Below are 288,358 nucleotides of genomic sequence, written 5' to 3'. Positions count from 1 at the left end.
AGACATTGCCCTCAGCAGAGCTTAGTTATCCACTTAGTTACTTCCACTAAGAGTGGGATAATTTTGAAAAACTCTACTAAAATGGAAATAAAATTCACAGATAATGTAATCAATAGACTATTTTTAAAAGTCAGTAAAGGATCTAAAATTTCATACACATATATGTTGTAGAATATTAGTTTAAGTTGTGTTACATTCATTTATGCTGTGGGACATTTGTTTAATGATGCAAAGACATATGGCATTCTTTTATGTAGCATTTGTTTAACTTGGTGAAGCTGTGTTACTTTGCCTGTCTAAAATATAATCTTGGTCTTAATAAAGAACTGAACATCCAATATCAAGGCAGGAGAAAGGATAGGCAGGACTGGCAGACATAGAATAAATAGGAGGAGAATTCTGGGAGAAAGTTAGAGGAGTGAATTAAAGAAGTGGCCAATCACCCAGCCACACAGCCAGACATGGAATAAGATGTTGAGTATACATTGGGCACTATTTTGTTATGAGTATGTTTTCCTCTAGCCTGGTTCCAGAGCTGCACCAGCCCCAAAATAACACACAGAGATACTGTATTAGATATAAAGCTGTTGGCCTGTTACTAGCATTTCTTATTGGCTAGCTGTCTTAAATATTAACCCATTTCTATCAATCCACGTATTTCCACGTGGTCTTATCTTACCGGAGAGAGGGTCTGGACTTGTGCTCTCTTTGTCCTACATGTTGAATTCTTCCTACCTCTCCCTGAAACCTCCATGTCTCCTCATCCCACCTATCTTGCTTTCCTATTGGCCAGCAGTGCTTTATTCATTAACCAATAAGAGAAACATTATTACAGAATGACATCTCCTATCAATAAGGAATGAAAAGATATACAGGAATAGAGAAAGGTAAAAGCCCAGAGGTAAAAGGTAGATGGGATAATTTAAGTTAAGAAAAGCTGGTTAGAAACAAGCCAAGCTAAGGCTAGGCATTTATAAGAAAGAATAAACCTCTGTGTGTGATTTATTTCAGAGATGGGTGGTGGGCCCCCAAAGAGACAAAGAACAAAAAGAAGAGAGTAAAAACAAACAAGCAACAACACATGTAAGTTAAAATTCAGTATGTTTCCTATTTTCAACTAGACAGACTCTATAATCACCTGGGAGACCACCTCTGGGCATGCCTGTTATAATCACCTGGAAGGCTATCTCTGGGCATGCCTGTGGGAGGTTACCTTGATTATGTTAGGTAAAGTGGGAAGACCTGTCATATGGTGGGCATTGCCAGTCGCTGGGCAGGAGCTCTTGTGTTGTATGAAATGGGGAGAGGGAACTGGGTACTAAGACACATTGGTCTTTCTCTGCTTCCAGTTTGACCAGTTGCTTTCAGACTCCCACTACCTTGGACTCCCTGCAGTGATGGACTGCATATTGGAATTATGAGCCAAATAAAACTCTCCTTAAGTTGCTCATGGCAGTGTATTTTATCACAGTAACAGAAAAGTTAACAAATATATTGCTTAATGTAACATGAAAAGAAATTATAATGGAATATTTCACCTGTAAATGTATGGCTGAGGGTACACTGGAAAGCACTCCAAGTGTTATTCCACTACTTTCCTTACATTTATTTGCCTTCCTTACTTTCTTCCTTCTATCCTTTCTTCCTTAATTGAAAATTCATATATTTGATCGTGTGTTCTCCTCCCCTATGCCCTTCCAGACCTTCCCTACCTCCCTATTTATCCAACTCCACCCTTCCTTCCTTTCTTCCTTTCTCCCTCTCTCTCTTACTTTCTAAAACAGGCAGTTTTTTTTCTTGTCATACTCCCTAAATAATACTGTGTAATGACTACTTACACAGCTTTTCCCTTGTATTATTGTAAGTCACCTAGAGATGATTTTCCTTGGTGCACCCTACCCACTGGAGTCATGTCATACACATTACACTGAGTATCTCATCTATTGAAAGGAGACTATTTTGTGACTAGTGGTCCAGAAAAGGCTCCAGACTGACAAGGTGACTTGTTCATGGGGACAAAGTTTTTGATGTGTGGACTGCACATTGTGGTCTGATATCCCTGGAGTTGATTACTACAGGACACAGTAGAATGTGCTTGGGTTCTATGCAAACACAACCCACTTTTTTATATGTAAGGGACTTGACCCCCTTGCTTTGTATAAGAGATCTGATACTTTGGCATCTCCAGGAGTCTCAGAGGTGTGGCTGTGAAGATGCCTAGGTCAGGATAACTCTTACCTATTGGCTGCTGTTGGCATGTGGGGTTGTATTTCCATTGTATTTGCTACTCTTATGTTGCTTCAATAAAACATCATGACCAAAAGCAAGATATTAAAGGAAGAGTTTATTTGGCTTATGGTTTTAGAGGGATAATAGCCTGTGATATCAGAGAAGCGTGGCAGCAAGGGCTAAGAACTCACTTCTTCAAACTCAAGCGTGAAGCAGAGAGTGGGTACTATAAACCTTGAAGTACTTCCTCCAGTAAGGTTACCTCCCAAAGGCTTTACAACTTTTCTCAACAGCACTACCAACTGGAAACAAAGTGTTCATATATGGTAATATATCTGAACTTACAGGGGATATTCTCATTCAAACCACACAAACAGAATGCCAGAAACACCCCCCCCCACACACACACACATACAAAGATCTTTAGACATTACCAGATAGCCTCATGTGACTAAATCACCCTGGCTGACAAACCTTTGCTGCAGAGAATGGAAACTGGTCATGCAATCCAAATGATCCATTTGTAATTTGTACAAATAACTGAATAAGTTTGTGCCATAGGTCCTGGACTGCATAATGGATGGTGGGCCTGCACAGAGTTGCTGGGAATAAAGTTAGAGATGTGGGTTGAACTTTCCTAGCATATAGGAAAATGCATAATGAGTGTGAGATTTGATTATCACAGGAAACATCTTTGCCCTTAAACCTCGGAAAGAAAACATTACAGTAGCTAAATATGCCTGGCATATAGGAGCTAGACTCCACACACTACTGTTCCCAAGCAATGGGATTCTTCCCCACTTGATCCTGAAAGTCACTGAATGAATGAGTTCTCTTTCCTGGGACCTGGATAAATTCTCAGTCCACCAGTCTGGACCTGTTTTGGCTCACCGGCTACAGCAGCCTTGTCCTAATAGACAAAATATTCAGTTTAATTACTGTTATTCTGGACTCAATTTAAAGTTAACTGTTCCCTGACTCCTGAGAATCAGGGGAGAGAATATCACTTACCCTGTGTCTAGTGCCAGGCCCCTGTGAGAAATTGGTGAGGTCAACCATGCCTAGATTGTATCTTCTGCTTTGGTGTCCTCAGGGCCTGGCCCATGCTCCAAGTCCTTCTCTAGGGAGTCAGGGAACTGTTCTTTCTTGGGGACTTCTGTATAATTGCCACTGCAGTTTATAGCACATAAGTCATGTCCCTTTCTCATGGGTGCCTCCTTTCAGCCTCCTTCAGCAAGTTACATTGGAGTCTACCCTCTGGATTATTGTCCTTTCCTTGCAGACAGACAGCTTCTTCTCTTACATGTGTGGTCTCCAGCTGCTACTCACTATAGTAGGTGAAGCTGCATGTCTCAAGACCAAAGTGCATGACAGCACAGGCTGCCTCACTCCTTAAACCTAGAAGAAGCATGCTAAGCCAACCCAGAAAACTTGAAGGCTTGCCCATGAGCTTAGAGTTTGGGGAAGCAATCTATATCTTTCTTATGTAATGTTGGGAATGTCTGATGCTGGAAGTGTGCAGTTACCACCTCTGGTGGGCACTGCTCAGTGGGATTCAGGTTACTTAAAGCATAGAAAGATGAAGTCTTGGAATCCCTAGCCAAAATGGAGGATAAGATTTTATTTGAGTATGCTGATGGACTCACACCCTGGGCCACATGTATCACAATCAGCCTTTTCAGTATTCTAAAGGCCCAGCCACACTGTTGGATCCCTCCTTGGGCTGTATCTAACATCCAGATTCCTGGCAACATTGCATGTTATGGTTATAGACTCTTTAATTGACCAGGAGGGATTTCTTAAAAAAAAAAAATTGGCTGCCTGGCATGGTGCCAAATGCTGCTGGGCAATGATTTCTCTGCTGCAGTGTTCATAGGAAGCATGATTCCATCTCAGAGCCACTAAGCTGCATTCATGTGTGGGTCAGGGCTTTCTGTGCCTGACTAAGCCATCGATTCTTAAGAAATAAAAGAAAGAGCACATTCAGCCTGATGCATGAGATCTAGTAGGTTTAAAGGAGTTTCTTCAGCTGGCTTGCAGAGGTGCAAGCTGATAGCCAGGAAGTACTTGAGAGTAGAGGATTGACATTTAAATACTCTATAACAGGAAATATGACCTTGGTAGAGGCAGCTAGGGTCTCAATATGGAACTCCTGGGATCAAATGAGAGTTGACTCTTAAAATCAGGCTACTTGGATCAGCAACCTCTACCTCCACTACCTGGAAATATGGTAAGCATGTTACTTTGGAGCTTTTGCTTCAAACATGCTGACCAGAAACTCTGGGAGTGAACTTGGCAATCCTGTGTTGGTGAAGCCTCTAGGTACAGCCCATGCTGCTGGAGTCAGAGATCCAGCCTTCAGACATGCTTGGGGGAGGGGGACCTGATCATGTCCTGTGATTTATTAAGGTCTTGGAAGATCCCTGGGATAGAAATCCAAAGTGGGTCTGGGAGTGTGGTTGGCAGCCTGCTATGATAATTGATAGAGGGACACTGTTTAATTTTTTGTGAATGACTCCCCCATAGTGTCCTTCAACAGGGGAAGAAGAGAAGAACCCAACAAAAATAGAAGCATTTCAATGTGCTGGGGCCCAGACAGCTGGAGTATCTCTGAACCACAGTTTGGGAGCATCATCAGATGGCAAAACCTGGAGCAGAGCATGGGTTAACTACTGGCCTGGGTAATGGAGCTGAACCTGGGGTCTCCTGTCATTTATTCATCTGACAAACATTAATTAATCACAGATAGGGTCATCCTGGTATCCTTGGTATGCGGTGACAGTGAGAAATTAAGACTATCTTTCTTGTCCTTCTGGGACTAAGAGTTTGGTCAGAGACATAGCTCTGAAACGAAACCTGATGCACTAAGTCACAGCTTGGAGTCTATGAAGGAGAGACACGGATTGCTGGGTGTGTACCCCCCTCCCCCGAAAATTTGGTGGAGTGGCTACAAGAGGCAGAAGGGCAAGAATGACAAAGGCCTACACTCTTACCTGCTGTCATCAACAGGTGATGATGTCTAAACACAAAGTGACAGCTGTGTGGTTTTGTGAGTGTATGGTGACACATTGCAATTACTATTTGTTGCCTGACAAGAATTCATGTCTGAGGACAGCCTAAAGGATCTTGAGTAAAATAAACAGGAGAGTGGACATTCAGTAGTAAACATACCTCCACAGTTTAGACCGGCCACTCTGAAAGCTCAGCTGAACGAACACACTCCAGGACGACAGAGTGTAAGGGTGATGGGCTGACAGATGATCAGCTAAAAAAAAAAAAAAAAAAAAAAAAAAAGCAAATAGCTCTCAGGTACAGCATCCCAGAAGCATTTGTAGCAAGAAAAAAATGAGATAGGTCCTCTCTTCGCTTGGCCCTAAGTGAGTACATTCCTGCCTTCTCCAGGAGTGTCATGGTCTAGTATTCCCAGTGGATGGCTGACTACAGACAGTACCTAGGTACAGTATGGCCCAAAGAGCAACCAGAAGCCCCAGAGTTAATCTGTTTTTCCGTACTGTGTGCCTTACTGCCTCCTCTGCATTATTACTCTCGTCCTTTGGGACCATTATAAAGAAAACCATGGTTATATGTGTGCACACATTGTGACACCATGACAAACAATGTGATAACTGGGGAGACTAATGGTGGCTATGCTGGATAAAGGGATGACTCTTGTCTTGCGTAGGACAGAGCAGGACAGTGAGACTTTTTACCATGCTACTAAGATTGGCATGGGCATTGTAAATGTATGAATTGTTTCCCAAAGTTTCCATTTAGCAGTTTCAGACTGAGCTTGACCTTCGGTAAATGAAATCTTAGAAAGTAAAACCAAACCAAATAGTAAGAGACGCCTGCTGAATGAACTTCTCTGTAGGACAGTGCTGAACCACCTACAAAAGGTGAAACAACACTCGTGGTGTGTTTACAGTATGATGGGAAATCATTAAATAAAACATTGGAGATGCTGGAAGCAGATCTGGGGAGATGGCTCAGTCAGTAGAGTGCTTGCTGTGAAGCACAAGGACCTGGGTTCAGGTCCCTAGGGCCCAGGTAAAAAGCAGGGCATAGCTGTGGTATGCCTGTAGTTCCCAGTGCTAGAGAAGCAGAGAGGGCAAGACCCTGAAGTCCAGCTGGTCAGATAGTTTAGAAAAATCAGTGGATTTCAGGTTCAGTGAGATCCTCTATCCTAAAATCCCAGGTGGACACTGATAGAGGAGGAAATGTGGTATAGACCTTTGGCCTTCACATGCACACCCTTATGCATACCTCTACATATACATACATGCACACACAGGCATGTACATGGACATATTCATATATGACACACACACATAATACCCACCCTGCAGTTCTTATATTTACCTCTTAATGTAAATACACGCAGAGAAAGGATGGGAAAAAATATGAAAGTGGTATTTGGGGTTTTTCTAATGAGCTTCTTGTACCCAGCTAGTGATAGGGAGTCTCCTCAGTTGAAAGTGTCTGGACTTGTCTGTGGAAGCTGGCACCAAAGGCATCATTGACTGTCTGGATTCAGGTGTTGCTCTTTGGTTTACAGTTTCCATTTTCTTCTCTGTAGGGAAAAGCAACAGGTCCCTTCTAAATGATTCTATTCACACCCATATTATAAACAGCTCTGGAAATAAGAGGGCATCTTCCTGCGGTCTATCTTATTTTCTCTGCGTCATCATTTCTAGATGCCTTCAAGTCTCCATTCACCCATCAACGCTCTCAATTAAAAATCATCAGGAGTTTAATAGGGCTTTCAAAACCCATTTAGCTTAAACAATGCACTATTGAAGGGCTGTCTGTCAATTGCTGCAGCCAGCATGTGAGACAATGTCACCAAATCACTGCGGTTGGGGGGCGATGGCTTTCATTTAAGCAGCATATCCTTTGCCCCAGCAACATAAATAGATAGGGCATTTCCTGAAACAGGCATATTCAGAATATTGTTGTCTACTTTTAGTTTCTGTATGAAAATAAGGATGTCTGTCAGACAAGCTGGTTCTCCTTGGAGGATGCCATTATTTGACCATTGTTGGCGGGTCCTGGTTGTTTTTCAGAGTTGAGCCCTTGACATTTCAAACTGTACTTTCTGGAAATCGCCAGTTCTTTGAGTTTAAAGGACACTGAGAAATTATTAATAATGTCCTTCTTAACTCAGGACACCATCTCAGGTCAGGCACTTATGTTGGCTATCCACACAAATGTCTTTCCAGGATGTAGTGTCCATGCAGTCAAGACTTATTTTTTTGGAAGAACACATTTTTTCCTTCCTTCTTTCCTTCCTTCCTTCCTTTCTTCCTTCCTTTGGATTTATTTGTGTATCATGTACACAGTGTTCTGTCTGCATGTATGCCTTTGTGCCAGAAGAAGGCACCAGATCTCATTGTTAACAGTTGTGAGCCACCATGTGAGTGCTAGGAATTGAACTCAGTACCTTTGGAAGAGCAGCCTATGCTATTAACCTCTGAGTCATCTCTCCAGCACAGACCACAGCTGTTTCACTGGTAATGGTTTTCAGATGAAAGGATCCAATGCAAGTTCTACTTCTGACACATACAGTGTAACTAAACTTTACTGCACTTGTGATATTGTACTTAAAAACATGGAAGGTCTCACCTCACACATACTGCTTTACTGATGAGGAATGTCCTTCTGTATATATGTTTCTCTTATTGGCTTGTGAATAAAACCCTGTTTGGCCAATAGAGGCAGGGAGATAATTGGGGCTAAGAGACAAGGAGAATTCTGGGAAAGATAGGCAGAGGGAGCCTGCCAGAAGAGTGAGTCATCATGTAGACTGCAAAGGCGTAGCAGATCCAGGCATTCTCCAGTAAGCCAAGACCACATAGAAATACATAGATTAGTAGTTATGGATTGATAATTAAGACAGATCTGGCCAGTAATAAGGCCTAGTCACTGCCCAACTGTGTATAATTAATATAGGTCTTTGTGTGTTTATTTGGGTTAAGACAGCAGCGGGACCTGGTGGGACAAGAGAAAATCCAGTAACACTCTACAATGCAACAGGAGGGACAAAACCATTTTCTTTTCTATTTTCAATACCTGAGGTTCACGTGACATTTCATGTATCTATAAAAAGCAATATAGCTAGGCATCTGATCTGATGTTTCACAGATGATACTGATGTTGGGAGACGAGGTTGGGTCCTTAGGGTAATTTGCCCCAGGCTTAAATCTCACAGAGGAAACATTGAACCACTTGGTGGGTTCTAGCTTAAGCAGGGCTGCGGGACTGGACAGGTTCCACTGTGAGCCAGGGTGGGAGGGAACCACACTTAGTGTCTAAGCCTCCGTGGGCTGACTGCAGTATCCTGATGAAGCATGTTCTTGTCTAGATGGGATCAGCACTACTGTGATTGACATTTCTAGTTTGCTGCCCTGAAACTGTCACACAGCAAAGTGAACCACCAAGATTGTGTGGATATCGAAACCAGGTTATGTAACACTTGGTGGAGAAGAAAGCATATCCCATGTAAATCATAGTGAACCTTCATGAATAGAAGCAGACCTGGCTCTAGCTCTGAATGGGGTGGTAAGAGTGTAGGGAAGCAGCCTTACCCCCTACCTGGCTATCTTAAATTTGTCTTTTTTTTTTTTTTTTTTTTTTTTTTTTTTTGGTCAACTTACTTGACACAAGCTCGAGAGTCATCTGAGAAGAGAAACCTCAACTGAGAAAATGTCTCCACCAGATTGACCTGTTGGTGAGCCTACAGAGACAGTATTTTTTGATGCATGACTGATGTGGTTGGGGCCATCTCACTGTGGGGTAGTGCCAACCTCAGAAAAGGTTGCTGCAAGTTGCATAAGAAAGCAATTTGAACAATCAATGGAGGTCAAACAGCATCCCTCCATGGTCTCTGCTCCAGTTCTTGACTTGGCTTCCCCTGATAATAGACCCTAACCTATAAACCAAATAAAACTTTTCCTCTACAAGCTTCTCTTGGTCATGGTGCTTTATCAAAGCAATAGAAAGCAAACTAAGACACTGACCCTTGGCAGTCACAGTGCCATTGGTCCACTGGAACCCAAACTAGCCTAAGCCTTGCAGTCACCATCAGTGCCATGCTGGGAGATATTCAGGCCTCCGCAGTTACATTCACTCTTGCCTGTCACAGTATTTTGGAGCTTTTGGTCAGCTTCCAGGGAATAACCAAACATCATTCCAGGGAAGAAAGGGAAGAAGTAAAACCTTCTAGGCTATGTACTTCAGTGATGGCTAAACTCAGAGAGAGAGGATGGGGAGAGTTGCAGGATATTTGATCACACTGTAAACCCTGAGGTTGCCATATTTTCTGGGGAAAAAATACCTGTTTCTAGTTGTGGTGTGGCTCAACCCTAGCACAAACACTTAACCTAAGAACTTGCATATGGTAGAGGATGAAGTAAAGTCAACCAAAAATTAAGAGGCAGAACAAGCAACCAGTTGACAGGAAGTGAACTTTATTAAGAAAAAAACATAAAGGACAAGAATAAGTCAGGAGGGTAGATAGACACACAGGAAGTAGAAGGGAGGGATGTTAAGTGTGAGAAATCTGGTTTGAGACAGCATAGGAGAAGAGGAGGCTTCTGGAACACTGGATGAAGAGAAAGGTCGACTGGGTGCTTGCTCTGTCTCTCTGAACAAGCACCTGCTTGTTCATCTGGTGTCCAATTCTTTATTGGTAAAATCATGAGACTGAGATTTTGTTTAAAAAGTGTGTGTGTGTGTGTGTGTGTGTGTGTGTGTTGTATATGTACACATGTATGTGCACTTGTGTGCACATGTGCACTTATGAGTGTGGAGACAGGTTGACATCTTCAGTTTTGCTCTCTACTTGACCTGGAGCTTACTGTTTGCTTGATTGGCTGGCCAGCCAACCCTAAGTAATGGCTGTCTCTGCCTCCTAGTGCTAGGGATACCAGAGCATGCTGTTCCTCCTAGATGTTCTGGAGATCCAGATTCAGGACCTTACACTTCTTATAGCAAGCACTTTACCAAATAAACCATCTCCTCAATCCTGGGCATATTTCTAACTCTGTATTACTTCTCAGACCCTTCATTCTCTTCTATAGTGCTTTGTCTTAGAACAATTTGCCTTTTTGCTTTAAGTGCATCATCTGATCTTTTCACTTTTAACATGGTTTTGATTCATACGACATCGCTGGTTTCTAATGTCTCACGAGAGATCTCAGCAGAGGTTTGAGAGCAGATGCTTACAAAGGAAAGTGGGAGAGGAGACAAAGGCACTCCACTTTATTAGTTACTTTGGACTCTCTGTCAAGATAACTGACAGAGAAAACTGAAGGTGGGGAGGACTTCTTCAGCTCACTGTTTTAAAGAATTCCCATCTCCATTGTCAGGGCCTGGGGGAGGCATGGCAGTGGGAGCATTAGGCTGACTGTTCCCATCAGGGCAGATCACAAAGGGAACAGCCTGGGCCTTGGGTGGAGCAGTCACCTTCAAAGTCACCTAGTGACTTATTTCTTTCTGACAGAAATGCTCCACCTCCTAAAGACTCCAGGTCTGAGAATATCTACAGCAGCAAGGGAGCAACCAAACATGTAGGGTATGTGTTTCAGGTTCAAACCATAACTCTGCCCCAGGAGAAGGTGACTATGACAATGACAGCCAACAGTTCCCCTCATTATATTGTCCCCCATTACGGGGTGTAGATTGATTTTTCTTTGGACTGCCAGCTCACCAAAAATGACGCAGAAGCTTATTATTAATCATGAAAACTCAGCCTTAGCTTAGGCTTGTTTCTAACTAGCTTAACTGAAATTAACCCATGTTTTTAAATCCACGTTCTTCCATGTGCTCATTACCTCATCTCCTTGCCCATCCTGCTTCTTCTGCATCTGGATGCTGAGTCCACCTTTCTTCCTTTCCGAGTTCTCTCTGTCTGGAAGTCCCGCCCAATGTCTTCCTGCCTAGCTACTGGCCATTCAACTCTTTATTAAAACAATCACAGTGACACATCTTCACGCAGTGTAAAGGTTTATTCTGCAACATTTCTCCAATTTGTCTAAATAAAAAGAAAAGGAAAAGGTTTTAACTCTAACATAGTAACACTATAAAGTTAAGAACAATTCTCAGGTAAGAATTGCATTCATAATGTCCAGTACATATATATTTGGCACATTTAGGGAAAATATTCCATTATCTATTGTTTGTTGATGAATCCAAAGTTTTGTGCATAATTTACTTTCTGTCATGACTAAGGGAAACTAACTATAACTATCCAGTCTTCAACCCCATAAAAGGCCCGTGAACGATATACTTTACATAAGTAAATAGGAAGTGCAGAGCAAGAAAAACTATGAGAAATTACTGAAATAGCTGGCTGTCTGGACAGTCATCCAAGCTTCCTCTGTAATGTCATGGCATCCATCTTTGGCCTACAGGCCTATGCTCTCTGACAAGACTTTTCTTTGAAGCAGACATTTTTGAAAGGCTGTCCTACCCTGTCTTCGAAATGTTTTCCAGTCACTAGCTTTTGCATCCTGTTGACTAGCATTCTGTCAGCAGTTGAGGCAAGGGCAGTTTCTTAGCAAAATTGATAGCTTTTGCCACAAAGAAAGAAAACTCCATATGGAAGTTCTTCAATGTCCATCGTCCTTTTCTGAAGTAAATTGGTGCTGCCAGGAGCAAACGTCTCATTGTCATGAAAAGCCTTATGTTACTATATCATTTTAAATGCCACATTTTGTAGTTCTTTGAAGTGTTTGAAGATGATCTATCTATATAAAATATATCTATGTATGACCTTGAAGACATATCTAACATGACTATAAGTTTGATTGTTATAGATGACTATTAAACTGCATTTTTTGTTATCTTAAATCGTTTTCTAGGACTAAAACATTACGTTACATTTTTAAATGAACTGTATAGGTACAATAACTTAAACAAGAATGGAAACAAAAATACAATATAACAAAATAACATTACATTTGTATCAATATACAAAATCCTTATCAATATAAAATACATGAGACTAGTGGTTGTTTAAAAGTAGACTCAACAGTCTACCCTTTTATCTCATCATTTCTATATTATATCTACCCTTTTTCTCTTCACGAAGAGATCCCTGAATCTAATCTCCTTCATTCAAAAATTTTCCTGACCATTACCAATACTTACTTGTAACCAACCCTCCTAAATGATGACAAACATCCGTAACTCACTAAATGACCAAACCATCCACCCTATCTCTTGGGAATGTGGGCATAGTGTTATCTAGACTGCTTCCTGTTGTTTAAGGGCAATGGCATCTTTAGGGAAACCTTGAGAAATTTGGGATAATGGTCAAGTCCTGGATAACTAGCTGCATCAATTGTTCTACAGTCTCTGTGTAATATGTAAGTGCAGGGCTTATCTGAAGTCCTGGCTAGAGTAGTCTGTGAGGCTGGATCATCTCAGCTAGCAGCTTTGAAGATATTCTGGTTGCATACTTTTGAGGAAACTGCAACAGAAGCATTCTGGGAGGCTGGATCACATGGGCTATTTGTTTTTACTGGTATCTGGTCCTTTTTTTCTAAAAACATACAAACTTAAGGGAAATATATATATATATATATATATGTGTGTGTGTGTGTGTGTGTGTGTTTATGTATTAACAATGCAAGTATGGAATGTGTAATGTGCATAAGTCAAAGATAATTTTTTTAGTCTTATATTTGAGCAGATGAAAGCCATCTGTTAACTTTATAACTTTGTTTGGGCTGTACAACCAAACCTCTATCCATGCCTTATGAAAGAGTGGTATGCAATAATAAGTCATGAGGACTCTGTAACCTACACGATTTATCATGTCTCATCCAGTCTCAGAGCTGGTCCCATGTCCAAAGGATAAACTTATATATCACCTTTCTTGTAGTTTTTCTTTTGTTCCTTTTTTTTTCTTTTAAATGTTTGTAGCTTGCATGCTCTCTTTCTAAAGACTTTATTTTTTTATTTTAAAAGCAATCTTATTTTACATACCAATCTCAGTTCCCTCTCCCTCCCATCCTCCTACTTCCCCCACCAAACTTCCACCCTTAGAAAGGGTGAGGCATCCCATGGGGAATCATCAAAGTCTGTCACATCATTTGGGACAGGACCAAGACAACCCCCCACCCCCACACACACCACTATATCTAGGCTGAGCAAGGCATCCCTCCATAGGGAATGGGCTCCAAAAAGTCAGTTTATACACTGGGATAATTACTGATTCCACTGCCAGCAGTTCCATAAACTGCCCAAGCTGCTCAACTGTCACCCACATTCAGGGACCCTAGTTTGGTCTTATGCAACTTCCCCAACTGTCAATCTGGAGTCAGTAAGCTCCCACTTGCTTGGGTCAGCTGTTTGTGTGGGTTTCCCCAACATGGCCTTGACCCCTTTGTTCATATTATCACTCCTCCCTCTATACAAATGAACTCCAGGAGTTCGCTTCATTGCTTAGCTGTGGATTTCTGTATCTGATTCCATCAGTTACTGGATGAAGGCTCTATGATGACTATTAAGGTAGTCTGATTATAGGGGAAGAGCAGTTAAGGTACCCTCCCCACTATTGCTTAGATTCTTCATTGGGGTCATCCTTGTGGATTTCTAGGAATTTTCCTAGTGCTAGGCTTCTTGTTTAACTCATAATGGCTCACCCTATTAAGATATCTCTCATCTCTTTTCTTGTTCTCCCTCTCTGTCCTTCTCCAAACTTGATCTTCCTGATCCCTCATGTTCTCCTCCCACCCCCTTTTGCCCCTCCTCACTCTCCTACTACCCTCCCCCCCCACACACACTCCCAATTTGCGCAGGAGATCTTATCTAGTTCCCCTTCTCGGGGGTCCATGTATGTCTCTCTTAGGGTCTTCCTTGTTTCACGGCTTCTCTGGGGTTATGGATTATATGCTGGTTATCTTTTGCTCTATGTCTAACATCCACCTATGAGTAAGTACGTTCTGTGTTTGTCTTTCTGTGTCTGAGTTACCTTACTCAGGATGGTTTCTTCTAGTTCCATCCTTTTGCCTGTGAATTTCAAGATGTCATTGTTTTCTTACCAATGAGTAGCACTCCATTGTGTAAATGTACCACATTTACTTTATCCATTCTTTGGTTGAGAGGCATCTAGGTTGCTTCCAGGTTTCGGCTATTACAAATAATGCTGCTATGAACATAGTCCTTGTTGTATGAGTATGCATCCTTTGGGTATCTGTCTAAGAGTAGATTGAGTCCCAATTTTCTGAAGAACCACCATAATTTTCTCTAAAAATGGCTGTACAAGTTTGAACTCCCACCAGCAGTGGAGGAGTATTCCCCTTTCTCCATATCCTCTCCAGCATAAGCTTTCATTAGTGTTTTTGATCTTAGCCATTCTGACAGGAGTAAGACGGTATCTCAGAGATACTTTGATTTGCATTTCCCTGATGGGTAAGGATGTTGAGCAATTCCTTAAGTGCCTTTCAGCCATTTGAGATTGCCCCATTGAGAATTCTCTATTTAGAATTGTATCCCATTTTTTAATTGGATAATTTGATGTTTTGGTTTTTATTTTCTTGAGTTCTTTCTATATTTTGGAGATCAGCCCTCTATCAGGTGTGGGGTTGGTGAAGATCTTTGCCCATTCTGTAGACTGCAGTTTTGTCTTATTGACTGTGTCCTTTGCCTTACAAAAGCAACTTTATTATTATTAAACTATTTTTCTATGACTTTTTATATCCATTTTCCTTCTTTCTTCAGAATTTAAGCACATTTTAAAACATACTATTGAATAAAAAAATGATTTTTAAAATAAAAGAACAACAACAAAGCAAACACCCATACTGTACATTTTTTAGAGGGTTTCTGTGTCTGGACCTGACTTTACTAAGTATCTTCAGCATTTTCTGACCTTGTGAGACAAATCTTAAACTGCCATATCAGCTGCAGCATGGTTCAGTTTAGCACATGGCACTGGCACATGGCCCTGGTGGTTGGCTCCATCCTGCAGGCAACATCCAGGGCTGTGTCTCTGTGTGCAGAGCCTACCTGAGAGACTGTGGACACCAGGAAGCTCTGTTGGACTCAAAAAAAATTGTGGAACACTTTTTTTCTTAAAGCTTTGTCTGGACTAATGTGGGTATGCATAAACCATTGGGCTCCATATGTAGATGGGTTTTTCTTTGGGCTTCCAACTCACAAAAAAAACAACACAGAGACTTATTAATGATGCAAGCTCAGTCCTAGCTTAGGCTTATTTCTAACTAGCTCTTACAACTTAAATTAACCCACATTTTAAAATCTACTTCCTTGTATGCACTCATTACCTCATCTCCAATTTACCCATCCTTCTTCCTCCATGCCTGCACGGCAAGTCTTCCTTTCTTCCTCTCTGAGTCCTCTCTGTCCCCTGAAGTCCCACCTAACCTTTATCTGCCTAGCTATTGGCCATTCAGCTATTTATTAAACCAATCCTAGTGACACATCTTCACACAGTGTAAAAGAATATCCTGCAACACAGGGTTGAAAGTGTCCCTTGCATTCAAGGTCTAGTGAAAATACTGAGGACCCAATGTCATCTTGTGTACTCCTATGTTGTTATAGTAATGAGAGCTGATTAGACACACAGCTTCTGAAAGGAAAAGTCCAACTTCACCTCTTATAGCTTATCTTGAATGTGAGCTTCAAGGACAATGGAAAGGATTCTCTTCTTACTATTTTTTATTACCCCTGTTCTATTATACTACAGTCTGCATGAGCTTTCATATTTTTATGTCTCATGGGCCTTTATGGTGTCAGGAATGAAACACTATGAAGTCAAAAGGATTTATTTCTTCCCCATGGGACCCTGTTTTGGCGAAAGCTGGAAGATACTCTTATCTAAGTATGCCTCATAGTGTGGGTGAAATCTACCAAGTTGCTGTCAACCTTTGTCTTCTTTTAAGTCATTGTAAGATCTTAGTAAAATGCTTCTAACATTAAGAAAAAAGTCCTAAGAATGTTAACACAGACAAAGGGGACACAGACTGTTTTGTCCTGGGGTAGAGTGGAGGGAGATACTAGGGGAATGGTGTTAGTATTCGGGCATCTGTACTAGCCTGTCTTTGGGGTTCTGACAGGATACGTCCTCAGCTGCAGCCACTAAGAGCACCACCTGTGCACATTCACTATGTTCCCTTTTAAAGGGGCCCTGCCTACCTTCCATTTTTCTCCTTTTTCTTTGTCTATCTGTTCATCTCTCTATCTTTCTGTGTGTCTCCCTGCTTCTATGCCTGTCTCTCTGCCCCCCAACACACACATCTGCTTCTTTTTTCTCTTCTGCTGCTCCTATTCCCAGAGGACGGTCTCCTCCTCTCTTCCCCCTTTCCACATTCCCTTTCCCCTAATAAAAATCCTGCACGTTGGCTCTGTGGAGTGGCATCTTTCTCTCATGCACTTCCTTTTAAATTACAACAAATAGGATGCAGACTTAAGGTGAAAACAACAACTTTGTAGCCATAACTGATGAGAATTCCTCACTTCCATTTTCTGGGCACAATCACCTAGTGAGAGACAAGCACTAGGTCTTGGCTATGCATGCAGCTTCCCAGTCTAAGAGAGCAAGGCAAGCCAGCCTTGGGCTGACTGGTTCCAACTTTGCCCTCAACAGGGTTGCCCCTGAGTGCATTTCTGCAGATGGACAGGATCACTGATTATCATGGTGACTTTCATGTCACTTTCTATCTCTTTGAAAGTCAGTCTGCCCCCAGCCAGGCACCCGTCTCCTGAACCACCTCTCCTGTTGTTACAGGGCAGGAGCGGCCATCTGTGACCTCTCAAAGTGCACACTGCACTTTCTAAATCTATGAATAGCTCAGCTTCCAGAGCAGAGATTTCTCAAGTTCATCCTTAGATTCTTGATTAAGGTGGGGAAATTATTCCGAGTAATACCTATTTCCTTCCCCTTCAGCCCCCACAATGAAAAAGTGATACTTCCCACTTAGGACTTCATGTTCAGTAAACACAGCTCTCTTTCCTGGAAAGAAAAATAAATTACTTTCTAAAGTGCAATGGGATTTTTGCTGCCTTCACTGATCACAAGGCCTTTCACTCCTGGGAGGGTTTCCTGGACCTCAGAAAGGATTGCACACACCCTCACCTGCCTCCCTAGACATGGCAGTGCCTGAACTGTGAAAACACTAAGTGACCTTGTAGGCAGACTCTGAAATTTCCCAGTAAATCGGAAGACACATCACTGACTATGATGGTAAGGTGGCTGCTACTTGGAATGCAAATGGAAATTGCTACCAAATGCCTACTCCAGATGCCACTGTGTGCCCCTCCACTGTCACCCAGGAAGGGCTGAGCAGGAAGTCTTTGGGGGTATATTTCATCGTCTCCAGCTACCTCTGGATGGAAACCTGCTACAATCACAGTTTGCTCTGTTGCATCCAGCTATCACACACAGATATCTGGTTCCAGGGACTTGAGAATGGTATGAATATGAAGCAGCTATATGCAGACCCACCAGAAGCAGGCTTTATTTTTAGCACTAACAGGCCTTGCTGAAAGATCTGAGGATGAGGAAGATCACAGAGACCCCAGAATACATTCTGTCTCTCCTCTGCTTCTCCCAGCTGGGTAATCCAAGCCTATGCCTAATCTTCCACTTCACCAAAAGAAGAGACCCAGACAAACTCCCTGGTCATCAAGCAAGAGACTGGAAAATACTTGAGGCAGTGAATAGAATATGAGAACTTTAGGGTTCCCAGAAATTCTTCCTTTCTCATTCCCTGGTGAGGGGAAGTGGAGAAAAGGAAGAGAAATAGGGTGAGTGAAGATGATTAAAATATACTCTATACAAATGTGAACATGCCATAATGGCTCAGTGGCCAGTACAATTCCAAACATCCATATGTCTGTTCACAACCATCCCCAGAGGATTTTCTACCATCTTCTGGCCTCCTCATGTACCAAGCATGTAAGTGGTGCACAGACATGACTGAAGGCAAAACACCCATACACTAAAAATAAAATATTAAAAGTCCTTATTGGATGTTAATGTTTGTGGCCTATAAATCACCAAAGTTGGAAGAATACTGGCCCTAACAGGAGACATCTGTCGCTGAAGGTCTGTGTTAGTGATGGACCAGCCTGCCTCCATTTTGGGTTTGAATGCCATCTTATAGTAAAGAGAAACTAGGTTCATATCTGTTTATGATCAAAACTGTTTGTTTCTCAAGGATTGGCTATGCCCCACCTGTAACCTTAACTACATGGTTCTGTATTGCCTGTTCTGTGAAACAGCTACCAGCCTTGTTTCAAAATGTTATGTGACTACCTTGCTATTTTACCTATTGTTATGACTACCTTGTTATGACCACATTGCAAATGTCTTTGTTTCAGGAGGTTGTTATGACTACCTTGTTATGTTCTGCTTCTGTAACTCCACCCATTTTCCCCACCAACCACCCAACCCCAATTTGGGATTCCCCTAGCCCTGAGCTATGACAACCTGTTTTCCTCATGTCTGAGGCTGATTTCTTAGACCCAACTTTTAGGAATAGACAGCCTGTGTACAAGAATAAGAAAGTTTGCTTTGATTAATTGCTTGTTTTAATTAATTTGGCCATGATGGTTTGGTTTTGTGATCTTTCTTCTTGTATCTTAGGAATTAACATTAGGCTTTAGGGTAGTATTACATTTGATTCTCTATAGTTGGCTTTGTACCCTATCTGTTATCACATTTGTATATACAATGTGTTTATTGTAGGTGAACTTACAGTCTATCACAATTTCATTTAGACACAGTCAAAAAGGTAATAGCTCCGAGTTGGCAAGATGGCTCAACAGGTAAGGACGTTTTCAGCACAACCTGACCATTTGAGTTCAATCCCTTGAACCCAAGGTGGGTACACAGAACAGCATGTGCAAAGCCACAGCGCACAGAGCAGGCAGCAAGAAGTAAATGGAAAACCTAGTTGGTGGAGATAGTAAATTATACTCCCCACACCCCATTGATAGAGGGAGGGAGAGGTTAAAACAGCGACCCGTCTGCTTCACCAGGAGCCTTAGGAAACCTCAGCAAAGTCTTTGGAACCATGCTGTCGACTGTAGACCACTGGTTATTGACTTTTACTGCAGGAAATTTAAAGCACATGCTGCTGTAAGAGTTTCCCATTAAGCTCCCTTTGACTCTCACGTCCAAACAATAAGCCAAATGTTGCTTAGTTTAATTTTCCAGCTGATGAAGCTTCCTTTCCTGTTGCTAATTTAAGTCACTTTAAAGTGAATTTTGATTAATCTGGGATGGGAAGTTTTGTCTTCCTTAATTGAAAACACTCCCAACCAGTAGATGGCTTCTCTGCATTTCTCAAGGAGCAGCAGAGTTCATACTAAGGAAACTTTTGTTTCTTTTCTTTTAAAAACTCAAGATTTTAAAGGATTACTTATCCAGACCTCCACAAAGACCCCAGGGAAAGAGCTGTGGAGCTCTCAGTAGTTGGCTGCAGGGGAACAAGACTTGCAGTCAGGAATCAAACCTGGCTTCATGGTGTCCGGGTGCACTGTTCCAGTATCGACCATGTATTTATGGGGGGATAGCATAACCCTTCAGCAGATTTTCTGCCTTATTGAAGCTCCCTAGAGCCCTGCAACTGGCAGATGGTAGGGAAGAACCATAATTAAGACTATCTCATAATTTAAACAGAAAACGGGTGTATAAGACTTCAGAGCTGAAATAGTCTTGGTTCAAGGAAAGGAAAGATTAAATGTCAGCCATTCATTACAGAATGCCTTGCTATAACCCTAGACTCAGGAGACAGAGCTGCAGGAGGTCTGAGCACTCAAAGTCAGCCTAGGGTACTTAGTGAGACCTTGGCTCTAGTTCCCAGTACCTGGCCCTCAAAGAGAGGATGTGTCAATTAGGAGAACGGAATTGAAGGGTCTTCCTAAGGCTTAAAGCTTGCTCCAGCAAGATCTTTCTCCGGTTCTGCACACGTCTCATGCTCTCAGTCAAACCACACTGTGTTGATTTCTGCATTTCTGCTCCCAGGACACAGGCACAGCTTGCTCCTGCCTCTGCCTCTTTGCACTTGCTATTCTGTTATCTGGAAAGCTCTTCCAAAGAAGAACTCTCAGAGCTCAGTCCCTTCCTCCCTCCTTCCTTCCCTCCCTCCCTTTCTCCCTCCTTTAGGTTTTTGCTTCAACATTCTGCTTCCTCAGAGAAGGTGGTCCTGGCCAGCAAACAAACAAAAAACAAACAAACAAAAACCAAAACAAAAACAAAAACCTCCTACTATTCCTGCTTAATTTTCCTCTATAGTAGTTATTCACAAGATATGAATAGTATCTGTCATATGTAGACTATATACATACACACACAGAGTAAATTGTACATTGGAAGAGCTTATGTAGGCATGACTGGGGCAGCCCGCACTGGGCACTGAGGTGAAAGAAGTATGGCCCCACCCAATGCCGTCATGGACTGAATGGTACAAGAAGATCCACACACGTGACTGGGGCCAGCATTCTCCCGACTCTGAGGAGAAAGCACAGGCCTGCCTAGTGCCTTGTGGAACCAGGCACTTTATGGCAAGTAAATGTGTGTTGTGGTATGGGAGAGAAAGAGTGACAGGATGGTTCACTGTGGACAGGAGCATATCTGAAGAGGTGAAAGCAGCCAGGAGTGGCTGAGGTGGATGGCTTGATTGTCACCCGGGGCCATGGTGATATTTGGGCCTGGACCGCTGCCAGGTCTCATGTCTGGGTTCATGGCCCTGGTGCAGTCCCAGAGTGTATTGATGTTCATGGCTCCTGATGCCACCAAACGATGGAAGGATAGGGTGTGCAGAGTTGGTCCCGCCCATCACCGGCTGCAACACTAGGAGAACTGATCCTGCCCCTCCCTGGCTGCAGCACTCTGGAGAGAGGGCCTGGGCAGCCCGATAGAGCTGAACCTGTTTGTGGGGGCATGCACAAGCTGGCCCTGAGGGTGGGAGAACTAGAGAATGGGTTGAGCTCCCCTCATCCGCCATGTGGTGGTGTGGGTGAGGGAAGGATGCCCTCTCTACTTACCCCCCTGCAGGCAGGGGAGCTGATATAATCCCCCCTCCCCAGCTGCAGCACTTGGGAGAATCGGTCCTGTGCCTTGCCTGGGCAGCACAGGAGAGCTGACCCTGTAGGCAGGGGTGCTGGTGATCAGGTCCTGGGGGGGGGGTGTGAGGGTGGGATTGCTGGTACCATTACTCTAGTCTGTAGTGTAGAGGTGAGGATGACGAAAAGATGACCTCCATCGCCCCTACCTCCTGTTGCAGGTGAGGGAGCTGACCTTCCCCTCTACCAGCTGCAGCACTTGGCAAAGCAGGTCCTGGTCCTTGTCTGGGCAGGGATGTGGGTGAGCAGTTCCGGAGGACATGAGCATGAGAGATCTGGCCCCACCCCTCATCTACCATATGGTGGCATGGGGCAAGGGAGAGCTGCTCCCCATCTGTGGTGGTTGGGAGAGATGGACCTGAGGTCACAAGAGCGGGAGAGCTGTCCCTGCCCCTCACCAGCTGTAGCACTCAGGAGAACAGGCCCTGCACCTTGCTGGGCAGCACAGTACAGCTGACCCTTTTGGTGGGGATGTGGGTGAGCCAGCTCTAAAGGTGTGAGTATGGGAGAGCTGTGCTTACTACTTGTCTGTCATTCTGCAACATGGGTGAGAGAAAGACGCCCCCCTTGCCCCTTGCTATCCATGGAAAACAAGGGAGATGACCTTCCCTCTCACCAACTGCAGCACTTGGGAAGAGTGCCCCCTACACCTCATCTGGGCATACAATAGAGCTGATTCGGATGATGTGGGTGTGGGGTAAGCAGACCCTGAGGACACGAAAGCAGGAGAACCAGACCTGCTCCCTCCATGGGGTGAACTAGCTGAGGCAATGCCAGAGAGCTCACCCTGGTGATGAGGACAAGGGACAGTGATGAGCTGACAAACCCTGCCACTACCCAGGCCCAGAACCAGGGTTATGAGTTGGCCCATCCCAACATCCACCACATATGTGATCTGATGGAGCACATGAAGGGACAAGTCCTGCAGATCCAAAGCTACAGATCCATGACACAAGGCAACAACAGGATGTCCAAGAGGAGTCCCAGTGAGTGTCAAGTATTGATGGTGTAGCAGAAACCAGAGTCCTTGAGCCAAACCAATGACTCATTGCAATGAATACTTACAAGTAAAGATATATGGACAAAGGGCTGTACTATGCCATACTACAGCTTCCATGTCAAAATATTTCCTTGTTTTTCTTTTCTCTTTTTCTTATTTTTATTTTTTTTCTTTCTCTTAAGTTTCATTTTATTGTATTTTGGGAGGAGGTTGCAAAGGCAGAGGGCAGATATGAGACAGGGAGATGAATGGGATAGAGATCCATGATGTGAAAGACACAAAGAATAAATAAAAAGAAAGTTAGAAGAGGTAATATATTCATCTTAGTCATTTGGGGCTGTGAACTCATGAAAACAATAGTTAGCAAGACTTGTCATTCTGTCCTTACTCACGAAAGAACAACTCCCCCAAGTTTGAAAAGTTTCATATGGAATGAAAGCTGTGTACCCAGATGACAAAGTTCTCAAATGTGAGAATAAGTCTGTCAATGAGTCATGCACAATGTCTTTCACCACAAATTCCAGAAATTCCAAAGGCCAATAGAAACTTCACGAGGCCATATAGAATGGCGAAATGGAATTCACTTTCGGTTTCTTCATTTTTGGCATCCCTGTGCTATTGTGGTTCCTTTTAATTTGTAATTTATGTGTATGAGTATTTTGTTTGTACATGTGTATGTGAATCACATGTAGACAGGGGTCTGCAGGGGCCAGATGAAGGAGCTGGATTCTCTGGAACTAGAATTACAGATGGCTGTGAGCTATCATATGGGTTCTGAGAACTGAACCTGGGTCCTCTGGATGAGCAGCAAATGCTCTTGGGTGTTTAGCCTTCCCTCCAGCTTCCAACCACTCACTAACATCTAGTGTCTGGACCTTTAGTAAGTTACTTTCAGGAGTTTCATATATAAGATTATAAAATTAATCTGCATGTGTCAGGGTTTGCTGTAACTATATATTCTGAGTTCTCATCACCACAGATAAGTAAGAGAAGATAAGTGGAAGATCCATGTGCCATTCACAAAGTGAATTCCAGTCACCTGACAAGTGATTGGAACTGACAGTGAAGGACAAATATTCTTGTTTAGGGATGGATGTAGCTATACATCTGTGTTTCCAGTTGTCTTGAGTTGATAGTATAAGTAAGTTGACTCTTAGTCTTTATTGGATTATTCTCCACAGAGAAGACACATACTTATTATTAACCTATGCCTAAGGCTGGTCACTGCCATGTCTCCTCTCTAGGTAACTTCTGTTTATAAATTAAAAATTAATTTACACAGGAACTTTGAAGAGGCTGCGATGAGAGATAAGATGGGAGAGCCAAGGTCAGCCAGGTGAGGGTTAGATAGAACCAGGTTAATATATTCTGAGAATCTGTGGTCCATCCACCACAATGAAGAACCAACAGTGTGGTGCTGGCTTTGCCACAGTACTGCTTTGTGGGCCTTATATCAACAAGCAAGAGTTAATACAGCAGAAAATAGCAGGCAAGAGGCACAAACCCAGAAAAACACAAAGTGCATTGACATTACATTGCTATATTAGACATAAAACTGAGACACTGAAAAGGTAGGTGATGGAGCCTTGATGGTAAGTGAATTCTCATCCAATGCTGCCACATGTTGGTCTATTGGTATGAACACACATATGATACCAGTAAATGGTTTTCCTCCATGACAAGTCTGCAAAGAAGTACTGAAATTACCCAACAGATGGCCAGTTGTAACACATGTACATCCTGAAGAAACATAAACAAAAAGAAACATACTAAGTCTGATGGTTGGTGTCAACTTGAGAAAACCTAGAATCACTATCAGATGGTCTCTAAGAGTACCGGTAGAGTTACCTTGGTTACATTAATTGAGGTAAGAAGACCAGCCCACTGCAGGTGGCACCATTCTCTATGCAGGGCATTCGGGACTATATAAGAGTGGAGAAGAGAAGTTGAACACTGACATGCAAGCATGTATTCATTGTTCTCTTCTGTAATTATGGTTGTGATGTGACCAGTTGCCTCAAGCACCTACAAGTGATAGACCCTGAACTGTAACTGTGAACTAAAATAAATTACTTTCCTCTTAAGCTGCTTAGTCATAATATCTTGAGTCAGAGCAGTTTATTTTAGGAAAAAGAAAAAAAAAATCAAACCCCCAAAAACCTAGTATAGTCCAGTGGCTGTCTCTTGTATAATAAAAAGGGATGGAACAGAGACCACAGAGAATGAAGGCTTTAGGAACATTGAGGTTTTCTGGCATGATACCCAAGGACACTCAGGCTAGAATTAGAGAGTGCTCAGCTCAGCCTCAGAAAGAGGAAGAAAGAAAGGGAGAAAGAAAGGAGAAAGGAGGGAAAGAAGGTATCAAGACAGGGAAGAGCACAATAAAAGTTGAGAATGGGTCTTTAGAAATAGACTGCTTGTTTTGAATCTAGGCTTCACTATTCAGAGACTGGATCATGTTAAATAAGTTCATTAACTTCTCTGTCCCTAAATTTTCTGGTCTATAGGAGAGTAGAAACTCTTCCAATGTCATGGGCTAAACAAAACACATAGAGCAATGATGTCACTGTCAGGTTGAGCTGCCAAAACCAATGCCACCAGCTGGCTTAAACAACAAATACCAGCTTCCTTTAGTCATAGAATCTGGGAATTCAAAATGGAGGCACCAATACACAAAGTGTCTGTCTTGCAGATGTCTGTCTTCTCTCCATGCCCTTACATGAATAGAAAGAGGAAGAAAGCTTTGGAAGATGATCTTCTCAAAGCACTAATGCCATCCATGGGGGTTCCCCCATGACTCAGTCATCTCACAGTGGTCCCATCTCTTACATCCATTATCCTGGGGATAGATTTCAGCATGTGAATGTAAAAGGGACAGTATATAACAAGTTCCTGAGCCTTAGCAGGGCCTCTGTGTCTGTAGCTATTAATCCTATTGCACACGACTAAGGAGGTTGTGGGTCTAAGAGTTCATCTGGCTAGTGGAGGAACAGTGGGGGTCCTACACACCATAAGTGACAACTAGGCTCAGAGACGAAGGCCTGCAGAATTTCCAGGAACCATGAAGAAGCTTGGAGAGAAGAGTAATAACATGTAGTATTTTTTAAATGCTCATGACACTGTGTGTTATTTATTATTGTCCCAGTATTATGAAGCAGTTGGTGATGTCAGCATCAGTGAGACCAATTTGAACACTCCTGCCCTTATTTCCTATGGTCAGGTTCCTAGCTGTAAGGAGTAGGTTTTTCCGCTGCTGGTCTTCTACTGCCGCCCCGCCAGCCCCAAATAACACACAGAGACTATGTATTTGATATAATTCTGTTGGCCAGTTACTTGTTTCTTACCATCTAGCTCTGTCTTAATTATTAACCTATTTCTGTTACTCTATGTATTTCCATGTGGTCTTACCGAAGAGCCAGCTGGCGTCCTGCTCTCTCCAGACTCTCCATCTTGACTCCTTCTTACTCCTTCCTCTTTCCTCCTTGTCTCCTAGTCCCGCCAATCTCACTTTCCTATTGGCCAACAGTGCTTTATTCATTAAACCAGTATGAGAAACATATATACAGAATGACATCTCCCATCACCTAGCAGATATTTAAGACTTAAGATCTGGGAGATTTGTGAAACTACATTATGCTTAAAATAATTCCAACATTGTTTTTACTCTTTACTTTTTGTTGTTAGTATATTATAAAAAGTGTCAGGCTTAGTTGTAAAGAATTATAATGTATAGACAAGTACTGTTCAATATACACACAATCCAAGCAAGTGTAAAAATTTTAATATTCTGTAGCCGTGTTTATAAAAAAGAAAGTTAGTTTTAATGATGCATTTCATTTAGAGCAATAAACTTCATTTCAACAGATAAACAACACACAAGCTGCTGATGAGAAATTTTGTTTCTTTATATTGATGCTGATTAAGTGAAATTCTACACCATCTCCATTTAAGCTAGTTACATTGAACATAGCATATAGGCAATGTTAGTTGATTTCTCATCACTGTAACAAATACCTAGCAGCACAAGATGAAAGGAAGAATTTACCTTTATTCACAATTCAGAGGCTTCAATGCATGGACAGCAGCTCCATTGTTTCTGGGTCTTGGTGAGGTAGAACTTCATGGCTTTAGAGCCTATGGTAGAGAAATATACCAGCATGCATCAGCCAGGAAGTAGGGTCATAGTCAGAAAGTGACTAGCGTAAGAGATACCATTAGACAGGCCTCTGTGGCCTTCTCCACCCAACCAGTAGCTCTAGCTTTCATATTATCACTTTCCAATGGTCACTTCAAACTTTGAATCTATTGCTTACCCAAAGCTCCACCTGAGCCTTTTAGGAGACACTCCACATATGCACACTGTGGAAGTTTGAATAAGAATGACCCCCATAGGCTTGTAAATTTGAATACTTGACTACCAGGGAGTGGTACTAAAGGATTAGGACATGTGGTCTTATTGGAGGAAGTGTGTCACTGGGGGTGGAGTTTGAGTTTTCAAAAAGCCCATTCCAAGCCTAGAGTCTTACTCTTCCTGTTGTCTGTGGATCTAGATATAGAACTCTCAGCTGCTTTTCCAGCACCATGTCTGTCTGCATGTAGAAATGCTTCCTGATGACAATGAACTAAACCCCTGAAACTATATGCAAGCCCCATTAAATGCTTTCCTTTATAAGAGTTGCTATGATCTTGATGTCTCAATAGAATATTGACTTAAGACACTAAACATGACAAATAAGAACACTAGTAGCTACAGGATACTGTGGCTACAGAGACTATTCAAGCACTGGAAAACTCTAGTAATATGGGATGGTATTTAACAATGCAGCATTTGAATTTCCTAGCACACAGTAGCATACAAGTTTATTTCTTAGGACACTATGCATATAGGCTTTGTAAAAAGCAGCTGATGAGCACAAATGTCTCATTTTCTAGTTTATTTGCAAAGTGGAGCCAGGAAAACAAGCAAGAAAGAACCACGTCCCTTTCCAATGGATAAAATCAATAATCATTTGGTTCTTGTGCCAGTTCCCAGAGTCTTTCTTAACTGTGTTAAATTTAACTACTCAAATACTAGTGGAAAGAGGGTGGAGAACTCCCTAACAAAGGTTGTTCAACTAACAAAGGTTGAGTTTCAGGAAATAAAATCAAGAAGTAATCCAATGGTGATTCTTTTGACCTTGTTGCATGGCAACAAAGCATCAAATAGGAACAAAGCATTATGTAGCCTTCATGCTCACCTCCCTCTTGGAACATTGCTTCTAACTCATGGAATCCATTGTAACACAAGCACATGATTAACATCCGAATTCTAAATGCTTTTGTCTTAAGTTGGAGGTTACACATAGAAAAATATTATTAGGAAAATTTATTCTAAAGTAAAGGTATCTCAAATAATAAATGAGATTAACTAGATGTGGTGGGTGTCATAGTGTATGGTAGGCTGGGGCAGAAGGATTTCAAGTTTGGGACCAGCCTGTGTTCTATAGTCCCACAATGAGATTATGTCTTGAAAAGAGAAGAAGAGGAAGAAGGAGGAGGAGGAGGAGGAGAAGACGAAGATCATTTTATCATTTTTACCCAGTTTTGAACCCTATGAGTTATAACAATACCTGGAGATATTCCCATAATTATGTTCAATAGTGGCACAGATGTTATGGGGATAACCAACTGCTTTCTGATTGGGTATAAGGCCCACTCCACGAGAGGAATCTCAAGCCTGACATTGTAATCAGACCAAGAACCCATGGCTAGGTAGTTCATAAGTCCAAAGTTTAAACCTACTACCTTTTAATTTGTTAAATGGAGTAGTATCAAATTGCCTTCTAAATACACATCTCTGTTATCAAAGATTAGTATGTCTTTCAGTCATCAGAGAAGTACCTTATACAGTGGATGGTGGCTTAATATAGAGTCTCACAACAGATAAAGTGTAGAGGACATTCTTTGTAGATTGCTTGGCTTTTAGAGCCATTTTGTGGAACATATGTAATATACCTCTCTCTCTCAAGGCTCAGGGAACACTGCAAAAAGATTGTGAGAGCCAGAGATTTGGGAAGATTGAGATGAAAGTATCTTCTGGTCATGGCATGATGATTGTACTCATGAGAGTACAGCAACTGTGACTGCCTTCATATGACCTGCATGAGAGCAGGTCTAGTGTGAACAGTCTAGTGTGTAGTGGGGAGGGGTACACAAGTTCCCACCCCTAGATAATGAACTATTGACAGCTGATGGTTGCTAGGGAAGGGAGAATCAGTTTACTTGTGGGTGTGGTTCCCCCACAATTTGACTTTGCTCCAATTGATGGTCCACACTCATGTGTATATGAGCATTTATTGCTCTATATAAGCACTAATTGAGTTCAGGGTACTACTATATATTTACTAATTTACATTTTTATGTGTAATTTTGTTTTTCTTGTGTCTGTGCACCATGTGTGTGCTTAGTGACCAAAACAGGCCATAAAAGGGCTTTGGGTCCTCTTGAACTGGAGTTATAGGACATTGTTACCAGTGTTGTCATTTTGGGGCCCTGACTGGATCTAACATACACCATGCATACCAAACACTCTCACTCCATCCCTCCCTGCAAATGTGTATGATATTCATGTCCATTTGTTTTTGTGACACACCTTTATAAAGCCCTTTCAAAGTTTTGGTTTTTACATTTTTAATACTGAGAATGTTATGCACTGTATTTTTATTATATTCACCCCCCAAACTCCTCTTAGATCTACTTCACATTCTATACTCAACCAACTTTGTGTAAATCTATTTGTTTTTATTTTGTGTGCATAAATGTTTTGCTTTCATGTATGTAGGTACACCGTGTGTGTGCCTGGTGCCCACAGAGACCAGAATAAGGAGTCAGATCCTCCAGAATTGGAGTTACAGGTGATTATGAGCTGCCATGTGGGTACTGGGACCATCCCAGGCCCCTGCAAGAGCACTAATTATCCTTAACCACTGAGCCATTTTCCCCTGTCTCACCAAACATTCCATCTTGTACTCATATATATATAACAACTCTTTTCACCTAGATTTTCTGTTTCATGCAGTCTGTAACTAATTGTGTAATAGTTGTCATGTATGCAAATGACTATACAGTTGAGACATAACCTCTGCAGACTCCCCGTAAGCATACAAATGAAGCTGTGAGAATTAACATCACTGCAAATGTATTCTGCTTTTCTGGAGAGACAGAGAAAAGCCTAAGCACCCCAAGCATGGAAGGTACCTGCAGAACAAAGGGAAGAAAGAATCCCATCCAGGCCCAGCTAGGTGAACCAAAAACTTTCTGGGGCCTCAGAGAACAGGATAGATAATTCCAGCAATTGCATTGTTGCAAAGCCCATTGTCTTAGTCAGTATTCTATTGCAGTGAAGAGACACCACGACTAAGGTAACTCTTATAAAAGTGGGCTTACAGTTTCAAATGTTTGGTTCATTATCATCATGACAGGGAGCACGGTGGGAGCATGTCAGCAGGCATGGCACTGGAGCCATAACTGTGAGAGAGGAGGGGAGATTGGATGTGATATAAGATTTTGAAACCTCAAAGCCAACACTCAGTGACAGACTTCCTCCAATAGTGTCAGATCTCCCAATTGTTTTCTAATCTTAATTATTACCCACTCCCCTGATAACTAAGCATTCAAATATATGAGCCCATGGGGGCTATTCTTATTCAAACCACCACACCCCCTCCAAAATATGGAACCACTCATAAAAGCACTGGCATTCCCTGTACAACTTCAAGGCCATTCCATCAAAACTGTCCTCTAGCTACACCAATTATATTACCTGGATAGAGGCCTCTCAGAGTCTTGTAAACTTCCTCAATCTCTCTCCTCCCTGAGTAGGGATGTTTCAGCCTAGAAGAAACAGCTACACAACAGCAAGAACTCTGCATGCTGGAAAGACAAAGACTTGGTTCATCTCAAGAGTTGCTTAATCCTTGGGGAGGTCTCCTCCAGAACAGTCTATATAAAAAGAAAATAATGATATGGGGAGGCCTGGTATGTGACTATGTTTAGGAATAAAATGGATGACATACCAATGTCTTAGGAACATAAGCATATATTTCATACCACTCACAATATTCCTGCCAAATGAACATTTATGACAAAACAAAAGGCTGTTGTGATATGTTTTTGAAGAATAGCTAATGTAGTAGAAACTCTTAGTAAACAAAATGTTATCTAGTGTGATCCAAAATTGTAACAAGTATATTTAATTATAGAAAATAGTAAAGAACAATACATGAAATGTTTATCATAATTGTCTTGGGTTGCTTGTACTACAGTTAGAGATTTTTTATTTTGTTTTGTTTTGTTTCCTTCACATTTTAAGCAATTGTTGCAGTGGCCATACATCGAGGAGGAAAATTAAAATCAGAAGAGAGTAATTCTCTCTCTACTTTTCTTGGCTTTATTCAAGTGTTTGTCAATAACATTCACTTTGTCCTGGAGTTGAAATTTTAAAAATTCACAATTTTGGCATTTCCTAACCCTTTTAAGGAAGGAGGAAAGTGGCATTGGCTCCTACCATTTGGTAAATTACATTAATGTGATGACAGCCATAATTACAGTCTTTGCAAACCTATTTCTTTAATAGGATCATCACTATTTCAATTTTATGAAATCACAAGCAGAGGTCAGGGCTACCCTCACATATGACTCTTTACAAACATGTCCCAGAGCTGAGGACATGAGGCCATGTGGGTGGAGGCCAAACCAGAAGCCATTAAGTGAGCCATTCTGTTCTTCCTTCTGGGTTCCCTGCAGGTTCCACTTGCTGATTGATATACTTATAATACACATTATTATGAATGATTCCAACTGTCTATCAGGAGCCTTGAAAAGGAGATCACAGGGGCTGGAGAGATGGCTCAAGTGATTAGGAATGCTGGCTGTTTTTCCAGAGGACCGGGGTTCAATTCCCAGCACCCACATGGCAGCTCACAACTACCCAGTTCCATGGGATCTGGCACCTTCATACCAATGCCCATAAAATGAATTTAAATAAATTATTAATTTAAAAAAAAAAAAAAGAAAGAAAAGGAGATCACAATGCATCGGCTTCTAGGCACCTTTCAAGGTTAATGCTCTTTTCCTTGTTATGCTCTTCAGAATCCCAGCATTTTCACTTCTAAGCATGGACATTAAAAGTTTCCTAAATTCTTGCATTGCCAAATTCGTACTCTTCTCCCAGTCTACACCCTGTTCATGGACTCTATAAGAGACAAGTTCTTCTGTGTGGTCTCACTAGTGGTCCAATTCAAGCTGCCGTCTCTAACTTGTACTATGCTAGAAGATTCCGGACTGGTGTCCCTAAATTAAGTATTATCTCATCCATCTTCCATACCCATGTTCTGGAGCTGTTCTCCAGAAACAAACCTTCTGTGTCCTCCTGGGCATTGTTCTGATTGGATGCTTCTATTTTCTCTATTGAATACATTTATTTATTTATTTATTTATTTATTTATTTATTTATTTTCTAGGAGGAAAGTGGTGATATCTTGTCAACCTCCAGTAAGCAGAGAAGGAAAATATGACCTCAAGCACTAAATGAGCCTGGCTTTTTTATCCCCCTTTGGTGGTAGTGAAACACTGATGGGTCTGTACTTCTGGGAACAATCATGTAGAGCTCTAAGAGTCACTTTGCCTGGGACAGATCCACCCACATGCTCAGCAGCAGCAGCTCTCCAGCTCAGAACAGTGAATGCATCAGGAGCACCAGAGGCTGCAGGGTCAGTATTCTGAAGCCATTGTAACTGGAGGCAGCAGAGAAGGGCAAAGGGAAGCCCAAGCTGAAACAGTGGCTCCCAAGTTTCCCTGCCCATCAGAGTCAACTGGGATCTTTGAGATGTTCTTGGGCCCATCTATCCTATCTACTTCAAATCTCAGGGTTAGGTGTCTATATCCTCTTTAACCTCCAGGTGTGGCAATGTGCTTCAGGCTTGAGATGCACATTTACAAAGTTTGGGTTTGTAAGAATGTTTTCAGATGGAGATGAGGCCTGCTGAGCCCTTTATCCTGTTAGCTGCTAGTCAGAAGGTGCTGTTGTGTCAGACTTGCTTGGAGCCTTCAGAGACCAATGTGTAATTGGCGTTCTATTACTATAACAAACCACCTGAAATTACTGGGTAGGGTTTATTTTCATTCATAGTTTTGAAGGTTTAGGACACATGTTGTGACAGGTACTTGTGGCAAAGCAAAATTTCCAGGAAGCAAAGAGGGAGACCAAAGGAAAAGAGAACAGAAGGGGCCCTGACCCCGCAGTCTCCTTTGGGGCACACTCTCAGTGGTCTAAGGATCTTCCATTAAGCCCTGCCTGTCGAAGATTCAACAGCCTCCTAATATCAACACTATGGGGGCAAAATCTTTAACACATGGGCCTTTGGGGGACACTCAACATCCAAACTATAGCACCAGACTGGAAGTCACAGTGGAGTCCCTCACACTGAAGTTCTGTGTCACCCTGTTGGAATTAAGCCAATTATCTGACTTTCCAAGAAATCATGACATGAGACATAACATAAAATCGCCCTATTTCCTGAACAGGACCACTTCAATTGGGATACTGATGAAGTTCCCTTGTCCTTAATCCTTTCTGAACAACAAGATAACTTGAAATAATCTGTTGTTAAGCAAGTAACTATTTTTCCTGTTGTCCTATCTTCATGTCCCTGTCCTTAAAGCAGAGAAGAAAGTGTTAATTGGACATTTTTGTCATATACCTCAAGTGAGAAGGGATTCATTCTAGTTTACGGTTTCTGAGGCTTCGTGGCTTCCAGGTGGTGGAGATGCTGACCACGAAGACAATGCTGGATGTCAGAAGGTCATATAGTAGAGCAGAGTTGCTTACCTCATAGAAAACAGGACGGAGGCAGGGGAGGAGGGAGGAGAGAAGGAGAGAGTGAAAGGGAGGATTCTCTAGCAGTGCATTGGATGATGTGGCCTCATTCATGAAAGGTCTTTGGTCCTAATCCTCTCAGGAAACACTCTCACAGGCACCTGTGGAGGGGGCTTTCTAACAGGGCTATTTCTGTCCAGTCAAGCTGATGATCAAGATGAACTGTAGGAAGTTAAGGCCTACCAGGCCTAGGGAGCCAAACTGGAATCTGACAGTTGCTGTCAGACTTATCCTGCCCAACCAATGAGGGGCAACTACATAATGTCAAGAGATCCCAATGCCTGGGTGCCAGGAGAGTATATGTTTTTATCCATTGCTAAACAATGGAGTTGGCTGTTTTCCTTTCACGTGACTCCTGGGGTCTGTACTGTTGAGTGGGAGCTTTCTTCCTCCCTCCCCCAAGGGAGCCGTTAGGACCCAGCAACAATGAACCACCACAGAAAGTGACTTTGAAGTGACCAATCTCATCTTTTCTCTCTTGTCCCTCTTTTCGGGCCCTTTCTGTCTATAAGATGAGCATCTTTTGTTCGTGGAATGCATTTTATCTTCACGTGGAGTGTCACCTGACTCTTGATAAAAATACAAACTAACACCCTCTGGTAACCCTAATGTCTGCTGTTGGCAAGAGCAGGTCCACAGACCTTTGCCCTGGATCTTTTGGTGATTATTTCTATAAAGCCTCTCATTTACCTTTCTCCAGCAAAAGCATTTTCATTTATTTTCCACTCGGTGCACATTACCTCCTAGGAGACTGAGTCGTGCATGGGAGGGGTTGAAGCTGGTGCAGCCTGCCAGTATACCACAGAGCAAGGAGGAAGGGCAATCCACAGGCCTTCCTACCTCAAGGAAGCCAAAGGGTGAAGATGGGTCATGCTCCCGGGTGTCTTCCTCTGTTGGCCCCTACACTTGAAGTCCAATTCCCTGCAGCTGCTGGGCTCTGTCTCAGATCTCTCCCTTCTGCTTGTCTTCAGGCATGGTAGCCAGTCACACTTCCTCCATTTTATGCCAGACATCTGTAGGGACTGTGTGGTGGGGTGTGGAGGGCAAGAGAAGGTGTGGCCTCAGGGCCTCCAGCTGCTCTGCATCCTCTATGGGTGGCGCTCCTTTCTGAAACGGGAGTATGTGCATAACCGCCGAGGTGCAGAGGTGAGGGTGTGGGCGCAGTGGGATTGGCTTCCTTCCTGCACGGCATCTAAAGCCCTGCTGGAGGCTGCAAGGCAGAGTGTGATCTGTCTTCATGGAAAACACAGAGTAGCAGGAAATGCTGCCACCGGGAACACATTAATCACATTAGCTTGGCAGACGATCATCTGAGATTCGGTCACATCTGTGAACACAGCGTGTCCAGTCAGCTCACTCAGACAGTTCTGTTACCCTGGAGAACTCTGGATTTTTTTTTTTTTTTTTTTTAATACCAGGGCTGTGTTCACAGCTTGTGGCTCCTGGAAGGAAAATTCACATAATCACATGCATGGATACACACATGCACATGTGCGTGCATGAGTGCACACACATAATAAAATCATCAATCTTAATACAGTTTGAATAGGCTGAAGTCAAGGCTCTATAGCTAGACTCTGGTTCTATTTCTGGGCCTACACTGACACTGGAGATGACATGTCAGGGGGTGGGGGGTCCTCAGAGACAGGATTCTATGCTGCTTATATTTCCTGTTTTTTCCCCTTGTGAAAAAAGGCAACAATTATATATGTTAAAATAATGCACTTGTGCTTTGTAACATAAATATGTACATGTATGTATACAAGTATGTATGTGTGTAATGTACAAATGTGGGCACCAGGGTGGTTCTTTTGCGCTTCTGTGTCACACAGTTATCTCAAGAGGACTGAGAGGACATTTTGTCCTCACTACAAATACACTTACTTATAAGAAGAAAAAAGAGAGGGAGAAAAGGAAGACAAAGTGAAAGGAACGAGAAGAGGGTGCTGATTTTAGTTAGATGAAGAAGAGGTAGATGAAAGGACCAGGCCCGGTGGCTTGGGCCTCTAATCCTAGCTGCTGGTAAGGATGATACAGGTGGGTGGAAAGTTCAAGGCCAACCTGGGAAGCTTCAGGAGAACCTGTCTCAAAGCATTTGCTTAATATGCATGAGGCCCTAAATTCAATCCCTAGCACCATAAAACAAAACAAAAGAATATTAACTAGAGAAAGAAACAACATAAAATGTCTGAAAAATAAATATACTAAATACCCCTGGCTCCTCTCTCTCTCTCCCTCCCTCCCTCCCTCCCTCCCTCTCTCTCTCTCTCTCTCTCTCTCTCTCTCTCTCTAAATTGCATCACCTGAGTTAGTTATTAACCTGGTAAATTTCAGTTTCTTCATGAATAAAGTGACTCTGTCTTTCCAGGAATCTTGCTAGGATCAAAACTGCAAAGCTGGTGGCCGTTTATAATGCAATAGGCACAGTCTCCACACCCAGGACTCTTAGTTAAGCACCTGTCTCATAAGACAGCATACGGTTTCATAATAAACTTTGGAAGTAAATTTCACAAGTTCCCTCCCCATTTTTTGAGACAGGGTTCTTCTGGGCTGGCTCTGAACTCATTGTCCTCCTGCCTAGGCCTTCCCTGTGCTGGGATTACAGGTATGCACCATCATGGCTGCCGTTACAACTCCATTTAATAGAAGAGACCAATGTATAGCTACATCATAACTATACTTGATAAATGGCAGTCTGGCTTTGAACCAGGCTAATCTGGTTCCTGCATCCTCCCCCCCCCCCGTCTGCTTTTTTGCTATGTAGTTTTGCAATGACCCCCTCTTTTGAAAATTTTACAATGAGATGCTAATTCTGTAAATTTTAAAAATTTCAAACCATAACAAAAAGAAGTTTGGATGGCTAAATTGACCTCTGTGCAACTTGAGAATTATCAGCAAATTTGACTTAGTAATACTCAGCACATTGCTGAGGTATAAGGGAGATATACCCACACCTTGACATCCAAGCCTGAACACCATTAAAGTTAAGTTTATTAATAAATTTCAAAGTTCAAATTTTGTGCTAGCAGAACAGTAGAAGTGTCACCATATGGTGACAGCTGTCCCAGCACGAATAACTTTATTATTAAGGAAAGTTGGCCTTTTGAGTCCCTTCACTTTAACTCTTCAAGAAAGAACAACTATAAAACTGGGTTTGTATTGTGACATCGACTACCTGGACTATGGTGTACTTTAAATACTGGTGGAAGATCCCATAGAATGGGAAGCAATGCAGCCCTGAGGGATGATCTGTCTTCCTTGTGCTTGGAGCAGCAGGCACATCCTGCCTGCCCTGACTGATTTTCTATTGTTAGGACCTGATATAGATAGATAGGTGTCAAGCTACTCCAGAGGGAAAAAGGCTCAGTGGATACAATTGGCAATCATAGCTTCTTCCAGGTGCCTGCCTGAGAATTATTTTCTTTCTTTCAATTGGGCTGAGAGAAGAGGCATCTGGACTTGTTTGAGAGTGTGATCCTATCAGTCATTCTAGGTTGTCTGCAGAACACCAGTCCCCTACAGTGATCTTGCTGAGTCAATGCATCTGTGTTTCAGGGTGTTAAAAACGGAAGGACTTGAACCATGCAGAGGGAATGCGCTCTTTTTTTTCTCAGTATCTAACCTGGGTTAATACTGATTCTGACTAGAATGATGAAAAATAAGCAGTTCACCTTCTCAGAGGAGAGTGAGCTTACCAGATGCACCGCTAAATGGTCTGCCCTTCAAGCAAGTCAATGCCCTTCCCCACCCCTCACCACCCCCCATTCACCCACAAGTTCAGATTGTCAGTCTTCTGCCAGTGGCTTTCTGCTGTAGCCTTGCAACCCCAATCAAACAGTAGGTGGTCTCTGGAATTAGTGTTGAGCTGAGAACTGCCTCAAACATGAATCACAGTAACATGCCCCACTGTTTACATAGCCATAAGGATTATCAGGGTGAATGCAGAGAAGCCAACTACCCTCTCACCCTCAGTATTCATCACAAACTCATCCAGCCCTGTCGTTTCTCATGCTGAGAGATTTATTGGTAATTATTGCAACAGATAAGCTGTCTTTAGGGAGCAAAAGCCTCCAGAGTTTGAGGAGTTCTGATCCCTAGGGAACTAAGGCATGAAGTAACCCTGACATTGAATTAAACAGGAGAAATGGAAAGGCTCACAAGTATTTACAAAAGCAGTAATCAACAGTGTGTGTTGATTATCTCAATCACAATATATATATATATATACATATATATATATATATATATATATATATATATGTTCTGTTTATTGGTCCACACTAATACACCTGATATTTAGGAGAAAAAAAATGCATCCTGAATGCTGGGGACATGTATTCACATATTTTAAGAAATTGTGTTTATCTGGCTTTAAAAAAAATTTAACCTAATAAATCCAGTGCATGTACACACATACCACTCATACTTGCTGCTTTCAAAGTAAAATTCATTTTAATTTCCTCAATCATTCTAAAGATTTTGGAGAGAGAGACAGAGAATTTTTTGGCTTCAGGAGAGGTTTTTGAACACTGATATCAGGCAAGAGAGGAAGAAAGAAATGAGACATTGACTGTTCAATATAGCCATCCATCACATGTCTGGCTCTGCGTCAGGACACACACATCCCATCTTTAGGCTTGTTTCTACAGCCAACCTGCAGAGACCCAGACAGTATTCTTGGCCAGTATTCTAAATGTCCAATTAATAAAAGTCTATTAATGGTCTATTATTGGCACAAATGTCCAAGCTGGGAATTGGTGTATAATTTCTGCTGGCCATGGTGAATGATGCATAACAAGAGACTGTTTTGCTAAAAGAGAAAGGGAGAAAGAAATATCTCAGGTCAATTAATAGGATAAGTTATTTGACTCCCAGTTTCAGATTAAAAAGCAATTTATTAATTCTTTGTACTTCACTTCTGTGTGGCTTAAAAAGTGAATTAAAAAGGTGACAAGACCACAGAGAAACAGAGCAAGAGAGTGTCTCACTTCTCTTCTACCAGAATGTAAACTAGTACAGCCACTGTGGAGATACCTCTATGATCCAGCTTTATTCCTACCACTCACAAGGTGTTGCCTGCAAAGCTGTGTCTGGTATTCACAGGATTTGCAACAGCCAAGGTATGGGATATCCATCAACAGATAATGAACAAAGAAAATGGGGAGGATATGATGTCATGTACAAGAAAATATGTGGGAATGGAAATCATCATGTTAAGTGAAATAAGCCAGACGCAGAAAGACATGTTTTTTTTTCTCACATGTAGAATCTAGATTTTTAAAAATTACATGTAATAATAGAAATGGAAAGAAGAAGAGGAGGACCAGCAGGAGAGGGGAGTAGACAACAAGAAAGAATGGTCAAAGAGTGAATACAATCAAAGGAGTGTGTGTGTGTGTGTGGGGGTGGATGGGGGGTTATCACACACTTTAGTTCCCTTGGGATCAGAGCACTCCAAACCTTTGAGGTTTTTGCTCCCTTAAGACAGCTTATCTGTTGCAATAATTGCCAATAAATCTTTCAGCATAGGAAAGGTCAGGGCTGGATGACTTTGTGATGAATATGGAAGGAGAGATAGGAGATGGCTTCTCTCTATTCATCTAGATAATCTTCATTGCTACATAAACAGTAAGACACATGCACACCCAAACACAATGTATATATGTATATACAAGCACAATGTATATGTGTATCTTGAGAAGGAAGGTGTAATACTGGCACATGGATGGCAACCAACAGTCTGTTAGACTGACTAGGAGAAAATTAATGACTGATACTGTAAACCTAGCTAACTATCCATGACTGGTGAGGTCATAGACCCTAAAGAAGAACACACTAAAGAAGAACTGCCACTTTCCTAAATCAGTATTTTCAAACTGCATTCTAAATGCTTATACCTATAGGTAAATGCAACTCTCAGCTTCTACAGAAAGCCACAACTTGTTGAAATGCAGTTAACAGCTGAGCCTGGGGTACCCAACCACAGTTGACACATTTACTACACAACCTGTACACTTAAGGCTCAGGTACCATCTCAGAAGAGAGGATGGGAAGACTGTAAGAGCCAGAGCACCAGGATGTCTTTTATATGTGACAGGGAAATCTCAATAATATGGTCACTTAAAAAAAAGACAATCAAAATGCAAGATCAGATGACATGCCACCGTGAATAAGGAAAGCTCACAAGGCCCCACCCCTAGCTGAAGAGCTATAGGCAATTAATGGCTGCTGAGGGGGAAAGAACTAGCTTTCTCTAGGGATGAGCCCCCTGATAGGTTATCTAATCTCAAATTTCAGTTCTGACCATATACATACAAGCAACAATAAATAGACTCAGAGGGTTGTATTTATAAATTTGTGTGCATGTACATGTGAGTGTGTGTGTGTATGTGTGTTTCAATAATAATTAAAGGAATGGTCATGAATTGAGAAAGACCCAGAAGGAGGTGGAGGGGGAGGTGGTGTGGAAATGATGTGGATACAGTATTCATGCATGAAATTCCAAAGAAGCCACACAATTGAAATTAAGGGAAAAAATAGTTTGGAGAAATAATTTAGTGATTGCTAGATTGGTGTGAAATGTGTGTGCTTTGCACAATCAGCTAAGTTTGACATCAAGAAACAGGGACCAGCGGCTGGTATTTACACTGACTAAATTGACTACTTAATCTTGAATGCAATTTGAGAGATGCCTGGAAAGGCCATGGATGAATTCACTTCTGCTGAGAAGGCTGTCCTAGGCATCATGTTTCAAAGTCTCAATTAGGAAGTTGTTTCTCATGAGCTGTGTATTTTATATTGCTTCTTTCACAACTAGAAAATCTTGAGATAATCTGCCACCAAAGAACTCCAAATGCCTATATAGCATCACATACTTCAAGACCTCTGATTTTAACTCCAGTATTTCTTCATCATTCTTTTCCCTATTGCTCACCTGGGAAATATTTTAAATAATTTTTCAGAATCATTCCATCCTTAGGAAATTTAAAATTGCAGTTATCCTGCATGCCTTTTAATATACATATTGATGTACTAGTTATGCCAGTAAATTAGTTATTACACTAGAAGGTAGTATTTTTCACTTCTCTGGGTCAATAATAGTCCTACTGAGAATTCATGCTCTAGACATTAAGTGGTTTATTCAATAACTTATTAAACATTGGACTTGTAGCTATTTATGCTTATTTCTTTTGTTTGATAACTAACAAACCAAAATCAAAAATTTCAAAAAGCTCTTAGGAGATAGAAATAAGACAACTGGAAGTTCAAGGCCAGCCTAGGCTATATACTGAGTTTTAGGGTAGCCTAGGACACAGGTCACTTTGCTTATATTGTTCAAGAAATATTTCCAGTAGAACCAAGCCCATGTATGAAATACTAGAGAAATATTTGACAGATGTTGAAATTGACATCCTCAAAACCATGAATCATTGATGATAGAGATTAGAGGTGCCACTTAAGTAAGCAACAGCATTCCCATAAATGGAAGGAAGTCCCTGTCACTATGGCATTGGTGTTCCTCCAAGCTGAGTATTGAGTCAATATGACTCCAATACTCCATGCAAGTTTTTCATTTGTATATGTATTCTAAAAATTATATAGAAAGTACAAAGAATCCAGTATTGACAAAAATATTTTGTAAGAGAATGAACAAATTTGGGTCTCATACTTTGTTAAAAAAAATCAACTCCAAGTTGGCCATATACCTAATTATAAAATCTACATGTTGATCACATCATTAGCTTGGAGAATATATTTAAGTAAATAACTAAATTATTTCAGGAGAGATTAATAAAAGTCCAAAAATATTTCGAACATTATGCAAGAAAACTTTCAGGTTGATGTTTTGTACTCCTTTAAGGGGTGTTGGACTCTCTTCAGCAAACTAAGTTGGCTGGAGATCAGCTGGGTCTTTGGAGCCTTGCTTTTCATGTTTATAAGGGCAGATTCAGAGCAGCCATTACATTATAGCCAATATTCCTGCTGTTATGGACTGTCCAATGCCCTCTGTGTTATGTGTTATGAGGTCTCTTACACTTAGTGGATTCTTGGCTCTGTGTGAGTTCTAGTAATTACTATACAATGGACCTTTAGTGGTTCTATCTCCTAGACCTGTAGAGTCTCCTCCCACACATCTTCAAGTTGTTTCTCAATAGAAGACTTCAAGAAATTTCTCAGGTTTACAGAAGTCTCATTCATCTGCCAACTCAAGGTGCTTCAATCTTGACAAACTCTGATCTCTCTCTCTCTCTCTCTCTCTCTCTCTCTCTCTGTGTGTTTATGTGTGTGTGTGTTGTGTGATGTGTGTCTCTGTGTGTGTCTGTTTGTTTATGTTATGTATGTGTGTAAGGCTGTATCATGTGTGTCTTTCTGTGTTATATGTTTGTGTCCTGTGTGTGTGTCTGTGTATGTGTGCATGTCTATGTGTGTGTGTTGTGTGTCTGTATCATATGTGTGTATGCATCTTTGGGGTGTGTGTGTATGTGTGTGTTGTGTGTGTCCCAGGAGACAGCTAAGCTTATTCTTCTTCCTGCACTGTTATCTAGAGATTGACTCCAGGAAGCTAGCCAGAAAAATTATGGGACTTAAAGTGTATTGTTTTTCTTTGGTTACCTACTGTCCAATGTCTAAAATCAGCATTTTAATATTTTTCCAATTATTTATAAGAAGGCAATTTGGAAGAATCAAAGAAAAGACTCAGAAAAAATGATTCATTTAGAGACTGCAAATATCAAAAAGAAACACAATCAGTTGTATAGATTACACTAGACAAATAACCAGAGGAAAGCATTTATATAAGCACATACATATTTTCAAGTAGCAAGGCAATCCTACCCAAAGTATGAAGGTAGAATAATGATCTTAGAAGAAGAAGCAAGTGGAGTTACTTGGATTGAAAAATGAAATATCTGGTAGTTTTTGGAATGCTGAAGACTAGATTGAAAAAATTCTTCCTATAGAAAACATAAAGATACCTGATATATTTTATTAATGTTCTGAAATATAAGTCTGAATCCATAAACAATGACTTTATCCCATACTCCTCTCTTCCTCTGAATATATAATCAGTGTAGAAGTGTAAGCAGCCAAAGGCAGATTGCTGATGTTGTCCTGATCCAGCTCCATGAACAAAGCCTTGAACAGAGAGGTGCTGAGGACATACAGGATGGATGGATAGATGGATGGATGGATGGATGGATGGATGGATGCTGTGGTACAAGTACTGAGTCCAGGAACCTTGAACTTGGACTATTGATGGCTTGATTCCTTATCAAACAGGACATGGAAGACAGGGTTAGGAGATGTAGGGAAAGGTTCTTGGAGATGGTGCCTGTGCCTCTTCTTACAAAGTCAGTCCCCAAAGCAACCATGTCCTTAGAGGAACATTGATTTAGGAAATCTTTTGGCTACCAACAGAAAAACCATTTAGGAAGTAGATTTGTCCTCATCATAATACCAGGAGGAAACAATATCAAAGCAGTAATTCTTCTAGTTCAGCTTTTAAAATTTATATTTCCTTGGTGGTCAGAGAAACATTAATCTATAACTAAAATAAAATGTTTCCAGGTTTTAAGAATCCAGAGATTAAGGTTGACCCCAACATGGTGTGTCTTTGGTGGAAACCAGGTCTTATGGATTAAATTTAGCCAAACCCAAGTTCACGGTTATAAAAAGTATGTATATGCCAAAATCATGAGGAAGTAACTGTCCTAGGGAGTCAGAAAGACCAGTTCAAAGTAGTCCCAAAAGCTTCAGATTGTGGAATGATCTGAAACAATGTGTACAATCACATTTAAAAATAAACAGGTTGGATAAAAAAAAAAATGAGCAACAAAAGGATAGATTATGGGGGTGTGGCAGTTTGAATGTAATTGGTCTTATAATCTGATAGGGTTTGGCGCTACTAGGAGGTGTGGCTTTGTTGGAGTGAATATGGCTTTGTTGGAGGAACTGTGTTCACTTTGTGGGCCAGTTTTAAGGTTTCCTATGCTCAGAATACTGCCCAGTGTCTCAGTCAACTTCCTGTTGCCTGCCATGATGATAATGATTGAACCGCTAAAACTGTAAGTGAGCCAATTAAATGTTTTCCTTATAAGAATAAGAATACCATGGTCATGGTGTCTCTTTATAGCAAAACAAAAAACAAAAACAAAACAAAACAAAAACCCCAAAGACAGAAGTTGGTACCAGGGACTGGGCTATTTTTCTGATAGGCTTGACCATATTTTTATTTGGAGGAATTTGAACTTTGGAAGTTTGTATTAGGAAAGCAGTAGAATGCTTTAAGCACTGATTAATGGATCACACCAGTAGGAGCAGGGGAAACAATGGTTGATAATGATTTGAAATGTTGGGAGCTGGCTCAAGAGGTTTCAGAATTTTAGTATGTTGTCTAGAAATCCTTCTGGTGATATTTTGTCTTTGTCCAAGGAGTCTGCCTGAAGCTAAAGCGGAGAGTTTTGGATTAATTCCATTGGCAAAGATTTCCAAATGTATGTTATTTCCAACTAAACTATTTTTCATATATAAAGATAAGATAAAGGTGTTCTCAGCTACACAAGTCTTCACAATTAAAAAAAAAGGTTTCTTTTTATTATTTTCTGTGTGTGTGTGTGTGTGTGTGTGTGTGTGTGTGTGTGTGTGTGTAGTTGTGAGTGCAGTCACCTAGGAGTTCAGAAGAGGACATTAGATCCCCTGGAGCTGGAATTAGAGGGGTTGTGAGCTGTCTAATGCTGACATAAGTGCTGGGAACTGGAGTCAGGTTCTCTGCAAGAGCAGAATATGCTCTTAACCCCTGAGCCATAACTCCTGTCCTATTTTTGCAATTTTTAACATGAAATGAAAGTATTCTGAAAAGAAGAGCCCTAGCAAAAAAGAAAGAAAAGAAAATGAGAAAACAAAAAGAAAGGAAAGAAACCTAGAAGAAAGCAATGAGACTACGGGAGAAAGGAGAAGTGAATAATTTGGATACAGGTTTCAATATCCCGCCCAGAAAAAAGGAAGGAAGGAAGGAAGGAAGGCTGACTACAAAAACCAAAAGATTGGGCTCATGAAAAGATATTGTTAAGAAAAAAGGCTAGAATAAATTAAATTGTATAGGCACTAGTTTAACATGCACAAACAACTTCTAAAAATAACAATAAATATAAACAACACAAAATTTAAATGGGCAAATTATCTAGACATTATGTAAGGAAAGACATACATGTCCAATTTGCCCACAAAGAGTTACTTAGTATCACAAGTTGTAAAGGAAATTCAGATAAAAATAAAAACAAGACTAAGATATTCTAACATATCTTGAAGAAAATATTCAGTCATTATTGGTACCAGTAACAGTGGACAAATTCTCTGAGAGTTTGTTTTACAGTTTCTTGTAAAGTTAGAAACACATTCTGCCAATGAGCCAGTAATCCCACATCTGCCTCTTTCCCCAAAGGCAGTAAAAAAAAAAAAAAAAAAAAAAAAAATATCCACACGAAGTCTCAGGCACAAACGTTTGTACTGGCCAAGCAGTGACACCATCCTGCCAGTTCAGCGACTGATGAAAGTATGTTCATCCAGTACAATGCAGCTGTGAAATAAGGACAGTGATTCCTGTAACAAGAGGGAGGACCGTAGGGAGGTGGGCAGGCATGAGATAGGCAGACTTGATAGGGAGAGGTACAAGGGCAAGGAACCTAGGAGGGAGGAGAGAGAGGAAGGAGGGAGGGAGGGAGGAAAGGAGGAGAGAGGGAGGAATGGAGGAAGGGAGGGGAGAGGGAGGAAGGAAGGAGGGAGGAAGGGATGAGAGAGGGAGGGAGGGAGGGAGGGAGGGAGGAAGGTAAGTGGGGAAGGAAGGATTGGGAAAATGGTGAGGGTGAGAAAGGGGGAGGAGATAGAAAGAGTACTAAAGTCCTTATTGCCTGTTGCTTCTCTGTGCTTGGCCTGTCCCCATGAGTACTACATCATGAGCTCTTAGGGAGGGACTTGTGTTTAATAAGTTCTTGCACCTGCCAGTGGGCATGCCTGATGGCTGGCTAGTTGGTTCAAAGATGCCAGATGTGGCTCGTGAAACACCAGACCCTTTTTTACTGGGATTCTGGGGAGGGTAATCCTAGAAACAGTTTATTAGAAACACTTTAAAGGCTGGGGCCTCAGTGATTTTCAGCCAGCAGCAGGCTGCCCCCCCAGGTGGCCTTGTAATGACTGGGCAGAGCCTCCAGGGGGTCTCCGTTAGCCTCACTATAACACACTACTGATTTTAAGTACAAAGTGTGCTTCAGGACTCAAGGGACACCCCTGAGGAGATCTCATCTTTGAGGACGACTCTAGCAACACAAATTTCCAAAGCCTGGCAACTCTGCATTCTCTTTCTGGACACATGAATTAGTAACCTACCCCCCCACCACCACCACCACTACCACCGCCCCCTGTCCCCCGCCCCGCCATCTACTTCTGTTCCATTCAGTCCCACAGTCCTTTAGGGACCCCCTTCCTGCCGAGGGCTCAGCCCTGGGACACACAGTAATTGAGATATGGTCCTTCCACTAAAGATCTCAAGTCCAGTGAAGACAACTAGACAGAATTGTGAGCTGAGGCAGCAAAAGTTAAATAAGCCTCGGGGCTCAGAAGTCAGCAGCACTGAGTCCAGGGGGGACTTTCCTTTGAAGCTCGCAGACTTTCCAACTTCATGAATGTGCTTCTAAATTTGGCTGGGCTTTATTATAAGATGCCTAAGGCCACAGTGGTGTGGGCCATCAAGGGCAAGGTATAGTTTTGGAAACCCATCTATGAGTTGTCTGCTTTGTATGATGTCACAGTCTTTTGTTGTTGTTTTGTTTTTGTTTGGCTGTTTTTGTTTATTTGTTTGTTGTTGTTTGTTTGTTTGTTTGTTTTTCTGAGACAGGGTTTCTCTGTGGCTTTGGAAGCTGTCCTGGAACTCAACGTTTTTTGGAGACCAGCCTGGTCTCCAACTCAAAGAGTAGTTTCAGGGTCACTCCTGACTTCATGCTAAGCACAGCTGAGATGCACTGAGCCACAGGACCAAAGACCTGGGTTCAAACTCTGGGTCTACTCACTCACAGTTCAATGAGACCTGACAAATTATTCAGCCCTTTTTAAAAACAGCTTTCCACTTCTGAAAACGGCTGATGACCTCTCCTCAGAGAGGGTCACACAGATCAATGTTACCCAGGCTTGGGCCTTGGGGGACAGTGATATGTGAGAAACTCTGCCTTGCCTTTGCTTGTCTCCAGCTGGTGAAGCAGACTTCTTCATCCTCTTTATAATGCCAGCAGCTGCAGCTGGCTTGCCTGCTGGCAATCATCTGGGAATTGCAGGAGAACTCTACCTGTGATTTCTTGAAGGTAGCATTAAGCATCTGTGGAGACTTTATGAATCCAATGCCTCTTTTTACTATACCTGCAAATTACATTCTTAATCATAAACCCAGAGAGCCCAATGTATTCCTAAACATAATTGCAGATTATCAGAAATCAAGAAAGGATAAGTCTTGTCACCTCTAAAAGGGCAAATCTATTACACTTGTTTTACCATGACCCAGACCAATGCAACAAGATATAGGACACCTGATATGTCTCTGTGAAGTCACCCTCGGTCACCTGCTCCCCTGACATTTATATCAGGACCACCTTAACACAGCTCAGCCAAACTCTCTACAGCCCCAGTTCTAGGACTGCAAAATACAAAATCACTTGAGGTATTGTAGCTTAACGTTATTCATGGAAAACCAGTCTACCAGAAGTCGGGTCATGGAGATCTATTTCTGTAATGACTGATTCAGCAAATTGGCAGAAATTTCCAACTTATAAAATCCACATTACTATGAATTGCTTATGGGGCTTCCAGCTACAGCTTGTCAAAGACACATGGCAGGGCCCAGGAGAGGCCTGCAAAGCTACAATTGCAGGGATGCAGGGCTCCCTGTTTTTGTTTGAGCCGTGTTTCCTCTGTGTTTATAGACCCAAATAACCCCAAACTTGAGGGCTTAACATAGGATACACGAGTATTATCTCAAGGAGGATCTGTGGGTCAGGGGTGGCTTAGGTGGAAGTTCTGGCTTGGCTTCTCCTTTAGGATACTGGATGTTGGAGAGTTGAGCCTGTGCAGCTGCTTCCCAGAAAGCAATCCCCCCAGGGCTGTGGGCAAGAGGCCAAAGCTCTCAAAAGCACAAGTGCCTTTCTTGAGGGATGCTTGAACTTCTCCACAAGGCATCCCACTGTCCTAGAACAAGTGATCCAGGAGTGCAAAGAGGAAACAGCATGGTCTCCGTGGCTACACAGGCTATCCCTGCTCAGTGTGGTAGAGGACTGTGAAAGAAAGTGGGCATCCAAAAGTAGTTCCGTGGAGTCTGACTACTAAGCTATGTTCTCTTGCTTGCCCGACTCCCCCAGTCTTGCCTCTTACTCTGCCCTCTCTGTACCTCTCACAGCCTCACTTTCTATGTGCCTGCCCACCTTCCCTTCTCTGACCCCTTACCTCATCCCTAGCGTCTCCCTTCTCTATGACCCCAAGCCTATATGTTACTTTGCACTCATTCCCCAGGTCCCAACCCCCGTGCTACCCCTTTTGCCACTCAGGGCTCTCTTTCTGTCGATTCCCTTTCAGTTTTGGCCACAGGCACTCAACACAGTGTCTTAGTTAGGGTTTCTATTGCTGTGAAGAGACACCATGAACATGGTAACTCTTATAAAGGAAAACACTTAATTTTGGTGGCTTACAGTTCAAAGGTTCAGTCCATTATCTTCATGGCGGGACATAGCAGTGTGCAGGTAGACATTATGCTGGAGAAGGAGCTGAGAGTCCTACATCTTGATCCACGGGCAACGGAAATGAACTGAAACACTGGGCACATCTTGAGCATAGGAAACCTCAAAGCCCTTACAGGGACACACTTCCTCCGGCAAGGCTACACCTACTCCAACAAAACCCAAGGCGGTGGGCTTAGCACCTTGGGCACAGCATTGCTGACCTTCTCAGCCAGGCTCTGCTTTTCTGGATAGAGCAATGTTGCACACATGAGTTCCAATGACAGTGCCAGCAGGCTTTATTTACAGCGGCACCAGTTCAAAGGTGTCCCACGGCAGGCAGAGAACCTGGGTGATATGCCCTGCAGGCTGTACCCGGTGAAGTTCAGCCCAGCTGTTTCTGACCTGGCCCTCTGGATAATTTTCCACTTCCGACTGAGTGGAAAACTTTTTCCTCCTTGACGGTTGCCTTCAGTCGTTGGTCTCACCTCACTCAGAATTCACCCTAAAGTACTGCAGCACAACTCCTGGTGGTGGGTTTGGCTCTGGCTGGGAGTGCCGGGCATGCTTTTCGATGCACTCCTGATTGCCTGCTCCTTGATGTGTGTGGTGCTGTCTCTTGCTGTCCAATGACAGAGCACACATGCAGGGCTTCCAGTGGGCCACCCCGTGCCCGGTGAGGAGGACTGACATTCTTTGCATCTGTGCTGGAGGTCCCAGGCCACACATCAGACTCCATCCACTCTGTCTGCAGTGTGTTGCAAATGCACAGGAGCAGATGGATTCCTTGGATAAGGGGCTCTCTGGAGAGGATTGTGGAACTGTACAAAAAATTTTTTTTCTAGTAAAAGGTTAAATGAGTCCAAAATTTCCATCTTCAAAGAAATCCTTTGAAAAAAAAAAAAAAAGAAGTAAAAACAAAAACCATTGTCTGTCTGGCAAAACCCCTCCCCCAGTAAGCATTTTTCTAAGATCCAAGTACATATCCTCAAAAGTTGCACAATTGCTTATCAACTTTTCTGCTTCAATTAAGCTGATCATGTAAGAATGTGGGGCAAAGCACCAACCACTCAGAGAGAGGCACGGCACCGGACCCCTCCAGTAGGAATACGCACGCAATGGGATCCCTGCTGGATGTACTCGCTTGCTTTTTGCAGAAGCAAAATGTTTTGGATTGCGTGGTCATTTTCTTGAGAGCCCAGACTCATTTCTTACAAGGACAACATTTTCTCTGGAAGTTTGGAGCCACAGAGGAGGAGGGGCTTGTCTTCTCCGCCTTGACTCTCCTTTTCTCATCACCTCTTCATGGCTCCCGTCTTTCTCTTTGTACCTTTCCTCCTCTGCCCCTATGTCTGCCTCTCTCTGCAGCTCTAGCTTTGTCTTTTGCTTCTCTCTGTCTGTCTGGTCTAGGTGGCTCCTTTGAATCCGGCGACTAGCCTGACTTTCCCTTTGGGTCCCTGAGGCATTGTCTGGCACCAGGGACTACTATTCCATAGTAACTGAAGTTGACATAAAGCTATACAATATGGTTTTTGTTTGACATATCACATCCACCCATACTGTTATGTGGCATCTTTGGGTTGAAGGGCCTAGCATTTTCTGGAGAGAGAGAGGAGTTGACTTTCTAAGAAGAGTGGCAGTTCTATAGAGCAGGACAAGGAGGCATGGGTTGTTATGGACATCAGTAAGTAGGCAGCAATCCAGTGGCCACTTTGGTTATTGCATTATAATTGAAAATGCCTACAGAGCCCCAACCATCATGACCAAAAGCAACTTGAGAGAGAAGTTATTTATTTCAGCTTACAGGTTACAGTCCATCATTGAGGGAGCCAAGGCAGAAATTCAGTGTAGGAACATAGTGGCAGGAGCTGAAGAAAAGAGACCATAGAGGAATGCTGCTTACTGGCTTGCTCAGTTACTTTTCTTGTACAACTGAGGCCCACCTACCTAGGTATGGTAGCACCCTCAGTGGGCTGGGTCCTTTTACATCAATTAGCAATCAATAAAATGTCTTATAGGCATGCCACAGGCCAATATGATGCATTCTTCCAACTGAGGTTCCCTGCTCCCGGAGGTACTAAGGTGACAACCAAGATTAGCCATCAGTCATCTGTTCCTACAGGGCATTGCTTTGAGCTACTTCTATGCCTTGGCTTATGGAGGGATGGCAGGCAACCCAGATGCCCTTGCCAGCATCCTTTACAAGCACAGAAGTACCACAGATACAGACAGAGGCAGCCAAATCAAATTAATGTCCATGCTCCACAATAAATTGTGGTCACTCAGTTTTTATTGAAGACATATTAAGGGTTGGTTGTGGCTGAGTAGCAGAGCTTATATCCAGTGTTTTAGTTACTTTTCTCAATGCTGTGACAAATACCTGACAAAAGCAACTTAAGGAAAGAAGGATTTATTTTGACTCACAGTTTGAGGGTCCCATCTATCACAGAAGATGTGAAGCAGGAGCATGATAAAACTGGTCACATTGTACCTGAAGTTCTGGAGAAGACAGTGGTGACTGCTGGTGCTCAGCTCACTTTCCCCTTTTTATTGAGTCCTGTTTCCACAGCCTCCATGGATGTGGCTGTCTACATCCGAGGGTTGGCCTTCCCCTTTCAGTCAAATTTCTCTGCAAGTATTCTCACATCCTCATAAATACTACCAATGTGTCTTTTCGGTGACTCTAAACTTTGTCAAGTTGACAATCAAGATTGACTATTACTACAGTTGGATGACATGGAGTGTGTGTGTGTGTGTGTGTGTGTGTGTGTGTGTGTGTGTGATGTCTGTGATGATATATATATACTACAACTATATTCTCTATCCTACCCCAAGAGAAAATTCCTTTGAGTTTTAGCATAAGGAGTTACCAACTGTCTGCTCTGGGGGAAAGATTTAGACCCTGCTGTTTGATTTCATAAAGATAGTTTTTTTTTTTTTTTTTTTGTTTGTTTTGTATTGTTTTCCTGTAGTGACTGTCTTAGTTAGGTTCCTATCACTATGAAATGGCACCACAATCACAGCAACTCTTATATAGGAAAAACATTTAATCATTGGCTTACAATTCAGAGGTTCAGTCCATTATCATAATGGTGAGACATGACGTCCTATAGGCAGACAGTACAGGCAGACATGGTGCTGATGCAGTGGCTGAGATTTTACACAGGCAACAGGAAGTAGTCTGCTCACTAGGTGTAGCTTGATCAAAGAATACCTCAAAGCCCAACCCCATGGTGACATGCTTCCACCAACAAGGTCACACCTTCTAATAGTGCAGCTCCCTTTGGTAGCTATTTTCTTTTAAGCCACCATAGTGACTCTGGCTCTTTTTCACCTGTCTTTGTTGCATTTATTTACTTTCCATATGTATGGCTTTTTTGTGGAAGATGAGATAACTAATGTTGCATGGGAAATTAGATTCTGAGACACCATATAGGCTAATGGATGTTTATTTGGGGAGAAATCACTTACACAAGAAACAGATGACCGCCGTGGGTTCCTATTCCAAGGATGCCCCTGGATGCTCTCTGTCTCTGAACAAGAAGTAAAAGAGCAAGCTGGGGTCCAGGACCCCAGACCTAGCCTCAACTAGTTACATCCACACCTGTCCCCATGCCCCAATGGGCATAGTCAGTGCAACAGGTGCAGGCAGGGTGGATATCTCACTACAGTTCCCCTTTTAGTCTAAAGAAAAGATTTAGGCTTGACACAAAACTATAGACAAAGACAGTAAATATCAAGTATGCTGTAGGAGAAGGAAAAGTAAGAACATAAACACTTAAGACCTATTGCCAGTGAAGTAACGAGAGCAAGCGAAAAGAACTACAAACAAACTCATTACTTCTCATTCTGCACACTTAGAGAGAGTGTATTGAACTTCTATTTTGGAGCAACAGTCTGTGGGTCAGTTTCAGCTGGGGTTAACTAGATAGCAGAAAAGTCCAGCATAGGGAGAAATGTGGGCAGATGAGGAAGTGAATTGAAGGAGAAGAAATGGAATTAGCAGGGCATCGCTTAACTGAATGGCAAAGCTTTGTTTTTTTTTTTAATCAAGTCTTGATATGACTTATTTGATCTATTTCTGAAGTAGTGTTGAATATCTATTGTTTATATGCTCCTAGGGATTTTTAAATAATATTTTTTAAAAAAAAGTGCTGGTTTTTATGTTATAATAAGCTATAAATGTCTCCTTGGTATATATGCTTACAGAACCACAAGGCTCTTTGCTGTAGATATTCACTAAGTTCATGGAATTATGGTTCAATATTCAAAGTAAAAGGAAAACTTCTTACCAAGCACATGGAAATACAAATGCATTATAAAATTGTGCTCCTGGGGAGAAGGGTTCATGTATTTGCCCAGGCATTGTCATAGAACATACGGTTTCCATTTGATGAGTCCATTGATATAAGAAAGCTTGTTTAATTTGACTAGACTATACATCAATGTCATTGCTGTGGTGACAGAATACACCATTATTAAAAGTGCACCATGAAGATGAATGAGGCATCCAGCCAGCCCTCAAGAGTTGTCTAGAGAAAGGGATACAGCCTGTGAACTGGAAAATACAAATCACATAACAGTAAGCACCATAAGGAAAGCCCAGAGGCCATGAGACTTAGAGGAAAGACAGATGATAAAGAGGTCTTAAGGAGGAGGTAACTTTTTGCCTCAAGGGATGCATAGTATTCACTGGGCAGAAAGATCAGGAATGGATGACTTTGAATGGTTGATGAGAGGATTTGGCTCTAATAAAATAATGAAAGAAATGTCAAATGCAACCTTCCTCCCCTGTTCATCCACCTACCACATAAAGCCAAGGAAATTCCAGGGATTGACTATGACACTTTGCTGGCCAGAGTATGGCCTCTCAGTCCAGTGCATCTTGATGTACAAATGTCAAAAGGCTAAGGGTATTGATGCTGCCGTGGAGATGTCTCTTCAGATCTCCCTGCAAGAGGACATTTATTGGATTCTCCAGCAGCTGACTGGCCCATTCTGACATCCACCCATGACCACATTGTGCTGGCTCTTCCCAGCCAGTGACTGACCACCGGCTCAGGGACAATCTGCCCAGGATTTGCTCAGGACAGCTGTGAAGGTGAGGATTCCTCGTGTCCACTCCTTCTTCCCTGTCTGTCCACTTCTTTTCCATCCTTTACCCTTCAAAAACACCACCCTTCCAAACTCTCCAGTCACTGATGCCTTGGAACACACTTGCTTATCACCAATTGATTAAGTTGCTCTGAAAGAAAAAATCTTTCTGCCATTCTGTTCAGAAAATGGGAAACTGTGGAGAATTGTGGAACAGGGGGATGACACACTTAGTATCATTATTCAAAAGCAACATGTAGAGAGCACGTTCACCCAGAGTCACCAATTAGGGACTGTATCAGTAACTCAGGTGGTTACAGTGAGACTTGGACTGTGGTGGAATGATGGAAATGGAAAGAAGAATGGGTAAAAGTGGGGGCAGCAGTTGTCTTCCTTTCTGTCCTACTCACTTCCACACTGCTGTCATCAAGGGAAACAGTGACAGACAAGAAGTGTGGAAGAGAGAGAACTGTTAGAGTCAGGAAACCTGGCTCAGGCCCAGCACTAGCCAGATGTGTACCCCAGGAAATGACTGACTCTGACCTTTCTCTTTGCTGCCTAGCAACGCATGGGATCAATGAGACAAGCTGATTTCAAAAACCACACCTAGTCCTGCATGCACCTCTGTTTTTAACTTTAGTGTATCATGCATTAAATAAAATTTGGCATCTGCAAATTTTATAGTTAAAATATTTCTGTTCAGGAGAATTAAGCATGTTCACAGGCCATCACTGTCACCCAACTACACAATTCTTTGTGTTTTGTTAAACTGAAACTAAATGCCCGTTATACCCTAACTTCCCTCACCTCTTCCCATGACCCTGTCAATCCCCATCCTATTTTCATTCTCTATTAATTTGACTCTGTTAGTTACCTCAGGTAAGTGGAATTATGTGGTATGTGTTGTCTAGTTCATGCCATTTAGCATAATGTCTTCAATGAGTCAGAATGTCTTCCATTTTAATCTTAGTAATGCTCCATGTGCTTGTGTGCCTGTGTGTGTGCTTGTGTGTGTGTGTGTGTGTGTGTGTATGTGTGTGATATTTTATCTATTTTTGATGGTTAATCTCCATTGTCATCTTGACTGGATTTAGAATCATTTAGGAGACACAAGTCTGGATGTGTCCTTGAGAGTGTTTCCAGAGAGAGCTAACTAAAGAAGAAAGACCCACCCTGAATGTGGGTGGAAACATCTGTAGGTGACAATCCAGACTGAATGAGGAAAAAGTGGGCTGAGCACCAGTACCCATCACTGCCTGCTTCCTGACAGTTGACACAGTATGACCAGCTGTGCCATGCTTCTACCATACCTTCCCCAACATGATAGACTATAACCTTAAACCTTGAGTCAAAATAAACTTTCCTTCCTTATTCTTGCTTGGTCATAGCACCAAGTAAATTAACTGATGCCCCAGATATCTGTTGATGGATACTTGAACGGCTTCCACCTTCTGCCTTCTGTAAATAATGCCACCTTATAGCTATGCAAATATCTCTAAATATCTCTTCCAGACCCCATTTTTCATTCTTTAAGGTAAACACCAGACATGTGATTGCTGGATGATGTGAAAGCAATGACTTTTGAATTTTCCACAATACTCAATGAGGATAAATTCAAGAACTGTTAACTGACAGAAATAACCAACATGTCACAATCTAGTTTACAAATTCACCCATTTGGCATTCTGAACTCTATTGTATCCTTGTTGTTGTTGTTGTTTTTCTTTTTGTTTTTTTGTTTAGGGAACTTTGATTCTGTAGAGTCAAGGAATGTTTTCCTCTGGGGCAAGACTTGTTTATCCCATGGTTCCCCCTGTGGTGGCAACACCTGCTTTAATGTACACGCAGAACTGAGAGCTTATCAGATCCCACACAGCTCAAAAAATCTCTGGACTTAGAGCAACACCCTTGGGGGAATCGTCCCTTTATTTATTTATTTACTTACTTGTTTGGAAGGAAGCTTGAAGACAATTTTATTAGGATTAGAGGGGGAAAATGACAGGACAGGAAACTATGTTTTTCTTTGTTTTTTTTAGGATAGCATTTATTACTGAATAACTAGTTTCTTTTTAAAAAATTTGTTCATTTAATTTTTTTTCATTTTACATACCAACCCTAGTTCCCCTTCCTTTCCCTTCTCTCCACCCCTCCATTTCCTCCCTCCTCACTCCTCACTGCATCTGCTTCCATCGTTACTGGATGTAGGTTCTATGATGACAATTAAGGTAGTCACTAATCTGATTTTAGGGGAAGGCCAGTTCAGGCACCCTCTCCACTATTGCTAGGAGTCTTAGCTGAGGTTATCCTTGTGGACTCTTGGGAATTTCCCTAGTACTAGGTTTCTTCCTAACCCCATAGTGACTCCTTCCATCAAGATATCTCTTTCATTGCTCTCCCTCTCCTTCCCTTCCCCAACTTGGCCATCTCTATCCCTCATGTTGCCATCCCCCATCCCTTCCCTATTAAGCCTCCTCCCCAGTTTACCCAGGAGATCTTAACTATTTTCTCTTCCTGGTGTCATGCATGTGTGTCCCCCTTATGGTCCTCCTTTTTACCTAGCTTCTCTGGGATTGTGGATTGAATCTTGTATGAACTTACTAATAAGTAAAGGAAGCAAAGGAATCTCCCCTTTAAACTGAGATGACATGACAGGAAGGCTCTTCTTCCTGGACCAGGAGGAATGAGTCACCAGCAAGAGGACACAGGCAGAGCCTGTGTGATGGAGGCTAGAAAGAGGGTTGAGCATTTCTAGATCTGAATGTCACAGAGGCACACCACCAGTGGCTCAGGTATAAGGGCAGGGAAGCTGATTCCTCCTTGGGTGTGACACCCAGCTTTCACTATTGGAGAATTGGGAGTTGTCTGGGTTGTGAGTTCAGCCACAGTATGAGTAGTTGGTGCTGTGGTGTGGAGTGTATGACTTGTTGGGTAAGATGTTCATTATTGCTCAGGTGCACTGTCTGGATGTGTATGTTCTCTTGTGGGGATGGGCACAGCGGCCTGGGTAATGCATGTCAAATGTACTGTCCTGAGCCACCAGTCTTTTTACGGTTTTGTAACACTTTCTGGGAGGAGGTCCTGAGAAGATACTGTGGGTACCCATGTGAGAAACTGATTATATCCCAGGAATCGGGGCAAAGGGCCGTGGAAGTCAAAGGAGGCAGTAAGACATCTGATGGTTCCACCCATAGACTCTCCGGCAGCAGCCAGCTGTGTGTGGACTGGCACTTGTCTCCCTGCTTTTGATAACCCCTGACAGTCAGAAAGGGAAGTGTCAACAGTCAGAGGGGAGTAGAAGAGAGATTGGGGGTTGAAAGAAAAAGCCTAGAAGGTCTCCCGTGGAGTAAATAGTGCTTAAATCAACAGTCCTTTCACATGGCTTGCTTTCCTGAAAGAGGGGAATGAAGCTGAGAGCCAAGTTCATATTCATATCACTTGTGTATTCTAGGGCTTTCATAAACCTTGTATGAGTCAAGGAGCATCGTAGCCATACACCAACACAGTATCTCTAGACAACACCCTGTAGCCCCACACCAGCACAGTATCTGCACACAGTCCATCACAGTCTCCACATAAGCACAGTATCTGCACACAAGTTCATCACAGACTCTGCATAAGCACACTATTTGCATACAAGTCCATCACAGCTGTAAACCTGCACACTCTCTGCATACAAGTCCATCACAGACTCTGCATAAGCACGGTATCTGGACAAAAGTCTATCACAGCCCTACACCTGCACAGTATCTGCACACATATCTGTCACAACTTTATAACAGCACAGTATCTACACACATGTCCATCACAGTCTGCACATAAGCACAGTATCTACACACAAGTCCTTCACGGCCCTACACCAGCACACTATCTGTACATAAGTTGGGCCTATGAATTACCCTCTGAAACAGAAGGGCTTCTGCCCCAGATGCTCCAGGTGTCACAAGCAGACTTCCTCCAGCTAAAAACACTTCTACAGAAATACCCTACTGAGGAGAAACTTGTGATCTAAAGTTAGGACTCTTCTGAGGCGGGCTGTGCCCTAGCACCATGTAGAAGAGATAAAGGGAAAACCAGAGAGGAAACATCCTTGAGTTTGTGGCCAGCTGCACTGACAATGGCTAGGAGGCAGGTGGTCGATGAGAAGGGATCTCTTGTGGAAACTGGTTTGTGCACTCATGGCCCAGAGAGATCACTAACTCAGTTCTTACCAGCACTGTTTTTGGGGGTCCTCACTGTTTTGTGAGATTACTGTTTTATTAGATTCACAAGGGCAGATGTGGAATTTTTTTCTCAAGAACTAAAGAGATCTGTTCTTTTTCTCTACAGATTTTGTTAAACTTCATTTAAATTGTGTCTCTTATTTGAACAGTGTGTATTTTAGCCCCACCCCTGCCTCAGCGAAGGGAATGCAGTCACATGATGACTGAAATGCTTCTATCTGCATGGCCCAGGGAGGAATCTTAGACTTCTCCCATAGAATTTACAAGTCCCTGTGCTGGACAACCTGTCTTTGTCCACCATCACCAAAGAAAGGAGTATAAATGTCGCTAAAAGGCATGGACTGGGGGACAAGAATCATAGGAGTGGGGAAAGGGGTGGGTGCAGACGGCACTGCAATTTTAACTTGATGAGTGTCCTTTGGAAAGCACTGATGGAAAGTTAGGGGGCATGGCAGAGCCCCAGCACTGGCTAGCTCTGTGCCCCAGGAAAAGATCACAGCTCGACTTTGCTCTCGGCTGCCTGGCAATGCATAGGACAGATTAGACAAGCTGATCTTGAATCTGTTCCTAATCTCACATACCTGCTACTGAGGCTCCTGTAGTTCCTTACCACAGGGTCTCCTTGGGGACACAGAATTGTCACTAATACCATGCAGTGTCAGAAAGGAGTTTGGCCAGGAACATAAGAAAGGCTTGCCAATAGTGGGAACCGTTGCTGACCAGAAACAGCAAACCTCAGTGTCTAACATTCTACCTAGGGTTTCCTTCCATAGTTTGCTGTGGGAGGTGAGTGAAGTGACAAATAGACAGGAAGTTGGTTGGTGAGCCACTGGGCATGGGAGAGCGGGGAGGATCTGAAAGGGTCAGAGGATCCAGGTGTGAAAGAAAGTACCTCGCCAGATAATAGGCAGGAATTAATTGCTGGTTTGTGAGGACACAGGGGTGAAAGGGAAGAGCTGGGCTCAGCGTTTTAGTTGGTAGTGGGTTACGTGGTCCTGATCAGAGAGGTGAACTTCACTGGTGGAGTAAGACAGCTGTACAATGAACAGCCAGCACACCATAATGTGTGCTTTACGCTCTTAGAAAACTTTACTCTCTGAGGAATTGTATTACTCACTTCTCCTGCTACTGTGATAAAATATCCCAGCAAATGCAATGTAAGGGTACAGCCCATCATGACAAGGGAGGCATATTGAGTGGCAGAAGCTTGATGCCTCCACAGTCAGGAAGCAGAGAGCGCTAACTGCTGGTGCTCGGCTCATTTTCACTTTTTTATTCTGTTAGCACATTTGGGGTAAGTCTCCTGTCTTGGTTAACTTGTCTAGAAAATCCTTTACAGACAGTCCCGAAGAATTGTCTCCTAAGTAATTCTAGGTTATGCCAAATTTACAATCAATATAAACCATCACAGGTTTGCTGCAGAAATGCATGCCTGGCCCCTCCAGAATGTGGTACTCGTCAGACTGTCCTTCGATCTGTTTTAAGTTCAGATGGCTGAGCCAGGCTCTCATTCACAGATGTTACAGGAAAGCAAATTCTTTTGCTGATGTCTAAACCAGGCTTTCATCTGGATGAGATCCCAGCTCTGACACAGGCCAGCAGCCAGACAGTTCAGGGACTGAGGGAACTTACAGGCCAACGGCCATCCCAGCCCCTTTTACCCCATCAGCAGGCCCCATGAGACTCTCCCAGTTGGGACTTACCCTCATCATCCCAGGGCAGAGAATACAGCCAATGTGAGCCTGTGCAAGTGCAAAGTTAGGGCACTTGGCCTCATAGTCAGGATAACTCTGCAGATGTCAGGCTACTTGGATGCAGAAGGAAAGGAAGGCCCCAGAGAGCAAACTGCAGCTGTGTTCCAGGAGAATCTGAGGAAGCAGCCATCTCAACTGACAGATGCAAGTGAGTGTATACTGCGTCCTCTACATAGCCTGTGCGTTAGTTGCAAAGGTCCCCAGATCATATGTTTCATGCCAGGGAGGAACATAAAGGGCTGGATAGGTGGCAGGGGTGAATGGCAGTGTGGGGGTAGAGGAGGGAGAAGAAAAGGGATACGCCTGTGTAGCAAATGAAAATTCAGTTTGACCTTTCTCTTTATTCTTGATTATTCCATTCTCCCCTTAGGGTGATTTTCGTCATTAATCAGGTTGAATCTTCATGGGCTCTCGTTACAAAATGAAATCTTGGCCTCTGGCCTGGCATTTAGGAACCTCCCATACGCCAAGCTCAAATGCAGCCAAACCAAGAAACATCCCTGACCTTGGACAGAGTCCATCATGGCTTGGTCCATCTCTATCCTCTACTGTAGTGATGACTAGCTCTCTCCTGTAGGCAGCTGCTTTTCACTTTTCTCTCTCAAGTCCCAGGTTCAATTCCCTTCCTGTTCCAAGCCTTGGTCTGTCCCTCCTGCAAACATTTCATATCACTTAATAGCAAACCTCAAGGGGAAGAGTTAACACATGGAAAGTTCCAAGTCTGGACTCAATTTTCAGATCCTTCTATGACTATGAGAACATACTGTGACACAAAACCTTTGTCCTTGAGTTTCTCTGGGAGGAAGTAGATGGTGTCAATTAGATGGAGGATTGCAGGCATCTGACAGATACCTAGGAAAGTATCAGGATTGGCTACACCTCCTCTGCTCATTCTTTCACCATTTTCTCTCTGATTCATTTGTTTCTTCTTTTCTTTTTGAAACAAGTCTCCGTGTGTTTCCCAGATTTTGAATTCCTGGCATCCAGCAATCCTCTGGTCTCACCTCCCTTGCATCTGGGACTTAAGTGTGCACCTCTATACTCAGTTTATATATGACTTACATATTATATGTAAAATAATCCACTGGTATCTGTAATAGCATATCACCTTGCCAGTGAATTTGTGTTAGTGGCCACATCCCTTTGAGCATGGCTTCAGATGTGATCCACAACCCCAGAGAGAGAGAGAGAGAGAGAGAGAGAGAGAGAGAGAGAGAGAGAGAAGAGAGGAGAGAGAACCTTCTGGTCACGTCCGCAGCACCTGAGGTCTTTAATGAGATTGAAGACTAGATAGTCAGAGCTATATCCTCTATTATCTTAGAGAGAAAACACTGTATACAAGACTGCTATTGGAGTAATCTCTGTCATGCCATTACCCTTAAACTTGACATGTAGTATGTGTCTGTTTTTCAATGTTGCTCGTGCTGGTTGTAGGTTTTAATTTGTGTATGCTTTCACCTTTCCTTTTCCTGGAATATACTTGGCGTTTGTTATTGTACATAGTTTGTGTATATAGGTTTTGCATTTGTTATCATTGTGTTTAGTTTTTACCAGTGAATTTGTGTTATGGCCACACCCCTCTGGGCGTGACTTCAGGTGTCAGTGTGACCAGAAGGTAGAGAAGGGCAGGCTGTCTCTCTGGGTCACAGATTGCATCAGAAGGGCGGAGACTGTATCTGCTGGAGCAGGAACACCGCAGCAGTTCTTTACTGTTATCTGTGTAAGTTATTTCCCAATAAAACACCCATTTATCATTTATATCGGGTCTAGTGAACTAATTAATACTCCATGTTCAGGCATCATTGGGTTTTACCTATGGATTCTACCAACCACGGGTAGAAAATATCCTAAAAATGAAGTTGTGCCTGCTCCACATATTTACAGACTTCATTTCTGTCATTACTCTCTAATAATATAACAACTATTACATTAAATATTACGTGTAATCTGTGAGTGGTTGAGCATATGTAGAAGAGCATACATAGATCCTAGGCAAATACCACACTGCTTTCCATGATGGGCTTGAGCACCTGTGGGCTTTCCTCTCCCCACCTCTGTGTAGGTGTAGGATTATTTGATCAACTCACTAATAGTGGGCTAGATCCACTTTTAGAGAGGCCTTTCACATTCCACCTCTTGTGCTCAGTGCTAGGATTCAAAGAGAAAAGGGTCTGTTCATAATGTGAACCCTTGTCATGTGTTTCCTCGTAGAGTCATAACTATTTTTAATGGAGAGGTAATGCAAAATTAAACAAAACTGCTTCTCCATGTGGTGAGAAAACACACACACACACACACACACACACACACACACACACACACACAGATGTGGAACAGGTGCCGTGCAAACATTTGTTGTACCCTAATCTTTGGAGTTATGGATGAAGACCATGAAATGCCTTCATATTCATTGGAATATGCTTAGCATATTCCAAATGTGGCTGGACAGAAAAAGGCTGGTTCTTCAAATCATGAAACACTAAGAAGTGATTTGTGCCATAACTTAGAAGCCTAAATGACATTTCTTTCAAAATCTATCATCCTCAAGTAGCTGTGTATGTGTTTATGTGTGTGTATGATCATGTTCATGCTTGTGTGTGCTTGTATGTATGCGTGTTTATGTGCCTCTGTGTGTGCTTGTGTGGATATGGGCTTGTGTTGTGGTTGTACATATGTGTATGTGTAACTGTGTGTGCCTGTGCATGCATGTGTGTGTGTATCACATGAGATGCAAAAAGTGCCCAGAATATACCCCCTCGATGAAAAACAAAACAATCAGAAACCGACTGATTAAATGTCTAAGATTATAATGTACATCAATAGGGAGATAAAATTGAATTTACAAAAAACATTGAATTGTATGTGAAAGTTAAGACAGGAATCCTCACATAAAGTCAGATTTATTTCTTGAAACCCATCTTGGTGGCAGAATGGCTCAGTTGGGAGCATAGGAGCTATTGGATCCCTGCTTGAGTAATTGCCAATGCATACTTCATTTCCTTTTCTTTCCAATGTCCAACTGATTAAAGTTAAGAAGAAGAAGGGGGAGGAGGAGGAGGATGAGGAGCAGGAGGAGGAGGAGGAGAAGAGAACCATTAGCTAACATAATGCCCAGCTTCTCTCATTTCTTGGGAATCTATTTCTGTCTCTTTGGTGGAACCCATACTTCTCTTATATCTCCACACAGAACCTCACAGAGCTTTGTCAAAGCCATCAATCACCACATGACTGAAGGTGACTCGCCTAGGCTGTGCTGGGCAGGGTTGTGGTCCTAGACTCCCAGCTATATTTCAGCACTGTTCTGGTGGTCAGTCTGTCTCAAGTCTGGGTTTAGTGTTTTCAGCTGTCCCTTTGTTCATTTCCTCCACATATAAGCACGTAAGTCACGAAGAGCAGGGTGAGGGTGAGGTGAGGGCTTTTGCTTCTAGGCTGCTTCCCAGCAGCCTTGATTATACTCCTTACCACAATGTGTCCCATTGCTTTATCAAGTGCCTGTGTTAACTGCAGTTGTCACTGTTAGTGATAACAGCACAGTGAAAGTTCATTGAAAATGATGGGATCTGGGAGCAAGTTGTGGGAAGGCAGTCACCCAGGGACATGTCTTTGCAGGGTAAGTTGTCCTTTTCTTTCTGTCTCTCTGTGCGTCCTGGCTACCATGAGTTGGGCATGTCTATTCCGCTGTGCCCTCTCCTCCATGATGCTCTGCTTTATCATGACCCAGAGATAGCAGGGCAGCTCACTATGGATTGACATATCTAAAACTGTGACCTTTGTGACAGCTTTGCTCTGATATTTTTCACAGCAATGGAAAGCTAACTACCCAAGTCCCACTGATTATCATGGCCTTGCTAGGGAGGCTCTTCTGTTACCGTCTCCATTTCTCAGATGCAGAACTCTGACTGGGAACAGTATGGGCACATTCTGTTACAGGAGCTTGCCTTTCTAATTCTGCTTGCAATTACACCGAGGAAAAATGGCCTGCTCTGTCTGTTCACAGTTGTGGTGGCCTATTTTAGACATCAGTAATATAGTTTATTTCTATGGTGACTAAACTCCCAGGGAAAGTGATGGTCTTAGAAAGATGCTAAAGCATAGCCAAATCCATTCTGGAGCTGTAGGTAGGAAGTGATCAATACCCAGTATACTTGATGGAAAGTTCCCAAACCAGAGATCTAACTCTAGAGATGATTTAGGTCTAGGACATGCCTAGAAACATTTTTGGGTATTACAGATGGAGGTTACAGATAGGTGTTACAGATGTTACAGATGGAGGCTAGGTGGAAGACTGCATGGTGCTGAATATCCTATAACCAGGTCAGCCAACACAAAAGAGAATGTTCTGGTCCAAATGTCAATAATGTAGTGGTAATAGAGAAACTGCCTCACAGGGCAAACAGGAGCAAACAGAGAAGATAGGGTCTTCTCAGAGGCCCCAAACTACAGACCTAGGAGTCAAAGCCAGGCTAATATTTGAGCAAAGTCTCCTAGTAGGTCCTGAAAGGATGGCTAACTGGTTTGGCTTAAGGTGACTTCTGGAACCCTGGAACTTTTTGGAGGTTAGCATTATCATAACAAATTATTTACACTTCCTACTCTGTGTGAGTGTCTTCAGGGAGAGAATATGAAGACAATGTATATAAACTGTTAAAAATGAGTAGACAAAATAATAATATAGTAACATTCACAACACTGAATATTAGTAAAATAATAACACAGTAATGAGTGGACAAAGGAGACATAAATGTGCATCCAAGTGCATTGAGGTTCAAGTATATGCACAAAAGTCAAAACTCTCTGAAATAGTGAAGCTTATATTCCCTTATGATCTTTGCAAAACTTTCATTTTTAAAGTGTTTTGTAAATGTAGATGTAATAGAATAAACCTATAATCCTAGCACTTGAGAAGCTGAGGCAAGACACCCAAGAGCTCCATGGGCTAGCCTGAGCTACAGTGAGATGATCTCAAAAACATAACTACCCCCTTTAGCAGTCATAAGCCAGGAAGTGTGGCTAATCTTTCAGGGGAATAGTGGTTGCTTGTTTAGATTTCACATTCATCTAAGAAGAGAAACAAGTGCCTTTTGGGCCTTGCAGAATAAACTCATCAACAATCCAATGAGGTAGGCACTGCTCTACATGGTTTGCAGATGAGAAGCCTGAAGCTTGGGTCACAAAACCAGAAAAATGCTGTGGTGGGAATGTTTATCAATTATGCTATGTCTGTCCCAGTCCCAGATGCCCTTGCTGCCTGCAAGGTTTGCTAATCTGACACCATGACCAGTGTTATTAATAAGTGGTATGGAATTCTCAGTCTGACTCATTCAATAAATCTCTGCATTACTCAGGCACTCCAAGGAAACAGGTCCAACAGAGAAATAGATTACATATCAGAATATGAAATATCCCTCATAGACCCATGTGCTGACATCTTGGCTGCCAGTTGATGAGATCTTGGGAAGTGATGTTTTCATAGGAGCTCTAACTAATCCACAGATAAAGTTATAATGTGAACAGAACAAGTGAAAGATGTTAAGACCACAGAAGATGGGGGCCTTGTTGTAGGAAGGAGGCTGTGATATTGTTATATCTTAACCTTTGTGTGTTTCTTTTCACTGTTTTCTGACTGCCATGAGGTAAGTAACTTCTATCACGTGTATTCCCCACCATAATATACTGCCTCACCACAGGCTTGGATGCAGCAAAGCCAAGAACTTTGGATTGGAACCTCTAAGACTATGGGACAAAATAAATAAGTTTCCCAAATTAAAAAGGTTAAGTCCCCCTGAAGCCTTGAATGTTAAGTCTGTCACCACAATGGCAAAAAGTCTAATATGTATGTATGTATGTATGTATATATATATATATATATATATTTATCCATATATATATATATATATCTAGGTCTATATCTATATAGATAGATAAATGATAGATAGGTAGATAGCTAGATGACAGATAGGTAGGTAGATAGATAGATAGATAGATAGATATGAAAATTATTGTGAGAATTAGCTCAAAAAATCCAACCCTCTGCAAGTGGAGCCCAGGACAACAGCCATGGTATACTTTTGTCTGATAAAAATTGGATACTCCAATGGATTAAGACTCATTCTGAATCCATAGGTCCCAAAATCAGGAATAACAATGTCTAAGAGCATGGGAAGACACAGTTCACACAGAAAGAATAAATCTGAGTCAGGCATGAGTAAACACACCAAGAATTCCAGTCCTGCTGTAGGGCAGGAACACCAGGACTTCAAAACCTTCCACAACTTTTATCAATAATTCAAGGCTAGCCTGGGAGCTATGAAAACATATCTCAACTCCTACTATTGCCAACAAGAGGAGGAGGAAAAGAAGGAGAAACAGGAGGATGGGGAAGATGAGAGATGGGAGGAGGGAAAAGAGAAGAGGAGGAAAGAAGTAAAAAGGAAAGAAATCAAACAATGACATGATGTACTTTAATCAGGGGTGGTGGGGTGCACCCATAATCCCAGTGCTTGGAGGTTTGATTTGTGAATTTAGGGCTCTCCTCATCTACATAGGGAGTTTGAGGCCAGCCTGAGCTACATAAAACTCTGACCCCTCAAAAAATTCTACCCATCACATAAAAAGAATAAATCTTCCTGTTGTGTAGCTACATTAACTAGATTGAAAGAGAGTAGATCCTCTAAAACAATGACCAATCTGGTCATAGCAATAGAGTGTTTATTGTCATGTCATGTAAGAATGATTTATCTTAAAAATATCAGGGAATGGTTAGATTTTTTTCTCCTTTTTTTTCCCTCTGGTGAAGCTAATATTTCAAGTGATAGAATATTACAATTTTATGTGCCTCTGATTGGAAAAGTGAGAGATAAAAGATCTCTCAAGACAGTATATGGCCAGGTGATGGGTCTTCTCATGAGCCTTCTTATGAGCAGAATAGTTTGATTTGCTTTGGGACTCTTGTCCCAGGCCAAGGTCCCAGGATATAGGGTCTGATATAGAGATCTGATGTGCATTATTTCTTATGGGTATGCTCCCCAAGAAGTGCTAAAAAGGAGTGGGGAATGCAGAATAGGTACCAGGAGGATGTTGATAGATGTAAGGGTTGGTTCTGAGTGTCCACTTGATGTGATTTGTAGAATGAACATGGAAACAAATCCTAACTCTGGACATGGCTATGAGGGATTTCCTAGATTAAGTTAATTGCCATGAAAGAAGACACTCTAAGTATGAGCACCACCATGGACTGGGATGTCTAACTGAATAAAAGGGAGAAAGGGACTTGAGCTCCAGCATTTATCAACCTTTGCTTCCTGACCATGGTTGCAATGTTGTCAGCAACCCCAAACTCCTCCCATCATGCTTTCCCTGCCACAATGGATTGTATCCCCTTCAACTATGAGCCAAAGTGAACCTATCCCTCTTAAGTTGCTTTGGTCACTGTGATGAGAAAAATATTTGCTATAGTGGAGATACTACTGTATCCATGGGGGGATATTCTGGAACACAGGCATCATCATTGATCTTATCTCACTTTTGTGCAAAGATATTACTCTTTTGTGTCATCTTCCATTGGCCAGATAGTTATGGGCATAGGGGAACAGAGAAGAAGGTGAGAAAGGGGAGTGGGAAGGGAGGAAGGGAGAGGAATATAGAAATGGGGGAGAGGGAGGCCTTGGAGAAGAGAGAGGTGAAGGAGGTTACAGGGAAGTAGAGAAGGGGAGAGGGGGGTGATGAGCCCACTGAGGCAGTGAGGAGAGCCAATGTGGAGGCAGCAAAAATAACCCACCAAATTTCTCTTATGACCAAATTCTTCTATAACTCTCTATTTCATGAAAGATTTATGTGCCCAGGAGTAAGTTAATGAAACATACATACAGTCAAATACAATTAGGCACTTTCCTTGCTAACTTTTCATTGTAATAATTCTTTTTTAAATTTTTTATCTATAAATCTTAATAAGAATATCATTTATCTGCTTGTGAAGCCTGGATTTATGAATAGGTATCAGGAGGGCCCTTTGCCATTTCAAAACTTTCCATTTGAACTTCCCAAGAAACAGCCTCTTCCACCCTGTGCCGTACTGTATACCTGTGCCATACTATTCAACCCTGGGTCTCATTTTCTCAGAAAAAATAAGAAACTTCTGCAATGGGGTACACTTAAATGTTTAACTCTTTCCCTGTGTAAGTGTATGCATATTCACAAATATACACATGTGCATATATATGTATGTGCATATATACATATACAAATACAAATCATATACATACATATGTATATATGTATACTTTTACCATGTATTAAAGATGAGTGAAGGTACATGGTAATGAGATATGAGCTTACTTTTAGATAAAGAATGAAGTCTTAGCTAACTATTTCATACTGCAGGACACAGAGCATCTTTAGAGATTTTTAGGGTTGATTGACATTTAGAGTTTATGGTTGTCGATGCTAAGAGCACCATTTCACATACATATGCAGTAAAACCTGGCACAAGTATGTTTAGGGCCCTTTCAGAAATAGTCAGAAGTTCTGTCCTTTTCTATGCCAAAATGCATTTAACCATTTTTTAATGAAACAATTCAGCAACTCAAATGGAAAATGTTTAAATCAAATATTTTAATACAATATAATCCAAAGACACCTATCAATAATTTGATATTTAGATGCTGAGGAGTGACAGCAGAAAACTATTACAAAGTCTTTATGTAGATCAAGGTGCCCAAGGTGTGTGTTCAGAACCAGTGAAGTTATACAACACAAAATGAATAACTACTGTCCAAAATATCTCAGAGTCACTACACATCTGATTTTGAATTAATTTTGGTTGTTTTAATTTCAGATAATTTTTCCTGTTTTCAAAGTTTTTTGTGGACCCTATATTCAGTCACATGTCCCAATATGATACACACACAGACACACACACACACACACACACACACACACACACAGAGAGAGAGAGAGAGAGAGAGAGAGAGAGAGAGAGAGAGAGAGAGTCTCCCATGATATTAAAATAGAAATGGAGAGTTCCTATCACCTGGTGATAAATTTCAATCTATCACTCATGTGTCTGTGGTGGTGTCCTTTTAAACAGATCCCTATGCTGCTATTTTATAAGTCTTTAGCACACACAATTATGTACAATGATTAGTAACTGGCAATAAATTACTGTGGTACTGGTTTATGTATTTACTATGTTGTGCTCATCATTATTCTAGAGTGTGTTCTTAATTAATTAAAAATAAAGTCGAGGCTGGAGCATTGGCTTAGTGGTATAAAACTCTTCCTCCAGAGGACCCAAATTCAGTTCTTGGCACTCAAGTTGAGTATCTCACAACCACCTGTGACTCCACCTCCAGGAGGTCTGATGTCCTCTTCTGGCCTCTGTGGACACACACACACACACACACACACACACACACACACACACACACACACACCTCAAATAAAAGTGAATTTTCTTTAAAAAAAAAAGTTGTTTCATGCATCTTTAGTTTACCACAGGGAATGATTAATGTGGATTATGAATTTGATTGGTTGATGGTTGCCTAGGAGTTTAGTGGAATACTTTTCTGGCTGTGCCCCTGAAGGTATTCTAGAGTTTAGTGTGAGCTGTTCCTCTGATGCCCATCAGGATAGTCTAGAAGCTTTGTAACAGTAAGGAAAGATAAATCTTTCATAAGAGTTTTAAATCCCCCCCACCTCTCTCTGTGTGTGTGTGTGTGTAAATCAGAGGACAACTTAAAGGAGCTGGTTCTTTCCTATTATGTGGGCGACTGAACTCAGATGCTCAGGCCTGGCTGCAAACACCTTTGCTCCCTGACCCATCTTACCAGCCCACTTAAAGATGCTTTGTTGGGTGTTTTGTCATAGAGATGAGAAAGTTTGACTAATGGCATCACGCCTCTTGATTGTTAAAGTCTGAGGTGAGTAATTGTCTTATACTGTCTGGTATTAAAATAATCTAGGACAGTCACACCATGATGGAACTCCCTAAGAATGCCTTTCTCAGAAGGTAGCCAGTTCCTGATGCATGACTGTAGAAAGGCCCTCAGAGTGAACAAAATTTGCCCATGACAATCGCCATAGCAACAAGTACCCTTGCAGCCTCTAGCCTGACACCAAGTGTTGTCAGTTAACTGCTGATCCAAAAACCTTAGTTTATATCAGAGCACTACTTTTTAGAAGGCATTTAAATAGAGTTTGAGAAGAATTTTATACAGAGTTATAACGTTTCACCATGGTGATTTGTAAATATCTAAGCTTGGTTTATGATCATTGTCCTTGATCTACCCCATAATTGCCATCAATATCTTAATGATGTAATACATGGCACACGGGTTGCTCTGTGGGTTATGTATTTAAGATGCAAAACCATTTAGACTAAATGGTATTGTATGATGAATTGCCATAGGTAAAGGTTTAAAAGGTGAATGGCTATGTCAAGACCTGAGTGCTAGTTTGTGATGAGTTTCTCTGTGGTTCTTATATAGCATGAAAACATTGCTGCAGCTTTTGTATCATCTACACCAAAAATGAAAAAAAAATTATGCTTTTTTCAGGTAATGAGTCTCCATAGTCTGTTGTTCTGTAGGGCCATCTGCAAATTCCACTTGAACACCATCACCATTCATTGTATAGTAGTTTAAAATGTTCCTACAACAGTTGGTCACAGCTTTAATGAACCAGGCTAGTGAAGAATCTTCCTTTCAGTTACACACTATGCAGGACACTTCACTCATTTATACAACCTACAGTTTCTGCTGCCAAACTTGCCCACAGGGAAGTGATGAGAGGGGAATGGCTGCCTCCATATTTAACAAGAGTCTGTGTTAATGTACAGCCACTGCAGGGTTGATCTTCTAAACCTTGGAGTCTTTTCCATGTATGTGTGTGATCATAAAACAATGTAGAGTTGGATGATGAGTGATGAGCATGATTTAGTGGAAAGCAAGCATTTTGGTAAGGTTGGGAGCTCATGAGGCAAGAGACTCTTACTGGTTTCTCCTATAGCCATCATTCATAATTGTCCAGTGCCTACATTTGATTGGATAGAAAGTGAGTTCTCTTGTTGGAGTTCATGAAAATCTGAGAGCACGTCCTGATTTGCATCCACCAAAGCAAGAAGAGCCTCCCCATGGTTGTGAACTTTCTGCAGGAGAATTAGGTAGCCACACAGAGACACCCTTCCTTCCTGTGCTTGAAAAATGAGCACATGGATAAATTCCAGTATCCTTGGTTGGGAAATCTCCATAGCAACACATTGCTGCTCTGACCGCTCTAGGTCCAAAACTTCTAACCCAGACTGCTTGGCAGCATCACAAAGAAGGAAGATATGTTTGCTACAATTTTTTTTTAAAAAAGGTATTACCCTTTTTTTCTTTTCTGAATGTTTACCACCTACTCACCCCATCTCAAATCACAAGCATGCTTACCCACACAGCATGGACCATATCCCTGGAGGAGAAACATCATCCAGGCCTCTGTCTCCCGGGGCATATTTTTCTCCCCAAAGTCTTTGTCTGATAAGAGAAGAGAATCAAGAGTTATAATCTGCAAAACACTACTGTAGTCCTCTCAATAGCAAAACCATAAGTAATGTCTTTCCAAAATCATGGCCTTGGATTTGATGAAAAAGAAGACTCCATTTCTGTGTGTGCACAATCAATGAATATAGGTTCATAATGCATGCTCAGACAAGCCTCCGTAGGATAACCTTGCAGAGCTGGCAGGGGCAAGAAGCTGGAGTAATTGTAAACAATATGGAAGGAATTTCAAATCTGGGATGCCCAAGGACTGAGAGAGTAAAGTCAGTTAAGTAACAAAGCTGTGCTCAGAGAAGGCAAAAGCATGGATGGCCACTCTGAAAGTCACCAGCAGATAAGAAGAACATCTAAGTCAGTGTTTCTCAACCTATGGGTAGAGACCCGTTGGGGATTGAATGACCCTTTCACAGGGGTCACTTAAGACCATTGGGAAACACAGATATTTACATTATGATTCATAACAGTAGCAGAATTAGTTACAAAGTAGTAACAAAATTAATTTTATGGTTGTGAGCCACCACATGGGGAACTGAATGAAAAGATCACAGCATTAAGAAGGTTGGGAACCAATGATCTAGGTTAAGGTGTTTCAGGCTTTGCATGCCTCCGAATTGTCTGGAAGATTTATTAGCCTTCCAGCTGCTGGGCCCCATCCTAGGGCTTCTGAGTAGAGAGGCCTGGGGCTTGTGGATTTGAGTTTCCAGAAAACTCCCAGATGAGGCCAGTGTGGGGGTTGTTAAGTCACTCTTAAGAGCCACTGGCTGAGAGCTGCCAATGACAGCTCTCTGTCTGCAGGCCAGTTAGGAGCTGTTGAAGAGATGGACGTGGGAGAAAGATGAATCAGTATGCTAATGCATACAGTCAGCCCCTTCAGTCAAGGTTTCACTTTCCACAGTTTTGGTGCCCCGCAGTCAACTGCAATGTGAAAATATTAGGTGGAAAAATCCCAGAAATAAACAATTCATAAATTTTAAATTGTGCTCCATTCTGAATAGCATAATGAGATCATGTGTCAGCTTTCTGCTTCCACTCCCCGCTGGAAATGAATCATGCCTTTGTCTAGCATATCCGCACTTTGCTCCTTAGTCATTCAGTGGTCTCTCCCTTATCTGATGAGCATGGTGGTTTCACAGTGTCTATGTTCCAGTAACCCCTTGTAATGCCCTCCAAGTATAAGGATAGTGAGGCTAGTAGGTTGATGTGGCACAGAAAAATTGCAAAATACTTCTGCAAGTGAGGAAGCAAAGGCTTTGATAGGCATTAATAGAAAAAGAAAAACAAGACAATCGAGGGTTTTGTAGTGTATCTTCTGGGGACACTGTGGTGTCCTTTGATGACACTGGCCTGCTTTCAGAGTTCACTGCTGTGTCATTCTCCCAACATGGTTTTCCCATCTTTCTGATGAGCATCATAGCTTCTAGAGCTATTCCTCTAGTTTACGATTGGGTTGTGTCATGATCAGACTTAATCAAGCTAAAGGGACAGCATTTGATTTTCTATAGCTTTCTATAATACCAACTTCAAGTTGAGAGCTGCTGGTTTGAAATTTAACACTGAATCAGTTGCCCAAGCAAGAGGCTGCTGTCTTCATGCCATGAAGACTGTTCCAGGCCATGTAGCAGAATGTGAGGGTGTTCAGAACCATCTCTTTATAAAGGTGCGCTGACATTCAGGGAGCTGTGGAAGGGGAGACGCTTGAAGATGCAAAAAAATGTGGATAGCCCTGCAGGCTGCCCTTTCTACCAGCTGGGTTGAAGCAGCACACTCGGGTTCTAGAATCCCCACCAGGTCAGCGCTGTACAGCTTCAAGGTTCTCCAGTGTGAAAACAACCTTGTTAAACAATATATAACATATCATCAAGCCAACCTTGTAAACCCCCCTTTAATAAATATTCAGTCTTGTGGTTCTATTTTCTAGAGAACTTTGATTAGTACAGTCATTTGGCAAACTTGCACCACAGTAGAACTTGCAACACAGTAGTGTTAACAGGAGTGAAAGAGCTGTGAGGCAAAGATGATTGGTTAGCAACAAGGCAAGCTGCTGGCCCTGGATCGGAGAAACACTAAGAGGAGCTCGTTCTGATGGAGTGAGAATTCAGTAGGGTTCTCTCTCTCTCCCTCCCCCTCTCTCTCACACACACACTGTCTTAAAGAGAGAGGGGATACAAAGATGAGATGAGAGGGGCCAGTAAAGAATCCACTGGAACCAGAGAAAGTGAAGGGGGATACTATTGGACCTCCCTTCTCCCAATTTATGATCTTGTGCTTATTATTCTCACTGTTCAATCATACTCAGATGTTGGGCAATGCAATTTTGTCCACAAAGAGCAGAGGAAGAATGGCAGGTGGAACAGGACAGACCCTAGGCCAGCACAGCTGTGCATTTATTATCTGTAACAACCGCTTAGTATAGCAATATGTTATTTATGATTTATTAAAGCTTGCCTGAGGATTCAGAAAACAAAGTCAGCCTCAAGCTATGGAGCTCAGGCAGTGGTGGTACACACCTTTATTCTCCCGAAAAGACAAAAAAAGGGAATTGTGGTGATATATTATTTATGATTTATTAAAGCTTGCCTGAGGATTCAGAAAACAAAGTCAGCCTCAAGCTATAGAGATCAGGCAGTGATGATACACACCTTTAATCCCAGGATTTAGGATTAAGAGTTAGACAGATCTCTGTTAGTTCAAGGCCACCATGGACTACACAAGAGGGAAGAGTAACAGAGCTCAGGCTTTGACCCCAGCTTCACAAGAGGGGATTTATTGTAGGGATTGGCACATTTGATTATTGATGCACTAGGATTGGCACATTTGATTATTGATGCACTAGGGGTAACCAAGAATTCCCTCAAGCTTCAAGTTAGAGTCAGGAAAGCTGTTTGTAATTCAATCTAAGTCCAAAGATCTAAGAATCAGGGAGTTGATAGTGTAACTACCAGAATGAGGTCAAGGCCTGAAAACCATGGGCACCACTGTTCAACAGCAGGAGATGGATGTTCAAGTCCACAGAGGCCACAGTTATTCTTTTATGGCTTCGCTAGACCCCTGCCTCCAAGTTTGGACGATGCCTAGCCACACTGGTGAAATTAATATTCATCATTCAGTCCACTGATTCCAGAAATACCCACACATTCAGACCTAGAAATAACAAACTATCTGGTGTTCCTCAGCTCAGTCAAGATGACACAGAAAATGTACCATCCATCCATACTATCCCTTCACACTCTCCCTTGCTGTTCCTTCTTCATCCTCTTCCTCTCCTCCATGCCCATCACTCTCCCCCTCCCCTGCAGGGGTATATACCACCAACAGATTTCCAGATCCTTAGCTTTGACAAATGACTTTTACACACACAGACTACTTAAAATATCACATCTTATTCACTCAGCTCTCTGATGTATCCAGTGAATGTTAGTAACTATGCTTTGTTGGACAATGACAGACCCAGAGTGGGTTGTTAGTTTGCTCAAGTTCACCCAGGAGATGTAGAATTCCAAACTAAAGCTCTAGAGTCATTGCCCTGGGAGCAGTTTGTTCCCTTTGTGGTCCTTTGTGACTATGCAAAGATCATCTCTTGAGAAAGCCTCCTCCAAGCTTTGCTGAAATGACTGAGGTGCTGACACAATGTACTTTAATTGGGAAGCATGCCATCTTTTGCCTGACAAAGGGAGTGACTTTCCAGGTCAGAAATGGAGAAAGTGTCTGAAGAAGTACCAGAAGAAGAAAGTTTTTTTTTCTTTAGATAACCTAAGTTCAAGTGAAGACATGACACAGCTGTATATGACATTTACTACAAGTTGTGAAAAATCTCTTTCTTGTTTCATTATTATATGTAGTATTTGTCAATTTTTTGGTTGTAATATTTTCTCTAAGGCCTATTTCCAGCTATCAACAGGAAGTCTCTGATCTTAGAATTGGAAAGGGATGTGTGTAATTAGCACTTGTGAGCTAGTTAGAGCAAGCTTTAGCTTGCATCTGCCATGACTTCATTCCCTCTGCCCCCAGGAACATCCTCATCTCCAGGTAAGGTCTGTCAACTCCTGCTGACCATGAATTTATCTCCACAACTGGTCATGTGAAATTATCATCAAGCAAAGCAATCCGATGTCCTGGTGGATGAAGTAGATTTGATATTTTCTTTTAAAGTTATATGTGACATTTTTTTTTTTTTAAATTCAGATAGTAAGAGCATACTTCTACCAGAATACAAGTCCCTGCTTTCATACTACCAGCTCCATACCCTAGGGAATTTCAGACTTTTTCTTTGACTTATTTCCCCCATCTAACTGATAGAAATCCTAGCAATGCAGATGTCATTGGTGGCGCACTGTCAAATTTCTGGTTTTGTAACAAAATACCTGAGATAATAGCTTACGGCAACTTAAAGAGAGGGAGCAATTATTTTGGCTCACAGTTTTCAAGGTTTGAGTCCATGATAGGTTGGCCTTGTTGCCTTTGGGCCTGTAGTGAGGAGGCACATAATGCACAGAATATAAACTGCTCATGTCACAGTGATCAGGAAGCCAGAAAGACAGAAAGAGGGGGATCGGCATCACCTAGCTTCCTCCCATGAGGCTCCTAGTCTTAAAGGTTCTACCTTTCCCCAGTAGCACCATAAGCTGCCACCAAGCCCTTAACTCATGGGCACTTGGGGGACATTCTAGATCTGTTATGGTTTGAACACAGAGTATGCCCATAGGCTCGTGGTTTGAATGATTTGGAAAGGTTGGAACATTTAGGAGATGAGAGCCTGGCTAAGACCTAGAAGTAGGTCTCTAGGCTTGTGAAGGTTGTACCCAGACCCTGGGTCCTGTATTCACTCACTCTACTTCCCTGTCCTCCATGATATAAACAGCTATCCCCTGCCACAGCCACCATTGGCTGACTGAGCTGCTCAGCCCTGTCCTGATGGACTGGAACCCCTAAAACTGTGAGCTAAAAGAAGTCTTCCCTCCCTTCAGTTGTTTCTGTAGAGTATTTTGGTTACAATAGTGAAAAACAAAACAAGCTACTCAAAAAGCCAAACTGTAGCAGTTGGTTATTGAATTGAACACAAATGAGCATATGTGAATGATAACTATTGGGATCACTACTGTATTGCTTGTCAGAGTACACCTGCTCACAGACAGTAAGGGACTGGAGTGGGTAGCTTCCACTTAGGGCTATTCTCAAACACTGAGAGAGGCAGCTGTGCACCTGTGGAACTGTAGACTAATTTCAGCCAAAAGAGTAGTAAGGGAATTTAGTTCAATCTTGCACTCCATAGGGGAATCTCTTCCAATGCAGTGCTTTATGCCTGAATACCTCCAGTAAGGAGTCTTACTGCTTCTTAAGGTTGATTTTCCCATATCCAGCTCTGTAATTTGTAGGCCCTTCCCTTCTGAAATAAATCCAACTTCCGTTACTGGTCCTGCTGTGATACCCAGGGAAAACAGATCTCTCCTTTGCCTGCAGAGAAATTAGTTGGCATTTTGGACACATTAGCAACAACAACCAACTCTGCAGAAAAACTCTTTTCATGAATTACGATACGAATCTCAGCACTCTAAACTGCCAACGGTCATGCCCAACTGGTATGTATCTTAGTACCACCCACTCTGCCCACCAATGGATACAGCACAGGAAAGGCCCAAGAGCCCAGCTCAGCTCTCAAGGCACTCTTGGGAGGGAGAGTGTATCTTCATCTACCAGGATTGTGCACAATGAGGAAGAAGTAGGTTTCAAAAAACAAAAACACAAACAACCGAACCCCAGCACGTAGTATGATATTGCGATGGTAATGACTTCCATGACAACTCTGCAGATATCTGGAATTATTAGCTACTACCCTTGCCCATGAAGTGTATTTTTTTCCATAGCATAAATATTCCTCCTTGTGCTATGATGTCTCAAAGTGCCGTGACCCTTAACTTTGGTGGAAATTGGAAAGAGCATTTGTGAAGAGTTTGGCTCAAACTGAGTTCAGGTCTTTGGTTCTCCTGCCCATGATATGTGACCTGGATCAAGTCATGTAGCTCCTCAGAGTGTTTTCCCAGTTGTGAAGTTGGATAATAATAATTTTTACTTCATAGAACTGTTGGGAAAGTGAAATGAATGTTAGACTAGTGTTTGATTCCCATTAAGCAGTATTCATTTATTCATTTTTTGTTGATGATATTGTTCTAATATGGCTCACATGATATCTATACATGTTTGTTACATGATGATGTACACACACAAGCACGCACCTTTTACTTGGCTGCTTCCCACTTCTTATCTTAAGAATAAAGTTACTTCTTACATTTCTTCCTTCATTTCCTGTGGTACGTAGATGAGAAATGTCCCACATAAGTGCAATCATTTGAAAAATTGGTTCCCAGTTGGTGGCACTGTCTAAACAGCCTTACAAGAGGAAATACATCACTATAGGTGGGCTTCGAGAGTTTATAACTTTAACCTACTTCTGGTTTTCTCTCTGGAACTTGTACATACATTTGAGGACATGATGAGCCAGATTCCTGCTCCTGTCCCCATACCTAACATTTGTAGCCATGCTTCCTTGACTTAATAGATTCTTACTCCTCTCGAACTATAAGTCAAAGTAACCCCCTTCTTCCATATGTTGCCATGGTCTTGGTGTTTTACCACAGCAACAGAAAACTAATGCGTTTCTATTTCGGATTTTTAAAACAGGCATGATGTTCAATAAACACTTAACGGATTAAAGACTAAACAAATGAATGAATGAATGAATGAATGAATGAATGGACCCTGTTTCTCAGCATTTTACTAGTATCCATCATGCAATGTTAGATTTTCTAAAACAAAATCTTCCCCATGATGGAACCACAAAATGTCTGTTTGGGGTATCCTGAAACCCCCCTTTCTGTGGGGGTTTGTCTTCTCAGCACATGGAGGAGGGCAAAACTGTGCACCAGAAAGAGTGCCTGGTTGCCTTTGTTAAAAGGAGCCCCCAGGGGGCATTGCAGATGGAGATGTGTCTTGCCTATCCAGAAAGTCAAAGCTCAAGCTTCCAGAAACTGGGAACTGCTGCCAGTAACTCTTCCTGAAACTGGAGTTTGAGGCCAGCAACATTTGTTCAACTTGCATTTCCTGCCTGCCCTCCCAGGGAGATGCCCCTGACAATCACTTCAGGGCTCCTCCTCATTGCATTTCCAGAATTTGCTCTTCAATCAATTCTTCCTGAAGTCTACAAGCAAGTCCAATGTATGACCTGACTAGGGGCAGAATTCTTTTTTTTTTTTTTTTTGTGCCTTCAACATGGCAGCCCTTGGTCAACTGATGAAAAAAAAAAAATAGTAGCAATATTTTTGCCTGCAGTGTCCATTCAGCACAATTCAATGAACAGACTGCACACTGACCATGTCCCTTTCATGGGACTTAAGGGTGACAGAGGTACAAAGTGGATCCCTTTCATGTGGCAGAGGTTGATCCGGGGTCCCGCTGAGACCTGCTCAGTCTGCAATAGAAACCCAGCTCCTTGGCCTGAATTTTCTCTGGCCACCTGCTCCTCCCACCCTGGCAGCATGCTAAACTGTCACTGAGATGGAGTGTCATCAAATAGTGTCTGCCACCTACTTAATTTAACAAGCTCCTGCCTTCACTGCAGGTTTTATTTTGTCTGAGTTTGGGGGCTGTGCTGCAGATGGCTTCACCATGAGTGACTGTTCATGCCAGCTGTTGGCCTCCGGGAGACTTAACTGAGACCCAATCTGAGAGCTGTGACCCAGCTTCAGTGCTCTTCAGAACCTCTGAAATCTGCCAGTGTCATCTGTGCATCTGTCCTCAGGCTTCCCTAAATATGGGCCAGCCAGCCACTGGCAGCCTCAGGCACTCATAATCACAGGGACAAGCTAAGGACTTGGCTGGTGCCTCTCAAGCTTTGAGACCACCATCTTACCCTTTTTCCCTGCCACATTCTGTCCTCCATCACCTCTTCTGATTGCCAATTTCCTTCAGCGACCTCAAACTTCCCCTCATCTTCAGTTACTGTGAAGTGCCATTCTTTGGTGGTCCCCTCCTGCATCCTCTCTTGAGGTTCTCAACCTGGGTGTCCGTGGCCCCTCTTTAACTAGTTACAACAAGAAATCACAGACATCCCACAGCCAGTAGACTCCCACAGGGGCTCTTCTATTCCAAGCTGTCCAAGCTTTCTATATCTGAGACAATATATACTTACCTTACTCTCTCCTTACTCTCTCCTCCTAGGCTCTCACGCTGCCATCTGACAGCTGCCACCAACTCCTACTGAACTGACCCAATGTTTCTGCCCTTCTCACCCTAGCTGCCATTGCCTTATGGCAATGTTCCTTTTTCACTTACAAGAGTACAGTAATACTCTACGACAATCCTGTTTAGTCTTAGCACCCATGTCCCTTACTTTTCATACTACTGTGACCAATACCTGACAAAAACAACTTATGGGAGAAAAGGTTTCTTCTGCACCATGGTTGAGAGTTAGAGCGCATACTGCTGGGAAAGGCATGGCAGAATTCATGGCAGCGGGAGTGTATCGCTACGACCAAACAGCAGAGGACAATGTAGTTCACCTGGTTTTCTCCTTTCCCTCTTATTTAGTCTGGGCCCTCTGGCACCCATGTGTGGTGATATATACTTTATGATCTGATAAAGCTTGCCTGAAGATCAGAATGCAAAGCTAGCCGCAGCCATAGTGGCCAGGCAGTGCTGGCACGCACCTTTAATCCAAGTAGCCACACTAGTTAGCCATAGAAATTGGGACATGGTGGTGCATGCCTTTCATCCCAGCCCTAGAGAGGAATATAAGACAGGAGCTCAGGGTCTCATTTGGGTATCAGCATTCAGTCTTTGGCATGCAATCTCCAGTCTCAGTGAGGACAGGATCGTCATTTCAGCCTTGGTAGTGGCTGGCTGCTTTGCTTTTCTGATCTTCAGCTTGAACCCAAATATCTGTGTCTGGGTTTTTATTATTTGTGCTACACCCATGCTAAGGGTGAGCCTTCCTCTAAGGCACAACCAGAAGAGTGTCCTCTAGGTGGCTCAAGACTCAGTAACGTTGACCATGAAGATTAACCATTCCAGGACTCTTGCTCCAACTCACTCCCCAGTACATGCCCAGAGAAAGTGTAAAGCAAGGTCTAAACCAGTGTGCACTGCTAAGAAGCCCCCAGTGGACTCCATTATTTGTAATGGCAACTAGCACAATCAGCTCTTATCTCTGGCAAGGTTCCAGGTCCACTTTGATGTAATCTGCCTATGGTGGCTTATTTATCCTCCAAGCAACCCAAAGGGAAAATTCTACTAGTGACCTACTTGACAGATGAGTAAATGAAGCCCAGAGGCTGAAGTCTGGCTTCCCTGGTCCCTTGGGTCAGAAACAGTTCTAAGTACAGACGTCTGGGGCCTGGCATGGGGGTGCCCTGCACACGGGACTGGAAAGTAGGAATGCCTCCTAGGAGGGATTTCTGACCAGCAGGAGAGCTGGTGTGAGAAGGCAGTAGATGCTACTCCTGGCGCCTCCACTCAGAAGGGCTTCAGAGGGGCACAGGGATGATGAGTTTGAGACAAAGGTCAGCACTATTCTCCAGTATTGTCAGTCCCTTTGTCCCTTCCCGTCAGCCACACTTCCGGGCCTCATGGTCTCAGGGGGAGAAGTGAGACAGAACATAAAGCAAAACGTAGCCAATGACTTCCTGACTTTGAATTCAAAAGTGGAAAATCCCTTGCATCCAACAAGGACAGACAGGAAAAGGGAGGGACTGGAGGACAGTGGAGCTTCTCCCGGAGTTCAGGGAGGCTAAAGAGACAGTGGGGAACACAGTGTCTGTGAAGATGGCAGGGAACGGGAGTGATGCCTGAGGGATGAAGGGCTTCGACAAACAGTTGGATGGTTCTGGAAGTGGAGCTGAGTTCAGGATCTACCATGCCTAGCTTCCTATGGGTCAGTACTTTCATCACTCCAAGCAAAGGGCCTTATGGGGACCGGGTAGGAGTTCCGTGGGGACCAGCCAGGGTTGCACCAGACGGTGGCTGAGTTGTTGCCTCTTTCACATAGACATGATGTTCCTCGTCCCCTGGTGTCCCTGTAACTGAAGCTTAGCATCCTGTTGGAAGGCTTCTTTTTCCTCCAGGAAAAAACTTGCCTCCATCTCACTTAACCCTTTATCAAGTCTTAAGAATTTCATAAGGGAATTCCCAAGGGAAGATGTGTCCCCACCAAAGTTGAAGGACTGCAAGGTACTTGATCCATCCATCAGAGGAGTAGAAGTTGACCTGAAGACCAGAATTTGTGATGAAGATACATTCCCTATATATATGAAATTATAAAGAAAAAAGAAAAAAAATCAAACATGTTTTTAAAACCATTCTTTATGAAGCACAAGACAATTTTTTTTAATTTGAAAAATTAACATTTAATTTTTAAAAGGGGTCCACAGCCAGAAAGTGTAGACCTGTAGTATCAATATGTGCTAGTTAATAACAAAGTTTCCTTATTTTTGTGGAATAAAGAAATATTTCAGATTACTTAGTAGGTGTCACTGTGGTGGTTTGACCCCTATAGGCTCATATGTTTGAGTGCTTAGCTACTGTTCCATTGCCTGTCTTCCTGCCTGCATGTATGCACACATGCATGCTGTCATCCTCCCTGTTATGGTGGTCATGAACTCACCCTCTGAAACTTTAAACAAGCCCCGATTAAATGCTTTCTTCTAAAAGTTGCCTTAGTCATGGTGTTTTACAGCAACAGCGATAGTCACTAAATGACTTTTTTTTTTTTTTTTTTAATGTGGCTAAGAAACATTGTAAGGTTGACTATGTATTTCTTAAAGATTTGAAACATACACAGTATAAGTAACTTCATAGCTGGGTCTGTTGGTGGTACTGAAATCTGGGTCATATGCTGTATCCCAAGTCAGGTTTGGCTATTCATCCTCAAGAAGGCAAATTAAATATCCACATTAATAGTTTCAAAGGCAGAAGAAGGACATTTATTTGGTGTAGGCACATTGGGAAGGATTAAGAGGTTCAGTGATACCCCAGACTCCAGTCCAGTAAGTAGGCCGTGGGGACTGAGGTATAGCCTTGCCCCCTCTGGCCCAGCATTGTCCGGGCTGCAGTCTCATCCCTGAAAGAGTATAACAAGTTGTTAGAACTTTGTTTCCTAAGAGACAAGTTTCTCCTCTGTCTGGCACCAGGCTTCAGCCCTTTCCTTCTCCCAATGTGAGATTCTGTGGGGGAGGGGGACAGGTTGTTCAGTTTTGGGGGTGGGTCTGTCATTTAATTTCAGTAGTCTGGTAGTCAAATTGAGAGATACAAGTCTCTCTTTAGAATACAGTCATTTCTGAGAGGCCAGTTTGGGGTGCATGCCTGTAATTCCAGCAGCTGGGGACCAATACAAACAGGTTGGCTTCAAACTCTGTTCTATAGCTGCAGATGCCCTGGAACTCCTGACCTGTCTGTATTGGGAGTTCGAGGGCATCTGCAGCTATAGAACAGAGTTTGAAGCCAAGTTGGGCTCCAGGAGGCCTTGTCTCAAACAAAACAAAAAGCATTTTTTTAAAAAGAGGAAGTAAATTCCTTTTGATACTAAAAATAGCCTAAAGAAATATTGGCATCATACATACAATAAAACTTGGCTAGAATCTGTGTAAGACAGAAGCACAAAGTACATGATGAGGGCTCTTGAGAGTGACTGTGTGCCTGTGGTTGTTTCAGTTAAATGTGTACTGAGCACATCCTATTTCACAAGGAAGACCTCTTTGCTTGCAGAACTGATAGTGTGTTTGCAACACCAGTCTTCAATAGCAAAGCCCTCTGAAACTCAGTGACACAAAGCTCCACACTGCAGGGAGAACTTGGGTGGACCCAGCAGGACAGCTGATCTCTGCTCCATGGCATTTGGAGCCACCATCAGTCACCCTTCGAATTTAAAGAGAGCCTCCTCTCAGCCCTCTAGCTGAGGACACCTGTGGGGCATCCCAAGAGTTCATGAATAGAATCCACAGCCTCTCCTTTGCCTTTATTCCAATATACACTCTGGCTCATTGTGAATCTTAAACTGTAGAGCCCAGGCTGATCATGAAACTGTTGACTATATGAGGACCACCTCCTCAGTGGGGAGCACCTTTACCAACAGTTATTGCTAACACAGGTGTTTAGTTTCCTATACTTCAGTCTATTTCCAATGAGAGAGGGCCCACCCAGTCTCCGAGCTGGAAGGCCTGGTGTTAGCATTCTTCATGGAAAGCAGAAGTCTATCTTTGGGAAGACCCAGATGGGTATTAAGCATAGACTTTCAGACACATCCACAGATGCTTTCCCTTGCTACATGCTTTAATAGCTTCTAAGAGAATTCTCAGGACACTTCCATGGGTTTTACAACTATAAACTTACTGCTTGCATGAATTCTTAACATGCACTCTATGGAGATCCAAGCAGCTACAAGATTGCTTAAGTGCACTCGCTCACATTAGATGCCTTTCTGACCATCTGCCTTGTGTGTGAGCAAAAGGAAAAATAATCTGGATTCTACAATTCCCAAATTAACTACTTACAAGAATGTAGTCAGAATTCAGTGTCAAGCTCTGCCCATTCTGAGTCAGGAACTAAAGCAGGTCATTGACCATAATGAGAAATACTGAGATTTGCATTGGGGAACAGAAGTGGGATGTGACAATGGAGGGGTGGAATCAGGCTGAGGACTTGCACTAAGAGACCTGGGCAGACATTAGAAATAACACCTTCCCCATCTTCTCTGACAGACAGTGAGCAGAACACTGCTGTGGCTCATTAGTTACTCATTACCCAAAAGCCCTAGTGTTCGTCCTATTGGAATGTCCACTAGGATGCTTGTCATGGAGACCTGCTGGTTTCTAACCTCCCTGTCACCATATAAGTTACATTCTGCTCTAACCATAATTATTGACAGAAACAATGAAAGGGAAGAGAGATTTATTTAGATTCATAGTACGGAAGGTTTCAGTCAATTGTGCCAGAGAAGGCATGTTGGAGCAGCTCTGTTTGTTCGTGGTAGCAGGAAAGTGTGGTAAAGGTTCACACCACAGCAGATCATGAAGCAGAGCATGGGAACCAGGGCAAAAACTACAACCTTCAAAGGCCTTCTCTATTCCTGGCATATAGTCCCACCTCCTAAGGGGTCCTCAGCCTCTCCAAATAGTGCCAACATCTGGAGATAAAACCTTCATACATGAGTTCCTGTGATATTTCAGATTCAATAATAATAATAATAATAATAATAATAATAATAATAATAATAATAATCAACAATAGTAATCACCAAGTATCTGAGCTAAAGGACACTGGGTAAAGACTCACTTATTTGATAACTGAGCTAAGTCACATTCATTTGGCTACCAGTGTCTGGGAACTTCCTGGGAAAGTGGACATGAGTCCAGTATTTGGACAGTGACCAATCATGAAATGGACTAAGAAGACTCATCTCATCTATCTGCATTGCTGGGTTTCTAAAATATATGAGTGGTGATGAGCCCAAGGAGATGAGCAGGAATCACAATCATCAAGAAGGTTCCCTACCTTCTGACAAGATCCAGTGTGTTCAGGGTGTTCAGTATGGCTGTAGATAGGGTAGCTTGCTTCTCCATCAGGGGGATCCATGTCCCTCTATTCCGATTTGGACTCTTTGATATTTTCAAAACCATTCATGTATGCCCTCTCACTTGATCCTCAAAGAGACAATCCCATGACACACAAGGAAACAGAGGTCAGAGAACATATGAGGACTGCACACACTCCAGTTTTATTTTGCTTTTTCTGGTAATGGAGATGGACCCAGACAGAGCCTTGTGCATTCTAGAAAAAGACTCTTCTACTGAGCTATAACCCTAGACCATGGAAGGAGCTCATGTTGGCCTCAAAATGGTGATTCTCCTGTCACCACACCATGCTTAAGAGACATCTTGGTAGAACACCCCTGCTTTGGTTCAGTGCTGCAAACTCAGGTCTGATGACTCCAAATCCCATTTTGCAGCAAAGCTGACACAGACTTCAGAGAACAGGTTTTTTTTGTTTTTTTTTTTTTGTGTGTGTGTGTGTGTGTGTGTGTACTTGTGTGGCATGCCATTTGTTCTTATACAGCCCTCTTCCCTCTTCTAGTCACTATGAATTTGTCTACCAGGCTCAGGAGAAAGCAGGCTTAGCATTGACCAAACCCGCCATCAGAGAGTGCAGCTGAGCTTGGGCCAAACTTGCTCTGAGGCCAATCTTCTCTTCTTCTGTGGATCTCATTCTTTTACGTCAAATAAGGGAAAGCAAAGCTATGTGATGTTGGCATCACATCACCAAGTCAGTAAAGAGCTGTGCTGGAAGCTGACCCCTCCCTGTGGTTGAGGCTGGGATATGGCTTCATCCCAGAAAGCTGAAATCAAACAAGACCCTAAAAAGGAGCCCAGCTGCTAAATTCTGAGCAAATTTTGGGAGAACAAAGTATTGAAGGAAGCTTTGGGACTTTAACTGCCCCAAACAATAGTATCAAAGTCTACTGTGGCCAGAGGTAAACCCAGGTTGGATCTGTGTAGAGACATGGCTCATCATCATTTCCCACTAGCTTGTCTGAGCAGCCCCACGATCTCTCTCCAAGCCTGTGGTCTCCAAGAACTATGCTTGACTGACTGTACCAGATCCTACTATCCATTTCCTGGCTCACTGTCAGCAGGTAACTCAGCAGTGACCGGTGAAATGAATAAAGGCGCAATACCATAACAACAGCTACCTGAATTGTGAGCAAACAGTGCCACCTAAGATGGCCTGTCACTGAGAAACAAAGCCCAAATGGGCTATGATTGAGATGAGGAAGCTATTTCCAGATTCCACTGGAGGTCCTTTAAGCAAAAGGAGCCACAGATGGAGGAGGCAGTTGTGGCAGATGGTGTCCTTCTGGGGGGGGGGGGGAGCAAGAGAGAACCTGACGTCATGGAGGAGTGGGGGCTGGGCACCTCGTGATGACTCTGTCCTGTTCTAGGCCACCTGGCAGGGAGCTGAAGGAGGAACCTACACTGGAAAACTTGGAATTGTTTGAGCTCCTGAAGACATGGGGCAATCCTAAGCCTAGTAGAAAAAAATTTGGCTAGTTGATGCTGTAAGTAGAGTTCTAGGGGCTTCTCTCTGTTCTTACTAATTTTATCTTAGCTAATTAGTACCCTGGAGGAAGATAAAGAAAAAAAAAAAACATTGGAGCGCTGAGCCTCTCAGGGGACAGAAGGCAGTTATGATGCATTGGTCATTCTACTGTACAGACAGCAGGACCCAAGGAAGAGCATTATTAGGAACACACTCAGGAGTACCAGGCTGTGCACTGAACAATTTTGGGGGCACCATTAGTTCCTAATCTCTTCTTAGATGTGTGCTGTGGAAAGCATGCTAAATGGCATGCAGAACTCAGGCTGAGAAGCTGTATACAGTCCCACACATAAAGATCAATAGAGGGGATTGGTTGTGAATTCAGCAGATAGCTGACAACAAAACACCTTGCTTCTGCCACCTTGGTTATTTATCTCTTCAAGGTTATTTGAATTCAGAGCTATGACATCAAGCACTGTTATAATTTAGGATTTATTTATTTATTTATTGGTATGGCTCAAACCATTCTCCCCCTCATTTCTCCAGAGCCAGGGTAAATGAAGTCTGTTTCCCCTGAGGCCAGCAGGGACATCTAGTTGACTAAACCCCATCCTGAAGGACAGTTTCAGGCTGCCTGTCAATCCTGGTACAGCACTGCTGTGGTCTGCAGCCCTCTCCATGGTGGCAACCATTACCGTCCCTTGCTCTGTTGGCCCCATAAGTGGGTGAACTCAGAAGATTTATGTGATGCATGGGAGATGGGGGGTGATATCTCTGAGGACTGTTGGGAAACCAGCATCTATGGTTCCTCAAGTTCCCAACTCCAACAGATTTCCCATCCAGCTATCCATACCATAGGCCAAAACTAGTTCAAGAAGTTATGGGCACATCTCTGGGAACACAGTCTTTGACTGCCATGTGGGTCTGCAATGCAGGGCTACAGGATGCATGTGATGAGCAAACCCATACCAAATCTGCTCAAGCTTGAGACATGCAGCAATGCACATAGACCCATTTAACTGCAGAGATGGGTGGTGAATCACAAAAATTTTCAATCCTACCTCTCAGGGATTAAGATCTAGAGTCAGTGCTCACTGACTAGCTATTTCTTCCAGAGTAAAATACTGCCTCCTAGAGGGAGGTGTCTCAGGAAACACACACAACTACAAGTGTCAGGAGACTCCTGAAACTTATGAGATTTACAGGCCCCTCCCCAAGTTATATGAGCAATAATGAGTGCTATAGAAAGAAGCCTGCCAGATAGTTGAGTTTTCTGAAAGTCCTTCAGGGAACATGGGGATGCAGCCTTTGTGAATTGTCACTTGTGGTGGGCTGAGCTTTTTGGTGCTATAGCTACCCTTGAGTCTCTCACGCTCCATAGGTAACCTTTAATACACACCCCTGTGAGCACTCCCAGTAAACTCACTTCTTCATCAGGTTAACTCGAGTGAAATCATTCCTTTGATTTTTGTGGGTGCCTATCTGCATAGTGAGTTTTTCTTTGGCAGCCACTAGCTCACAAAAAATGACATGGAGGCTTATTATTAATTATGAAAGCCCAGCCAATAGCTTAGGCTTACACATAACTAGTTCTTATAACTTAATTTAGCTCGTATCTTTTCATTTATATTCTTTTATATGGCTTATTACCTTTACTCTGTACTCCCAATCCTGCTTTTTCTCTATCTGGCTGGTGACACTGCCTTCTTCTTCCCAACATTCTCTCTACCCCCCAAATCCTATCTAGATATTTTCCAGTTAGATTTTTATTTAAAAAATCTTAATATTGATTTAATATTTAATGTGACATATCTTCACACAGTGTAAAGGATAATTCTACAACATTTCTCCCCTTCTTTATAAATAAAAAGGAAAGGTTCTAACTCATAATAAAACTATAAAAAAGAAGAAGAATTATCAGGTAAAAATTATATTTGCACTGTCTAGTCCATTTGTATTTGGCATATTTGGAGAATATCCTCCATTATTTATTTTACCTTGATGAGTCAAAAGCTCTGTATCTAATTTACTTCTATCATTACTAAGGGAAACTAACTAAAGTTACCTAGCCTTTAACTCCATCAAACCCCCAGAAGGACATCATATTACTTGAGGAAGTACAGAGCAAACAACTTTCAAAACTATGATACAGGATAGACATCTGGCTGCCTGGACAGTTACCCCAGGGTTCCTCCACAATGTTGGAGCATGCATCTTCAGCCAACAGGCCTAGAATATCTGAAGACTTTATGAAGCTGTCATGCCCTGTCTTGGCAAAGTTTGGCAGTTTTTTTTTTTTTTTTTTTTTTTTTTGTGTGTGTGTGTGTGTGTGTGTGTGTGTGTGTGTGTGTGTGTGTGTGTGTGTGCTGTTTGTTGGCTTTGGACAGCATACTGTCAGCAGTTAAGGCTAGGGCAGTTTCTTGCCCAAATGGCTAGCTTTGCCACCATGAAATAAACTCTGTATGGAGGTTCTTCATTGCCCATCATTTCCTCTGAAGTAAATTGGTGTTGCCAAGAACAGTTGTGTCTCATTTGTCCTGAAGAAGATGCCTATCTAAAATATATCTTTGTATGACCCTGAAAACACAACTAACATAAGTTTGTCATAGTTAACTAATTATTAACCTGTATTTCTTTATTATCCTAAATAGCCTTCAAAGACTAAAACTTTACATTTTTAATGAGCTGCATAAGTACAATACCTTAAACAAGAAATAGAAATATATAATACAGTATAACAAAAATAATCTTTAAATTTGTATCAATATACAAAATTCCATACCAATGTAAAATATTGAGGTGAGTAATTGTTCAAAAGTAGACTCAACAATCTATCAATCTATCATTTTATACCATCATTTCTATATTATATTCCCCCCTTTTCTTTTTAGAATGAGATTCCTGAATCTACCCCCCTTTGTCTCGCTTTTTTGCATACCCATACCCAACAACAACTTGGAAACACTCTTCTCAAGTGATGACAAATATCCATAACCCACTGAATGACCAAAGACTACCCACCCCATCTCTTGGGAATGTGAGCATCATGTTCTGTAGACTGCCTCTTGTTATCTGGGGCAGGGGGTGGCATTCTAGGAGACCCTGAGAAAATTGAGATAATGATAAAGTTCTAGGAAAGCCAGCTGTGTCCTTTGCTGCCAGTCTCTGTGTAATGGGAAACTAGGTCTTATATGAAGTTTGGCTGGAGTAGTCTGTGATGCTGGACCATCTCAGCTAGCAGATATGAAGCTGTCCTGGATATAGAACTCTGAGGAAAATGCAACAGAGGCAGTCTTAGAGCCTGAATCACTTGAGCCACCTGTTTTCACAACATATCTGGGATGAATAGACTTTTGTTTTCATCTCCCCATGAAAATTCAGACAACATAATTTGTGCCTAAACAAGAACCCACGAGCCAAAAATGAATTGGGAAGGGGTCCTTTCTGAGAATGTCATAGTTTAATAAATGTCAGACTGCCAAGTGAGGTGGTACACACTCTTAATCCCAGCACTCAGAAGGCTGAGGCAGGCAGAACTCTGTGAGTTCATGGCCAGTCTGGACTGCATAGTGAGTTCAGACAAGCCAGATCTCAAAAATAAAAAGTAAAAGAAGAAAAAGGAATGTTAGGCTACCCAAATTATTCACTTCTGGTCTAGACATGTTGATTGGCAGTTGATCAGGATTGGCTTTGTTTCACCTTTGCATTGCAGTCCGATGATTGGTCCCTCTTACTGGAGGCAAAATCCCTGGGAGGGCTTTGAATTATTTTTGTTTTTTCAGAAAGCATCGCCTGCTGGTATGGTAAATGCTTCCTGTGGTGCCTTGTAAAAGGTGACACTATTACAATATCTGTCATATTGGTGTTGATGTGATTAGTAATGTACAAGCCTAACTGACAGCATTGCTATAACCATTTCTGTCATATAGAACCTCAATTGATGGATGCTAAATAAATTATAATGCTGTTATAAATTTATACCTTCCAACTATGGATTAAAAAATAAATCAAGGGCAGTGAGATGGCTCAGCCAGTAAAGTGCTTGCCTCCAGGCCTGATGATCTGAGTTCAATCCCTGGAATCCACACAGTGGAATGAGGGAACCAAACCCTCAAAGTTGCACTCTGACCTCCACACATTCGCTGTGAAATGGATGCACACACACACACAAACAAATGCTAATTGTTACTTTTCACTCTTTACAAAAATCATGACTTATCTAACATTTATTCATTAGTTTTGTGCCCCACAATGCATCAAGTCCTCCACACATATGTCTCATCCATTCCTCATGCCAACTTTAACCACACCTTCTAGACAAGCAGACTTGATGAATTTCGGTAATTTACCTAATATCACACCAGTAACAGATGACAGATCAGAGCCATGAGATCACAGCAACTTGTACTTTAATTATAGACAACTCTTCCTCCTAGTCTCTGTCCAAAGTTGAGAAGAGGAGAGACGGTCAGATTGATTTTTTTTTTTTACAAACTTTCTATCAGAAAAGGGGGAGGGGAGTATTTAACATTTGTCCTTCTGTTGTGTTTTTCCTGCAGTACATTTTGTTTTGCATTGTCATTAAGTATCTAAACCTTACTAGATGCCCTTCTGTGATCTGCTCTCTACTGTGTGGCTACACTGGATTCATTACTCATTTGGGTACTTAGGTGGGTTTTAGTGTGTATTATGAATTATGCTCTATGGTGGATTGTCAAACCTGCCCGCAGTGTTCTCTCTTACCCATGCATTGAGTCGTCCTTCCACTGCTCAAGCTAGTGCTAGCTATGTGTCATAGCCATCACAAAACGTGGACAGGCTAAACTGCTTCATAAGAACCAGGTGACTCGGTGGCTACTCTCTCTGCAAAAAAACACCTGGCACTGTGTAAGTTAAAGAAAAATGGTTTATTTTGACACATTCATATGGAATCTTGGCATTCTGACCTCAGGTGGCCATATGAGCTGAAGACTCTGCACTGTTTAAAGCCACAAGGAAAGAGAAAAGACAAGAGGATAGCATGGGGTAGAGAGAACTTAGGCCGAAAGGTTCTAATTCATTCCCATGGGCTCTGGCCCCAAGAAGTTGAATACACCTCATGAAGCTCCCTTCCAGCACTGCCACACTGAGGCATGAAGGTGCCAGTGAGAAGGCTATTAGGGAACACATCTGAACCATCACACAATGAACACAAGCAGAAGCACAGCCAACACTTACACACCAGGGCTAGCCCTCTTGCTATCTGAAGGAACCCAGGCTAGCCTCCTGGATAATGAGAACAAGTTGGTTCTATGGCTCCTGTCACCACTGCAAACAGAAAACTTACCAGCCACCAGACTTGGGAAGAAGACATGCTAGACCATCCAGCTACTAGCCAATCAAGCATCAGAAACAGGAAGCCCCAAAAGGGCTGGCAAGACGACTGAGCTGACATGGTAGGAATAATCACAAGGAAAATTTACATGAGGACTGAGAGGCGAAGGTGTGAGATGTGGTAGAGGAAGAGGAGGAATCAAGGGGAACTATGGAGGAAGAGGGATAATAACAGAGAGGAAAAGCTCAGACCATGGAGTCATAGACCATAGCTGAGATGGAGACACAGGATATAGAATCTACATACCTTTACTTGGTAATACTCGAAACTGGAATATTATTAATTCGTGCACTGTGCCACACTAAAATGTCACTCACAGAAGTAAAATCCCCACTTATTAGCAAGAGATTTCTTCTTTTTCTTCTCCAGAAAAATGATGAGGCTGACACCTATATGTCTGTTTGCACATCGAGATCACCAATGGCATCTAATTTATTGTCATGTGATTATTGTTCATTGTTAGTTTTGCTTTTTGTTGTTTGTGTACTTGGCCAATTTTACCCATGGACTTTCTCTGTTCTTATTCATCACAAGGCAGTGTTCTTCTGTCTCAGATGTCACTAGCATCCTCATTTGTAGTTTGCCTTTTAGTAATTTCAGAAGGCTTTAAATACTCGAGTGCAATAAAAGGCAGCCATTCCAAGTATAACCTTCCTTGAGCGCTAACAAATGTGTGTGTTTGTGCCCACACCAACACCATTTGTCACCCAGACAACCCTTTGTGCCCCTCTTTTGTCATTTCCTATCCAATCCTGACCCAAGGAAACCACCTAGCTGTCTTTTCTAGACATATTAAGAATGTCTAGTTTTTTTGATACTTAAAACTTATTTTACTTTTTTAAAAAAAGTGAAGTCAAGTACGTTTTCCTTTAACTAGTTTGTATCAAAGACTACACAGGAGGACCTGGAGAGGTGTCTCAGCACGGAAGAGAACTTGCTGGTTTTTCAGAGGGTGTGAGTTTAGTTCCTACAGCACCCAAGTTGGGCAGTTCATAACCACCTAAAACTAGCTCCAAGGACTCCAGCATCATCTTCTGGCTAGCCTCTGTATACATGTACACACATGACATACACTCACTCAAATGCACACACAGAAATAAAAACATAAGTAAATCTTTAAAAAACATAGAAGACCACATCAGAGATTACTTAAATATTTACCTGTGTTTGTGTGTATGTGTGTGAAGGAGGTCAGAAAACAACTTTTCTAGTCATCTTTTAGAGTTAACCTTTAGTTCATCTTGCATTTACTTTAATGTCTCCATGAGGGATTTATGCTATTACTATCTCCCAACTATCTAATGTTACCTTATCCTACACACACACACACACACACACACACACACACACACACACACACACACGAGAATACATAAATATTCTGTTTCTATTTTCCTTTGATTCCAAGTTGCTGATTACTTTCATCTCTGAATATTTTTATGCTTTTGGATAGCAGGTATGTACGTGCTCTCCCCACTTCAACAACACTCATTCTCCTTTTCAATATTTTCTTGGCAGTTATTGCTCATAAAATTTAGAATCACTTTAGTGTGCTATTCAAAGGAAGAGATATGCATAGGAAAAGGAAATGCATAGTCTTTAACCAACATTTACACTTTTTAAGCATTTATATTTTTCATTTCCTTAAATGTTGTTTGTCCATGTGCACTCTAGACCTGCTAGGGACAATACTCATTTCTTGTATGTTTTTGTATTCACAGTGCTTCACACATAGAAGATGCCTAGCATGTATTGGCATAAGGACCCCTCCTAGATATCTATGTCATCAGAGACCTTTTTTTTTTCAAAAATAAATGCCTTTAAACTACCCAGCAGAGGAAGGTACAGAGATATCTACTACACATTGAACTTTGATAGGTATTTTTTAACAACCCCAGGCTCGTATTTGCTTTTTAATGTCTATCCACATTTAAAGTATTCTACACAAAATAAATTAATTGATGAAATGTGATGTTTAAGGCAAAATGGTTGTCCAAATTTTTTTCCCGTACTTGGATATTCCTGTTGAGTTTTACCAATAACCCTCAGCTCAGATTTTATATTATTTTAAAGTTTATGTACATGCTTGTGATAAACTTAGTAAGAGTAAATTGTATTAAAAGCATGCCTCCTGGGACAGGGAGAATGGCTCAGTGGGTAAAATGCATGCTCCACAAGCATAAGGACCAGAGTTCAGATCTCAAGTATTTGGGAGGTGGAGATATGATCCTTAAAGGAAGCTGGCTAGCTAGACTAGCTGAGCTGCATACTTTAGGTTCAAGCGAGAGGCTTACTTCCATATGCACTCACACATATACTTGAACCTATACATGTGTCAATACACATGTAGTCTAATCATACCAATGCAAATACACATGCGAATACACATACACAAAGGAAAAATGGCCACATGCAAAAAAATTGAATATACAATCTGAGCAAGAAAATACTAAGATTGAATGAGTCTATGTGGCTGAGTCAGCCCTTTTAAACCTTGAGTGTGCATTTAGAGGATTCTACAGTGCTGAAATTGAAAGTCTTACCTGAAGTAAAGTCAAGGCTCCTGTCTCCATTAAAAAGAATTCAAAACAGAGATGAAATCAAGAATTACAGGAGGTTTATTATAGGGCCAACATACACACACAAATGATAAACCAGACATCTGCAGAGTACAACATGGCTGGGGACCTGCGTGGTTGTCTTGGGAAAGTTTCATGGGTAGGGGCTATTCAGTTAAAGCAGAAAGTAGGTAAGAAAGTTCCAGAATGGATCCAGGTCATCCCAAAACAGGGCTCACTTTCTTCTCTTGTCCCCTGCATTTGGTTTTCTGCTGTTCTGGTATCAGATGCATGAAAGGGGAAAGTTTTTGAAACTGACATATAGACATGCTATTGTAATGAAGCAAGAGACAGTAGTGGTCTGGATTGGCTATGTTGTTACTACCTCATTTGGAATGGTTTCAATCCCTCACAGCTTGAGTGTTCACATGATAACCTGCTATCAATCAGCCCTGAGGTTTCATCAACCACCTGGCAATACTTATCTATCCTCTGAATGCTCAAGCTACCCTGTTCCTTCATCTAAATTATGAGGAAACCAATCTCCTGACTGGTAAGATCCAGGTCACATGGTTGTGATGATAGCTGGAATTAAAATTACCCCCGGGCATTTCCATTGTTTGTGTTCTGGGAGAGCACAGACTGCTCTTAACTTTGTCCGTGAGGGTGGAACTGTGACCTCACACTGCCCCAACAACAGCTCCAGGAGTTCCCTTGATATTTTAGGGTAGGATATTCTGGTAGGGCAGGGTCCTTGTTTTCCCTGGAGAGAAGAATTTCAGAATGAGCCAGTGTGAAGCAGAGTTGGAGAGTATTGAAAGACATTTTTAATAGTTTTTTAGCAGGAAGATCTCAGGAAGAAACAGAATCCAGGGTATGAATATTGCAACTTCTTTTGTTCTTTTATTAAAAAAATAAAACTGGGAAGTTAAATATTAGGGGATAAAGCTGAGAGATCTATCTATGGAGTGCTGGAGAAATGCTCATCTGCTCTCTTTTCTACATTCCCCATTCAAAACTGGTTGTGTATCTCCTTAGGTCCCTCCTGTGTATCCCTCTTATATTCCTTTGAATCCACCAGAAAAGTCTATGGTCCACTTTGGCCAGCTTAGTGTGGATTCTGCCCTCCAAACCAACACCCAACCCCCTTCAACCATCTTGGAATGGCAATACAAACAAATCCCCCACAACATTTCCCCCTTTTTGTCCAAATAAAATGGAAGGATTTTTAACTCTAACATAATAAAATAATGTACAATAAGGAAATAATCATATATTCTCTACATGAAAAGGGCATTAACTTTTTAAAAATGAAACTATATGGTAAAAACAATTATCAAGTACAAATTATATTCACAATGTCCAGTTAACTTGTGCTTGACAAATTCAGAGAAAATACCCCATTATCTATTCTCTCTTGGAAAGTCCAACATTTTGTACCTAATTAACTTTCTGTCATAACAAAGGAAAACTGTAACTATAACTATAAGGTTTGAAATAGGATACTTAGTTCCCGAGTTGTTATTTCATTGTGGTCTGTAGCCAGTTAGTGTCTCCCAGCAATTTTTGAAAATCATGAGTTCATAATTGATCTCCTCTGATTTGTACTTTGCATGGTTGAAGTTTTTGTAAATTCATCTTATATCGCAGGTAATTAATATAATCTCCTTTTTGTATTTTTATGAGCAATTTGTAATTTCCAACAAAGCAAAATTTTCTTGACTTCTTCAAACATTTTTCTAAGGTATCTGCATTTGAATTAGCTACTAAGATATCATCCGTATAATGGTAAATTATAGACTGAGGGGACTGCTTATGAATTATTTCTAATTGCTGTTGTATAAAACATTGATACAAAGTGGGGCTGTTTAACATCCCTTGTGTCCTAACTTTCCACCGGTACCTTTTAATGGGTTGATAATTAATGTAAGTAGGCAATGTGGAGGTCAATTTTCTCTACCCTGTTCTTGTAAAGGTATAGTTAAAAATAAAAAAAGCAATCTTTTAAATCAATCACTATAATAGACCATCCTTTAGGTAATTAATGTGGCAATGGAATTCTAGACTGTAAAGAGTACATTGGCTGAATCACCTTATTTATGGTTCTTAATTCTGTTAACATTCTCCATTTTCCTGATTTCCTTTTAATGACAAATATAGGGGAATTTCAGAGATTGTTTGATTCTTCAATATGTTGAGCATTCAGCTGCTCCTGTACCAGCTGTTCTAGTGCCTCTGATTTTCTGATGGCAAAGACCATTGTTCCACCCATACAAATTTGTCAGTTAACCCCTTTAAAGACAGGGCTGGTGGTACCCATGAATGACCACCATACATCTAGTCCGACTTCATTGTTCTATGCCCCTAGCTTCATCTCTCCACCATGTTTTCCATTGTAACCGAGGATCAGCTTCCAAAATTGCTATAGATAAATCTTTCCATTCTTGTGGGATAATTGTGACTTGGTATATTTTCTCAGTAAGGCATTCTCATCTTGCTTCATCTGTGTCTGGCTGGTGACTTTGTCTCTGCCTTTTCTCTTCCCAGAGTTCCCTAAGTCTGGTCACCCTGCCTATACTTCTTGCCTGGCTACTGTCAATCATTGTTTTATTAAACCAATATGAGTGGCAAATATTTATACTGTACAGGAGCATTATCCCAAAATTTCATATTTGGCATAGTTATCAAAACTTTCTAAATAATAAAATACGAATTACCAAACTGATTGTAATCAAAATCATGCCAATCCTAGCTAAGTGATTTATTCCATTTACTTTTTCCATTTGCTAACTATCCATAGTAGCAGTAAACAGAGTCCTAACTCCTTGCATCATGATTCAAATTCTTAACATGGGAAAGATTTTTCCCTTTTTTAAAACCTAATTTTCCCTTTAAGAATTCCCATGTGTCTCATCAGATCTTCTGATGCTGACAGTGTAGGTGGAGCTCTGTAGGGGTTATAGGCTGTAGTGAATATGTTCAACTCTGCTGGCAGGGAGTATGGGCACAGTGGGTGCCCTGATCACATGACTGGGCCAAGGGCCACTATGGCTGCTCATGTCTGTAAGTATGTGTGTGTGTGGGGGTACGATTTATTGTTTTATTAAAAAATAAAACTTGGAAGTTAAGTACTAGAGAATTAACTTGGGAGAACCATAGAGTAACAGAGAAATGATCATCTGCTCTCTTCTACAACTTTCCCAGTTAAAAAGGTCATGCACCTCCTTGAACCAAACTCCAACTCCATTGGAGCAGCAGCACAAGCAAATCTCCCATGACATATGGGTGTGGCCTTCTCCAAGCCCAGTCTGTCTCAAAGTCCCAGTGGCATCTTAAGGAGGATTTCTTAGGCTTACACAAGGTTTGAAAGATTTCAGAATTTCCTTGTTTAACCAGTTTCCAAATGACTCTCTCCTCTTCTATTTTCATACCTCTGTTTGGTAGTTGAGATTATATGGTGACCCTGGAATTGACTGGAATCACAGTTTTGGTAAAATAAAAGCAGTAGCCCCTAGGCTTGTACAGGGATTAGGATATGCCTATTTACTTTAAAACACCTGAAGCAAACGTTGTTAATTGTTGGAGTTCTGAGAGAGGCTTCAACCACACTCTGGAGTGTGTGCGTGTGTCAGGGGCTTTCCCTTCCCATGTCTTCAGAATTCTCCTCATCTTTCTATCCTGTCTCAGCCCAGTTAACTTTGGCTTCTGCCTTACAAAACTGTCATTTTTCACAGGTGAAAGTCAGTCTGGTGGTTTGAATGAGAGTGACCCCCCATAAGCTCATAGATTTGAATGCTTGGTCACCAGGAAGTAGCTTCATTTAAAAGGACTGGGAGGTGTGGCCTTGTTGGGAGGAAGTGTGTCAGTTGTGGTGGATTTTGAAGTTTCAAAAGTCCATGCCAAGCTCAGAGTCTCTCTCTGCCCATGGGTCAGGATGTAGTTCTTAGCTACCACTCCTGTATCTGCCTGCATGCTGCCATGCTTCCTGCCCTGACAATAATGGATTAGACTTCTGAAACCACAAGCAAGCCCCCAATTAAGTGTTTTCTCTTATAATAGTTGCCTGGGTCATGGTGCCTCTCCACAACAATAGAACTGTGACCGAGACAGTCACCATGCCTTCAAATACAGGAAGAAGAGCCTAAAACACTGAGTATTTTCTTAAAAGTAAACCTACTTTCTTCCATGTTTTGTTTAGACAATGGTCTGATCATTTATTTCAGATTGGCATTGAACACATGATCCTCCTGCTTCCCAGAACTGGGGTTACATGTATGCATCACCAGGCTTAGTGCTATATCTACTTTTTTAAATGAACAAAACTATTTTAGTCTAAAATGGCTGTTCAGTAAAGCCACTAAAGTTTACATGTAACATAAAAAGAGAAAAGAAGCACAAGAGAGAAACTGTGTCACTATATGTCAAGGGAGAAGTAATTTCCACAGACCCTACAATGGCCAAGTTATTCAAAATAACAAAGAACAGGGACATCATAAGGAGACTCCCAGGGAATACACCAAGCAAAGCTAAGGAGAATTTTGAGAACAACCCTCCGTTCCTCAGGGTCACACAGCCAGTTTAGGTGCTGAGATCTATGCTGGCTGAGAGTTAATCTTGAGCTTCCTATATTATGCAGGAGACAGCTTTATTACCTAGTGAGTAAGTAATCTGCCCAGAGTAGTGCTGTCCCTGGCCAGAGGCAATGCAGTCACATGCTGACTGACCAGAACATCTATGTCTTCAGGGACTGTAGCAGACTGCTGACCCATGGCTCCTCATGTAGACCCGCAGCAAACAGTCCATAGACCAGACAAGAGGAAAGTGCTTGTGTTCTGGCTTGCTTTCATAAAAGTAGCTGAGAAGAAAAATACAAGATAGAGGGGCATCTCCAGTCCATGACACAGTCTTGAAGGCTCTGGAAACCTTCAGGACACAGTTTGCTAACCCTTATGTAGATCTGTCAGTCAAATGAGATTCTCCTAGCTTTATTCTTTTATAGGTTGGGGTTACAGGGGATATTTTCTTATAAAAACAAACCTAGCTGCCCTGGAGGCTCCTCCCAGGAAGAATGGATCTCCAGTGAACTGTGGATTTACAAGTGACCAGGACACAGAGAGCCTCTGAGACAACAGGAAGTGATCTTCCTGGCTCCAGGGCAAATCCTCCATCAGGAGTCACAGTTAAGGGACCTTTGGGGGAAGGAAGGATCCTGAAAATTTCTAAGGACAAAGGTGGTGCTAGAAGAGAGGTTAAAAACCAAGCCTGGCAACAGGGAACATATTTAAGACTTGTGTCCAGAATATATAAAGATTCTTCACATGTCAATAAAGAAAAGTTAGGAAGTTCTGTGAAATTAGTATCTTTAAGAAAGCAGATATTGTAATATGATTACTATTATTATTATTTTTAACCATTTGCAATGACATTCTTTTTCCTAGGTCTGTTGGTTTGGAATTCTACCTCACTTTGGCTCTGTTTAGTTTGAGGATCTGTGGGGCAGCTGGTTGCTTCATTTTGTTTGCATTTTAAACTCAATTTCTTTTTTAGCACTAAGCATTGAACCCAGGGCCTCTTGTACACCAGGAAATCTCTGTGCCACACACACACACACACACACACACACACACACACACCTTTTATAAATTTCGAGGTGATGTCTCACTAAGTTACACAAACTGATCTTGAACTTGGATTGTTTCACCTCAGCCATTTGAGCAGCTAGAATTACAGGCCTGAATTATAATTTTTTGTTTCTTTAATTGGTATATTCACCTGAGTTTATGAAACACATAAGAATGCAGCTCTCATCACAAAGGTGATAAGAGAAATTTATCCTGGAGTCAAATATGAGTGACCAGGGCCGAGAACACAGATTCCAATTACCCTCAGTTCCATATTCCAATGTGGCAGCAATTCACAAAATTTTATAGTCACTTTTCAAGTGACTTTTCAAGGAAGGCACTTTTCAAGTACACTAATGCAAACATCAGGTGCGTGTGTTCGTGTGTGTGTGTGTGTGTGTGTTGGGAGATTATAGCAAAGCAGGAGTATGTCTGCTATGGGTCTCAGATGCTGTTTGACGACACTTCTAATGTTTGGTTGATGGAAGTTAGTTTCTTGCTAAGATAATACAGTTCAGAAGGTCTCACCTGTTAGTCATATACTAGGTCAGAAAGAGATGAGCAAGGAATGGCTATGAATAATGCTCACAATAGCTCAAGACAAATGATGATTAGGCTTTGGGATAATGTTTCAGTCTCTCCATAGCCAATTAGCCTTGCATGAACAAGGAACCCGATGCCAGCTGCTGATGAAGACACAACTCAGGAGGTTGTGCTACTAGGGAAAGGGGGCCATGCAGCTGCTTTGCAAGCTTCTCTGCTGGGATCAAAATGACTTGAGACTCTATGACAAATGACCACAGCCAGGTTCAAAGTAGAACTCTAGAAACTCTTTCCTCACAGTCTGGATGTTGGAAGAGCTATGTCAGTATGCCAGGGATGGGGGAAGGTTGGGCTCTCTTCCTAGCTCAGAGACAGCGTCTCCTCTCACCACACCTTGCATGGTACAAGAGGCAAGGGAGCCCTCTGGGTGTCTTTTATTAGAATGTTAATTTCATTCTGAGGGCACTAAACTCTGGACTAATCAACTCTGGAAGACCCCTCCCCCAACAAATTTAGGAGAGACACCAACACTCCTATAAGAAACTCCAATGACTATGATGACTCCTCATGGGAGCCCTTACCTTGTGAGGAGGAGTGGGCTGGGGGTGGGCTAAGGGGGAGGTAAAGAGGGTGGGCTAGGAGAGAGGTGAAGAGGATGGGAGAAGGGATAAGGAAAAATTCTAGTCAAGGAAGCTGTAGTGTGACACAGTGGATCACCCAATAAATCCCTTTGTCCATTAAAGAAAGAAAGAAAGAAACCCTAGTGAATACACTTGTTCACTAAGTTGACATGCATGGAATTCTTTCTTAGCCTGTTATTGACTTATCTGTGGTGGATGGGTAAAATGTTTCTAACTCCCCATGAAAAAGTCACTTGACACTATGAAAGCACAAATCCTATGTCATATTATTCCACTTAGACAAAATTCAAACACAACAAAACTCATGTCTATGCTGATGGTAATGATCTTCCTGCAAGTGATCTACAAGTGCATTCTTCCTTCCCAGGATGTGGAAAAGCAATGGTATAAGAACAATCCATTACATGTTTCGTGTATTTGCTTCAATTAAGGGGTGTTTCTTCTCCGGATGTGGGGAAATAATTGAACTTATGTTACAGAAAGTGCAGGATCCTTGAGTCCTTTAATACAGAGATCCTATTAGTTGGAGAAGATGAGGCCCCCAAAGCTTAGTATAGAGATGTTTAAAGTAGTCTTAAAGTAGTGTGTAAAGAAGGCACACATTACTCATGTTGGTGACAGCAGACAAAAAATTTTAGAAACAGATTGTGGAGCAAGTGTAGTAGAGAGACTCCCCATACACACAAACATATGCATGTGTACACACAGAGGGGGGGAGGAGGAAAGGAGGGAAGGAGGGAGAAAGGAAGGGAAGGAGGGAGAGAGAGAGCATGCTTTTAAAATTCGGTGAGAGTCTGGTATTCTTCTTATCTTTATTTTGTGGTTTTACTTATTTCTTTTTAATCACCTATCTGCCTTCATAGAGCTTGTGAAATACTCAAGTAAAACCGTAGTATGAGAAATAAGTCCCATTCTTACTGTTTGAATTTCAAGAATAGTAAAACTTAGGACAATTATTTAGACATAGATAAGACCAAAGAGGGCTAAATTAAAAAAAAAAAAAAAGTTCCTTTCCTCTGCTGGAGTTGAATTTTGGTTCAGAAAACAGAACAAATATTAAGAGACAAAGGGGAACTTGATCTTGTTGGTAGTGGGTTTCCTCCTTCTTGTTGCCATTTCTATTCCCAGCAAAGGGTTTGATGGAGAATGTCTAACTGCAACCACACTCATTTTGTAGGGTGGGGAGGTCATAGCCTGATGATTTTTTTTCAATCAGACTGAGTAACTATAATTTATCAGAATGAAAAAGAGGACCAGAGTGTAATGAGTGAAATGTTAGCAGTGAGACAAAAGAAAATTTTATTCTATTACTGTTTGGTCTACTGTTTGGTCACCAGTGGCTGTGGTGGGCCAGGTGTTTCCAGGTTCTTGGTTTCTTATTCAAAGAACTGAAAATATGGGCTCACAGATACACAAAAGAAATAGGTTCACAAGAATTCACTATGGAGACTGACAATGGGCTACCACATGAGTGAGAGTACTCAAGGGCCCCAGCCTACAGCCTACATCTCTCTTTGTGGGATAAAAGAGGAGGGGCTGGTTACTAAGGGAAGTAGTTTGAGTGGTTCTCTAGTTTGATTCATTAGATTATATAATCATTTCTTTCACTACATATATCCATCCCCACAATGATTTAATCATATGCATGCCCCATTATCCAGAGGCATAAAATGATAAATAGGAGATTTTTCCTAAAGTGTTATTTAAAAGACATAGCTTTATCTTGCTGTTCATGCACTTCAAACTAATTCAGAACTGATCAACCCTTCTATTATTCATACCTAGATATGTTTGGAATATACTTGAATAGAAACTATTTAAACTTGATTGTTACCATGGGGGAGAAACTCAGCATTGTTTAAAGATGGGAGTATGTGTAACCTGATGAGGAGGTGGGGGAAGACTAGGGGTCCTGAGGTTGCTAGGTGCATTGTTCAGTTTTGTGAGCATGGTATATACAGGAGTGGGAATAGGTTGCATAGCACATTGTGCCAAGGTGTGTGTGACAGACAGAGAGAGTAACCCCCCAAAATTCCCAAATGAAGTTCCAAGTTAAACTATCTCCTGTGCTTGCCTGACTCACTTTTGATGCTAGACACCTTCTGGGGTCCACTGTACTTGCCCAAGATAGCTCTGGGAAGGTAAATTTAGTTGATACCAGTATCTTGTCCAACAACCTCTTTGTCCACAAATTTCCTTCAGAGCAGAATCCTGATCTTGTCACCTGTCTTCCTCTGCATTGTACACAGAGCCCCATCCTCAGTCTAGGTCCCCAGCCAGAGGGAAGCCTCTGACAACTCTTGACTGGTTGTGGTCTCCTCCAGGGGCTTCTTAAACCATGGTTTCCAATGAGCAAACTCCAGACTGAGACTTGAGAAATTCAAGTGGCGACTTCTGCAAAATGCCACTCACTGTCCTAGATGTACGTGCGACTCTGTGATTGCTTGGCTGCTGCACCCTACCTTGCCACTAGCCTGGGATTGTAGCTAGCACTGCCATAGTGAGACAGGAAGAATCTGGCTTATTCTGACACTGCCCACCTTCCACATCCACCACCATTCAGACCCTATCATGGAGAGAATTTACCTGATGATTATGCAGGGCTGTCTACATTTTCTACTGGCTGCAGAAAACTGAGATAGAAGTTCCACATGCAAGATTCGAGACCCTCGTGCCATTGATTGTTTGTAAAATCAGACCAGGCCAGAAGCAAGATTGAAGCTCTCGAAGCTGCTTTAGAACCTTGTCTTCTCGCTCTCCTGCTTTTGATAAGCATGGGCACCTTACACTATGACATAATTCCCATATTCACATGTGAATGGTATTCAGAAATGGGACCTTTGGGAAAGCAGAACCCTCATGGAAGGGTTATTCTACAACGGATTAATAGATTAGTGGGCCATCATGGAAATGGCTTTATCATAAAATGAGCTCCTTCTAGCTTCCTACTCTGCCTCACTCAAAAGATGCCTCCAACATACCATGCAGTTGAAATTTTGAAAAAAAAAATGAGTTCATTTCCTTTAGAAATTACCCTGTCCCAGGTTATAAATTACACTAACAGATTATCAGCTAAGACAACATCTGTTTAAAAAGAGGCCACAGAACATGTGTACTAATAGACTTGAATGTAACTGCCCATTGAGTCACACTTCCTGTTCATAAATCTGTTTTCTTTTTGAGAAGTAAACTTCCCCCATTTAAAGCCCCTATCTCAGTTACCTGTTTATTGCTCTGTTAAAACACTGTATCAAGGCAACTTATACAAGAAAGCATTTAATTTGGTGCTTGCAGTTGTAGATGGTGGCAGTCTCTGGCAATCATGGGAGGTGGTAGAGCATCAATCAGGCAGGTAGGAGCAGCACTGGAGCAGTATCTGAGAGCTCATGTCATGAGACATAACTATGAGGCACACAGAGAGAGAGAGAGAGAAAGAGAGAGAGAGAGAGAGAGAGAGAGAGAGAGAGAGAGAGAGAGACTGAGACTTCGAGAGGTGTGAGACTTGAAACCTCAAAGCCTTCCCCCAGTGATAAACCTCCTACACTTCATAATCTTTCCTAAAAAGTTCTACCAACTAGGGACCAAGTTTGCAGATATATGAGCCTGTGGGGGTCATTCGCATTCAAACCACCACAGTCAACTTGCCTCGAGTCCATACTTTTGTGGCCGTATCATAATGTAAAATGCATTTAGTTCAACTTTAAGAGTGTCTATAGTCTCTTGGCCTCGAGTCCATTTGAAAGTCTGAAGTATTTTCTGAGATGCAAGCAATCTCTTCATTGTAACCTCTGGTAAAAATCAAAGTGAAAAAGCAGATCACACATTTCTATCATACAATGGCACAGAATACACATTACCTACCATTCCAAAATAGGGGGATGGGGCATAAGGAAGAAATACTGGACAAAGTAAGATCAAAGCCCAGAGTGGCAAACTGCAAATCCTGTAGCTCCATGCCTGTCATTGGATGGCTTACATGGCTCCTCCCTTCCAGCTGTCTACCACACTCTTCTCTCTCTGGGCCTGCTCCATTTCTTCTTCTTTTTTTTTTTTTAATTTAATTTCATTTTATATAACAAAGTCCAATTAAATGAAAACAAACATTTATACACAATATTTGTGAATTTGGGTGTCGTTCTTTCCAAACTACTTCCTGCTGGTAAGGGGCGCTGTCATGGGGGATTCGAAGAGATTCAGAAATCCTGGCTGTAGTCTGTAAGGCTGCTTTGTCCACCTGTTTTGAATGTAGGATCAGCTTGTACTCTGTTTCAGGCGGTCTGGCGTGATCAAACCACATTAGTCTGGAAGGAATCCACATCTTTTCATTTTCTGTGGAAACAAAAATAGAAATCCTTTTCCCCAGTTACTTGTCCTTCAACTTAAATTTTGGAGTCAAAGCATTTTTTTTTAATTTAATTTATTATTTTACATGTCGATCCCAGTTCCCTCTCCCTCCCTCCCTCCTTCCCTCCCTTTTTACCCTCTCTGCCCTCTCACATGCACTCTAAACACCCTCCCCTCCCATCCCCCCCACCCCAATTCCATATGTAGGGGAATGCCATCCAGTTGGGGTCATGTAGATCTGACAGGTCCTGGGAAGTAGGGACTAGGGCTTCTCTCCTGTCTCTAGATTAAGGCAGTTATCCCTCCATGGGGGATATGTTCCCAAAGTCCTTTTGTGCACCAGGGATACATCCTGGCTCCATGTCTGGGGTCTCTTAGACTGCTCAGTCCTTCTGGCTGAGACCCATATTCAGGGGGTCTGAGTAAGTTCCATGCTGGCTTCCCAGCTATCAGTCTAGTGGCTGTTAGCTCCTCCTTGTTCAGGTAAGCTGTCTCTATGTGCTTCTGCCACATGGTTTTGTCCTCTCCATCTGCTTCTGGGTTCTAGTTCGACTCAGTGTTTATGTATGGGTGTTTGCTCCTATTTTCAACAGGCATTAGTTGAGGGCTCCATGGAGAAGTTAGTTGTTGATCTCACTCTCCGGGAAGGGCATTTATGATAGCCTTTCCACGGAAGCCGAGATTGTTAGTTGGGAGCAGTCTTGTAGTTCTCTCGACCTTTCTTTGTGCTCAATTTTATCTTCAAACCAATATTGGCTCCCTCTTTTATGTTCTCTCTCTCTGTCTCTGTCTTTCTCTCTCTTTCCTATCTTCTATTCCTAACCAGGCTCAATCTTCCTGGTCTCACAGGTTTTCCTTTCCTCCCCCTCATTTTCTCCTATTTCTCTCTCCATTCACTGTCCTCCCCCACTTCACCTGAGCTCTGGGGGACTTGTCCCTTCCCAGTTCTGTGAGCCTGCTCCATTTCTTGTCTGCTGTGCTCCTTCCCAGTTGTCTCATGGCTCTGGCATCTCCTACATCTTGGGGTTTGCAACACAGTCCAGATTTCACTTTCACAGCTTCGTGTAATGACCTCTCAGGGCCTCCAAGTCAGAACTTCCCTACCACATACCTGATTTCAGCTGCTTCTTCCCTCAACTGCACCAGATTCTACCCCTTCACTTGGGTAGCTTCCATGATTCTGAAGCAAGAAGCATGGAGGCCACACTGTCACGTTTGACTACCACCTTGGAGTGGAGTCTGGACTTCTCCTTCAATCACATTTGCATAAGCTTTCCTTTGTGGTTGCTTTTTAGGTGCAGAAATTGTCTCAGGCCTTTTCTCTTTCACTATTTGGAAGCTTAGCTGGTTGGGGATTTATCCTAAGGGTCTTCCTTCCTTTATACCATTGCTGACCAGGCCTTTTTTCTTTTAACTTCTTGTATCTTGCAGCACAAACCTTGGCTCCAACATTAAATCTCCCAGTGCTCCTTTTTTGTTCAAACTATACATTTTGTTGTTTGCTTTTTTTATTGCACATCTTCACGAAGAGTGATTGCTGACAACTATACGGCAGAGTCATATAGTTAGGTTGTCTGGAAATCTCTACCAAAGAAATTAGTTTATTACTGTTCCATTTAGCCTCAGGCAGATTCTTAGGACATAGACAAAAGGCAGCCACAGTCTTTCCCAAAATATCACATGAATAATTTCTATTCCAGTTGTCAATATTGTTCCTTTTTGAGGCCCCTTACGTCAAGCCTCCATTGTCTACATTGCTCTCAGCACTGTTCTCTGATAAGCTCCTACTAAGATGGCCCATTAAGTCCTGCTTACAGTGTCCAACCACTTCCCTAGATCAAAGTCCCAAAGTCTTCCACATTCCAATGCTGAACGGTTAACAACACCCCACTCCTGGTACGAATTTCTTAGTCACCTTTTTATTGCTGTGGTAAACATGATGACCAACACAATGTATACAAAAATGTGTTAAAGCTTGTACTAACCATTTTAGAGAGCTAGAGTCTATGACCATCATGGAGGGGAACATAGCAGCAAGCATGATGCTAGAGAAGAAGCTGAGAGCTGACATCTTGAGACACAACCACGAGGCAAAGAGTGAGAAAGAGAGAGGGGTACAAATGATGTGAAACCACAAAGTCTGCCCCCAGTGACATACCTCCTTCAGCAAAGCCACACATTTTAATTCTTCCCAAACAGTTCTAACTGGTGACCAAGTATTCCAAAATTTGAGCCTATTGAGGCCATTCTTTTTCTAACCACCATAGACTCTTTGGAAGAAAATTGCAATGGTTCTCAACTCCTGTCAGAGTTATAGCCTAAGCTCTAGGACACCCCAGGGAACAGCCTACACTCCAACTTTAGCAGAAAAGGGATTCCTAGGACTTCATTATCAATTCAATTTTCTGACACTCTGACTCAGCAAGGCAGGGAACTCAGAGCTCTGAGACATACTCAGTTGGCCCCCATGTGGTAACGCAGGGACCCTACCTGCAGAACTATACACTAATGTCCCATGTCAGTTGTTTCTCTAGCCTGGAGCAAAAGCAAGATGGACACCAAAGGCGAGGCTCTGAAGAATCTGGTCTGCCTGGCCTGGCTTCATTGAGTCTGTCCCTTTCCTTATAAATTGAGACAGGCAATGATTAGCTCTCCAGTCATGAGTTGTGATCCAGTGTGATGTGGCTTCACTGGTTTGTCTGATTATTGATGCTGTGGTTTGGGGGTTATATGGGTAATGACCAGAGTCTGGCCTGTTTTCCCCAAGGCTGGGCCAGTAGGCCTCTCGTGGTGAGTCCAAGAATTCTTTAAGAAGCCATCAAGCTCTTCACCCCACACCTTCAGGTTGGTGTGTATCTGCTTGTCCTTCCAGATAAGCCTCTTAAGAGTAGCTTAGAAGCCAGAGACTCACATAATTAAAATAAGGACAGTGGGCACCATTATTTAAAAAGGGGCATACCCGCCTCTTCTATCCTTTCTGAATAAGCAGATGACAAGAACAGGAATTCATGAGAACCACTTCCAGACAATTTCTCAGACAACCCATTCATCCAACACACGTTATGGAGCGTTCACTGTGTCTGGGACTCAGCAGTGATTCAGAATTATCTTGTGGGCCCTGCCACCCTCTCTCTACCTTATAGGAACACACTGTATCCTGTGTCTGGAAGGGAATAGACTAGCAGGTGGAGATTTTGGCCCACATTTCCCCTTCTCTTCTTTCTGTAATCTTTTCTTCTCTGGGCCACCAGGCAGCAGACAATTGTCCTCATGAGTCACTGATTGCGCAAAGGCCCATTGTCTTCTCCTTCTGTTCCCATACTGTGGACATACTCAGAGATAGTGATATCAACAGACGTCCTCCAGCCTCAGTACAGTGCTTCCCAGTCTGAGGCACGATGCCCCCAGCTCATTTGAACCTGGAAAATGTGTTAGATTCCACAGTAGAGTAAATTGAAGGTGGTCCTTATTGATCATGGGTTTGCCAATCTAGTCTCAGTGAACTTGAAGACAGCATAGTGGCTTTGCATACAACCCCTTAAAACAGATAGCCAAGGAAGACAGGAGAATGAGGGTCTACCAAGGCCACCCTCAGCTATGCTGTTCACATGCATTTTTCTCTAGTCTTCAAGAGAAGAAGGAAAATGCTTTTGTCCTTCATACAGAAAGAATCCTGTGGTGTTCTCAGTCCCCTCCATTGGCAGAGGAGCCAGAGGGAATTTTGGAAATTTCCTTTTTTGGGGCAGAGAAATTGTGCTGGATTTTACAAACCTGACCCAAATTAGAAACACTTGTGGAACATCAGTTGAAGAATTGCCTTTATCACATAAGCAAGACTGGGGGATATTTTTTGGAGAGCTATCCATGAGCGGTTAGTCCTGGATTATATAACCTGAGCAATCTATGAAAAGCAAGAGAATAAGCAGTATTCCTCTGTGGTCTCTGCTTCAGTTTCTGCCTCCAGACTCCTCCCTGAGCTCCTGAATTAGCAGCCTCAATGGTGGACGGTGCTGTAGAAGTGTAAGCCAGTTTAGTTTGGGTTGGTGTTTTGTCACAGCAACAGAAATCAAATGACGACAGCCATCTCCTAACCTTTGATTGCTTTTGCACCCATGCTGTCGCTTTTTGATATCTTTTAACTCTCTTAAGTTCAGAACGGGACATGAAACACCCACAAGATTCTGACTAAGGCTCAAAGGAGCAGGATTATGTCCAAGTGACTGCTAGACACGTTTAAACAGGCCTCTGGATGCTGCTGCTCTTTGAACAGACAGCTCAGCCAAAGCCTCAGATGCAGCAAACATGCCAGGGAAGGGGCTGCCCCAGGCTTTGGAGCTGTAACCAAGTTATCCTAGGTGCAGGGCCTTGGGGAATGTCTCAAAAAAGATGCAGAGATGACCAACAGCCTGTGCTCCTGGAAGAGGCTTTTTAGAGTCTGAGAGGGCTGGGAAGATACTGGGGCCATCCAAGACTACCCCATATCCTATATACCAAGCCTCTACTCTTCTAGCACACCAGGATGGTTCCTGCCAGAGCAGACTGCCACTGTGTCACTCTTCCAGAGCCTGAGCTGTTTGGGTGGTCTGAGTGTCATCCCACGTCTTCTCCCTTCAAGGCCACATCCCAAGGCCTTTTCTGTAAACTGTGTCTCTTGCCGCTGCTGTCCTGCATGATGCTTCTTGCTTGCCACCCAGCAGGTCCCAGTACTGCTTTGCAATGAAGCAGCAGTTCCCATTAACCCCTTTCCTGGGTTTCATTTTGTCATTTTTTGGTGTGTGTGTGTGTGTATGTTGGTTTTTTGCTTTTGTTTTTTTGAGATAGGCTTTTATTATGTAGAACAAGCTGGCCTCAAGTATGACATTCTGCTGACTTACCTCCAAAGTGCTGGAAATACATTTGTGTAACAGTGCTCCTGCAAAAGCTTAGCTTTTATTTGAGGTGGAGGGACATGTTGGGGATAGAACCCAGGGCCTTGTTTGTGTCAGAGGAGCACCTGGCCACCATACTGCAGCTACAGCCCACGAGACCTTCTCTCCTGTTGAGCTCCTTTGACCCTCTCTCCTGTTGAGCTCCTTTGTTGCTTCCCTGGAGAGGGGGAAGGCAACTTTCATCACAGATCATGCAATTGCTGCATGTTGGCTGCTAAACCAAAGAATGCTGCTTAATCAGTCTGTCCACTTCATGACACAGCCATCACTGACATTTTCATTTTACAGATGAAAACTGTCCAGGCAAAACAGAGAGCTAGAATTAGAGTTTAAACTCAGCCGATGCCAAGGCCATATCTTTGCAGCACATGCTCTGCATCCTGAGGTCTCCTTTAGCTTTATACATTCCAGAAATGGCCTTACACATGAATGAAAGTTTTCTTTTTTGTTTTGTTTTGGCTTTTTTGTTTGGTTGTGTGTGTGTGTGTGTATGTGTGTGTGTGTGTGTGTGTGTATAACCTAGTCTCAGAGCAAAAAGAAGAAATAAATGAGGGATTGTTAGTAATTTAGACTTTGACACCTTAAGTGTGTGTGTGTGTGTGTGTGTGTGTGTAGTATGGGTTAAAAGAAAATGAACTGGCCTCTAATTGGTAAAAGGCAGTGATGTTTACCATTCTTCTATTTCCCTTTAATAACAGGGAGAGCACAGACTAGTTGGGCAGAACTGGCATCCAGGACCACTCTCACCTGGCCTATACTGGAGTCTGGGTTGCCACCCACCTATGAATAGGCCTTGGTAGAGTTGTAGCTGGCATCTTCCATCTTGTATGATTTCAGCTATCCTCTGGGCTTGCATTCTGGAAGAATAGAAAACCAAAGCCTCTACCCAAACTAGAGACACCATGCTCTCTCTGAGCCCTTCCCTCCCTGTCACTGAGACCCTCTACTCCTTGCAGCCTGCTATGGGGTGTCCCTTCCATAGAGGCAGAGTGTGACAGGGTCCCTAGCCTGTCTCTGGTGCTCCAGGGTCAGAAAGCACCATTGCCAGCTGACTCACAATGGCTCTAAATACCACCTCATGGCTGCAAGTTGGGCTGCTAGGATTCTGGTATATCAAAGTCAGAGGCTTCATCTATCACCTGCAGAGGGCTAAGGACACTTGCCAGATATTTCTGAGACTTGGACTCCTTAAACATCTATCCCTTAGCTCTCCCTCTGAGTCACAAATGAGCTGGCCATGGGGTCAGCTCTCCAGTATTAGCTCTCTGAATTTGGCTTTCTGCCTTGACTGACCTTGACCCAATGATTGTTGGCAGAGCAACAGAAGGCCTTGAAGGAGAGTCTTTGAAGCAGAAGGTTTGGCTTTGCCTCTGATTTCATTGTCCATGGGACAAGTGTCCACACTAGTCTACTGGCCACACAGAGACTGGCAGCCCAACTGCTCACAGTGACTCCTGGCTGGGTGTGGGTCTCAGGAGGCAGCTCTCTGGTTTGTCTCCAATCCATGCAATCATAGGGATTTCCCTCTGACTCTGGAGATCCAGGAACACATAAGAAACAGAACTCTTCGCCTCCTACTAGAAATTTTCTTGCTCCTGGGTTTTTGGGATGGGGAAGTAAAAGCAATGAGAGCCCAAATCAGGGTCACATGGATAACACGTGGATAGCACATGAGATAGAGAAAACACATACAAAATATGCCTGTCATCTCTGTCTGGTTGGTGACTCTGGACCAGTTATTTAACTTCCCCACATCTTATTCTGCTGATAAGGATGCTATCATAAGGAATAACTCTCTCTCTCTCTCTCTCTCTCTCTCTCTCTCTCTCTCTCTGTGTGTGTGTGTGTGTGTGTGTGTGTGTGTGTGTGTGTGGTGTGTGTGTGTATTCCTCAGCTTCTCTATTTTTTTTCCTGGATGTGCAAATGCTAACAACATAAAATCCCTAAAAGTCCTAAATAATGCTGTAGCACCATGGTATGGATGGCATTAGGTGCCTCATTCAAGAGCCAAGGTTGTGGATACTTTCTACTTTTGCAGAAAGTTGACAGGAACTATAGTTTATTGTTCAGTAACCCTCCTCCATTTTCCAGCACTTAGCCCTGTCTTTCCTCCTCCAGACACCAGGACTTTCTGGAAAAGCTCCTAAGGTTGTTTTCCCCTCTCACTGCATCAAGGGACAAGAAGCAGAATTTTGTTAGTCATCTATCAGCAAAAATGAGACAAATGGGACAATGTTCTTGTCAAAGCACTCCTCCCTCCCAGGGACAAACAATATCGGAAACAATATAACTCTGTTTTTGGTGTGGCCACTTTCTGTCTTAATCCAGGCACGCAGACATGAAAGGGTCAAGGCAGGTGGGGCCAGACAGAGAAGACCAATGGCACTGGGGAAGCAGCAGGGTTAGGATGTGTTCATCCCACTGCAAGCCATAGGACAATGGTTTGGGAAAGCATCTCCTAATAAACTAGCACATCACCTACATCAATGTAGACTGAACGCTCTCATCTGAGGGTGGGGAAGCAGAGGGTACCATGAGACAGTCCCCAGAAAGTTTGAAACCTCACACACTAGCTTACTCCCTCTGCACACACTGAAATTCCACAGTGATCTCAGCATGTCCTCCCACTGGAGAGGTGGTGTGCTTGAGGTGAGCAGCTCACATTCTGCCTCAAACTGCCTATAATATTACCAGGACCAGAGTCTAGAAAGATGAAGTCTTCTACTTCCTGACAATCAAATTCTTCCCTAGACCAGCTAAGGGTGTCTTAGAGCATCTCCTAGTGCTCAGTGTCTTTATGAATTTGACCCTCTTCTTTTAGATAGAATAAATGGCTTAAGTGTCTACACAATGTCAAATTACCAGTAGTCAGAGGAGACCATGGGGTCATGAATAATTGATATCCACTACTCCTGACCTTTATTTGGACTGGTCATTTCCACTTTCTGTCCTGTGAATGTTGCACCTCTCCTCGTTGGTTTCTGCCCTATCTCTTGTCCTTGCCTCAAACCACCTCCCAATTTGTTTTAAGAAGTGAAGATGCCACAGGCTTGCTAACAAGTCAAGAAAGGGGTTATGAGGTGTTGCTGTATCTACAAACACCATTGTGAGAACAATAGACACAGGAAATAATCTAAATCTTAAAACTGACCAGATGAGTGCGTGAGTACTACCAGCTAGGGGAGATCACAAATGCTCTTATTCCACAAACAGATCCATTATGAGATTCTTCAGTTCAGTGGTTATCAATTTTTATGAGTTCTTAAACACCCTTTTTTTCAAAACATTGTATTCACACCATTTTGCTTATAATTTCACAGAACAGTTCAGCAGATTGTAGGTACAGTGTGATATAAACTATAGATAGATGCAATCCATCTCTCCTACCAGCTTGAACAGAGGAAAGAACAGAGGGGCAAGCAAGAGTGTGTGTCATCATGAAAGGCACACAGTGAACTGGTAAAATAAGTGCACATGCTGATTACATAGAGTTGCCAAGGAGATAAACTCCAGCCATGGGTACCAATAGTTTATCCTGTAGCAGGGAGTTGAAATAGGGTGCTAGGCAGACATAGATGTACAAGGAGAGGTGTAATGTGAAGGAAGTAACTGCAGCTTGGTGAAGATACCTTTCCTAGCTTAGAAGATCCAAATATGTGGGTTGCCACTTTGCAAAAGCCAACATTGGACAGAGTCAGCTCTACAGAGTAGCTTTATAAGAACTATTTCTTCAATAAATAAAAATTTAGAGCTGCAAGGAGTTTCAGATTACCACTCTCTTAACAATGGGAAGTTAACATTCTTTGGACTTAAGCCTCTTTTTATTGAAAATGTATTATGAATATTTGGATCAGTTTTTTTTAACATATCTGCTTTAAATTAGATCTGTGTTTTTCTCCTCAAATATATATATATATATATATATATATATATATATATATATATATATATATATATATTACTATGCTGATAATGGAACCTAGGAGCTTGTCTTGGTTACTGTTCTATTTCTGTGAAGAGACAACATGACTAAAGCAATTCTTATAGAAGAAGGCATTTAATTACAGTTTCAGAGATTTATTCCATTGTAATTGTGGCAGGAAGCATGATGGCAGGCAGGCTGATATGAAGCTAAGAGAGTATATACTGATCTGCAGGCAGTCAAGCAGAAAGAGACAAGAAAGGAGAGAGAGAGAGAGAGAGAGAGAGAGAGAGAGAGAGAGAGAGAGAGAGAGAGATGATATGAAGGAAACAGTATCTCCCAAGTATCTTCCAGACACAACAGGATTGATGCATGTATGAGCTCACAGAGACTGTAGCAGCGTGCATATGGCCTGCACAGGTTTAAACCAGACTGAGCTGAGTCCCAGCACTGAGATGAAGAAGTCAACATGAGCTCCCATCTCCAACTAAGAAGCTATCCCCAATTAACAACTTCATGCAAAGAAAAAAAAAAAAGAGTTTTTTCCAAAGGAGTCTCACTGGGTATACAATCTATGCTTCAGGGCAGGCCCCTGCCCAACAGTAGATGGACAACACAAAATGAACTCAAAGGTATTTTGGGGATTGTTTAATATTGCTTTATTTTGGTATTTTTTGGGGGGTTGGTTTTTTTGTTTTTGTTTTTGTTTTTTATTTTGTTTTTTTTTTGTTTTTGTTTTTTTGTTTGTTTGTTTTAACTGGTCTTTTGCCTCTTTATTTTGGTTTCTGAATTTGAGTTTTTATGGATTTTTGTGTGTGGGTGTGCATATCTCTGCTTATATATGTGTGTGTACACATTTCTCAAACTCTTATTTTTCAAACTTTTATTTTTCTTGCTCTTGCTATAACTTTATTTGATTTTTTACTTGCCTGTTTTTAAAATATTTTTTAAATTTTGTTTGTTTTTTATGTATTGGTGTTTTGCCTGTATATATGTCTACATCCCATTTATTTGAGTTACAAGATAGTTATGAGCTGCCATGTGGGTGCTGGAGATTGAACCTTGGCTCTGTGGAGCAGCAGTCTGTGCCCTCAACTACTGAGCCCTATCTGTAGTTCACAAATGTGTACTGAGGCTCCTTCTGAAAATCCTACTGACATGTGCCATGACGACCAGCTTGTTTTCTTGAGAGAATGAAAGAAGGAGTGGAGTTGGAAGGATGGGGAGGTGGAGAGGATCTGTGAGGAAATGAGGAAGGGGAAACAGTGATCAGAATGTATAATATGGAAATAACTCCCTGTTCAATAAAAATAAAATTATCTTAAAAGTTATAGACTGAAATAAAACTTGATAAAAGGTAGAGATTTTAAGAATAACTTTTAAGCCAATAATAAAAAGTCTACAAGGACAGATGAGTCTTATTGTTCTCAGGAAAAAAAAATAGTTTCCTGGTTCTATTTGGAAGTAGAAGACAGAATTTGAGGATTTCTGGCAAGGCAATTCTGTGGCTACTGTCAGTACATACAAACCTAGAACATTATTGAAAACTTAAAAAAATAGTCAGGAATCTCAAGTATGATGGAATAATAGTAAAACAACTGGGAGCAGCAATAATAGTAAAATGAGTAAAAATTTAATTAATTAATTTTAAAATGTGAAAGTGTAAGACCCCCATAAAAAAGGAATGCTGTCCTAGTAAAAGTATAGTAGCAAAGTTAGTTGGGGAAGGGAAACAAAGCTCACCACTCAAACTTCCTACCATGCCTAGTTGCTACAAAGGAATGCGACCTTGGGATCCTCAGAACTAAGATGGCTCTCTAAGGTTAAACTTGAGTCACAAAATATGCAAATGAAGTAAGCCAACCAACAACTCCGTGGGCCTGATGTCTAGAAGTGCTCAGACAGGTACTGATGACCCAAGTCACAATCTATTCCCATGGCCAGTTCAGAGACACAAGACAGGGTAGGTAGGATGCAATACTTCTGAAGAGAGATGCCACACCAACAACAGACACACACACACATGAATTTTCTCTTCTCCTATATTTCACTGTATTTTTTATTATTATTAAATAGAAGCACTGAAGTTTTTTCTGTTTACAACAGTACATTCTTGTAACTCTATGCCTAGAAGGAAAGCAAAGGCCAGACATCAAGAGACAATGTTCTTCATGGTCACATGGTATGTCAAAGAAGATAAGCCACTGAGGTTTGTTTTAGGAAGACAAATCTTAAGCAATGCCAATGGAGTTCATCAAATATCTAAACTCTAAGAAAAGGCCATCCTACACTCAATTGCAACCTCCAGCTTTCCATAATGTACATGTGGGTATCTCACTGACTTTCAGTATGTGCTTGAGGTTGTCTGCCAATGCTATGGTAATTCTTGAATTAATGTGCAGATTAGTCACACTTACGACTCCTTAATTTGAAGAGTTGGGGGAGTGAGGGAAATACAGTCAAAGCATGTATGGAATTCTCTAAGAACTAATAATTTTTTTTTTTTAAAAGGGAACCTTAAATTATCTGTAAGTGGGATGAGGGCCATTCAATAGGAAGATATAAGTATAAACATATACTAATGCCCCTTACCTACTAAAATAATTAACTAAACATGGTGTGATAGTCATGAACTATTTTCAAGGTTAAGGCTGTCATTAAAGTATGGTTCATGAACGAGGATCTCTGTACCTCCTCTGACTCACAGAAAACAACTGTATAGCATTATAAATTCACATAGTGCCTCTATAGGTGCGATTCTAGACATTGGGGAAGGACATTTAAGGTAGCCTCTCTCCTATTGCTTAGATCCTTAGTTGGGGTCATCCTAGTATATCTGTGCACATTTCCCTAGTGCCAGATTTCTCTTTAAACCTATAATGGTTCCCTCTGTTAAGATATCTCTTTTCCCTCTCTCCTCTATTCTTCCGATAACTCAATCCTCCTGCTCCCACACATCTTCCTCCCTGCCCCCTCTTCTCCCCTTCTCTTTCTCCTAGCTACCCCCACTGGCACCCCTCCATGCTCCCAATTTGCTCAGAAGATCTTGTCCCTTTCTGCTTCTCCAGGGGACCATGTATATATCCCTGACTTTAAGCTCTGCTACAGAGCTATAGTTCTGAAAATAGCTTGGTATTGGCACAAAAATAGAAAGGTAGACCAATGGAATTGAATAAAAAATCCTGATATTAACCCACATACCTATGAACACCTGATTTTCAACAAAACAGCTAAAAGAATACAATGGGGGGAGGAAGGCATCTTGAACAAAAGATGCTGGCACAATTGGATGAGGGTGTGTAGAAGACTACAGATAGACCCGTGTCTATTGCCACTCACAAAACTCAAGTCCAAATGGATCAAAGACCTCAACATAAATCCAGCCACACTGGACCTCTTAGAAGAGGAAGTAAGAGGTACCCTTGAACAAATTGGTATAGGAGATCGCTTCCTGAACATAACTCCACAGACACTGAGATCTACAGTTAATAAATGGGACCTCCTCAAACTTGGAAGCTTCTGTAAGGCAAAGGACACAGTGGACAAAACCAAACGGCAGCCCACAGACTGGGAAAAGATTTTTACCAATCCTACATCTGACAAAGGGCTGATCTCCAAAATATACAAAGAACTCAAGAAACTAGTTAACAAAACACCAAATAACCCTATTTTAAAAAATGGGGTACAGAACTTAAGAAAGAATTCTCAATAGAGGAAATCAAAAAGGCTGAAAGACACTTAAGAAATTGCTCAACATCCTTAGCTATCAGGGAAATACAAATCAAAACAACTTTGAGATACCATCTTATCCATGCCAGAATGGCTAAAATTAGAAACACCAATGACAACTTATGCTGGAGAGGATGTGGAGAAAGGGGAACACTCCTCTGCTGGTGGGAGTACAAACTCATACAGCCATTTTGGAGATCAGTATGGTGGTTCCTCAGGAAAGTGGGAATTAGTTTACCACAGGACCCAGCAATCCCCATCTTAGGCATATACCCAAATGATCCACATCCATGCAACAAAGACATCTGCTCAACTATGTTCATAGCAGCATTATTTGTAATAGCAAGAACCTGGAAGCAACCTAGATGCCCCTCAACTGAAGAATGGGTAAAGAAGATGTGGCACATCTACACAATGGTATACTACTCTGCAGAAAAAATAATGGAATCTTGAAATTCACAGGCAAGTGGATGGAATTGAACAGACTATCCTGAATGAGGTAACCCAGTCACAAAAAGAGGAACATGGTCTGTACTTGCTCATATATGGACTTTAGACATAGAGCAAAGGATCACCACCCTATAATTCACAGCACCAGAGAAACTAGGATACAAGGTGTATTCTAAGAGATTCATATAAAGTCCCTCACAGAAGGGGGAAGGAACAAGTCCCCCAGAGCACATAGGAAGTGGGGGGTCAGTGAATGGAGAGAGAACTAGGAGAAATAGAAGGGGAGGAGAGGAAAGTACATGCGACTAGGAAGATTGAGTCAGGGGAGGAATAGAAGACAGAAGAGAGAGAGAAAGAGAGAGAGAGAGAGAGAGAGAGAGAGAGAGAGAGAGAGAGAGAGAGAACGAACATAAAAGAGGGAACCATTATTGGTTTAAAGAGAAAACTGAACCTAAAGAAATGTCTAGAGATCTACAAGACTGCCGCTAACTAATGATTTGAGCAACCGTGGAAAGGCTACCATAAATGCCCTTCTCGGATAGTGAGATCAACAACTAACTTATCCACCATCATGGAGCCCTCATCTAGTACCTGTTGGAACAGAAGCAAACACCCATAATTAAACACTGAGTCGAACTAGAATCCAGATGCAGAGAGAGAGGACAAGACCGGGTTGCAGAAACACATAGAGACAGCTGTCCTGAACAAGGAGGAGCTAACGGGCCCCGGACTGAAAGCTGGGAATCCAGCATGGGACTGACTCACATACCCTGAATATGGGTCTCAGCTAGAAGGCCTGAGCAGTCTAAGAGACCTCAGACAGTGGAACCAGGATGTATTCCTGATACACAAAAGGACCTTGTGGACACATCCCCCATGGAGGGATACTCCCTTTACCTAGAGACAGGAGAGATGTCCTAGTCCCTACTTCAAATGACTTGACAGATTCACATGACCCTATCTGGATGGCATTGCTCTACATTTGGAATTGGGGTGGGGGGATGGGAGGGAAGGGTGCATGCGAGGGATCAGAGAGGGTAAGTGGGAAGGAGGGAGGGAGAGAGGGAGAGGGAACTGAGATCAACACGTAAAATAAAAAAATAAATAAAAATTTCGAAAAAGAAAATCTGGAGAAAATCAATAAACTCCTAGAACGTTGTGTGATACATCTATTGACATAAAAAAGAAAATCCATTGGGGGTCGTGAGAGAGATGGCTCAGTGAATAAGAGGGCTTGCTCTGAAAGCATGAGAAGCAAGTTTAAGTCACTCTTGTAAAGAGTTGGGCATGGTTACACATGCTTGTAATCTCAGTATGGGGACACAGAGACAAGTGAGTTCTGAGAGTTCATCAGCCAACTTTACCTGTTTGAAATAGTCATGAAATGGAGAGTGATAAAGGAAGACACCAGATGTCCTTCTCTGACCTCTGCATATGCACACACTGGCTCACTCATGTTCATACAGCACACATGCACACACACACACACACACACACACACACACACACAGAAACACACATGTCCCCTATTTTTATTTTACATGGAATGGACAGCAGTACACTTTAATGCCGTTATTCAAGACAATATCAGTTTTATGCACTGCCACATATGCCTACTGATCATCTCTCTACACTCATACTGCTACACTGATAATTTCACATTGATAAGATGTGGGAACAAGAAATAGAAGGTACATAGATAGCTTGTGAACTGGCTAGTTTTATGTCAACTTGACACAAGCTAGAACTATATGGAGGTAGGAGCCTCAACTGAGAAAATTCCTCCATAATATATCTGTAGGACATTTTATTAATTAGTCATTGGTGGAGAGCAGTTTATTGTGGGTTCCATTCATGGACTGGTAGTCCTAGGTTATATAAGAAAGCAGGCTGAGCAAGCCATGGGACGAAAGCCAGTATGTAGCACCTCTACATCAGCTCCTGCCTTCAGGTTCTTGCCATGTTTGAGTACCTGCCTTGACTTGCTTCAGTGATGAACAGGTAACACAGAAGTATAAGCCAAGTAAACCTTTTCCAAAGTTGCTTTGGTTGTAGGGTTTCATCATAACAATAGTAGCCCTAATTAAGGCACCTTGAAATATGTACGTTGGAAAATACTAAATTAAAAACTTCAGAGTCTGACTTACTCAGGAGATCTTGTCCCTTTCATCTTCTCAGGATTTCCACGCATGTCTCTTTTAGGGTCTTCCTTGTTGCCTAGCTTCTCTGGGGGTTGTGAATTGTAGGCTGGTTATCCTTTGCTCTATGTCTAATATCCACTTATGAGTGAGTACATACTATGTTTGTCTTTCCATCCATTTGCCTGTGAATTTCAAGAAGTCATTGTTTTTTTTTTTACTGCTCAGTAGTACTCCACTGTGTAAATGTACCACATTTTCTTTATCCATTCTTCGGTTGAGGGGCACCTAGGTTGCTTCCAGGTTCTAGCTATTACAAATAATGCTGGTATGAACATAGTTGAACATATGCCCTTGTGGTATGAATATGCATCCTTTGAGTATATATACCTGAGTGGAATTGATGTGTCTTGAGGTAGACTGATTCCCATTTTCCTGAGAAACTGACATACATGAACCCCCTGAGAAGGGGAAAGGGACAAGATATCCTGAGTAAATTGGGAACATGGAGGACAACATGAGGAATCAGGAAGGCCGAGTTGGGGGAAGAACAGAGAAGGAGAGAAAGGAAAGAGATACCTTGATAGAGGAAGCTGTTACAAGCTTAATGAGAAACCTAACACTATGGAAATTCCCAGGAATCCACAAAGATGACCCCAATTAATAATCTAAGCAATAGTGAACAGGCTACCTTAAATGCCTTTCCCTTATAATGAGATTGATGACTACCTTAAATGCCATCATAGAGCCTTTATTCAGTAGCTGATGGAAGAAGAAGCAGAGATCCAAAACTTTACACTGAGCCAAACTCCTGGAATCTAGTTGTGGAGGGGAAGGAGTGATGAGCAAAGGGGGTCAAGACCATGTGGGGAGAAGACTGCAGAAACAGCTGACCTGAACAAGGGGGAGCTCATGAACCCCAGAATGATAGCTGGGGAACCAGCATAGGACCAAACCCTGAATGTGGGTGTCAGTTGGGGGGCTTGGGCAGTCTATGAGACCTCTGGCAATGGAACCAGTATTTATCCCTAGTGCATGAATGGGCTTCGGGAGCCCATTCTCTATGGAGAGATACTCTCTCAGCCTAGATACAGTGGGGAGGGCCTAGGTCCTGCCCCAAATGGTGTGACAGACTTTGATGATCTCCCCTGGAAAGCCTCATCCTCTCTGAGGCGTACACGGGGTGGGTGTGTGTGGGGGGGTAAAGTGATAGGAGGGAATGGGAGGACAGGAGGGGAGAACTGGGATTGGTATGGGAAATAAGATTGTTTTTAATTTAAATAAAAAATAAAGTTATTTTTTATTTCTCTGAAAAAAAAAAAAAACCCTTCAGAGTCTGGGAGTTTATTTAAGCTTATGGAGTATAGGAATTTGTTCTTTGAAATTAAAGACAATGGGCCAATGAGATGTCTCAGTACATAAAGATGCTTGCTGCCAAGATAAATGGATTGAGTTTGATCTCTTGAACCCATATGATGGAAATAGAGAACCAATTCCTATAGGCTGTCCTCCCACCTTTAAGTGTGAACCATAGTACACGTATGTGCACATATGTGTGTGTACACTCACATCTGCAAAAATAAATATAATTTTAATTTTTGAAATTAAAGACAAGTTCTGTACATTATAGAGATACTATTCCAAATTTTGTTGTATAGATCAAAGTCACCTGTGGTGTAAGCCTCAAGGCAGCTGGTTTTGCATGGAGCCCAGAGAAAGACTGTTCTTCCAGCTGATTCAACCTGCAGTCCAAGAAGATTCTTCACTTCAGCCATGTGACCCAGGACTTCAGAATGCCTGTGACGGGACAGGTTGCTATATGAACTATGTACCAAGACCCAATAAAGGAATACAGCACACGACCCAGGAGTGTGGACTAAATCTATGTCTATCTCTTTGAAAACAAACTATTGACGCTCTGCTAGTACCTCCGAGTCTGACTGCAAGTGAGGGCTCAATGTATGAGCCTCTTTATCTAACCTACCAATCCACTAGTCATGCATGACCCAGAGAATTCCATCATCGGTAGCAGTGAAATACATAAGCTGGGTCTAAGCAAGTCCTGAATGTATAAGTAATTTGCATTCACAGCTTATATCAACTCCCACAGTATCATCTGTTATGGTATTGCCTTTCCTTCAGCTTATATTTATGTCTTCATGTGACAGTCCCTAGGACCAGATGACTGAGCAAGAAAATAATTCAACTTTAATCTGTAGCTAGTTCTGCATGCTGTGTGAATTCCAATCAGAGAGGAACCACTGGAACATATGCTCTCAATCAGAGGTGGCCCTGAAGCATAGTGGACAAAAAAAAATTGTCTGAAAAGCAGAATTTTGAGGGTTACATATGATTTTCCACTTCATCTGAAAGGAAAAGTGCATGGATGAATCACACCGATTTGAAAACAGGGCATGAACGTTTAGCCATATTGTTAAACCAAACCTTTAGCTGGAAGCAGGAGCATTACAACAGGGAAGTTCATGAGGAAAGTTTGTAGAGGAAAGTGTCCAGAGGATGATGATGACGTTTGGCTCATGTTTTACTCACCAAAAGTCCCATTTGGACCAAAAGCCCCATGACGGTTGCCATGGCAAAAGCAATTTCAGGGAGAAAGTGTTTAGTTTAGCATAAAGGCCCAGGTGCAGTTGATCATGGCAGGGGAGTAAAGTAACAGGACATTGAAGCAGCCAGACACATTATGTCCACAGTCAGAAGACAGCATTGGATGAATATATGCTTCTCAGTTGGCTTTCTCCTACCTAGGAATGGTCCCGCCCTTGAATTAAGATAGGTCTTTCCACCAGTTAATCCAATCAAAATAATTCCTCACAGGCACATGCAGGCCCATCTCACAGATAATCCTTGATTCTGTCAAGTCTGCAATTAACACTAACCATCACAGCTTAGACAGGGTGGTTGTCCCACTTAATGGATACCACTCAGCCTCTTTCCTAGGATGCATTCCAGGGAGGAACATCCCCTCACCTTGCAGCTGATTTTATGGTGTCTGCCTCTCATCAACAATGGCACCATGTTTCCTCCTTGCTGGGGTAAATAGTTTCAAGATATGTATTGGCATAAGCATTTCTGTACTTCTACAGAAGACATCATTCACTTGAACTATCTGTTATCATCTGTTATTCTATACAACAATGACTCACACTAAGAAAGTCCATTTTGCACCAAGGGATGAGAAATGATGGTTTGCTCATAGATTTCTTGGGTGATTTATAGTTTCAGAGGATTAGAGTCTATGAGTATGATGGTGGGAAGCATAGCAGCAGACAGGCTGGGAGACCTTATATCCTTATCCTCAAGTAGGGGGCTGACAGAGCTAGCTGGAAATGGACTAACCTTCTGAAACCTCTGAGTCAATCCCCAGAGCCCTCAGAGACACACCTCCTCAAACAACCACATCTCTTAATCCTTCCCAAACAATTACAGCAACTTCCCAAGTATTCAAATATATGAAGCTATAGAGGCTTTACTCATTCAAACCACCGCATGGATCAGAAGTCAGCATTAAAGAATAGTGAGATGGTGGGGGAAGACTTAGCATAACAGGTAATAGACAACATGCCAACAATATGATGCTCTCCCAAGGGAGGAGGTCTATGTTTTGAATGAGTGACCAATAGAGATAGAATACAAACTGTGGATGGCACCTTTTATTAAGTCTGTGTGTGTGTGTGTGTGTGTGTGTGTGTGTGTGTGTGTGTGTGTGTGTGTGTGATAGACACTATGTATTCATGTGGCTGTGTGCACGTTTGTGCCAGTATGTATGCACTATGTATATGCGTGTACAGGTCAGAAGTCAACATTAGCTGTCTTTCTCAGTTGCTCTCCACCTTAGTCTTTTGAGGTTGTGTTTTCCTGAACTTAGAGCACACTTACTGGCTTCAGTGGGTGGCCAGTGCACTCCAGAGGTCATCTGTCTTTACTCCTCCCATACCGCTTTCCCAGCATTGGAGTTACAAATGAGTGATATAATACCTATGTTTTTACATGGGTACTGGGGACTCAAATTCAAGTCCTCATGTTTGTGTGGCAAACAAGTTGCCTGCTATCCTCCTTCGAGCTCCCTTTACATTATACTCTTAACAGCCACTTCCAGCTAGACCATTGTACTAATTACTCTTTGTTATTGTGATAAAATACCATGACCAAAAGCAACTTAAGGAAGTTTTTATTTAGACTTAAGGTTCCAGAAGGCCAGATGTCCATAATGGTGGGAAAGGCATGGCAGAAGTAGCAAGAAGCTTAGAGACCACCTCTCAAAGGCACATAGAAGAAGCAGAAAGCAAATTGGAAGTGGGAAGGCTATCAGCTCTCAAAGCCCACACCCAGTTATGTGCTTCCTATAGCAAGTCTGTATGTACTAAAGGTTCCATAACTTCCCCAGACAGTGCCAACAATAGGAGACTGTTTGCATATAGGGAGACATCCTTCATTCAAATTCCCATGGTCATATAAGTCCACCAGAACTCAAACTGTGCTTTCTATCATATTTACAGGTAAACAATCTGAACAGATTTTGATTGAGGTCAAAGGAATAGCCATAAAGAGGTAAGTAATTTATAACACCAAATATGTCCCTCTGCTTAATTATTAAAACATGATATTATAGTAGCTATACGTGAATTTTACCTGTTTCTTCTGGGTGTATGTTTCTGCCTACAAACCAATAATGAATTACTTTTGTTTTGTTTTGTTTTTCCCCAGCCCTTTTTCTTTTGCTCAGTTATATAGAGTATTTTATCACCAGTTAACTATGTAATTCAATATTTGAGCTTCATGAAATTAAAAAAAGAAAGATTGGGACTGACCTAAAGGAAATGAAATATTGCTAGATGCTAATGCTGTTAGGAGGGAAATTAGGGTTGTGCCCTCTAGGAGACAATGTGCTGACGATAGCTAGGAAGGACAGGCATGTTTGCAGATCACCAGTAGCATTATATTGAGAGACTATATTCACTGCTGTTAAAGAGAAATCTGATCACAGAAAAAGGGTGAAGCAGTGGACACAAGTGGGTACCAGCTCTCTTGACCTTCACCTCAGATCTAAGCTGTGATATCTCCGTGCTACAAAGGCCAGGTAAGTATAAGTTACCTGCTCTGATTTCATTGGCACTGGGACCTGCCAATCCAATGCAGTCAGGCCATACTTCACAACTGGACCACACCAAAACAGAGGCAACTGTGAAGCACCTGTTTGGGATATGGATGATGGCAAAGGCTATTTGTTAACAGCAACCTGTTTGGAGCAGCTCCCTTCAGCAGCATGATAGCTTTCTCAGTTGTGGCAGAGACTAATATTCTGTCCCTTTGCCTTCTAAAGCCTCGCTCGGTAGCAAAGTTCCCATGCACAGCACAAGCAATAAATATGCTCTCGGAAGACCGAGAGATGTTGGGGGATTTCCATAAATAGCTTAACAACAGTGGAGTGAACTCCTAAGACCTAACTCCCTGGTTAGCCGGAGATTGCCTTCCTTCCCCAGAAGTCCTTGTGTTCTGGGGTCAGTGTTGAAAACAGAAGCTCTGTAAATAAAAACATCCTTCCTTTAGGCCCACTGATATTTATGGACAGTTACAAAGATGATTAGAGGAATAATCAACCATACTAACTTGTAAAAATTAGTCAAATGAGTCCATGTGACTATTTAACTCTGGAAACAACTGTATGCTGGGGCTCAAAATAAATAATGTATCTCTAAATGATGTGAAACCACTACAAATATAAATGTACCCTCGTGGCCTGAGAGTTAGAATGTCTAATGGAGTGTCACTCTGCAGGCAGATGGGCCCTTGCTTTAATAATAAAACCGATGCTTGCTGGCTGTGTGACTATAGCCCTCTCTGGGTCCATTTTCTGCTATAAATTTGTGTCCTAGTTTCATTTCTGTTGCTATGGTAAGATGCCCCCACAAAAAAAGCAACTTAGTGGAGAAAGGGTTTGTTTTGGCTCACAATTCTAGGGAAGTCAAGGTGGTAAGAACTAAAACAGCTAGTCATGTGACATCCACAATCAAGAGCAGAGAGAAGTGAGCACATGCATGCTTACTGCTCAACTCACATATATACTCTTAAACAGTACAAAATCCAAAGCCAGGGAATGATGTCACCCACAGGGGTGGCATCCCACACCAATTAATAGAATCAAGATAATCTCCCACAGACATGGCCGTAGGAAAGGGGGAAGGAGGGAAGGGAAGAGCAGAAAGAAGAGGGGGAAATGGAGGAAGAGAGGAGGAAGGGAAGAGATAAGGAAAGAAACAAGGGAAAGGAGAGAGAGAAGGAAACACACACACAGAGAGAGAGAGAGAGAGAGAGAAAGAGAGAGAGAGAGAGAAATTTAAATGTCAATCTGATCTTTGAGGGTCTTTATGTCTGGGAGATGGCTAAGCAGGTAAGAGCACTTGCTGAACAAGCATGATTAAACACACTCAAAGCCTAGAACCCACATAACAGTTAGGAATGGTCACACAAGTCTGTAACTCTACTGCTGTAGGGCTGGGTGGGAATAGCCTACAGTCTAGCTCTGAGTTCAGTGAGTGAGCCTGTTAAGGGACTAAGGTAAAGAATGACTGAGCAAGACACTGGATATTCTCCTCCATATTCAGCATGTGCATAGGTATATGTACCTACACATGTGTGCCCATATACTATATACACATATGCCACAAACATATACATCACATTCACACGTGTAGACCATACTAATGTGCACATACACATACGTGCACACATCGTAGGACAGGGGAAAGGAGAGAACATTTAGACTGGCATTTGATTAAGTACTAGGTCTCTAATCCTGCAACTACCCAGACCCAGAAACAGGGTTATGAGTTGGCCCACCCCAACATCCACCCTATCTATGATCTGCTGGAACATGTAAAGGGAACAGACCAGCAGACCCAAAGCTGTAGGATTTCCACAACATGCAGCAACAACAGGATATCCAAGAGGAGTTCTATTGCAGTAAATAAGGATCAGGATAAACAAATAGGCCGAATAGATGTTTATTCAGGGAGAAATAACTTACAACCTAGACAGATGAACACCAGGAAATTCAACCCGATCCTCTCCTGTCCGAGTCACGCCAGAAAGAGAGCGCCTTCCTGGCCCCCTCCGACCTCCTTCCTCCAGTCACCTCCGCCCATCGCTCCACCCCCCAATGGGCGTGGTCAGTGCTACAGAAGGACTACCTCACTACAATTCCCCTTTTAGTCTAAAGAAAAGATTTAGGCTTAATACAAAACTATATACAAAACAGTGAATAACAAGTGTGCTCTAAGAAAAGGAAAATCGAGAACAAAATGACCTACATATCTAGTCCTAGGGTGAGGGCATAATGGAGTTTACAATAGAGTTGTCCTAAGCTGGAAAACGTAAGTCTAGTACCTAATATATCTAACTAGGAAGAGAGAATAATAGTTGTGATAGTTTAATCTTCAACCTCATCAAGACCTGAGAAGGAAAATAACAATACTAGAGACAGGAAATGCGGATGGACAACTTCCAAAAGGTGCAGCAAGGACAGAAACAGCAAGCCACCTGAACAGTCACCCTAGGTCTCACAGCGACGTTGGTACACCCAGATTTGGCTAAGGCCAAGAGAACTTAACAGACCACAACAACAGCAGGGAAATAGAATGGCTGTCTTACCCTGACTTGGCAAGGTCAAGCAGTCTTCTATATTTGTCTCCTGCAAGCACATAGGACTGCATGTCCAAATCAGTGGTCTAGGTGGGGGCAATTCTATGCCCAACAGGCCATTAGCTGAGGCAAGATTGAACTCCAGCAGGAGCAACAACAGTGTCCAACATATTTTCGGGAAAGTGCACGGTGCTGTCAGGAGCAACAGTGTCTCATGTCAATGGAGTACTAATATTAAAACATTTAAATAAAGGAAGCAGTAGTCTCTTACGGCATGCACTCACCTTATGTGAAGCAATTAGTAGAATCATGGGCATGGAATAACAAGGTAACCCCTAAGGATTGGGATCAATTAATATCAGCTGTCCTTGAAAGCGCCTCTCAAATAGAATGGAGGGCTTTATGGAGAGAGGAAGCAAAAGCTCTTGAACTTCAGGGCTTAAAGAAAGGTTATAAAGCTCCCCAAGATAAAATTCTTGGTGAGGGTCTCTATGCTGACCCAGAAACCCAAGCTGCCTATGATGAACACATCTTGTCTCTATGCAGTACAGCAGCTTTGAATGCTTGGGATAAGGTTCATGAATTAGGAGAGAGGATAGAACCCTATACCAAGATAAAGCAAGGACCTAGAGAAAGTTTTAGTATCTTTCTAGAAAGATTATTTAGGGCAGTACAATTAGAGATAGCAGACATAGATGCTAGGCGAATACTCATAGAATCTTTAGCTTATACGAATGCGAATCCTCGATGCAAACAGGTGCTTTGGCCTTTAAAAATGCGATCAGCACCCTTGGATGAATGGGTCCTATATACAGGCAACATTGAGTATAATGACAATAAGACTGAAGCATGGATAGGAGAAGCCATATCTAAAGGTCAGAGAAGATATCAAGATAACAGAGTTCCTTACTATGGTGACTTAAAAGCTTGGGTAGGAGAAGCCATCCCCAAAGGTTTGAAGAGATATCAACATGTCAGATGTTATAACTGTGGTAAGATAGGACATCTAAAAAGAAATTGTAGGCAAAGCTTCCCTAGAAATAACACCCCCAGGAATGAATCAAACAGAAGGCCTCAGCCTCCTGGGTTATGTAGAAGGTGTGGCAAAGGCAGACACTGGACAAATGAGTGTAGATCGACCAGAGACAAGCAAGGAAACCCTTTACCATCGGGGAAACTCCTTGGGGGGCCTCTCGAAGGCCCCCACGTCACAGGTGGTTCGAACATTCCCAGTCACAGTGGAAGACAATCTCCCACAGGACAATTAGAAAATTCTGTGCCTATTATAAAAACTCATACTGCTCTGGATGACGAATTAGTGACGGAAGTTGAATCAAACATGACAGAAGGAAATGAAAAACGTATATTTTGGCAAGCTGCTATAAATAGTCATAGGCCTAGATTGATAGTTAAGATGAATAATAGACTGTTTGAGGGTCTCCTGGACACAGGAGCTGATGTAACTATCATATCTAATAAATCTTGGCCTCAAAGATGGCCCCTGCATGAGGTAAATGTTCAATTCTTAGGGATTGGAACCCTGGCTCAGGTAAAACAAAGCACGAGATGGATTGAATGTATAGGACCAGAAGGACAGAGAGGGAGGTTGAGACCATATGTGGCTGATGTAGTGATAAATTTATGGGGTCTTGATCTATTACAGCAATGGAATACACAGATTAACATTCCTCCTGTATTAGATAGGAGCCATAGACGACCTCATGATTGTGGAAAGAATACTGTTAAGTACTATACAAGACAGAGACCAAATATCCAGGCAGTACAAAAACAAAATACAAATGCTGAACAAACAGAGGAACCAAAAGCCCTACCTTTAAAATGGCTAACAGAGGAACCTGTCTGGGTAGGACAATGGCCTATGACCTCTGAGAAGTTAGAAGCTTTAGAAAGCCTGGTTCAGGAACAGCTAAATGCTGGACATATTGAGGAATCAACCAGCCCTTGGAATTCTCCTGTATTTGTGATCAAAAAGAAATCTGGTAAATGGAGAATGCTTACAGACCTGAGAGCCATCAATAAAGTTATCCAGCCAATGGGCGTGGTCAGTGCTACAGAAGGACTACCTCACTACAGAGTTCCAGTGAGGATCTAGCATCAACAGTGTAGCAGAAACCAGAGGCCTCGAACTAGACCAACGACATTTTCCAATGAACACTTGCAAGTAAAGATATATGGATAAAAGTGTTTACTGAGTGAGTTACTGTGACATACTACAGCTTCCATGATGAGATTGATTTTTTTCCTTTTAATTTTATTTTGCAAGGACTAAACATAACAGGGTAATAGTGCTTACCTCAAGGTGGCCAGCAGGAAGCAAAGAGAGACAAGAGGCCCAATATCCTCTTCAAGGACACACCCCTAATTGCCATTAGCTCCACCTTCTGCCTCTTCCTGATAGTGCTATCACCTAGGGACCAAGTCTTCAACAGGTGAGCTTCGGGGAAGAGTCAAGTTCCAAATTATGATGTCCTCCCTTGTGGAAATGTGGAAAGTTGCTAAAGTCCTCCTCAAGCCATGACTACAAGTCAGTAATATTATTGATTTCACATCAGCTCTTACTGACTTCAGTATCCTGACCCGACTCCCATGTTCTCCAGGCTGGTGTTTTTTGAAGCAAAGACTACACTGAGTTTTTCTGACACAGACTACACTGAATGGGAGTCAGATGAGCTCACAACCTGGGAGTCTGGAGTCCAGAGGCAGAGCTGGCTCTTCATCCCACTTCTGCCATTGACTCCTGTGCAATCTGAGCAGGTCATTTAATGCCTCTGAGCCTGACTCCAAGCAATGGAACTGGGGATGTGTGGAGCTGAAGCATGTTGACAGGACTCGGCAGGCATTTACCATATTATTATCTGTTGGCCAGCTATTCTGAGCCAGGCACTGTGTGAGTTTCTGCAACAGAAGAGGCAAAGAAGAGGGAAGAGAAGGCAGCATCTGAGAACTCAGTTAAGAAGCATTTATATGCACATGTGGTCCAGCCCAGATTCAGTTAAGCAGAGCTGTTATCATTTCCTGTCAAGGGTCATTGACTCCTAGAAAAATCCTGTGAACAGGCAAAAAAAAAAAAAAAAAAAAAAAAAACCCATGTCCATGTTTGGAGGAATCAAAGAGTGATGTCAGATTGTGTGGCCATGGTGATTTGGACATGATGGTAAACCTTTGTAGACACACACACAGACACACACACACGTACTTGTTTGTCTTGTACACGCACACCAGCTCAAACTCTAGGAGTCTGTTCCAGCTGTAAGCAGGCTCTTTTTCTGCACCTGTAGGGCTGTCAATTTTCCCAGCAGCCCCTTCATCTCAGCACGGTCTTTCTCTTCTTCCTTTGCAACTGACTGAAGGACAAGAAATGGCAGGCATACATGTATAGTGATACATGCACAGTACATGTGTACAGCATATCCTGTTTACAGGGTATAGTGGGTATAGTGTACCATGAGCACAGCACACACTGTTTACAGTGAACTGTGGACAGAGCACACCCTGGGTATAGTGCACCATGAGTACAGTGCACCCTCTGTACAATGCATTGTGGGTACAGCATACCCATGTACAGTGAGTGCATCATGGGTGCAGTATAGTCATGTAAAATCAAGTGGGACTAAAAGGAAGCAAATGACCAGCAGCCAGATTCCAGGCCCTGGTGGACACCCAAAAATCAAACCCAAACAATAGTTGAGCAACCTCTGTCTACTCTGAGTTTCACACAGAGGACTCGAGCAACGTTTTGCTGTGAGGTGACATGCACACCTTTTTAGTTCATTGACAGTTGACATATGAACATCTATGGTGATCTTGCTATCCAGCTGTACTTTGAGTTCTTAACATCTGGCCTTTAAGCTCCCCAGGTGCACCTTGCTTTCATAGGCTGCTGTTCCTGACCCTGGTTTTTTTTGCCTCCAGGAGCACAAGTTGTTTAGTCAACTTAGAAACTGGAAGGGAACAAGCTCAAGTCTTGGCACAGAAGACTGATGAATACATGAGTGTTAGGCATTGTGGTGTACTTGGGGGTGTGAGGCAGAAGGATCATGAGCTGTGGCTAAGCTAGGCCACCTAGTGAGATTCTGTCTCAAAAATTTTATCTTTAAAAAAGAAGGGAGGTAGGTGGGCAATGAAAGATTGAGCATTTTGATGGGCAACTCTATGTTTGATGAAAATGAGAACCCATCCATGATCCAGGAGGAGCCACTTACAGGAATACTGTCTCTTAAATGAGATTTGGGGGATCAAAGTCAGGACATGAGAATCTAGCATATTTGGAGAACAATGAGCAAGGAATACAGGAAATGGAGACTGGTCCAGAAAAGTTGTTATTTTCCCATGGAGAAATAGGCTGTGCTGCAGGCCCATCCAGAGAACCTAGGTTAATAGGTCCTTTTGAACCTCTGTTTGCATAGTGTAAGGTTTCTACTTTTTCTTTCCTTTTCTGCTTAGTGGGCGCCCTTTCATCATACCCTCCAAGACTATAGGTCCTAAAGCCTAGAACCTGAGAATGGTGTATTTCTGGGACAAAGAGGAATTAAGGATGCATTTAATTAATTTTTTTACCAATGGGGAGATGATCCTAGCCTAGACCCAACACCCCCAAAAGAATAAAGAGGGAGACAGCATGTCAGAACCAGACAATGGCTTTGAGAAACTCACCCAACCACTATTGGCTTTGAAGATGTACAGGAACATACACCAAGGACCGTGGGAATTCTACAGTGCCTGGACACACAACAGGATGAATTTTCCACCAGCCTCCTAAGAAGTAATGATCACACACTCATATGCATCCTGCTGCACATTTGGAATATGTTAAATGTGTGGGAAGCATGGAACTTTCCCAAAGGCCAATTAAAAGTTATAAGAAGATAATACAATGATATATTCTTAATGCTACTGAACTAGAAACCAATAAATACTGGAAATATACCTCCAGTTCAATACTCCTGTTTACTAGCTAAACTTGAAGTTTTCTGGCAGTCCTATTTTTTCTTTCTGTTTTTTGTTATACAGGGTTACACATGGCCATTTTCATTCAAGCATATAATGTACTGTGAATATATTCCCCACATATCCCATTACTCCCCTTCTCCTATTCTTATATTAGTCCCCTTTGTTTTCCTAGACAGTTTAAATTCTACAAATGCTATAACTTCATTCTTCTTTATGGCAGAAAAACATTTTTCACTCTTTATTCATCCCGCTGTTGATTGATACCCAGGTTTGTTTCATAGCTTAGGTATGGTGAACAGTGCTCCAAGAAACATTGGTATACAAGTGTCATTGTGACAAGTTTACTTAGAGTCTGCTGGGTCAATGTCCAGGAGTCACATGCAGGGTCACATGCTTGGACTTGGACATCTGGGTCACATGGTAGAAGTCAAACAGTTTGGTTACATGATGGGAGTTGATGAACCTGTAGACTGCTTTTAGTAGTAAAACCACTTTTGCGATGTCAGTTCTTCCAATCCATGGGCACAGGAGCATCCCACCTTGTAGTGGCTTCTTCAGTTCTTCTGTGTTTTCACTGTAGAGCATTTAACTTCCTTGGGGATGATTATTTCTACATACTGTGAATGCTCCTGTTTTTCTAATTTCTTTCTCAGCATGTTTGTTGTTAGTATATATGATTTTATCAGGTCTGAGTTTCTAGTGGGGTCTCTAGGGTAAAGAATCCAATCATCTGCAAATAAAGACATTTGGACTTCAGTTTATTTGTATCTCATTTATTTCCCTCCCCTCTCCAATAGCTTTAAAGAGTGGGGAGAGTAGATACCTTTGCCTTGATCTGATTTTAGTGGAAATGTTTTCAGATTTCCCCAGTTGATACAACATTGATTGCAGGTTTGCCATACATTGTATTTATGCTGTGCTATATTCTCCACAATTTCTCCTTTCTTCTTGAGGAATGTTGTAATTTTTTTGAAAGCCTTTTCTACATCTTCTGAGAAAATGATGTGATTTCTCTTTCTCTCCTTGAATCTTATTGATTAAAATATTTGAAATATCTCTGTGTTTGTAGAATGGGACTGACTTGATCAGTGAATAATCTTTTTAAAATCATTTTTATATTTTAAAAATAATTGTTTTTTCATTATACATATCAATCCTGGTTCCTAATCCCTCCCCTCCTCCTGCTGCCCCCTCCTCAGAGGGTAAGGCTTCCACTCCTCAGAGAGGGTAAGTCTTCCCATGAGGAGACAACAAACTCTGGCACTTTACTTTGAGGCAGGACCAAAGCCCTCTCCCCTATATCTAAGCTGATCAAGGCATCCCTCCAAAAAGAATGACTCCAAAAGGCCACTTCAAGCACTAGAGATAAATCCTAGACCCACTGCCAGTGGCCTCACAGACTGCCCAAGCCACACTACTGTCACCAGCATCAGAGGGCCTAGTTTAGTCCTCTACAGGTTCCTCCGCTGCCAGTTCAGTGTCAGTGAGCTCCCACTAGCTCAGGTCAGCTGTTTCTGTGGGTGTCCCCAGACTGGTCGTGACACATTTGCTCATGTTACCACTCCTCCCTCTCTTCAACTGGATGTTGGGAGCTTGGCCCAATGCTTAGCTGTGGATCTCTACATCTGCTTCCATAGGTTACTAGATGAAGATTCTATGATGATAATATAAGTAGTCATCAATCTGATTACAGAGGAAGGCCAGTTCAGGTGTCCTCTCCACTGATGCTTAGGGTCTTAGCTGGGGTCATCCTTGTGGATTTCTAGGAATTTCCTTAGTGTCAGGTTTCTCACTAGCCCCATAAGACTCCCTTAATCAAGGTATCTCTTTATTTGCAACTATCTGTAACCAGCCCCCACAGGCACCAGACATGTATAGGGTGAACCTACATATGTGCAGCTAAAACATATTAGACATATAAATTAAATATTTACAAAAATAATATACTCCTGTGTCTCCATTTCTATCTTATCAACCTATTAATTTGGGTCTTTTTATTTGTCTCAGCTAAAAATTTGTCAGTGTTGTTTTTCTTTTCAAAAAAACCAATTCTTGGTTTTACTTATTCTTTGTATTTTTTTTTTCATCTTCATTTCATTGATTTCTTCCCTGATAATATTTCTTCTCTTTTACTGATTTGAGGTTTGGCTTGTTCTTACTTTTCCAAGAGAAGTTATTTATTTTGAAACCTCTTTGATATTCTAATATAGACATTTCATTATATTCTGTAGTTTTTGGTGCATTGTAATTTAATATGTATTGTTCTGTATACAAGAGTTTGTGTATGTCATACAGTTTCTCTAGCTTTATTTCCTGTGATCTGATTGAAAACAAAAAAAATTATTTCAAATGTTTTATCTTTATTAAGACTATTTTTTGTCCAATTACATGATATATTTTAGCTAAAGCTCAATGGGCCACTGAGGAAAGTTTATATCCTGTAATGTTCGGATGGGGTATACTGTAGGTATCTGTTAGACACATGTGACCTATGATGTCATTTAATTCAGATTTTATCTGTTTATTTTTTTGTTGTGACGGCCTGCTTCATGGCTAAAGTAGGCTGTGGAAATCACTCACTCTGTTGTGTTTGAATTAATCTGTGTTATCTTTTCTGAATTATTTTGTTTGAAGTCCATTTTGTGAGCTATTAGAATACTTTCCCTTGCTTCCCTTCTAATTCCCTTTGTTTGTAGTATTTTGTTTTTTCCATTTTTTTCACCCTAAGGTTCTATTTGTCTCAAATGTTTGGTGTATTACTTGGGAGCAACTAATAGATGGAACCTGTTGTTCTTTGCCTTTTTTAAAAAATATATATATAACCTCCTAGTCTGTATCTTTTGATTGGAGAATTTAGTCTGATAATGTCTAAAATCATTATTTAATAATATGTGCTAATTCCTGCCCTTTAGTTGATTTAGTGTGCCTTAACTACTTGGTAGCATGGTTTATTCTTTGATATGCTTGTATTTCTCTTCAAATTGAAGGAACTGTTTAAGTACTCCCTACAGATCTTACCTGGTGTCATAAATTTCTTTGACTTGGTTTTATCATGAAAAATTCTTCTTTTTTTATTTATCACACAGATTTGTTGCATATAGTAATCAGATTGGCAATTATTATATTTCAGCACTTAGAATACACTGTTCCATACTCTCCTGACTTTGGGGGAGCTTGTTAAGAAATATGCAATAGATCCTATCTACTGACCAATAATCATCCAAGATCTGGTGGATTTGATATCCAATATTAGAGGATCCAAAGACAAACTTCCCCAGTTACCATCATTATCATCATCATCATCATATTCATCATCATCATGATTATCATAACCACCACCCACAGCAGAAGCATCACCTTCTTCTTCCTGTTCCTCCCCCTCCTTCTTTCCTTCTAGCTTGTCTGTTACTTTTTTCATTTCTTAGTATTGCTCTTATTCTAGTTTTTGAAATCTTCCATATTTTTATTTTTCTTCTTATCTTTAGGAAGTTTTATTGACTCACTTTCCCTTTATTTTATAGTTAGATTTCCCCTTGCTCTTTTCCTCTCTCACATTATTTTCATTCTTATCTTTCCTTCTTTTTGTCTTTCATTTATCTTGCTTTCTCTTTCCCTTTCTCACATTCTTCTTTACTCTTTCTTATAAATTTTACCTTTATTAATAGTTTATTCTATTTTTGGCACCCTTTATCCAGTTTTAACTATGTGCTAGTTGTTTTTTCATTAGATTTTGTCATATTTTTGTACCTGGTTTTTCTTTATACAATTCTAGAGAAGATATACATCCTTGCACAGGCACAATTTATAATGTAAATATGTTAGAAACATGAAAAATGAGGCAACATGACTACCACAAAAGTATAACTCTTCCTAACTGAATTTAAAATGGTTGGAATGTGAGACAAAGAATTCAGAAATTTGGTTTTTAAAGTGAGCAAGGATCCCAAAGAGGATTCAAATAAACAGATAAAGTAAACAAATCAATGCAAAACTTGAATAAGAAATTCAACAACTTACAGAAGAAATTCAGCAAAGATACAGAGAATTGAAAATCCAGAAAACTTGGAAATAAAAAGCTGAGCAAGTCAAATAATGTAATGGAATGTTGCAATGGATGCAAATGATACAAAAGTAACTATCACAAGTTGACTAGACCACTCAAAAGAATACACTTAACGCAAAGTTGAAGGATTATCACACTCAGCAATATAGAAAATAAAAATGGTCAAGACCTCTGAAACATGATTCCAAAATCAAACCCGTGAATCTATTATTTAGAAGTGGAAGCCAAAATACAGAATAAATGCATAGAAAAATGTTCCATGTTATCATAAGCAGAAATGTTCCTAAGTCCAGGAAAATAAATAAATGTGCCGCTATAGGAAAGGTTTTAAACTCAGAAAATAACTTTTTTTTTACATTGTATAATAACTAAAATGCCAAGAGCAAAAGACAAAGGAAGAATACCAAAATTCCATTGTCTGCAAGAGACAAGTGACAAATTACAAACAAACTTTCAAAAAAATTAACCAACCTTTCACAGAAGTAAATGTCTGGTTACTTGGTTTCCACCAGAACTAAATTGTAAGATCCTTTTGACACTACATCATTTGGTTGTGGGACATAATTCAAGCTATAGCTGATCTGGAACCAATGTCTGCAGGTCTCATAAGCCTTAGAGAAGAACGTACTACTATTGTTTTGCTAAATAACATAGTATCAAACTGTCTTCTAAGTACTTAGATTTATCCCCATAGATTAGTGTATTTCTGAGCCTTCAGATAGAAAAAATTTTTTTGCAATGAGTAGCAGTCAATAGAAAGGTTCATAACTGGCCAAAGTACAGAGACTAAATGACCATGAAGTACTCAACCATAAGTGAAGACCTATATCATCTTTTCCCCAAGTGTTAGGGAACATCACAGAAGAGGCAGTAAAAAACCCTGTAAGAGCCAAGAGTTGGGGAGGTCATTGTCTTCTGGGCATGACAAGGCCACTTCACTTATGCATAAGATTTGCACAAGGTCAAGACAGTCAACATTCCAGAATGGATGAAGGATGGTCACACAAGAACCCATTCATATCTGCAGAGCTGTTGGAAGGTGATAGCTACTGAAGGAAAGAGAATAATTTTTCTTCAGGGATGTGGTCCCTGGTAGACTGATTGCCCAATGTCCAGCAGATGGCCCTGTGCCTGTGCTCATATGAACAACACTAACCTGATTCAGTGGGGTTCTAAAAAATGACATTAATTTAAGACAGGGACATTTTGGGAGGAGTGTTCCAGGAAGGAGTAGGGAATGAATTTTATTAACATATATTGTACACATTATGAATTTCTCAAAGAATATATTAAGTATTATACATTTTAAGCATATTTTATTGATTCTTTGGGAATTTTTGTTTTTGTTTTTTATTTAGTATTTTTTTTCATATTTTACATTCAATCTCAGTTCCCTCTCCCTCCCATCCTCCTATGACCTCCCCCAGAAACCTCATCCCATTCCCCATCCACTTCCCATGAGGCCCTCTATGAGGAATCATCAAAGTCTGTCAAGTCATTTGGGGTAGGGCCTAGGCCCTCCCCCATGTCTTTAGGCTAAGGGAGTATCCCTCTGTGGGGAATAAGCTACTGAAGTTTGTTCTTGCACTAGGGATACATCCTGATTCCATTGTTAGAGGTACTATATTTTCCCAGGTCTCCTAACTGAGACTCACATTCAGGGTGTCTGTGTCACCCTTATGCTGGTTTCCCAGTCAGTCTGGGGTCCATGATTCTTCAGCCTTGTCTTGACCCCTTTGCTCATCACTTCTCCCTTTCTGCAACCAGATTCCAAGTGTTTGGCTCATTGTTTAGCTGTGGGTGTCTGCTTCTGCTTCCATCAGCTACTGGATGAGGGCTCTAGGATGTTTAAGGTAGCCTCTCCACTATTGCTTAGATTGTTTTCCTCCTCAAACTTAGAAGCTTCAGTAAGGCAAAGGACACAGTTGACAAGACCAAATGGCAGCCCACAGACTGGGAAAAGATTTTCACCAATCCTACATCTGACAAAGGGCTGATCTCCAAAATATACAAAGAACTCAAGAAACTAGTTAACAAAACACCAAATAACCCTATTTAAAACTGGGGTATAGAACTGAAGAAAGAATTCTCAATAGAGGAAATCAAAAAGGCTGAAAGATATTTAAGAAAGTGCTCAACATCCTTAGCTATCAGGGAAATGCAAATCAAAACAACTTTGAGATGCCATCTTACTCCTGCCAGAATGGTTAAAATTAGAAACACCAATGACAACTCATACTGGAGGGGATGAGGAGAAAGGGGAACACTCCTCCACCGCTGGTGGGAGTGCAAATTCACACAGCCATTTTGGAGATCAGTATGGTAGTTCCTCAGAAAAAATGGGAATTAGTTTACCACAGGAACCGGCAATCCCCCTCTTGGGCATATACCCAAATGATCCACATCCATGCAACAAAGACATGTTCATAGCAGCATTATTTGTAATAGCAAGAACCTGGAAGCAACCTAGATGCCCCACACTGAAGAATGGATAAAGAAGATGTGGCACATCTACACAATGGAATACTACTCTGCAGAAAAAGAAAGAAAGAAAGAAAGAAAGAAAGAAAGAAAGAAAGAAAGAAAGAAAGGAAGAGGTAACCCAGTCACAAAAAGAGGAACATGGTATGTACTCGCTCATATATAGATTTTAGACCTAGAGCAAAGGATCACCAGCCTATAATTCACACCGCCAGAGGAATTCGGATACAAGGTGTATTCTAAGAGAGTCATATAAAGTCCCTCACAGAAGGGCAAAGGGACAAGTTCCCCAGAGCACATGGGAAGTGGGGAGGGCAGTGAATGGCGAGAGAACCAGGAGAAATAGAAGGGGAGGAGAGGAAAGCATGTGCTGCTAGGAAGATTGAGTCAGGGTAGGAATAGAAAACAGAAAGGACAGAGAGAGAGAGAGAGAGAGAGAGAGAGAGAGAGAGAGAGAGAGAGAGAACATAAAAGAGGGAGCCCTTATTGGTTTAAAGAGAAAACTGAACCTAAAGAAAGGTCTAGAGACCTACAAGAATGACTCCAACTGACATTTTGAGCAACTGTGGAAAGGCTACCATAAATACCCTTCCCTGATAATGAGATCAACAACTAACTTATCCACCATCATGGAGCCCTCATCTAGCACCTGTTGGAAACAGAAGCAAACACCCATAACTAAACACTGAATCGAACTAGAATCCAGATGCAGAGAGAGAGAGGACAAGACCAGGTTGCAGAAACACATAGAGACAGCTGACCTGAACAAGGAGGAGCTAATGGGCCCCCAGACTGATAGCTGGGAATCCAGCATGGGACTGACTCAGGCCCCCCGGATATGGGTCTCAGCCAGAAGGACTGAGCAATCTAAGGGACCTCAGACAGTGGAACCAGTATTCCTGATGCACAAAAGGACCTTGTGGACACATCCCCCATAGAAGGCTACTTCATATATACCCCAATCCTACATGTTTCCTAGCCCTTCCATGTCTACCCTTGTAGACCCTCTCCCCCCAAAAAAGGAATAGGAAAATAACACTTCACTCCTCTACCTTTGATAAGATTTCTATTGCTTTGAAGGGACACCATGACAACCATGAAGAGAGACCATGGCAACTCTTACAAAAGAAAAATATTTAATGGGGTGGATTACATTTCAGAGGTTTAGTCCATTATCATCAGCGTGCAACACGGTGATGTGCAGGCAGACATGGTGCTGGAGAAGGAGCTGCGAGTCCTATATTGACCTGCAGGCATCAGGAAATGAACTGAGTGTCATACCGACCCAGATCAAAGGAAACCTCAAAGCCCACCCTCAGAGTGGCACACTTCTTTCAGCAAGGCCACACCTCCTAATAGTGCTCTTCCTGTGAGCTTATGGGGGCCAATTACATTCAAACTATCACACTCCTCTGTCTTTCCCACCTCTCCATCACATATTCACTCATTGTAGTGGTACTGGGAGCTGCAGATACCCTTTTGTCTAAATACCTTCACTTGTAAATATTCACTGCAATGAGTTATTAGTCTGGTTTAATGCATCTGGCTTCTGATACACCATCAATACTGGACCCTCACCAAAACTCCTCTTAGACAGCCTGTTGTTGTCCTAAGTCATTGAAATCCTGTATCAATAGTTCCACAGGACCAGTCCATTCCCATACTCCAGCAGGTCATAGATAGCATAGATGTTGTGACGAGTCAACTCAAAAACCTGGATATATACCTGGGTAGTAGTTGAGTTGTTCTGTCTGGGCCTCTACCTGGACTAACTGACCCTAAGGTGAGGGGCATGGCCAGCTCTCCCACACATGAGCCACCTTCTAGAGCAGGCCAAGGGTGAAACCAGCTGTCCCATGCCCATGCCAAGGGGGCCAGTTCTCCCGTGTTCATGGTGAGGAATGGGGCCAGCTCTCCCACTACTGCAGCCAGTGAGGGGTGGGGCCAGGTTTCCCAGGGCCAATAAGGGGTGGGGCCAGCTCTCCTGTACCCAGGCTACCAGGGCCACCTCTCCTGCACCCTCACAATCAGGACCAGCTCTACTATGATGGGTGGTACCAGCTCTCCCAGGGCCAGCAAGGGGCAGGGTTACCTCAGCACAGCCCTAGATATCAACATGGCTTCAGATGGCTGTCCAGACCACAGAATCCACATGGACTCCGGAGGTAGCACATGTCATCAACACAGGTACAGTAGGACCATGGAGCTGTACATGGCCCTTAGCAGTAGCCTGGGCCTAGACAACCCTATGGCCCCAGGTGGTAGCACAGGCCATTTGGATCAGTATGATTCCAGTGGCAAAACAGCCCTCTAGATATCAATATAGCTTTAGGTGGTGTCCCTGATCCCAAGCATCCCTGTGGCCCTTCGTGGTAACACAGGCCATGGACATCAGCACAAGCCCAACTGTGGTCTTCAACTGCAGTTCAGGCCTGGATATCACCATGGCCTTGGATAGGAGTGTAAGCTACTCAGATCAGTATTGCCCTAGTGGCAGCATGGCCCTTGGACATGAACATGGTCTCAGATAGTGACCCAGACCCCAGGTATTTGTGTGGCTTATGGAGGTAATACAGACCATGACACTGACATATATTCCCCCTGCAGTAAGGCCATAGACTCAGACATGGCCCTGGGCTTGCAGCACAGGCCCAGCCTATGTAGGCCACAAGGCACTTGGCAGCAAAATAGTATACATTTTTAATTAGTGCTTTTTTTCTATATACCAAAAATGAACATACAATCAATAAAGTATAAAAGCAATCTTATCTACAAAGCCTTAAAACAAACAACCCCCCCCCCAGGATGTAGAAGCTCTACAATGAAAATTTTAAAGCATAAAAGGTCTTTGCGAGTACAATAAAAGATGGGAAAGCTTCACATGTTCATAGACTAGCAGGATTAAACTTGTGAAAATGACTGTGTTGCCTAAAGTGATCTATATGTTCAATGAAAACCTATAACATTCTTCAAAGTCACACACACACACACACACAAACAGTCCTAAAATTTGGAAACATAAAGATGCTAAATAGCTAAAGCAATCCTGAACAAAAACAGTGAAGCTGAAGATACAAAAACATCTGGTCTCAAATAATACTACAGAGCCATAGCAAGGATAATTTAAAAACCAAACAAATAAGCACATGTGGTACTGGCACAAGAAGACAAATCAACCAATGGAAAGAATAAAGGGCTCAGTAATAAACCCACCCAAATACAGACATTTGCTATTCAAATGTGAAAAAAATGCATCAGAGAAAAGATAAGTCTCTGAAACAAATGTTCATAGAAAAATTAGGGACTGCATACCAAAGAATGAAACTCAACCCATATTCCTTGCCCTAAACAAAAATAAGTTTAAAATAGACCAGAGACCTTAGTGTAAAGCCTATAACTTTGAGGCCAGTAGAAGAAAATACTTCAAAGATAGGGATAGGTAGGCAATGACTTTCTGAGGGAAGCTAGTAGCTCAAGAAATAGCAGCAAGAATTAACAAGTGGGACTACATCAAATTAAATAGCTGCTGGACAGCAAAGGAAACAATTATAAGAATGAAAATATAGCCTATAGAATGGGTGAAATCTTTTCCAACTATTTAACCAACAGGGTAGTATTATCCAAAATATAAAAAAGACCAACCCCAAAAGTAAGCACTGAAAGCTAATCTACTCCATAAATGGGCAAATGAACCTAGAATGTCTCAAAAGAATAGCAAATGGTAAATAAAAATATATCCGGCACCTTTTGCTATCAGATGAATGTAGATCATGACAACTTGCGATTTCTTCTCACTCTAGCCATAATGACATATCAAGAAAACAAAGTTGATATGTGCTGGCAAAGATGCAGAAATCATGCAAGAATCATGAAAATCAGCGAAGGAGGTTCCTCAAAAACTAAAAAGATAATTACCATAATAGCTGTATCACCTTTGAGTGTGCATGTGGAAGAATGAATTGAATATATCATCAAGACACCAGCACACTTGGGTTTATTGCAGCACTATTCACTAGTCATGCTTTGAAGTCAGCCTGTATGCCCATTAATAGATGAATGAAGAAAGAAAACTCAGAAGATATGTACTATGCTGTAATTCAGAAAAAGAATGAGATGGCTTTCGCAGGAAAACTGATGGAATTTGAGATTATATTAGGTAAAGTAAGTCATATTCAGAAGGACTACTTTTACTTCTTTTTTTTCTCATATGCAGAATCTATATTTAAAATAAAAATTCAGGAAAGCAGAAAAGATAGCCTGGGGTTACCAGTGAGAGAACGGGGTAATACACAACAGAAATGGGCTGAGGGTCAATGTGACCATGTATATTGCATATTTGAAAATAAAGTGAAACACATTATTTGTACAATTAATATATGTTAAAGTTCTTTAAAACATAAATAAAAGAAACAAAGACACCAACCAGCAGTTTTGGGGGGAACAAAAGGATAAAAAAAAAACCAATTATATAAAAGTCTTGTGTATCAAGATAGGTAGTTGGCATAGTGACACATGGAGAATGTTGAACCCCAAATCCATACCTTTAACTGCAATTGAAACAAGTCACAAAAACTTGCCAGACCAGACTGCAAGTCATTCAATTGATTTAAATCAGAGGATTGAAATCACACAGAATGCAATCTCTAGCTAAGGTACATTTTGAAAAGAAAACCACAGATGCTTTAGATACTTCTAAATAGCCCACAGATGAGGGAGATAACTCATTTTAGGATTTGTTTGTTTGTTTGTTTTGATCAGATAAACCTGAGAGGAGGCTTCACACTGGTGGGATACAGCCAAAGCCACAGGAGAGAGGTGTTGGGTGGGGCCCAACAGATTGCTCAATGGTTAAGAGCACTTAATGCTCTTGGAGAGAGCCTGGGTTCAATTCTCCGCACCCTCGTGCTGGGTTGCAGACATCTGTAATTCCAATTCCAGGCAATACCTGTTCTGACTTCTTCAGGCTCTTGCACACTATATACATAGCACTCGGGGACACACACATATGTACATAAAATTAAGTAAGTAATTTTTAAAGGCTCTAATGCACATTCTAGAAATGGGAACAATAAGGCTGAAACCCTTGACCTGAATGTCCATCTAGAAACTTGAGGATAAAGAGTTGAAATGGTAGCGGGCAGGAGGTCTTTGTGCTCACATATAAGTACTAGTGAAATCAGGAATGTTAAATATGCAGGGTTGCATCTTGAAAGAAAGATGTATGCCTGCTTTATACCCAGAAAGCTAGGAATGGATGTAGTTACTAGCCTGTGTTATCTGTAGGCCCATGCCACACTTGAATCCCCCAGACAATTGTGCTTGTTTATTCTAGACTCTTCCTCCCTAGACCTTTATCTTGAGCATTGTTTCTCAGTCAATAAAACCCATCCTCATGGGAGATGTCACTTGTACTTTACAACAAGCCTGGATAACTTCTGTGCTATCAGTAGGGCCAGGCCAATTCTAACTTCCACAGCCTATTCTGTTGACCTCAGTCATTATCCTGACCTTTACCTTGAACATTGTTTCTGAGTCAACAGAACCCATCTCTGTGAAAGAGGCCATATGTACTTTGTAAAGAGTTTCAATGTTAAGTATGCCTTAAGCTCTGTTGTTAACTGGATTGAATTAATTATCTATCATGAGAAAGCCTCTTTTCTCCCCCAAAATGTGTTATTCTTAAATATGTGTAAAATAAACTGCCCAGGGTCAGACTCTAGAAGTTCAAACCAACACTGGGTAGGTCACGTTGAACCTGCCTTCCTTCTTGCTTCTCATATGAAATGCCCCGCCATGGGCTTGTGTGCTTGAAACTTTGGTTCAGCTAACTGGGGAAAGTGTGTAACCCTAAAGAGATGGAGCCTTATTGGAGGAAGTATATTACTTAGAGGTTTTATACCCAACCCCACTTTCTGTTCACTCTTGGCTTCCAGATTGCTGATGCAATGAGATGGGCCACTTCATGGTCCTGCCACCGTGCCTTCTCTGCCATGCTGTACTCTATCCCTCTAGAACTGTAAGAAAGAGAAGCCTTTTTCACATTAAGTTGCTCTGTTGGGGTGTTTTATCACAGCAACAGAAATAAAGACTAAGAGAAATAAAACTAAAATAAATTGAAAGGGTTAAATTACAAAGATTAGAACAGAAATTCATGAAATAGGAAGCAAACATGTTGCAAATACATAGAAAGGTTGTTTTGAAGGGGTTGAAATGCCAAAGCCTCTAGCTGCGCACTGTCAAGGCAGTTTGAAGGGACAGGGATGTGAAGGTGCTCGGTGCCTGTGGTCCAAACTGATGGTGGACTGATGACTTTATGGGTACAATTTCTCCACAGGCAAGACTGACTGCCTATAAGGCCAGAAAGAGTAAGGAGCTGGGGCAAATCAAGAAGACAAGATTGAGAAGAGGAAGCATCTCTGGGGAGGCAACATTCCCTGCGAAAACATAAGAAAAAGTGCCCAGGCTCCCTGGGAGAATAGAAAGGAAGTCAGAGTAGAAGTCATTTCTGACAATGGTCACTGTTGGGTTCTTCATTGCAAGGGTGTAGAGGTCCTAGCTCAAGCACAAAGCAGCTGAGTAACATTCTCCATGATGACTTTGCCTTCTCACTCTATGTTAGACACATGACTTGCCCTGCAGTTAAATTTCAAAATGCATGGAGATGCAAACAGTTCAAGGAAGAAGAAAAGGAGTATATCAAAGCCAACCTTTTGGAGGAAGGAGTCAACATTACCGAGAGTAGGGCTATATGTTTCAGGAAGGGACAGGAAAGAGGTGAGGGTGCAGTTTGTTGACCCCAGAGAGATGGAGGAGATGTGGATGTAGGACAGCTGAGTAGAAGAGCCTGCTGCTGGAGTCCATTCCACTGAAGCATCAATTCTTCCTCAGGGGTAAGGCTAGCAGGTCCAGTCAGTTCAGTGCAGGTACCCCTGTTGGACTTAGATTTGATGTGTGGGATGTCTAGAATAAATTTAATTTCCTGTGCTGCTGTCATATCTACTGTGGTAGGCATAAGGGTAAGTGGTTATATCAGTCAGGGTACTCTAGAAGAACAGAACACACAAAATACACATATTATATATAGAGATCTAGATATACATATATGCAATATGAATTTTGTAATTAACATGCATATATATATACATATATATATTGCATTGACCTACACGATTGTGTCTGGATAGCCCAAAAATGATCATTTTCACACCGGAGAGTCTGAGAACTTGTAGATTTTTTTAGTTCACAAGGCTGGGCACCTCAGAAGTCCAATCCAGCATTGAAATCATGGAAGATTCCTAGGAAGCCACTGTCCTTTAGTGCATGTTGGAAGCTTGAAAAAGCCAGATTCTGAAGAAAACAAAGGACAGCAGCATCCTCAACAATGAGATGAACTCTCAGGGAGACACAGCAAAAACAAAGCAAATCTTGGCTCTCCTTGTATCTGGGCCACCATAGGAAGGTGCCACTCACATTCACAGTGAGTCTTCCACTTAAATTAACCTAATCAAGAAATTCTCTCACAGATGTGCCCGAAGGCTTGCTTCTTAGTCAGTTCCAGATCCAGGCAAGATGACAACCAGTATTAACCATCACGGTGAGTTAGACAGTATCCCTAGGGCTTCTGCCAATTCTTGCTATAGGGAACTACTCTGTGATGAGTGTAGGATAGGTTTGATAGTCAAGCAAGCAGAGTTTACAGTTCTCTGAGGATTTAGTGAGCCTGACATCATCTTCTACAGGCCTCAAGCCCAGAGCTGTGGGTCCAGACCAGCACTATGGAGGGGGAGAAAATGTAGGAGCAAGAAGACAGAACCAACTGAATAGAATAGCCTCTGTTCTGATTTCTTCCCCTAATGTTCATAAGTAATTTAATTTGATGTGTGTCTTTCTTAGGATTTTTATTGCTGTAAAGAAAAACCATGACTTGGCAACTCTTATATAAAGAAAACACTTAATTGGGTGGCTTACAGTTCAGAGGTTCAGTCCATTATCATCAGGATGGAACATGGTGGTGTGCAGACAGACATAGTGCTGGAAAAGGAGCAGAGAACTCTACATCTTAAACCATAGGCAACAGGAAGTGAACTATGACACTAGGCATAGCTTGAGCATAAGAGATCTCAAAGCTCACCTCCACAGTTACTCACTTCTTCCAACAAAGTCACACCTCCTAATAATGCCTCTTCCTATGAGCTTATGGGGCCAAATTACATTCAAATTGCCACAATGTGCATTCAGCTTTAATTTGTTTAACATATAAATATAATATGAATATAAAAACATGATTTTCTTTTCAAGACAGGGCTTCTCTGCAGCTTTGATCCTGTTCTGGAACTTGTTCCGTAGGCTAGGCTAGCCTCTAACTCACAAGAGATTGCCTGCCTCTGCCTACTAGGTGCTGGGATTAAAGGTGTGTGCCACTACTGCCTGGGAAAACATGATTTTAAAAATAAAGGGCTTTTTTCCTTCTTTTTTTTACTTTGGAAAAAAAGCTAATAGAATGGATAAATTGTTGGCAAAATGAGCAACAAAAGAGGATACAGAAGTTATCAGGAAGAAAAGGGCACTGTGGGAAATTTTATATAAATATGGATGAGAAATGATCTAGAAGGCATAATTTACCAAAACGAACACAGACTAATTTAGAAAAGCTAAATCATCACATCACATGTGCATCAAAGAAATTTAAACTGTCATTTAACTCTGACACAAATAAAACTCAGTGCCCAGACCTTTTTCTGATGTGTCTTTCAAATGGTTAAGAAGGAAAAAAATTACTGATCTTATGCAAACTCACCCAGAGACCAAAAAAGAGGAACAATTTCTCAGTTCATGTAATGATGACAATTACCCTCCATGCCAACATCCATAGCAAAACCAAAATGTTATAGGGTGATCTCTCTCACAACATAGAGATGGGGAAATAGAAAACATTTCTAACCCAGGATCTAACAAGAAAGAAGAATGAATTGGATTTATGCTACCAATACAAGGTTGATTCAATGATCAAAAATTAGTCAATGTAATTCACCACAATAAAACAATATAGGAAAACCGTTTAGTCAACTAAAAAAATGCAGAAAAGCATCTGGTAAAATTTAATAGCCATCTATCACATGAAAGAAAATTCTTAGAGTGTCTTAGTTGGGTTTACTATTGCTGTGATAAAAAGCCATAACCAAAGAAACTTTGGAAAGAAAGGGTTTGTTTCACTCAAAGTTCCATATCAAAAGTTTATAGTTCATTATCAAAAGCTGTGAAGGTAGGAACTCAGTCAGGGCAGGAAACTGGAAGCAGGAATTGATGCAGAGGCCATATAAAGTACAATTTCCTGGCTTGCATTCCAAGGTTTGCTTTTTTATAGAATCCAGGACAACCAGCCCAGGGATAGTACCACTTGCCATGGGCTGGGCCCTCACCCATCAATCATTAAGAAAATGTCCCACGGGCCTGCCTATATATCCTTATCTTATGAAGGCATCTCCTTAATTGAGGTTTCCTCCTCTTAGATGAGTTAGCTTATGTCAAGATGACATAAAACAGTTGACCCCTTGTCAACTTGACACATAAGCCCATCACTGAAAACCCTCAAACTTTTCTTACTTGTCCATCCAAGACCACACATTCATACAAACATCACACTATAAACCATTTTTACAAACTTACAAAGTCTCACAGTCCTACAAATTCAAACACTTCAAAAAATTTAGTCTCTTAAAAAAAAATCCAGAGTCTCTTTTGAAATCAAAAGTCTCCCAACTGTGGGCTCCTATAAAATAATATAAATACTTTCTTACTTCAAGATGTAAAAATCAGGGCACAGTCACAATCTGAACAAAACAAAACTAAGCTCCAATAGTGTTAATAAATAACTCAGTGTCAAATATCTGCAATCCACCCATAAGCTTCTCGTGTCCTCCAGGGGATTCTTCAATCCACCTTCTGCAGCACACATACTTTTTCTTCTAAACTCAGGTAGACTCCATTCCACAGCTGCTGCTAATTTTGGTGATCATCCTATTGTACTGGCATCTTCAAAGTGCTGGGGTCTTCTACTTCAAGTAGGCTGTACTTTCACCAATAGCCTCTCCTGTGCTCTTTTCAGGGACTCCAACTCTGCCATACAATGCCAAGCCTCAACATAACCCCTTCGCATCTTCAAAATCAGCACCACCTGGGTGTGTGGTGATATCTTGCTTGTGCAAATAGAGCTTGCCACTAGGTAACCAGAAGAGAAAGGAAGTTAGGGGTCTGGGTGGAGACAGGATATAAGAAGGAAGAAATAGGAACTCCCTCTCTTTTCTGAAGGGAAGTTAATGAGGTAGAGGTGGCTTTGGCTTGCTCCTTCTCTCTGATCTCAGCATATTTCTCTATATCTGACTTCAGGTTTTTACTATTTAGACCAATTAAGAACTCCATTTACATAGGTGACTCTTACAAAACCAAGTTTGGCTGCTTCTGAAACACAGATTGTGAATGCTGACTCTCAGGAAACAATTTCCAGAAGATTTCGGCCTCAATAATGCTGGTCTCTTCTTAATCACAGCTGATCCTCCAGCCCCAGCTGACTAGCATGCATTGTCTCAGCAAATCAAAGATTTACTTTAGTCATTCTGGTCTTTTGTTAACCAAGGCAATTATTTAGCTAAGGCTGACCAGAAACCAAAGATTTTTCACACAAATGGCCTGTTGGAGTCTATGCTTCCCTCTGAAACTTTACACACAAGGCCTTCAACATCTATACTTCTCTTAACATTCTTTTATTCTAAGCTCCTACAGAACAACACACTGAGCTGTCAACACTCAATGGATTTCCCAGCCCAAAGTTCCAAAGTCCCTCTACAATCCTCCCCAAAACAACATTGGCAGGTCTGTCATAGAAATACCCTACTCCTGGTACCAACTTCTGTCCTAATTAGAGTTACCATTGCTATGGTGAAACACCAGTGCAAAAGCAACTTGGGGAGTAAAGGGTTAAAAGGGTTTATTTTAGCTTACACTTCTAGGTAACAATCCATCACTGAGGAGAGTTGGGACAGGAAGTCAGGCAGGATGAGAACTTGGAAGCAAAAGCTGATACAAAGGCCATAGAAAGCTGCTCTTTGCTACCCTGCTCCCCTGGCTTGCTCAATCTGATGTATTATATAGAACCCAGGACTTCTAGGCTAAGGATGGCAGCATCCACAATGGGCTGGCCCTCACCGACTAATCACAAATTATGAAAATGCCCTACAGGGTTGCTTAATGCCTGATCTTAAGGCATTTTCTTAATTAAGGTCCCCTTCACTCAGATGACTTTAGCTTATGTCAGTTGACATAAAAACTACCCACCACAACCAGATGAGAAGGCAACATTCTTATCTTAATTGGATCAAGGAATTAGGGGAAATCTCTCTAAAAATATTGGTGAAATATTGAAAGCTTTTCCTTGCAATCATGAAACGATGATGCTCATAAACTCTGGTTCTGGTTACATTGTATCAAAGGCAGTTGTGAAAACAAGGAAGAAAATCAACAAAAGCTGTACAAGTTGGAATTAGTGAGAATTAAAGTAATTATTGCTTGCAAATGACATGATGGCATAAACATGCTTTTTTGAAAAAAAACAGAAAAATTTTCAACAAGACATGACATTAACAAATGAATTTCAGAAAGAATAGTACAGTTTTACTACACAAGGCTTGACTCAATTTCTATACCTCAGCAACAAATAAAACTGCATGCAATTTAAATGATACAGTTAACATGGCAAACACTAAGGGAGGAATCTAGGGTGTGTAAGTACACTATGTGGAAAACTATAAAATGTGTATGAAGAAATAAAGTCTGAAAAAGTGGGGGGATAAGCCATATTGGTGGGTTGGAAGAAATATTACAAAGATCTTAATTCTCTTCAGCAATTGACTCAATTCATAATAAATACTAGTGGAAATTTTAATGGAAATTGATAAACAAGTTGAGGCTTTATATGCAAATGCAAAAGATACAACATAGCTAAGACATATTTATTAGGAAGCCATAATAAATGTTATATTAGTAAATTGTCACCTGCTGTTTAAGCTTACTGAGACTCTGGCTGCAGAAGCAGGATAGACCCTCTCCACTTCCAGACCATAGAATACTTGTCTCAAAGTGTCCAGACCACAGACTGCTTGTCCCAAAGTGTTCTGTTTTCCAGGCACAAGTTGACTCTTTGGCCCTATGCCAATGAGAAAAGAGAAGTCAAAGCTGCCTCAAAATCTGGAAGGTGAATCATTGCTAACAGAAGTTACTATTTTTATCCCATTGTGCAAAAGTACTACAGTGAAACAAGAAGCCAGAGGCTCATCCATGGGGAGAAAGCTCAATCTGGACTCCAGCTTATGGTCCTGACTTTCCCAGTCAGTCTCTGCTGAAGGTTTGTGAACCTGTGGTTTGAGGACATCAGTTTGGTTAATACTCTCTCAGTCGGTTACACCAATAGTAGACACTGGGTATTGTAAACTCCTGATTTGATGGTATTTGCTACCTGCTGCTTCTGTTTATCTCCATCAGCTTGACTGTAGCCATAGTTGTAGGGTATTTTCCTGGTTGCTAATTTACATAAAAGAGCCCAGCCTATGCTGAGCACTTCTATTCTTGGACAGCTGAGTCTGGGCTGTATGAGAAACACAGCTGTGCAAACCAGGAGAAGCAGGGCAGTAAGGGCATTCTTACTTTAGTGCTTGCCTCCATATTCCTGACTTGAGTTCTAGCTATGACTTCCCTCAATGTCATCTATAAGCCAAATAAACCATTTTCTTCTGAAGTTGGTTTGGGCCATTGTTTTATCAAGCAGTTTTACACATCATAAAAAAATAGGTGTGTCAAATTGGAAATAAATAAAGCTAAAATAAAATATTTTGCTATTGTATTCCTACTTCCCAACACTTTTGCATAAAATAATGATAGCTGCAGTGGAAACAGCAAGCTCTGAGTAGTAAAAGAGTTGGTATCACTCTTAATCTGAATCTGTCTTTACTCTAAATCTTTATCTTTTTCTGGTCAGAAGTCTTTTATCTGGTAAACAACAACATTGCTAAAATGAAAGTCATAGCTGTGTTAGCTGCAGTCTATCCAAGATGGCGGCAGGTACTTTTACGGCCAGAACTGAGAGTTGTGTTCACTGCCTTGGCCTACGCTGCACCCAGCAGCATGCTGCCAGCTTGGAGATGTGGTCACTGCCATTGCCAGCTCTTGTACACACCATTCAGTTGTTAGTGAGCTCTTTAAAAGCCTTGTGGATTTTTGCTGCTTATGCTGAGTCAAGAAATCTCCCTTAAAGGAGACGTGCAAATCTCTGCGTATCTCTAGCAAAACAGAGTTCAACTGGGAAACATGCTGCTATCAAGAAGCCTTGCTTGTCTCTGTTCTTTTGTTTCTAAAACCATTTTTTTTTTTTTTTAGGTTTTCTTAGTTTTAAGTAGAAGTTGTTATTAGCCACGTTGCAGCGCCATATGTTACAAGTAAGGTTTTTCCTGCCAGTCTGGACCCACCACCACGCCAGCCCCAAATAATACACAGAGACTCTGTATTTGATATTATGCTGTTGGCCAGTCCACTGCCATGCCAGCCCCAATTACCCAAGAAGCAATAGGATGTTATTTGAAAGTGAACTTAAATTGGTTGTAAATGTATGCTGCAAACTCTTGGGAAACACGCTAAAAAATTTTCAAGTATAATTGATGTGTTAAAAGAGGCTAGAAAATGAAATCAACATAAAATGGTCAGTTAAAAACACAAACAAAAAAAAAGAAGGAAAAGAAAAGAACATAAAGACATATAATGATTCAGAAACTAACAAATACCAATAACCACTTTAAGTATAAATGGTCTAAATACAGCAAACCAAACACAAAGACAGCCAGAGTAAATAAAATATAAGACCTATACATGTGTACAAGAAATCCATTTAAAATTTTAAAACTTTTTCTTGAGGTATGTATGTTTAGTATACCCCTCCTCACTTACCCTCACTCTTCATTTTCTTGCCCTTCTTCCCTCCCCTTAATATCCCTTGTTCCCCTAGACAATTACACCTCTAACTTACACATATCTGATTTTATACAATTATATAAAACCTAGGAATCACACATGAGAGAACACATCTAGTATTTGTCTTTTTGAGACTGGTGTGTCTATAGTTGAATACAGAAGAAACCTACATTAAACCACAAAGCTAAGATAGAAAAAAAAATAGACCAAAGGGAAAGGGAGAAGAGAGGGGTAATAAAAAGAAGACTAGTGAGCTACAGGAAAAATGGAGGAGGGGATTTAATTAAGGAGAGAAGGTCAATACACAAGGAGAGAGAGGAAGGAGGGTAAAATAACAGTAGGCATGTCTGAAAGGGCCACAAGGAATTATCTATTTATCTAAAACTATATATAATACATGTAAGTCTGTATATATACACACATGCATACATACACGCATACAATTAAAATGAAACTTACCCACCTGAACTGAAAATTCTCTCCACTGGAACCATTATATCTAACAAAAACCATAATCTTAGTCATGAGAAACCCCCTTTTGAATTACTGATCAGGGAAGTAAAAGAGATTCACAAACAATTATAGATTATTGTTGCCCTTGGTTGCCTGCCAGAGGTTGAAGGTAAGTCCCTATTGTTGAAAATATCATGTATTTTGAACACAGGACCATGAGGATCAAAGCTGGATCCAACTTGAAAGTCTTCTCCCTAAGGACAAACTTTCGTGATGCCAGAAGATGCCATGCAAACTTCCATGGGAGGGAAGTAAGCAATAGTCCTATCCAGATACATTACAATCCAGATCAATTACAACAATGACCAGCATGCATGATATCCAAAAAGGTGAAATAGTGACAATCACATCTTGGTGTTGACCAACAGCTCACTGATTGGACTTGAGATGCACTCAACTAGAGGGAAATCATGCCTGGCACTGGAAACCTAGTCAACTACCAGGGGCAAGTGAGGTTCTTGGAGGAGATTTTACTTGGTACTTTACCAAACCAGCACAATCCTTAGTTGCATTTTAAGTATTTATCTTTCTACCCACAGATAAGTGTAGCTCTCACCCCTCACCAAAGAAGCTTCTTTTTACAGCAGACAGAGACCATTACAGAAAACCACAACTGGAAACAATCCAAAGAACAGCTGATCACATGGCACTCAGCCACAACTGAGACTTCTACAACATAACTCTTGCACCTAAGTCTCAGGGAAGATCTAAGAAAAGGATCCCAAAAGATACGAAGAATCAGAAGAATAGGAAGGGGGGTCTGCTGTGAGATTGTGTCTCCATGAAATATCAGGGCAGCTAGATCCAAGAAGAATTAACAACATAGCTGCCTAAACAAGACTGGAACAAGGACAATATTAATAGTCATGCTAATATGGAAGGGAAACATCTCTTCCTGGCCCCAACCCTAGGAAAATAACAACAGACAATTAAGAATGTTAAGAACAGGATGCATACTCTTCCCCAAGGAAGAGCTCCCAATTAGTTATCTAATACCAGTGGAGAGTCCTATAGTCATATACATACAAGTAACATATAGATGGAGCATATTGCATTGATACATTTAGACACACACATACAAACAGTTATACCAACACCACCACCAACAACAATAATTAAACAAAAAGAGGTCATGCATTTGAGACAGATCCAAAAAAATTGGGAGATGGATCAGTGGGTAAGAGCACTGGCTACCACTCCATAGGTGCAGGGTTTGATTCTCAGCACTCACATGGTGGCTCACAACCATCTGTAACTCTAGTCCCAGGGAATCCAATACTCCTTTCTGGCCTCCTTGGGCACTGTACTTATGTGGTACAGACATATATGTAAATAAAACACCCTTACAAATAAGAATAAATAATAAAAACTTTAAAGAATCCTGAGCATCCTTATTGAGGTCAGACAAAAAGCAACATCACAGAATAATGAAGGAGCCAGTTGTCAAAGATGATGGAAATATTTGATGCATACAAGCCTGAACAGTGTTTAAAGGTATGCGAAGTAGAACCACAAAATGTGAGAGTTGTAGACATAAACATCATCAATGTGTAATTAACAAACACAGTGGTAGAGATTCAGTAAAAATAGAGATAGTTGAGCTTTGACACCAATTAATTAGACTTTACTAACATTTGTCTAAAACTTCGCAAGACAGCAGAATACAAGCTTCTGAAGTTCACATAAAACATCTACCAAGACAGACCACCTCCTGGGCCAGAGATACTTAAGACCATTAAAATAATGGCAATCATGCAAACTATTCTTTCAAACCACAATGGAATTGATCTGGAAGTCAACAGCAGAAAAGTAGCTGGGAATGGCCATCCTGTTTCGCTATTACAATCTCAAGAGAAATGTTAAATACTTTGAATTAAATGAATGAAAGTAAGAGGTAGACTGTGGAAGCCATTCGTGGAGGGGAATTCATAGAATTAAGAATATATATGAAAACAGCAAGACCTAAAATCAACAATCTACATTTCCACCTAAGGAGGCTAGAGAAAACATAAACACAATATGAACCTAAGGAAAGCAGATTAAAAATATAATAAAATTCAGAATATCAGTCAATGAATCTGAAAACAAATGATCAATAGAGAAATTTACCTAAATCCAAAGTTGGTTCATAAGATCAATGCAATTCATAAACCTCTGGCCATCTAATCAATAATAAAAAGAGATGATACAATATATATCTAATGAAAGAGGGCCCATCACTATGTCCCACAGACATTTAAAAAGACAGTAAAGGAATACCATAAAACTCTATGTCAATAATTTACAACAAATGAAACAATTTCTTTGAAAGACACAATCTGCCAAGTTCATATGTAAGTAGGTGACATAAATAGACTTATGTTTAATAAATAAATTGAATCAATAATTAATAAGCTCTGAAAGGAAATCAAAGGCATAGAAAAAACCAGGCCCTCATAACCCCAGTGGAGAAATCTACTATATACTAAATGGGAAGAATTGTACCAACTTTTCTAGACTTTCAAAGGATAGAGTAAAAGAAACAGTTTCTTATTCATTCTATGGGATAAACACTACTCTAATGACAAAATTAGATAAAAGTATTTAAGGAAAGAAACTGTGGACCAATACCTCTCATGTATAAAAATGAAAAAAGTTTTAAAATGAAATATTATCATATAGACTTAGTAACCCATGCAAATAGTTATATCCCATGATCAAGTGGACTTATTCCATATATACAGGCTTGTTCATTACTTGGGATTCAAATAATCTCATAACCATGTTGGTAGGCTAAGGAAAAAAATTGCACAATAACATCAATAGATGCAAAAGAATATTTTTACATGTTAATGTACCATGTTAATATTGTTAGTGTCTGCAACCTAGGGTGGCAGTTGTCCTCAACACCAAAAAAGAACATCTACAAGAATTTCAGATTCCAATCATATTTAATGATTAGAAAGAGGTTCTTTCTCTACAAAATTATAGGCAAGGACAAGATATCTCCCTGACCACTCTTATTTAATTATAGTAGAAGCCAATAAAAGAAGAAATGGATAATAAAATGCATACAGATTAAAGTGGGAGAAATTCTAAAGAATTGATCAACCCCCCCAAACTAATCAATAATGATACGAAGATTACATCATAGTGCTACATAAAAGTTAGTTGGCCTCTTATATCCTAGCTATGAACAATTAGAATTTGACATGTTAACACAATACTATTTGTATTACCCAAAATGAAACCTTAGGTATAAACCTTAAAAACTACTTACAGGGACCACATGAGGAAAAACTGTTAGCCTTTGATGGTCTAGCTAACTGGAGAGGTGTTCTTTGTCCATGGACCAAAACTTTTATATTGTTAAGGTTTCAGATCTGTGCCAAATTGATCTATAGACACAACACAATCCCAGAGAAAATTCTAGCATGTTCCTCTGTGAGAAAAAAATCCAAAGTTTATATGGAAAAGAAAAAAAAGCAAAATAATGAAAACAATACTGAAGAAGAAAATCAGAATGCCATTATTACTCAGCTACAAATAATACAAGGCAACAGTAATCAAGGAAACAGGATATTGGCAGCAAAACACACAACATGATAAGTAAAGCAGACTTGAGCCCAGGAAAAGATCTTCACAAATACCATCAAAGGTACACAGGCAATTTAATGGGCAAAAGATTTTTTTTAAGCCAACAATAATGTTAAGATAACAATGGGGGATGATTGGTAGAACACAGGTCTTATTTTGTGACTGACAGCTGCCATTTTGCTTCTACATCATTTAATAGTGATGTATAAACTCAAAGCCTCCCAAAGTTTAAGTCACTGGTGTTAGAGGTTTTCCTGGGACTAATTTTGGAAGGAAAAATAAAAAGAAAGTCGGCAGTGGATGCAGGAAATTGATTGCTGTGCTGTTTGAATGGAGCAGCCTGGGTAGGTAAGTCATGAGGAAAGCTGGACCTTTGCCCATGTTCATGTTGCCTGATGACATCTTTCATGACTCCACCTGCACTCTGAAAAGCTCTCCCTGGTGACCTCTTATTACCTCAACTCTTTCTGGCCCTCCTGGATTTCACTCTGATCCTCCTTGATTTGGGACTAACCACAGGCCCACTTTCTTAGGGCCATAGTGGGTCTTTGGCATTTAGTTTAATTACTCGTTTAATTACTCTTATCCGTGTGCACTTACTTTTCTTAAAAAATGAGTTCCCCATATTTGGCTTCAATAGAACATCAGATAGAGGAGCAAAGAAGGCAACACAAACTGTGCCTATTTATCTACCCACACAATTGCTTTTCCTTCCAGGAACAGCAGGCTGACAGAGATAGTGCCTGCTATCATTCCAATTCCTTTAGTCCTGAGGTCATGAATAGTAAAATATGCAAACTGACCAATCTTGTCCTGCCACTGGTTAGTAATCTATTACCAATGCAATCTTCCTAGAACATTCTGGACCACCCCTAGGGCATAGAGGAGGCTTCCAAACCTAAGCTTTGTATCTCTCTAGGCAAGCCCATCCTTTGAAATCCAGACTCCTGCCCAAACAGCATGCTGGCTTGATGACTCCCCATTTGGAGTTTGCACCTTTGGCTCTCTGAGAAGAAATTCTGTGTTTTTCTGGGCTACAGCAAGGCGGTAGAAAGTCCTGTCCTATTTATCATTTGTATTAAGCAACTTCCTACCCCAGGAAAGGATTCTAGTCTATTATTTGCATTTGTAAGTCATGGAACCAAAAACACAGTTGTTAGTTTTTCCTCTTTAGAAAAAAAAAATCTCTGGAAACTTTTGGCTGATATGAATAACAAGAAAAAGCTGGGAGCAGCAAGGTAAAGTTTAAAGTTGCTGTCCCTTTCATCACCAAGCAGCTTTGAAGTCAAGGAACTAAGCCTTTTTGAAAGAGCAAATGTCCCTCAGATAGGTCTCATTGATGGCTTGAAGGCTGAAACTTTGTAGTCCTGCAGATAGTGCATATTTCATTTGCACCATTCTGGGACTGAGGGCTGAGGCTAGGTCTAGGTTTTGACATTGAAGGGCTCAAAGCTGAGAGACACTTAAGATCTATAATGGCCCTATTTGTCAAGCCCCATATGAAGCCAGGAGATTTGGTAAGTTTTACATTTCTAAGGTATAAAACTCCTCCTACCCCTACTATAAAATAACATCTTATTAGGGTTAGCTAGAGTGGGTTCCAGGGCAGCCCACTCTGACCTCCAGCTGTGCCATTTTTACAGGGCCTGGACTTGGGAGTTGAGAAGCAAGTCCCACTTGAAGAGAAGTTCCCCTTCTAGGTCACTGTCTTACTGGGTGGCTCAGCCACAGCTATCCATAGCAGGAGTCCAAGCAAACTGTGCATACCCTGATGGGACCAGAGTCTTCTCACGGCAGAAGGGGAAACAGGGATAAAAGATGGCCACACAGGGAGTGTCCTCTTGTTGTAGAAGCAGGCCTTCCACATTCTATCCTGTCCCTTCCGAAAGTAGCAAAATCTCATTAAACAAGAACTACACTCCACAATGCAAGAAAGAGAGTGTGTCTGAACAACTGAGGTGTTTCTCTAATGGTGCTAACAAGATGAATTTGGAGGGACACAGACCAGTGCAGCTATCCTCTTAACCATAGAGGAGGCCAGCTCAGGTCTCACACATCACAGCTTCCTCCATTTCTCGGGGCTCTTTGCCTTGTATGTGTGTCAGCTTGTTTTTGCTTTGTTTTGCCTTGTTTCCCTCTATCATCTGAGGGCTATCTGAGACTCCTGGTCTTTACATTGAGGAAAGGGTGCTTGTATCAATATATATTTTGCTTGAAGTTGTACTATGCCTAAATATATCTAAATATTAAAGAGAATGATTGTCTCTTTCAGAAGGGCAAGAGGGTCCAGAGTATCTAGGAAATGCTGAAGTGGACTGGAAGTCAGGATGGAGGTATTACGCATTCCAGTTGAAGTGCCCATGCCGAAGACACTGCTGGGCTCAGTGGTGGATGCTGAGTGGACAGATGACTCTCTGATAACAGAGCATTCCCCATCCCTGGCACATGCTACCTTTTATTTAAGAAAACAGTATCTTCCTGTAGCATAGACAAGAGGAGGAAGGACCTTTGGTAAATGACAAATTGCGTTACCAGTAAAAGATAGCTATCACCACTAACTGATGTGTCCCATTCACTTCATAAGCATGGCCAAGAAGAGTGTAGTATTGATTCTCCACATAACTCTTTCACCAGAGCTAAGATTTTTCATGTTAAAATTCAGTAAATCTAAGACCATGTATCTCAAAGTGTGGAATCAGGGTGCTACTGGGTTCAAGTGTCCCAGAATCCTATCTAACCCTGGTGAATTAGACATCTCTGGTTGGCATCTCTGTAGAAGACCAACAGGGTCAGCATCATGGAAGATTCCCAGGCATTGCTCCTGACTTCCTAAATTAGACATTCTAGGCTTGGGATCTAAATCTGTTTTAACAAGCCTTCTGGGGTACTCAGGAGCAGGGCAGAGGCTAGAGTAATGTCTCAGCAGGTTTAGAGAGCTCCCCAGTGACCTCAATGTAAAAGCAAAAGCTAAAAAGAAAATTGGAAGAAACAAATAGAAAGCCTGGAAGTTAGCAATATCTGAGCTAGGCATGTATGGATCATTCTCCATGTTCATATCCTGCTTTGCAATTTTGTTCAAACCTAAACCTAACCTGACCTCGTCTCATCCTGCCCTGTCCTTACACATGAAATATCATGTCTAAGACCCCCATTAACAAAGACCCCTTCAAAGCTCACATCCTTTAGGTCTACATCAAGTTAGAACAAGGCCTTATATATACCTATGACTTGCCTTCTGTTATTTTCTGGATAGTTCTGGAGGGAAAACAGTGGGAGGTAATTTCTATATTTGAAATTCTGATATTTTGGAGCCATGGTGATGGTAGATAGGCTGTCTCCCAGGGTTAGCTGCTTCCTAGAAATAGTAAATCTCCTGTGAGCATATCTTTGATATGCAACCCACCCAAAGCCTGTACCTCCAGCCATTTCTGTGTATGTTTGTGTGTGCATATGCACCAGCATTGTGAGGAGGATGGTACCAAGGCCCTCTCACATGACTGGAAAGTGATCTTTCACTGGCCTAATATTCCCCAGCCCCAACTGCCTCCAGTGGCTCTAACATTCCAGGCTACTAGTCATCACCTATCCTAATCATCCCAGACCAGGTATCAGACAACTAGTAACAACCTTATGCCCTACAGCCCATGAAATATCACCAATTTTAAACCTGCTTAATCTCCCACTCCTGTTCCTTGCCATAGAAATCATCATTTATGTCACTGTCATATTACCTTGAGGTGACCCTGGCACTTCCATGATAACTCTGGTATGTCTTGAATGTCATGCTCCTTTCTCATGAGGACCTGTGAGCAACTAATTTTACAATGTTGACCATGTCCTGATCTGACTGCAAATAATAGTTAAGTTTAAAACACTTTTTTCCTTCCTGGGGGAAGGATATGAAAGATTCCTAGTAAACAGGTCTTGGCTGATGCCTAAAGGGCCAACATGGAAGGGTGGACATGTGTGCATCTGACCGTCAGGGGGATAGAGGAAGACTTATCACCTTAAGAGCTTACTCCTTTCTCCACAGGATGCCCACAGTTGATACCTTCTTCAGTCCCTAGTATTCCCCATAGTAATGACATTTTTAGTTGAGCTAAAGGCCACCCAGAACAAAGACTAGATTTTCTAGATTCCTTTGCAGCTATGCATTGCCTTGTTCGTTCTGACAAATAAAATTCAAGTTTGTGTTCTTTGACAGTTGGTAGAGGTCTTCTATTGAGACAACACAAAAAAGTGCATTTTTCCTTTTCTCTACTTTCTGTATTTCCAGGTAGACTATGGATGTGCTTATTAAGCTAAATAAACTATTTGTCCACACCGTAGGAACCATATATTTATTATAATGGAGAATTTAGAGATAAAAATAGGTCTCTGATAATAATGGGCCTACCATACCAACATTCACTTAATCTATGCTGATTTGAAAGGGAAAATTAATATCTGTCTTGCATGAAATTTGCTTTCCTTTAGATCAGAACCCAATTCCAATACTAAATTTGTTACCAGGAGTAAGATTATACAGGCAGTTTGCTAAAAATTATATACCATAAGACAATATAAACTCAATATTCCAGATTGCAAAATATTCTTAGTTGCAAAATAGTTTAAAAATAAAACAGCAACAAAAACATTGACTGTAGTATGTGTGTTGGCATACACCTATAATCTCATCACTTGGGAACTAATGAAGGAAGATAATGAGTTCTAGGCCAGGCTGGAATACATAGTGAGTTCTAGGCCATAGCAAGACTATGTCTCAAAAAAATAAATAAATAAACAACAAAAACCAACAAACAAAACCACCAACTGTAAGCAATAATATGTTAAATCATATTGCAGCCAGAGGCAAAAGAAAAGAATTATACTTTATGCATCATATTTTTTATGTTTGAATTTTGCTTTGAATTTTTGAGGCAAGGTCTAATGTTTATCCCAAGCTGGCCTCAAATTTATGATCTTGCTTCTTCCTCCTGCATACTGGGATTACAAACATTTGTCATCACTGCAGGTTTTTTAATCTTAAATACCTTGATCATTGAAGTAGCCCTGTGTGTATGCGTGCTCGTGTGTGTGTGTCCTTATATTTTGGACTGAGGCAATATCTTATTCAAGCCAGTCCCCTGCGTATGAGGTCATACCATAAGCCTGCCATCTAAGGGCATATGAGTAGGAGAGGGTTAGAACACTTGAATGTGCTGGCAGCCTCTGATCACTTTGACATAACTTGCAAGACATAAATTAACTTTAACTACAGCTATCTTATCTGCCAGCAGATGAGGGGATAAAGGTATTGTCTTATCTATGATCTGAAATCTAAATTCACTGGGAGTTAATCATTTAGACCTTCTGAGATGAAAATATCAACAGCCTCTGTAGCCCCAAGTTATGTTACTATAACCAGTGACTTCAAAGAGACAGCCTTCGGCCAGACTTTTTCAAAGCAACTTCTTGTAGTTTAACTCTGCTGGACAGCAAGAGACTCCCCAGCAGCAAAGTCAAATTGAGGTTTTTGTCTTTCCACTTAAGTTTATCCATCAGTTGACCTCAAGGAGGACACTCCTGAGTTAAAAGATAGATGGACAAAGCACAGAGCCTCTTAATTTAGTCTTTAGGGGGAAAAAAAAACCTTTGTCTAGACACACATGCAACTGTGGCTGTATGTATAAACAGCCTGCTGAAGTCAGATAGAGGATGTGTCTATACTTTTGAAGAAATCAAGTTACTAGTAGGCAACAAAGAGGACAGGAAGTCGCCTGCTCAGTCTTCAAGCAACTCTCAGGCCTTCTACCTCTGCCCTAGAGGGAAGTATTTGCCATCCATTAAGAAATCACTTTCTCCAAAATGCACTTGATGATGGAGGCAGTCTAAGTCACCATTTCCTGCCACAGAGCTACTAATTGCTTGAAATTTCCTGTGTGATAGGAACATCTTTTGTTCTACTGAGTCCACTTTTGGTGAACCCTAGGAAGGAGTCTGGTCAGCAGACAGACCAAGCACTGCTTAAGGGTTGGGAAGTCAGCCTTACTCACTTTCTTGAAGAAAGGAAGAACTCAGCTGGAGTTAAAAAAAAAAAAAAAAAAAAAATCCCGACCCAGGGATCTGAAGTGTCTGGACTGCACTTGAAGGCAGAAATGCTCTGAAGACTATGTATCTGGAGCATATTTGGATATCTCATGATCTTTTTCCACATAATTTGCCTTACAAATGTCTTCATCTTGGTGGTGGTTAATCTTGGTTGTCAATTCAAAGGGATATGAAATTAACTAAGAGACATGCCTCTGGGTGGGTCTATGAGGGCATTTCCAGGAATTATAACTGGAATTGGGGACTCTTTCCCAGGGTAGTCAGCTCTTCCTGACAGTGGCCCAGGTCCAAAAAGGTTCAAGGACAAAGAAGGACTGCTCCTTTGCCTGCCTTTGCTTCTTGCTGGTGAGTGTCTATTTATTACTGTTCTACTCTCCCTCCTGACACCAGACCCAACTTCTTCCGGGTCTAACATGAAACCAGCAGATGGATGGAAATCCTTCAGGCCCTCAGCACATGATTAGGACTGTTAAATGATGAAACACTGTCTCAAAAACAAAGGAAGTTGTAAGTAATGACTCAGCCCTAGTAGAAGCAAGTGGATCTCTGTGAGTTTGAGGCTACCCTGGTCTACATAGTGAGTTCCAAGATAGCCAAGCCTACATAGTAAGACTCTTTCTCAAAAACCAAAACAATAAGCAAAAGCACACAAGTAAAACCAAACAGCACACCGTCTTAAATTAAGAAATCAACTCTTACAAGATTTATTAGAAAAGATTTCTTTTTAATTTAGAATTAGAGTAACTTTTTTTTGGCCAATAGACTAGTTGTTTGCTACTTGACAATCTTAATAACAACTAAGGTTGATTGATACAGTTTCTATACTAAACACTAATATTCTGAGAACAGATGCAGAGGAGATAAATATATGGGTCTTGTAAAGGAAATGAAACAAATGTGAAATTAAAGGACATCAAAACAAAGACAGTAATCATCTCTGGGACTATGATAATTCTACATATGCCAATTATGCATCCCAAGATGCACCAGATCTGTTAACTATCATGAGCCAATTCAGAAGGCACCAATTCTGGATGCATTCCAACCTAATTGGATATTTCTGTTTCCTCAAGAGATAATTACAAAGTGCTTATCATGTTTTATATACACATAGAGTCCATGTTCATCTGAAAATAGAGTAATAAGAATCTTGGGACTCACTGAACTTGAAGAACACCATTCTCTATAAAAATGAGGGTATGAGGCTTTCACCAGGACCTGCCCTACCTGCCAACACCCACAGGTCCTTTCTATACCACATTCAACATATCTACCATGTTAGACCGCCTACATTCTTATTCAAGGTCTAGCTTGGAAAGTCTCCCTGACCCTCTCTGTCCACTCACCCTCCCCAACTTGCTATATCTAACCCTGGTCCCACACTCAGTGTCCAGGTATATTCTGGTCACCCCTGATTTGCATTGTCATCAATGTCTAGACTTCTCAGAGGACCTTTCCTACCTAACCAAAACCCACAGTTCCCTCCCATGCTGTATCCAATGTTTTGACCCAGTCAGATTCACTCCACACTATAGGCATAGGTCAGGAGACACATCCTGTACAACAGTCCAGTCCATCCTGTCCATCTACTATCCTATAGAAATTTTTGCTAATGAGAATTAGAAAAACAAACCCCAGGATGGACACAGGATTTAAAAGAACAATCATAAACTTCACACAGAATTAAAGAAGTTTAAAGAAGACACATTGAAACAGCTCAATGAAATTAAGAAGAAAGTACTTAAGGAAAATAAATGCTTGAGAGATGCCCCAGAAAATACAAACATAATGCTGATGTAAATGACAAAATCAATCCAGAACTTGAGAATGGAATCCAATAAAGAGATAGAAACATTGATGAGGAATGATGGAATTTTAAAACCCAATAATTCAACTAGAAAACTCAAAGGAAACCTTACAAGAATAAATCAAGCAGAAGATGGAATATCAGGTCTTAAAGATAAAGTACAGTATCTAGACCAAATAAGAAAGGAATATGAAAATAAATAAAACAAAGGAAAGGGAAAACGGAGGAAAGCATCATGGAAAGCCCTTCAAATCATAGGCACTAATGAGGGAGAAGATTACCAAGCCAATGGCACAGACCAGATCTTCAGCATGACCACTAAAGAAAATGTCCCCAAACTAAGGAAAGGCACAGACATACAGATACAAGAAGTACACAGTATACCAAGTAGATGAGATAAGAAAAAAAAATCCTCACTGCATATCATAGTTAAAACATCAAGTATAACAAAGAAAGTGTATTGAAAGCTTCGAGGGAAAATCCCATCAAAATAGCAGCTGATTTCTCAGTAGAAATTTGGAAAGTCAGAAGAGCCCATAGCTGTGAGATCCAGCACAGACTAATACTATCCACCATAATTGGAGGAGAAAGAAATCTTCTCAGAATATAAACAGCCTTAAGAGAGACATACATGGTCCCCTGGAGAAGGGCAAAGGGACAAGATCTCCTGAACAAATTGGAAGCATGGGAGGATGGGAGAGGGAGTTAGGAGAAAGAAAAGGGGAGAAGAGGAGGGGAGAGGAGGAGATAAGGAAGCAGGAAGATTGAGTCAGGGGCAGAATAGAGAAAAGCAAGAAAAAGATACCACAACAGAGGGAGCCATTATAGGTTTAAAGAGAAATCTGGCACTAGGGAAATGTCCAGAGATCTACAAGGATGATCCCAACTAACAATCTAAGCAACAGTAGAGAGGCTACCTTAAATGCCCTTCCCAATAATGAGATTAATGACTACCTTATATGCTATCCTAGAGCCCTTATCCAGTAGCTGATGGAAGCAAAAGCAGACACCCACAGATAAACACTGAGCTGAACTGGAATCTAGTTGTAGAGAAGGAGGAATGAGGAGCAAAGGGGTCACGAGTAGGCTGGAAAACCCACAGAAACAGCTGACCTGAACAAGAGGGAGGTCATGGACCCTAGTCTGTTAGCTGGGAAACCAGCATAGAACTGACCAAGACTCCCTACATGTGGGTGTCAATTAGGAGGCCTGGACAATCTATGGGGCCTCTGGTAGTGGATCAGTATTTATCCCTAGTGTACAAATGGACTTTGGGACCCATCCCACATAGAGGGACAGTCTCTCAGCCTAAACACACAAGGGAGGGCCTAGGCCCTGCTCTAAATGACAGACTTTGAAGACTCCCCATGGAAGTCCTCACCCTCCCTGGGGAGCAGAAAGAGGATGGGATAGGGACTTGTGGGGGGCAGCAGGAGAGGAAGGAAGGGAGAGGGAACTGGGATTGACATGTAAAACAAGCTTATTTCAAATTTAAATTTTGAAAAAAGGGAAAAAAAGAAAAAGTATTATATCTAACAAGCCAAACCTAAAGAAAATACAACAAACAACATTACTGAGTGAAGAGAGGAATGAGCATAGCAGAGACTATGGAAAGAAAAATGAATCTGTAATAACCGAAACACAAAATATCACTGAGATCACAAACATCACCACCAAAAATCAACAAAACCTGATCACAATTAACACATCCATTTCACTAGTAACTTGAAACTATCGATGGCCTCGATTCTTCACTCAAAAGGGACTGGCTGACTCAACGGATCAAGTAATATCTGTCTATCTGTTGTCTACTAGAAAAACATCTCAGCTTTAAAAATAAATGTTGCCGTAGAGTGAAAAAATAGAAAAAGTACTCAAAATAAATAGGATCAGGAAGCAAGCAGGCACCACTATCCTAATATAAGACAAAACAGACATCAAACTAAAACTAATCAGAAGAGATAAAGAGAAGCATTTTAGCATTTTATCCTAATCGGGGAAGAATTAATCAAGAAGACATTATTATCCTAACTAAATTATGGGGCACCCAATTTCTTAAAGAAAGAAAGGAAGGAAGGAAGGAAGGAAGGAAGAAAGAAAGAAAGAAAGAAAGAAAGAAAGAAAGAAAGAAAGAAATGTACTTCAGGATTTAAAGATTTAAAGAATGGATTGACATCAATTCATCAACAGAGGTGATTTCAATATTTAATTTTCTCCAATAGACAGGTCATCTGAACATAGATCTATGGAATATGCAACCTAAACACTGAAGAGTACATATTCTACACAGCAGCACATGCAAGCTTCTCTAAAATAACCAACATCCTGAAACACAAAATAAATCATTATGAATTTAAAAAGGTTGAAATCACTCCTTGTATCCTATCAGAAACAATGCAATAAAATTTTAAGATGTTAACAAGTAAATCTCTAGTAAATACACAGCCTGATGGAGACACAATGAGTCATTACTGAATGATAAATGGGTCAAAGAAGAAATCAAGAAAGAAACAACAACAACAAATCCTGGAACTAAATAAAAAATGAAAATATAGCACAACAAAACTTTTGAGATACATGGAAAGTAGCATTGTGAGGAGGTAAAATTTAAACATCAGAAAGAGCACAAATAAATGGCTAAATGATGCAACTCAAAAATTTGGCAAACCAAGAACAAATGAAATCCAAATCTGGTCATGACAAGAAATGATATTGGGACAAAAATCCATGAAATAGAAACAAAGAAAATAACACACAAACAATCAATGAATCTAAGAGCTGATACTTTGAGAAGATGAACAAGATTGATAGTCCCTTACCACCTAACCAAAAGAAAGCACCTAAGTTAACAAAATCAAAAATGAACCAGGAAACATTAGGAGAGATGCCAAAGAAATGCAGAATGTCATAAGGGAACCTGTACTCTATTAAGCTGAAAAGGCTTAAAAAAGAAAACAAAAATAAATAAATTTTGGAGTCAGCTAAACCACCAAAGCTAAATGAAAAAGCCTAAAAACCTAAAAAGAACAATGCCAAATAAGAAGATGGAAATAGTAATAAAGACTTCCAGATTAAAAAAAAAAAAAAAAAAGAAAAAAAAGAAAAGAAAACCAGGACCAGATGGCTTCACAGTAGAATTCCACCAGACATTCAAACAAGATTTGCAGTCAATACTTCTTAAACTACTAAAAAAATATAAACAGAAAGAGCATTCCCAAACTCCTTTTACAGAGCTAGTGTCACTCAAATACTAAAACCAGGTAAAGACACAAAAACAAGAAATCAACTTACAGGCCAACATCCTTATTGAACGTAAACTAAAAAATACTCAATAAAATACCAGCAAACAAAATACACCTGTTACAATTATATATCACATGACTAAGTTGCTTTATTCCTCCAATTCAGGAGTGTTTCAAAGTACACATATCAAAAATATAATAAATCATATAACTGCATTTAAAGATAAAAATTATAGGACCATCTAAATGGATGCATAAATGTTTTCGACAAAATTGAGTATGTCTTCATGATAAAATCTTTAAAAAAATATAGAACTAGAGGGAACATACCTCAACATAATATAAACTATATTCAAGAAATCCATAGTAAACACCAGTCTAAATGGATAAAAATCCCCTGAAATCAGGAAGGAGAAAGAGAAGGCCACTATTCTCACTTTCCTCCCAATTGTGCTTGGGTATTAGCTAGAGCAATAAGACAAAAGAAGGAAATTAAAGGGATGCAAATAAGGAAAAAAGATTAAGCTCTCATTATTTGAAGAAGACATGAGAGATCCCAAAACTTTTACCAAAAATATTTCTATAAGTGATAAACAAATTCAGCAATGTGATAGGATACAAATTCAATTTGCACAAATCAATAGCTTTTCTTTATACCAATAACAAACACATAGAAGAGATAATGGACACACTCCCATCCATAATAGCTCAAAGAAAATAAAATATCTAGGAATCAACCTAACCAAGGAAGTGAAACCTCTACCATAAAAATTTTCAATTTCAGAAAAAAAAATAGAAAAATATACTAGAAAATGGAAAGACATCTCATACTCATGGGTTGGTAGAATTAACATTGTGAAGATGACCATTTTACAAAAATCTATTTATACATTCAATTTGATGCCAATCAAAACGCCTATCTCATTCTTTACATAGATAATAGATAAACAGATACATTTATATGAAACCACAAAGACCCTGTATATCCAAACAGTCCTAATGAAAATGAGCAGTGATGGGGAGATTATAATTACAGAGCCATAATAATAAAAACAATATGTCATTGGCACAGAAATGAAACATGGAGGCCCATGTTTAACTCTAGTCACTTAATTTTTTACAAAGATGTCAAAACTATAAACTGAAGGAAAAATAAAAAAAATAAAAAATAGCATCTTCAACAAACCGTGCTGGAGAAACTGGATGTCCACACAAAGAAGAAAGAAATTAGAGCCATATCTATCACTTTGCACAAAACCTAAATCCAAAGGGATCAAAAACTTAAATGTAAAACCTGAGACACTGAAAATGCTAGAAGGAAACATAAGCAGTACCCTGTGTGATATAGATGCCAAAGAATTAAGGCCAACTTAATTATGGACAAGTGGTACTTCATGAAACTAAGAAGCTTCTGCCCAGCCAACATAGCAGTCAACCTACCTGGGCCGTGGTGGCACATACCTTTTATTCCAGCAAAAGCAGGTGGATCTATGAGTTCAAGGCCAGACTGGTCTATGCAGAGAGTTTCAGTGTAGCCAGGGCTACACAAAGAAACCTCGTGAAACAAAAAAAAAAAAAAAAAAAAAAAAAAGAAAGAAAGAAAGAAAGGAAGGAAGGAAGGAAGGAAGAAAGAAAGAAAACTAAAAGAAAAGAAACTAACAAAGAAAGAGTGAAAGAAAGTGAAGAGGAAGCCCACAGAATGGGAGTCTCAGCCAACTTTACACCTAACAAGGATTAATATTCAGAATGTATAAAGGTCTCAAAAAACAAAGAATCAAAGCAACAAACAAACAAACAAACACAAAAAAACCCAAAACATGACTTATTCAAAAAATGAGCCTGGAACTAGAATAGAAAGTTCTCAAAAGAAGAAAGGAAATGGCTAAGAAATATCTCAAAAATGGTCATCGTCCCTAGCAAGTAGGACCATGCAAATCAACATAAGTTTGGAGGGAGTGAGGATGAGGAAAATGGGCTGTCATTTATTAACTTTTTCATCAGATTTCCCTTGTACACTCTATGTGACTGCTCATGTGGGTGTGTACATTATCATGTCTTATTTAATGTTCCTAAAATAGTGACTTCGAAAGATTTCTACAAAAAGTCCCCATGGACAAAAGATAATCTTAGTGTTCAAGTATAAAATGAAAGCAAGGCCCTGGTACATGGGCACCAGTCCTGGCATGAGCTTTTCAAAACCACATCTCAAAGGCAAGCAATGACAATACGACCAGATTTGACAAGGGTTTGTCCAAAAGTCTTCGTAGTTATCAAGAGAATCTTCCAGCAAGAGGCTTTATCTCCAGCATCACTAACAATGACATGCCTGCACATATGCCATGGGTATTAGGTAATCATAGCTATGCACTTATGTTTGACAGGGAAGGGTTTCAGTTTCAAGAACCTTAATCACTGGGATTTAAGACAGATTATCTCCCTTGCATCATGAAGTCTGGAAGTGGGCAGTCCCTGGAAATAATGCCCACAGGATTTATCAAGAACTCAAACCTTTTCTGTCTTCTAACTCGACTTTTTACCAGGTAGCTTTGTCCCCAACATTGTGAGACAGCTGCTCTTGTGCCACAGATCAGCATCTATTAATAGACATCTCAGCTGCGTTGCTGACAGGAAGAAGGGCAAAGGAGGAAGGATGGGATGACGAATAAGATGCAATTATCTGCTCCAAGCAGCTTTCTTTTTCAGTGGCTGTCCTCATTTATTTGACAATTTTTATCTTCCTTCTCATGGGAATTAAAAGCCCATGTCTCCCGGAGGGTGTATGCTCCTGGCTACACATGAAGAGCCCTGGATTGCTTTCTCTTTAAAAGTCATTTAAAACATCCCAGCCGTGCCTTGCTGTGAAGATTACTAGCCACCATTTTCATCAAGACACTTTGTCATTGTTAATAAGATACTATTAGTTTTATAAATCTTAATGTACCATAAAAACTGTACATCAACTCTTGTGCCAGTCCCCCCCCCCAAAAATAAAAAAAACTCAATGTACTGGCAATGCAAGAATGCTAATATTTGTATATCTCCCTTCAGTGACATGTTATTTGGTTGACACATAGTGTATTTTAACATCTTTGAACAAGGCATGTGCATGTGCTTTTTTCATGACAAGGTTGTCACCCTTTTGATGTCTTTTAGGGTAGCATATTTTTTTCTCCTGATGACTTCACAGTGTTACTAGGAGCTTCTGGATAACACAGCTACTAACAGGAGTTCCAAGGTAATTTCTGGTCATTTTTTCTTTCTATAGAAGACAGAAAAATAATATAATTTTTGTGGCATATGTGTAAGTATTATAAGTATGAGATACAAACACACACACACACACACACACACACACACACACACACACACACACACACACTACAAACCTAGGCCTGATTCTCAAGTATACAAGAAATGGAATATTCATTGATTCCTCTAGCAATTTTATTTTCATTGGCGCTGTGTCATTAAGACAGGTTGACCTAAGTCCATGCCTGGTAAGTTGTAGAATTTGTGAATGGTTTCAGAATTATATACAGTGGTAAAGCCTGGGAATCACAGGGAAAATCTTCCTTTGGTCATGTGTTCACACTTTGCTGTGGAGAATGTTCCTATGCCAGCATGAAAGGTTTTTCAGGTCCCAGTACTGTCTACTTTTCCCCAGTCATGTTTGCAATGCTGGGAAATTTTCAAGCTTGCTCATCAGCCTAGAATCTGCCTCATAGCTTCTTTTTGGATTCTTGCTGGCTCACAGCACCTTCTTGTCTATTCACCACTTATCTAAACTCATACAAATCCTTTTCTTGCCTAAAGATAGGAAAATTCCATGCCCTCTATGGTTTCTGGCCAGACATTTTATCTGTGTTCCACATCTCCTAGCCTGCTCTAGGATTGGACTTTTAGAAACTAAAATAACAAAGCCTGGGTGACATTAGTAAGATGGCTGACCAGTGCTTCCTGAAGTGTTTTCACACACACACACACACACACACACACACACACACACTCGCACGCACGCACACGCACACACATGCACACGCACACGAAACAAGGGTCAAATCATACTTCACAGGAGAGTTTGAAACAGTGTGCAGTGGGAATGTGGCAGACCAGGTACAACACATGGATATGTGGGGCCTTATACAGAAGGAGCATCATAAAGCATCTCTGTTCTGTCCCTTGAGGTCATCCTTTGTAAAGGACCAGTCTCCCTCATGTCACAGACACCCAGCCTGTTGCTGTTGGAAAATCCTGCTGCACTCACAGTCTTTAGTCCCGATGTGAGGTCTGTCTAATTATTGCAGGGTTGCTCCACCTCAGAGGAGCAGGCAAGCTCATGTTGCACCTTCCCTCAAGTTGAGACCATTCCATTCAGAGTCCTGTAAAGTAACTGGGTCACTTCCCAGCAGCTCAGCTGACCCAATGTGTGAGTCATCCAGGAAGCTTCACACTTCCTCCTGGAAAATACCTGAGTAAATCACCTTGCATGACTGACCTGAAGAGGCACCCTGGAAAACAGTTGGGTGGTCCCGGTCACTCTTATTGTCCAAGACACCTGAGCACCCATGTTCACTATCCTTGGCCTCTAGAAGTGGCCCTCAGCCCTGAACATATCTGGGCAACCTGCCTTGCGGAGCTCGGTCCAGAGAAATACAAGGAAACAGATGAAGCAAGCAGCTCCACCCACTATCTCAAGGCTCAGGAAAGCTCTCAGGGAAGTTCTTAGAAACTCTTCCCACTTGCCCATAGACCTGGGAAAATCACCCTGAGCAGGTCAGCCCCTCCCACCTGAGAGCCCCCACCCCAATCAGCTGGGCAAAATGAAGACACAAAAGGTGCCTTGCCTTGGTTCACTGCTGTGGCCTGACCCCAGGGCAATTCTCAGATACCCACAGGCACCTCATCGAGACACCAGGCAGGCTGTCCCACAAATTCCTGGTGGGCTCATGAGGGACCTCATCCTCACACAACCACAGAGAGTGTCAGTCACCTCCCACCTGTAACCAGATGCACCACACCCAGAGCTAACTTAGATTAACCAAGATAAAAAGAGAGAAAACCTAGATAAAGAAGTGAAATCAGAAGTGAAAAAGCCTATAGTCCATTGATGTCACACAAGAAAAAGATTATCAAGGGACTGTTGGGAGGTGCTGTGGGAGCCTTTCTGGAACAATCACCAGACACCAGTGAGCCTGGAAGAGAGATGTCATGATTGGCCACAGCCAGGATAGCTCTTGAAAAGTTCCAATCATGGGTCTAGATTGTATTCTCATTTTATGTTCTAAAACCACAAGGTGGAATGGGAAAGAAAGCAAGATTTGACACACGTGTGTGTGGCAATCAGCAGGTTGCTAAGGGTAACACCTCATTGTTTCATCTGTTTCAGGTAGCAAGTGAAGTCACGCTTGCCATATAGGCAGTGCAAGTGAGGCTTTAAGTAAATCACTAAAGAAGTTAGCAAATCAGTGTCTAAAACTTGGTCTTTCCTACCTCACTCTACTTCAGGAGAAACTACACACCTTCTCCCATGTTGGAAAACTTGGGTGAAATGAATACATTTCTGTGTACATCTAATGTATCCAAATAGGACCATGAGGATGTAGAAAAGCCAAACACACCCAGCAGCCTGCATGGAGAGGGAACGTTCAACATTCAGTTTGAGACTTGCTTCCGTCTGCAGGCTTCTGAGGACACTCTTGAGCAGGTGGACATGAGATCAGCAGAGAATGCAAGCTGGTAGATCACTCAAAGGGTCTGCTTCCACAGTGAGCACTGAGATACCATTCCCTGCAGACCATGAGGTGAGAGCAAAAGGGGACCCATCCACAGAAAGCAAACAAGTGTCCCGACCATCTTTCCAGTGTGTATCATGGAAGGTCCTGAGGCTGGGGCAATACCAGCACTCCATGTGCACCGACACACGGCAGCTGTGTCCCACCAGTTTTCCTGGATTCAGCCCCAGAGAAGCTAGGTAACAAGGGGACCATAAGAGGGATGTATGGATAGCCCTGGGAAGGGGAAATAGATGAGGTCTCTTGGGTAAACTGGGGAGGGGTTGGGGGAGGAGGAAAACATGCCTTATCAGGATGGCTGAGTTGCAGAAGGATGGAGAGGGAGAGCAATGAATTAGATATCTTGATAGAGAAGGCCATTGTAGTGTTATGGAGAAACCTCGTTGTGCCAAGGAAACCACCAGGATGACCCCAATTAAGACTCCTAGAATTAGTGGAGAGGGTGCTTAGACTGGCCTTCCCCTGTAATCAGATCAGTTACTACCCTAATTGTCATCACGGAGCCTTCATCCAATAACTGATGGAAGCAGATGCAGAGATCCACAGCCAAGCACTGGGCCAAGCTCTGGGTGTCCAATTGAAGAGAGGAAGGAGGGATTATATGAGCAAGGTGGGTCATGATCATGATGGAGAAACCCACAGAGACAGCTGACCTGAGTTCAGGAGAGCTCACAGACTCTAGACCTACAGCTAGGGAGCCTGCATGGGGCCAACCTAGGCCCTCTGTATGTAAGTGACAGTTGTATAGCTTCGTCTGTTTGTGAGCCCCTGGCACTGGGACTAGGATCTGTTCCTGGTGCATGAGCTGGCTTTTTGGAACCTATTCCTTATGGTGGATGCTTTGCTCAGCCTTGATGCAGGGGGGAAGAGCACTTGGTCCTGCCTCAACTTGATATGCCATGTTCTGTTGACTCCCATGGAAGGCCTTACCCTTTCTGAGGAGTGGATGGCAGGGTAGAAAGGAGGTGGGGGAGGAAATAGGAGGAGGGGAGGGAGCAGAAACTGTGGTTGATATGTTAAATTTAAAATCTTGAATAAAAAAATAGAAACAAAAAATTCAAAAAAAATATACCTTAACACAGCCATAGTTACATATGGCAGACACATAATCTATATCATGTCTAGGGGTGAGGAGCTGAAATCAAGAATGAGAACAAGGGGAAAAAAAGGTTCACTTCTTATTCAATATATTGGAACTCTCAGCCAGAACAGAAATACATGCCAAAGAAATAAAAGACACCCAAAACAGAAAAAAGTGTTCAAATAATATATTTATAAGTGACACAGATTTATATGTGGAAAAACACAGCCATCACTAAAAGTTATTATAATTGATAGATGAATTTTGTAAAGCTGGAGGAATCAACACACACATACACTCACACACACTGAAGTGTATTTTTTCTACTAAATAACAAAATCACTGTGAAATTAAGAAAAAATACCATTGACAATAGTATAAAATTTCTAGTAATGAATTAATCAAGGCAGTAAATAAATTCTACAGTTAAAATGCAAAATAATATAAGAATTTGAATAGGATACACACACTCACCAAAAAAAAAAAAAAAAAAAAACATGAAAAGATGTACTGTTCATGGACTGGAAGAACCAATATTCCAATATTGTTAAATATCTCCCAAAGTGCCACCTATAGACATTTCAAAAGGGTGACAACCCTGTCATAAAGAAAGCATACATACATACCTTGTTCAAAGATGTCAACATGTTATATTTCAGCCACATATTATCATTGAAATGTGCTATGCTAATATATCAGCATTCTTGCACTGTCAATGTGTTTTTATTATTTGGCTTAGCTGAGTTCCCATTGAAACAGCAAAACACCATGACCATAAAGCAAGTTGGGGAGGAAAAGATTTATTCAATTTACACTCACACATTGCTGTTTGTCACTGAAGGAAATGAAGACAGGAGTTCAAAAAGGGCAGAATCCTGGAGGCAGAAGCTGATGCAGAGACCATGGAGGACTGGTGTTTACTGGTTTGCTTTACATGGCTTTCTCAGCCTGCTTTCTTATAGAACCCAGGCCCACCATCCCAGGGATGGCACCATCCACTATGGGTCGGGCCTTCCCCATTGATCACTGAAAGAAGAAATTACAGCTGGATCTCAAGGAGGCAATTCCTCAACTGAGCCTTCTTCCTCTCTGGTGACTCTAGCTTGTGTCAAGTTGACACACAAGACCAGCCAGTACACTATCAAAATACCAAATATATTTTTTACAAAAAAAATGAGGAAAGATACTACTGATACTAAAATACTACTGATACTTTTATGGGAAATAAATGACCCTAAATGCCCCATCAATATTGAGTAAAAACAACAAATTGGAAGACATTTCAAAACTTCAAAATATACTATAAAATAGTAGAAACAGAAACAGCATATTGTGGCATAAGAACCAATGAAACACTACAGAATGAAGAAATGAATTCACCTCTAGAGCCAACTGATTTTCAACAAATGCCATTGTAGGATCATGTACTATAAAAAAAAAAAGAAAAGAAAAATAAAAAGAAACCTCTTCAACATATAAGTATGTCCTAGGAAACTGGACATACTTATACAGAAGAAAGAAGTTAAGGAGAGTTAATGACTCAATCCCTGTGTGTGTGGTAAATGAATGGAAAACATTATGTTACGTGAAATAAGCCAGATACAGAAGATCAGGAATGTCCTCACTTCTGTGTGGAAGCTGAAACAATGATGGCCAAGAACTAGCAAATGGATGTGAGGAGGTTTTCATCGACAAAGAGTAGTCAAAATCGATAAAACTTAAAGAAAAAATTGACTAAGAATACTTTCTAACATTATACAACATGATGGCCTTAATTATGGTTGGTAACAATTAAATGCTTATATCAAAATCATTAGTATAGATAATTCTGAACATTCCTCAAACAAAGAAATGATGTATCTAATGTGATAGATATGCCAATTGGCTTCAACTGACAAACATACACTGTATGTATTAGAATATTACATCAGCCCATAAATGTGTGAAGCTATTTTTAATTAAGATAAAATTAATTAAAATAAAGATGACTCATGTTACTTCTGCTTTAGAACCTGACATATCCCTCCTCTCAAACGCTGAAACAAAAGTCAAACAAGACTGAATTATCAAAGTGAAAAACTATAGGAGCAAAGATGAAAGAGTGATAGGTCAAAGAATATTCCCCTGGGCAGGAAATGTGGGTAGCTCAGTGATTAAGATTGCTGCTCTTACAGAGGACTTGGGTTCAATTCCAAGAACCCATACAGTACCTAACAAATGCCTTTAACTCCAGGGGATCTGAAGCCCTCTTTTGGCTTCTATGGGCACCAGGCACAGATGTGGTACACATTTATACATGCATGGAAAACATTTGTACACATAAAGTAAATTTAAATATACATATTCCCCTGATAAATATTCTACAGGTTATATGTTGCTTATGACAGAAAGAGCAAAATACCCTTGATGGGAGATGTCATTCTGTAAATATGTTTCTCTTATTCGTTAATGAATAAAGCACTATTGGCCAATAGGAAAGCAAGATAGACGGGACTAGGAGACAAGGAGGATTCTGGAAGGAGTAGGGAAGCATTTCAAGATGGAGGACAGAGAGAAGAATGCCAGCCCCTCTCTCCAGTAAGATGATACCATGTGGAAATACTTAGATTAATAGAAATGGGTTAATATTTAATACAGAGATAGCCGATAAGAAACACTAGTAACAGGTCAACAGCCTTATATCTAATACAGCATCTCTGTGTGTTATTTGGGGCTGGCACAGCAGTGGGACAAGACCAGCAGGCAGAAAAACTACTCCTAACATATCCTAATTAATATCCTGTATTAGAAGTGAAATTTAAAATTATAGATCACATTTCTGTCTTTTAAATCTCTTACAATGTCTTCAGATATGAGAAAAACAAGATAGATTGAAAAAAATTTGTCTTGCCTCTTGCCCTCAATTAGTCTTCACTGAGTTGAGGGTTCAGTTATATAAGTATATATTAGAAAAAGAAAGAAAAACAGGAAATTGCAACAATCCTAACACACAAAAGCACATGTGGCTGTAATCCAAACAACATACGATGACCTTGAGCAGGAAGACTCATAATAGTTAGCATTGGTAAATTGCTTTCTGTTTTACTCACTTGTATAATTTAATTTGATACAATAGCTCTGCAAAATATGGTGGGGGTTATTATCTGCTTCACAGATGAAAAATGCAATACTAAAATTAAGTAACTCCTTCAAGTTTACACAATTAGTTCGTGGGAATTGGAGCAGAGGTGAGGCCTGTGAAAAGTCTGCCCAAATTACAGACTCCAAAAGGAAGATGGAAGATAGAGGAAATGTGTGGATGTATTATAGAGAGATGTACTTTGCATAATTGAATGTTTTGTGTAAAATTCTAGCCTGGTGAGTTGAATTGCTTAATATAGTGGCTCTAAATCCAATTTAATTGGAATCTCTGGGGGTGAGATCCAGGCAATGGCATTTTTCAAAGCTCCCTGGGTGATTCTAATCACCATCCAGGTTTGGGAAGCACCACCTTTTGTTGCTTCCTAAGCAAAGAATGGGTGTGTGAGTGGCAGAAGAAGAAAAAAGCAACCTTTGTGGGCATAAAGAGGAGGTGAGAGTAGAAGAGAGCAATCATTCAGAACTAAGGGGACTACTGAGTTAGATCCTCAGCATTTCAAATGATGATGATGGGGGTGGTGGTGGTCATGGTGATGATGATAACTTCTAAAATAAATTGGCTATCCTAGCTTAAAAATAAGAACTTCAGCCAAGCATGGTGCACACACCTTTAATCCCAGTACTTGGAAGGCAGAGGCTGGCAGATCTCTGTGAGTTCAAGGCTAGCCTGGTCTATAAATCAAGTTCTAGGACAGCCAGGGCTGTTATACAGAGAAACCCTGTATCAGAAAATAAAATAAAATAAGAACTTCAGTAAGTTTGGAAAGTCATGAAACACTGACTGTGTAGGAAATATACTGAAAGATGAGTTACTTCATTCCTTTAATCATCATTTTCAGAAACTCACACTGAATTTACAATAGCTTACTTCATTTTTTAAATGTTTCCCAGTTATTCAGGGATAATAACATGGATAAAACATCAGGTGAAGAGTTCATAAGTTTATTTCTAAAAACTATAAGCAATTTCAAAGAGGGTATAAACAAGCAGAGGAATAAAATAAAAACCTACAAAAGAAAGCCAGCAATATAGATGAGATGATCAGAAATGCAAGGAAGTCAGCAGCACGAATTAGAAAACTAACAAGGAAATTGGGGCTTAAAATATAACAAAAATGATGAGAGTAAAAAGAATGAGTTACGTGAAAGTCAAAATGGAAAGTGTCATCAATAGAAAGAACCAAGTGGGATGTCATCAAGTGAACAAACCTAAGAATCTGTTGGGTGAAAGTAGGACCTGATATAAAAACTAAAGACAAAGAAAATCTACTTAATGAATCATAGCAAAAAAAAAAAAAAAAAAAAAAAAAAAATCCTCAATCTGAGCAAAAGAAATGCATATCCAAGCACAAGGGGCATTTAAAATCCCAAACACATATAACTGGAGAAGAATCTCTCCAGGACACATCATTTTTCAAAAAAGCAATATTAAATGCCATAGTAGAAAAACGCCAACTCACAAAAGCAAGCACATCAAAACAAAGTGAGGCCTTCAACAACAAATATTAAAAGCCAGAATGCACAGAATGATACATTTCAAGCCCTGAAAGTAATATCTTGATATCTTGCCAATCAATCTTGATATCTCCAGCAAAATTATCTTTTACAATCAAGATAACCGTTTTTGAGACACTCACAAACTAAAACAATTCAATACTATCAACCCAGCACTGGAAGACAGACTTATGGGAATTTTTAAAGTAAAGGAGGAAGAAAATCTGAATCATGAGAGTACAGGAAAGACTAAATCTCATGAGAGGACTAGACTGACAAAGGAGATGCAGGATTGGATCATCTGTACTACACAGTAAACATCTTACATGAAGATGACGAAAGGAACAGCAGAAAGCTAACCAAGAGCATAAGAAATAAACACATGTCTCTTAATAATAACCCTGCATAATAATCCTCTGACCTTGATAAACACTTTCAGTCAAAAGACAAATTAGGTTCAAGGTGTAGACACTCACTGCTGGTCCAGCCACCTAACACTTCTAGTCAGTCATCATGGACTCTAATCCTCTGAAACCACAAGCCCCAAATAAACTCTTTCTTCTATAAGTTCCCTTGGTCATGGTGTCTTATCAGAGTAATAGAAAAGCAGTTAAGACAGGATATATAATCAACATACAAAAACCAGTAGCCTTTGTTTATGTCAATAATGGACTTTTTGAGAAAAAAAAATCCCATTCCCAACAGCATTCAAAAATACTTCAGAGTAAACCTATGGATTTGAAACAGTTCTACAATGTAATCTTTAAAACATCAAAGAAGGAAACTGAAGATGACAAAGAAGAATGAAAGACCCTCATGCTCATGGATTGACAGAATAATATTGTAAGACTGGCTATGCCAACAAAAACAATCTATAGATTAACAAGGTCCCCAGCAAAAGTCCAGTGATATTTTGTTCACTGAACTAGAAAAGAAAGGTTAAAATTCACATGAAAGCTCACAAACACCAATAACTAAAATGATCCTAGGCAGAAAAAAAAAAAGATGAAAGTATCAACTCAAACTACAACAGCAATGAAGCAATCTCAAATATGTAAAACATTCATCAAAGATACAGGAAGGAGAAATAGAGATGCTTATCTAATCCTAGAGTAAAAAGAGCTCTAGGTTTGTCTTAATAAAGCTTTAAAAAAATCCATGAAGGAATGGAGTTTAATTGTAAATAACTTAACCCAGAACACCAAAACCTAAGCCACTTAAAGGAAGACAGCAAAACCCATGCATTCAACAACCTAGTAGCTCATTGACCAGCATCTAACTAAAACGTATTACATTGGTGAAAAAGTGGCAAGTGAAACCCATAAACCAGAGGTGAAAATCAATAGAACCAGAATTAGAATTTATATTAACCACAAAATTCACAAGGACTCCAAAACAGCTGTCATAAATATGGCCAAAGACTTCCAAGAAACATCAGCATACTGTGTAGAGAAATGGGGAATATAAATAAAAAAGAGCTTAATGAAATTATAAATCTGAAATAATACAAGAACTGAATTAGGAAAGGAAAATTACTAGATGGTTTGACAGCACATTGGACATGATAAAAACAAAACAATGACCTTAAAGAAATAACTGTAGAAATTATCCACCATAAAGTAGATAGAAAAGTAAATGGTAAATACAAAATTAAACATTTATTTTTATTTTATTTATGTGGGTATTTTGATACCACCTACCTATGTACTACATGACTGCCTATTGCCCGTAGAGGCCAAAAGAGGGTGCTAGAGCCCTGTAACTGGAGTTATGGATGGTTGTGGGTCACCATGTTGGTGCTATGGACTGAACTCAGGTCATTCACAAGAGCAGCAACTGCTTTAAACTACTGAGCCTTCTCTCCACACTCATAAATTTAATAATCTCATAGATGTAGCTGAATCTGTGAAAGGACAGGAAGAGTACTTAATGATGAATGACTGAACATTTTTAAACTTGCTGAAAATTTCAAACTCTCAATAAAGCCCAAGCTTATACCCTAAAGTTTTGGAACCAACAAGTGTTTACTAATTTAATCCACCAGATGAGCCTACAGCTACCAGCTTGTGTCTGCTCCACCTGACCAGGTGGGAACATTGAAACCATAGACCCAGCTGGGCTCATGGTCTGAAAGCCAATAACAAAATTCACAATAAGGAAATCTGAAATCAAAAAGTGGTTCAATGTCAAGATGAAACTTGCTCTATAAGAAGACACGAGGACCTTTAGTGTGCTTGTTACCAACAACAGCCACACAAGTGCCCAGCCTAATCTGAAATGGACATATGATGGGAGATGTCATTCTGTAAATATGTTTCTCTTACTGGTTAATGAATAAAGCACTGTTGGCCAATAGGAAAGCAAGATAGGCAGGACTAGGAGACAAGGAGGATTCGAGGAAGTAGTAAGGAGGAGTCAGCATGGAGAGATGGGGGAGAGCAGATGAGAGCCCGACTCTCCAGTAAGATGAGACCACGTGGAAATACTTAGATTAATAGAAATGGGTTAATAATTAAGACAGAGCTAGCCCATAAGAAACTAGTACCTGGCCAGCAGCATTATATCAAACACAGCATGTCTGTGTGTTATTTGGGGCTGGCGCAGCTCTGGGCCCAGGTCGGCAGGAAAAAAACCTTACTCCTAACATATACCTACCTGATTTGGGAAGTTCTTGTAGAGCAGGATTAAATAGTGTTCTTGGAGATCCAGAGTACAAGGTTCCTTTGAACTGCCTTGCCTTGATAGTCCGTCAGTCCCCCAAGCATCCTCCAGTGATATAACCTCAGCTCCCCAGCACAGCAGCTGACTCCATTATGCCTCTTTCACCAAACTTCTGAGGATGATTCCAGCTGTTGACACATCTCTTCTACTAGGAAAAGCAGCATATTTATGCCTCGGAGACTTTTATGCCTGGTGTTCTTGGAGATAAACGAATGTTCCCTGTATATATATATATATATATATATATATATATATATATATATATAAAAAAAAAACCTGAGGCATTTAAATAGAGAAGAGATCAGACCTGGTACACAGCACAGCAGCAAGAAAAAATGCCAGAAGAATCAACCTTTACCTAGAATCTATATTATAAATAAAAATTTCATAGCATTCTCTTGGTTTCATCAGAGTTCATTTCTTAAGTCTGTAATATCAGCACATGAGAGGTAGAAACAGGAAGATCCTGTGTTTGAAGTTGGACTGGTCTACATAGTGAGACTGTCCTAAAAGAAAGTTCATTTATTTATGCTATATGTAAAATAAACACTAAAAAATAAAAAAAAATCTATAATGTCACCTCCTAATGAGAATTATTGTCAATATTTTGGTATCTTTTTATATTATGATGGTTAGTTTTAATTGTTGACTTGTCCCAAACTAGAATCACCTTTATCTGTGAGATAAAGAATTATCTCAACCAGCTTGGTCTGTGGTCATATCTATGGAGGATTGCCTTGACTGCCTTAATTAATGTGGGAAGACTATACCTGAAACTGGGTGGCAACATGCCTGGGTTTCTGACACTGAACCTTGTAAGAGTGGATAAAGTATGCTGAGTAGTATGTTAAAGGATATTTACTTACACCGTATGACGATGTGTCACTATGATTGGTCTAATAAAGAGCCGAATGACCAATATTTAGGAAGTAGAAAATAGGTGGGGTTTCTGGCAGAGAGAGTAACAAAGGATTAGAATCTAGATGTATCAGGAGACTTCAGTGACATACTAAGGAAGGCAGATCTACAGAATGGAGGAGAGGTAAAAAGTCCATGGTAGGATGTAAATTAATAGAAACGGGTTAATTTAAGTTATAACAGCTAGTGGGACAAGCCTAAGCTAAGGTCAAGCTTTCACAATTAATAAAATGTCTTTGAGTCATTATTTGTGGACTGGTGGTCCAAAGAAAGTATGATGAGAAAAACTAGCAATATTTGGCACCCACTGTGGAGCCTGGCCCATATATCCCAACATAGGATCTGAGAAAGCTAAAAAAAAAAAAAAAAAAGTCCTGAACTCAGAGCTGACTGCTTGCTGCACACAGAAGCAAGACTCCTTTAAGAGGCCCTGTTATGTAGCTGAGCACTTGAATGGCACATTACTAGAGAGAATGGGAGACTAGATAGAAATGCCTGCTACAACACAAACCCAGCAACTTCCCAGATCTGGAGCGTAATGGCCCCTGGCTAGAGCCCACAGATATGAAAGTCAGCTCTCACTGACTCACAGTGGGTGGAGCCAGGTGCCAGTACCATGTGATAAGCAGAGCTACATGGTGGGTAGCCTAGCCACCACTTAGCCTGTTAAATGATTGGCTCTCATACTCAGAGAAATACTGAACACACACACACACACATACACACACACACACACACACACACACACACACACAAAGCCAGATCCAAGATGAGGAAACCTCTGTGAAGATACAATATGGTTAAAAATGTGTTATGTATTATGTATAGGGAAAAAAAGAAAAGAAAAAGGGTATACACAGTCAAATAGCTTAAAAATAATAAAGTACATACTCTGGTCCATACACCACCCAGAACCAGCCTTCCCCTCACCCTTGGGACTGTTTGGGGTGAGTGTTGGTCCAGAATGTGGGTCCAACACCTACTCCACCTCCTTGGAACTTCCTGAGTCAGCTCTGAGAATACTGGACCCACCTACCCACACAGAACCACCTTGAGACCATGCTCACCTGATCTTTGGGCCCCATTGCCTGCCCTCTGCTGGAGACCTCCAAGCGAGCTAGGATAATCCAGAGTCACAGATATCAAACTCCTGATCAACCTATACCCACCAGTAGAGCAGGAGAGAGAGATTCCACCTGCACACACTGGAAGAAGGGATGGGAAGATGACAATAAAAGAAAACACACAACAATAGAAAGACCAGTATGACATCACTAGAATCTAGGGACTCTACACCAACTAGACCTGAACACAACAAAGCATAGGAAACAGAAGAGAATGACTTAAAAAATAATTTCATAAAAATGATAGAGGTGCTCAAAGATGATATGAGAAAATCCCTTAAAGAAATGAAAGAAAAAACGAATAATTGGAAGAAATAGAGGAAAAGATCAAACAAAAAATGCAAGAAATGAACAAATCTCGTAAAGAAAGTAAGGAAAGCAAAGAAAACATAATCAAACAGATGAAGAAAACAATTCAAACAGCTCAAGACCTGAAAACTGAAATAGAGACAATAAAGAAAACACAAACTGAGGGAATGCTGGAAATAGAAAAACTCGGTAAATGATCAGGAGCTACAGATGCAAACATAACCAACAGTATACAAGAGATCAAAGAGAAAATCTCAGGCACTGAAGATAAACTAGAGGAAATAGACTTATCCACCAAAGAAAATCTTAAATCCAACAAATCCTTAAGACAAGACATCCATGAAATATGGGACACCATGAAAACACCAAACCTAAAAATAATAAGCATACAAGAAGGCAAAGAAAACCAGCTCAAAGGTGCAGAAAACATATTCAACAAAATCATTGAAGAAAACTTTCCTAATCTGAAGAACATGCCTATGAAAGTACACAAAGCATACCAAATATTAATAGACTGGACCAAAAGAAAAAAAAGTGCCCTCACCACATAATAATCAAAACATGTAACATACAGAATATAGAAAGAATATTAAGAGCAGCAAAGGGAAAAGGCCAGGTAATGTACAAAGGCCAACTTATCAAAATTACATTTGATTTCTCCATGGAAACTCTCAAGGCCAGAAGGTCCTGGATAGATGTTCTACAAATACTAAAGAGTCCACAGATGCCAGCCCAGAATACTATATGCAGCAAAACTCTCAATCACTATAGATGGAGAAAACAAGATATCCAATGACAAAACCAGATTTACACAATACATATCCACAAATCCAGCCCTATAGAAAGTTCTGGAAGGAAAACTCCAACCCAAGGAAGTTAACTACACTCACAAAGACATAGGCAATAGATAATCCCACCTCACTAGAACCCAAAAGAAAAAGCAGGGCAAATATACTCACAATACCACCTCAAACAACAAATCTAAAACAAACAAGAATTAACAATCAATGATCCTTACTTTCCCTCAATATTAATGGTCTTAACTTACCTATAAAAAGACACAGACTAACAGAATGGATACAAAGACAGAATCCACCCTTCTGCTGCATACAAGAAACAATCTAAGCTGCAAAGACACACATTATCTCAGAGTAAAGGGTTGGGAAAAGATCTTCCAATCAAATGGTCTCAAGAAGCAAGCAGGTATAGCTATCCTAATATCTAACAAGTTAGACTTCAAACCAAAATCAATCAACATATATGAAGAAGGTCATTTCATATTCATCACAGGAGAAATTCATAAGTACAAAGTCTCAATTCTGAACATCTATGCCCCAACACCAAGGTACCCACATTCGTAAAAGAAATGCTAGTAAAACTTCACACAATCATAGTGGGAGATGTCAACATCCCACTCTCACCATTAGACAGGACCACCAGGCAGAAACTTAAAAAAGAAACAAAAGAACTAACACAAGCTATGTCCCCATTGAGTTTAACAGACATCTATAGAATATTCCATCCTTAACAAAAGAATATACCTTCTTCTTAGCTCCACATGGAACCTTCTCTAAAATCGACCACATACTAGGCAACATAACAAAACCTCAATAGATACAAAAAAAAAAAAAAAAAAGGAATAGCTGTATCTTATCAGACTACTATGCTTTAAAGTTGGAATGCATCAACACAAGAAACCCTACAAACTCATGAAAGCTGAACAATGCGCAATTGCACCATTCCTGGGTCAAGGAAGAAATAAAGAAAGAAATTAAAGATTTCCTGGAATTCAAACAGAATGAACATACAACATACCTAAACTTATGGGACACTTTGAAAGCAGTGCTATGAGGAAAGTTTATTGCACTAAGTGCCCATATGAAGAAAACGGAGGATAGTCACATTAAAGAATTGACAGCACAACTGAAAGCCCTAGAACAAAAAGAAGCAAACTCATCAAGGAGGAGTAGATGCCAGGAAATAATTGATTTGAGGGCTGAAATCAATAAAGTAGAAACTAGGAAAACAATACAAAGAATCAGTGTTAAAAAAAAAAAGGATAGACATACCTTTATCCAAAGTAACCAAAAAGCAGAGAAAGAATATGCAAAATCAACAAATCAGAAATGGAAAGGGGGACATAACAATGGACACTGAAGAAATCAGAGAATTTTAAGGTCATAATTTGAAAACCTGTACTCCACAAAATTTGAAAATTCAAAGGAAAAGAACAAATTTCTGGATAGCTATCACTTACTAAAATTAAATCAAGAACAGATAAGTAATTAAAATAGACCTATAACATAACCCCTAATGAGATAGAAGCAGTCATCAAAAGCCCCCCAACCAAAAAAAAAAAAAAAAAAAAAAAAAAAAAAGCCCAGGGTTAGATGGCTTCAGTGCAGAATTCTACCAGAAATCCAAAGAGTTAATACCAATACTCATCAAATTGTTCCACACAATAGAAGCAGGAGGTTCATTACCAAACTAGGCTACAATTACCTTGGTACCCAAGCCACACAAAGACACAACTAAGAAAAAGAACTACAGGCCAATATCCCTCATAAACATTGATGCAAATGTACTCAATAAAATACTTGCAAATCAAATCCAAGAACACATCAGAGAAACCATTCACCACGACCAAGTAGGCTTCATCCCAGGAACACAGGGATGGTTCAACATACGAAAATCTATCAATGTGATCCACCATATAAACAAACTAAAAAAGAAAAATCATATAATCATCTCACTAGATGCTGTAAAAGCCTTTGACAAAACTCAACACCTAGGAGAGATCAGGGATAATAGGAATATACCTAAACATAATAAAAGCAATATACAGTAAACCAACAGCCAACATCAAACTGAATGCAGAAAATCTAAGAGTGATTCCCCTAAAATGAGGAGCAAGACAAGGCTGTGCACACTCTCCATATCTCTTCAATATTGTACTTGAAGTTCTAGCTAAACCAACAAGACAACAAAAGGAGATCAAGGAAATACAAATTAGAAAGGAAGAAGTCAAATTGTCACTATTTGCTGATGATATGATAGTTTACATAAGTGACCCCAAAAACTCTACCAGGAACTCCTACAGCTGATAAACACCTTCAGCAAATTAGCAGGATACAAGATTAACTTAAAAAAAATCAGTAGCTCTACTATATACAGATCATAAAGGGACTGAGAAAGAAATCAGAGAAACATCACCCTTTACAATAGCCACAAACAACATGAAATAACTTGGGGTAATGCTAACAAAACAAGTAAAAAATATATATAGCAAGAATTTTGTGTCTTTAAAGAAAAAAATTAAAGAAGATACTGGAAAATGGAAAGATCTCTCATGCTCTTGGATAGGTAGGATAAGCATAGTAAAAATTGCAATCATGCCAAAAGCAATCTACAGATTCAATGCAATCCCCATCAAAATACCATCATACTTCTTCATTGACCTTTAAAGGATAATACTCAACTTTTTTATGGAAAAACAAAAGACCCAGGGTAGCCAAAACAAGCCTGTATAATAAAGGGACTTCAGGAGGCATCACAATCCCTGACTTCAAGCTCTATTATAGAGCTATAATCCTGAAAATAGCTTGGTATTGGCACAAAAATAGACGGATAGACCAATGGAACAGAATTTAAAAGTCCTGATATTAACCCACACACCTATGAACACTTGACTTTTGACAAAACAGCTAAAATTATACAATGGAAGGAGGAAAGCATCTTCAACAAATGGTGCTGGCACAACTGGATGATGGTGTGTAAAAGACTGCAGATAGACTCATGTCTATAGCCATGCACAAAACTTAAGTCCAATTGGATCAAAGACATCAACATAAACTCAGCCACACTGAACGTCTTAGAAAAGAAAGTGGGAGGTGCCCTTGAAAGAATTGGTACAGGAGATCATTTCCTGAACATAACATCAGTAGCACAGACAATGAGATCAACAATTAATAAATGGGAACATCTGAAACTGAGAAGCTTCTGTAAGGCAAAAGACACAGTTGAAAAGACCAAAAGACAGTCCACAGACTGAGAAAATATCTTCACCAACCCCACATACGACAGAAGGCTAATCTCCAAAATATACAAAGAACTAAAGAAACTAGTCACCAAAACACCAAATAACCCTATTAAAAAGTGGGGACAGAACTGAATAGAGAATTCTCAGTAGAGGAATCCAAAATGGCTGAAAGACACTCAAAATCTTTAGCCATCAGGGAAATGCATCAAAACAATTCTGAGATACCATCTTACTCCTGTCAGAGTTTCTAAAATCAGAAACACCAATGACAGTTTATGCTAGAGAGGATATGCAGAAAGGGGAACACTCCTCCACTGCTGGTGGGAATGCAAACTTGTACATCCATTTTGGAGATCAGTATGGCAGTTCCTCAGAAAAATGGAAAACAGTCTACCACAGGACCAGGCAATCCCACTCTTAGGCATATACCCATGCAACAAAGACATCTGTTCAACTATGTTCATAGTAGCATTATTTGTAATAGCAAGAACCTGGAAGCAACCTAGATGCCCCTCAACTGAAGAATGTAAAAAGATGTGGTACATTTACACAATGGAATACTAGTCAGTGGGAAAAAAAAAAACATTGGAATCTTGAAATTTGCATGCAAATGGATGGAACTTGAAGAAACCATCCTGAGTGAGGTAACCCAGTCCAAAAAGAGGAACATGGTATGTACTCATTCATATATGGATTTTAGACATAGAACAAAGATTCACCAGCCTATAATTCACACCCCCCAGGGAAACTAGGATACAAGGAGGAACCTAAGAGATTCATATAAGGTCCCTCACAGAAGGGGAAAGGAACAATATCTCCTGAGCATATTGGGAGTGTGGGGAGCAGTGAGTGGAGATGGAGTTAGGAGAAAGAGACGGGGAGGAGAAGAGAACATCTGAGACCAGGAAGATTGAGTCAGGGGACAAATAGAGGAGGGCAAAAAAAGAGATAACATAAAAGAGAGACCCATTATAGGTTTGAAGAGAAAACTGACTTTAGAGAAATGTCCAGAGACTTAAAAGGATGACCCCAAATAACAATCTGAGCAACACTGGAGAGGCTACCTTAAATTCCCTTCCCTGATAATGAGATTGATAACTAATTTATATGCCATCATAGAGCCCTCATCTAGTAGCTGATGCAAACAGAAGCAGATACTCACACCTAAACACTGAGTTGAACTCCCAGAATCCAGTTGCAGAGAGGGAGCAGTGATAAGAAAAGGGGGGATCAAGACCAGGCTATAGAAACCCACAGAGACAGCTGACCTGAACAAGGGGGAGCTCATGGACCCCAGACTGATAGCTGGGAAACCAGCATTAGACCGGCTCAGATCCCTGAGCATGGTTCTCAGTTAGAAGGCCTGGGCTGATGGGAGATGTCATACTGTAAATATGTTTTTCTTACTGGTTAATAAATATATCACTGTTGGCCAATAGGAAAGCAAGATAGGCAGGACTAGGAGATAAAGAGGATTTGGGAAGAGGTAGAAGGAGATTCAAAATGTAGGACCAAGAGAGCAGAACTCTGAACCCTCTCTCTGGTAAGATAAGACCATGTGGAAATACTTAGATTGATGGAAATGGGTTATTATTTAAGACAGAGATAACCAATAAGAAACACTAATAACAGGCCAACAGCTTTATATCTAATATAGCCTCTCTGTGTGTTATTTGGGGCTGTCTCAGCTATGTGACCAGGCTGGCAGGAAAACAACTGGCAACACTGGGCAGTTTAAGGGACCTTTGACAGTGGAACCAGGATGTATCCCTGGTGCATGAAAGGACTTTGGGAGCACATTCCCCATGGAGGGATACTCCCTTAACCTAGAGGCAGGCGGGGGAGCCTAGACCCTACTCCAAATGACTTCACAGATTTTGATGATCCCTACTGGAAGGCATCACCCTATCTGTGGAGTGGGGGGGAGAATGGAATGGGAGGGTTGTCAGGGGGGAAGGGAGGGAAGGAGGGAGAGGGAACTGGAATCAATATGTAAAATAAGAAAAAAAATTATATATATATATATATATATATATATATATATGTAAAGTTTTAAAGAAAGAGTAAATAAAAAGAATAAGCCATGAAAGGTTGGGAAATACACAAGTGGTCTGTATCCTATATGGTGTTTGTTGACTTTGAATATTTAAATGCTAATGAACAAAAAATGGCAGCTTCTGTGAGATAGTGGATTGTGAAAAAAATTATTTAATTAAACCATCCTATATATTTTAAGGATGCCTTAAGTTCAGAATGGAAGTCATGAAATATGTTGTGTTGGGGGAGAGGTTTTGTTTTCAAGTCATGGATTTCTTTAAAATTAATAAAAGTCAGATTTGATTGGGGGAGTAGGGGAGACCTCCTGAAAATCTTGGCTACAGTCATGAAGGAAGAAACCAAGAAAAACTACAAGACACGTGATGTATAAGCTGATCCATCAACATGGGAACAGCTTTACATCAGGGTGAAACATGATAAATCTTGTTAGCCTCAGAGTCCTCGTGACTTATTATTACATGTCATCCTTTCATATAGCATAGATGGAAATTTATATTACAGGTTAGTTATGTAGTCAAAACAGACTTATAAAGATAAAGATGTCTTTTAATTGCTCAAACATAAAACAGAATCATCTTTAGCTGATTTGTGAACACTGCACATTTCATACTTGTGTTAATGCAGATGTATATGTTTTAAAAGTGTATTTGTATGGAGGAAGGACAAGACACCAATGAGGACAAGTGCTCCAGGTGATCCAGCCTCTCAGAATGCCTCTATTGCAGTTTCCTCAAAACTCTGTATTTAGGACAACTTCAGAGTGGTTAGCTAAGATGGTCCAGCCTCACAGACTACTCAAGCAAAGACTTGAAACAAGCCCTGCACTTTTCCATTATGCAGTTTTCTCAGGATCTTCTAAAATGCCTTCACCTCCACACAACAGGAAGTAATCTTAAGAACACAATTCACTAGAAGTAGCTTTTGATCCTTTGATGGGTTATGGATGTTTATGATCATTTTGGGAGGTTGGTTTCAAACTTGTTACTATTTATGTTAAGGGAGGAAACTAACCAAGGGAGGTTAGATTCAAGGATCTCTTTCTGAAGAGAAAAAGAGGGATATAGGAATGATAAGACAAAATGGTACATTATTCAATCTTATTTCAAACAAACAAAAAAAAAACAACTATTAATCTCAAATAGTTTACATTGGTGTGGATTTTTGTATATTGATACAAATTTAAGGTTATTTTTGTTATAACATACTCTGTGTATGTTTCTACTCACTTAAGGAATATTTATACAGTGATACAAATTTAAGGTTATTTTTGTTACAATATATTGTGACATATTGTACTTATATAGCTCATATTAAAATATAAAATTCTAGTCCTTGAAATCTGTCATTACAAACTATTTAGGATAATTAATAATGCAGGTCAGTAATTAGTCATCTATAACAATCAAACTTGTAGTCAAGTTAGTTATATCATATACTCATAGATATACTTTAGATAGATAGGTAGTCTCCAAACTCTTCAGAGACCTATCAAATATGGTATTTAAGATGTTTTAATAACACAAGGCTTTTCGTGACAGTGAGATATATTTGCTCCTGGTAGTACCAATCTATTTTAGAGAGGATGATGGGCCTTGAAGAATCTCCATATAGAGTTTGCTTTCATTTGTAGCCAAGTTAGCCACTGGGCAAGAAACTGACCTTGCTTCAACTGCTGATAGTATGCTGTTCAAATTGGGCAAGCAGAGCACAAAAGAACAAGACTACCTTGCTTTGCCAAGATAAAGTAGGACAGTTTCAAAGTTTCTGCTTCTCAGAAAAGTCTATCAGATAGGCCTGTAGGCTTAAGATGGATAACCCAATATTACAGTGGAAACTTGGGTGACTGTCGAGGCAGCCAGATGTATTTGACATTTCTACAATTTTGGAAGTCGTTTGCTCTGCACTTTCTGTTTACTCGGGTAATATTTTATCATCTTGTGTCTCTGATGGGATTGGAGACTGGAAAATTATACCATCTTCTTTGTTACCAAATGCAGAAAAGGAATTTATAAAAGAGATATAAAGTTTATAAAGGTGGAGAGGCATAAATCCTAAGTTGTTTATCTAAGAAAATGTTTTAAGGTCTAAAAAGATATTTTTAGGCAGGTAATACAAGTTATGTTAGAAAGTGGCTTATGTATAAAACTTTGGACTCACCAAGATAGGGTAGATAATATTTTCTTTGATTTTGCCAAATATGAATGGACTGGCCATTGTAAATGTAATCTTTACTTAATAGCTGTTCTTATTTATGTAGTTTTACTGTGTTAGAGTTTAAATCTTTCCTCTTTATTTAGACAAAAGAGGGAAATTTGCAGGATATTTAATCACACTGTATGGAAATGTGTCTATGTTTTTTATCACAACAGCCTAAGGCAACTGAGCTGAATGGCCAATTGCTAGGCAGGAAAGGTTGGGCAGGGTTTCTGGGTAGAAATAGGAACTCAAGAGGATGAATCTAGGTGTGGGGAGAACCCAGCAAGATATGGAGAAAATATGTTGTACAGGATGGAGGAAAAGTAAAAAGCCTAGTGGCAGAATGTAGATTAATAGAAATACATTTTAAGTTATAAGAACTAGATAGGAACAAGTCTGAGCTGAAGGTCAAGCTTTCATAATCAATAAGTCTCTGTGCCACTTTTTTGGGGATTGGCAGTCAAAAAATAATCCTACAAGAAAGTCCAGCTACAGTAGTAAGCATGTACACATTCATTTCTCTCTGCTCTCCACTGTGCCTATGATGTGACCAGATGTTGGAAGTTCCTGCTGTCATAGCTTCCCTGCTAGGACGGACTGTGACCTGGAATTACAAGCTAAAACATGTCTTTCCTCCCTTAAGCTGCTTTAGTCAGAGTATATTACCACAGAAAATGAAAAGTAGGAGATTTACGTATGTGTGTACATGTATGTTTACAAGTATGCAGTTGTGTGTGAGTGCTCATGTGTGCATGTACATGTACAGGTTTGCACACATATAAATCTACGTGTGCTCAGGTATGTGAAGACAACATTAAGTTTAATTCCTCAGCATCACCTACATTTTTTCCATACAGTGTCTTGCTAGCCTGATGCTCACCAGGTAGGCTAGTCTAGGTGGCCAGTGAGTTCCAGGGATTTGCCTGTCTCTGCCTCTGCAAGCACTGAGATTACAAGTGTGCACCACAATTTTGTGTGTGTGTGTGTGTGTGTGTGTGTGTGTGTGTGTGTGTGTGTGTGTGTGGCTCTGGCTGTCCTGGAACTAGCTCTGTAAACCAGGCTGGCCTCTCACAAAGATCTGCCTGCCTCTGCCTCCCAAATTCTGGAATTACAGGTGTGCACCCCCACCACCCAGCTGCCTTTGCCTCACAAAAGTCCTTTCAAAAAGGATTTTTACTGAATTTTAATATGCATGTAGAAAACAACACAAACTACATTTACTCTCCTCAATGTATATTATTCTATAGTATGAATACAATACTATCACATGCACTTCTAATGAAAATGAACTGTTTTCCTATAATATATTTTTTCTTCTTATTATTTTTTATTTTACATGTCGATCCCAGTTTCCCCTCCCTCCCTCTCTCTTTCCCTCTCTCCCCCTTACATGCACCCTGACCACCCTCCCCTCCCATCCCCCACCCCCATTACACATGTAGGGCTATGCCATCCAGGTGGGGTCATGTAAATCTGTCAAGTCATTTGAAGTAGGGACTAGGACTTCTCTCCTGTCTCTAGGTTAAGGCAGTATCCCTCCATGAGGGATGTGTCTGCACAGTCCATTTGTGCACCAGGAATACATCCTGGTTCCACTGTCTGAGGTCCCTTAGACTGCTCAGGCCCTCTAGCTGAGACCCATGTTCAGGGACTCCAAGTCAGTCCCATGCTGGATTCCCAGCTATCAGTCTGGGGTCCCATTAGCTCCTCCTTGTTCAGGTCCACTGCCTCTATGTGTTTCTGAAGCGTGGTCTTGCCCTCCCTCTCTGCATCTGGATTCTAGTTCGGCTCAGTGTTTAGTTTTCTGTGTTTGCTTCTGTTTCTAACAGGTACTAGATGAGGGCTCCATGAGGTGGATAGGTTAGTTGTTGATCTCACTATCAGGGAAGGGCATTTATGGTAAACTTTCCATGGTTGCCCAAATTGTTGCTTGGAGTCAGTCTTGTAGGTCTCTAGACCTTTCTTTAGGTTCAGTTTTCTCTTTAGACCAATAATGGCTCCCTCTTTCATGTTCTCTCTCTCTCTCTCTCTCTCTCTCTCTCTCTCTCTCTCTCTCTCCTGTCTTCTATTCCTACCCTGACTCATTCTTCCTAGTCGCACGTGCTTTCCTCTCCTCCCCTTCTCTTTCTCCTACTTCTCTCCCCCCACTCCCAATGTGCTCTGGGGGACTTGTCCCTTCCCCCTTTTGTGAGGGACCTTATATGAATCTCTTAGAATACACCTTGTATCCTAGTTCCTCTGGTGGTGTGAATTATAGGCTGGTGATCCTTTGTTCTAGGTCTAAAATCCATATATGAGTGAGTACATACCATGTTCCTCTTTTTGTGACTGGGTTACCTCATTCAGGATGGTTTCTTCAAGTTCCATCCACTTGCCTGCAATTTTCAAGATTCCATTATTTTTTTCTGCAGAGTAGTATTCCATTGTATAGCTGTGCTACATCTTCTTTATCCATCTTCAGTTGAGGGGCATCTACGTTGCTTCCAGGTTCTTACTATTACAAATAATGCTGCTATGAACATAGTTGAACACATGTCTTTGTTGCATGGATGTGGATCATTTGGGAATATGCCTAATAGTGGGATTGCCAGGTCCTGTGGTAAATTAATTCCCATTTTCCTGAGGAATCTCCATACTGATCTCCAAAATGGCTGTACGAGTATGCACTCCCCCAGCAGTGGAGGAGTGTTCCCCTTTCTCCACATTCTCTTCAACATAAGTTGTCATTGGTGTTTCTAATTTTAGACATTCTGGCAGGAGTAAGATGGTATCTCAAAATTGTTTTGATTTACATTTCCCTGATAGCTAAGGATGTTGAGCAATTTCTTAAGTGTCTTTCAGCCTTTTTGATTTCCTCTAGTGAGAATTCTTTCTTCAGTTCTGTACCACATTTTTAATAGGGTTATTTGGTGTTTTGTTGACTAGTTTCTTGAGTTCTTTGTTTATTTTGGAAATCAGACCTTTGTTAAATGTAAGACTGGTAAAAAATCTTTTCCAAGTCTGTGTGCTGCTGTTTGGTCTTGTCAACTGTGTCCTTTGCCTTACAAAAGCTTCTAAGTTTGAGGAAGTCCCATTTATTAATTGTTGATCTCAGTGTCTGTGCTACTGGAGTTATGTTCAGGAAGAGGTCTCCTATACCAATTTGTTCAAGGGTACCTCCTACTTTCTCTTCTAAAATGTTCAGTGTGGCTAGATTGATGTTGATGTCTTTGATCCATTTGGACTTGAGTTTTGTGCATGGTGATAGACATGGTTCTATCTGCAGTCTTCTACACACCATCATCCAATTGTGCCAGCACCATTTGTTGAAGATGCTGTCTTCCCTCCATTGTATTCTTTTAGCTGTTTTGTTGAAAATCAGGTGTGTTCATAGGTATGTGGGTTAATATCAGGACTTTCAATTCGATTCTATTGGTCTACCTTTCTATTTTTGTGCCAATACCAGGCTGTTTTCAGAACTATACTTCTGTGGTAGAGCTTAAAGTCAGGAATGTTGATGCCTCCTGAAGTTCCTTTATTGTACAGGGTTGTTTTTGGCTATCCTGGGTCTTTTGTTTTTCCAGATAAAGTTGATTATTATCCTTTCAAGGTCAGTGAAGAATTGTGGTGGGATTTTAATGGGGATTACATTGAATCTGTAGACTGCTTTTGGCAAGATTGCCATTTTTACTATATTTATCCTACCTATCCAAGAGCATGGGAGATCTTTCCATTTTCTGTTATCTTCTTTAATTTCTTTCTTTAAAGCTGCAAAGTTCTTATTATACAGGTCTTTCACCTGTTTGCTAAGCGTTACCCCAAGATACTCTATGGTGTTGTGGCTATTGTAAAGGGTGATGTATTCTGATTGCACTTTGCTCTCTTTCATCTTCTCTCAGATCCTCCCTACTTTTTTTATCTCTATGCCTTTCTCTCTCCTTAGAAAACAAATAGGTAAATGAAACAAACAAGCCAGAATAAAATAAACAAAAAGAAAAGAAAGAAGAAACACATACAAGCAAACCCCACAAACCCTACACAATTGGAAACCAAAATATACAAGCATAAGAGCAGTGATGTGTCTGGCTTTTTAATGTGGATTCAGGGAATCAAGCTCAGATCCTCATATTTTCAAGACAAGCCCTTCACCAGCTATCTATGCTCATTTTATATTTTTCAGGACCAATTTTGGAAAGAGATAATAAAAGGACTGTAGTGACTAGTGTTGTGTTAACTTCTCCTGAGAAGATGTAAGCATTCTACATATGGGGCACTAATGACAGACCAAAGCAATGACCCCACCTATCTGGTTTGGTGAATCAATGAGTGTAAAGGGCTTGCTTACAATAGCCTGGTTGAGAGGTTACATAGAGGGGCATGGGTGACCCCAAAACAGTTGCTTCACTGAAGGAAGCCCCAATCCAACATGGATGATAACTTTCCTACCGCTGTATAAACAGATCCCCAGGAACCTTTCCACACTCTGGCACCTCTAAGAACCACATGAAGCCGGAGCAGAATCATGCACAGCTGGAAAGTGAATGAAAGGAGTGTATGGCTACCATCTCAGGCAAAGGTCTAGTGACCCTTCTCAGCCCTCTTTCAATGTAAGAACAAAACACGCTCCATCTTGATGATAGTTGCAGTTACATTGGGAGAACAATGTCCCACAATGAAGTATTTTGAAAATTGACTTTCTTTACTTGTAAAAAATTTCCTCATTCTTTCAAAAAGACTCTTTTCTCCCACAAAAGTGGGAGAAAATAGTTTTAGCCACATATATTTTTCACTTTACAATACATTATACATTTTTTAATGTGATTCATTCATCTGCCCATTTGCTCCACAACTCAAAAAAATATTGTAATAAAGTTTGCTTCAGCCTTCATGGTGGTTAAAACTGGTTTTCCCTTTTCTATTCATTACAATGATGGACATCTTTGTCTTAAGCAGGCTCTGAAAAGAATGCCTTAAATTCTCACTGGTAATTATAGTTGCCAGTTTGAGATATGTAATCTTCATCCTGTTATTTGTCTTTTTCTTTTGAGCCTTCTAGGAGGTTCATTTACTTACATATTTATTATTTATTTTTAAGTAATGAATGACTATTGAATTGTGGCGAATTTCTTCTTGGTCCCAAGTTGTAGTTGGGGTGAGGTTGAGGCCTGAGATGGGAAGGTCAACAGAGGGGTCTGTTAATAGGTCTATATCAGAGGAACAGGGGTTATACACCAGAGGGTAAGGAAAGAAAAAGTAATCTGCTGCCTACTCATCAAAGAAAGGCAATAGAGCAGGAAAATGTTGAGATGGCTGTCCAGCTTTGAACTTGGCTTTCTTGGGGACCAATCCCAAGCAAAGTAGAGGAGGAGTAATTTTGATGGAAGAAATGTGGTCAATGACCAACTATTGAATTTCAGATGATCAAGACATTTCTTGTGGAAGTGTCCATCCAGCAGATAACAACCAAGATTTCAAGAACAAGATAGAAATAAAAGTTAGATTTACAAACTTACCTGCACAAAAATTCATCAAGGTGGCCAGGAGACATGAAACAGCCAAGGCAAAGCCTGTGGGATAAGAAGCTCCGTTTAAGGAAGGACTTTGAAAAGTTCTTGTGACCCTTGAGTGGCCTCTTTTCTGGATGTTTTGGTGATAATTAACCAGAATTGTGGATAGGAAAAACGGCACGATTTGAGGTTAGGAGTAGAGTTCTGAAGAAACAACAACAACAACAAAATAAAACTAAGAAAGGCAAAGGTCACCTAAAAAGAGGAGAGAGTACATTGGGGAGTAGAGGGGAAAACCATGGCCATGGCTTCTGCTATAACGTGGATAGTGAGGTTCGCTAGCGGAGAGATAAGGCTGATTAGGATGTGAGAATTGCCGAAAGAACAGCTGTGGTGGAAGGTGTGTGAGGAATTGATTAGGAATGAGACAGAAGCCTGTAGATTCTGAAAGCTCACCTCGGGCGTCTGACTGTCTATCAGAGTGAGCAGTTCAGCCCTCAAGGACCCACCATTCTCTAGTTTGCTAAGTGTTCCCAGCTCTTCCACAGGGAACTTCTTACTTGATCCTTACAGGAACCTTGCCAGACCGGTTTTGTGACAGCAGAAGATGCTGAGGTCTGAAGGCATCCCTCAAAGCTCTGGGGTTAAAAGTGCAGCAGGTGTTGGGAGGTGGAGCCTAACAAGAGGAGATTACATCGTGAGGACTGTGCAGTTATCACAAGAGAGTGTTTTTGATGGAAAGCGAATCCAGTCAGTTCCCCCTTCTTTGCTCTGGAGTTCTCTTCTTCTTCCACATTCTACCACAGGGTAACACAGTATAAATGGCCTAACCCGGGTGGATGCCTTGGGACTGCATTGCTCAGCCAGCCTCCAAAACTGTAAAAATTAAGTCCTCTTGCTTATAAACTGCCCAGTCTGTGATAGTCTGTTTTATATTTTATTATTTTTATTCCTGCTAAACGGAGTGACAGAGACTGAAACACACCTCTCCTCTGTACCCACGGCCATGTTGCCTTCACCACCCAGCCCTCCGTTTCTGCCCATTTTGCTCACTGAGTGCGGATTGCGGGTTCTTTGGCCTCCCTTTGACTGCATTTGGATCTCTCTCTCTCTCTCTCTCTCTCTCTCTCTCTCTCTCTCAAATAGATTTTTTCATTCAATATATTCTGATTACAGTTTCCCCTCCTCTACCTCCCCTACATCCAGAGCCATGCCCTTTCTGTCTCTCATTAGAAAACAAACATTTGGTTTATAAACAATATCCTGCATGAGATTTACAGGCAGAGCTTCATTTTGTTAAGACTGGGATGATAGTCACAGCTCCAGCTCATTACCACCAGTGATCTCTCTCTCTCTCTCTCTCTCTCTCTCTCTCTCTCTCTCCCTCTCTCTCTCTCTCTCTCTCTCTGGCCTGGTTTCCTGAGAAATCTCTCTTTTACTGAGAGACTTGGGATCTCTGTTTACTCTGCAGTCGTTGTCCAAAAAAAAAAAAAAAGTCTTGTTCTATACACGATGCATTTTTTTTCATTATGTGTTTTCCAGCGTTTTTCTTCTAAGGCAAGCATTCTGGCTCAGGAAATCTTGGTCACTGTGAGCTGAAAGATGTAAGCACCCGTAATAGAAACTCCACGGTGGTTATTGACTTTGAGGAGGAATATCTCCGGAGTAATAAATTCCCAGCTGTGTTCTTCCTCTGGGTCCAAATTAAAGAACCATGAAACGACCCTCCGGGGTTCCCCAAACACAGTGGCTTCAACAAAGAGTTTGAAGACCCATCTGGTGAATGTCACAAGTAGTTAATGAACACAACTGCTTGCTTTCTAGATAGCTTAAAAGAAAAATTGAATAGTCTGAGGCAGAGAATAACAGGCTGCTGTAGCATATAGCACCAATAATTCTCATCAGAAGTTTAGAAGTATTGAGTTGGGAAGCATGCCACAAGATCTTACCATCCTCCATCCCTGGGCCAGCCCCTTGTACTTGCTGCTTAATCCTGTATTAAAATTATTCTCCTGGAGGTGTGACAGTATGACACTAACTAATCATTACTATCTATCTCTCTCTCTCTCTGTTTCTCTCTCACACACACACCGATTACAGAATATGTAAATTTTCTGTTAGGGGCCCCTCATTAGGGACTCCTGCTTTTATAACAAAGCACTTTAGATTACTGTATAAACCAAATAATTTTAATTCCCATAGTTCTAGATACTTCCAGTATCTAGATACTGGAAAGTCCACAATCAAGGCACCAACAGACTCTGTGTCCTCAGCTTCATAGACGGTATCTGTTACTGTGGTCTCACAAGGCAGAGGAGAATAGGAATGGACTCACTCTCTCCAGCCATTTCATGTGGGTATTAACTCATGAGGGCAGATTGTGCCAATCTAATCATTGTCTTCTAAACTTTAAAATTTAAGATTGTGTTCTAGTCTTAACAAGCTTTTAACAAGCTCAACCTCTTACTGTTACATTAGGAAGTAAATTCATACATCAATATGGAAGAGAGAAAATTTTAAAGCTAGCAGTCACAAACAGTGAATGTCACTACATATTGTGGTCAATGAAGAGTCAACAAGGACAAAGAACATGTCTTTCCTTGAAGCCTGGAATGCCAAAGAAGTCACTAACTGCACCTGGGGGTGGGTGGAGTCCCAAGCACTAGTAAAAATAACAACACCTAGACACCTTATATAAATGCAGTTTCCAGAGTATTGTCACCGTCACCCAGGCTCCAAGACTATACATTGAAATTACTCATTAGCATCTCCAGGTTTGTCATCGGACATGGCTCTACTTTCCCTACAAACATTCCTGGTGACACTCCACAGGCACAGGTGCTGTTTTAAAAGTTCTGCTCTGAGTGGGGAGGTTGGAAGGAGTATGTTGGGAAAGGAGAATAAGAAGATTTGGATTTGAGAGTTGTAGTGGGATATTCACTTTGTCTCCTTCTGTGGCACTAACCACGCCCATTGGGGGTTGGAGCCAGGGATGGGTGGAACTAGGTCTGAGGGTCTGAGGAGGAGCTGGGGAACGCTCTCTTGCTGGTGGATGCGGAGAGGAGAGCATCCGGTGGAACTTGCTGGTGTTCATCGGTCTAGGTTGTAAGTTATTTCTCCCTGAATAAACATCTATTCGGCCTATTTGTTTATCCTGATCCTTATTAAACCACAATAGAGAGTGACTGGTGAAGGTGTTCCAGGTGAGGGACCACTGTGGTACAAATGATTGGCAGTGGTTGGCTTATCTGAATTTATAGGCATCTTAGATACAGGAGCCAGGGCATGATCACAGTACATGGGATTCAGCATGAACAACAGCAGCAGGGGCCGAGAGCAGACTGTTCTCACTGCACTTCATAGTACGAAGTGCAACCTTCATAATGCTGACACCCTGTAATGCAGTTCCTCATGCTGCAGTGAGGAACCCCAACCATAACGCTGTTTGCATTGCCACTTCCCAACTGTAATTTTGCTACTTTTATGAGTCATAATGAAATATCTGATTTGCAGGAGATCTGAAACGTGACCCTTGTGAGAGAGGACCCAAGGGGGTCATGACCCACAGGTTGAGGACCACTGGCTTAGACACTACTTCTATAGATTGGACTGGCCCAAAGATTCATGGTGTACCTCAATCCATACAAGCTGACCACAAATCCACCCTTGCTCCTGAGCCCCATTTTCTGTGTTCCTGCTGCACCTCAGCATTCCTCTGCCACTCTTTGCTGCCTGGGGTCTGATGAGTCCTGTCACACGTTCCTAACTTTGTTACCCATCATTTCTGCCCTTGTTTCCAGTGCATATTTAGTCAACATCTAACAAGTCTCTGGTTTTGTCCTGGGTGCTTCTGGATGGCCAGTTAGCTGCTTCTCCAGGAAATGAAAAACATCCTGTCCAATTAGAAAGAGAAAGACTTCTGCCACCCATCATGGCCAGCCAGTGTGCATTATATGTTCTGTCACTAAGGTAACAGGTAAAACCAGTATCTCTGCAACTGGTCTTGCATTTACCTGGGGCAACCAAAGGCTTTCCAAATGATACACAGGGGAGGATAGGTATAAGGGCATCAATGCCCATACTTATTCTTTATTGCTATTAATTTGCTTGACAACAAGCCTCAGTTCAAAAAATACCTTTTCTCACTTTATAAAATAAAGGGTTATCCTTCACCCACTCCCATCTAGCTATGGTGTTTGACTTCAGTAGGGATCAGGAAACAATAGGGTAAATTAAAATAAATGACAAGCCAGGACACTGGGCTCACAAGACTTTCAGTCCTTGCCAGGCTTGGAGATATTTCTTCTAGGAGAACAGCACATTTGCCCTCAAGGACTTATAATTTATAATACCCAAAGTGACACAGAGTTATAATGCTGATCCTTTTGAAATAATTGGAATTTTTAGAGGATGATTAAAGTCTTTAAAACAAAACAAACCAAGTACACAAACAAAAACTGCACCTGACACTTTCAGACACATTTCCTTTATGGACTCTGAGCATCTATTTTGCCAGACAATATTATGAAATATGTGTTCCTCGTATGGTCAGTTCTTACCTTTTGTCACAAAGTAGAATGTTTAGCATTTTCCATTTCCTATTAGTATGAAATAAATGTATTTAAATTAAGCATGATAAACTTTAGATGCCAACTTCAAAATGTATGGATCGTTACAGAGATTTTCAGAGTTACTTCTCTTGGCTCACTAGCAACTTGGGGAGGGCTCCTGGTCAGGACACTGGGTGTGATGGACTGTAGTTTTAGTCATGTGCTGTCTAATGATGGGGACACAGTCTGAGAACTGCCTCATTAGGCAATCTCATCATTGAACATTATGGAGTCACTGAGCAAGTTGAGAGGCTCTGGGGGCAGTCTCTTCTTTTTCCCTCCTCATGAAGTCAAGAGATGCGGTAAACATGAAGTGGATGAGGATGCTGCTGGTACCACACAGCAGACTGTGTCTCAATAAAGCTTTCTTTTTCATCCAAAAGTGGACCATTCTGAGATCTCAATTGAAAGCATAGCACAGGAGGTACGTAAACCAATAATGGACACTTATTATGATTTCAAGTATGATGTACTTTTATCCAGCTGGTGACACAGTAGGCTGGTTAGCACCAGCATCACTCCACATTGTGTTTTGTCATCACCACGGCTACAATGTCACTAGGCAACAGGAATATCTCAGCTTCCTTATATTCTCATGGCACTGTTTGTGGCATGTGCAGCTTGTTGAGGATTGAAATATCATTTTGTAGCATGACCATTTTAATACAGCACATGCTAAGTTCCTTCCTTGTGTCAGGCACAGTAGGTCTTCTTTAAAATAAATGCATATTTTGTTGCCCCCCAAAATCTCCCGTCTCTTTCCAGTCTCTTGATGATGATTTCCCTGTTCACAAAGGGCTCTATGACAATATCCTACACTGAGAAATAGATACACCAAACTCCTGGCCAGTGGCTATGACTTGTATGAGATGTCAGTCCATGATGACAACATGCTCAGTTATATAGTTTAGGCTTCATGTTTCTTGGTGACAAAGAGCATGAAGAAGGAGTGATATGAGATGGATTGTAAAAGTGCTGGGGCAGGAGGATGTCTCTGTGGCAGAGCTCTTGCCTAGCACACATACAGCCCTGTTTCTAGCCCAGCACTGCAAACCTTAATAATGAGAATAATGAGATCAGCTGTTATACAAGTGACCAAGTGGCATGTGGCTCCTCACTAAGTGGACTGGTGACCCAGAGTCAAGACACAGAAAATAATGTAAAATTCACAGATATGAACTATACATACATACAGACTGGTGTTGGAAATTCAAACATGTCACCTCTAATGAAGGAAGAGATTGACAAAGTGTGGGTTTACAGTGTGAAGCAGCCAGAAGATTGATGTGGAGAGACTCACACAAAGCCTTAGCAGAGGAAGCTACTGTTTGAATGATGGATAGGACATGGGTGTTATACAGAAGCTGGGAAACTATCCAATAACAATTGATCATCCTGACAGCCATTGAGCAGCTGGTCTGTGATCATCTCTAGTCAGATCTTAGAGGATATGAGTCTGGGATGGATAGCAGTATGGTAAGGGAGGACAGATATGGGCACGGGGAAAACTCAGGTGATGAGACCAAGTAGCATGTGCCGAGGTCTGTGCTCACAATGCACTGAGAGTATGGTAAATTTGGAAGTGGAAAAATTTGCAGTGGAGCATATGGGCCAAAGGTCAAATGGCTAGGATCAGGAGCAGCCTTCTACAGGATAAATTGCTAGACTGGAACTGAAAAAGCTAGGGTGGATGAGGGAGAGGAAGATGGAAAGGGGTCCAATATTGAGCAAGCAGGAGAGTGAAAGTGGAGGTAGAAATGACTACTACACAGGCAGGCGATAAGGGTGTGGATACCGGAAGGCAGGGCCAGCCTAGGCGTTACCACAGTCACCCTTTCCAGCTGCCCGAGATAGATGGAAATTCTGCTTACTAGGGATTTTAGCCACGTTAATGAGGAAGACAGCTCAGCTCTGTCATTCCTTGAACTTGAAGACATGGAAGAGCAGCTGAACAAGTGTCAGCATCATGAGCATGGCTTGGAAGAGCCAGTGTAGAAGGTCATGGAGCATATACCAGGGCTCCACTGCAAGTGGGGGAGCAATAACAATCATCTCGGGAACCAGGAAAGACTGGTGAGGTTGAGAGAGGGCTTGGAAAATAAGGGGTCTCTAAAGTCAAGAAGAAGCAGTCACTATACCCAATGTGTTTCACATGACCTGTCAAGAAGCCATCCCATTCAGAAAGATGATCAGCTTCCCACGAAGCCTTGAAGATCCATAGACTGGCAGTTTATAGTATGGCTTTGGACCATGAAGATGGAAAGAATTTAAGAAGAACATCACACACTACACCTGACCGGGATATGGCTTTGGGGAAAAGATCTGTACCCCAGCTGTATAGACCAGTCTTAGTACCACACTCATATTCTACCCAGAAAGAGCTCCAGTTGGAAGCTTTGGGAATAAACACACACACACACACACACACACACACACACACACACACACACACACACCAGATATGTTATAATGGCATTATTTTTAAAATAGTTACATTTTTCATATATTTTCATATTCTTGAACTGAGCATAATGATATACCAGATATTCCAGATACTTAGGAAGATCACTTCACCCCAGGAGTTGCAGGCTGGCCTGAAAACATGCAAGATTTTGTCTTCCTACTCCAAAATTTTGTATAATATTTCAGCATATGGCTATTGCAAAAATCTTTACAATGAATGATGAAACTGTAACAGCAACGAAGATTTGCCTTCTAGAGAGGCATGGTCTAACTAACTATAAAGAGTGAAGATGAAGGAATAAGATCCAGCCTTAATCTTTTCAGTTTTAAATCAATAGCCTCCAGCCATTTGGTTGTACTTATTCCTTTCAGCCTCCTTTTAAATGTCTGTACTTTTAGGTAGCTGTTTCCAGGGCTCTTGGTTACTGGGAACATCTGGGGTGTGTGAATAAGTCATCCTCAGCAAAACAAAGTACAGCTCAAGTGAGACCCTGTGTGCAAATGGCACAGCTGCCAGTACTGTGGCAGCTGGCTGCACTGGGCAGCCTCCAGCCCACTGGCCCAGATGGCGTTGAGAAAGAAACCGGTGCCTTGTGCTCTGTAGGATTTGTTCCTCCATGGCGTGCAAACAGTCTGTCCCTGTTCACTCCGCAGGAAAACAGAGCTTGTGGGTTTGATGCAGGAACAAGTCAATCAGCACAGAAGAAAGCCATTCCTCATCACTGACCACGCCCCCAGCCAGCCTGGCATGCTAGAGAACTGGAGCCAAGTGAGGATTATGGTGTTCTTTTGGGGGAAACCTGAATTCAGCCACTCTGCACTGTGAGTTGGGAATGTCTTCCTCATCCACAAAGAACACTGCAGGGATTCTGCAAACACATCTTCTATAGTGGCTTCAGTTTCCCTCCTGGAAGCCACACTGCAAAAGCAGACTGTAGCCTTGTTGGTACATTAGTAAGACAAGAGTCAGTGGGTTGATCAAAGGCTTGGACCCAGAGGAGGCAAGACTGGTTTCCTCGCCGGGACCAATGGTCATTGGTGGGAAAAGGGGGGACAAACAAACAAACAAACAAACAAACAAACAAAAAAAAAAAACCGTGTGAGGCAGAAATGGAGCTGGTAAGAATCAGAGACTCAAAGATCATGAATGCTGTACCTCCTACTCCCTCCCTGTGAGCACAGAATCAAGCAGAATGGTTTCTACAAACAAGGGTCTTGCGTAGCAGTGTTCCAAAGCAGAGCTTAGTTATCCCTGAAATATTTGAGGCTGTCAAAGCAGCATTCATCACGCTTCACTCAAGCTTTCGATGAGTGGCAGGAGGCTCACACAGTAGCAGCTTTCCTTTCTAGGATGTAAGTCCAGAATGCAGGTACCATACTCAACCTTCAGACTGTTCTCTGACTACTTACAGGAAATGGAAGAGACTCACTTGTTCCAGAGTTATTTAGCCTGGGCCTAGCTCTGTTTCAACTAAGATTGAGACATGTCCCTTCCAAGTTCTTGCTGATGGAACAGAGTGTACTGTCATACAACATATGTGCATATGCCTAAGCTGTTATGGCTTTCCCGAAAAGGCAAAACTACATCTCCAAATGCCATCACATTATGGTGACGATGGGTTTACTAAGACAGCATCAACCATAATGAAGGCATTTTGACTCACCTTTCTAGAATTTTTCCATAATTTCTTATTCCAGTTCCAAAAGTGAGTTCAGCCTTGATCTACCTCATAAAGATACATCTTTTTTTTTTTTTTTACTCAAAATTCATAGATTAGAACAAAAACAAAATACCACATAGTGTAAGGAGTAAGGTTTTTCCTCCCGCTGCCAGTCTTGTCCCGCTGCCACGCCAGCCCCAAATAACACACAGAGACTCTGTATTAGGTACAATGCTATTGGCCGGTACTAGTTTCTTATCGGCTAGCTCTGTCTTAAGTATTAACCCATTTCTGCATTTCTGTATCAACATAGATCATTGATATATCATCTTCATTATTCAGATACTTTCCAGATTATTGGCTACTTATTGTAGGAATAAAAAAAATCTACATAAAAACCGTAGCAAAAGTATTTGTAATCAGTATATCTGAAAACTAATAGCCTTTATGCATATGAAAGGGGACGAGATGATAGTCAACACTTTTTAACCTATAGAGATGCTAACTGCACATGGCACAACTTTTACAAATAAGTGGTTCCAGACTATTGGCTGAAAATACAAAAATGCTTAAAAACATGGAAAACTCTGTATTTTTACCAAGAGTCAAATAAATGTAAGTAACCAAACAAAAAAAAAAAGCAATTGATTTTCAGCCATCACAAGTAGGAGGGAATCTGCAGCTCATGACCATCCAGCATGTAGTACCGAAAACCCTCACATGGCAAATAAACTAGCACAGGCTTGAGGGAAACAGACCCACAGTAATAGAATGAAACATTCAAATTTTGCAATACCTAATTATGAGTTTTGGTGATCCCAGTCCTGTGAATTAATTTTGGAGAAATAGAAAGGTTAAAAAATTTGGCCAAAGGCATGCACATCACCTGGAAAGCACACTAGAGCTAATCGTGTGGTGTGGGATACAGGGGAGCCAGCTCTGAGGGGGTGAGAACAGGAGAGCTGATGGCATGGGCTAGAGAAAGTTGCCGTTCTCTCCTCACCCTTTACCACCTGTGGTAGGTGAGAGAGTAGGCCTCAGGTACACAAGAGTAAGAGCTAGCCCTGACCCCAGCACACAAGAAAGCTGGCTCTGCACCCCATCTGGGCATTACACTAGAGCTGAACCTGTTGTGTGTGGGGGGGGGGGAGTACACAAGTGAGCCAGCCCTGGGAGCCTGAGAACAGGACATCTGCTATTGTGGAATATTCCTTTATACTGTATGAAGATGTGTCATTGTGGTTGGCACAATGCAGTCTAGAGAACACAACACCAACATTCCCAAGAGGTGGGGTGGATACTTTTGGGTCATTTGATGGATTGTGGATGTTTGTCACCATTTGGGGGGGGGTTGGTTACAAATTTTTACTGGTCATGGCCAGGGAAAAAGCTCAACAAAGAAGGTGAGATTCAGGGGTCTCTTTCTGAAAGGAAACGTGGAGGTGTAGTATAGAAATGATGGGATAAAGCATAGATTGTTGAGTCTACTTTTGAACAACCATTACTCTCAAATATTTTACATTGGTATGGATTTTTGCATATTGATGTAAATTTAAGGAATTTTTGTTATATTGTATCATATGCTTCTGTTTCTTGTTTAAGGTATTGTACTGTGCAGCTCATTTAAAAATATGATGTAAAGTTCTAGTCCTTAAAAGCTACTTAAGATATTAAGAAATGCATTTTAGTAGTTAGTCATCTATACCAATCAAACTTATAGCTATATTAGGTATGTTTTCAAGGTCAACCAGAGATGTTTTAAATAGATGGCCTTCAAACACTTCAAAGGCCTACAGAATATGACATTTAAAATCTTTGAATAACATAGGGCTTTTCATGACCATGAGACATGTCTGCTCCTGGTAGCACCAGTTTACTTCAAAAACAGATAATGGGCACTGAAGAACTTCCATATGCAGTTTGCTTTCTTTGTGGCAAAAGCTAGCCTTTCCTTGACAGCTGACAGTTTGCTGTCCAAACTGGACAAGCAGCGCACAAAAGAAAGAGACTGCTGAAATTTGCCAAGACAGGGTATGAGAACTCTTCAAAAATTCCTGCTTCACAGAAAAATCTATTAGCTATTCCAGGACTGTAGGTGGAAAATGGTTGTCCCAGTGCTATAAAGGAAACTTGTGTGACCATCCAGGCAGCTAGCTATTTCTGTCATTTCTGTAGTTTTGGAAGTTGCTTGCTCTACAATTCCTATTTACTCAAGTAATATTGTATCCTTTTTGGGTCTCTAATGGAGTTTAAGGCAATATATTTATAGTTACAGTTTTCCTTGTTACCAAATTCAAAAAAGAAACTCACAAAAAGTATAAAATGTATAAGGCTGAAAGACATAAAAGCTTAAATTGTTCATCTAAAAAATGTTTTGAGGTCTAAAAGAAATAGTTTTAAGATGCTAATACAAGTTATGATAGAAAATGGTTTAGGCATAAAATTTTAATTCATCAAGATAAGATAAATAACAGAGTATTTTCTCTGAATATTCCAAATACAAATGGACTGATCATCGTGAATGTAGTTCTTACTTGATAATTGTTCTTATTGTTTATAATTTTATTACATTAGAGTTAAAAATACTTTCCTTTTTGTTTAGACAAAATGGGGGGAAATATTGCTGAATATTCCTTTATACTGTGTGAAGATTTGTCACTGTGGTTGGTTTAATAAAGAGCTGAATGGCCAATAGCTAGGCAGGAAGAGGTTAGATGGGACTTCTGGTAACAGAGAGGACTTGGAAATGAAGAAAGGCAGAGTCACCAGCCAGACTCAGAGGAAGCAGGACATGTAGGAGGAGAGGTAAAAACCACAAACCACATGCCAGCATGTAGATGAATAGAAATGGGTTTTGAAAGTTATAAGAGCTAGTTAGAAACAAGTCTAAGCTAAGGCTGGGCTTTCATAGATATTAAGTCTTCATGTGGTTATATGAGAGATATACTCCCTACAACAATTAGGAGAGAGGGCCTTGCACCTACCTGGGCAAAACAGAAGAGCTGACCCTGGTGTGAGTGTGGTGACCCAGATCTGAGAACCTGAGAGCAGAACTGGCCCCGCCCCGTGATGCAGGCTGCACTGGGTGAGCTACACAAGGCAGTCCTGGAGAGCTCACTCAGGTAGTGACAATGAGTGAAAGCTGGTGGGCTGACCAACCCAGCTACTGCCCAGGCCCAGAACCAGGGCTATGAATTGGATTGGTCCACCTCAACATCCCCCTCATTTATAAATTGTTGGAACATGTGAAGCGGACAAGCCTATAGATCCAAAAGAGCAGGATCTCCATGACACAGGACAACAACAGGATATCTAAGAGGAGCCCCAGTGAGAGCCCATTTTTAGTGGCATAGTAGAAGCCAGAGGCCATGAGCCAGACCAATAACTTGTGGCAATGAATACTTGTGAGTAAAGATGACTGAACTATAGGGTAAACTGTGTGACTCAGTGGGTCATACTAAAGCTTCCGGGACAAGATTCTTCTCTCTCTCTCTCTCTCTCTCTCTCTCTCTCTCTCTCTCTCTCTCTCTCTCTCTGTCGCTCTCGTTTTTTTTTTGTTTTGTTTTGTTTTTTGTTTTTGTTTTGTGTCTTTGTTTTTTGTTTGTTTTCTTTTAAATTTGGTTTTGTTTTGTGGGGAAGTTGCAAGGGTAGAACTCATATATGGGAGGAGGCGTTAAGTGGGATCAAGAAAGCATGATATGAAACCCACAAAGAATCACTAACAGTTTAAAAAAAAAAAGTTCAGTCAAAAGGTACACACATTACACCAATTCAGATAGAAATTTGAAGACAAACTGTATAACCAACAAGGAAAAATTAACAGTGATTAGGAATACAGGTTCTATGTTCAGATGGATGTATACACAGCCCTTTTTTTTTTTGTTTTGTCTCTTTAGTGACTGCATAATGTCAGGACTTGGACTATGGTGCAGTATGTAGGGGCATTTATAGAGTTCCATCTCTGGGATTCACATGATGGAAAGAGAAAACATACTCTTGAAAGTCATCCTCTGACCTACACACACAGCCACAGCCACACACACACACACACTGTGAGCTGTGGCATGTGAGTACACACACAAACACACACACACACACACACACACACTTACACACTCACATACAAAAAACAAGTACATAAATAAGTGTAATTAAAACTAATGATAATTATATGATGCTGAGCAAATTGGTGAAACTTTATATCTAAAATTTCTTATTGGACTTTTACTAAGAGGGCATGGAAATCATGTCTTCATGACACTTGGAGCAGGATGAGGAACACAGAAAATATGAGCTTCTTGTTGTTGTCATTTTGTTGTGCCTCTTCAGTGTTCACGCTCTTTGATGAACATTCAGTGACACAGCAGGTATCTATGATGCCATGTGAAGATCAAAATAGATCTAGATTATATTCAATCACAGAGAGATGATAGACTAGACTCCACAGAGTACTGAAAGGGAAGAGAAGGGTGAACGAAATGAAAGTAATAATTTAACAAGGGCGTTTGGCTCTTCGACGTGGGAGCAGTTTTGTTATGAGCACTCAATTTCTGTGCCATTTCCAATGTTGGATAATAAACATGTTTATTTTTACCTTTGAAAGGGGGTACATAACAGTTCCTTCTGAGACATCTTGTCAGCCTCTGGTGTTTGGTCTCCAGGAAGAGCAGGTAACTGTTTTTAGCCATGGCTTCCAGGCAGGGATTGGTGGCTGCAGGGCTGCAATAAAAAGAGGTGTCCAGGAGTACAGCTTTTAGCTTCTGGATTGTGGAGTTTTTCTGCAATGTTGGGCAGCTCTAGTCTCTATCAGCCAGGTTGAAACAGGTAGAGCCTGATATGAGGTCAAGATAGTACTTTGGGGACAATAGAAGAATATTTCCCTGTTCCTACTCCATGTGTGAACCCCACTTATTTCTCTCTGCAGGGACTTCTTTGGGACCCAGCTGTTATGGGTTGGGGAGAGAGTATGAAATCACCTGTTCAGAGTTGAGTTCCCTACCATTCATATAAGGAACTCCTAACTCCCAATGACCTTGTATAAAGTTAATATTGGTATAATTAACAAAGATGAGATCATTAGAAAGGAAATTTGGAAAAATGGAGACATGCAGAATATGGACATATTCTCCACACAGGGAGTGTATCTTCTAAAGACATTCCTACCAAGGAGGTAGGAAAAACTGAGAAGACACTTACAGACACCTCCTGGTGTCTTCAGAGGGAGAATGGTTCTGCTCACAATTTGCCTTTAGAGTTCTGCCCTTTAAAACTTTGAGGTGATATGTTTCTGTTGCTAAGGTCTTACCGCATCCTAGGCAACATATACATCCTCATTCTGTGTCAGGTCCTCCTCCTCCCCATCTTCCTTTACTGACAAAAAAAAAAAAAAAAAAAAAAAAAAAAATGAAAGGCTCCTAAACAAGACTGTACTGTGTGATCTAGGGACAGGACAGCACTCTGCCCTCCCCAGGGGCCACTGTGCAATCAGTGATTCTGTAAGTTATTCACAGTCCAGTTGCATTTGCCTTCTGGTGAGAATATACAGTCATGTGCTGTCTGACCGATGGGGACACATTCTGAGAAATGCATCACTGGGTGACTTTGTCATTGTGCAAACATCACAGAGTGCATTACACAGGCTCAAACAATCTAGATAAGACCCTAGTATGACCTTGGAACAATCTAGAGATGTGGCAAACATGAGCTAGACAAGGCCAACAAGCACAGGCTCCTATTTTACAGTGGCATTTTTCAGTAGTACACTTTAAAATAACAATAAAGGTATTGTGTAGAAAATACACAAACCAGTAGCAGTCACTTTACTCTCCAATGTTGTACTGAACATAATTTTGATGCACTTGGCAGTGCTACCATAACCACAAGCACTTTGCACTGTGATATCTCAGTAGCCTCTGCATCGTCAATATGCCAGGGATATTTTACTATTCTAATCTTATGGTACCAGCACAATGTAGTCCAGTCCTGACTGCAGTGCTAGGGAGCAAAGAACTGCATTTCATCACATCAACAGAGGCAATGTTTAGCTCTCACATCTGAAACCTAATACCTGCTTATGATAAGATTCCAGAAACATTCATGGGATGAGCATTTACCTCAGGTACCACAGAAACTTCAGTGTGTTATTGTTTAAAAGAAAAATTAATTATTGTTTGGGCTAAATAACAAGAATGTGTGGGTGCAAATGAGGCCCCAAATTCAGTTTAGCAAGTGAAGGATTCACTTCTTAGTCAGGGGAAATCCGTTGATCATAAAGATTGTCATAACTAGAGATAGAACACTGCATCATTTCAAAATATATAAGTCGAAGGACTAACCTGCTAGACGATGGAATTTGGAGATGGGGGCTTCAAGAAGTATATTAGTCAGGGTACCCTAAAGGGGCAGGACTGGTATAATAGATAGGTAGACAGATGATGGATAGACAGATGTGTGAGAGAGAGAGATGATAGCTGGATTGTAGCTAGATAGGCAGATGATAGATAGATAATAGATAGAATGATATAAGAGGTATTTATTAATTCGTTAGACTGACTTACATAAGATGGTTTAATAATGGCTGTCTTACATTGGAGAGGACAAAGCTCCAGTAGTTGTTCAATCTTCTGCTAAAGGCCTAGATGAATTCGCCGAGAGCTGTTGGTCTTCAGACTAGAAGCTCAAATGTGCCAGTTCTAATCACCAGCAAAGGAATGATACAGTTAACAGATTAGATGGACTTGCCAGTGAGAGTGTAAACCAGCAGGCAAAAAGTGTGTCCCTGTTGTGTCCTTTCATCTGGGCTGCCACCAGAAAGTGATGCCTGCATTAAGGTGAGTCTTCCTACTTCAAAGAATCTAATGAAGAAAATCCCTAATGATTATGCCGGTTGATGTTTTAGTTGATTCTAGTGGCAGTCAAGTTGACAGCCAAGATTAATCATCACAAGAAGTAACCAATGTTAAATAAGGCCACAACTGTGGAGAACTTAATCTACATGGCTGCTGTCCCTATAAGAAGAGGAAGAGAAGCAAGAATCCTCTGCATGCAAGCCAGAAAGAGTCCTCTCCCAGAACCAAACCGGCTGCTGCTGGCTCCTTGAACTTGTTGTCACCTTGAACTTGTACTTCCAAATCTGAGAGGCAAGTTACTATTGTTTAAGACCATGGTCACTTGTATTCTTTTACATGGACTGAGCTGATTGCTGCAGTTTTCTGGTCAGCCTTTAACTTGATGTCTCAGTGTACCACTTCCAAGACAGCTCTCCAGCCCCTGCCTGCAGGATGGGAAAGGAAATAGCAGAGCATAATCCTTCTCACTAAGGTAGTAGAGTGTTCCTGTGTCCTGCTGGCTAGAATTCAATCCCATGACTCACTAAGTCCAAAGAGAACTGAATGACACAATCTTTTCTCCCAAGTAGCCAGTGCCTACATTACAAATTCTACTCAACCAATGGCCAGTAGTTCCCTTCCCTTCTTTTAGCAACTGTGGTGGCATGAATAAGAATGCCCCCCCCCCCACAGGCTCATAGTTTGGAATGCTTGGTCATTAGGGAGTGGTACTACATGACAGTGATTAGGAGGTGTGGCCTTGTTGGAGGAAGTGTGTCATTGGGGGTGGGTTTTGGGTTTCAAATGCCAAAGCCAGGCCCAGTCAGTCTCTCCTCTCTCTCTCTCTCTCTCTCTCTCTCTCTCTCTCTCTCTCTCTCTCTCTGTGTGTGTGTGTGTGTGTGTGCGTGCGTGCGTGCGCACGCGTCTTCCTGCTGCCTGCCTATCCATATGTAGAATTCTCAGCTATCTCTCCAGCATCATGTCTGCTTACGTATCACTGAGCTTCCTGATATGATGAGAATGAAACCTCCCAAATTGTAAGACAGCCCCAATTAAATGTTACCATGATTAAGCTGGGTGATCATGGCACCTGCCTTTAATCCCAGCACTCTGGAGGCAGAGACAGGCAGATCTCTGTGAGTTGGAGGCCAGCCTGGTCTACTAAGTGAGTTCCAGGACAGGCTTCAAAGCTACAGAGAAACCCTGTCTCAAAAAACAAAAGCAGAAGTTACCATGATCACTAGTGTTGATGATGACCGAGGTGACATGCCCATGAAAAGAGCATAAGTGCGAGGTCAGGACAGGTGATGGGATGCACTTTGGCTTGGTCCCGTGCCAATGGGCAAAGATTCAAGGCCAGCTTCATCCTAGGGAGGGGATAACAGGTCTCCATGGACTACCCTACTGTCAGCTGGAAGTACAGCTCCCCTCCAGCCTGCTCTCTCTGGGATAGGCCTGGGTTGAGAGGCAAACTACTCATGTGAACAAGGAAGAAAACTGGAAAGGCAGCCCTCTGAGTAATGATGCTGCAGGTGTAAGAGTTCATCTCAAAAGCTGGACCTAGAAATGTAGACCTGTAATCCCAGCTACTCAGGAGGATGCAGCAGGAAGATCTCAAGTTCAAGACCTCCCAGAGCTACAGAATAGGTTCAAGCCCAGCTCGGGCCACACAGTGAGACCCTGTCTTAAAATAAAATGTATAAAGAGGAATAGGGATGTAGTCAGTGGTTAAGTGCTTATCCTAGTTTAATCTCCAGTTTAAAAATCAAGTCACCTTTTTCTTTTTCAGCCATGCTAGGCAATCGCTGAGCTTATCTCCAGCCCTATATATCAGGCTTTTTACTCAGTATCATTTCCCTAGATACTGAAATTAACCCATTGGCCTACATATTGATTAATTAGTAATTAATTTAAATTTGTGGGTAAAATAAATACAATCACTTTTCAGAATGAGTAGCTTAGGTACTTTTATTAGCTTATTTATAAAAATCCACTTTATCTAGCGATCAATCCCACTGCTTCTGCTTCTACAGCTGGCTTCAGCCTTGTGTATGTAGCAATGGAAATGGACGATAGCACATACATTTCTTTAGCTTTAAAATTTTTTTAGTTAGCCTCTTCATTGTATTGTCAGTAATTTCCACTTTCCTTTCCAGATTCCTTCCCACTTGTTTGTTTATTATTTCATTTTGTTTTGGTTGTTTGTTTTAACTTTTAACCTACAGTTCACCATCAGTGGTTTGCTATTACATTAAACACCCCTCTTCATCTATGATAACATACTTTCCTAAAAGGCACTCAATAACACGCCAAGAATGAGTTACTCTGCATGTGATGGTGCCAGATAAGTAAAATAAAGGCTGTTTGGGGATGGGATGACATTGATGGACTCTGTCCTCAGCTGAGGACAACTGGACACTCATACAATTTTGCTTGGCAGTTAGACAGCATACATAAAATCATTCTCTTATTGGGATGGCTGCTTCTCTAAACCCCAGATGTCATATTCAAGCATTAGAGACTTTCTTTTTTTTTTTATGCATATAGAGTATTTTTTATTTAATTTTATATAACAAAGTCCAATTAAATGAAAACAAACATTTATACACAATATTTGGGAATTTGGGCGTCGTTCTTTCCAAACTACTTCCTGCTGGTAAGGGGCGCTGTCTTGGGGGATTCGAAGAAGATTCAGATATCCTAGCTGTAGTCTGTAGGGCTGTTTTGTCCAGCTGTTTGGAATGTAGGATCAGCTTGTACTCTGTTTCAGGCGGTCTGGTGTGATCAAACCACATTAGTCTGGAAGGAATCCACATCTTTTCATTTTCTGTGGAAACAAAAATAGAAATACTTTTCCCCAGTAACTTGTTCTTCAACTTAAATTTTGGAGTCAAAGCGTTTTTTTTTTTTTTTTTTTTATTATTATTATTATTATTATTATTTCACATGTCGATCCCAGTTCCCTCTCACTCCCTCCCTCCCTCCCCCCAAGCCTTCCCTCCCTCCTTCCCTCCCTTTTGCCCTCTCTACCCTCTCCCATGCACTCTAAACACCCTCCCCTCCCAACCCCCCACCACAATACAATATGTAGGGGAATGCCATCCAGTTGGGGTCATGTAGATCTGACAGGTCCTGTGAAGTAGGGACTAGGGCTTCTCTCCTATCTCTAGAATAAGGCAGTTATCCCTCCATGGGGGATATGTTTGCAAAGTCCTTTTGTGCACCAGGGATACATCCTGGCTCCACTGTCTGAGGTCTCTTAGACTGCTCAGACCTTCTGGCTGAGACCCACTTTCAAAGCACTGACACAAATCGGTGAAGAAGATGGTGTCTGACATGACATTTATGACTTGGTAATTTAAGATACTCTCTCATGGCTATTTCTACCAGCACAAACACACTCTCCTGGCTATTCCTACAGACAGGTCTGTAATGAGGGGAAAAATTGTAAGAATTGGTATCTGATGCATCAGTTCATAATCTAACTTTACCTAAACTGCCCAAAGGGATGCTATGTGAGTTACAAAGCTTAAGTTAGTTCAGACATTGTAGGATCTCTTACTTGAAGGGTGCCCAGGAAGTCTCTGTGGAGCTTGTTAGTTCACAAGACTCTTTGACTAGGTGAGACCTGGGAATTTGCATTTCTAGAAGGCTCCCTGGGGTGCTGCTAACCTGTTTATGGACCACAGCTGCAATAGCAAGCCTTCAAGCATTCTTTGGGTACCCCAAGGACACGGTTTCTATGCATTGTCACACACCAACTGACAAAGCCACGTTTTGTGTCATTGCCCCATGTTTGCGTAAACTTGAGTGTCAGCACCCTCTCATTAGAGATGAGAAAACTGAGAATACAAGATTCAAATACCAGTCAGCAAGAGGCAGATCATCTAACCCCTGCTTCAGATGATCTTTGTTGAGTGCCAGAGGGCAGTGCCACCTCTGAAGAATGGCAATATTCACCAGCCCAGCCCTCCTCAGAAGGATCTCCTGGGATACCAGGCCAGGCTAGAAGATCTTGCAGAGCTCCACAGTTCTCAGTGACATATAATAAGTCCTTTAACATTCCAACCTAAAGGATATGGATGTTTGTTTTCTTCCCAGTGGGGATATTTGGGTTGTTTTGACTGATCGGGCTTTAGGGAAATGCTGAAGAATGCCTCACAGTGCTTTCCCTAAATAAGGTCTAGACATACAGTTCCCACTCAATTTTCAACTGAGCAGTCAGGCATCATAGTAATAACAGAAATAGTCTACATCAGTGTTTTTCAACCTTGGTACTGTTAATACTTAGGGCAGTAATTCTTGGCTATAGATAGTAGATAGACTGCTCTGTGGGGTGTGATGTGGTTAGCTGAATCTTTATCCTGTGTGTGTGTGTGTGTGTGTGTGTGTGTGTGTGTGTGTCCACACACAGACAGACAGACACACAGGCAGACACACTGGGGGAGCACTGACAGTTTGAAAATGTCTTCAGAGTGTTGGCACAAAAATAGCCCTCACCTCAAAGAGGATAAAAGAGTTGATTCTGGAGTGATCAGTGATGCCCTAGTTAGTTTTTATTGTCAAATTGGCACTGAGGAAGAGGAATCCTCAACTGAGGAAATACCTCAGTCAGATTAGACTGTATAAGAAAGCTAGTTGAGTGTGAACCAGAGTGAGCAAGCCAATGTGTAGTGTTCCCCCATGGTTTCTGTTCCAGTTCCTGCTCTGACTCCCCAGTGGAGCCAGTTGCTTGGAAGTGTAAGATAAAATCATCCCTTTCCTCCCCAGATTACTTTTGGTCATGGTGTTTTATCATAACAACAGAAAATGATCCAAGAACAAGTAACTATGGCCTTGAACACATAATTACAATACTCAATATACCGTGTTCCAACATGGTCACAGTTCTGTGAAGCTTTATAGCAACAGAATGAAGAAAGTCATAAGCCAAAGCATTCCTAACGTACATTGATGGGAACATACTGTAGATGGGTTACAGCAAAGTAAGGAATGTCTGTCATAGGTCTCAGATGCTCTGATGCCATTCTTAGTCTTTGAGATGATGGAAACTACGGTCTGTTTGCATGTTTTTAAAAAAATGACTTCACCTGATAGTCACAAGGACATTGGGCCAAATACAGAGGTGGACAACAAATAAATGTCTTTTAAGGGGGCTAAGGATAAATAACCCAAGATAATTTGACTTGATAATATTCTATCTTGCCACAATCAGCTCCAATCTGTCAACCAAGCTGTGGTTTTATTCTGTGAATTTCAGTTCACAAGACATCATTGGTAAGCCAGGTGTTGGTAAGCCAGGTGTTGGTAGTGCATACCTTTAATCCCAGCACTTGGGAGGCAGAGGCAGCAGGATTTCTGTGAGTCCAAGGCCAACCTGATCTACAAATCGAGTTCCAGAACAGACTCCAAAACAATACAGAGAAACCCTGTCTCTAAAACTAAAAAAAAAAAAAAAATCATCAGTGTCCTCCAGGTACAAAACCACCTTCTCCCCACACTATGCACCTGTGCTCATACCTAAACATACTCTAAGACAAGGCAGAAAGCACAGAATGCCAGAAGCAAAAGCTGGTGATTCAGCACCTAGATGGGTCAGCAGTGACTCACTCCTCCCAAACAGTGGTTCACATTTGCCACACCAGGTAGGGTACTTGAGGTGACTTCAAGGAGAAGAAAACAAAGCAAGACTGGGTTTGCTCAAGCTGGGTATTAATTAGCAATGAATAGAGTGTACTAAGTTCCTTAACAGTCTCTCTCTCTCTCTCTCTCTCTCTCTCTCTCTCTCTCTCTCTCTTTCTCTCTCTCTCTCTCTTTCCCCCTCCCTCCTTACCTCTTTCTTCCCCCCCTCTCTGTCTCTGAGAGGTGTTAACAGGGGGATATAGGGGTCACACCTCCTTCAGAATGAATAGCAGTTTGCTCCCAGAAGAGACCTAACATAACAAAGGGCTCAGGTATAACTACTATGCAAGAAATGGTCTCCAGTGCACATGGAAAGAGGATACAAGTGTCACAGAGTGGAATGAAACAGACATAAATAGCTCAAGCCCAGCTTACCAATACATCCTCAGATCCCACTGCCAAGACACCCTAGGATGCAGCCCAGTTCTGCCTACTCTGGCAGTCTTGTTTTTCCTAGTCTCTCACACAACCCCATTTCACCCCCAACACACACAAACACATCCACTGCTAGAAATTTTGGAAATGGTACCTTCCAGCTTCTGTAATATTCTCATTGCAAGGGGAAACCCAACAGGTCACTCAGGCTCAGAGCCCTGGCAGCACCTCCAGAAGCTAAGTCCTCAGGCCAGCCGAGAGAACCAAGTCCAGCACTGCCTGGTAGAGACCCGGATATTCTCTGGAGTCTCCCAGTGTACACAACTGCATGGAATTTACTCTGAAGAGGAGATACAGGCAGGCAGCTATCAAGGTTAAATCCAAACCCACCAAGAGACAAAGATCAATCAATACTCTTGAACCATTTTATCGAGCTCCTTTCTATTGGTGTCTTACAGGCTTGAAGGGCATCTGCTCCGCTAGGCCATCTCCCAGACTGAGGGAATCCCCTTTGGTCCCTCACATGACCAAGACTCTCTGTCCTTTCTTCCTTCTTCACTTTCCTGCCCACCAGCTCACCTTGCTTCTTCTCAGCTCTTTCCTTCCACTCTGAACTTTTGTCCCAGAAACTTTCTGGGAACTTTTTATGTGGTAACCCACATTCTAATGTCAGACAATTGACCTAGATATCTCCAATTTTTTGAGGAGCCTTAAGCCTAGACGTCTTGCTTTCTTCAATAAATACTTGTGAAAAGAATATTCTCAAATTAAAAAGAAAAAAAAAAACTGTTTTGATTTTCTGTGTAACCTGCTCAAATTTGGGCTGCATTTCCTTTCTGATTTATTTTCTTTTTCTGCTATGGGCATCTGGCCCTAATAGTGTAAAACTATCTTTCCCCAAAGCTTCAGGAGATTTGTGGGCTCTGAACAAGTGCTAAATGCTGTAAATTCATCAGCATTATTTGTAATAGCGAAAAATTGGAAGCAACAAAGTATAAAAAAGAAAAAGAATAAACCATGTTACTATGTATGCACTCAGTGGAGTGCTGTAAGCCAAATTCAGATTCATTTTCTCAAAGAACAGCTAATCTAATGGTGATTTTTCTAAAAGCTCCTAAATGGTGGTCTCATTACATAAACAGACATAGATTGGAATTATAATGATGTTTGTCTTGGGGGGCGGTGATGTTATGAGTCTAGAATCTACTCTACGAATTACCATGCTTTTGCAGTCAGGAAAGAAAAGGAAATTTTAAATTTTCACCTTATATAAATGCTGTATTGTGGCTGGTCTCAATGTCAATTTGCCACAGATTCAATCACCTGAGTAGAGAGGCTCAACTGAAGAACTGCCCTGATCATGACTGCTGTAGGAAGACCCACCCCAGGTACTGGTGTCGCCTCCTGGGAGCAGCCCAGACAAGTTAGGGCACAGTGGAAGGACAATTGTTCACCTTGTGCATGCTTGTCCTTCCCTCCCAAGGTTCTCTAGGAATCTTCCAGGTTTTCCATGCCAAATTTGGACTGGTGAGGCTTTGGACTGATTTTCAGCTTCTCCAGTGTGAGGCAGTCACACTGTGGGACAACTCTGACTGTTGGACCCAAGCCTCAATGACCAAGCAACCCCCTGGATCTGAGCCTCTTGGGTATGAGGCAACTGTTGTAACTATTTTAATGCAAGCTGATTTAATAAACATATATATGCATATGTGTAGATAGATGATAGATTCTATTCCTGTAGAGAGCCCTAATACATTCTATAGCTAATGTATATATAGATATATTCCATGATGACCCCAACATAGACATTCCCATGTATACAAGATAGAATTTCTTCCCCTGTAATAAGGGTAAGCCTAAATATAACTGAAGTCACTATAGTGCTTAGGTTGGGTAAGGCCATAGGACAAAACATAAAGGGACTACACTGATGTTTCTAGTTCAGTTCTGCTTTTTAAAGATATTGATTTTGACATCTTAAGCTTGAATAATATGTATGTATGTTTATGGGTCTGTGAACAAGTGAGCACAGGTGCCCTCAGAGTTCAGGAAAACAGTGTTGGGTCTCTGGGGCTGGAAGTTGTGAACTGTCCAATGTGGGTCCTACGCATAGAACTCAGGTTGTCTGTAAGAGAAGTACATACTCCAAATAAACTGAGACATCTCTCCAGCAAAGTAATCTAATTAATCTTCAGTTAACAAAAAGGAGGTTTATCCTGGTGGGGCTGAACTTGTCTGGTGACCTTTTAGAAGGTGACCTGGAAGTAACAGTCTCTGTCTCTCTGTCTGTCTTTGTCTCTCTCTCTGACTGTCTCTGTCTCTCTCCTCCTACTGTCCTGGAAAAAGCAACTATTGTGGTGAGTTCTACTGGAAGAAAGTGAACTCTGCCAACAGCCCCTGTTCTTGGAGAAAACCCTGAGCCTCAGGTGAGACCCCTACCACAGCCATCACGTTGGCTGCAACTTCAGGACACTTTATGGTAATGACCTATCTAAGCAAGACTTGATTTCTGACCCATGGAAACAGCAATAAATGTGTATTAAGTTACATTATTTGGACCTATTTTTCACAACACTAGGAAATTAGCACAAATATTATAAGAATCCCAATTCATTGCCTCAACCATCACACCAGCCCCCTCCTCCCAGCCATTGGCTGCAGAACTTGGGTTAACAAGTGACTAGGGATATAGCTGCTGGAGGCTGATGACTGGGTTGTCTTGAAGAAAAGAAGACCATCCTCCATCTGGCTCTCTCTTTCCTCTTTAGTAATACCCACACCTGATTAAAGTAGATCGTCAGCCTGAAATGCCATCCATGCCCCCTGTTTCTTCACACAGACACCAGGGTCTCTTGTCTTTGTTGGTGGAACCTTGGCAGTCTTACAACGTTGCCCTAAGTGCACAGCATAACACACTCTAGTACAATGACCCCTTATCTCAGCTTGCAACTTCCACAGTTTTAGTCACATGCAGTCAACCACTGTCTGAAAACACTAAATGGAAAATTCGAGGAAATTGATTTATTTAAAATTTCACACTGTTGGAAGTAGTGTAGAGCTACCTCACTCTGTTCTGCCCAGCATGTGAACAGCCCTTTGTCCAGCATATCCACACTACACATACTACCTGCTGGTTAATCACTTGGCGATTTTCTCAGCCATCAGCTCCTCTGCTAGGACCACACAAGGCTTTGTTCAGATAACCCTTATTTTCCTCAACAATGGTCCCAACTTGTAAGACTAGCATTGTTGACAATTAAGACCTACCCGATTGCTACCTACCAAAGATTAATACGTGTACATGTTTAGAGGAATACACTACACACAGGTCTAGTACTTTCTGTGGGGATATTCGGGGACCTTGGAACACGTCCCTGAGGAGGACAGGCAACTGCAATTGCGTGCCCACTCTCCTCCCATGATGCTCTGTTGCCTTCTCTGGGCTTAATCCATCTCCCATTCACGTCCCCACTGCCACCCGGCACTGTGCCACTCTTTCAGCTCTTGCCCATGTGATTATACTTAATAGAGAAAATAGAATGTATTAGCTGACAGTGGCTCTCATTTTCCCATAATTTAGAATGCTCTGTTCCCCCATCCCCTCATTCATCTGTAAAAATGGCAGGAGTGTCATCCATTGCTCCCATCAGAGGCTAGTGCCTTTGATGGTCCAGGACCCTGTGCATAATAAGAATTCTCTCCTAGGATGGTAGATGATAATGATGACCAAAGACTCTCCTCCTCCCTCTCACCTTCCCTCTTCTCTTTTGTTCTCTCCTTTCTTCTCTGGAACATTCCTGGCAATACATGCTGTGGTTTGAATGTGTTTCCCAGAATTCACTTGATGGAGTCTCAAGTCAGACTTTAATGGTTTGGGAAATGGGGCCTTTAGGGGCTAATTAGGGTTAGATGAGGTTATGAGAGAAGATTCCCCTAATATCATTAAGGGCTTAATAATAAAAAAAAAAAAGACTGAACTGACTACTGGCTCTGTCTTGCCATGTGAAGACCTTCAGATGCCAGAATTATGTTCCTGGCCATCCAAGACTACAAAATCATGGGTCAGCAAGCTTATATTGTTTATAAATTACATGGTTTCAGGAACCTTGTCATAGTAAAATAAAATGGACAGACAGCTGATAAGCCTGTTTGACATGCTGGCTTCTTCTGGTACATCCCACGTTACAAGACCCCCGTGCTAATCCACATCCGCCTTCATCCACCTCTTCATCCCTTTTCTCTTCCTTGGAGGGGGAGAAATTTCTATTGGGCTCGTGGTTTTAAAGGATTCAGTCATGGCTGTTGAACCCTTTGAGCTTAGGCAAAACATCATGGTGACAGGAATTTGTGGCAACAGAGCTTTAGCTCAGGGTGGCCAGGAAGGCTGGTACAGTGGAGAGAGAGAGTAAGCTGAAAATGCCTCCAAGCTGCCTGCTGTAATCGATCCCTGTTGAGTGAGGGGCACAGAGGCATGCAGAGGAGGCTGAGGGGCTCACACCCAGGCTGACTGGTGCCAGCCACAGCTTTCTTCAGCTCCAGATGGTGCAGAGCAGAGTATAAATTCTCACTGGCCACAGTCTCTGCCCCTAGCCTCCCTGCATTGGAGCTCAGCTATTTCAGAGTCTTGGAATAACTCTTGTGCTGATTTTTTTTTCAACCTGGTACAAGCTAGAGTCCTTTGGGGAGGGAGAACCTCAATTGAGAAAATACCTCCATCAGATTGGCCTGTGGCAAAGTCTGTGGAGCATTTGCTTGATGAATGAATGATTGGTATGGAAGGGCACAGGCCACTGTGGGTAGGTAAAACCACCCCTAGGCAGGTTGGCCTGGGTGTTGTAAGAAAGCAGGCTAAGCAAGCCATGGGAAGAAAACTAGTGAGTAATGTTCCTCTAGTCTATGGCTTCTGCTTTAGTTCTTGCCTCTGGGTTCCTGCCTCTGTTCCCACTTGAGTTCCTATCCTGACTTCACTCAATAACTGACCGTGATAAAGACATGTAAGCCAAATAAACCTTCTCCTCCACAAGTAGGTTTTGGCCAATGTTTTATCACAGCAATAAAGAACAAATAAGGACAATTTTGTTTGCCCTTTTTTTTCTATTTGGTCAGCTTCCATCCATTCTTTTATCGCATTCAACTGTCTTCTGTCCCTTTTCACATCTGAAAACACTTATACCTAAATCTATCAATTGCCAGCTTCAGCATCAGCTCGGAGAGTGCTGACACAGTTATTCCCCTCTCCTCCATCACTGACAACCTTGCAATACTCTCTCTCTCTCTCTCTTTCTCTCTCTTTCTCACTCTCTCTCTCTGTCTCTCTCTCTCTTTCTCTGGTGTGTGTGTGTGTGTGTGTGTGATTGTGTACTACCTGTAGCTCAACCCCCACTTGTAAGAATTCATTAACATCAGCCTCTCCTTTGCCATGGATAACCAAAATGCTTACATGCCACTGTTCCTAACTCTAGAATATTTCTCACATACTAGCTTGTGATTGGCTTCTTGTGGCCACTAATCTAGGCCATACTGCCATCTGCTCACCACTAATGCATATCTTCAATCTTCTAGATTTGGTGATCTGCTACACCTGCCTATTTGAATAACCTGGGACATTTTCTAGACTTCCAAGGCCAATAAACTCTTAGGAGAAGGAGAGAGCCACGTATTAGTCATGTGTTACAGAGTTTTCTTTCCAGCCTGGTCCAGCAGCTGCTTCAGCCCCAAATGAGCACACAAAGATTTACATTGACTATAAAACTGTTGGTTGATGACTGGGGCTTCTTATTGGCTAGCTCCATCTTAATTATTAACCCATTTCAATTAATCTATGTATTTCCACTTGGTCTTATCTTACTGGAGAAGGTTCCAGACCCCTTACTCCTTTGTGGTCTACATGCCATCTGTTCTTTGGCAGGCTCTCTCTGTCTACCTTTTCCAGAATTCTCCTAGTCCTAGTCCTTCTTATTATCCTGCCTCATTGGGCACATCAACTAATAAGAGAAACATATATATAGAAGGACATCCTCCATCAGTCATGTTTTCATAATTTCTATGAGTTTCAATCTTTAGAGTACTCTGGGAACACAGGTTCTAACTAGTCATCTACTTATGACCCCTCCTACCCATTTTCACATTCAATCCAAAGAGATTATTCTAGGAACTAGATATTGTCACCCCTATTCAAGGTTCAAGGGGCCTGTTGGAATTCTGGCTGGTATTAGTTTCAAACTCCTGCAGTGGCCAGAGGCTCCTTGCTGACCTACTCCAATCACACTATTGCTTTTCCTTTTCTTAGGGCACTCCATATTCTCCTTTCCAGTATCCCAACAGTCTAGCTTCCCTTAGAGCCTTCAAATACATCTGTTCCCTCAAAGCTTTCAGTTCCTCCAAGGGAAGACAGACTTGTTCATCCTTCACCTTTTCAGACATTTTTTTTTTCAGATGATCATCTGTCTCCCTGACCTGGCTCTTCACCTCAGTACCATAGATCACTATCAACAACCAAACATGTTGGCTTCCTTCTTTATTGCCCACCTTTTTATTGCTCAAGCTGCTTGGGAACTCTGTGAGGGCAGAAACTACACCTGATCTGTCACTAGAGTGTATACTTGGCACAACGCAGGAATGCTCAATCAAAACAATGTGACAGGTTAACATCTGAGTTCACAAAAGCACAAGAATATAAAAGAGCATCAAGTCAACACATGTTTATTGTACCCAGAGCAAGAGGAATCTCGAATCCATAAGAAATCTGGTGAACCTTCATGAACACTCAAACACAACGTGTAATTTCTTCAAATTTCTGGCCTTGCAAAATCTCTTGCACATGGGGTCCTGATGAGACTGAAAGTGAGATTTATGTTGAACCTGCCATCTCAAAGCAGCAACTCTAACTTTAAGGGAAGGGTTTCTTTCACAGCACTTCCTCACCATTTGTTACCTAAGCTACAGCTGAGAACATGCAAGGACTGTTTCAAGTATCACCAAACTGTGACCATTAAATGGAAATCCTGGATGATCCACCACTCTCAAAGACTCCCCAGCAATTCAGCTTCTATGCCTCTGTCCACAGTCTTTCTACAAGAAGAACCTTTCTATGCTGCTTAACCAATGTCTTAGTTTACAAGGGTGATAAACCAAAGTCTGCTCACTCCAGACTGGGAACTGATAACAGGTCAAAGTATAGATAACAGCAAAGTTCAGTAAGTTTTATTGAGGTCACATGCTGGAACAGGGGTGAGGAGTTACTTACAAGCATGGAAATGACTCAAAGAGAGCTGAATCATCAAAGCTCACTCAAATATGGGTGACAGCTCATGGAATTTGGAAACCTGGGGTCTACAGCTCAATAGGTTGAAGAGTGTCCTTTTCAAGTAATTCAGTTGATCAAAGCTTCTTCCAGGAAGCTTAGGTATTCTGAGAGTGTCTCTAAACAGTCCTTACTGCCTGTATATGCTTGGGGAATGAGGGACATGGTGAATCTGGTCAGTTTCAGGGACTTCCTACAACCTTTGAGTTGTTTGTTTTCTGAGCTTAATGAGCTTTTCTTCAAAATAGAATGTTGACATCCTGTGTCTTAATGAGCTTCTCTGTAGGATGGGATGTTTCATTTCCAAAAATATTTTTATGGTTGCAGGGACACTACAACACGAGGAATTGTGTAAAAATGTTGCCGCATTAGGAAGGTTGAGAACTACTACCTTAGAGAGCCCTGTTGTTTCATCTCCTTTCTAGCATCCTATGTCTTAAATGTGCTTCCCTTTAAAATGGAGGAAACAGCTACACATGAGAAGGAGTTGACCAATGGGGTTCCTGATGAAAGCTCTCTTCCTAACTCATTGCTGCAGCCTAAAACATTGAAAAGAGAGGGTCTCTTGTTCTGTCTTTATAAAACCATTTTTCTTCTCGTGAAAGCCACCATCTCATAACTTTATCTAATCATAGTTCCTCCCAAAGGTCTTATCTCCATACATTATCATACTGTGGTTAGGATTTGGCAGCTAGATGATAGTTCAGTAGAATGCTAGCCTGGAATGTGCAGTGCCCTGGTTTCTCTCTTCCAGTGCAGGCATGCACACACACACACACACACACACACACACACACACTCACACACACACACCATAGTTTTCTATAGTCCTCTGTGAGTACCCCTCAGAATATTCATAAGACCTATTGTCATTATTTGCTAACTTCTTTGTCTCTCACCAGACTGATGTGTTGTGTAAATAATCAAAATTAATCAAAGTCAAAATGGAGTTGCTTTTGTCAATCACTAATAAAAGAAACAAAACAGGGACTGGAGAAAGGGTTCAGCGGTTAAGACCCAACAACCACATAGCAGTTTCCAACTGCCTGTAACTCCACATCCAGAGGGATCCAACACTCCCACACAGACATATCCACAGGCAAAATACCAATACACATAAAATAAAAATAAGTAAATCATTTAAAAATAAATAAATATAAAATAAATTGATTTCATGAACCTGCATTTGATAATTAGAAATATTACAAATGAGTATGCCAGAATCAGAATGGCTCACAAAAGCCATGACAGTCTCTCTCTCTCTCTCTCACACACACACACACACACACTCCTTCAGCAAGAATATCTGCCTACAATGGCTGGCTTCATCCTGGACTAATGCCATCCTTGTTATCAATCCCTGTGGTCAAGAACTATTGCTTCAAAATAACTTATGTCAAATTCTTTATTTTGCCTTCAGAAACTTCCCTTTGCCTCAAGATCATTGAATGCACATGTAATCTACCTTGACATGTGTGGGGAATTGGAAGGGTATTCCCAAAGCAATTCATTTCTTTAGAGAAGCTTTCTCTATCACTTGGTTTTTGACCCTGTTCATATGTCAATAATCTCTGCAATCATGGGGAGTGGTTGACTAGTAGATTTTTATAAGTAAGCATTTCTGTTATGATCAGAAAAGGGGGAAGGGAGGTAGAGAAAAACAGATAGTAAAGAATGCGAATAGGCACAGTGCTCCATCTTTTAGTAGTAATTCAAGGGTCCCAACCTTAGAGATACACGGAAGGAAGTGGGACAGGATTGGCACAGGTCATAGCCTGCTTTCTAGCCAGGCCAGGTACAATACTAAATAAGCCTTCTTCTTTGTCTTGTGTGCTCACTAAATGCCTGGGAAGGATTACTCCCATATATACATTCCCTTGTCTGAAAAATGGGAAGAAGAAAAACACTCAGCTGACACAGTTGTTTGGTTATTTAAACAAAACACTACATTCATCATCATTCACTTTAGCATGCCACAGATGTCCTTATCCCTTCCAGCTAAGCATGCCTGTAAAATAAACACACACATACCCCAAACCCCATCTAACTAGATGTTTGAATGGTATTTTTCAGTATTTGATGGGACAGAAATTGTATTAACTAGCTGTGATGTTTTAATGATAGTTTTCAATGTTTGGCAGGATGGAAAATTATTAACTAGCTGTGATTTAGAAACGTCACCATAAAGTTCTGGCTGGTAGGGGAAAAGGTTTTTTAAATTTACAATAAATGTCAAATATTAGGAAAAGAGCAAAGAAGAAAACCAATATTGAAAGCCCATTCTTTCGCAGCTGACCTTTTGTCGTGTGCATATTCCTCTATTAGACTGAGATAATGGAGTTATGCCTGAGCTTTGCTGGCCTGCCCCACTCCCACTGCTCAGGAAAGGTTGTGCCCAGAGGTGGATTCATTTCAACAAATGCTGCCTTAAGCTTCCTTGGAAACCCGAGTGGCCCTAATGGTGCTCTCAGATTGTGGATCAGCTCCTTCTGACAGGTGATTTCTGCCTTTCAAACTAGGACTCTCAACATCAATGGGATTAGCAGATTGTAGTTCTGTGGGGTATACTAGCATGGCCAATGCTGGGACACCTGTCATCTCATCTGGTCCTTGACTGAGGTACAGATGTGGAATGTGTAACACACATCTGTTTGGTGACGGCCTTCTCAGAAGGACTGTGAGAGACTAAAAGTGACTGTCCGGATCCAATTACTGTAACAAATACCTGATATAATCAACTGATAAAGGGGAAAAAACTGTATCTATAAAGTTTTAGAGTTTCAGTTCACAGTGGACTGGTCCAGCCTTCTTAAACCTATGTTGAAGAAGCACTTCAAGACAGGAATTATGGAACAGAACAAACAGGGGTCATGGGCCCTGGAGATGAACAGAGACGAAGGACAAGAACCAGAGCCAGTAGCTAAGCCATAGGAGGCCGGCCTTTCTCTTCATGCATTTTTCTCCCCATCCCCAGACCAGCAACAATTCAGTCGGTTTCTTTCTCCTGTCTCTGAGCTACAAGTCACAGACAAACTGAAGGACAGCTTGGGTGGCTGCAACCCTTCCAGCTGCAATGGGAAATCCAGAGGCTGGTTTTCCAGGCTGTAGAGCCAACCATGCTAGTGCAAAGCCCAGGGCTGCACATGAACTTGTTCAGACCTGCCTCCTGGATGCCTGGTTTCCTCACCCCTGCGTTGAATGAAAATAGAACTTACCTCATTGGTTTGTAAGGTGAAAACATGAGCTGAAATGAGTACAGTATGCAAAGCATGTGGAATCTCCTGAGGCTATGTAAGTGGGTACCAGTTTCATAGCCTTTGGGTGTTGTCTCAATGTACTCTGTTTGCGTAAGAAAATGCCACATACCAAAAAGTGAAAAGAAACAATACAGAAAATCAGCATCAGCATAAGCATCCCACATCCCCTTGCCCATTCTCATTTTTTCCTGACCACATGGTGAGTATGGTCTGTTTTGCTCTGTTCCATACACACCCACCTTGAAGAGCTGCTCCACCACAGGCTTAACACTGAACCAATCCCCTGTTGGATGTAACTTCCAAAATTGTGAACTAAAAGCAAGTTTCTCTTCATAAACTGGCTATATTGAGCATTTTTTTACAGTAAAGAAAGCTAAACAATGAAGCATGTGAGTGAGTCCCACAGTACTTTTCTACATATAGTTAATTTTACTTAGTTCCATGTCCTCCAAGTTCATCCAAATTAGAGTTGATGGAATTTCCTTCCTTTTAAAGACTGGGTAAGAATCCACTGTGTGAGGCTGAGCACTTGCGGTATGAGGGGTGGGTTCCTTGAACTCACAACCATCTGTAACTCCAGGTTTTTTTCTGGCCTCTATGGGTTCCAGGCATGGACATGACATACATACATACATACATACATACATACATAATACATACATACATAATACATACATACATACATATGCACACTTATATACATAAAGTAAAGATGAGCAAATATTTTTAATTCCTTTGCATTTGAATATCACCCCTTTCTCTGCTCATCTGTTGATGGACACAGGTTAATTCTATACTGCTGCTATTGTGAATCTACAAGATGATGACTCTATTTCCTTTGGGCAATATTCCAAAAAGGACATTTTGGATAATGTCCTACTCTTAATCTTTTGACTAAAACTCCAATAAGTAAATAAATAAATAAATAAATGAACAAACTTTCCATAGCGCTGTGTTAATTTACATTCGCAGGGTGCCAAGACCTGTATCCTACTCCTCCACACACCCCCCTTGTGAACTAATTTTTAATCCTTTTCCAATTGTGTGTGGGATGTACTGTGAGTTCAATCTCTTCCATTTTCACATGCTTCCTAGGACATTTATTCAAGGGTCTGTTCCTCATTGAATGGTTTTAATAGTTCAATTTCTTTATAAGGGTGGCACCATTCCTGTCTGATTAAGGCCCTGTTCTCAAAACTTCATTTAACCCCCTGTCCCCAAAGATCCACCTCCAAATACTGACATATTAAGTTCACAGCTTCAACATGTAAATTCATGGGAGTCGAAACATATGTTCCACATCTGGCATATTTCACCTCCCCCTGCTAGGCGCTTATGTTCCACTGAAGGGTTACCAGCTGTGCCGCTGGAATGATCTTCTCTGATGGGCATGTTTGTGTCACCCAATTGCTAGACATACTTTCTTGACTTGGAGGATTTCTTAGGCTTTCTCTCTAGGTCTCTACTTTGAAGTATGTGTTTCTCGTCTGGTTTCCATGGTTTCTGTCTGGCTAGGCCATCCCTATAGTCTCAGTCTCTCTCTCTCTCTCTCTCTCTCTCTCTCTCTCTCTCTCTCTCTCTCTCTCTCTCTCCTACAATGACAGTGTGTTTAGTGTATTATTGGATGTTGCTTTTCACAAGATCCTGCCTCTTTGATGGACCATTATGCAGCCAGAACATAAATTGTTTCCCTCCATGCTGTGTCATCATGAGCTGGGTTGGTGGCTCTGACAGCTAGGAAGCTTGACATGCAGGGATTAAAACACAGTGACTGACAGGATGTGAACTAGGAGAAGATATAGGTTTGCCTTAGATCAGTAAAGAAGTAAAGGCAGCCTACAGCAAGATATACAAAATCTATGACATAATTTCAATGAGGGACTATATATAAAACAAAGCAGATTTTAAAGGCTCTCTCCTTTGTGTGGAGCCCAGAGATGACCAGAGACTTGGGTGCCCTCCTTTCAGGAGGGTGATCATGCTACCACTGTATTCATGAGAAGGAGAGGTAGTTGGAAGGAAGACATGATTCTCCCTGGAGTGGATCTCAGCAATGAGCTGTGTGCATGTTCTTCCATGTGCTTCATAGCAATGCCCCAACACCTGCCTGCTCCTGCTTGGCTTGCAGCCCCGGGAGCTCTGTGGATTCAGAGCACACGGAGAAGTGCTTACAGTTGTCTTGAATTTGTCCAGATGCACCTGACTCTGCTGCAGCTGATAACCACAGAGCCCACTGACTTCTCAGAGCAGCACATGTGCCTGCCATTCTCCCTGTCTTCGATGGTTTTGGCACTGCAAGCCCTCACTCCTAGCACGCCTTCTGACCACTCACTCCTACCCATGTCCTCACAGGACAAGTAGTTAATGACCTACACTTAAATTGCTTATTTCTGGAATGTTCCCTCTTTATGAGAGGAGCTGTTTGTCCTCAGGCCCTGTGAAAGCAAGCAGCGGGGGAGCTGTTTCTTGTTCTTTTCCACTCCTCCTTTCTCACCACAGGTACCACTCAAGTGTTTCTCCAGTCTCGCCATTTAACAGGCATGTTTGGTGAATTAGAAGTGGAAGAAGTTCCAAAATGGTACTGGGGTCCAGACATCTTATTCTTAGAATGTAAATCCAAGGACTTCATTTTCTATGCCTTCAAATCCCAATTATAAGATTCTTCTGGAAGGCCAGACAAATGGTTTTCAATTTGAGGACTCTGGCAATGATTAGCTCCAGAAGATGAAATTTGAGCTCCAAAAGTAAATGATGAAAAAAGGAGGAGACATACAGGAAACAATATAGGAAAGGCACACCAGAGAAATGAGGGAGAGCTCCATTCATTCATTCATCATTACTTGCAGTAGACCAAGCTAGACTTTTGGTAATACCTCTATGTGTAGAGTATTTTTCTATGGGGTGAGAGCATCCATTGATTTCTGTCTTACGACCAATGGATAGTGGTATGAACAGTGGCTGGTTCCATCGCTACTTGGAATAAAAGTATAGCCTTGGACATCAATAGGTCAGTGCCCTTTCCCACTAGAGTCACAGCCACAGCACAGATCCAGATATACCTGAGGATCCATCTTGACCTCACTTGGTAATTACCACTGACTCTGAAGTGCATGTTTGGAAGGTTGGATGTTGAACTTTCTTACAAGGGACCACCTTCTTCAGAAACAGTGTGAACTCTAGACGATCCATCAAAAAAGCAGCCATGGCATCTAAGTTGCCAGGCACAGTCCCTGTCATTAGCATTCTCCCCTTGTGTCACCCTTATCCTCTCATCTTGGCCCTAAGAGAAAGGGTTTAGAAGATGGCGTTTAAAAGTCAACTTTTTAACTCTTCATTTAAGGAATTAGCATGCAAACACACACACACACACACACACACACACACACACACACGTGCTCATGCGTGACATGCATTTTAAATATGTTTGACCCAGGCTGGAGGAGAGGCCCCTTCATCCAGTACATATGGTCCAAGTTACTAAAACACCCTAAGCCAGAATGCCAGCAAATCAGGAGCATGTGCTTGGGCATTAAGTAGCTGGAGACATCCACTGAAAGAGCCAGAGATTCCTGGGAAATGCTGGGAACCTGTGAGATACCACAGGTGTTGAAGGAGTTAGACGAACTCACAGCTCTACACTCTAGAACATGGTACACATTCCATATGATGCTTATATGGAGAGTTCTGGCTGTGAGATGACATGAGACTCAGGCCACTCTTGAAACCTGCTCTTCCTACCACAGTCTGTAGTGACCATGGACAGCACATTTGCCTCTAGGCTCTTTTTATTTTAAGCTTTAAAAAGGTAAATACAATTACACCATTTCCTCCTCTTCCAACCCTGCCCATGTCTTCTCAAAATCATGGCTTCTTTTTTTCTTTAGTTGCCACACACAGAGAGAGATACACACATGCATGCCTAAATATATAAATAAAACTGTTCAGACCATTTAGTTCTACTTATATGTGTTTTATTTCAGGGCTGATCGCTCACTACTGGATACAATTAGGGGGCTCATTCCTGAGGAAAATGACTTCTCCCCCTGCCCTTCTGCCAGCATTCCTTAGATGCCCGTAACTCCCTGTTCACGGATTGGACCCTGTGAGCTTTCACCTTGCATGTTAGCATGTTTATGTCTTGATTAGGCAGCCAAGTTGTTTAGGTTACAGAAGCCCCTGGCATCCGCACATCCCCATCCCTCCGTCTGGCTGTGGCATGTAGTCCTCTGTTCCTCTCCTCTCACTCTCTTCTCTGTGCCTCCGTGGAGAGATTTATTTTAAGGAGTTACCCATATGACTGTGGGGCTGGCAGTCTACAGTCTCACTGTGGTCTGAAAGCAGAGGTGTTTCCTTCTTGTGGAATACTGGCCTTTTCTCTTGAGGCCTTCATTGTGAAGGCATTGTGAAGGGCCAACTGCCTTAATCAACTGCTGAGGGACATATCGACTGCCTCCAACAAACACTCAAGGCAACCACTAGGCAGATATTTGATCAAGAGCCTAGGTGCCATAGCAGATGACCTGTAACCTTAACCACCGTTTATTATACATTAGCTTTGTGATTTAGTTGTTACACACACACACACACACACACACACACACACACACACACACACACACATATCTGGAAAGCTTATAAGGCTTTTCTGCATCCCTTTAGCATCCCTAGAAAAAGGAGGGGCAGCATCTCCACCAAAGGCAACATCTAATCATTCATTATCTTTTCCATGAGGCTTGGGGGCAGATTGAGAGAACAAATCTTCCTTCTTAACGTGTTTTTGCATTGTTTCATCCCTTCTGTTAACATCTCCAGCACCAACATAACAATGATGTTTGGAACTTTAGTTCTCCAGTATACCAAATCTCATAGCAATAATGACTGGTTTATACTTTGAGCTCAACTGAACATGTACTGCACAGCTTAGGAGTATGGAGGGCTCAAAAGTGCACCCAGATCCCTAGCATCCAGACATCCCCCTTCCAAACCACAGACCAGCATAGAGAGCATTGCTAACTAATTGAACACCATCCTGATGGGGGATGTCCTTCTGTGTATATGTTTCCCTTATTGGTTGATGCATAAAACACTGATTGGCCAGTAGCCAGGCAGGAAGTTTAGGCAGGGCTACCAGATGAGAATTCTGGGGAGAGGATGCAGAGATGAGCTGCCAGAGAGAAACCACCATGTAGCCAACAAAAGAGTAACAGGTCCCAACATTCTCCGGTAAGATAAGACCATATGGAAATACTTAGATTAGTAGAAATGGGTTAATAATTAAGGGAGAATTAGCCAATAAGAAGCCAGTTTATAATGAATATAATCGTCAGTGTGTTTATTTGGGGCTAAACAGCTGTAGGACCAGGAAGAACAGAACCTCTCTCTATACCATCCCCCAGCCACACCCAGAACATTTGAAGGGCTTTCCAGTCCACTCAAGAAGAGAGTGTCCCCACAGTGGCTTCATTGAGCACCCTTCCTGTCAGGGCCTTCATTTCTTTTGCCTTGCCCCTCCTACCTGACCTCCAGCTCACTCTCCTCCAGCCACAGTGGCTTCCTGGCATATTGTGGGTGGACAGCACACTCAGAAGCTCCTATTCATGCTTCAGCACTTACCACGCCTCTTTAAAATTGATTTTTCCCACAGAGCACACATCCAGAAAGATGACAAAGTCAGTGTTTTACCCACATTTTCCTTAAGCCATTTCTTTTGTATTTTCAAAGGCTGAGAAGTCAAAACACTTGTCTATTCCTTAAATGAAAACAGCTGCCTTTTAAAGTAAATCTGCACCATTCCTGGGACATTGTTTATTAGTTTCTTCTGAACATCCTAGCAGTTTTTATCTGTTGCTGTGTAACCGATTACATTAGTGACAGTTTGGTTTTGAAGTTCTTAACCTATTCAAACCCCCTATTTTCCAGATTTGATTTCCCAAGCTGTATATTACAGGCATGTACCACCACAAGTGCCTACATTTGGCAGCTCTAAACAACACAGAGGCACTAGCTCCTATTTCTTGGACATCATAGGTCTAAGCCTGGCCTGGTTGGGTCCTCCTATCAGAGTTTCAAGGGCAACAGTCAAGGTGAGGATGAGACTGTGTTCATATCTGGAGGATCAACAGTAAGAGAAGTTGTCCCCATGTGTCTCAGGTTGTTGCAAAAAGCTATTTCCTTATGGTTGTGAAGTTGAGAGCCTCCCATCTCATGCTGACTGCTGACCAAGGCTGCCCTCAGTCCTAACATGTGGCTCTCTCCATAGGCCCGTAACACCATGATAGTTGCATAATTTAAAAGCCAGACAAAACAAAAGAGTGAATCTACTAAAAAGTCTTGCACAACATTAAGTAGTCTTGTATTTATGCACCCCCATCCTCCCTGACACACACTCAAATGCAGGATATCACACAATGTGACAACACCAGGAGAACAATGGGGACCGCCAGGCAGCCTGTCAATCCCAGCTCTTGGACATAAGTCATCCAAACCTAAATGGTCACCAATTCCAAGGCAACAAAAGAAATTTCCCAATATAAATCAACAGAACTCAGAAGTTAGTCCTATGGAGATTGTGCCTTACAATATTTTCCCGCAGAACTAAGAAAGCCCTGATTGTCAGAGACATACAGCTCCTGGGGTCACTGTGGCCATGAGAAGGACAAAAGGAGGAGGGAGACATAACCTAGAGAGTCAGATGGGAACTTAATCAAAAAGCAAGCTTTGAGACTGGATGCCAGCTCCTTGCTTCACTGGGAAACTTCTAAATCCCTCTTTGAGATTGTTGTTACCACATTTCCAAGGAGAAGCTGAGTGGCAGCTTGAAGACCCTGGTGCCAACAATTCAGAGTTAAGGCCAAACCATTTTCTAACCCCAGTCCAGTTTTCTCTGCCAGAGCTAAAAAGCTAAAATCCCAGAACCAAGGGACAGGAGAAATCCCTCAGTGGCAGGCTTTTGCACATACTTTATTACTCATGACCAGAGAGCTTTGCAATGCCCCTCCCTCCTGTAAATGCCTCTAGCACACTAATGAAATAAGGGGCTTAGGGCTTAGGAACATGATTCACTTGATGTTTAAAGGGTGATCCTTCTGCAAATGCAATGGCTGGGGTAGTTTCTCTTCTCCCTCTATAATAAATTGAGAATTTAAAAATAATAAAGCAACACAATGAGCAGTAGTTTTGAATGCCTCCCCCCACCAGGTGTTAGGAATATAAGGGACTTTGACTATCCTTTCTGTTTGGTTTCATAGCTGCAGGGCAGGGTGTTAGGGAGGGCGGGGAAGGTAGAGGGGGTGGGGGGGTGGGGGAGTAGAGGGTGGTACTGAGGACAGGGAGAGGTTGCCACTGCCCTGCTTAAAGCAGAAGTTCTTTGTGAAGAGAAAGGGAAGCTAAAGAGTCCAGAGCATTGATGACCCTCGGAGGTACACACTTGAGACCTCAGTGCTCACCCATTCAGCACAGGGACAGACCTCTGCTTTCCCATCAGGGGCAGCAGCAGAAGGAAGTCCAGTGTTAATATGCAACTCCACATCCAGGATTCATGTTCTGTCTTTGCACACTACTCTTTGAGAGGCTTTCGATGAGTCTCCACCTTCTCCTTCCTCACTTGTGCCATCGATTCCAATAATACCAATAGTGGACACAAATAATTCCCCATCCCCCATCAGTCACAGGACCTGACAATGACCTTGGGTTCCAAAGGCTTTGAAATTGGGTGGGATTTTTCAGTTACAAGATGGTAGGATCTCATTTCCTCCTCATTATCTTGTTTTCTCCATTCTTTATAGGGATTTAAAGGTTATAAGCACAATTTTTTGTAACATCTGGAAAGCCACTCCTTGTTAATGGGATAATTAATGCTCAGAGAACACGCCCACCCCCACCCCTGAGTCCTGCAGAGCCTGCTTTCTTCTTCCCACCCATCCTTCCCGTGATTTGGTACACAGCAACCACATGGCCTGAGGATTTGAAGGGAAAGTTAGCGGTCTCTCACCAGGGGTAGACTGATACTCTTTCCCTTCCCACCCTCTCCATTTCCCTAACAACCCACCACCTGCAGCCTCATACCAGGTCATGAAAATGATGACCTAGATTTGTGAGTTTCTCTACCAGACAACTTTCTATTACCATAACACAAGAGAGGAGGCAAAAAATTCATTTATCTTTTAAGTTCTTTTCTTCTTGTATTACTACAAATTGAACCTAAAGACTACTAAATAAGATCAGTATATGCAGCCTGTGGTATCCAGTTTATTAAGAGGAAAAAAAAGTTTATTTTGACTCAAATTTTTAGAGGGTCCAGTATTTGGCTCCACTGCTTAGGACCTGTAATGGAGGCAGCAATTTCCATGAGATTGGGCTCTTGAAGGACATTCCTCCAATGACCTGAAGACTGCCCACTAGGCTCCATCTCTTAAAGATCCACTACCTCCAAGTAGCTTCACCCTGGGGGACATTCAAGACACAAATTTTAGCAAACTGGGTAATTCAAACAGCAGAGACACATTTCCTCAGAGTTCCACCATGGGCTGGAATTCTGTCCTCAAGATGTTGGCAGGGGCATTGCTATGGAGTAGGCTTCGAGAATGGCTGATTTCTCCCTGTATCCTCACATTCCTCCCCCCAAGTAAGTCTGTGTCTTTTGTCTTCTTAAAAGGACAGCAGTCAAACTGAATTATAGTCAACCCTAATGACCTCATTGTAAGTTAATGACTTCTCTAAAGACCCTGTCTACAACACAATCATATTCTGAGAAGCAGTAATCACCCGTTATCCATGAGAGATATACCGAAGTCCCCTAATGGATGTCTGAAACTATGGGTTATACTACATCATATGTATGTATGTATATGTGTGTGTGTGTGCATGTGTAGTATTTTCCTACATACATGTACCTATGAAAAAATGTTTATTTTTATAAACCAGTCTCAGCAAGAGATTATCAATAGTTAACAAATCATAAAGTAGGGGAATTATAGAAATGCTATAACCAAAGTTAAACAAGTTGGTGTTTTCTGTCTCTCTCTCCCTCTCTCTATTAACACCCCTCCCCCAATATTGTATATCTATCCTTCTTGTGATCATGCAGTGGAATGAGGTAGAATGTTAAGCCCTCCCTATACACTATGGCTGTGATCTTTGAAGTTGGAGTGCAGCAGCAGCATTAATGTCTACCTCTTTTATCTTCACAATGTCACAGATAGAGGACTGGTCTTACCTTGGGTCACATACTATAGGAAGCCCTAGTATCTACTTTTTTGCTTTATTGGCCACATTCATATTTTCATTTAAAGGAAGTCCTTTGCAGCTTCTCTTTGGAAGATTCCAATTTCCATCATCACTAATTTTGGTACTTGGAGACCACAGTGAGTAAATAAGCATGAATACTAAGGACAAAGATATGATCTAGGACGTGGATGAATGAGTGTGGTGCTGTGTGATATTTCACTACACTGCTCCAGATGATACACAACTTAAAATATACAAATCATTTATTTCTGGAACTGTCCACTTAGTTTTCAGTTGATTGTAGGGAATTGGGACTCAGGATTGAGACAATGGACAAGTTTGGGGAGGACTCATTACACCAGGAGTTACAAATTCCACAAAGAGGTGATAGTCCAGCAAGAAGACCACATAAGATAGAGGGTGTTAGTGCTTTTTTCTCCTGGCACAGAAAACTGAGAGACACAATGTCATGTGGGCTCACAACTTTGAGGCATCTGAATTTGTCCCAGGTGATGGGAGTGACTTACTCCATTATGGCAAGTGTGCATGACAGCAACTTATCACATGGTGACCAGACCAGAAACAAAGAACCCAAGGAAAGCAGGCCAGGCCAAAGACCTTTAGGATGTGTCCCCAGAGCCTACCTCCCACAGGTTTCACAGTTTTCAAAAGTTCCTCCAGTTGAGGACGTACTGTTCATATCCATGAGCTGGTAAGGAACATTCTAGATTCGATTCACAACAGGAGGCAGTCATACAAAATTAATTTGTTTTTCTCATCTTGAAAAAGGTTGAATACTAACTTAGGTCACATATGTAAACACTCAATACACAACTGGGGAATGGGAATTATGACTTTGGGAAACCTCCTAGCTTCTTTTGTTGGTAAACTGGCTCCTTTCTCTGCCCACTTTAGATCATTATGACACAGGGAAAGGAGACAAACATGGTTTAGGAGCCAAAACAACAACAAAAACTGACACTTGAGTGTTTCTCTTTGAAGATTGTAATATCTATGGCCATGATCTTTATCTTTAAAGCAAATAAACTGAACTCCAAAGACTTCACCAACCCAAGTGGAAGCCTCTAACTGGAACAGAGAATGTCAAGGCCAACAAGAGAAACAGAAAGACTTCTATGGCATCATGGGAAGCTGACTTAGGCAAAAAAATGGAAGCTTCCTCTAAGTGTGCATGACCTCTAGGGAACAGAGCCACATAGCCTCCCAGGGCAGGGCAGGGAAAAGTTAGAGGGTAGAGTAAAGGGGAGGGATCCTTCAAGGTCAGAGAAAAAGGAATGAGAGAAATGCCAGTAGGGCTGGAGGCATGGCTTGGGGGCATGTGAAGGCCACAACTCATGCCAGGAAGATCTTTGCACCCATGATGGGGTGCTCATCTGGTCCAGGAGAAGGCAAAGGGGCAAGTAAGGTACAAGCTCCTCATGGCTAGACTACACAGACTACAACACAGGGTTCTAGGACCCAAAGAGTAACTTCTGCAAATAGAACTGTTTATGCAATTCAGACTACCCTGCTTTAGTTTGATTCTATAGCTGGCTGAGAAGGAAAGCTTTATCCTTGTTAGTTCAATCTTGTCAACCACAAAGAAAAGGAAGTGTTTATTATTTCCATCAAGAGTGAAAATGACCTCCATGAAGGGAGGATGGGGTGGTAAATGTTCCTTCAATGAGGGAGATCCTGAGACAGCTTCTGTGTTTCCCAGCAGCTCCTGGATGAAAAGAATTAGTAGAAAATATATCAGTGTCCAAGAGGAGAAACAGGAGCATTCTCAAAACTGATTCTGAAGATTCAGTGGGAGAAGCATTCCTACTAACGAACCATCATTCTACAGGGCCAGGTGTCAAGACATTCAGTCAGCCCACTGTTCACTGAAATCAGTCTGAGGTTAGGGTAGGCTGTACAGAAAAGGGAGAAGAAAGACATTACAACAGAGCATACTCAGGTCACAAGCTAAATGGGTCACAAGAAGAAGGGACCAGAAGAGTCACTTTGTCTGATTATGAAAGTGTCCAAGATCTAGCAAAAAAATCCTTATTGTTCTCTTTTGTAAAATCTGGAAATGTCTCAGTGTGATGGGTGATATTCAACAGTAACTTACTAGCTTTTAAATCACCTAGATCCATGAGGCAAAGCTTTGGGTATTTCTGTCAGAGCATTTAAACTGAGGGGATAAGGCATGGCCTAAAAGTGGGTGGTACCATACTATGGGCTGTGGGTCAGAGAGAATAAAAGCGGGGAAGGAAGAAGTTATCCCAGCAGCAGCTCCTTTTTCTGCTTTCTGGTCCACCATGGCATGCTCCTCGATACTCTCTACTGTAATGACTGATGTGAAACTCTGAGCCCAAATATTCCTTCTTTCCTTACATTGTTCCTATCAGCTATTTTGTCACAGAGACACAGAAATAACTAATATGTCTTTAAGTTTAATGGCCTTTAATTTAAAATGAGTCCCAGACAAGTATCATTTCAGGATTCCAGAGTGCACCCACACATCTACATAAGTTCCTCCTAGAGTCTTTCTAGGAACCTACAGTTATCAGACACAAGATACCCAGTTAAGCCATAAAAAGTATTCATTGTCTATCTGAAATTCAAATTTAACATGAAATCCTCTGTGTTTAGCTCTTAGATCTGGTAGCCACCAATAGTTGTCACTTTTCCAGTTGTAAAAGATGAACAGGCTGGCGGGCTGCTTGTGATGACTGCCAAAAGATGTGATACCCCAGATAGCTGGCTTGCTTGCTTCAGGGTTTGTTCAGTCCTTCCTAAATGTGGCATGGCTTTTGGATGGCATTTATGGGTCTCTGATCCAACTAGTTTAACCAGAAGAACATTTCTTGTCCCTGTGCCTGGCAACCCAAAGACAAGCTGTGCCATCGAGATGTGGGTGTGATCAATGCTGTGTGCAGCTGGAGACAGTCCACAACACTTTGGTTCACTCTGACATTCTCAGTGCCGACTCCACCTCTGACAGAGAACAAAGCAGCAGCCAGGACATCACTTCCAGCCATGGCCACATTATTAACATAACTTCTGAGACGCTGGGTAAAGAACAGGACAAAAGTTAGGGAGGCATTCGCAACCCTGTAGGTAGGTATCTGTGGATTTGTGGCCGGCGCAGAACACGAAAAGAAATACAGATTGGAGTCAGCAACTAAGCCTGTGAGGGAAGGAGTTAGCTCACATGTCACCCACAGAGGAAGAAAAATGGCAAATGTAAACTCAAACTGGCCAGTAAGATAACAGTCAAGAGGAGCAGTGCATTGGTAGGGCTGTCTCAACCACAATGCTCTAAAGGATGGGCTGGAAATGCTTGGTTTGCTCTTTCTACCTTTGGAGAAAATGCTTATTGCTCACAAATGGACCCCACTCGAAGTCAGGGGCAGTTTTCTCCCTGGCTTACAAAGGAAAATGCTGTGATTGATTTATGAAAATCCTTCCCTGCTGAGTCATCTCAGCGAATGAGACACTGCAGGAACTTGACCCTTATTCACTCTGTTATATGAGTCATTCCCATAAGTAGAGGACTATTTATCCAGCAACAAAACTTCATGATCAGTACAGAAGCTTTTCAAATGTCATTTAAAAACAAGTTCTTTGAAGAATGCTGGCAAAGAGTACATACTTTGGCAATTTGGTTGTGGCCTTGTCATTCAAAAGTGGAAGGCTGAAAGATTATTTGAGAATTGGATAGGAAGAATGGAATGAAACAGGGCAAAGCAGAAAAGTCTCCTTTTTTTCTTCTTTTTTCAAAACCAGATTCTGCTTAAATTTTATTTGTAGTAACAGCATAGGAATTTGGTTCCTTTTCTTGACTTAGGTTTGAGCCTTTGATAGGCAAAGCCTGTGGCTTCAGGCTTCAGGCCTGTGCTACCTGATCACAGAATGGGCAATGTACAAAAGTCAATGGATCTTGTGGCTGGCTCTGGGATCTTGTGCTGGACCTTCTGGGGTTACTCTAGAGCCTTGATAGCCTTTGCATGACACTTGTGGTCTTGGAATTATTGGCATGCATCTTCATTAGGTCTTTCTTATGTTAGACCTCTTGGCAAAACTCCTGTTCCTCTGAAACCTGCAGTCTCCCCATGAAAAGTTTCATATCTTTGTTATCATGACTTCTTGATGTCACTTGATGTGCCATTTCACAGCCTGGTTGTGTGTGGTATAGTTCTTGGGCATAATCATATCTGCACATGACACTCAGGTCCCAAAGCACCTGAGACCTAAGAAACACACTCTTGAGAAAAGGAAACCAGGCCAGGTGTTGGTGGCATATCCCGTTAATCCCAGAACTAGGGAGGCAGAGGCAGGAAGATTTCTGTGAATTGCCAGCCAGCTTGGTCTACAGAGCTAATTCCAGGACAAGCTCCAGGACAAGCAATACAGAAAAACCCTGTCTTGAAAAAATTAAAGGAGAGAGAGAGAGAGAGAGAGAAGAAAACCATTCCATAGAAGGTAATGTTAATCCATGAGGAAACAGTCTCATGATCTCACTCCTGAACATGCCACCTCTCAACAGTATTGTACTGAGGATTAAGATGGTACTGGGACAAAGGCACTTGCTTCAAGTTCAACCTCCAGGACCTATACAATGGTAACAACTGACTGCTTCAAGTTGTGCAAGCTATCCTTTGATCTCTACACAAATTCCATGGTACTTGGGCATACACACACACACACACACACACACACACTTTTAGGATTAAAAAAAAAAAGATTTGAACACATGAACTTTGAGAGATACTCTCAGCTACATAGCAAAGGTATTTGAAGCCAATGAGCTGTTTTAGTTACATAGTCCTGGGTCTGATCTTCTTCCCAGCCTACACTCATGACCTTGATCAATGGGACATCCTGAGTTTCAAGCTTTTTCATCAGAAATGGTGGCATTCTGATGCATGCTACAAAAAACCCAACTGACATTCTAATCTGAAAAGGTTTAATTTTCTAAAACACATAACCTAGGCTGCCACTGCCATCCTGGATATCAGCAGCATCTCAGCCCCTCTTCTTTACTCTCTGCCAACCTCAGCTTTTGACTTCCATTGTCATTGTTTATTATCTTTTGCTGGAGGAGGCTGCCCCACCTCCCGGTTCACAAAAAGAAATAGTGGGAAGCAGGAGAAAAGTCAGTTTCCTAGAAACTGAGATCGTATCTGCACATATCATACAGCCGAAATGTATCACAGGGCTGGCCCCCAGATACAAGGCTATTGAGAAATGCATTATTTCACCAAGTATGTGGCAACCTCAAATAAAATGAAAGTTCAGGCAATACGGGAAAAGAGTGAAATATACGCTTGGTCAGCAAACAGCAGAGTCTGCTACATGAATAACACATGATATGAGGGGTCTTTGTGCTGCCTTTCTGCTATCCATTTGTTCTCATACTCAGTACACATACTGGTGATTGGGTATATTGCTCAGTAGTAGCATTCCCATAAGCTCCTGGATTCAATCTCTAGCACCAAAACAAAAACAAAATTGTGTGTGTGTGTGTGTGTGTGTGTGTGTGTGTGTGTGTGTGTGTGTTGCATGCTTACTATACCTAGTCAATCTCCATAATAAGGATATACTACCATATATGAAAGAATTGGAAGAAGAAGAAATATGTGTTGCCTTTAATCAATAACTCAACGAAGTGGTCCTGATGCAGAGGCACCACCTTGCCATTCAATGGAAAGCAATGTCCTATAAGTGAGAGTGATAGCTAAGGAATGCCTCAAGAGTCAATTGCATCTGAATTTAAGTCTTACCTGGATGTTCTCCTCACTCCTCTAGCTTGATGCTTTAAACCTTCCATCCTCTGCTCTGAACTCTGGGGTAGAAGAAACCATCTTGGAGAGCTTCCAGAGCTTTCTGTAACCCACTGGGTACACTGATACTCTCCCATTAATCCTAACTGTGTTAGAGTACTGGCATACCATTCCAGGCAATGTGTCTCCAAATTGCTGTTTTAAATGAAAGCTCAGCTGAAAAGTCTGGAACCTGCATTACCTCAGTTACTAGAACAAATTGGTGCAAGCCTCTTGGAAAGCAACTGGGCTCTGAGAAGAGCTCTGGCTTTGCTTCCAGGAACCAGGAATAGGAAAACTATGTTCAGAACACTGTAAAAACCATTTATGCAGCAAGAGGTTTCACTGTGCCCTTTGGTGTAATAGCACACTAGAGGAAGCATTAAATATTAGCTAGTGGGAGATTGATGGTGTATACAGTAAGTAAGCTTAGACAGTGTCTTAGGGTTTCTATTGCAGTGTGAGATACTATGACCACAATAACCCTTATAAAGGAAAACATTTAACTGGAGCTGGCTCACAAATTCAAAGGTTTGGTCCATTATCATCATGGTGGGAAGTATGGTGGCACACGGGCAGGCATGGTACCAGAGAAGGCACAGAGAGTTCTACATCTGGATTAGCAGACAGCAGGAAAAAGCTGTCATACTGGCCATGGCTTGAGCATCTGAGACCTCAAAGCCTGCCACCCCAGTGACACAATTCCTCCAACAAGATCACACCTCCTAATAGCACATGGGGGCCTATGGGGACCACTTTCATTCAAAGTACCACAGCAGCTACTCACTGCGATGGTTCAAAAGATGGTCTGATCAGGAGAAGCACTTATATGAATGTCTATGTGAAGGTTACAAAATACAGGCTTATAATCAATCTGTCATTAAACATATCCAATAGATATGACAGTATTGATGATGTGATGATGGGTGATCAGATTTGAAATAAACTGCTTTCTTAGTCTTCAGATCTCTAGGTTTGTTGACATGACAGGAAAGGGAAGATACATTCATAATTTTCTAAACGGAAGAAACATTTTGGCCTCTCTGGTGTGGCATTATCAATTCTGAGGTGGGGGAGCATAAACCAGGACCAGGCATACATGTCTATAATCCCAGCATGCAGGAGACTAAAACAGAAGCATTGTGAGCTTTGAGGCCTGGGCTACATACAAGGACCCTGAGCTCTCTACCATCTGTCCTTCTCACCTGTCAAATAAGCCCATCACTCCTGTAGTTTAGGGAAAAGACAGTCAACAGGAAAAATAAATGAAAAAAGGTGAGTACCTATTCTGAATCTTGCTGAACTTGTTGGGGTTCATTTATTATAAGCTATACCAATAATGTAACAACTTTTAAGGAAGCTCTTCTTAATAAAAAAAATTTATTTAAATAATCCCTGCTTCCCTTGATGCATTAATTTGGATTTCCAGGCCAAAAGAGCCATGATTTCCCCCTGATGATTTGGACAAGCTAAGGAAAACTTTACTTTCAGCCCAACTGCAATCATTTCACAGTTCAGAGCAGGTACTATGGCCCTGATTTCCCATTTCCTCTTTCCATCAAAATTGCCTAACCCACTGGCAGAGTTATCATTTTCACATTTTACCAACCTGTTCCAACCCGCATGAGCAATCACACCAGAGAAAGCAAAGCTCTTGAGCCATTGAAGGGTAGAAATGAAAATAGTCCCACACTGAGATATGGCCTTGAAGGACTCAGGTCTTCTCACAGCACTACCAGCTGTGGCTGCAAAGTGATAGATAGTGGCTAGAGGTTTGTTTCTATGTGCACTGCTATGATGAATCCTGACCTTTCTGTATTTCTCTGGGTATCTCCAAGGTATCTACCTGATTCAGAGAGCTATGTGCAGCCTCCTATGCTTAGAAACACAAGAATGATGAAGTCTCTGAGGAGCCTAAATCTCAGTCAGAAAGGAAAATTGTGGTAGCTTTAATGAGAATATTCCCCATAGAATCATATGTTTTAATACTTTGCCCCTTGTCCCATTAGTGGACCTGTTTGGAAAGGACCTGTGTGGCCTTGTTGAAGGAGATGTGTCACTGAGTGTGGGCTTTGAGGTTTCAAAAGACTTTTTGCCATTCCCTGTGTGCTCTCTGCCTCCTGCTTGTCCTTAGCAATGTGAGGTCTCAACTGTTCATGCCACACCTCCACTCTGTCATCATAGATTAACCCTCTGGAAACATAAGCATAATTAATGCTTTCTTTATAAGTTGCCATTGTCACTGTGTTTTATCACAGTAATAGAAAAGTAACTAAGACACAGAAGGCCATGCTATGTAGCAGACACCCAAACAGTAGTACTATAAATAAATAAATAAATAAATAAATAAATATTCAATATGGAAGTAAATACTGGCTGAGAAGAAACTCAGTCTCAAGGCTTTCAATTCCAAGATAGAAGACTGGGCATGGACAAGGTAGAATTTCATGTCTGCTCTGGAGGCTGTATCTTGTATTAATGGTTTCTTCATGTTTAGGACATCAACTTCAGGAAGCATGAAAGTGGACTCTATGAGACTCAGACATTCATTGTGGAACCCTGTCCCAGAAAATGTGCACATGACATTCACATAAATCTTTGGATATCAGTTCCAAAGACTCATGGACTTTATCAGGCCCAAATTGTCCATGAACTTCCTAGAATACATAGTAAGGCTATAATAATTAAGAGGAAACTTGGCTTGAATTTCATGCTCCAATTAGTCATTGAACATCCATTCTTTCCTTTAGCTGTCATGATAAAACTACAGCATATGAACCATTATTTCAACTGTATGGATAAAATTTCAGGGAAGTTAGGGGAAGTCATGAATCCAAATTAGAAGGTGAATGAATTATAACTACCAATTCTGCTCTTTCAAATACTAAATGGCACCAGTGGTGTGGTGGTTAGAATGAGAATGACCTGCACAGACTCATACAATTTGAAAGCTTGATTACCAGGGAGTGAAACTGAGAAGAAGTAGAAGAGCTAAGAGGTGAGGCCTCGTGGTAGAAGGCGCATCACTGTGAGTGGTCTTTGAGGTTTCAAAAGCCTATTCCAAGCCCAGTCTCTCTCTCTCTCTCTCTCTCTCTCTCTCTCTCTCTCTCTCTCTCTCTCTGACTCTCTCTCTCTCTCCCTCTTCTTCTCTCTGTCTCCCTCTCCCTCTCCTACCCTCCCTTATGGATTAGGAGCCATGCCCGCCTGACTTCCACCATGCTTTCGTGAAGATAATATACTAAGCTTCTGAAACTGTAAGCAAGCCCCCAATTAAATGTTTTGTTCTAGAAGAGTTGTGATGGTCATGATATCTCTTCATAGCAATAGAACAGGAACCATACAGACAGATGGGAACCACTTATCACCCCCACCACTATTTCATAGGTAAGGAGACAGGGGCTTTAAGAAGTGAAAAAGCTTGTCCTGGACCATGTGGACCACAGATAGAGAACTGAATGAGGCACTTTGGTAAGAAATATTTTGAAGCAAAATACCTGAAGTCTGGTTTCCTACCAAGGCTCTTGTTTCTCCCTCATAGTTGTGAAGCACAGCTGAAGTTGGCACTGGTTTTTATTTTTGTTTTGTTTGATTGAGAGCATGACTAGAGAATCCTAGGAGATCTGTAAGGTGAGTAATCAGGACCGGAGGAGATGTGCTTTCAAGAAATACACACCAGTCTGGAAGTTTTGAAGCCAAGGTCAAAGCTCAGTGTCTAGCTGCAAAAGGACATAAGGAAAGAAACACAGAGTGACTCTCAGGCTTACCTGAGACAACAGTGTGTCCTTATGCAATCAATCCACTAATAACCTGCAACATACCCAACATGCTGTTGGGTTCAGCGTAAGATTAGACCACTCATTCTTTTGTGGACAGAGACATAAATCAGCTATAACCAAATGAAGGGTCATCAGCAGCCACACGGAGCATGAAAGTTCTCACAGTACTTGCCTCCAGAGGCAACACCTTTTCCCACCATGAAAGTTATAAACAAAAAGCAACAAGGTTTCAGCCACGCAAAGGATAACAACACTACATTGTGTTCTTAAAATTTGCTAAGAAACTAGATACCATGATAACTACCTTCACCTCCAAAGTAAAAATAAATAAATAAATAAATAAAAGGGTGAGGAAACTTCTGAAAGTGATGGATAAGTTCAAGAACTGTTGTAACAATGACTTCATGGATGTACACTTAACTCCAAGCACATCAAGTGGCTGAAAGCAAAATGAAACAGAAGCAGGACAGAGAGGACCGCATATTGAACAATTCTACTTGAATGAAGTACACAGAATAGGCAAATCAATAGAGACAGTAGACCAGCTAGCTCAGGGCTTGGGTGACTTAGGGAATTAAAGGGCTACATCTAAGTAGGGGATTTGGAAAGGGCAAATAAAAATGTTCTGAAATTGATTGTGATGTCAGTTTCATAGTTGTAATGGACTAATCTTTGAAACATGTACTTTCAAATGAGTGACTTGAATGATGTGTGAGTTATATCTCAATTAAGCTATTTTTAATCAAATAAAACAAACCATTTCCAAATGCCTCTTTTGGAAACATTCTTAAGACAGTGATAATACTTCGATTTCACTACATTTTAGAAGGGAAGAGGTATTAACCACCGTGTTTACCAGGCTTGGTGCCAAGAACATGAGACTAGTTTTAGAAGTCAAATTCACAGTTAGAGGATAGGCATTTGCCAACAGTAAAGACAGTAAGAGGGTCATGGAAGCATGATTACATGATCCCTGGACCTATTGTCAGTGGGGACTCCCTGTAAAGCTCAGAATTTATAGTCATTTTCACGAATACAGAAATAAACCCAAATTCTTCCCTAATAGCAGAAAGAACACTTGGATGTATCAAAAAAATGAGACTGTGTGACAAGATTCTGCTCCTCATTGCTTCAATCATAAGGCTTTCTTTGCATTTGCACTTGAGTCTCACCTCTCACATTAAATCTATAAAATACAGGGCAGAGGGGAATGCTAGGGTTGGTTGAGTTATAAGCTTTAGAGGCAAAAGATCACAGCCTATCAGTCTGAAACTGGAATGGGTTTTCAGCATGTTCTTGCAGCCTTGGTGTTCACCCATTTCAAAAGGGTTGAATGGGAGATCGAATAGAATCATGTCTAACAAGTATGGTACAGGATAAACCCTCAAAATGGTAACTATTATTCTAAACTTTTGAGGCTGAACTACCCAGCTCAGTATCTAGACACTCAAACAACTAATGTGTAAACAAATAATTTTGTAGTCATGTGTAACAATCCTCTCCAAAAGACTCTCCATGAATGCATTCCATTTAGCATCATTCTAATATGTAACTTAGCAGATTTTCTTCTTCTTTTCCATCCAGAGACAGTCATGGAACCATGATTGCATGATCCCTGGGCCTATTGTAAATGGAGACTTCCTGTAAAGCTCAGAATTTATAGTAATTTTCACTGGATACAGAAATAAACCCATATTCTTTCCTAATAGCAGAAAGAACACTCAGATATATAACACCAATTTCTTGGTCTCATTTTGAGCTCATATACTGCAGAGAAAATAGAAAAAAAAACAAAAACAAAATCCTTCAGAGGCACCAGCACCCCAATGCCTGATGCATTAAAGAATTGTACAGGAGAGAAAAGTGTAGTCTCAATTGTCAGCTGACTCCAAAAGGCAAAGAGCCTAGGAAAAAAATCTTCAGCCCTCAGTGACTTTTGATGCTTGTCCCCCCACATCTTACCTGGCACACAGTAGACCTTAGCAATGTTTGCTTCTAAAATCTTACCAGTATCCAGTGATGACTTATGAAACCTGTACTGCTATGATTGATGTACCAGTTCCTGAGAAAATTCACTCAGCTTCTTCCTAATTCCTCTTCTCAGAAGTTCTCTGCACCCAGAGCTGAACAGCCAAGAACCCCCACCATCTTCACAGATCCAAAAGGGGAGAATGTGGCAGGATTTCCTCTGTAAGGGTTCTCACTCCAGCCATGCAGTCTGCCTGTCTTTGGCAAGGTGGAGTGTCCCATTGCAAGCATGTTGGTAGGACTTCAAAAACCCAGCCTTTTATGTGTCACCATGAAAAAGTCCAAGCCTGCAGTAGAAACTTATGCTGCCATCTAGAAGCTGTGTCTCCTTTGTTATTGATAATATTTTATATTTTTTATGTGAGGAGGACATAAATTGACACCGTATGCTTATACTGCAAGACACAACTACATTTTTCTCCTTGATGTTGCAACAAAATACCAACAAAAACAAGTTGAAAAGGGGTTTGTTTCGGCTTACAGTTTGAAGATACAATCCATTATAGTAGGAAGCCATGGCAACAGAAGCTGGTCACACATCTGCAATCAAGAAGCAAAGATTCCAGTGCTAGTGCTCACCTTGTTCACTCCTTTTTATTTAATCTAGGAGCCCAGCCCACTGATGGTGCTGCCCACGTGCAGAGCAGGTCTTTTCTCCTCAGTTAAACTTTTCTGGAAACACTCCCACAGACATAGCCAGAGGTGTATTTCCACTACGATCCCAAAGCTAATCAAATTGACAGTGAAGGTTAACTGCCACAAGGTCTATACAGCTCTAGCTATCCACACCATCAAATTAAACAAAGTACTATCTGAGAGAGATGCTTTCAGGAATGCTAATACTTGTTTAGAAGTAGAGCTTCAAACTGTGAGTGTATACAGAGGTAGAGGTAAGGAGGTGGCTTTAAGTACCAAAATGATGAGAGTTGCAACAAATACTTTGAAACAGGCGTCCTTTGCCATAAGGATTAGTAAAAGAGGGTAGACAGGGTTGAACCCAGTTGCTGGGGAGAAACCCCCCCATCAGAAGTATTTATTGCAGGACTCTGGTGGCCTGTGGGCTAGCTTGTGCTTCCGGTAGGTTCATTTGCAATAGCCACTATGAGGCAGTCATGTGCAAGAACCTTTTCTTTAGAATTTACTTTATTTACTTTTTTTTTTTTTTTGGTAGGTCTGGCACAAGCAACTCTGTTTTAGTTCCAACTGAAGTCCCATTTCTTTCACATATTAATCCCATAAGGCACTTATTTTTATGTAACTCATACAATTAATAGAGGTCACATAGTAGAAACTTATATAACTTTGGCTCTGGGGAAATCTCCACACTGTGGCTGGCACTGCCTTTAAGGTTTGCTCTCCACCTTGATATCTCAGATTTTCAGATTAACTCTTGGTTTATATTAGAGGTAGCCAACTCCTAACCTGTAGCCTGAATACAGACATGACTGGGACTTGGCCTCTGCAGTATTGACCTACACAGGGCATTTTCAATTTTGTTTCAGTTGCCTTTTATTCCAACCTTGAAATTTCTGTATTGAAGTATGATGAACATGCCCCATTTTCTCTCCTCCTGCGCTCCAAGAAACTACCATTCTAATCTATAATGCAACTCAATGTGTTTGGAACAAAATGTTCCCCAATGAAACTGAGACAGTACAGGGAAGGTTTAGCATCCTGGGGCTCTGCTTGGCTTGAGCTCTATACACACTCCATTCCTAACAGCATATTTAGCAGATATGGGTAACAGTACACCTAGTGATAAGGAAACCCCACCTGCATCAAACTGGCTGTACACCCCACTACAAGCAACATTGTAAGTAAGCTCTTTGCTAGCAATTCTTTCCTAACTCCATGTTTCCATTCAAGCATGCCACAAATCATACGTAAGAGGGAGGAAGCTGGTACAGTCTAGGGTGTTGGCTGTTTCTATGTGTATGTTTTGCCTGAATGTAGGTATATGCACCATGTGCATGCCTGGTATCCTGAGAAGTCAGATCCCCTGGGACTAGAATTGCATATGGCCATGAGTCACCATGTGGGTGCTGGGAATTGAATTTGGGACCTCTGCAAGATCAATAAGTGCTTTGAACCACTGAGCCAACTCTCCCAAAACCTCTGCGTCCAGACACTCACTGATCTCTTGCAGGACATCCGACCTGCACTTCCACTTTGCTCCTGAACAAAATCATTTGCTACTTTGCCATTCATGTTCCTTATGAAATTCTTTGAATATGACATCTGGAAGCACCTAGTCCCAATTGAAGCCACTGGCAACAAAACTTTCTTCCCAATGGATGTATTATCATGGAATTATTCTTTAACTCCAAATTTTTCCTTGGTTCGTTGGTTGTTTTAGTCCCTTTTCTTCTTGTGGCCAGAGCAGGTAAGATCTACTTTCTCAACAAATTGTTAAGTAGATACGGTAGAATTGCTTGTCACAGGTCTGATACTGTACAGTCTAGATTTCTAGTCTAAGCCCCTAGAACTTACTTAATTTGCATAAATGAAGAATGTTGTTCCTTTCCAGCATTTCCTCATTTCCTATTCCAGAACAAATAAAAACCCACCAATTCCTCAATTCTGATTCTATATATCTATTTTAAACACTACACAATTAAGACCCTGTGTTTTCTTTGTTGTTGTTATTGGATGTGTCTGACTAATTTCACTTAACCTGATGTCTGCCAGGTCCATCCACATGGCAGACATGTTCAAACGGCAGGATTTTACTTTCGGTGGCAGAATGACAAGCCATTGTGTATCTCAATCACATTTTTGCTTCATGCACACAACATATCTTGGCTACATCTCAATGATACTGATTTTAGTTCTTTTCAATACATACCCAGAAATAGGATTGCTGGATTTTGTGGTTCTATTTTCCAATTATTTATTGTGATAAAATACACAATAACATAAAATTTATCATCTGAGCCATTTTAAGCATACAGTTCGATGACATTAACTACAAGCACATTGTCTCCGTAACATCAGCACCATTCATCTTCAAATCTTTCATCCTGCAGAGCTGGGACTCTGTTCATTAAACAACGCCTCCCTCCTCCACCCCCAGGCAACACCATTCTGGTTTCTGTCTCTGTTATTTTATAAGTAATATAAGTGGGAACAGATGTATTCATCTTTTTGTGACTGGTTTATTCCACTAAGTATAATGTCCTCAATATCCACCCATATTGTAGAACACATTAGAATTTTCTTCCTTTTTATGACAGAAAAAATTCCATTGTGTGAATGAAATGCCTTTTGCTTATTCATTCTCCTGTCAGTGGGCCCTTGCTCATACCTTTCAAAGTTGGGAGATCACATTAAAATCCTACTTGTGAGACTGTCTTCAAAGCTCAAGAAATCTGATGGCACAGGGTCTCATTCTTGAATGGTAGCAATCACTTGGGTGGAAGCTACTGCTGTCACCTTTAGAATGAGCTCAGCAATCTCCACCTGGTTTTGCTTCTCCCCCTCCTGGGAATTTCCCCTATGTATATTACCTTCTGCATCCTTGGATGACTAGGAATAGTTGCCTCTGTTCTATGTAAATCTTCCATGGGATTTTCATTTTGTTCAATGTTCTGAGTCAGTTGAGATTCTGCTGTACTTTTATGGGGCTGTTCATAGGCTCAGAGGAACCAACACAGAAAAAAAATGTGTGAAAAATATTACCTGAACCTCACATCCCACATCCCATAATCTCTACCTCATTCCAGGAACCCAGCAGGCTTAGATCTCTTGGGAACGGCATCACTGAGTGACCTATTAGCAATTCCCATGGCATCCACCCTGAGAAGGAACATAACGAATTTTCCTTTATCGGATTTGGTCTTCAAAGGCACAGGATGGCACTGGCAGGTAAAGGTCATGATTTTAGCTATGCTGCACCTTAACCTTTAACCTGGGCTGTGCTTAACCCCCAGCAAATAGTAAACACCTTCTAGCAGGGTAAGTTTCCATAAACTTCTCTTGGTACCATATTCATATGTTTAACATCTGTACAGGAATGCCTTCATATCCAGCTGTGGTAGTTTGAATGAGAAATGTCTCCACAGGCTTTGTGTTCTTGAATACTGGGTCCCCAGTTGGTGACACTATTTGGGAAGGCTATGGAGCTTGTATGAAGTTGCTGGTTAAAACCAGTCACTCGGGGTGGGCTTTCCATTTTTATAGACTTTTCCTGCTTCCTGTTCTCTGTGTCTGCTTTCTGTGTGTGGATGAAAATGTCATCAGCCAACTTCCTGTTCTTGTCACTATGTCTTCATTGCTACAATGGATGCTTATCTTCTGGAACTGTAAGCCAGTTACTTTCAGGAAGAATATTCCATCACAGCAGCAGGTAAGTAACTAATAAGTCAACAAAAAATACTCTTGGAGTAGCTGAAAGACATTCCACCTCAGTTGGTGGAATTACTCACTGTCACTATCTCCTATAAAACATGGCTTTATGTACAAAATTCTTGTCATTAAATTACCACACACTCCTCTCTTCTAACCAGTAAGTTTTATCCCTCAAACTTCCATTTATTCTTGACATTCTCACTTGAATCTTTGAGTTCTCTGCATGTTTATGGATTCTTCTATCTCAAAACTAGCTGCAGACTTCTAGTTGAGCAGTGCTAAATATAATGGAAATTGCTTCAGTTTCTAATTGTGCAGTCTACTTTTATACTTGATTTCCAAACCAGGGCACTGTAGTGCTGACTCATGATCAGCCCAGGCTATGCAGGATGCTCAGAACCCTCTTGTTCTATATGCATCTTCCGTATTATGGCTCATTGTAGATTTGAAAGGTTGTGTTTTTCTTCTGCAGATTCAGCACTCTTAACTTGCTAATTAGTCAGTTCTGCATTGCCATAATTAAATACCTGGAGCAACGAAGTTATAAAGAAAAAGGCTTATTTAGGTTTGTGGTTCTTAGATTCAGATCTAAGGTCAAGTATACCTATTGCTTTGGACCTATCATGAGGGTAGCTAACTGTGGTAGGACAGCAAACATGTGACAGAAAAAAATAACACTCATAAGTCATACAGAGGGAAGTCTATCCAGAGCCCAACCATCCCCTTGGAGTGGATATCCCATGGCCCAGTCACCTGCCATAAGGTCCCACTTCCTAACAATGCACCTCCATAGCACTTCCTAATGGTAGACTCTAGGGACCAAACCTTCAATACAGAGACCTTTGGAAACACTCCCCAAAAACTTAGCAATTTGTCTTTTCTGAAATTTTCTTTTGCTTATTTCTCCCTAAGTCTCTAAGTAGCCAGGGCCATTTTGAATTCTAGACTGATAGCAAGGGACTGATTGCTATTGTTCCCATCTGTGCTTGATGTAGCCATGTGGCACTGATGAGCTGTGCTTTCTCCTCCATCTCTGCATCCCCAAGAACTCCCTCCCACCCTTAGTGATGACCTTGGTAGTTCATTTGTGACTCCTTTCAATTTCTTATTCAACCCCGTCATTTGTGGACCAACATCCTTTATGGCTGTACTGATTTGTGAACTAAGAATAACAGCTTTACTAAACGAGGAGTTTTAGAAATTCCTCTCCCCACACCTACTGAGTCAGAATCTCAAGTTAAAAGCACATCAACTGATGCACATGAATGTTGGTGTTCAAGGACTACTAATTTATACTGCCTAGTTTCATTAATAAGGTTGTTTAAAAAAGTGAAATAGAGCCTCAATTTTTATGTCAATCTCTTACTACTCTGGCAGTCAGTTCTAGGAGAGTTGCTGGTTTCAAGAGGCAAGTTCTTTAGAAATAAATAACATATAATTCTTATGAAAATTTCTCTCAGCTCAGTATTTACCAATGGACTGAGCACAGATGTACACAAGACAGTCCCCATCTTTAAATGGCAATTCTGGTGTTCTCTGGCCCAGTAGGATGGTAATACCTCACAATAACACATCATATATTTCAAATAGCCACAAGGGAAGATTTAGAATGTTCTCACCACAAAGAAATGATCAGTGTGTAAGGTGACTGATGAAATAATTGCCCTGGTTTGAACACTGCACTATGAACACATACCAAACATGACATGACACCTCACAACTATGTACAACTAATGCCAGTGTAATTGTAAAATAATAAAATTAGGACAACCTTTCAGCAGCAAATCAATCACCCAACGTACATCTGAATTCTATCCCATAGATGCATTCTTACTGGAGCCATTTAGGGCCAGTTATGGCTCTATCTTCTGTTGACTCTAGGAGTTTGCTCTTATGATTGATTCTTTTTCTTCTTTACTTCTTTCTTCACTCTTTCCCTTCCTTCCCTTTCTTTATCTCAATTTTGTTTCTATACAGTAATGCTAGCATTTGAACCTATTGCCTTGTACATGCTAAACATAAATTCTTCTACTGTCACTCCCAACCCAAGTCCCATTTCTCTCTCTTACAACATTAGTTTTCTTTCCATTTCATCACTGGCTCTCAAATTGGATATGTACTTTCCCCTTTTTCCCCAAATTGCCCATACTTGTATACATCTCTGGTTGTCACAATTGGGATAATGCTACTGGGGTCTGATAGGATAGAGGTCAAGGACACTGCTAAATATCCTCCAATGCCGAGGACATTTTCCACTATACATAGTTATTTGATCCAAAAGCCAATAGTGTGAAGCTGAGAAACTCTGTACCCTATCATTCTCATTCAATGCTATGACAAAGATGTCATGTTATCTATGATGTTACTCTAGTTAGAGATAAAACCTTTATCTCTAAGGTTAAAGGAGACCAGAAAAGAGGGGCCTATGGCATACATATCCTTGTACAATGATATTCCAGAAGTCCTTGTTCTCTATTTAGGGATACATGGGAAGATGAAATGGCTGCCACAAGAATCTGACAGTGCTAACACCACGATCTTGAACTTGCAACATCTAGAACAATAAAGGAAACCAGGTCTGTCATCTAAATCACCCAATTTGTGATATTTTCCTGCCAAAGCCCAAGCAGATGAGTATAATCCTCTTAAATTATGATCCTCTGCTACCAAAATACCCATCATCTGGTGAGTGGATACATCAATGTGGTGTAGCCTTACAGGAGATACTACTTGGCAACACAAATGAGCAATGTAGTGATAATTACTACAACAGTAATGAACTGCATGATACATGAGGAAGCCTACTGAAAAAAAAGCAAACTATTACATGGTTTTATTTTTATGTGATTCCCATGAAAGGCAAGCCTCCAGAGACAAAAGGTAGATTAGCATTTGCCTGAGGCAGCTGGAGGGAACTGGATGGACTATAAACGGGTGCAAAGGGTTTTATTGGGGTGATGGAAGTGTTCCGAATCTGGTTTATGACAAAGGTTGCACAATTTAGTAGATCACCAAACAGCACACTTCAAGTGTTTAAATTTTATTATATGTAAAGTATATCTCAATCAAGATGCTTAAAAGGAAGTTATTAAATTCAATTAAAAAGATATTTCAGGAAAAGTATTCTACAATCTCCCTTTCCCCTCTTTCACTTCAACTTCCAGCAATTTCCCAGCTCCAATCTACAGCATTACTCCCCCAGACTGCATATAAGTGAGCTCACTTGTATTCCCACCACCTCTTCTCAACCACCCACTCCAAACCGGCCCCTGCCAACTAATGCTTGTCTCATTAAATCATAAAAGCACTGACTTTGCCAGTTATGGTGGGAAATTTCCAGGCCTTAGTTATCTCCAGGGCTGCTTTCCATGGCCTTGGCTTTGTCCTCAGACATCTGTCTACCAGCACTCACTCACATGGTCTTAATCCTTCATCGCTCCCCCATTCCTTAACAAGAACAATAGCGAAGTGGAGACAAGACACAGATCTTAATCCCTTCTTGTGGGTGGCTTCAAATAGCACAACTGCTGCCCTAAAGACTCCCACTTCCCTCTCCCCTGGACTCCAGGTTGCCTGAGATACATAAATTCGTGGGATAGTTGAGAATGTTTAAAGTAAAAATGTCTCATGCTGAGCTCTTGACCCCCCTCGTCCTCTGTCTGTCCTTTCCTCTATCCTCCACATCTCTGCCTTCATGTCCCTTCATTCCTCTCTTCCTAAAGGCCTCTTTTTCCATTCTCATTACTTTATTTCTAGTTTCATAGCTTATATCCACTCTTAAAACCAACTAAATTCACACATATATACATTAAAAGCTAGGTTTTGCATATGAAACAGAATATGTGGTTTTTTTTTTTTACTTTTATAAGTCTGAGTCACCTCCCTTAATTAATATAATACTTTCCATATCTGTCTATTCTCTAGAAAATTTCACAATTCCAGTTTTCTTTAGAGTTGAACAAAATTGCATTGTCTGTTTGACCCCTATTTTCATTATTCATCCAGTCATCCACAGGTAGGCATTTAGGCTGGTTTCATTCTTTGTTATTGAGAGTAGAGCAGTGATAAATAAGGCAAGATATCATGTCTGTGGCAGAATATGGAGACCTCTGGGTGTGTACCAAAGAAAGGTAGAGCTGAGTTCTATAGAATTTCTGTTTTTAATTTTTAAAAAAACCTTCACATTAGTTTCCACAATAACTGTACTAGTTTACACTCCCACCAGCAGTGACTAAATCTCTCTCTCCCCACATTCTCTGCAGCATTTGTTGTCATATGTTTCCTTGATATTTAAACATTCTAACTAAGGTAAGTTAGAATCTCAAATAGTTCAATTTCATGATAGCTAAGGATGTTGAACATTTACAAATATTTATTGGTCATTTGCATTTCTTCTTTTGCGAACTGTACTTTTCATTATCCCATTTATCAACTGGCAGTTTGGGGTGTTTGGATGCTTAACTTTTTATAGTTCTTTATAAATTCTGGATTTTACCCCCTGTATCTGGCATATCCGGCCAAGATTTTCTCCCATTCTGTAGTGTGTGTCTGTGTGCTCTACTGATTATTCTGGCTATGCAGAAACTACTTTCATGTAATTCTGTTTGTTAATTCTTAGGGCTAGTCCCTGTGCTGCTGTGATTCTATTTAGAAAGTTCATGTGTGTGCCTATAGTTTGAGGTTTATTTCCTAAATTGCCTTCTAGCATTTTCAGGTTTCAAATTAAGGTATTTGATTCATTTTGAATTGATTTTTGTACAAAGTGAGAGATATGGATCTAATTTAATTCTTCTGTGGGTGAATATTGGACTCATCCTTGACATTGTATCTGACCCTAGCCAGTCCTCAGCCAATCTACTTTGATCTTATTCAAAAGGTATTTTCAACCTAACTACTGTTCCCCTCCATTAGACTCCCATTTGTCCATGCTGCCATCATGTCATATCTGGACGGATGCAGTGGCATCCTAAGTACTTTCCCCCCTCCATTTTGATTCTCAGAACCAGAAAAATATTATTTAAAATGTCAAGCAAAGTGTAACACATTCTAAGTGCCCAGAAAAAGAAAGAGGAGTCAGATTACTTGTCTACTCAGAACTTTTTGCCCTTGTTGCTTTGTGGTTGTTGAGACAGGGTCAGTCTCACTATTTTATGAATGCCCTGGCTGTCCAGGAGCTCACTATGTAGACCAGGCTGAACATCCACTTGCCTCTGCCTCCTGAGTACTAGGATGAGCTTCCTGTAAGTCTCATCAAAGCCTGGGATCATGATTCTCACCAAAGCTTAAAAGGTGTTTGGGACCAGCTCGTGTCCGGCTGTGTCTCACTCCTAGTCCTTACCCTTGCTAGATGGAGCTTCAACACTGGAGGACCTGCTGCTTCTCTCCTCTGTCCTGACCCAGGGTCCCTGAACATGCTACTCCTGTGACTGGAATGCACTGTTCCTGGCCATTTCATTTGAGGAGTATTCCACTTATCTAGTCTCGGAGTATCTTGATTTTGACAGCAGTATTTCCAGCAGAGAGTAGTAGAAGGACAAAGTGGACTCACTTCAACAGTTGACCTCATGATCTCATCTATGATCTGAAGTCTGATGTTTAAAACTGATTTCTTCACCACATTTAGCATCTCAACTGACACAAGAGTCTTCTGGGGTTGGCTAGAAGGATGTTGTGGTTCTGCTTTATGGTGATTTAAATGAGAATGGTTACCATAGGCTCATATGTTTGAATACTTGGTCCCTAATTGGAGGAACCATCTGGGGAAGGTTTATCAGATGTGGCTTTGTTAGAGGAGGTTTGCCACTGTAGGCAGGCTTGAGGTATCAAAAGCATCCCACTGTCCTCAGTATACTCTCTCTGCTTCATCTTTGTGGCTTAAGATGTGAACTCTCAACTTCTGCTCCAGCTAACCTGCCTGCTGCTTACTGACACTCTGCCCTGCTATGATGGAATCAACCCTGTCTTAGTCAGGGTTCCTATTGCCTATTGCCATTGCTGTGCCTACTGCCACAGCAACTCTTATAAGAAAAACATTTAATTGGGGTGGTTTACATTTTTAGAGGTTCAGTCTATTATAATAGTGCAACATGGTGATGTGCAGGCCAACATAGTACTGGAGAAGGAGCTGAGAGTCTGACATCTTGACCCATAGGCAACAGGAAGTAGTCTGAGTGTCACATTGAGCAAAGCTTGAGCAAAGGAGTCCTAAGAATTCACCCCTACAAAGACACACTTCCTTCAATAAGGCTACGTACTCCAACAAAACCACATGTCCTACTAATACCAGTTCCTGTGAGCTTATAAGAATAAATTATATTCCCTTTGTAACTAAGCCAAAAATAAACTCTTCCTCCTATACATTGCTTTTGGTCATGGTATTTTTATCACAGCAGTAGAAAAGTGACTAAGACATACTTGCAGGTATTCTTGCCTCCCCTATCTCCCCTCCCAAATTCCCTAGAACATCCTCATGAGGAAAAAAATCCTGTCTGTGAGGTATTTTACAAAATAATTGGCTTGAACTTGTCAGTAGTTCCAGTGTCTGAGAAACAAATGGCAACAAAAGAAAGTTCTAGATCTGAGAACCTGGTAGAGCATAAAAGCAAACATCATGAGTCAAGTGTATTAGGAACAGGCACATCTACAAGAGTGATGAAGGAGTCTTCAAACTAAAAGATGATGAGAGATGTCATTCTGTAAATATGTTTCTCTTCTTGGTTAATGAATAAAGTCATGTTGGCCAATAGGAAAGCAAGATAGGCAGGACTAGGAGACTAGGAGGGGAGAAGAAGTAGTAGGGAGGAGATTCAAGATGGAGAATGGAGAGAGAAGAATGCCAGCCTCTCTCTCCAGTAAGATGAGACCATGTGGAAATACTTAGATTAATAGAAATGGGTTAATATTTAAGACAGAGCTAGCCAATAAGAAATGCTAGTAACAGGCCAACAGAATTATATCTAATACAGTGTCTCTGTGTGTTATTTGGGACTGGTGTGGCCATGGGACCAGACCAGCAGGAAAACATGTTCGTAACAAAAAGTGACCAGAAGGCACACATTAAATGACACTGAATTGGTTAATTTTGTAGGAGGGATAATGGCACTGAAAACTCACAGGAGAAGGTTGTTCCCCATCCCCCTGTCCCATGAACAATTTTAGATCTGTGACTACTTAAAGTAAATTTTAAGGGGCTGGAGAAATGGCTCAAAGTTTTAAGAGCACTGACTACTCTTCCCGAGTATACTGGTTCAAATACCAGCACCCACATGGCAGCTCACAACTGATGGTAACTTCAAGATCTGACACCCTCACACAGGCATACATGCAGGAAAAACACTGATGCATATAAAACAATGAAAATAAATTTTAAAAAAACCAAAATAAAAATAAATTTTGAACTTGGGAGGAAGTGGGCCAGTGAAATACTTCATTGGGTAAAAGTACCTGCTCCCAAGCCTGGCAACCTAAGTCCCATCCATAAGGGTCCACATGGTAGAGGGAGAAATCTGACACCCAAAGGCTGTCTCTGACAACTGTGAATTCATTGTGGCTCATACACATGTGCAAATAAATAAATAAATGCTAAATTGGGAGAGATCGGGTTTGTTAAATTCACTGGTTTTTGTTTAATCATATGCAAATCTGTCTGAACACATGGACCAATGGAATTGAATTGAAGACCCTGAAAGTACACCACAAACCTATCTGTAAGGAGTAAGGTTTTTCTTCCACCACTGGTCTTGTCCCACCGCCACGCCAGCCCCAATTAACACACCAAGACTCTGTATTTGATATAACTCTGTTGGCCAGTTACTTGTTTCTTATTGGCTAGCTCTGTCTTAAGTATTAGCCCATTTCTGTTAATCTATGTATTTCCACATGGTCTCATCTTACCGGAGAGCCGGCTGGCATCCTGCTCTCTCCAGACTCTCCATCTTGACTCCTCCCTACTACTTCTTTTTTCCTCCTTGTCTTCTAGTTACGCCTATCTTGCTTTCCTATTGGCCAACAGTACATTATTCATTAACCAGTATGAGAAACATATTTACAGAATGACATCTCCCATCACCTATCAACACCTTATTTTTGACAAAGAAGCCAGAACTGTACAATGGAAAAAAGAAAGCATCTTCAACAAAAGATGCTTGCATAAACTGGATGTCAACATGTAGAAGACTGCAAATAGATCCATATCTATCGCCATGCATAAAACTCAAGTCCAAGTGGATCAAGGACCTCAACATCAATCCAGTTACACTGAACCTGATAGGAGATAAAGTGGGAGGTAGCCTTGAACACATTGGTATGGGAGACCACTTCCTAAATATAACATCAGCAGCACAGACACTGAAAGCAACAATCAATAAATGGGGCCTCCTGAAACTGAAAAGCTTCTTTCTGTAAGACAAAGGACACAGTAAATAAGACAAAACAACAGCCTACAGAATAGGAAAATAAAACCCCACATCTGACAAATTGATGATCTCCAAAATATATAAAGAACTCAAGAAACGACATCAAAATACCAAATAATCCAATTAAAAATAGGGTACAGACATAAATAGAGAATTCTCAACAGAAGAATCTCAAATGGCGGAAAGACATTTAAGTAATTGCTCAACATGTCAGTCAGGGAAATGAAAATCAAAAACAACTCTGAGATACCATTTTGTACCTGTCAAAATGGCTAAGATCACAAACAACAATGACAGCTTATGTTGGAGAGGATGTGAAATAAGGGGAACACTCCTCCAGTGCTTGTTGGAATGCAAATTTGTATAGTCACTTTGGAAATCAATATGGCAGTCTCTCAGAAAATTGGGACTCATCTACCTCAAGACTCAGCATTACCACTCTTGGGTATATATCCAAAGGATGCTCAATCATACCACAAGAACACTTCCTCAACTAAGTTCACAGCAGCAACATAGATACTCCTGGAAACAACCTAGATACTCCTCAACTGAAGAATGGATAAAGAAAATGTGATATATTTCCACAATAGAGTATTACTCAACTGTTAAAAAAATGGCATCATGAAATTTGCAGATAAATGGATGGAACTAGAAAAAAAAATAATTCTGAGTGAGGTAACTCAGATACAAAAAGACAAAAATGGTATGTACTCACTTTATAAGTAGATATTAGCTATAAAGCAAAGGATAACAAGGCTACATTCCACAACTCCAGAGAAGCTAGGTAACAAGGAGGACCTTAAGAAGGATGCATGGATCACCCTGTGAATGTGAAATAGATGAGATCTCCTTGGTGAACTGGGGGCAGGGAGCACAGTAAAGGGGAGGGGTCAAGTTGGGGAAAGGGATGGGGTGGGAAACCAATGAAAGAGATACCTCAATAGAGGGAGCCATTATGGGGCTAGGAAGAAACCTCACGCTAGAGAAATTCCCAGGAATCCACAAGGATGACCCTAATTAAGACTCCTAGCAATAGTAGAGAGGGTGCCTAAACTGGTCTTGATCTATAATCAGATTAGTGACTATCCTAACCGTCATCATAGAACCTTAATCCAGTAACTGATGGAAGCAGATGCAGAGATCCACAGCCAAGAACTGGGCAAAGTTCCTGGGGTCCAGTCAAAGAGAAGAAGGGATTGATTATATGAGCAAAGGGTGGGGGTCAAGATCATGACAGGGAAACCCACAGAGACAGTTGACCTGTACTTCTGTGAGCTCACAGACTCTAGACCAGCAGCTGGGGAACCTGCATGGAACCAAACCAGGTCCTCTGCACTCCAAGTGACTGACAGAGTCTGGTTTCCTTGGTGTCCTCCATCACTTCTGGCTCTTACACTCTTTTCACTTCCTCTTCTGGGGGGGGCGCTCTCTGAGCCCCCAAAAGAAGGGATTTAATGGAGACATTCTATTAGGGCTGAGTGTGCCAAGGTCTCTCACTCTTTCCATAATGTCTGGCTGTGGGTCTTTGCATTTGTTCTCATCTGCTGCAGGAGGAAATATCTCTGACGATGGCTGAGCAAGACACTGATTGGCTTCCCTGGCTGGAGTTCTGTCTGAATATTTAAATTAGCTTTGATCATTGCAAAATGCATAAGCTGAAATTAATCAAAGTAGTGATTATACTGAGTATTTCTCTCCACACATAAAACCCCACAAAAATTCTAGATGCTGTCTAGATCAACTATACCATGTTCTACCATGTCAGCTAAAATATGTTTCAAACATTTATTCTAATATATATGTTGTAAGACATTCCACTTGAATACACAGAGAAGGAAAGTATACAAGTAAATGGTCCAGGGCTTCCCAGCTTAGGAAGATAGATAAGGCTCACACCTATCTCCAAACCAGACCCTGTACTTACTAAATGTAGGGCCTGTAGCAAGCTAGTCTTCCTTTCTATGGCTCAGTTACCCTTCTATAAAACGGGTCAACATCATCACCTATTTCTAATACTGATGGGGTTAAATAATCTGACATTCTCAGATCAATACTTCACCTGCTGCTTGTTTGGATCTGGAATATCCTAAAAAGGCCCCATGTGTTTAACATATGTCCCTGACCTTCCTCACTGTTAACTTGGAGGCTCTTTAGGAGGTAGAGCCTGTTGGGAGTCTTAGGTTGTTGGGATGTGCCCTCAGAGTGTAGTTCTTATTCATATTTGATCTTTTCTTATTTCTCTCTTTCATTTCCCAGCTGCCACAAGGTGATCACCTTTGCTTCTGCCTCACACTCCTCTATGAATGATACCACCTCATGGCCCCAAAAGCAGTGAGACCAACTGACCATTATTGCGGTTAAATAAGGATCAGGATAAACAAATAGGCCGAATAGATGTTTATTCAGGGAGAAATAACTTACAACCTAGACAGATGAACACCAGGAAATTCCACCCGATGCTCTCCTGTCCGAGTAATGCCATCAAGACAGCTTCCCCCCACCCCCTCTCCGACCTCCTTCCATAGGTCACTTCCGCCCATGGCTCCACCCCCCAATGGGCGTGGCCAGTGCCACAGAAGGACTATCTCACTACAGACCATTGTCTGAAACTTCTAAAACTACACTTAAACCTTTTTCACCTCTTTTATGCATGCTCACATAGCAATGCTCCATTCTTCCTCCTTCTTCCTGCCTTTGCCCCCTGAGATCATGTCCTTCCTTGTGTTCTGGTGTGTGTACATTGGCTGTGCATGCTCAGGCCACCTTCATGCCCAGTGATAAAGCCTGCTCGCCTATAGTCTATATCTTCGTTCTCCTCCAGCAGTGCCTGCCCACACTTGATACATCTCAAGACAGGCTCTCCAATGACCTTAGTGGGGCCAAGAAGGGCCATAGAGCAGAAGCTTTTAATCCTGAGACAATCTACATACCAACTCAATCTTTGACTACTTCAAACAATTAAATGTTCTAATCCCTAGGGAGTTTTGTTGTTGTTATTGATGTTATCATTACCATTATTGGTAAAAAAACAAGGGTAATGACATCTCAGTGTGGCTTATTTTGCCCATTGAACCATATACTAACAACCACTCAACTGTCAGTTTTGCAAAAGAGAAGTATTTACTTACCAGGCAGGAGCAGAAGAACAAGTAGTAAATTTGCCTCCCCTAGAATAAGGTTTAGGAGCTGTATGATTCTGATGCAAAATCTCCCCCACAAGTTCATGTTTCAGTACTTGGTCCCCAGCTGGTGGCATAGTTTGGGGAGGTTGTAGAACCTTTAGAAGGTAGAATCTCACTAGAGATAGGGGTTCACTAGCAGGTGAACCTTGATGTGTATAGTCTGGCCCAGCATCCTGTCCTTTTTCCAATTCCTGATACACAGAGATGTAAGCAAACAGCCTGGTGCTCCTGCAGCCACAGCCATAGCCACAGACCATTCTTACTTCCAAAATGTCCTGTCCATGACAGACTGGACCCTCAAACTCTGAACTGAAATAAATCCTTCCTCCACTAAGTTATTGTTTAGTATTTTGTTGCAATGATGAAAAGGGTAATTAATAGAGAGTAATTTATGGAATAAAGAACAAGAGATTTGAGGCCTGTGGAAAAGTGAGTAGAGGGTGAGTGGTCTTCATTTCTGTAATGATATTTTCATCCCTTAATGGGAAATGTTTTTTTAAAAAAAAGTGGTGACATCAGCTCATAGAAAAGTAGATGTTTGACCTTTTGACATCCAAAGGGGTCACTAGTCTGATACATATGCTGGCCAGAGTGAAGAGTCAGAGGTGTCAACTACTTTAAGTGAGAGAGCAAGCAGAAGCTTTCCTGAAAAACAAGCCTGGCAGACTCACATCTATAGAAAAGCTGGTGGGAAATGAACAATACCCTGCCCAGCTGCCTGACCTCCAGGGCTTTCAACAACTAAAAGCAGGTAACTAAGAGCAAGTGAGCTGGAAGCTCTGTCCCTTTTCCCCATCAGTTTCAATAGGGCCATTGTATGCAATACGTAAGCATAAATATGCAGGGCTGCCCAACCCCATGCCCAGCATTCAGGAAGTGCTCAATGAATAACAGCATAAACAAGAACCATAACTCTTTTCCGCCTAATGAAATCTTTTTCCAGAGAGATGGGAGCCCCTAAAGACTTCAATAAGGCCAAGAATTTTTGTGAGGGCTCTCCAGAGTCACTGTGATAAATGAAAACCAGAAAAGAAGTCCACTGTGTACCCTGTGTTACCTTTACAGGACCATGTGCCATGAGGGGCCTTAGGGGACAGGGACTTAACTATGGGAGAGAGCCTGAAGAGTGACTAGATAGAGGCTCTAGCTCTCTTTTCTCCCCTCATACTCATGCCCACTGCTGGATAGCAATTTCCTCTGAGAATAGAACATTCCATCTTAGAGGGAAGTTCTTAAAGATCCACAATGTTCTGGGGGGGGGGGTGAAACATTCCATCCTGCAACGAAGTATCTTAACACTCATGAGTAAACAACTCAATGGCTTCCAAAGGTCCCTGGCCAGATTCACTAGGTCCCTTGATTCCCCAACCTTATATAAGCAGTAAGAAGTACTGAAAGACACTTTGAGATCAGCCAAGCTGCCTAGAAGTAGCAGAGACCAGCTGGGCTACCTGGAAAGGCAGTCTCCAACTACACAGAAAATTCTGCAGTGACAGCCAGGTTTCCAGCTTTTGTGAGCATGCACCCATGCTGGGGTGAGCTTTTATAGGTACCACTGCCTTGAGTCATATCTGCTACATATCCCCTCACCCATATTCCTATAGGTAAGGCCAAAGTAATCTGCTTTGTCTTTAGTTACCTATCTAAAGTGAGTAGACATTTGTTTGCATCTCCCCAGAAATAAAGTCACATGCAATACCCACTTTACAGAGCCTTTAATTTTGACCATTTTCTATTGCAGCTAAATGTATTCTCAGGAAAATGTCTCAGAAATTCACTGGTCCAAAGACTGGGATGAAACACAAGATTCCCAAAATGACTTGTGTTGGAGCAGGTGGGCTAAAGCTAAAATCAAAGCTAGGCGGGTTTAATTAAGGAATTGCAGGCCTGGAGATGCCAAGAAGAAGGAAATGTTGTGAAACTGAAAGAAGTTCCCGGAGCCCTCATAATTACACCACATGAGGCCTTTCTAGGTAGGGTAGTTGGTTGCTGGTTAGAGCAGACGGCAGAAATGAAGCCAGGTTTCTTGTTGTTCCTTAAATCAAAACACAAAAGAGCGGCCTACCTGCCTTAAAAGGAACTCGCTGGAAGAGATGATGGGTGGGAAAAACAGAATATAAACTAGCACAGAATGGACGTTCATATATATGCTCCTATGCCTGATATATTCCAGAAGGATGAAAATCAAACTGGTAACAAAGACTATCTCAGTACAGGCTGCCTGGAAGGAGTAGAGAGCTAGAGCGGAAGAAAGACATTTCTGTATTCCTACTTATATTCCTTTTTACTGTGAGTTTTTAAACCATATAGATAGATCAATTTTTTTTTCTATTTAAAAAAATGTTTTCAGAGACAGCATGAATGAATTCAGTGAGCTATGAAATCTTTTGATAAAACCAAAAGCCTGAGATATTATTTTTAAAGGGCTGATGAAAGACCACAGTTATCACAAAAACAGCATGCCGTGAATCATGCCCACAGACAAACTGTCTCGCTCGGCTTCAGAATTCAGGTTCAATTATGTGGCATAAAGTGCCATTAAAGTGACTGAAGTACCAGGACCACTGAGAGGGAACACATCCCAATACTTGGGCTGGCTCTCTAGGTGAAATAGGTACCCCCCCCCATTTCTATACCTGCTTTTGAACCAAGATGGGTTTCTGGAAGTCCATTTCTCATTGGTCAAATCTTCCCCTATCTCTCCCCAGCCCCAGACTTGCCTTGTTCTGAGCCTAAGAATGCCCTGCCTTGTTCCTTATACATAGAATTTCCCCAGCTTTTCTGGAGTAACTGAATATGAAGGCAAGTCAAAGCCACAGCACATTGCATCTGCCTTAGAGATTTGATGATAATGCTTGTTGGTGTAGAAAAACAACAAAAAGTTCCACATGTCCTGAAAATTAGAAGATTTCCCACTGGAATGTTCTATTAAGCGGGCTCCACTGGAAATTCCCAAAGGCACTGATAATGAGGAGGGAAAGTGCTCCTGAAGAAATCACTAAGATACACGTCTCATCCATGCTATAGGCCAAAATACAAACGGAAAAAAAAAAAACACTTTGAAAAGACAATACTGACATCCCAAATACGCACATCCTGTAGGCATCATGGAAGTAGTAAATCCATTTGTGAACTCAAAAGGCAGCTGAGAAACTAAAAAAGGGCAACTGATAAACATTTGAAGGCAGAAGGATCTGGGAAGCCAGACTGTAAATTTTTACAGGCAGTTTCCTGGAGAATTCCTGAAAATTCTTGAAGCATGTTGGCTCAGTCATGCCAGTGGCATTTGTGGTGACACAGAGCCAGAAACCTAAATTAACTACTGATTCTACTGAACTTGGCATTGTGGGACATGACAGAGATCCATCTATTGCTTTTAAGGAACTGGTCTTTTTAGGGAGATGCTTATAAATGCATCACACTGGCTAGAACAATACTGTGCGGTACCAGGATCCAAGTGAGAGCCTTAACTTTTCAAATGAACATCTATAGACAATTTACAATACACTGGCCATGGCTTATGTCTTGAATGAATGACAGAGAGAAAAGGAAAAAGGAAAAAAGAAAGGAAGGAAGGAAGGAAGAAAGAAAGAAAGAAAGAAAGAAAGAAAGAAAGAAAGAAAGAGAAATGTATTACGTTAGAATAATACCATGTGTGATCAAATAGCACCATGCAATCCGGCACACCGTCTACACTTAGCTCTCAACATCAGAAGCAAAATGACTACATCTAAATCTTGCTAACCCACCAGACCAGTCTGCATGTCTGCATATAACTGGGCCCAGACTAAGCACTGAAGGTGTCATCTGAGGCTGTTGAGTAAACAGTTCTTCCTTGCCTGCCTTGGCTAAGTTAGTATGAAACTCCCCAGACATGGCTATCAGAAATGAAAGGAGCATCATCAAATATATTACTTAACATAAGGAGGTTATGTAAAATTGTTTCTTTTTCTTTATTTGAATATGTTCTCTTATTTACCCAAGAAAAATAAGGTCAAATCAAAATGTTTCTCCCTTATAACAAATGCATTTGGGAAAATTTATTTATAATTTGCTATGTATCAAACATGTAGATTCCTATAATCCCAAATAAAATGCACTCTGAAAATAAGTAATGGATTTGAACAAGAGCAGAGGAGAGAAGGCACTAACATACGCACACATATGCACACTTCATAGAGGTGGGCCCCAAACTTATCTGTCAACTGTCTGACAGCCCCAACAAGGAGACAGAGGCAACCTCAGTTATGCAATAGTTAGGTGTCTTTACAGGTTTAAGAACCTACAAAACTGGTTATTTCCTGATGGTTTGCCAGGCCTCCTGACCTCCAGCAAATGCTAGACCTGCTTGGGAGCCAGATTCCCTCCAACCAGCTCAACTTCCTGTCTCTCTCTCTCTCTTCTAAGTCCATGTCATCAGCATGTGCCCCAGTCAGTCAACTGTCCTCCAAGCTCAATGTTTTTCTAGGCCCTTTCTTAATTCACTTGCAACCCACTCCCTTACAAATTATAGTTTAACTGGCCATGAGTGAGGCGTAAACATCTATCCATCTAAAATACAATCATCCACCCTAGATGCTTCTAATGTGCAAGAGAAGCTGAAACTCCCGTCCTCGCCCCGTCTTGAATCACATGTGCTCATTGTTTCCTGATTTCATTACAAACCCTCTGGGTCCTCTGATGCACAGAGCATTCTGGTCCATGCTCACCTCCCTTTTTGCTTTGCCATGTCTAATTCATCACGCCTGAATCAATTCCCTGATTCATCACCTCAGTCACTCTTATGACAGCATTCTAACCTATCTGCCTTTTCCAACTTCCAGAACAATTACCCAAAGCTCCAAACTAAACTAAGTGTTCTAGTAGCTTTATCTAGAAGCTGGCCTTCCCTGTGTCTACACTGGGCTTCTGACCAGCATGTAGGAAATAATAAATACTCTTAAGTGTGGACTTAAGAGATCACAACACATTTTAAATGAAAGGGAATGTTCCTAATTTGAAAACTGGAATTTGTAGCAAATGCTGATATTCATAAAAATTTCAGATGAATTTTGGTCATGTTATTAACATCAAATAGCAAGTAAAGCAAGTGTTCTTGATAAATTGTCAATATCAATTTACAAAGAGTAGAGGCTTATTCTGGTTCACAGCTTCTAAGGTTTCAGACTACAGTGTACACAGCGCTGTTCTGGGTTTACGGAAAATCAAAACATCATGGTAGGGAGGGTTTGTCAGAACAAACCTGCTCACCTCATGGCAACAAGAAGCGAAGGGGGGGGGGAGAGGGAGGGAGGAAAGAAGGGAAGGAGGGAGGCAGGCAGGCAGGGAGGGAGAAAGAAAGCTCTACCCCAATATGCACTCTAAATTAAGCAAGCCTGACTCCAAAGGTTTGATACCACACAGTCCCATTTATAGCACCCTGGAAAGAAAAGCAATGGAGATAGATTCCTGGAGCACATGTGTGGGATGGGGAGATGGATGGAAATTTTGTATCTTAATGGTGGGCATCATTACACAGCATGAAGCATTTGTCAAAATTTGACCTCAACCACAAGAGAGAAAATTTTGGTATGTATATATTATAGTTTAACTATTGATTTTTTAAAAAAAGGTATCTAAAAGAAGCATATACTTACTCTACCTATGTGCATTTAAAAAAAAAAAACTGGTAATAATAAAGTTGTTTCCAAGGTAAGTTTGTAACTATTCAGAACTGCTATTTGTGTTTCATCTGGTTGCATATTCCTGTGTTTAAACATCAGACTCAAAACAAACAGTGAGAATACAGTAACCACAGGACCACGCAGCAGCAGTGTAGTTATTTGAATGAGATCACTCAGGAACCATGGCCGGTATTTACATTTGGGAAACACTAAAGGGAAATGAGGGCTGTGAGGTCCCTGTCTGTGTTTGCCAAATGCAAATTTTAGTTAACACATAACATGTTCTAGGATATTGTAATCATATCTTTAAAATAGAATTTTATTATTTTTAAGCTATGAATTCCTTTAAAGCCGATGAAAGTGCTTTAAAAGGCACTTTCAGATCACATCAGGGACAAAATTTAGAAGTTGCTTAGGTTATACCTTAGAATCTTTGTCTTTATTAAATGCTATTTGTTGCAAGACATAGGATTGGAAGTCTAACTACACTGCCTGAAGCACGAATACACCAACAAGATCAACCTTAACAGTCGTTGACAAATATACAGGAGTGAGGTCTGAAGACAGAATGGAAAAGCAGTTGTGTCGTTGTTGTTGCTGGTTTAATGATGTAAAGTTAACTGGAAACTCACACAGACAAAGAAATAAACTCCTTTATACTTAAAATTCATTTTTGTTAGACTAAAACCTAAATATGAAAAGGAAAATAACACAGATTTGGGGAGGTACTACAGCAGACTATCTCCATGGCTCAGGGATGGATATCACCAGTAAACAGGAAAGTGAGGGATTAGTTTTCTCTGTCTAAGGACAGCATCCAGAAACCATAAGGTCAGCAGAGCAAACACAGACCTGACAAAGGTCAGGAAGGCCACCTGTTGGTGAAGGTACAGAGGAATGGGAATTCTACTCACTGCTGGTGGGAGGGTAAACTGCTTTAAACAAACAAACAAACAAAAGCCTTCGGAAAACTGTCTGGCGTTATCTAATAAGGATGGAAATAGTATATCCCAGGAGGAAGTGGAACTTTTGACTACAGCAGGCTAGCATGACCTGCAATTGCTCATCTCAGAAAACAGGAATGGAAGTGATGAAATCAGAGCTGTGTTCAGTAATGAGCAGAGGCGGCCCTGGGATATCCTGCTGACTTCCATCCTCCCCAGGATATCGCTCTGCTGACTTCCAGCTTCTCTGAGCAGAAAGTGAAGATGAAAGCAGAGTCGTGATCTACTCAGATGAATGCGGAGGGCCTGGTTGGGGGAGACGCTGATTTTTAGGGATTTTAGCAGCTCTGTATTCAATTTAGCCAGTTCTGCACTAGCCAAGATGTTTCAGGGGCTCATGTGTGACAATGGTACATGTTTACAGGACTGACACATAATGAACACTACAAATTTCAGGGCATGGTAGAACATGGCCTTTAATCCCAGCACTCATGAGACAGGATTAGGCAAATTTCTCAGAGTTCAAGACTAACCTGGTCTACATCGCTAGCTCTAGGCTTGTCAAAACTACAGTGAGACCTTGTATACCAAAAAAAAAAAAAAAAAAAAAAAAAGCAGGGGAAGGAAGTAAAACTACATACAAGGGAAGGTTTTTTACACTAGTGTGTGTGTGTGTGTGTGTAATGCCCCAAGTAGATCATCCAAAAAATGCAGGAGACTATATTAGTAAAATCAGGAGTGACTGTATTATTAATCCACTCAGAGAAATGATTTTGATAAATTGAAAGAGAAAAATACAGTAACAAATAATTTAAGAGGTAATATGAGCAATTATGCACTCAAAAATTAGATAACATAAGTGAAATGGAAACTTTTCAAGAAAGATACATATACCCTCACACACAATCAACTTTAATCCTATTTTACAAGACATACACATAAATAAATTCAAAATGTATCATAAACAAAAATAGAAGTATTAGAATTAAAATTTCTAGAAGGAAAATATAAAAGAAAATCTTTGCGAACTAAGGTTAGGCAAACACTCGATTTAAAAATTAATACATTTGATTTTATTAACCTTTAAAACTTTTGCTCTACCAAAACAAAAAGCAAAATATCAAACTAAATGAAAAACACCAGATGAAATGTTCACAAATCAAACATATAACAAAAACCTTGAATCCAGAGTATATGACAAACTCTATAACTCTATATTAACTGAAAGACAAGACCAACCAAATTGGGCTTTTAAACAGCAGATCTGAACAGCATGTCACCAAACAAGATGGCAATAAGGGTTGATGTCATTAGGAAAAAGCCTTTCAAGCCTTCATAAGAGCTCACCACGTTGCTATCCAGATGACTGGAATAAAAATGCTGGTACCACCAAGTGTTGTCAGATTAATACAACCAGATCTCTAGTGTCTTCTTACTGGGAAAGCAAGATCACACACCATTTTGGAAAAGAGTATGACAGTGTCTTCCAAAGAAAAGTAGACTCTGATCCATGCTCCACAACCTCTATGTTAGGCATTCACTCTGGAGAGATCAAAGTCCACATTCACAAATCTGTTTGTGGTTTTATAGCAGCTTTATTCGTAACCATTAAAACAAGAGAACAATTGACGTGTGTATGACTTAGGAAATAGGGTTGAAGAATGGACTGAAACATTGTGATAAATCCACAGAATGGAACAGAACCCAAAATCAGGAAGGAAGAAAATGCTGATATACAATATAATTTATTATTCAATATACAGCAGACCCATTTTAACAAGTTGAAGAAGCAAGTGGCCATGTGTACCTTCACTATCTATACTGCAGTTTGAGTATGAATAGCATTGCATTAACTTTGCTTGGGAAATGAACAACATATATATATCCAACCTAGGGCAACAATGACATACCAAATGAATGATTCCATACCAGTATAACTTGATGGACCATTGAGTTTTATTACTACAAGACTACAGGTAAGAAGTTACGTGGACAACTTTTGGGTAGCTATACTACTAAAGAAATTTTTCTCTTCCCAGCAGCTATTAACTGTTTATTATCAATGAGGCATGAGATCTTATGAGATCTTGCCCTACCCTATAACAGAACTTTAATTGGTTCAATCATGTATGAGTTGGCTAATAATAGTTGCTGAGAGTTCAAGAGAGCAATAGTTATGCTGTACACAAAGACAGTATCCATTTTCCCAGCTCTTACATCCTTTCTACTTCCTCTTCAATGATGTTTCCTGAGCCTTGGAGGGAGTGAGTGATATCATGACCCATTTAGACCTAAGCATTGACATTTACTTATTCTTGGCACTTTGGTTATCTGTGAGTCTCCATAGTAATAACTACCACCACTACCAAAAAGAGTTATCCTCAATTAAGACCAATAGAAGCAATGATCTGAGGGTATAAGTTTGTTGAAGGTAATTGGCTAGTACATCATATTTATTTAACAAAACAGCAGTCACTTCCCCCACCAGAACAATGACCTCTCTAGCCATGAAATTTTTACCTGGCTTAGGGTACCAAATGTGAACTCCTTCTTGTGGATCAGGCCTGAAAAATCTAATCCCAAAGTAGTTGGTTATGCCCATAATAATCATGCCACTGTTATACCAACAGGCACATCTTACCTGGAATATTGATAGCATAACATGCAGGCTTCACAACCAGGTAGGACTGTTGGCAACAATTCCTTTGTAAAAATAGCATCTTCTGGACTCCAGTGCAGTCCCAGCTTCCTATAAAGCATAAGATGTCTTCAGGATAGGGTCTTACCATCTAGCTCTGGTGTAAAACCAACTTCATTGGCAAGAGATTATATTTATGGGAGATTTCTAGCCAACAACCCATAGGGAGATGGTTCACTAATGACACTGGGATTTTTCATTTAGTAATCTATGGCTTCTAGGCATGTCTTTTTTTCAGCCATTTTATTCCTTTGTTCAATTCATAGGCACAGACTACTGTGAGATTTTTGTTATTCACCTTGTTGGGTGTTATCTGTATCTTACCAGACTACAAACACCCATGAATTCCATGTTTAGCCACAACTTGCAACCTGTGTGATTGATTTCCTATTCTCATTCTTTTTGGTGCCCTTACACATCTTTCAAAATATTTTTTTAATATTCATGCTATCTATGTAATGAATCCTTTCACAAAATGTAGGTGGGATCTCTGAGGGTCTATCTCCCAACACCCCAAGCAAGTGCCAGTTGATCACTCTGGAGTCATCAGTTGGGGGGGGGAGTCCCAACGCAAAATGTGAACAGGGTCCAATATAGCCTGATGATATCCCTTTGTTTTTAGCAACTGTTTTCTAAAAAAACAAAACAAAACAAAAAAACAGTGTTTGGTACAATGACAGGTAGGCACTACCTCAATTAGTCCTCCACAATCCATAGTCATTCTTCATAAACCATCCCATCTCCTCATCCCAGGGCACTCATGGAGCCACCATGCATCACCTCACATCTGACAAGCTCAGTGAGGTCTAATCTAAGGCCAAGTGAATCAGGGCCATGCTTCTGCAGGCCATGCCTGCCATGCTTACCTCTTGAGATAACTCCATGGGTCTGTCAAGCTGTGTTCCCATGCTGTAATGGGAGCTACTGCCTCTCATAAGCCATGCTTAGCTGCTAAAACTGCTGTAGGCTAAGCAAACAATTCCACACCCAGTATAATTTCTACCAGAAGGGCAATGTATCCAGGTTATTCAAGGAGTTGGGTACTACTTGCTCAACCCTGAGCAAGACCAGTCTTTTTCCCTGGCACTGTTTTGTCATGTATGTCTTCCATGAGCTGCTGTTCAGGTTTTTCAGACTCCCGAGAACTCACAACACTGAACTGTCAGCCTTTCCCTTGGGAACCCTAGCTTGACACAAATCTTGTCACATTTGCTTTCAAGTGACACAGACTGGCCCTTTTGTCTGATTTTTCTTGTTCTCGTCCACTCTTGATTGCACTAGCACTATATGAATCTGATTTACATGCCAGTTTAACTCATTCAGGTCTTCCAGAACTCTCCAACTTCCAAAACAATGGAGTCCGGTAACATACTAAAGCCCCATACCAGTCCCAAAACCCCCACTGAGTTAGTTTCATTCTTAACCTAGTCTTGTCTATCCCAGTGAACTAAACACTAAATGCTGCTTCCTACATCTACAGTTTCTTCAGTAGCTGACCTTCCTCTAATTCCTCTATTCATGGGAACATCATGATTAAATATCTCTAATAAGTGTCTCTTGTGAACTATTTCATCTGACATTGACTTCACTCATATTCCCTCAGATTATGCAGCCTTTGTCTCAAGGATGGATGGGTAGCTAGCTATAGTTTTCAGTTTACCTGTTTTCACAGCACTCTGACTGGTCCCATCCACCACCATGTCCCACAGCCTCCTGAGCCAGCCTGGGAGAGACTTTCATTTCTTGTTTTAAAGACTTTGCACATTCAGTCAAATTCAAGGGGAGAGTATTCTACACCCCACTCCCAGCCTTAGTGAATGGCAAGCCAACACTTCCATCTCATTGTTTTCTCCCACTTTTCCTGTCAATTCAGAAGTCAATATATAGGATAGCTTGTATATGTCATTTTCTTATTGTAATTCCTTCTTGTAATTTCTCATTGTAATTCTTTTCTGGGGAAAGAATTTTGTCTCAGTTGCATGTCTGTCTGCAGCCAGGGTTCTCAGCCTTCCTAACACTGTGTCCCCTTAATACAGTTCCTCATGTTGTGGTGACCTCCATAGTTATTTCATTGCTACTTCATACTTGTAATTTTGCTACTGTTATGAATCATGATGCAAATGTGTGACATGCAGGATATCTGATATGTGACCCCCAAGAGGGTCACAACCCACATGTTAAAAACCCCTGGTCTAGAGGAAAAGTCACACAACTGATGCCACAGCTTATTTACAATCCTGTCCTATATGTGCTATTTGCAGGGACTATAATATATTATCTAGAGAGTTAGCCATGTGGGGGGTCTTCTCCAAGGTCCATTATAGACCCCATTCATCAAGGTGATGTGCTTACTATCCTATACCACATAAATGAAAGTAGCTATCCTGGCATTTCTGCTATGGAAAATCCATCATCAGACAGACTTAAATGTGTGTCACCTCACCCATAGCTGAGACAATGCAACAGCTACTGCAGCAGGAAGGCATGGCATTCCATACCATACCAGGAAGGATGGCCATGTCAGGACTGCCCTCAAGAATGTTCAAACCTTAGAGGACTTAGCTTCTGTTGCATGTGTCATCACCCACAGCAAGGACAATGTAAGGGCATTTCCTGAACTCACCTTGAGTAATATTGTGTCCCACATTTGAGCACCAGGTGTTGCATTGACTTTTCTTGAGGAGACATGACTCCTCACCTCAGAGATGGAGCCAATAACACCACCCAAGTCCATATTTATAAACAAATGAGTTCAACTGGGATTACTTACAAAAGTTACTTACTTACATAAGTAACTTGTGGGTGACTCCATCACCAAAATATAAACAAGCAATTTTTTTAAAAAAAAGCAAGCAAACAAAAACCCCACTGTCTCTCAGAAGCCAGTATGTACCCTTAGAGAAGAGCAGGACCTTGGGTTTCATGGTGGAAGTTAATAGGACCAATCTTGTTTGTGTAGTCATAGTTCCAAGAATTATGGAGAGCAACAGTAATATAACACAAAAATTGCAATATTCCACAATGATAGTGTCTGCCAAAGACTCTATTGTATTGAGTCAGAGGTCCCAAATGCTGTTCATGTGGATATAGCAGTGTAAATCACAAAGGGTGTTGAGAGACATGACAATCCAGTGAGCAGGACCATTGTATGTCATGATATAGAGACAGCACACAGTTCTATCTGCTTATTAGAACCTGTAAAATGCTGTGCCGTAGTGAATTTTACTGTAGGTGAATCTAAAATCCATCAACCAAGATATGGGAAAAACCAAAATGGAAAATAAATTGTAATAAATGAACTGAACTATACTACAGATAAATAAAATATTCACATTAAAGAGAGTGGAGAAGAAAGAAACTAACCTAACTTAGGCTTAGCAACATCATTGTATGTCCATGTTGTAAAGCTAAAGAGGAAAAACTAAGCTGCATTAGTGTGATTTTTGAGTTAGTTTCTCATGGGCTCGAGTGTTAGCAATTCTGGTATAGTTTTTAAAGCACGCTAGGGATGAACAAGTTAGTATATTTTAATTAAGAAGGACCATGTCTGTCACTTCCAGAAAAAAGGTATTATAAAATCTGGGGTATAAATTGGAATGAGAGGCATAGTGGCAAACTTAAGAATTATACTGTTGTGTTGCATGGGTGAGAACACACACTCAGATTGTTAGGACCCATCCCCTATTAGAACACAAAAGCAGTGACATCCGGAGACCTCTGAGCACACCTTGTGGACCACTGTTGAGGAGTCATGCTCTCTGTGAGAAGCACTTGCTTTCTGGACAGGAGTGGGGAAAATATCTCTTGGAATGCTCAAAAGGTTGGGGCCATGTTGTCAAGACACAAGATTCAATCTGTAATTGGTCTTCATGGCTGAACTATAAAACTGTGAGCAACAGTAGAAAAGCAAATGCAATATAAAGTCATAAAGTCATTTTACGTAATACAGTATGTTATTAGTGAACAAACAAATATGCGTGGGGTGGGTGACGAGTTACCTTAGAGAAACTTCCTAATAAAATTAGGAGTGAAGCGTGTATATGTGTGTGTGTGTGTGTGTGTGTGTACGTTTTTAAAATGTTACAGGCAATCTGTTGATAGACACTATAATTAAATGCAAATGTTTTAGAAGAAAGCAGACGTTTACATGGTCTCAACATGTCCTCCTCAGTACATCTATTAATCACTGTGGAAGAAGCAGCAGTTCTTTATGTTGAGGAATCATGATGTGCAAGCCTAACCTTTGCTCCCTATACTCACTACATCCTAATTCACTTATTATGTGTGTTGCTTACTGAGTCAACTCACCCTGTGAAATCGTCATCTTCATAGAGCAAGAATAGTGCTCTCTGTACACTGGTTTGTCTCAAGTATCCAGAATAACACTTGACACACACTAAGGCCTTAAGAAATATTTGTTGAAGTGAATGAGTGCAAGATTGAGACGTGAAATTGTAAAGCAATTGTGTTCTGTTCCTGACAAGGAGCCACTGGCATTGACAATTGCCTGAGTTAGTTGAGAAACTTTGAGTAGGGTACTTTGAGACTAGAATTACAGAAAAAAAGATTAACTTCCCTTAGTATCACCACTGATTCTTAGTGTTACTTTGCTTAGTTAGAAAGGGTGTACCTTTCTCCTGGCAGGTGCAGCCCTACTGTAGGCTGAAGACTTGGCAATCAAAGTATAACTTAGATTTTGTTCACACTCATTCCCTTCAGTTAGCTGACATTGAGCAGTGAGACATCTACCCATGAAATTTCAGACTAAATTTTCTAACTCCTTCCATAGCTGTGTCTGGGACATCCTGTAAAATCCTCCTCCTCTCTTGTGTCAAGTTCCATGGGCTCCCATCTTCCTAGCCAACTTGCTCACATCTTCTTGAGAAGTGTGGCAGACCCTGTGCTCCAAATCTGTCTCTTCTTCTCTGCTCATTGTCTTTCCAAATGTCTTTTTTTTCCTTCTCCCTCCCTCCCTCTTACCCTCTCCCCCCTCACATGCACCCTGACCACCCACCCCTCCCATCCCCCCACCCCAATTCCACATGTAGGGCTATACAATCCAGGTGGGGTCATATAAATCTGTCAAGTCATTTGAAGTAAGGACTAGCACTTCTCTCCTGTCTCTAGATTAAGGGAGTATCCCTCCATGGGGGATGTGTCCACAAGGTCCTTCTGTGCACCAGGAATATATCCTGGTTCTACTGTCTGAGGTCCCTTAGCTCAGTCCTAGCTGAGACCCATATTCAGGGGGTCTGTCTGAGTCAGTCCCATGCTGGATTCCCAGCTATCAGTCTGGGGGCCCATTAGTTCCTCCTTATTCAGTTCAGCTGTCTTTATGTGTTTCTGCAACCTGGTCTTGTCCTCTCTCTGTGTATCTGGTTTCTAGTTTGATTCATAGTTTAGTTATGGGTGTTTGCTTCTATTTCCAACAGGTACTAGATGAGAGCTCCATGATGGTGGATAAGTTAGTTGTTGATCTCACTATTTGGGAAGGGCATTTATAGTAGCCTTTCCATTGTTGCTCAAATTGTTAGTTGGCAGCCATCTTGTAGGTCTCTAGACCTTTCTTTAGGTTCAGTTTTCTCTTCAAACCAATAATGGCTCCCTCTTTTATGTTCTCTCTCCTCTCTCTCTCTCTCTCTCTCTCTCTCTCTCTCTCTCTCTCTCTCTCTCTCTCCTGTCTTCTATTCCTCCCCTACTCAATCTTCCTAGTCGCACTGCTTTCCTCTCCTCCCCTTCTCTTTCTCCTAGTTCTCTCTCCATTCACTGCCCCCCACTTCCCATGTGCTCTGGGGAACTTAAGGTTTCTATTGCTGTGATGAAACACCATGACCAAATGGAAAGCTGGGGTGAAAAGGGTGTATTTGGCTTCTTACACTTCAGTATGGCTACTCATCATGGAAAAAAGTAAGGATAGGAATTTAAGCAGAACAGGAAACTGGAGGAAGGGGCTGATACAGAGGTCATGGAGGGGTGCTGCTTATTGACTTATTCATCATGGCTAGCTCAGCCTCCTTTCTTCTAGAACCCAGGACCACCAATCCATGAGTGGCACCACCCACAATGGGATGGGCCCTCCCCATCAATAACTAATTAAGAAAATACCTTACAGTTGGACCTTATGGAGACATCTTCTCAATTAAGTTTCTCTCCTTTTAGATAATTCTAGTTTGTGTGTCAAGTTGACATAAGACCAGCCAGCACACCAAAGCTTTATAACATCCTGGATCCCTCTGCTCAGTTGCACAGTAACAGACACTCCCTGCCCTGCCCCCAGCTCAGTCAGCCCTGGGCTTTCTGTAGGCCTTGAAAGAAGATCCAGACTAGGTTCCCCCCACCCCCATAGACTTTAAAACATGTTCCAGAAAGGTCAGCTGCTGCCATGAGCCACAAGGAATCACGACACAGGGGGTGTATATGCCTGGACACAGAGCCTTACTTCAACAAGCTCACTGCTGTTCGCAGCATTTATAGCTTTCCAGATGATAAATTTCCCCTAGGAAACAAAGCAGTCTGCCCAAGCATTAGAGGACAAATAGTCTGTCCTCAAGATGGACCCTATCATTTGAAACAGGGACAAAAGTGGAAATCATAGTCATTCCCAACTTAAAAGAATTTGAGTAGGGCTCTCAGAGCCCCAGCTGCCAGGGAAGCCCTTCCAGATTGAAAAGCTACAGATATGAGCCTTTGATGACTTGCCATCTAGGGCTCCAATCCAGATGAAAGTTCTAGCAAATCTCCCAGAAAATAAAATAAAATAAAATAAAATGACTCTGGTTTTTTAAATGCATGATCTGTAGCTGATTTTTCTGAAAGCAATTACAGAGCCAGGCCAGCATCTTTCTGTAGTCTAAGAACTCCCCAATTGATGTGCTTTGCCAGCTCCTATCTTGGCATGTTTAAGGGAACACACTATATGTGTGTGGATCCCACCCTATGAATGGGGAAAGTGACTTTATATAGCTCTGGCTATCTGCTGATATTTGCCACAGGGCAATGGGTAAAGATTCCTTTGTGGCAGGGAAGCCAGCTTGCTGGACCCCGGGAAGGGAAGGAGAACTGGAGGTTCCAACTCAAACGAACTAAATTCCAAACAGTCAAGGAACTTGAATATGTATCCCCCACCAAAAAAAGTATGCAAATGTCTGCCAGCACTGAAACCACGTTCAACATCCCTGTTCATTGGTAAAATGCAAATCAAATAATTGGGAACTGCACCTCACAGCCATCGGGGCTGCTATCAGAGAGACAGAAGAGCACACATTGTGGGGTTACAGAAAGCCTAGAGCCCACGCTCCACTTGTGGTAGCCCACCTCATACGGTGGAAAGTGGTCCCCATGCATGAAAAATAGACTCCCTGTGTGACCCATCAGCTCCACTTTTTAATATATATGCAGAAACACTGGAAGCAGGTCTTGAAGAAGAGATATTGTACACCCAAGGTCATGACAGCGTTACTCACAGAAACACGGAAGACGCAGTGTACCCATCAACAGATGGATGGACAACAAGCTTGAGCTGTCCACACGAGGAAATGTTCCTCGACCTTAAAAGAAGGAACTCCTGACAGGAGCCACAGCATGGATGGACCTGGGAAGCTCTATGCTAAGGGGAATGTGCCAAATGCCAAAGGACAGCTCCTCCCTCCCTCCCTAATGCAGGCTTTGTTGTACAGCCAGAATGCAGAAACAGAAAGCAGAAGGGTGGACACCAGGACCCATGGGCAGGGGTGGGTAGAGCTTGGTTCCTGGGTGTGAAGTTTTTGGTTTTGGCAAGTTGAAGGTCTCTGAAAATATCTGTGGTGTGTTGGTTGCACACAATGGTGATGTAATTAATGCCACTCAAGTGCATATTCAAAACTGGCTAAGGTGGGAAGGTTTCTGTTTGGCTTATTTCTCCAGAATTTTTAAATACTAAAGAGATGGGGGAGGGAGGGGGTATGGAGTGAGGGAGAGAGACAGAGAGGAGAGAGACTCAAAACTGAAAAGAGAAACCAGGTGAACCCCTGGGAAGGAAGATAGAGTGGCTAAAGGGACTTCAGTGGTGTTTCAATGAGAAATGAGAAACACACGCCTTAAAATCGCAGGTACAGGAGCTGCAGATATGGTTCAGGGTAAGTGCTGTTTGTTCAGTGGACCCGAGTTCAATTCCCAACACCCACATCAGGCTACAGGCTACAGCCTACAACCACCTGTAACTCCAACTCCAGGGGTTCCAATATCTTCTTCATGGGCACCCATGTTCATGCACACATACACATAAATAGAAATAACGATTTGATCTCAACTACTATATCATCAAAGATATAAAGATGTGACCCTCTGGAAGGCAGAGTGGATGAAAAGGCTTATGTCACACATGCTCTTTGACACAGTAATTCCACATCAAATATTGTCACTGATGCCACAAGCTGCATCTGTGGGGATGAATATCTGTTCCCTGGGTTGAAAAATTGGAAACAAATTCAGTGTAGAAAAAGTGGAGAATGCAAACTAAAATGTGTCATAGCCACTATATCATACCAAATCAGAGTTATAGTGTAGAAGACTATGTGGTGGCCTGGAAATGAATATCTCTGGATGTTTACAAAGCAGATTGTAGAAGAATAAGTCTATGTACATACATTTTTACAAGACTTTACATTTGTTCTTAGCAGTCATAGTACAAGTGGCTTTGGGCACATCATTCTACCTATATTCATTTTCAAGCTGTTTATACTATCCATACATTATTAATGTAAACATGAAATAAAGCTATTGTTAAGGTCTCAGGAGTGAGTGAGCCACCACACTAGTAATAGCTTTATAGGTTTATAGTGAATAGCAAGTCTGAGAAAGGAAGGGAGGAAGGGAGGGAGAAAGGGAGGAAGGGAGGGAGCGAGGGGGAAGGGAGGGACACAACAATAAAGACAAAAACCTAAACCAGTCACCCCCACTTGTCACCAATTTATAAGCCAGGGTATGCAATTTAGAAGTAGGAGAAGAGCCTGAAGTCATTTCTGTTAGCCCTGAAGCAGGCCATCAGTCCTTCCTCCCAATCCCATGGTCAATGACACTTGGCCTTCTCTGTTCTTAGCAGATATTATCTATACCTTTCAGGTTCTACCAATCTGGGTTACTGGCCTCCTAGCAGGCCTTGGTAACATTGCCATCTGCTCCACTTTCTCATCCATAACGAAAAACAGACCGAACCCGCCCACACCAATGAAGAGCTCAGGGTGGCTGGGGGGGGGGGTAGAGATAACCACAGCTGCAGGAAGAAGCCCACTTTTGTGCAGACCAGAAATCCCATCCCTGGAGTTCCATAGCCCTGGCCTCATAAGCCAGGATACAGCTTCCCCCCACCCCCCAGAGAGCCCCCTAGGTCTCAGCCACGGGCACTTCCAAAAAGAGGAAGGACTAACCCATGAGACCCATGCCCAAGGCAATGAATAAAACCTTGCGTGAGAGGGGAAGGAAGGGAGTGTGCTCATGAAAGCAACCACAAATTCCCTGATGACCGACCCAGGTGACACAGTCTAGAGGACTTGGTTAAGTCTGTTCTCTCTGCCAGTTAAAGAATTAAAAGGCAGGAAAAATCTGAAGCACAACAGATAGCAGCGGGAAAATCTCAAGTACTGATAAAATCAGTAAGTGAAGAAAAGCATTTATTGAGGGTGAGAAAACACAGACACACCGCAGACAGACACAGAGAGAAAGACCCCCTGCAAAACAGGGCGGTGTGTGTGTGGGTGCTCAGAAGCTAGAAAATCCAGTCTCTTCTGGGAGGCTGGGAGTTTTAAAGCCTCAAAGAGTTTTCCTCTGCTAATTTAGAGTTGGTCAGTTTAAAGATAGACAGGATGGTTGATTGGCCCAGAACTGTGGTGTGGCATGTCCTGTGCCATCCTTGAACTTGTGGGTGGAATCCATCAGGAAAGGGATTGCTGGTAGGAGACAAAGGCTGCCAGGCTTTTGTCTCAAGTCAGGAGGCTGAGGAAGAAGCTGGCCATCTTGGAAACTCATCATCTTTATTACCTAGACATGGCCCCTCGCCCTATCTGTCTGCCTGCCAGGGAGTCTGCCTAACTCCTAGTCTCTCGTCGAAGCATGAATATGGCTTTTCTTAAAGAACAGTCAGGGGACCCTTGGTAGGTTCAGTCAGGCCCACTCATCTGGAGCTCCCCCTACAAGGGCAGTGCCCATTCTCATCAGACAACACGTGTGCAGGGTCCTCTCCTATGATCCTTCTCAGTCACTGGTGTCTGCTGCCCTAGGAACATACCATGCATGGCCTTGGTAACCCAAGGCATTGCCACCCATCTGCATTTGAATGGTACGGTAGTAGGATAGACAGTTCTGTCGGGTCTGCTTGACAACACTTCTATTCCAGTTTTGAATATCAGTTCCTCCGGATGCCTCAGCCTCCAGGCTTGGATGCACCAACCCAGCCTTTGCTCTGGGCTTTGAACCTACAGATCAGAAGAATCTGGGTTTGAATTGTGGATCTACTTGTTCACATGATGAGATCTTGGGTGTGTTAGTCTAGCAAAGTTAGTCTAGCAAAGCTTCATATTCCGCTACTCCAATGCAGTGGTAAATTCTATTACAAAGAGCTATCTGGTAAGAATACGATAAATAAGCATCCTTCTCAATGACCCCCCACATACACACACCTGTGGGAGAAGAGGGGAAAATAGGTCAAGGAGGGAGAAAGAAATGAAGGGAAAGGAATGGGATCTTAAACTGTACCCCCCCCCCCGTCTCTACCCCTGCAGTCCTGGGTGAGACCATCAGCAAGGCATCCTAGTCATTCAAGAGTTTACAGGACCTTTGTCCCAGAGGGTTCACAGAATTGTCTTATGAATGAATGATTCCAGTAACTTAGGGGACAGCTTCTGTGTACGGCTTTTCAGACCAGCCAGAGTCCTGACATAGCTCTGCCATTTGTAACCATATAAGGAAAACTTAGGGGCTTGGAAATAGAGTGTAGCTCTCCTTCAAAGGGATTTGTCCTCTGAGGGAGAAAGGGGCACAGGGCGGTGTTCTGTTGATCACCCTTACTTCAGGATCATGGGATACTGCCCGGGCTGATTCACAGAGATTCCCCCCTCCCCTCTTTTTTCCATTCTTGCCATTGTCCCATTTCCTGTTTCTTCATCTCTTGGCTTGTACAGTAAGTCATTCCACCTTCTAGATACAGCTAGAAGGTAGGCTTAGGTCACAAGGAATGGGAAAAGAGAGTTGTGAGCTTTTAACAGGAAGCATGCTGACTGGGGTGACTCGCCCAAGTTTGCAAGAGCTACAGGACACACACATGAATGAAACAAACAACGCCAGACAAGGATTTTGTCACCTGCCTATGTATGGTCTTGAAGGACCAATGAGTAAGAAAGTGACATGTCGGGCACTCTATGGAGT

This window comes from Phodopus roborovskii, unplaced genomic scaffold, assembly GCF_943737965.1.
Source record: "Phodopus roborovskii unplaced genomic scaffold, PHOROB, whole genome shotgun sequence".
NCBI lineage: Eukaryota > Metazoa > Chordata > Mammalia > Rodentia > Cricetidae > Phodopus > Phodopus roborovskii.
The sequence above is the reverse complement of the archived record's forward strand: the minus strand, read 5'-3'. Positions refer to the sequence as shown.